Source organism: Suncus etruscus, chromosome 8 (genome assembly GCF_024139225.1).
Source record: "Suncus etruscus isolate mSunEtr1 chromosome 8, mSunEtr1.pri.cur, whole genome shotgun sequence".
NCBI lineage: Eukaryota > Metazoa > Chordata > Mammalia > Eulipotyphla > Soricidae > Suncus > Suncus etruscus.
This window is the reverse complement of record NC_064855.1, coordinates 14,619,245-14,897,052: the sequence shown is the minus strand read 5'-3', so window position 1 is coordinate 14,897,052 and position 277,808 is coordinate 14,619,245. Positions and strand designations below refer to the sequence as shown.

Below are 277,808 nucleotides of genomic sequence, written 5' to 3'. Positions count from 1 at the left end.
CGAGGAGCCCAGCTTGCGGCTGCGAACCTGGGCACTAACCTGGCCAATTTGTTGCTGAACAAAGGAGCCAAGAACATCCTGGATATTGCCCGGCAGCTTAACGCTGCTCGCTAGGTGGTGTGTGTGTGTGCTCGCGCGGGGCACAGGCACCCCTTCTCACTGCTTGCCTGGGGGTCCAGCCCCCTCCAAGAGGATGAGCTGCAGAGCCAGTGACTTGCTAATACCTGTCTTGGGGACCTTGGGGATTGGTTGATGGAAGGCCACGCCACAAGTGGGGTTTCATCTCTCTGTTCCTGCACAGCCTGGGAATGCAACCAGCTCAATAAACCAGCTACCGAGGTGCTACTGTTCAGGAGGGTTGTGGAAACGGGCCACTGATTTGATTGACTTCAGAGAAGGGACTCATGTCCAGAAGTAGGGGACAGGGACTAGAGTGGTGGTGCAAGCGGTAGGGCGTTTGCCTTGCACTTGCTAACCTAGGCCGGACCGTGGTTCGATCCCCTTGTGTCCCTGTATGGTCCCCAAGCCTGGAGCAATTTCTGAGCACACAGCCAGGTGTAACCCCCTGAGCATTACCGGTATGACCCCAAAAGACAGAGGTAGAGGAGTACCCATCTTGCTGGCAGCTGACCTTTGACCCCGGTGCCATCCTTAGCTTCATATATATGGCCCCCAAAGCAGACGTGACATGATGAGCGTTGCTACTGTAATCAGTGGGGACACAGCAGTTCCCAGGGACTGAACCCTCCCCCCTTGAGTCTTATTTGGAGGACACACTTCGTTTTCAGGGACCGTCCCTGGGAGGTTCAGGGGGACCCAGAGATGCCAGGGACTGAACCCAGGTAGGCTGCACCCAAGGCAAGCACCCTACTTGCTCTACGTGTCTTGTGACCTGAGCATCGCCACCACCCCACTTTTATTTGGGGGACCCACTTCGCAGTTTCCAGGGACCACCCCTAGCAGACTCGGGGGGAGGCAAGCACCCTCCCCGCTCCACTTGGGGGTGTGTGTCTGGGCCTGCCCCACACCTCAGAGCCAGCGAGCGACACGGCGACCAAATAATACACCTGATTTATAAAAAAAAAAATACTTTAATGATAAAACAAAGTCCGTGTCAGACTCCGATGAGCGTATCTGCTGCGAAGATGCCAGTCAGGAGGAGGCGCGATGGCGGAAGTGCCCCCCCCCGGGAGTCCAGGCCTCTTTCCCTCTCCCCTCAACGCTCCCATCCGGGGTATTCATGTCCCGGATGCGGTACGGCTTGGTCCCTCAACACCAGGCAGGCGGGCGGGCCTGAGGTAAAGGAGCGAGCGGGGCTTAGGCAAGCCGCCTCCCGAGGCGCGGCAAGCTGAGGTAAAAGCCGACTTCCGGCGGCCTCAGGGACGCCTGCGGAGCGGCGAGGTGAGGTCTGGCCGGTTCAGGCCGGCGCTCCAGCTCTTTTCGCGTGGGGGTCGGTGGCCCTGAAAAGGGCCTTTGTGTGTGCGTGAGGTGCACGGGGGAAGGCCGGGCGGCGGCCGTGCGCACGCCTCCCTCAGTACTCCTGAGAGGCCTGCGAGGACTTCTTGCCGCCCGCGGCCGCCTTGGGCCCCACGGTGGCGCTCGTCTTCTTGGGCAGCAGCACGGCCTGGATGTTGGGCAGGACGCCCCCCTGCGCGATGGTCACGCCGCCCAGCAGCTTGTTGAGCTCCTCGTCGTTGCGGATGGCCAGCTGCAGGTGGCGCGGGATGATGCGCGTCTTCTTGTTGTCGCGCGCCGCGTTGCCCGCCAGCTCCAGGATCTCGGCCGTCAGGTACTCGAGCACCGCCGCCAGGTAGACGGGCGCGCCGGCGCCCACGCGCTCGGCGTAATGGCCCTTCCGCAGCAGCCGGTGCACCCGGCCCACGGGGAACTGGAGCCCGGCGCGCGACGAGCGCGACTTGGCTTTGGCGCGGGCCTTGCCGCCGGTCTTGCCGCGACCCGACATGCTGCGCGGGGAAGAAAAGCACCGCAGGAAGGTCCCGTCGTCGTCGTCGTCGTCGTCGTCGTCGTAGCCGTCGCCGCCGCAGTCAAACTGTCGCCGCGCGCGACACGGAGCCGCCCTTATAAGCCTCCCGAGAGCCTCCCTGCGCTCTTCTGATTGGTCCTTTCGCCGCTGAGCGTCTCTGATTGGCTGCGTCGGAATCTTTTCCGCGCCCTTCTGATTGGTCCTTTCGCCGCTGAGCGTCTCTGATTGGTTGTTTTGGAATCTTCCGTCGCGCGCCGCGCGAGAGCCAACGCGCTCTCTGATTGGTGGAATTTGAAAACCTCTCGCCCGCGTAAATAGGCGAGAAGGCGAGAGGGCCCCGCAGTCGGCCAGTCACTCCCCGACTTGGTCGGACTCTAGGCGCTGCGCGCGGAATTTAAATGCCGCGGCACGGCGCATGATCGGAAGACAGTGGGCGGTTTCTGAAGGCTCCAACGTTGGACGGACTTGGTTCCAATCCCGCCATCCCATATGGTCAGCTAAGCCAGGAGCGATTTATGAGAGCAGAGCCAGGAGTATCCCCTGAGCGTCACCGAGTATGGCCCCCAAAGCAAAAAAATAAAGTAATTTGGGTTTAAAGCCAAAGTGCAACACAGGACAGACCCAGGTTCGATCCCCTGCATCCCATATGGTCCCCCAAGCCTGCCAGAAGAAACCCCTGAGCACAGCAGAGTGTGGCCCTAAAACCAAAATAATAATAAAAATAAAAGGGCTTAGTGTTTAAAAAGGGTCAGCACTGCAGTTACCTCTAATTCCCTTCCAGGTGCTCCCTCTCTCCCTCATCCTCCCATCCTGCAAAGGCAGAGTGAAAAAGTTAAAATAAATAAATTAGGGATTATGAGGGACGCACACCAGCTGTTCCCCAGCTGTGCTCACGGCTTATTTTTGGCTTTGTGCCCAGAATCACTCCTGCTGGACCCGGTGTTGTATGTGATGTTGGGGATTGAACCATAATCTTCCAGGTGCAAGGTAAGCATCTTTTGTTTGTTTTTGAGAGGTCCACACCCAAAAGTTTTCAGGGGTTACTCCTGGCTCTGTACTCAGAATTTATTCCTGGCAGTGTTCGGGGTCCATATGAGATGCCTGGAATGAATCCGGGGTTTGACGACGAGAAAGGCTAACACCCTCCCTGCTGTACTCTCTCCCCAAGTATAATAAACCCTTATCACTCTAGCTCCTAACTGCAGTCTAATCCCCTTTTGTGCCCTCTGAAAAAAAATGGGATTCTAATAATTTGTCAATATAATCTATCTGATCATTTCCCTGGAAGGGCTTGGGGGCACAGGGAGGCAAAGAGGATAGGAAGAGAGGCACCTTCTTGCAGGAAGTCCCCCCCCTAATTCTCCCAACATGCCCGAAAATATCTGTTAGGAAGCAGAGAACAAGAAAAAGATCACACTTTATTGTTTAACACTGGGAGCACCAGGCCCCTGTCTGCGGATAGTAATCAGAATACATCATTTATAATCTGACATCAAGTCACCTTCGGTCCTCTCTTTCCTATTCCCAACCAAGGTTTTTTTTTCATCCCCCAGGCCTGCCATGTTCTGAGTCAAGTGTTGTTGGATAACAGCTTGAATGTCACAGCCTGCACAAGCTGGAGAAGGCGAGTGACAAATGCAGAAGGCCACAGTTAGAGGCCAATGTTCAGCCGACCAGTCAGTCAGTCATTGTAGTGGAAGGAAAATGCTGAGAGCAAAATCTAATGAAGGATAAACATGGCCTGGCCAGGAGGTATTCTTGGTCCAGAAAGAGGCTGGCCTGAGTCAGGCACCCTGGAGAATGAAGTAATGGGCAGCAACAACGAGGTGCCTCACACATCATAGAACAGGCGGACAAGCTGATACCGGATGGAGAAGGTAAGCACACTGCCCAGGACCTGCAGGAAGAAATGATGCACTCATGTTAGAAGCCAAGAACAAGGAAGGACAGAAAGGAGCCAATTGTTACTTGTCCGCACCTGCACTAGCAGCAGAAACACCGTGAGGTTTCTCTCATTCGTGGGCCCCAAGACTTTCAGCAGCAAGTTGATGATGGTCAAGTTGTTGCACTCGGTATAGGCCCCGTCCTCATTCGCACCACGTCGCACAGTCACTAGCCGCAGGCTTTCTGCTATCTACAGGGATCAGATGCAGGTGGATTCCATCTCACACCTCTGCTTCAGGACTAGAGATAGGCCCAGTGCTGCCGACTCCCACTCGCACTCCTGCTGGCAGGTCTGACCTCCCAGCCCCCTGAGCTTAGGACAGCGACTGGGATCCTTACTTCCTCATAACCCTGTTACCTTTAGAATAAAGGTGCCCAAGGAAGAGAGGCTCTTGGTCTTGAACCTGGAATAACTCATTTCCAATTTGCCTGTGTCGATATTGAGTCTGCAGCGGGAGAGAGCTGTATGTGACTGAGCCATATTCAAAGAATGTTCCTCAAGCTGGTTCATGTATAGGAGTAGTGAGTAGTCAAACAACCTGAGAGCTATTTCTAGATCTGCCGCTCACTGGGCTGGGATGGGGTGTGATTCGATGGTAGAGTACATGCCTCTTACATATGAAATTCTGGGTGTGAACCCTCACACTATAAAAAAGGGACAGTTTGGGGAAAACTGCATATATAATTCAAGTCCACAAATCCAGAGAGATTATCTCAAATAAAGCACAGGCTTATGGTTCAATCCTCAGGACCATGTGATTTCTCCCAAGCACCACCCGGAGCAATTCCAAACACTGAGCACTGCCAGATAGCCAAAATAAAAACTTTAGGGCTGGAGCTATCGATAGCACAGGGGGTAGGATAATGACCTGGGTTCGATCCCCAGCATCCCACATGGTCCCCTGAGCCTGCCAGGAGTGATTTCTGAGCACAAAGCCAGGAATAACCCCTGTACACTGCCAGGTGTGGCCCCAAAACAAAAAATTGAACACATAACTTATGCACACAAGGCCCTGGATTTAGTCCCTGGATGCTACAAGGAGGGACTCTGTTGCATTTTGTTGTATACCCCAAAATCAACACAATCAACCACTAATCTAAAACCTCAAAAAATAATAACATGGGATCAGAGAAATAGGACAGGAGTTAAAGTGGTTGCTTTGTAAGTGGTTGGCCTGGGATTTGATACCATACAAGGTTAGCTAAACACCAGGAGTAAGCCCTGAGCATCACTGAGTGTGGCCCCAAATCAACTACACAAAGAGAAAACCAATGACAACAAAAACAGGAAAAAGGGGGGCCAGAGCGATAGCACAGCAGTAGGGTGTTTGTCCCTAGGAGTCAGCCTGGAGCAATTTCTGAGCGCAGAGCCAGGAGTGTGGCCCAAAAACAACAAAACAGGAAAAACAGGAAAAAAAGACTGGTTTCTTCACGCTGCTAAGAACACTGATTGATTCCTTAGTCCCTGAGCACTTTATCACACTGAACCGCATACAGAGCCCGGCCTTGTGTCCATTCCCTCAGCAGTTGGCTGGGGAGCTCAGAGGGAAGCCATGATGTCCTTTCCATGCCCCACTGTGGCTACCTGGGCATACGGTGGCGAGGGCAAGGGATGATGTGCAGGAGCTGAGGCAACGAGTAGAGGAAGTTGAACACCTGGGGCATGAAGAAGAGCAGCATGGTCTTGCTGAAGTGTCCAAGGATGCCCACTACAGCAAAGGTCATGCCAGCAAAGTAACAGAAAGTATCACCCACAAACACCTGTGATGGATACCTGTGGGAGGAAGGATTTGTGCTGTGGCCACAGCCCACACCAAGCCTTTCTCTGAGTCATGCCCTGGGTGCCAGACTAAGCCCAACCCTCTGCAGCTCTTCCAACTGTTATGAAGAATTCTCCCAGCAATCATTCCCAACTATTACTGGGTGAACAATTTCAGAATACTGGCAATTGTAATCCCAGAAAACTGTTGGCTTTGCTTCTCCATTAGGAGACAGGACCAGATTTCCCATCCCTGTTGTCCCCCACTCCCCCTTAGCACCCCTCCTTACCAGTTATGATAGAGCAGTCCCAAGGTGGTGAAAAAAAAGGGTATCATGAAGTAGAGGGAAAAGACATGATCATCTCGATAATCACCTTGGGAAACAGGGGAGAAGGCGGAATCAGAGTCGACGTTGACAGCCACTGTCTCTGTACCTTAGTTCGAATTTTGTCCCATTTTGTCCTAACTTGTACTGTCTCTCCCATTCTAGAACTCCTTAACAAGGCCTGGGAGCTGGCTGAGAAGGTGGGAGCACGCCAGAGCCCCACAGAGTCCCCAGAGCACTAAGGGAGCACTGAACTTAAGTTTAGTGCCCTGAACACTCTGGCTGTGACCTGAACACCAAACCAAAGATCTCATTGGGCCTGTGAAAACACCTGGGGAATCTCCATTTCACCTCTTTCAAGAAACCCTTTCTACACTGTTCAGAAAACCAGCTTTCTTTCCTAGCCCTGTGACCTTGACCTGACACATTTAACCTCTCAAGCCTCAGTTCCCTCTTGTGAGAGATGTGATTTTGGGGAGGGGATTGGGCCACACCTGCTGATGCTCAGGGGTTACTCCCAGTTATGCACTCGGAAATAGCTCCTGGCTTGGGGGACCATATGGGACGCTGGCAGATCAAACCGCGGTCCATCCTACGTTAGCACATGCAAGGCAAATGCACCATCGCTCCAGCCCCTGAGAGATATGATTTTAACACCTATCACAAAATAGTGACAAGGCTTATTCATGGCCTGTTATATAAAGACTAGTTAGCATTATTTTCGTTTCTGGGCCACACTCATCAGTGCTCAGGGGTCGTTCCTGATGGGGTTTGGAGGACCATATAGGGTGCCAGGGATTGAACCGGGGTCAGCCACATACAAGGAAAGTACCCTCTTCACTGTATTACTGCTCCAGCCCAAGAGACTAATCAGCTTTAATAAACACCTGGGTTGTTCAACACACTTGAGGTCAAAGTAGGCTGATGGTCTTCTTGGAATGAGGGAGACTCCAGGATGCCTCAGTAAGAGGGGGTTAGGAGGATTCGTTAGGGAACTAAGTATTGGGTGGATGAAAAGAGGAGAGGTTTAGTTTTCAGGCTACACTCAGTGGTACTCAGGGGACTATTATGGGATAAAATCCAGGCACCAGATACAGAGCCCAAGCTCAGCCCTTTGAATATCTTTTTTTTTTTTTTGGTTTTGGGTCCCACCCAGCAGTGCTCAAGGGTTACTCTTGGCTCTATGCTCAGAAATTGCTCCTGGCACGCTCGGGGGACCATATGGGATGCCGGGATTTGAACCACCGTCCTTCTGCATGTAAGGCAAATGCCCTACCTCCACGCTATCTCTCTGGCCCCACCTTTGAGTATCTTAAGGAGGCTGAGCTTTGCTCTAGACCAGGAACTGACAGTGGGATTATTTTGTGATTGCATTTCCTGTTCATTTTCACCTAAGAGCTCAGCAGTACAGCCTTGCTCATGTGAAGCAGTGGGTTCAGTCCTCTGTACCATTAAAAAAAAAGTGTGAAAAGATCTAAGGGGCTGGAGAAAGAGTACAGCACTTGTCTTGCAAAGCGATCAACCTGCATGTGATCCTTGGCATTGCCTAGAGTTCCCTAAGCACCATCAGGAATGATCCCCGAGTATAGCCATGTGTGACCTGCAAACAAAGGACCTGACGAGAGATTGCAGTGTTGGCAAAGAGAAACAGTAGTCATTCATGTTAGCCATAAGATAGAAAGTTTTCCTGGCTCTTTCCTGGAGGCCTACTGTAGGGGTGGAGGTGGGGGTGTGCTGCTTTGTCAATATTCAGAGGAGGTGATGTGTCACAATTTCTGTCTTGTTTCTTCCTGGATCACAGCGTGAGTCTCTCTCTCTCTCTCTCTCTCTCTCTCTCTCTCTCTCTCTCTCTCTCTCTTTTCTCTCTCTCCTTTCTCTTTCTCCTTTCTCTCTCTCCTTTCTCTCTCCCCCCCCTTTTTGGTCATACCCAGCAGTGCTCAGGTGTTACTCCTGGCTCAGAAATCACTCCTGGCAGGCTCGAGGGACGATAATGGGATCCCAGGAATTGAACCCAGGTCCATCCTGATCAGCCTCATGCAAGGCAAATACTGCTATACTCCGGCCCCAACTTCTCTCAAGCAATCCTGGAAAACTCAGGGTCAATAGTAGACTAAGACCCACCTATTATAGCCAATTAAGCTATAAAGGACAGGGATGGGCCAGAGAGATGGCTGAAAGGGCTGGAATATATGCATGTGAGAGTTCTAGGATAGGTTCCATTCTTTACAACCGCTACCAACCACCTGGGGAAAGCCTTCAGCAAAAAGCCAGGAATGACTAAACAAAAAATAAGTGGTCCAGAGAAATAGTACAGGAGGTAAGGCACTTGTCTTGTTTGCAGCAGCAACAGCCTGGTTTGAATCTAAGAACTGCCAGGTAAGGTCAAACCTTCAAATCTACCTACCACCCCAAGTCAGGACTGCTATTTTGTTTTCTACATCTAATAGCTTCTAGAAGTTGTGCAGTGTAAGTACTTCCCCTTACTGTCTATAATTATTCACATATTGCTTTTATCTTAAATGCCCCAAGAAACAGGTTTTAGGTAATTCCAATGACACAAACTTTTCTCTCCTACCCCGAAATCCCTCCTTACCTTCCAGCTCTACCAAGTTGAAGACAATGATGGAAGCAGAAATGACAAGAGACTGGCCAGCTTCTAGACCATTCACTCCTGCCAGGATGTTGATGGCATTGGTACAGAACACTGCCAGCAGCCCCATGTACACATAATACAGGATCCCTGTGGGGAGAAGAGAAGTGGTCAGGCAGAAAGCAAAGATGTCTAGTCATCTAAGGAAAGTTATGAGAGCAGAGGAAAGGATGAAGCATCTGCAGAAAGGAGGTGACAAGATTCAAGGATGAAGCAGGGGCACTTGGAGGAGAAGGTGGGAATAGCAAAAAGGAAGCCAGAATGAAGGGGGGTAGGGTAAGGTGTGCCAGGAGTTGGGGACTACTTACCCAAGTCCAGATGCAGGCCAAGAAGCCATCGTAAGGGCTTGGGGACCACTATAGTGGTGTTGCCGAAGTTGGTGAAATAGACCATGAGGAGCGGGAGGGAGGCAGCGGTGGGCAGCAGGAGTTTGTGGCGCCAGCGCAGGTTCAGCACATCATCGGCGAAGCCCAGGAAAATCATGCAGCAGATGGCAAGGAGGGCACCTATCAGGGCCACAAACTGGGGGAGGCTGGGGCAGTCACCACTGCAGCCTGCTGCAGCCCCCAGTACCTTCCAGCCCTTTCCTTCCTCAGATGCCTTCCAATCCCCGAGGTCCCCAGCATCCCAACCTTCCCTTAACCGTCCCTGCACCCACTTACTTCATGGTGGGGGAAATCTTTGCACTGCTCCTCCATAAAACAGTTCAGGAAAGGGAAAGGGATGAAGCAGAAGAGGATGATAAGGAAAACTGCACCGCTGATCACTCCCTGGGCCTCTGGGCTGTGGCCCAGCAGCAAAGGGAGCGGAGGGGGGGGGGAGAGAAGGGGGTGTGGTCACTCACGAAGGCAAACTTGACACTCTCCTAATGCAGGGGGGACCACTGTAGAAACCCTACCCAGGGCCCCAGAATCAACAACCCTCCAATTTCCATCGCCTGGCCCCCTTGCCAAAGGGGTCCTGGATCTCGGCTGATTTAATGCAACGGGATCCCCGTTCAGTCCTACACCCCAGTGTCTGAGCCCCCCCGACCCCCATCCTCAGCACCCCACGCCTGGCCCGGGACCAGTGTGCCACGCTGCTCACATCCGCTTCTGGTCATGTTTGTTGAGGTCCTTTCCAGACAGGCCCGCGCTCATAAAGTGGCCGTGGAAGGCGGGGATGAGGGTGAGCGTGGCCACAAAGCCCAGCAGCGAGACGATCAGATTCACCAACAGTGACAGCAGCAGGGGCAGGGGCATTTCCAGAAAGACCCCCATGGTGATCAGCGGCGCCTTTTTCTGCCTTCTTAGCAGCAAGCCAGCTGGGCAGACGCCCTGAAGCTCCAGCAAGGAGCCTACAGTGTGAGCCCAAAATCCGACCCTCCCTTCCCAGCAGGTGCTTCCCAACTCGCCTCCACCAAAGCAAGCTAGGCCCAGCCCAACAGTGTGCACTCCAGTCTGTTTCCGCCCGGTTCTTTCCGTGGCATCACTTGCCCTCTGAAGCCGGGACGGCCATGTTTGATGAGGGCAAAAGAGAGGCGCTACGTTAAAATCATTTAATCTCCTTGATTCGAGAAATTCCAGCATCCCCAAAGCATGGAAGCGACCATCACAGAATGATAACAGAGAGTGTATTGAGTCTAACTTCTTAGTTGTGTTGTATGGAGACCGGCGGAAAACACCTTGCCCGGTTCCAAGATGAACGCTTCCTGGGGTCACGTGACGGGAACGCGGAGGCCTCCGCGTTCCACGTCATTTATTTTTGATCGCTTTCGGCCGCCGTATTCACATTTAAAGGGTCAGTTTCAAGGGTTTGCTTCTTTCTCCAGGGCCCACCTGGAGCCCCGGAGATGGCTACGAGAGACGGAGGCAGCGTGCACATTTGTTGTTTTCTGTTTTGTTTGTTTTGGAGCCACACCCGGTGATGCTCTGGGGTTATTCCGGGCTCTGCACTCAGATATCGCCCCTGGCAGGCTTGGGGTCACCATATGGGACGCTGGGGATCGAACCCAGGTCCATCCTGGGTTGACCGTGTGCAAGCAAGGCAAACGCCCTACCGCTGCGCTATCGTAGAGCATGCATATTTAAAAAATCCGCCCACTCCATATTGTTCGCGTCCTTGATCCAAGTCCTTTTCCTTTATCCCACCCACCTGCTGCCCAGGCAGTAGCAATTAGTTGCCGGGCAACCGGCCCAGCGAGACCCCTTCAATCCTAAAGGGGTTGGAAGTTCTCTGGGTCTTAGATTTAACCCGGTCCTTGCTTCTTAGATCTGGATGAAGGGGAGGCTGCTAGGAAGGAAAGAGCTAAGGAAGGGGAGAAATAGCTCTCCACACGTGGTGCCTGTGCAAGGTGCATTATGCCTGGGACCTGTGCCTTCGCCTATGCATATTCATTCTCTTTCATTCTTAGCTGTTTTGTCTTTTGAGGGAGTGCCCATACCTGACTGCTCAGAGATAAATCTGGAAGGGTAGGAGATAAGCCGAATGAGTCTTTGCCATACTTAGCTTTAAGATGGTGGCAAGTGGGGGCCGGAGAGATAGCTTGGAGGTAAGGCGTTTGTCTTTCATACAGAAGGTCATCGGTTCAAATCCCAGCATCCCATAAGGTCCCCCATACCTGCCAGGAGCAATGTCTGAGCATGGAGCCAGGAGTAACCCCTGAGCACTACCGGTGTGACCCAAAAACCACACACACACACACACACACATACACACACACACACACAAGATGGTGGCAAGTGATTTCTAATCCCCAAAGAGGAAGGCCTGGCTCTTTGTCCACTATTTTGAAGAGAGCACACACCTGCTGCCAGGGTAGGATTGACTGTCAAAGAACTATGAAAACCAGAAATGAAATGCCCATTCTTCAAAGGTAATTCTAATTAACAACAAAAAAATGTATCAAATATACAACTCTTCAGTTAGTGAGTATGCATTTATTTAATTTTTTTTCACACACCCGGTGATGCTTAGAGGCTTACTCCTGGCTCTGCATTAAGGAATCACTCCTGGAAGTGCTCAGGGGTCTATATAGGATGCCAGGGATCAAACCCATGCCTGCCACATAGAAAGTAAGCGTCTTAACTACTGTGCTAAACCCCCAGCTCCTTTTCAGTATTTATTATCCTATTAATGTATTTCCTAGGTGTGTGTGTGTGTGCGCGCGCGCGCGCGTGCCTGCCTATTAGATTGAAAATGTTTTCCTTTAAAAGTATGCCCTGATGGGTCTTAGGACACGTAGATATCCATACCTGGGCATCATTATATGCTGAGTTTAAGACTGAGTCTGGGCCTAACAGAATACAACAGAATACACAGGGAGAACAGCTGGTTGTGGGTAGAAGAAGTAAGGGGATGTCTGAGTAAAGTAACTTCAGTAATGGAAGGGCTTTTCAGAGAGGGGAAGTGAAAGACTGGCTCAGGTGGTGAAGTGAATCCCATGGGGTCCCAGAGGAGGTCTCTTTCAGCTTGTTGATCAGGATCTGGTTGAGACTCCCTAGGGACCAGAGGGCCAGACTGTCTGTCTTCTTTCTGATTGCAAAGGCAAGTGCCTATCCACTCACTGTACTATCATTCTGGCCCCATTATAAGTTTTTTGTTTTTGTTTTTGTTTTTGGTTCACACCGGTGGTGCTCTGGGATTACTCCTAGCTCTGCACACAGAAATCATTCCTGGTAGTCTCGGGGAACCATATGGGATGCCAGGATTTGAACCATCTGTCCTGGATCGGCTGCATGCAAGGCAAATGCCCTATTGACCTTTTATAAGTTTTTTTTTTTTTTTTGGTATTTTTGGGTCACACCCGGCAGCGCTCAGGGGTTCCTCCTGGCTCTATGCTCAGAAATCAAATCGCTCCTGGCAGGCTCAGGGGACCATATTGGATTGCAGAATTCGAACCACTGTCCTTCTGCATGCAAGGCAAATGCCTTACTTCATGCTATCTCTCCGGCCCCCTTTTATAAGATTTCTTAAAATTACAAATGAGGGGTTGAAGCAGTAATACAGTAGAGTACTTGCCTTGCACACAGCAAGCCCAGATTCAATTTCCAATACCAATGTGGTTCCCATAATCTACTCTGCTGGGAGTAAATCCGAGTGCAGAGCCAGAAGTAAGCCCAGAACACAGACAGATGTGACCCTCTCAAGACCAAATAAGTAAATAATAAAATTAATTTACATATGAATTTGCAAATGCTCTAATTTGTGCTTGGGAAACTCTTTTGCAATCCTGTGGAGATGCAGCGTGACAGAAATACATTTGGTTTTTTCCAAGGAGTTTATGTCAGCATTTTCCTTTTTTTGGTGCTGCAAATCCAAGCCACTGCAAGACCAGTGCTCCACCACTGAGTGGCATCCTGGCTCTACATCATGTTTAAAGAGCTTGACTTTAAGTATGCTGGGTAGAAATGAGTAAAACAAGGTCCCTAGTTTTTGTTTTGCTTTGGAGGGTGTTTGGGCCACATCTGGAAGTGCTTAGGAAATTATTCCAGAGGTGCTCAGCAGACCATGCAGTGCCAGGATTAAACTCAGGGCTTCATCATGCACAGCATGTGCTCCAGTCCTTTGAGCCACTTCCCTAGCTGAAGATCTCCACTGTTTAGTAACCTCTTGAGGAGAGAGAAAAGCAAATGTGTAGGAGCTAAGTGATAGTACAGCAGGGAGGGTACCTGCCTTAAATGCAGCCACCTAAGTTCCATCTCTGACATCCCATATACCTGCCAGAAGTAAGCCTTGACATGGTTGGACACGCTGGCTCAAAATCCAATACGTAAAAGAGAAAAATAAAAAAGCAAACATGTAGGGTCCAGAGAGATAGCATGAAGGTGGGGCGTTTGCTTTAGATGCAGTAGGTCGGTGGTTCGAATCCCGGCATCCCATATGGTCCCCCTGAACCTGCCAGGAGTGATTTCTGAGGGTAGAGCCATGAGTAACTTCTGAGCACTGCCAGGTGTGACTCAAAAACAAACAAAAGCAAATATGTAAACAACCAGGTAGATGATGGAGTGGGATGAAGTCCGTATCAGAAGTACCAACTGGCAAAACGATTGGAAGGGCTATTTAGCAAAAACTCCAGCTGTACTGGATTGTGCTTAGTGCTCAGTGAAGGGAACTGAGGGAGTCAGCTGAGGAATTCTGACCGCTGAGATCCCTGGAGACCAGAAGTGTCTTGAAGAAATGGATTTTCAGAAAGAGGATCTTCACCGTGCACTATACCCCTGGATCACTTCCTGCCTAGCCTGCTCCCCTGGCTTCCTCCTGCATCTGTGATCTCTGCCTTGGTTTCCTGCCTTCTCCTCCACTCGAAATTGGAAACCCAGGTTCTAAGGCTCTCCATTGTCTTTCATCTCAGTGATAGTGCAAGGGCAGGGTCAGAGCAAGGTGACCTCACTCGATCCTCCATGGCTCCTCACAACCTACTCCAGGGATGCCCCAAGCTCTCGCCCACCTCTTCTGGCTCAGAAAAGTGCTGCTGACCTGCTAGATTCTATTCTGCCAGTTCTGCAAGCCTACACTTCAGACGGCATTGTTTACTGCCATGTATGTGTTTACTACTCAAGACAGCCCGCTGGATTTGGGAGAATGCTTTAACACCTTTCCTGTCTGCCTTGCCAAGCCAAGCAGGGCGCTGAGGCCCATTCCACATGCTTTTGAAGTAGGAAAGCATTGGCAAGCCCCATCCAGCCGGGATCAAATTCATTCCCTTCTATCAGGGAAGGAGGGAGAATTCCGAGCCAGAGCACCTTTGACATCCGTTTGGGGTGCTTATCAAGATGGCACAGGTTTTGCTGGCCGGATTTAATGGCTGAATCTATTGATAGTCCAGGGCGGCTGTTTCCAGTTCTCTAATTACCACCCCCACTCCGCTTGCTCCATAGGCAGCAGGAGGAGCTGTTACTATGGAAATAAATTATTTTTAAAAACAGAAGTAGCCCAGGCTTGGGAAACCTCTCCAGAACAAACCCACATCAGCAAGGAGGTTCACAAGGGGTGTTCCTGAATTTAGGGTCCTAGGGACAGGCATGCATAGTGGCGGCGTTAACATTCCACGTTCCAATCCAATGCTTCTGGGGTGCAGCTCTGCTTTTCTCGCCTGCGATTAGGGACGGAGGAGGCTTTATCTACCTACCCCTGCTGACTCAGGACCTAGTTTCCTCCAGGAAAGAAAAAATAAATAAATAAAGCAGATGTGGCTTTGGGGACGAGAGGATGATTGATGCTCTGCATCGGGTCACCTCCTGAAGTCCCAGTCGAGAAGCACGCACTCTGGACATCATCGAGGGAGAAACCAAGGAGGCGGATTCTCAGGGATCCGGCCCACTCTCCGCCCGCAGGTTATCCAGGGAGGGGCGTGCCCCGATTCACCGATTCTCTGCTAGCTGGGGCGGGGTGATCGGGAAGGGGCCACCTACGCCCAACTCGCCTCCCTCTCCCGCCACTACCCCGACGCCGGAGAGCACCGCCCGCCAAGCCACGCCCACCCGTCAAACCAGCCCCGCCCCGTCCACAAAGCCACACCCACTCAAAAATCCAGCTCCGCCCACCCATAAAGCCACGCCCCGTACCGCCCGTCAAGACACACCCACTCGCCAAGCACCGCCCCTTCATACAACCACGCCCACTCACAAAACCACGCCCTACGCACAAAGTCCCGAACATCACACAAGCCCCTCCCCATTAATTGCGTCACGCCACGCCCACCAATGCAACCCGGCCCCTCTTGTCAAGCCACGCCCCACTCGCCAAGCCACGCCCTTCGGGTGCGGCCCCCTTAAAGGGCGGGTGGGGGCGGGGCGCCGGCCGTGTTGTCAGTGTCAGTGTCAGTTTCTGCGCACGCAGCTCTCCCGGAGCGGAGCCCGCCGCGAGCCCCCGAGTCTCCTCCGCAGACCGGCCCGGGCACCGGAGGAGCTGGCCGGGGATCGAACCATCGGAGCACCGAGGAGGGACCCCGCGATCTTCGAGAGAGGATCCCCGGGCGTCGCGATCGCTCTCCCCGCCCTGGCCCTGCCTCTCTCCGGTCCTCGATCGGTCCCACCCCGGCCAAAGCCCGGACTGGGCTGACCCAGCCCCGGAGCAGCGGAGCGAGCGCTCCGGAGCCCGCGCGCGCGCGCGGCTCGGCTCAGCCCCGGGGGAGCCCGCCCCCGCCCCGGCCCCGCGCGCCCGGGCCATGCTGCTCCCCCGGGGCAGCAGCGGCTGAGCTCCTGGAGCCCGCCCGGAGCATGGATCGCGGCTGGGGACAGCAGGACGTGGGCTGGGCTGCCCTGCTGATCCTCTTCGTGGCCTCGCTGCTCACCGTGCTCGGCTGGCTGCTGCAATATGCCCGCGACGTGTGGCTGGCTCGGGGATCCGGGGCCCGGGGCGCCAGGCCCGCCTGGGCCGCGGAGTCTACGGGCTCCCTCCGGGAGCTGGGCGTGTGGCGCTCGCTGCTGCGGCTGCGGAGGTGTCGGGCCGGTGCCCCCCAGGAGGAATCGGGCGTCCGGGGCCTCCTGGCGTCGCTCTTCGCCTTCAAGTCCTTCCGGGAGAACTGGCAGCGGGCTTGGGTGCGAGCGCTGAACGAGCAGGCCTGCAGGGACGGGGTGAGTTGTTGGCCTGGAGCATCGATCTGGGTTGGGGGGGCTCCTTCTTCCTTGCCATTGGGGGTGGGTGGGAAGGCCCGATGGCGTGGGGAGGTCAGCTGGAGCACCCCTTGGCTTCTCTTTCCCTCCTGGATCCCCTCCTGGAGAACAGGGTGCAGGTGAAGTTGGGGGGTTGCAGATAGATAGATAGCTGTCGAGGTCCCCCCCAGGTTAGTGCCTTCTTTTTCTGCAGGGGATCTTGGTTCCCAACCCTGCCTAAATCGCTGTTCTCATAGCAACCCTAATCCCTGTGCCTGCTGGCACTTCCCCTTCTGGGTGCTGGTTGTACTGAGGGGGCGGAGAAGAAGGGAGACAGGTGCACCTGTAGCAGGAGTTTGCTTCCTTCTCCCTCCCTGCCTGCATCCCTGACCTGGCCAGCCCCAATCAGCCCCCTTTTCCTTTGGTGCCTGGAGTTAGGGGGAGGTAGCAAGTAGGGGTAAGCAGAGCCATCATCACTGGCCTACCCAGTCTCATCAGATCAGCACACTTCCTCTAGATGCACCCTGGGCATCGGACCTCCCAGGAAATGGGGGCAGGAAGCGTGGTCATGAGATGGAGGTGGTAGGAGGTGGTGGCCTCCTTCAGGGGCCTTCATTCTCCTGGCCTGTCCAGTAATTTGCCCTTGCCCTTAGAGCACAGCACCCCTTCCTCAAGGATTCGTCACTCCCCCCGCCACCCGTCTAAAGATTTGACCCCGTTCCACTCCCAGATGGCTGGACCAGAAATGGCCACACACTTCATTGCTCTCTGTGGCCCAGCTGGCAAACAGAAAACCAGATGGCATGTTCGGTCTACACCTTGACCCTCCACCCAGTTTGCCCTGTACCTTGTCCCTAAGTCAGGAGTGATGCTGCTGGAAGCTGACTCAGTTGGACCTTGGCCTTGCCTGCCTTGCTGGGCAGCGAGGCCCTTCCTCTGTCCATCTTCCTGGACTTCAGAGGAGGCAGTTCTCAAAGCAGGGAGAGTGGTTCCCCCCCCCCCCCCGGTTTGCCAGGCAAATGAACTGTCTGGAGAGCTGAGGTGGGGCTGCCAGCCCTGCTGTTATGCCCTCTGTTCTGCTTTCCACTCACTCTCTGGATGGGTGTTCAGGAGATGTTCCCACAATTCTGTGAGAAACAGAAAGCTCTGGCATGCCCTAAACTAAGCAGCTTTCTGCTCCATAATCCACACTACTGTCTGCCCTGAAAAATTAGTCTGGCTCCCAGACCCATAAGCCTCTGAGCTTGCTTTTCTTCCCGTTCCCCTGGGAAAGTTCTTCACAGCCACACCAAGCTAGCCTTTTGCTCTAGAATATGACCAAGTTCTGCCCCAGAACAACAAAGCACATCCTTGTGGCCAGAGTGGTAGTACAGTGGGTAGGGCTCTTGCAATGCACAAGACCAACCTGGGTTCGATCCCCAGCAGTCCATAGAAATCTCTCCAAGTCTGCCAGGAGTAATTCCTAAGTGTAAAGCTGTGGTCCTAAAAACCAAAAAGCCAAAATAAACCCTGAAACATCCTCTTTATCTGGATAAAGGCTGTTTCTCCAACTGTCTCTTGAACAGGTAGGCCCTGTAGCCTGTCTTTCTCCTAACATCACTATGCCTGTCTTGGCCCAGATCTTATAACAGGTGGCAACCATGATCTCACACTGCACCCATTTCTCAGATGGGCCAGTGAGGGATAAAGCAGAAAGCTGGGGAAGAAGAGGAAGGTTGCTGGTACTCCTACTGACTTAACCTGCTCTGGGAGGTGCTTGAGCTTGCCAGCTCTGAGGCTCCAACCTCTGCAGACCCCAGCAAGGCCAGGTTCAGGGGAAACACCTCCTGTTCCAAAGGCCTGAGCCAAGGAGGGGCCAGCAGCCAGCTTGCAGCTGAAGCCTCCGCAGTGCTAGGCCCAGCCAGCCACTAAGTGGGCCAACCCGGAGACCTGATCCTGTGCCCATATTATTCCTGCAGAGCTCCATCCAAATTGCCTTTGATGAGGTGCCCCAACTCGCACCCAGAACCAGCATTAGCCATGTGACCTGCATAGACCAAGCAGAGCACACCATGGTAAGGGTTCTGTCAAGCCTCAGGGACCTAAGGGAACAGGGTGGATGCCAAGGGTCCCCTTTAGTCAAGGATTCTTATTTTATTTTGGAGAGACGGTCACACTTAGCAAGTGCCCAGGGGCTCTTCTCAGCTCTGTGCTAGGGCTAGGACCTGTGAAGTCTGTGCTCAGCCCTTTGAGCACCTATATCCGCAGCCTCTTCCAAGGTTTCTAATCACTCTAAATCCTGGGGACCCCAGAATTGGCCTCAGAAGGTCTGAGGCTCTCACTCAGGTTTCCTACAAAAATGATGTGTGTGTGTGTGTGCGCACGCACGCGTGCACATGTGTGTGCATAGCTGCATTTTTCCGTAGAGAAGAGCTTCTGTGTTTGCTCTGATTCTTTCATGAGTTTATGACCCAAGAAGGGAGATGCCAAGAAGCCTGAGGTGGGCTGATGCAGTCTTGAGCAGGGCAGAGTGGGGGAAGCCCTTCCTTCATGCCCACCCCCAGGCCTCCCTGTCCCACTTCTTCCAGGTGCTGCATTGCCAGCTCTCCGCAGAGGAGGTACGGTTCCCAGTCTCTGTGACCCAGCAGTCCCCCGCTGCTGTCTCCATGGAGACCTACCACGTCACTCTGACACTGCCGCCAACACAGGTGGAGGGGGATGTGAGGAAGAGAGCTGGTGTGGGGAGGGGGGTTCATCTGCCTCAACCTTTTCCCCTTGGACTCCTTGTGAATGGATGTGGGTGGGGAGGGTCCTGAGGGGAGTCAAGAGTAGATGGTGGTGGGGTCAGGGGGTAATGGTGACTCTCCCACCCACTCCCTTTGACCCTTGTCCCCAGTTGGAAGTCAACCTAGAAGAAATCCCTGGTGAGGGGCTACTTGTGTCCTGGTCTTTTCCCCACCGCCCAGAGCTCAACCTCACGGTGCTCCCCACACTGCAGGCCAGGGAGGTAAGGGGGTAGGGCGGGGTAGCCTGAGTAGGCAGAGCAAGGAGTGGGGGTGAAGAGCTGGGGACCCCACATTTGTGATCTTCTTTCTGCAGAGGGGTGAGGAGCAGGTAGAACTGTCCACCATCGAGGAGCTAATCAAAGATGCCATCGTCAGCACCCAGCCCGCCATGCTGGTCAACCTCAGGGCATGCTCAGCTTCCGGAGGCCTGGTGAGGGGATCCTCAAAGCCTGGTGCCCTGGGAAAGGGACTGCAGCGCCCCCTCTTTTGACCTTCCTGCTTCCTAGGTACCCAGTGAGAAGCCACCTCTGGTGACCCAGGCCCACCTCACCAGCCCTAGACCTACCCGGTTGTTCCTACGGCAGCTTCGAGCCTCTCACCTGGGAGGGAAAATGGAAGGTGAGGGCCAGATCCTAGGGACACCTACCCCTCTACCTCCAGTTTTGCTGCTCCACTCTCTTTCTCTGACCCTGTACCCCATTCACCCACCCACACCCTATGAACTGTCTCTCCTTTCTGAATCCTCACAGGCACCGGGGAGCTGTGCTGTGTGGCTGAGCTCGATCACCCCATGCAACAGAAGTGGACCAAGTCTGCCAAGGCTGGTCCGGAGGTGGAGTGGACAGAGGACCTGGCCCTGTAAGAAGTGATGTCCCGGCCCCAGCTCCCCAAGGGGAAACTGAGGTTTTCCCACTGGGCAGCGTCGCCTGAATCAGCCCTTTTCAGTCAGCCCTGGTGGGGAGCCCCCAAGGTGTGCCCAGCCCAGGCCTAGGTTCTGGCACTACAGAAGTGACCCTGCTAGGCTGCACTCCCACCCGGATCACAGGCAGGCTGGAGGCAGGTGGGTTCTGGGAATGAGGACAGACTCAGGTTCATGGCACAGCTGTGGGGTGGCAGGTGGGGGAGATACATTCCCAGAGTGCAGTGAGGATATGAGCCGTATGGAAACCAGGACTCAGCAAGAACACGAGGCTCAGAGCCAAGGAGAGAGGGTGGTGTTGTATTGATGGATTGAGAAGGCAGGATTGGACAGGCCAGTGGCAGGCTTGAATGCCCAGCTCTGTCCTCTTCTTTTAGGAAGAGAGACTATTTGAGTCACTTGATTCTATATTATATATGAAGCCCATGACTCAAAACTACTGATATTAAGGGTCAGAAGTGGGGTTAGGACTGGAGCTCATACTTGGCATAAGGCCCTGGAATCCATCCCAGCATCTTGTACCTCTCTTTCCCCATAGAAATAGAGGGCAGAAAGTCTGGGTGATGGGGCCAAAGAGATAGTACAGCAGTAGGGCGTTTGCCTTGCATGTGGCCAACCCAGGAGGAATCCGGTTCGATTCCTGGTTTGCCCCATCCTGCCAGGGGCAAATTCTGAGTGCAGAGTCAGGAGTAACCCCTGAGCACTGCTGGGTGTGGCCCAACTACCAATCAATCAATCAATAAAGTTTATAATTAAAAAAAATGGGGCCGGAGAGATAGCATGGAGGTAAGGCGTTTGCCTTTCATGCAGGAGGTCATCGGTTCGAATCCCGGCATCCCATATGGTCCCCTGTGCCTGCCAGGGGAAATTTCTGAGCCTGGAGCCAGGAATAACCCCTGAGCACTGCCGGGTGTGACCCAAAAACCAAAAAAAAAAAAAAAAAAAGAAAGACTGTGTGGGAGCAATTGCACCACCTTCCTGTTTGCCTGCAGTTTTTTGATGCCTGGGATGGAATTGCAGACCTGGTTCATGCAAAGTGTGTGCCTGTGTCTGTTGATCAGCCTTCAGGCTAAGCTTTGAGGATCTCTTTTAAACTCATTTCTCTACCTGCCTCAGACCTCTTCCCCACTTGAAGGAAGATGCTGAAGCTGGAGCTATAGTACAGTGGGAAAGGCATTTGCTTTGCCAACCTGGGTTCAATCCCTGATGTTTCATAGCATTGCTAGGGCTGGGTCTTGAGTACAAAGCCAGAAAAAACCCTGCACACCACTGGATATGCCCCAAAAAAGGGGGATTTGGAGTGCTAGCACAGTGATAGTACAGTTGCCTCTCACATAGCCAACCTAGATTCAATCCCAAGCATCCCATATGGTCCCCCAAGCCTGCCAGGAGTAACTTCTGAGTGCAGAGCCAGGAGTAACCCCTGAGCACCCACCCCAGGTGTGCCCCCCCCCAAAAAAAGAGTGGGATATAGATATATAGTTGTTTAATCTTCCTCCCTGTCCCAACTCCTTCTTGGCCACAGGGATCTGGGCCCCCAGAGCCGGGAGCTGACCCTCAAAGTAATGAGGAGCAGCAGCTATGGAGAGGGTGAGTGTGGGCTAGGTGGGGACAACCCCGGGGTGGGGGGGTCTGGTTGGGCCTAAACAACTCACAATGCCACCTCTTTCCCCCAGCTGAGCTCTTGGGCCAGGCCACACTGCCTGTGGGATCCCCTTCCAGACCCCTGTCCCGAAGACAAGTGTGCCCACTCACCCCTGGACCTAGGGAAGGCCTGGGCCCTGCAGCCACTGTGGCCGTGGAGGTGAGGTGGCCCCTGTGAGTGGGTGGGGGTGAATTGGCAAGGAGCAATCCCAAGCCTGGCTTTCCACTCTTCTCTCTCTGCAGCTTCTCTATGAGGAGGGCTCACCCCGAAACCTGGGCACCCAGACTCCCTCCACACCACGCCCCAGTATCACCCCGACCAAGAAGATCGAGTTGGACCGGACCATCATGCCCGATGGCACCATTGTCACCACAGTCACCACTGTCCAGTCCCGGCCCCGAGCAGATGGCAAAATCGGTAGGGGCTCCTGGGGGCCCAGCTTGGGGTGGGGGGGCATGACTAGGCAGGGCAGGACAAGCCCTTATCTCACCTGCTTGCACCCCCTTCCTGTCCTTCCCTCTCCACATCCTACCCCAACTTCCTCATACCCATCAAAGCTCCCCTGTTGCCTCCCTTCCTCCACTTTGCCAGCTGCTCTGTCCTCTCAGCCCCTCTCACACCTGTGGCCCCCTCCTCCCCATCTCTCCACAGCCTCCCTCTCTTGCATCTTGCTCTCCTCCTTTCCCTGCACCCCAACTGTTTCATTGCCTTGCCTCTCACCCTCAAATTTCCATACTCCTTGGGATCCTCCAAGGCCTCCCCGCACAAGATACTTCTCTAGGGGTCCTCTGGGATTTCCCCCCTCTGTCCAGGGGCACCCAGGACACTTGCCTTCCTAATTCCCCATGACTCATCAGGCCTTAGCCACTAGTGGTCTCTGAGTCATGCAATGCCAAGGAGAGTCGGGGTGGGGGCTGCTTTAGAGCCCCACCTCTGCCTCACTGACCCCCACCCACCCACCAGACTCCCCCTCCCGCTCCCCGTCCAAGGTGGAGATGACGGAGAAGACCACCACCGTGCTAAGCAACAGCAGTAGCCCAGGAGGCACCGTGGCCAGCAGCAGCCGTGAGTGGGGCCTGGGTAAGGGGGAGGGAGGGTGGGCGGGCCAGCAAGGCTCCTCTACCCCATCTACCCCAAAGTCTAGGGCTGCTCTGGGGGAGGCCCTGGATCCTGCTTAGGACAAAAGAAGGAGCCTAGAGGAGTCAATGTCGCACCCTCCGACTGCCAGCAGGGGATAGTAACCTCTCCAACGGCCTGGACCCTGTGGCTGAGACTGCCATCCGGCAGCTGACAGAGCCCAGTGGGCGAGCAGCCAAGAAAACGCCCACTAAACGCAGTACACTCATCATCTCAGGCGTCTCCAAGGTAACCAACTGGGCTCCAGGCTTTGGGGGAGAGGAGGCTGCTGGGGGGCTGGGGAGAGCCCTTGGGGGGTCATTCCTGCCCACTCCCGCTTGTCACTCCTGCCAGGTGCCCATTGAGCAGGATGAGTTGGCACTGTCCCTGGGCTATGCAGCCTCACTGGACGCCTCCCTGCAGGAAGATGCAGGGAGCAGTGGAGGCCCCTCGTCGCCTCCCTCCGACCCGCCAGCCATGTCTCCGGGACCCCCTGATGCCCTGTCCAGCCCCACGAGCGTCCAGGAAGCAGATGAGACCACGCGCTCGGACATTTCTGAGAGGCCATCTGTGGACGATGTGGAGTCGGAGACAGGTTCAACTAGTGCCCTGGAGACCCGCAGCCTCAAGGATCACAAAGGTGGGGGAAGTCTTCATCAGGGGGAGACCCTGCTTCCTTCCTCTGAGAGTTCTGACAGTGAAGGACAGGGCGCCTCTGGCTGGGCCACCTTTTCTTTCTTTCCGAGGGCTCCCCTAAGCATCCAGGCTGGAGTAGGAGGGGAGGTTGAGGCCTTGTCCTGATTTGTTGTGAAAGCCAGAACATTCCCTTTACTGTTTTTATTTATTTAATTTAATTTAATTTTTTTGGTTTTTGGTTTTTGGGTCACACCCGGCTGCGCTCAGGGGTTACTCCTGGCTCTATGCTCAGAAATCACTCCTGGCAGGCTCAGGGGACCATATGGGATGCCAGGATTCAAACCACCATCCCTCTGCATGCAAGGCAAATTCCCTACCTCCATGCTATCTCTCCGGCCCCTCCTTTACTTTTTTTGTTTTGTTTCGCTTTTTGTTTTGGGACCACACCTGTTGATGCTCAGGGGTTACTCCTGGCTTTGTGCTTAGAAATTGCCCCTGGCTTGCGGGAGCATATGAAACACTGGGGGATTGAACCATGGTCCATCCTGAATCAGCAGTGTGCAAGGCAAATGCCCTACTACTGCGCCACAGCTCCGGCCCCTCCCTTAACTATTTTCTATCCTTCAGGTCTCAGCACACACCTCCCAATCTGCCCGGCTTCCTCCTTCCCCTCTTTCCTTATCCTAGTCCTTGCAGCAGTGGCTTGTGAGCACTGATGCCACAGCCAGTAGACAGTGAGGCTGTCCTCAGAACACGGGATATATCTGCCTCCCCTGCTCCTGCTTTCAACCCCAGAGCATTTGATGATGAGTCAGGCTGCTTCAGTCCATCCAGGGATAATGAGGTTCCCGCGCCCAGCCTGCTGTGGTCGCTCCCGCCCACCTTCTTAGGCTGCTCCTGAATTCACCCCTTTGAAGTATGCTTGCTTTCCTGCTCACCTCCTGGGCTTTGGGAAACAAGGTGGAGTCGGCCCACAGTCCCTTGAGGTGCTGTGGCAGGCTTTTGGGGACCCTCTGTGCTTAGGCCTTTGCTAGCCAAAGTAGAGAGTCCACGGGCTAGTCAGGCCCCATCAGTTCCTTGATGTCCCTCCTTGAAACAGTAGCCAAGGTCTCAGGAGTGTGACAGTTTTGGCCCTGGAATGTTGAAAGGATGGAGATTTTCTTTCTTCTTTCTTTCTTTCTTTCTTTCTTTCTTTCTTTCTTTCTTTCTTTCTTTCTTTCTTTCTTTCTTTCTTTCTTTCTTTCTTTCTTTCTTTCTTTCTTTCTTTCTTTCTTTCTTTCCTTCCTTCCTTCCTTCCTTCCTTCCTTCCTTCCTTCCTTCCTTCCTTCCTTCCTTCCTTCCTTCCTTCCTTCCTTCCTTCCTTCCTTCCTTCCTTCCTTCCTTCCTTCCTTCCTTCCTTCCTTCCTTCCTTTCTTTCTTTCTGTTTTTGGGCCACACCCATTTGACGCTCAGGGGTTACTCCTGGCTATGCGCTCAGAAGTCGCTCCTGGCTTGGGGGACCATATGGGACGCCGGGGGATCGAACCTCGGTCCGTCCTAGGCTAGCGCAGGCAAGGCAGGCACCTTACCTCTAACGCCACCGCCCGGCCCCTCTCTCTCTCTCTCTCTCTCTCTCTCTCTCTCTCTCTCTCTCTCTCTCTCTCTCTCTCTCTCTTTCTTTCTTTCTTTCTTTCTTTCTTCTTTCTTTTTAGTTTTTGGGTCACATCTGGCAGCACTCAGGGGTTACTCCTGGCTCTATGCTCAGAAATCGCTCCTGGCAGGCTTGGGGGAACATATGGGATGCCGGGATTCGAACCACTGTCCTTCTGCATGCAAGACAAACACCTTACTTCCATGCTATCTCTCTGGCCCCAGGGCTGGAAATTTTCTCCTCTCTCCTGAAATCTGGTCTCTATTCTACTTCTCCTTCCTCAATTTGCCCCTCTTCATTCCCCATAACCCCACATGGCATCTCTATCTCTGCCTCAACCTCCCATCTTGTCTTTTCTCCACAGTGAGCTTCCTGCGCAGCGGCACAAAGCTCATCTTCCGCCGAAGGCCTCGTCAGAAGGAAGCAGGCCTGAGCCAGTCCCACGACGACCTCTCCAATGCCACAGCCGCCCCCAGTGTCCGCAAGAAGGCCGGCAGCTTCTCCCGCCGCCTTATCAAGCGTTTTTCCTTCAAAACCAAACCCAAGGCCAATGGCAACCCTAGTCCCCAACTCTGAGGACCCTCCTCAGCTCCTGAGCCAGAAGAGGGCGAGATTCCCCTTCACTCAGTCCTTGTTCCCTTCCATTTCCCTTTCTGGACTCTTGCCCATCCTGGGGTCAGGAAAGCCCCATCCACCTCAGCCTTGGGGCCTGTTGGGAGGGATTTAGCAAAAGGCAGCACACAAGGCAGCCTGATGACCTAGAAGATGGAGTGGTGGCTGGTGCATGGAGGGTTCAGCCTGGGCCCAGGTGGGCATTTCCTCAGAACCACTGGCCTGCCCCCCTCCAGAACCCCCGGACTCTGAGCGCCTCAGCTGCTCCTCCCTCCCTTATTTATTCTCTTTTCTATTTATGTGTCTGGTCTGGGACTCTCTGAGACCAGAGAGTAGAGGGCATCTCTCCCAGGGGACCTTTCCTGTCCCACACCTCCCTCAGGTCCCCACTTCAGCCAGCACCAATGTCTGCCTCTGAGGGTAGACAGAGGAAGCCAGGCGGTGCCAGGATAGGGGGGCAGGTATCCCCACTTCCCTGCCTCCCCTTCTGCTCCTTGTCCCTCCCTCCCCCTTTCTTATCATTTTTTTGTACTTTGCCTTCTCCATGCTGTGTGTGCAGCAGGGAAAGGAAGGAGGGAGCAAGGAGCCGCTGGTGGGCAGTCTGCCCCCAAGACGGGTCCCAGAAGCCTTATTCAGAGTGGGCAGTGTTGGAGCCAAGAAGGGCTGCCTCACTGTCAGTTGGCGAATGATGACGTCCATTGCTGTGTGATGGCTTGGAATTAATTTATTATTAAAGTCAAATTGGAATTTATAACCTGGACAACTTGGCTCTCCTTGAAAAGATTAGGGTCCAGTTAAAAAGGTAGGTAGGTCACACACAATATGGGGTCTTCTGAGAGGTGCCTACAGGGAGGAAAGGTCACGTAGAGAGAATTAGGTAGAACCAGGGCTTGTGAGTGCCTCGTTGTGCCTCTTCCAAAGAAAAATCAACCAGATTAAAAGAAATGCTGAATGTAAGCATCTTTTCCCCCTTTTTTGAACAGGCAGATCCTTCCTGATATATTCAAGTGCAGGGTACAGCCTGCCTGGACTTGAATCCCAGTTCTACTAATGACCTACATGATCTTGAGCGAGTTCTCTCACCCCCAAGTGCTTTGGTTTTCTTTTCTTTTCTTTCCTTGTTTGCTTTTTGGGCCACGCCTGGCTTTGCTCAGGGGTTACTCCTGACTCTGCACTCAATAATCACTCCAGGCAGGGTCAAGAGACCATATGGAACACTGGGGATCAAACCCAGGTCGGCTGCATATAAGGCAAGCACCCTCCCCACTTTTATTACTTGAGCCATTTTTCTCATCTGTAAAAGAGTTGGGATAATCATAATTTTTCTAGGGGCCAGAGAGATAGCACAGCAGAGGGCATTTACTTTGCACATAGCTGATCCAGGACTGACAGTGGTTTGAATCCCAAGCATCCCATATGGTCCCCTGTGCCAGCTAGGAGTGACTTGTGAGCCCAGAGCCAGGAGTAACCCCTGAATACCATTGGGTGTAACCCATAAACAAACAAAAAACTCTTCTAAGTTACCCTGCTGAGTGTTGTGCTAACCTAATGTAGCCTGAGAAGAGGAAGTCCTCGAAGGATTTCATCAGAGGAAACAGTTGTAGGAAGTTACTGACTGGTTCTAGCAAATTCTCTGTCCCTGATTCCTGTTCTTTGGGACCTTGCAGAGGACTTGGGCCAGGTAAGCTGCTGCAGGAAGCCAGAGCACTGGACTGGGGCCAGGAAACTGGAGCATGCCATAAACACACCCTCTTGACCTTGAGCAGCCCACTTGTTTCTGGGTTTTAGTATCCTAATCTCTAAAGTGAAGGGGATTTATTCACACCCTAAACCATTTGTTCATGTATGGCCCAGTGTGGGTTCATAGAGGTAGAAAAGTTAAAAACCACTATCCACCACCTTGGTTATAGTGGCTAATTTGTGGGCCAGTATACAAGATAGGGGCCGGTTATCAAGGTTAAAAGGGTAGGAAAAAAAAAAAAAAAGGTAAAAATGGGGCTAGATAGTACAGTAGGTAGGGCGTTTGCCTTGTAGGTGGCTGACTTGACTTTGATCTCCAGCATCTCTCATGGTTCCGCCAAGGAGTAATTAGTAAGTGCAGAGTCAGGAGCACCTGAGCACTGCTGGGTGTGGGCCAAGACGGAGGGAGGAAGGAAGGAAGGAAGGAAGGAAGGAAGGAAGGAAGGAAGGAAGGAAGGAAGGAAGGAAGGAAGGAAGGAAGGGAGGGAGGGAGGGAGGGAGGGAGGGAGGGAGGGAGGGAGGGAGGGAGGGAGGGAGGGAGGGAGGAAGGGAGGGAGGAAGGAAGGTGCTAAATTTCCTCATGCTCCTATTCATACAATCACAGGTAATAGAAATTTAGAATCACACAATATGCATATTTAGTTAATTTGTACATAGTGACATGCTCGAGTCTTAGAAACTCAGATATATCAAGTTATTTCCCCTTCTCTAAGAAATGCAACTTTTAGGGGCCGGAGAGATAGCATGGAGATAAGGTGTTTGCCTTGCGTCCAGAAGGTCGGTGGTTCGAATCCTGGCATCCCAGATGGTCCCCTGTGCCTTCCTGTGACCCAAAAACCAAAAACCAAAAAAAAAAAAAAAAGAAAAGAAAAGAAAGAAAGAAAGAAAGAAATGCAACTTTTAGTGGTTCCCAGAGGAGTAGATTGTTTGCCCATACGATGACACCAACCAAACACAATTTCACAAGGGAGTTTCATGGATGGGAGCACAATTATTTCACTATTGGAACCTATAGACTGAGCAAGATATAAGTAGAAATTCTCCTTATATCACGACTGAACCATTCATAATGTAGTGGAAATGTTTATTTTGTAGGACTGTAGTACCAATTACATCACACAAAAAGGGATTTCAGACAGGAGCAAAAAAGAAATACAAAACATAATCAAATCATCTTTATCCACTTCATCTTTCAAGATGGCCACAGCTTTTGATTTGTACAAATTAACTTTTATGTTTTTGTGACTGCTTTTTTAAAGAGCAAATCTCAGGTAGTGTCTGCATTAACCAGTCCAAATTGTAGCTGGTTTTCAAGAGAAGCAGATTGAGATGGAAGTAAACTATGCAAGACAGCTAGACACAGCCTCAAGTTTTAGAAACACTGTGTGGATCCCAGATCTGTGTTGAAATTTTTGTTTTGTAAAAATCACTTGCCTGAACAGCTCTGTGAATGAACATTTTCTCCAAGAATTGCTAAGTAAAAGCTGAGAGCCATTTTCAGTGGTGTAACTCAATTAAAATGAGGCATTTTATGAATTATAACTGTGCCTTTGAATGAATAAAGTTGATAAAATGTATTTTCTGTTGACTTTGGAATTTTATTTTTAAATTTATATTTTAAAATAGGGCCAAAACTGGGGCTGGAGAGATAGCACAACGGTAGGGAGTTTGCTTTGCATGCAGGACGGACAGTGGCTTGATTCCTGGCATCTCATATAGTCCCTCGAGCCTGTCAGGGGCGATTTCTGAGCACAGAACTAGGAGTAATCCCTGAGTCCCTGAGTGCTGCCGAGTATGACCCAACGCCCCCCAAAAAGGGGACAAAACTAATTTCTGATGGTTAATAACAAACTTCAAGTACACATTTCTTTTCTTTTTCTTTTTTTTTTATTTTTTATTTTTTGGTTTTTGGACCACACCCATTTGATGCTCAGGGGTTACTCATGGCTATGCACTCAGAAGTCGCTCCTGGCTTGGGGGGACCATATGGGACGCTGGGGGATCAAACCTCGGTCTGTCCAACACTAGCGCTTGCAAGGCAGACACCTTACCTCTAGCACCACCTTCCCGGCCCCTCAAGTACACATTTCTGATTCTAGCATGAATTTGCTATTTGGGGATGTGGTTGCCTGATTTTGGACATCACCTCACTGTCATTGGGAGCTACTCCTGGCCCCATGTTCAATGGTCAGGTCACTCTTGGCATTATTTAGCAAGTGATATGTGATGACAGGGATCTAACCAAAGTTGGTCACATGCAAGGCAAGCACCTAAAACTTTGTAAATACTTCTCTAATTTGGGGGGGGGTCACCCAGCATCGCTCAGGAGTTACTCCTGGCTCTACACTCAGAAATCACTCCTGGCAGGCTCGGGGGACCATTGGGAATGCTGGGATTCAAACCACCACCATCCTTCTGCATGCAAGGCAAATGCCATACCTCCATGCTATCTCTCTGGTCCCAATACTTCTCTAATTTTATATTTAAGTTTTTCTTTGGGGGAGGCACAGCTGGTTGCTCTCAGGGCTTACTCTTGGCTCAAGGATCACTCCTGACAGGCTTGGGGAACCACTTAAGGTGCTGGGGATCAAACTCGGTCAGTCCCTGAATTTTCTCTTTCTAATGGTATCTTAAATATGTTTTATTTTTATTGACCATTGCTTTATTTTCTAATTATCTAAGTTTGTTTTTGAGATTAGAAGATAAAACATCAATCCTAATTAGCTTTACTAAGGTACACAATTTTTTATGGTTGGTTGGATTTTTGTTTCTGTGCCACACTCAGCATTGTTCAGGACTTATTCATAGTTCTGTGCTCAGGGGTCCTTGTGCTCAGGTGGTGATTGGGGGACCATCAAGGATGTCAGGGTTCAAACCCAGGTCGCTACTTGCAAGTCAAATGCTTGCCGGCTCTACTGTCACTCAAGCTCCATTATACAATTTATTTAACAAATATGTTGAATCTTTATTGAGTATCAGCCCCTTTGTCAAAGTGATGGTTATAAAGGTGAAAAAAGACTATTCCCTCTCGCCCCCTGGGGCGCGTAAATCAGCAAATACAGTTCAATACATTAACAGTAGTGGAGAAATACAACAAGGGGGTGCCAGAGACTCCTAAGCGAAAGAAGCTTCTTCAGCAAGAAGAAATTGAGCAGGAATTAGTCAAACATGTGGAAGTCACCTTACAAAGCTATCTACGGCACTTGTGTTGCGTGTGGCCAACCCCACTTAGATCCCCAGTACCTGGTATATATAATCCCCCAACAACTGCCAAGGGTGGTGCCACGGATCTAATCAGGGTTGATTACATCCTTTTAGCAGAACCAGGAGCAGCCCCTGAGCACCTCTAAATGTAGCTTCCAACCACCACCCAAAACAATACACATGGGAGATAATTCCAGAGAAAATAAAAGGCAGCTCGAGTGAGAGGTAGGGGAGGCACGAAGCAATTTTGGGCTAGAGAGCAGGAGTTGAGGTGGAGAAGTAAGACAGGCTCCAGACACTGGAGTGGTAGAAAGCGCCCAGATAGACTGGGGAGCTGAGAACAATGCCTTTCCGTTTCCAAGTGGTCGGGTTGTTTGGTTAGATCTGTTTTTGGAAAGATCACTTTGGAGAGCTCCGTGGGAAATGATTAGGAGGGAGCCAAAATGCACAGCAGTAAAATCCATTAGACTTAGAAATCCAGATAGGACATCATTAATAAACAAGACTGGGGTTTGACAGATGAAGAATGGGAGATAAACTTGAATGCTCTTCTAAGGACGTTGAACACGCACGACTAGGCAAAGGAACAGAAAGGGAAGGGAAAGAGAGAGAGAGAGAGTGGACAGCGGGTTTCTGATAGTCGGGTTTCTCCTCCCTGGGAGAGGCAGGCCCAGATGGACAAAATGGTCCTCCATGAGCCTGGAACACAGGATGCTGAAGAAGGTGAAGGATGTAGATAAGACCTTGGGGCCAGCACTGAGCACCCACCCAGTAGCTGTCTTCTCCTTCTCGCTGCCAACGCTCAGCCCAGCTCAGCCAATGAGCAGCTCCGAGAAAGGAGACCACCCACACACACGCACACCGCGCCCCACGCGCCCCGCGCATGCGCAATCGGTGACGTGCGAACCGAGCCTGCGCAGTGGGTAGATTTGAAGCCAGCGGGAGCTTCCCTCGGCTCCCGCAGCGCTTTTTTTTCCCTAGCCCCGCCCCTTCCGTGTTTTGGTCGCGCACGCGCTCCGTCATCCTCTGCGGCTATTGGCCGGTGGAAGAATCCCCGAGCGCTGATTGGCTGGCGCTCGCTGTCACTCAAGCTCCTTGCTCGGAGACCCTCGGAGTTGGGAGAAGAACGGAGGAGCCGCCGAAGCTGAGACGCGGTGGTGAGCCGGGGTTGCTCAGGACGTGGATACCTGGGGCTGTGCTGTGGATGGGGTGCGTGGATCTGGATGGGGATCGGGATCAGGATCGGCCAGGCTTTGTGTTAAGGCTCGGTTGTGCTGGTCTTTCCTGAAGCCTGTGCCCCTAATTCCACTCGAATCCTTTTTGGGGGGCTTCGCTGCTGCTGAGCAACGCTCGTTAAGGAGGGGGGGGCCGAGTCGAGATGGATCCTGCGCGTCCTTCCTGGGGGCTCCAGCAGGGCTTGATCTTGGGCTTTTTATTTTTATTTTATTTTTTTTGGGTCACACCCGGCGGCGCTCAGGGGCTCCAGACTCCTGGCCATATGCTCTGAAATCGCTCCTGGCAGGCTCAGGGGAAATCATATGGAATGCTGGGATTCGAACCACCGTCCTTCTGCATACAAGGCAAACGCCCTACCTCCATGCTATCTCTCCAGCCCCCAGATCCTTGAAGGCTTTTTTAAGCATCCCTAGGCCGCCTGCTGGTGGGCAGTGCTCGGCCTTTCTTTTCTCTCCCTCTCCTGGCCTGGCGCTTTGTTGTGATGATTGTGTTCACTCCCGAGCTTCTTTATCTCTCAGGCCCACTTAGAACCCTGGGGGAGGTTGAGGACCTGCATCCCTCCGGGTTAGCCTACATTCTGTTTTTCTATGCCTTATGTTGGAAAGCCCCTACTCTGATTTCTTTTTTGAAGTTCTGGCAATCTTAGGTTTGATCTTTTGGTTCTTCTGGTAGCATTCTCCCTGTCTTGATCTCACCTTTAGAGGCAAGAGTGTCTTAACACTTGTTGGATTCTAGTGGTGAGTTTCACTGAGTGTATTCATCTTCCTCTAGTCCTTACCAGTGTTACCAGTATAATTATAGTGCTACACGGGGAAACTGAGGCTTAAATTCCTTATCTAAGGGCCCGGAGAGATAGCACAGCGGTGTTTGCCTTGCAACAGCCGATCCAGGACCAAAGGTGGTTGGTTTGAATCCCGGTGTCCCATATGGTCCCCCGTGCCTGCCAGGAGCTATTTCTGAGCAGACAGCCATGAATAATCCCTGAGCAACGCCGGGTGTGGCCCAAAAAGCCAAAAAAAAAAAAAATTCCTTATCTAAGGTCAAATGGAAGGCGGGAGCTTTCTAACCAGATGTTTTTGAAACTCTCAGCCACTGCTGGGTGTCATCCCGCTTTCAGAGGTTCAGGGAACCATATGGAATGCTGGGGATCAAACCTGGTCAACTGTGTGCAAGACAAGTGCCCTACCTGCTGTACTATCCTTCCAGCCCATGGGCTCACATTTTCAGGCATCACACTTCAAGCTGGGGTGATCTGAGGGAGCCTTCTAGGAGGTTTCCTGGAGTGGGGTTGAGGTCCTGGTGGTTCCATCTTTCTTGGTACAGTAGCTGCTGTGCAGGTGTGCAGGGTAGGGGTGAGAGGAGAGTGAGTGAGCAAAGGTGTCTGGCTTATATCTGGGGACTGAAGAGTGCTGACTGCCTTGGGGCAGCTCGGATGCCCTGGAAGCCAGAGCTGGGAGCATGGTCTCTGGATTCGAATCCAGGCTCTGACACAGAATGAGAGGGTTTGGAGGGGCTCACTGCAGGGTACACCCACAGAAGGAATTCTTTCCTTGCCATGCCTCTGTGGGATGCTGAGGGCAGTTGGAGGTGACCTGGATCCCTGGGCACACACAGAGGAGTAGTTTTGGGCTGCAGTGTCTGACTTTGAAAAACTGCTCATGCGGGGCCGGAGAGGTGGCACTAGAGGTAAGGTGTCTGCCTTGCAAGCACTAGCGTAGGACAGACCGCGGTTTGATCCCCGTTGTCCCATATGACTCCCCCAAGCCAGGAGCGATTTCTGAGCGCAAAGCCAGGAGTAACCCCTGAGCGTCAAACGGGTATGGCCCCAAAACCGAAAAAAAAAAAAAAAGATTAAATTAAAATAATTTAGGGGCCGGAGAGATAGCATGGAGGGTAAGGCGTTTGCCTTTCATGCAGAAGGTCATCGGTTCAAATCCCGACGTCCCATATGGTCCCCCGTGCCTGCCAGAAGTGATTTCTGAGCATGAAGCCAGGAGTAACCCCTGAGCGCTGCCGGGTGTGTCCCAAAAAAAAAAAAAACCAAAAAAAAAAAAAAAAAAAAGAAAAACTGCTCATGCTTCCCACCCCAACGTCGAAAGTGCAGAAAGTGTCTCCATTGTCTCAGAGAGTTGGTCTGGCACAACCTCATTTACACAGAGGGTCACAGAAGACCCAAATTTAAGAGCACAAGAGATAGTACAGTGGGTATCCTGGTTCGCTCTCCAGCTTCCCATATGGTCCCCCTGAACACCACCAGGAGTAATTCCTGAGTGCAGAGCCTGGAGTAATTCCTGAGCAATGCCGATTGTGGCTTCAAGACAACAAAAGGGGTTCATGTATTTTGTATATTGTCTTTCTATTTCCCTCAGTGTTTTATAAAGGCCTTTTCCGAGTAGCCCCCCTCTCAGATCCCCTGCGCCAGGTGCAGCCAGAAGTCCCAAAGCCCTAGATTGCAGAGACCAGGAAGACGTGTATGGCCCAGGGGCCCTAGTTTATACTCTTCATGACACCCTGCCTATTTTCAGAAAAATAGCATTCAGCAGCGCCCCTGGAAACCCATTTTAAGTGAATAAACAGTCAGCACCAATATGCCCTAGTTGCACCTGTGGCTGTACAGTCCCTTGAAGCGTGGCAATGCCCCTCCATTTTGGGAAACTGTACTAGACAGATAAGTTTTGGGCTTCAATGACATTTCTGGAGCATAAGAGGAGGGATGGAGTAAATCATCCAAGTTGGAGTCCTTTAGAAGTTAGGAACTTGGATGACATAATAAGTGGAAGCCTCAGGGGAACACCAAAGGCCGCTGTGGAGTTTGGAGTCTACCTGACCTGTTCTGCCACACCAGTAGTTTGTGGCCTAGAGCAAGCCAATAAACTTGTCTGAGTCCAGGACTATCTCCCAATGATGTTTGAAATGGTGCTTGCTTGTAGTAATTAGATGACAACGTAAATCCAAGTACCTTGCCTAGACTTTGGCGGATAGAAAGTACAAAAGGAAGAAGCTGGGGCCGGAGAGGTGACGCTAGAACAAAAACAAAAACAAAAGCAAGCGCTAGCTTAGGACGGACTGTGGTTCCATCCCGGCTTCCCATGTGGTCCCCCCAAGCCAGGAGCGATTTCTGAGTGCATAAAAAAAAAAAAAAAAGGAAGAAGCTGGAGGGATAGCACAGCAGTAGGTATTTGCCTTGAATACAGCCAATTGAGGATGGACCCAGGTTTGATTCCTGGCATCTCATATGGTCCCCTGAGCCTGCCTGGAGCGATTTTTGAGCGCAGAGCCAGGAGTAACCTCTGAGCACCACCAGGTATGGCCTAAAAAGAAAAAAATACATGTATAAAAGGTTTTGCGGGGGAGGGGAAAAAAAAAGGTTTTGCAATTCTTATTTCAAAGACTGGGGAGTCTGAATTCCCAGCATGGATTTAGTTTCTCTGCCAAGGTCACATCGTTAGTGGCCATGGACCACGTGGCTAGTGACCCTGGGTTTGAGCTCCGGTCCTCCTGGGTCATTTCTTAGGCCCCTTATGAGCCTCTCTTAGGAATAATTCCTTCCCAGCCACTTCCTGAGAAGATGTCTGAGTTCTTAGCGTGGCACCTGGCTCCCATTCAGCTCTTGCTTTCTTAGTTTCCCTTCCATACCATCAAGTGGTGTCTTGTGAGTGGGGAACCTGCCGCTCAGCTTTTTCTCATGGGTCCCTGAAAAACACCTGGAGCAATAGCACAGCATGGAGGGTGTTTGCCTTGCACACAGTTGATCTGGGCTCTATCCCATATCCCATACACTGCCAGGAATGATTCCTGAGTTACAGAGCCAGGAGTAAGCCCTGAGCACTGCCGAGAGTTGCCCCAAAAACCAAAAGAAAAAAAAAAAAAAAAGAAAGAAAAACTGGCTATTTCTAGGTTTCTAGATAGACTGCTGTCTACCAGTGACCCTGGGTGTCTTTAACGGGATTCCTTGCAATGATGGATTTCTTGTTTTTCCCTTTATTTTGGGGGTGCGGTGGGGGTGCACTCACTGGTGTCCCCTGTGTTCTCTGTGGCTCTGATAGTGGCAGGTTTCTTCCGGCCTGCAGGGTAGAGGCCATGCCACCCCCGGGGAAGGTGCCACGGAAGGAGCTGGAGCTGCAGTGCGAGTGGGGGGACTGTTCCTTCGTGTGCTGGGCTGTGGAGGAGTTCATAGAGCACGTACAGCAGCACCTGCAGCAGCATCTTCGTAGCTCCTCCAGGGAGGACGAGGATGACGACGACCTGCTGGGTGAGGTGCCGGCTGCGGCAGCAGGGGAGGCAACAGCGGGGGCTGGTGGCGCTGATTCATGGTCCAAATTGTGCTGTATTGATAAAGCCATTGTAACCTCATTATCGACAACCAACCTCCATTGGGGACATCTGGGACCTGGGGGTGGAGATTGAATCAGGTCTGCCATGTGCAAGGCAAGGACCTTAAAATTAACCCTTGTATTATGGTCTTTGACATCCCCTTTTTTCTTTAAACGAGAATACTAGTTAGGAATATCCGTACGTTACATATATAGAAGTCGAAGAGGAAAATACTTGCCTTATTAAAAGATTTTTGAAATATTATTCTTCTTTGGTTGCAAAAGGAAGTCTGAGAGCTGGAGAGATTTTACAGTGGGTAGGGTGTTGACCTTGCACTCAGCTCACCCGGATGTGATCCCTGGCACCATATATGAGTCAAGCATAGAGGCAAGAGCACAGCCAGGTATCCCCCTCCCGAGAAAGTGGGAGCGAGCGAGGGAGGGAGAGGGTGAGAGAGTGGAGAGAGAGAAAAGAGAAAGAGAAGAGACAAAAAAAAGAAAAATTGGGCCTAATGGATACCACCAGCATCTAATAGCCCACATCCATTAAAAAAGTACAGCATGGGGCTGGAGAGATAGCATGGAGGTAAGGCGTTTGCCTTTCATGCAGAAGGTCATCGGTTCGAATCCCAGCGTCCCATATGGTCCCCTGTGCCTGCCAGGAGCAATTTCTGAGCCTGGAGCCAGGAATAACCCCTGAGCACTGCCGGGTGTGACCCAAAAAACCACAAAAAAAAAAAAAAAAAAAAAAAAAAGTACAGCAGGGGCCGGGCGGTGGCGCTAAAGGTAAGGTGCCTGCCTTGCCTGCGCTAACCTTGGACGGACCGCGGTTCGATCCCCCGGTGTCCCATATGGTCCCCCAAGCCAGGAGCAACTTCTGAGCACATAGCCAGGAGTAACCCCTGAGCGTTACTGGGTGTGGCCCAAAAACCAAAAAAAAAAAAAAAAAAAAAAAGTACAGCAGGTGGGGCCGGGCGGTGGCGCTAAAGGTAAGGTGCCTGCCTTGCCTGCGCTAGCCTTGAACGGACCGCGGTTCGATCCCCCGGTGTCCCATATGGTCCCCCAAGCCAGGAGCAACTTCTGAGCGCATAGCCAGGAGTAACCCCTGAGCGTTACCGGGTGTGGCCCAAAAACCAAAAAAAAAAAAAAAAAAAAAAGTACAGCAGGGGGAGCAAGAGTGATGGCACAGCGATAGGGCGTTTGTCTTGCATGTGGCCAACCAGGGATGGACCTGGGTTCCATTCCCAGCATCCCATATGGTCCCCTGAACCTTCCAGGATTGATTTCTGAGCATAGAGCTGGGAGTAACCCCTGAATGCTGCCAGGTAGGGTCCAAAAAACAAACAACCAAAAAATTCTTTTGTACAAAAAAAAAAAAAAAGTACAATGTTTGCTTTGCACACAGCTGATCCCAGTTTGATCTCCAGCATCCCATATGGTTCCTCAGTCTTGCCAGGAATGATTCCTGGGTACAGAACCAGGAGTAACTTCTGAGCATAGCCTGGTATGGCCCATAAGCTGTAGAAAGAACAGCAATAAGATATTACTGGAAAAAAAAAAAAAAGATATTACTGGAGCTAGAGCAGTTAGGGCACTTGTCTTGCATGCAGCCAACTTGGGTTTGAACCCTAGCACCTATATGGTCCTCCAGTCCCCACTAGGAGAGATCTTTGAGCATAGAACAAGGAGTAAGTCCTGTGCTCCACTGTTTATGCCCCTACCACACACAATAAATAAGTTGTTCTTAGAAAGTAGAGGTGGTGGGAATGTTGCACAGGTGAAGGGGGGTGTTCTGTTTCTGACTGAAACCCAACTACACTCATGATTGTAATCATGGTGCTTAAATAAATAAATAAAAAAGAAAGAAAGAGGGGCCGGGCGGTGGCGCTGGAGGTAAGGTGCCTGTCTTGCCTGCGCTAGCCTAGGACGGACCGCAGTTCGATCCCCCGGCGTCCCATATGGTCCCCCAAGAAGCCAGGAGCAACTTCTGAGCGCATAGCCAGGAGTAACCCCTGAGCGTCACAGGGTGTGGCCCAAAAACCAAAAAAAAAAAAAAAGAGAGAAAGAAAGAAAGTAGGGGCCGGAGAGATAGCATGGAGGTAAGGCGTTTGCCTTTTATGCAGAATGTCATTGGTTCGAATCCCAGCATCCCTTATGGTCCCCTGAGCCTGCCAGGAGCAATTTCTGAGTGTGGAGCCAGGAGTAACCCCTGAGTGCTGCTGGGTGTGACCCAAAACCCAAAACCCAAAAAAAAAAAAGAAAGAGAAAAAGAAAGTAGAGGTGGGACTAGCATAGATAATGTAGGAGTTAAGGCACTTATGTTAGGGCTGACCCTGGTTCAATCCCTGGCACCATATTTGGTCCCGTGAGCACCATTAGGAGTGATACCTGAGTACAGCCAGAAGTGGTACAAACTCCTTCTAAAGAAAAGAAAATATAGAAGCAGCTCTCCTTCCCTCACTCCACTTTCTGTTCTAAATCTAGTATCAGCTCTCACTTGCAAAAGTTAAATAGTGCGATCGGAGAGACAGGAAAGGAAGTATATAGTATTTGTCTTGCATGCAGCCAACTTTGATTTGAATCCCTAGCACCACAAATGGTCCTTCAAACACAGCTCCCTGGAGCACTGAAGCAGGTGTGTGCGCACACACACAGAAATTATAGTGTTATAATTTAAGTACACAATAATATTTTTATTGGGGGACCGGACCGATAACACAGCAGTTAGGTGTGCCTTGCACACTACCAACACAGGATGGACCCTGGTTTGGATCCTGGTGTCCCATATGGTTCCCTGATCCTGCCAGGAGCAATTTCTGAACACAGAGCCAATAGTAACCCCTGAGCGATGCCAGGTGTCACACACACACACACACACACACACACACACACACACACACACACACACACACGCACACACGAGATAGCACAGCGGTACGACATTTGCCTTACACAAGACTGACCCAGGATGGACCCAGGTTCAATCCCTGTTATATCATATGGTCCCCAGAGCCTGCCAGGGGTGATTTCTAAGTGCAGATCCAGGAGTAACTAAGCTGGGTGTGACCCAGAAACTGAAAGAAAAAATTTATATTTAGGTCTATTTGATTTCTTTTCTTTTCTTTTTTTTTTTTTTTTTTTGGTTTTTTTTTTTTTTTGGGGGGCCACACCCGGTGACGCTCAGAAGTCGCTCCTGGCTTGGGGGACCATATGGGACGCCGGGGGATCGAACCGCGGTCCGTCCTAGGCTAGCGCAGGTAAGGCAGGCACCTTACCTTTAGCGCCACCGCCCGGCCCAAACTCCTAGTTAGTCAAGTTTGGGCGTGAGCAGGAGACAATGTTAAACAGCTTAACAATAACACACAACCCTCGGACCAACTTTCTTTTTTTTTTTTTGTTTTTTTTTTGTTGTTGTTGTTGTTGTTGTTAAATAAAAAAGTGTTTCCAAACATGTAAACCCATAGAAAGCCTTAAAAACTTAGAGTGGGAGGGGCCAGAGGGAAGGCACAGCAGTAGGGTGTTTGCTTTGCATGCGACCAACCTAGGAACAGACCTGGGTTAGAGTCCTGGCACCCATATAGTCCCCCAAGCCTGTCAGGAGTAACCCCTTAGTGCTGCAGGTGTGGCCCCAAAAACCAAAAACAAACAACAACAAAAATATACATATATACAATGGGAAGGCAGGAAGACTGGGGAATAGTTTAGGGATTATAGTTTATATTCTGCATGTAGGATCCCCAGGTTCAGTCCCTAGCTCTGCCTGGAGTAATTAATTGTTAAGCCACATGTAAGGCCCTCAAACCCAGAGTAAATAAAAATATACATGAGGCCGGGCGGTGGCGCTGGAGGTAAGGTGCCTGCCTTACCTGCGCTAGCCTAGGAGACGGACCGCGGTTCGATCCCCCGGCGTCCCATATGGTCCCCCAAGCCAGGAGCGACTTCTGAGCGCATAGCCAGGAGTAACCCCTGAGCGTCACCGGGTGTGGCCCAAAAACCAAAAACCAAAAAAAAAAAAAAAAAAAAAAAAAATATACCTGAGACTGAGTGAGTGGTGCCATGGAGATGGGAAGCAGACTAGGAAATAGTTGATGGACCTTCCTGGAAATGATCTCTTAAGCCCAAGGTGGGCAAAGGACTTTGTTTTGACTCAGAGGAGGCGCCGGTGTTCGGGCTGGCCAGCAGCTTCTTCCTGAGACCAGCAGAAATCGTTCTGTGCTAACTCACCATTTCTGCTGGCTCTCAGCTCCTGGCACCGGGCCTTGCCCACACTTCTGCGTTGAGATTAGATAACCACCCTGCAGCTCTCCATGCAGTGACCCTTCCTGGCTTCTCCGTCCATGTCTGCTAACTCTCTCTCTCTCTCTTTTTTTTTTTTTTTGGTTTTTGGGCCACACCCGGCGGTGCTCAGGGGTTACTCCTGGCTGTCTGCTCAGAAATAGCTCCTGGCAGGCACGGGGGACCCCATATGGGACACTGGGATTCGAACCAACCACCTTTGATCCTGGATCGGCTGCTTGCAAGGCAAACGCCGCTGTGCTATCTCCGGGCCCCTGCTAACTCTCTTAATTCTGTGCAGCCACCTGCCCTCTATAGGCCTCATGAGTGCTGTCACTTTATGTTTCTACTTGTGGTTGTTTTGTTTGCTTGCTTTGTTTAGGGGCCACACCTGGCTCTGCACTCAGAAATCACCCCTGGCAGGTTCAGAGGACTGAACCCTGGTTGGCTGCCAGCAAAGCAAATGCCCTCCCCACTGTGCTATCGCTCTAACCCTACTTGTTTATTTTTTATTTGAGTTTTGGGTCTAGATCCTGCTGTGTTTAGGAGCTGCTCCCAACTCAGTTCTCAGGATCATACCTGGTAGTGCTGGGGGATTCTGCAATGTGGGCCTCAAACCTGTGTCTCCTTGCATGTAAAGCACACACTCAGCCTGTTGAACTCTCTCTCTGACTTGTCCATAGGATGAATTGGATTGGATTGTTTTTATTTGGAGACCACACCCTGCAGTGCTCAGGGGGTGACTCCTGGCTCTGTGTTCAGAGATCCCTCCCAGTAGGACCCTATGGATGCTGGAGTTCAGATTCTGGTGGGCTCTGTGCAAGCAAGTGCCTTCCCTGCTGTGCGATCTCCCCGTGTTTCGCCATATGATGCTTTGACACTGTTCTTCCTGATTGAAAGCCATGCAAGGTCAAGGCCTAGGAATCTCTATTGATCATTCTTCCCTGGTGCCTGGCTCACTCTGGGTGGTCAGTAAATGAGCTCTTGGCAGCTTGATCTGAGGCTGGCATCTTCCCTGGCTGGAGGGCATAGGAGGAACATCATTCTCTTCCTCCTGAACCTTCCTTTCTGCAGATGAAGAATTCTCCTGCTTGTGGCAGGAGTGTGGCTTTTGCTCCCTGGACAGTTCCTCTGACCTCGCCCGCCATGTCTACTTCCACTGCTACCACACCAAGCTGAAGCAGTGGGGCCAGCAGGCCCTGCAGAACCAGGCCGACCTCAGCCCCTGCATCCTGGATCTGCAGAGCCGCAATATCATCCCTGACACCCCCGACAGCTTCCTGTGTCTGTGGGAGCACTGTGAGGTAAGCAAGCAGCACCACCCCGCAGGCTAAAAGGAACCCAGGGATCTGAGTGTGAGGGAAGACCCCACACACACACACCCCATATTGTCTCAAGTCATCATTCTCATTTTGGGGGATCTCTATGATCAAACTTTCCCAGCCCTCTTTGTTCTCCAGCCCCCTTTGAAGACATGGGTGTGAGAGTCCTTTCACCTCTCAGCCCTCATTCCAATCTGCTATCACCCCAGAGCTCCTTTGACAACCCCGAGTGGTTCTACCGACATGTGGACGCGCACAGCCTATGTTGTGACTTCCAGGCTGCGGGCAAGGACAGCCAGGTGGTCACCTGTGGCTGGAAAGGTGGGTCCCGCTCTCAGATCCATCTGTTGCAGGAACTTGGGTCATATGGATGGGATGGGGTGGGGGGGAGCCTGATAAAGCCTTGCCCTGCTCCCCCAGACTGCACCTGCTCCTTCAAGGACCGCTGTAAACTCCGGGAGCACCTCCGCAGCCACACTCAGGAGAAGGTGGTGGCCTGCCCTACGTGCGGGGGCATGTTTGCCAACAACACCAAGTTCCTGGATCACATTCGCCGCCAAACAGCCCTGGACCGTATGTGGCTGGGGGGCCTGGAGGGGGTGGGGTGTTCCCATCCTACTGGGGTATCAGTGGGGACCTTCTCCCAGGGGAGGGGGGGGAGCTAATCTGCCTGGATGGCTCAGTCACCATGTCTTTACTGTCTTCCACTGCTTTAAGCATTTCTGACTCGGGGCCCCACTGTGGGCCCCGCTTGTTTTCAGGGACGCCCCACAGCAGCCTGTGAGGTAGGCGTCTTATCCCCCCCTTTTGCAGATGAGGAAACTGAGGCTCAGAGAGGTTAAGTCATTTACCTGAGATCACACAGCTAGTAAGTGGCAAAGCCGGGCTTCTAACTCAGGTTCTTAACTCCCAGCCCCACACTCCATCCATTTGTCCATCCGTCCGTAGTTCCATCAGCTCCCCTGTCTCTGTGGGCGGATCCCTTCTACCTGGGAGGGCCCCCCTCTCCTGGCCCCGCTCAGCTCCACCCTCTGCCTTCTCCCTTCAGTTTCTCCTTTTCTTCCCTCAACCCTGCACCCCCAGAGCAGCGTTTCCAGTGCTCTCACTGCTCTAAGAGGTTTGCCACTGAGCGCCTGCTGCGGGACCACATGCGCAACCATGGTGAGAAGCCCCGTTGCCCGCTCTCCCTGCCTGGAACCCTGGACCCTCGCCCCAGGCCCCAGGCCCAGCCTCCTCTCTCTGCTCCTCAGTGAATCACTACAAGTGTCCCCTGTGCGACATGACCTGCCCTCTGCCCTCCTCCCTGCGCAACCACATGCGCTTCCGCCACAGTGAGGACCGGCCCTTCAAATGTGACTATTGTGACTACAGGTGAGGGGCGCCCCGGGCCAGAAGCCGGCCAGAGACCTGGTGGGTGTGGGTCCCCTGGGCCTCCAACCCCAGCTGAGTTGTCCTGGCAGCTGCAAGAATCTGATCGACCTCCGGAAGCACCTGGACACGCACAGCAAGGAGCCGGCCTACAGGTGTGACGTGGACGACTGCAGCTTCACAGCACGCTCCTTGTCCTCCGTCAAGTCCCACTACCGCAAAGTGCATGAAGTGAGCGGGGTTTCAGGTGGGGAAGTGATGGGACTGGGATGGGTACAGGCACGGGATGTGCCTCACGAAAGGACTAGTGCTTCCCCTCTCCCTTCCCCTCCCCTCCCCTCTCCAGGGTGACTCAGAGCCCAGGTACAAGTGCCACATATGCGACAAATGCTTCACGAGGGGCAACAATCTCACTGTGCACCTGCGCAAGAAGCACCAGTTCAAGTGGCCCTCAGGGCACCCCCGTTTCCGGTAGGTCAGGAGTCGCACACTCTTCAACCCACCCTTCCCTGCCTTGATGTCCCTCATCTCTATGTTGGCTCTAATGGAGCTAGAGAAGGGGGCCAGAACTGTAGCATAGCCTGGGGAGGGCACCTGCCTTGCACATAGCTGCCCCAGGTTTAATCCCCGGCACCTCATAGGATTGCCTAAGTACTACCAGGAATGATTCCAGAGTTTAGAGCCAGGAGGGAGCCCTGAGCCCTGCCAGGTTTAGCCCCAAACCACTACCACCCTTTGACAAAACAAGCAAAATAGATAACCAGAAAATTGCAGCAGGGAAAAGATTTATGTTTCTGCTTACATGACTGAACCTCAAACCCCATAAATGTTCTTACAACCAGAAATGGAACCTATGGTTCCCCGGGCATTGCCTCACGGTCTTCTCGCTTTGTAAGAGACCCCTGCCCCTTTCAGCCCCCTCAGTACTGGACAATTTCTCTCTCCTTCTCTGTCTATCTCATTAGATTTTTCTCTATAGAATTGCCCATTTTGGGGGCCGGGTAGGTGGCGCTGGAGGTAAGGTGTCTGCCTTGCAAGCGCTAGCCAAGGAAGGACCGCGGTTCGATCCCCCGGCGTCCCATATGGTCCCCCCAAGCCAGGGGCGATTTCTGAGCACATAGCCAGGAGTAACCCCTGAGCGTCAAATGGGTGTGGCCCAAAAACCAAAAAAAAAAAAAAAAAAAAGAATTGCCCATTTTGAGTACCAGTCCTGCCCTTCTGTCACATTCTCCACGTTTTGGTTTTTTTGGGTCACACCCAGCAGCGCTCAGGGATTACTCCTGACTGTATGCTCAGACATCGCTCCTGGCAGGCTTGGGGGACATATGGGATGCTGGGATTCAAACCACTGTCTTTCTGCATGCAAGGCAAATGCTCTACCTCCCTGCTATCTCCAGCCCTCACTCTCCATGTTTTGGAAAATCCCCTTTGGTCTACAGTTTCCATCACTTCCATCCTGAGCTTGGGGCCAGATCGAAATCAGCAGGTAGGGCTTCTGCCTTGCTCAGCCAATCCAGATTCAATCCCCTGGCAACCTCTGATCAAGTCTCCTGAGCTTGCCAGGAGTGATTTCTGAGTGCAGAGACAGAAGTAACCCCTGAGTTTCCTCTCCCCACCAAAAAAAAAAAAAAAAACCTCTGAGCTGCTGCTCCTGGCCTGGATCTCAGCCCTTCTGGTCCCTTGCCATGCCCACTCCTCAGGTACAAGGAACATGAGGATGGCTACATGCGGCTGCAGCTGGTGCGCTACGAGAGCGTGGAGCTGACACAGCAGCTGCTGCGGCAGCCGCAGGAGGACTCGGGCCTGGGGACAGCTCTGAGCGAGAGCAGCCTGCAGGGCATCATTCTGGAAGCGGTGCCCACCGAGGCGGGCTGCCAGGAAGAGGTTGAGGAGGAAGAAGAGGAGAGCAGGGAGGGCCCGGCCCAGGCATCATCACAGGACACTCCCCACCGGGTCATCCACATGGTCAATCAGACCAATGCTCAGGGTGAGCGAGAGATTGTCTACTTTGTGCTGTCGGAGGCCCAGGGGAAGCCGCCGCCGCCAGGCTCTGTTGCCCCCTCAGGGGGCGTCATGGGTGGCTCCCAGGTCATCACTGAGGAGCCAGGCACCCCGCAGGTGTGAAGGGCAGAGAGCCGAAGCGCAATGCTGTTCCAGTCACAGCCAACTCCCCGGCATTCCCTTTCCTTGCCAGGACTCTGAAGAAGTTGGACTCTTTGGGGGGCTACCCTACTATGTGTTCTTAGGGAAGGGACTCGGACCAGGCATTGTCCTGCCCCTCCTTGGCCCAGTGGACAGGGATTAAATGCCCTGAGCTCACATCCATCCATTCCTGAGATGGGGGAGTTTGCAGCTGACACCTCCCCACCCCACCCCCCGGACCTTGGCACCCTAGATGGGCCCTGGGAGCTGCACAGCTGCCTCTCTAAAGGATTCCACCTGCTCCCCGAGAACTCAGTTGCCCAGTTAGTCCCAGGGACAGGGCATGTATGTGATGGTCATTTTTGGTAATAAATAAATTGCTTGGACTCTTGTTCATTTCTTGTGTTATTTTTGGTTTGGGGTCATACTGAGTGGTACTAAGAAGTTATTACTAACTTGACACTCAGGAATTATTCCCGGTGGTACTTGAGACCACATGGGATATTGAGATTTGAACCCAGGTTGACCCTGTGCAAGGCAAGCACATTATCTGCTGTACTATCTCTCTAGTTCCTTTTTTTTTTTTTTTTTTTTTTTTTTTTGGTTTTTGGTTTTTGGGTCACACCTGGTGATGCTCAGGGGTTACTCCCGGCTCTGTGCTCAGAAATCACCCCTGGTTGGGGATGGAGAGATAGCATGGAGGTAAGGCATTTGCCTTGCATGCAGAAGATCAGTGGTTTGAATCCTGGCATCCCGTATGGTCGGTCCCCTGAGCCTGCTGGGAACGATTTCTGAGCATAGAGCCAGTAGTAACACCTGAGCGTTGCCAGTGTGACCCAAAACCCCCAAAAAAAAAGAAATCGCTCCTGGCTTGGGGGATTATATAGGATACCAGGGGATCAAACTGCGGTCCATACTAGGTTAGCACGTGCAAGGCGAATGCCCTATCCCTTGAGCCACCACTCCAGCCCCTATTTATTTATTTATTTATTTATTTATTTATTTATTTATTTATTTATATTTTGGTTTTTGGGTCACACCCAGCGGTACTGGTACTCGGGTTAATCCTATCTCTGCCCTCAGAAATCGCTCCTGGCAGACTCCAGGGACTATATGGGACTCCAAGGATCCAACCAAGGTCCATCCTGGGTCAGCCACATTCAAGGCAAAAGCTCTACCACTGTGCTATCACTCTAGCCCCTCTAGCTCCTTTTTTATTTGTTTATTTTGGAGCCAGACCAGGTGGTGCTCAGGGTTACTCCTGGCTCTGTGCTCAGGAATTACTCCTGGTGGTGCTCAGGGGACCATATAGGATGTCAGAGGTCGGCCGGATGCAAGGCAAATGCCTTAATCAATATACTTCCAGCAGCTTCTTCCATACTTCCATCCATTTGTCGTCAGTTGACTAGGTGACAAAAAGCTGGGCAGGAGCTGAGGAATTGGACTTGTTCCTCTTTCAGAGACAGTTTTAATTTTTTTTTTATTTAATTAATGTGAAACAGGCGTGAAATGTGAAATGCCTTTTTCTTCTACCAGCATCTCGCATCTCCACTGACACCCTACCCAGGTTCTGCTGTTTGAACAGGCAGTGCCATAAGCAGGGAATCAGCACTGATTGACCCACTCTGAGCTATGGAGCATTTAAATTCCTCCCAACTGGAAAGGTAATTGGGCCACAGAGAGTACAGTGGCTAAGGGGCTTGTCTTACAGCTGAAGTTGTGATCCCCACCAGGAGTGATCCTTGGAACAGAGTCAGGAATAAGTCCTGAACACAAGTGTGCCCCAACACGACCTCCTCCCAGGAAAATTTTTTTTTTTTGGTTTTTGGGCCACACCCTGTGGTGCTCAGGGGTTACTCCTGGCTGTCTGCTCAGAAATAGCTCCTGGCAGGCACGGGGGACCATATGGGACACCGGGATTCGAACCAACCACCTTAGGTCCTGGATTGGCTGCTTGCAAGGCAAACACCGCTGTGCTATCTCTCTGGGCCCCCCTCCCAGGAAATTTATGAATCCATAAATTAAGGGAGGGTCAGGGCCGGAGAGATAGCACAGCGGCATTTGCCTTGCAAGCAGCAGACCCAGGACCTAAGGTGGTTGGTTCAAATCCTGGTGTCCCATATGGTCCCCCATGCCTGCCAGGAGCTCTTTCTGAGCAGATAGCCAGGAGTAACCCCTGAGTACCGCCAGATGTGGCCCCCACAAAAAAATAAATAAAGGGAGGGTCATAACACAGGAGATGATGGACAGGACTGCATGCAGCCCAACAGAAACTCTTCACTCCCAACCTTGTAGTCCACTGTCCATTGTAGAAAGAATATCTTTGTTTCCTAATGATCAATGGGTATGTGGAAGAAACTTGATGCAGGTGTCCCAGAAGCAGGTCATGTACCTCTTTGTTCTCTCTGACTTAATGATTTTTGTTGTGGTTTCATATGTGTGTGTTTCATGAATAATGTCAAACACACTTATTATTTCTGGGTGATAATTACCCTGGCACTGTTTATGAGACCATTTAAATCACTCCACAAGATCTGGCTCACTCGTTTTTTTTTGTTTGTTTTTTTGTTTTTGTGGTTTTTGGGTCACACCCGGCAGTGCTCAGGGGTTATTCCTGGCTCCAGGCTCAGAAATTGCTCCTGACAGGCACGGGGGACCATATGGGGCGCCGGGATTCGAACCGATGACCTCCTGCATGAAAGACAAATGCCTTACCTCCTTGCTATCTCTCCAGCCCCCACTCATTGTTTTTTGAGGTTTCTTATCCTCTTTTTATTTTTGTGTCCCATCCAGCAATGCTCAGGAGTTACTCCTGGCTCTGCACTCAGAAATCACTCTTGGCAGGGCTTGGGGAACTTTAAGGGGTGGCAGGGATCTAACCTTGTACATAAGGGGCTGAGTGCAAGGCAAATGCCCTCCTGATGCAGTATCACTCTGGCCCCTCACCAATAGTTTAGGTGCGGGAATGTCTTAAGTTCCTTCAAAGGTAACTCAAGAAAGGAAAAGGAAGCAGCAGGCAGCTCCTAGGGTTAATCCAGAAATGGAAAAGTCACTTATAGACGGGTCTCAGCCCTGGAGTGAGTGAACAAACCTGTGTTCCAGGAGACACACACCCTGACCTCCTCCCATCCCATGGCACACACACACACCACCACCACCCCCGTAGTGCACTTGTTTTCCCTCATGGAAAGTCCTTCATTCTCATACAATAGATTTGATTAAGAATTATTGCAGCTAAAGTCCAGAAACAGCATGGACCCTTTTGTTCTAGCAAACTTAGCGATTGTGTTTGTGATTTCAAAAAGATGTGCTTGTTTTATTAATAGTTACAACATGTGCTGACTGTATAGTTCTGGAATATGCTTGCTATGGGTCAAGCCTTAGGATGGGCCACTGACAGGAGAGGTTGTCATGCGTACACATAGACCAGTGTTAGCTCAGGGCCTAGACCAGCGGCTACATTTACTATATTTTGACAGGTTTTTAAGTAGGAGTTTTAATATTTCTTTTTTTGTTTTGTTTTGTTTTTTTGTTTTTGGGTCTCACCGGACAGTGCTCAGGAGTTACTCCTGGCTCCATGCTCAGAAATTGCTCCTGGCAAGCACGGGGGACCATACGGAACGCTGGGATTCAAACTGATGACCTTCTGCATGAAAGGCAATCGCCTTACCTCCATGCTATCTCTCTGGCCCCAGGAGTTTTAATATTTCTATAAATTTGTGGTTTGTTTTATTTTCCTTTTTTGTTCCTGTTTTGGGGCCACACCCAATGATGCTAAGGGGTTACTCCTGGCTCTGCATTCAGAAGTCACACCAGACAGGCTCTGGGATGCCTGGGATCAAACCTGGATCAGCCGAACGCAAGGCAAACACCCTATTCGTGTTGTGCTATTATTGATCAGGCTCCTGTTTGTTTGATTTTCTTTTTTTTGGGTTTTTTTTTTTTTTTTGGTTTTTGGGTCACACCCGGCATTGCTCAGGGGTTACTCCTGGCTGTCTGCTCAGAAATAGCTCCTGGCAGGCACAGGGAACCATATGGGACACCGGGATTCAAACCAACCACTTTTGGTCCTGGATCGGCTGCTTGCAAGGCAAATGCTGCTGTGCTATCTCTCCGGGCCCTGTTTGATGTTTTTTGTTTTTTTTTTTTTTGGTTTTTGTGCCACACCCTGTGACGCTCAGGGGTTACTCCTGGCTATGCGCTCAGAAGTCACTCCTGGCTTGGGGGACCATATGGGACGCCGGGGGATCGAACCGCGGTCCGTCTCCTAGGCTGGCGCAGGTAAGGCAGGCACCTTACCTCGAGCACCACCGCCCGGCCCCTGTTTGATGTTTTTTAAAGTCATACGCTGTAATGCTCAGGATTACATTCCTGGCTCTGCATTCAGGAATCACTCCTGACAGTGTTCGGGAGACTATATGCAATGCCAGTTTGGAGACATGCCAGACAAACATCCTACCCAATCAACTATCTCTTCCGCCTCAAAAATCTATCATGCTGGGGCCGGCGTGGTGGCACTAGTGGTAAGGTGTCTGCCTTGCCAGCGCTAGCCTAGGACGGACTGCAGTTCTATCCCCCGGTGTCCCATATGGTCTCCCAAGCCAGTAGCGACTTCTGAGCACATAGCCAGGAGTAACCCCTGAGTGTTACCGGGTGTGGCCCAAAAACCTAAAAAAAAAAAACTATCATGCTGCAGCTCTAATGCAAATTTCATTTTCGCAGTGGTGGGCACCAAACTCGGACCTGGTGTGCAAAACAGGCTTTTTGATTTGTTTTAGAATCTATGTAGACATGAGATGGTGCAGCTTGTTTTCCCTCTATCTTATTTTTTATTTATTTATTTATTTTTTTGGTTTTTGGGCCGCACCCGGTAACGCTCAGGGGTTACTCCTGGCTATGTGCTCAGAAGTTGCTCCTGGCTGGGGGACCATATGGGACACCGGGGGATCAAACCCCGGTCCTTCCAAGGCTAGTGCAGGCAAGGCAGGCACCTTACCTTTAGCGCCACCGCCGGGCCCCTATCTTATTTCTTTTAGCAAAAAACATCACTTGGTCTATCCACATCATAGCAAAGATCAGGATTTTTTGGGGGATGGGTTTTTTTAAGTTTTACAACCAAATGGTATCACATAACTTCTTTTCTTCCCTCATCTATCGTGGCTACGTGAGTTGTTTCCCTTGTCTTGGCTACTCTGAATAATGCTGCAATGAACAGACAGCCACAGACATGCTCCTTGACATACTGTGATGATTTCCTTCGGATAATTTCCCGCAGTGGAATTGCTGACTCATACAGTGGTTCTGTTTTTAATTTTTTGAGGCACCTTAATCATGTTGCCCAAACGGGCTGGACCAGTTTCCAGTCCATCCATCTCCCCTCAATGCCCATGGGTCTCCTTCCTTCACAGTCTCACCAGGGATTGTTCTTTTTGAGGTTCTTTTTAAATTTGTTATGCCATCCAAAACAGGTGTGAGATTTTATTTGCTCTTTCCTCATGATCAACGATGTTTAAACAGGCATGAGCCCATTGACTGTTCATATCTGCCTTTAGGGAAATGTCTGCTCAGGTTCTTGTCCTATTTTTTTCCCCATTTCACTACTTGTTTGCTCTTAAGTCCATCAGAACCGCTGTATTTACATCTCTCCTTCCTAGTTGAGTGCAGTCCCCCCAGCAGCCAGCAGAGGGACCTTCCACTACCAAATACACTGAAACTCCAGGGAAGGTAGATTATCGAAGTGGACCAGAAAGAGACTTGGGTTGGAAGCTGCGAAAACCCTGTGGATTCAGAGTCAGCATTTCAATTCCTTTCCATCTCCCAGAGCACCGTGCTCCCCTCTGGTTCCTAAAACTATTCACCAGGCCCTGGTGCAAGAGCACAGCAAGTAGGACATTTGCCTTGCAGACAGCCTCCCTGGATTCCAAAAATCGCTCCTGGCAGGCTCAGGTGCCAGGAATCAAACTCGGATCTGTCTTGGGTCGGCCTCATGCAAGGCAAACTCCCTACCTCTATGCGCTATGCTATCTCTCTGGCCCCTGGATTCCATCTTGGCATTCCATATGGTCCCCTGGGTACCACCCTGATCCCTAAGCACAGAGCTAGGAGTAAGCCCTGAGCACCACTGGGTATGGCCCCCCTCAAAAAGAAAACTCCTCACCAACTGCTTCTACAGACTCTTAGTGAGAGCGGCTTGGGTTGAGAGATTAGTTTCTGGTATTAAACTGAGGTGGGATTTGTCACCTTCTGCCTCACTCCTCTTAAGCTAATTATTATTAGGTCTTGCCTTTCTGGGTCTAGGGAACCTGCCTGGCTGGCCTGTCTTGGTGGCAGAGGTGTGTGTGTGTGTGTGTGTGTGTGTGTGTGTGTGTGTGTGTGTGTGTGTGTGTGTGTGTGTGTGTGTGTAAGTAGGTAGGTAGGAGGCAGCAATGGGGGAAGGGTCCTAGAGAAAGGAGATGTCAATTTTTTAGAGGCTCCCTCTGGTAATGAGGAAGAGTCCATGGAAAGAAATAGAAGCTTTAGGCTGAGAGGAATAGCTCAATGGCTTAGAGAACCTGCCTTCAAATGTGTGGTCATGAGTTCAAATCCCCAAGGTCCCACTTGTGCCAAAGGCTGCTCTGCCACCTGTGATCTCCAGAATGATAAGTTCCAGCCACACTGCAGGTAAGCATCACCGAAAAGGAAAAAAATAGACAGTGAGTCCCTACCCCAGCCCAGTGAGCACCTCAACCTAAAATGGGCAAACATCCTGGCCATGAACCACATGCAGACTCTGGTCATCATGTCTGGGGTCCACTGTGCAACTGAGGGTGAATGAGAACCTCAGGGAGGACCAAGTGTGGGAGCACCGTGACTGGACTTGCAAGCCCTGGTGAGCACAACATGTGGGTGTGTGCACCACCCTGGTCATGGCAACAACAACAACAACCACCAAGGAAAACGGGAGGAAGTTTCGGGAAAAGGTAATAGAGGATGTGTTCTGGGAATGACCAGATCTAGGAAGAAACAGGGTCTCTGGAGCCTAGTTTTCAGTGCTCACAGGCTGGTGGCATCTCTGCTCCAAGGTTTACCTGGAATGCCAATGGTAGACCCCCATCTACAACCTCACTCTAGGAGCAGTTCTCTGAGCTGCTGCTGTAACAAAGCTTCCAGAGGTTCCGACAGCTGGGTTTCGAGAAGCTGCTTCTCAAACCAAGAGTGGACCCCAGGGGATATGCAGTGGGTATCTCCCGAAGGGGGAGGGTTTGTTCTAGGCGGAGGGTTTGTTCTAGGCGCAGAAATGCCATAGTCTGGGGAACCCTCACTGGTGGGGTTCCTCCTTGACCAATGGACTGGGAAAGCTTGGGTCATATGACTGGTGGGTTTCCCCTTGAAGATGAACTTGGGGCCAGAAGGAAATGTCTGGGAAGCATTGGGGACTGCCCAAAGGGTGCCGTGCACTTGGAGACCTGTGTTTGCAAGCTCTGGAGTCCAAAAGCCAATTCATATGCATGCAAAGGAGGCCAGGGGCGGTGTCTGAGCCTTCAGTGCCCTGGCACACACATGTGTCATGCTCCAGCACCAGGCATGTTCCTGTCTGATAAGCCAGAATCTGCTGCTGCAGGCTGGTGCCCGTTGAGCCTAGGAGCTGCCTACAAGCTTCCCCCAGAGCAGCCAGCCGGATGGATCCCTTCTGGCTCAAGTTTCCACCCTTTGAGAAAGTGTGCCTGTGTGTGTTGGACTAGGAGTGAGGGGGTCCCCCAAGAACTGCTTTACAAAAGCCTTTGTACCTAGCTTGAGGATTCCCCCCCCCCCCCCCCGCTAGTGAAACTGGGCTCAAGAACCCAGATCCCCCGGGGTAGGGAAACAAGAACGCAGAAAGCTGACAGCCTCAAGAGTTCCTGGGTGGTGGAACCTGCACCCCAACTGTCTCCACCCAACCCACCCCCATGACACCCCCTTAATCTAGTCTGCAATTCAGGGATCGGAGCGGCGGGGTGGCTTTCCCCTCCTGAAGGAGCTGGAAGCCCATCCTTGGCCACCATCCCACGAGTCCTGCTGCGGGGGCTGCCCCCTCTCCTTTGCATTCTGCGGGGCTACCAGGGCCCTTTAAGAGCCCCAGCCCAGGGCTGACAGCCGTGGGCATCGCGCAGTCGCCCGGCGGGCGGGCTCGAGAGGACACGGCCGCCGGATTCGGGTTCGGGGGACTGGGGGGACCGCGTGTGCATAGCCAAGCGGAGTGGGGCGCACCCAAGGCGGCCCTCCCCAGCCTTGTCATCCATCTCCTCTGACCTGAGGCGGGGGTTCGCCCCGCCCCGGCCCCGCCCCGGCCCTGGCCGCCGGGTCCGGGAGCCGGGAGCGCCGAGGCTGCCGGAGCAGGTTAGGAGGCCCCGCGTCTCCATCCCGGCCGGGCCCCGCGCGCGTCTCCGTCCCGGCCGGGCCCCGCGATTGCATCCCGGCCGGCCGAACCCCGCGTCTCCAGCCCGTCCGGCCCGGACGCGCAGCATCCCGAGTCCATCCCTGCCCGGGTGCATCAAGGTGACTTGAGGCGCGCGCGGGGAGGACCGAGCCGGGCCGGGGCTCGGGTGCTTCGCGGGCGGGCGGGCGCCTGTTTTTGGGGAGCCCCCAGGGCGCACGGGTGCAGGGGCGCGCGCGGGCACAGCGGGGAGGCCTTGCGCCCGCTCCTGCCCACTCCCGCTGGTCCCCCCTGCCATCCCGCAGCTGCCCAGCTCTCTCCAGGCGGGCAGGCCTCCTTCTAGGCCCCCCACTTTCCAGCCCCCCAAGAGGCTGCGGGGATAAGGAGATTAGAGCCACCGTGGGGAGGAGGCAACCCAGAAAGAAGGGCTCAGGGACCGACCTGGGCCAGGCCTGGGACAGAAGGTCAGATGTAAGCAGGGGTGCTGCATTTGGAGATTTGGAGATGAGGGGAGGAGAGGGAGGATGGGGGTGCAGGGACGTGGGGTGGGAGGCTCTGCTGGGGCGACGGGGACTTGGGGTGCTCCCCGCTGGAAGGCGGAGAGGGAAGGGGACACGGGCAGCCCGAACTGAGCTGTGCCCACCCCGCCCCGCAGCCAGGGAGATGGCGGAGAAGACGCTGGAGACGGCGGGCTGTGGCCTAGGACCCGGGGCTGTGGCCATGTCCGTGGCACTGGAGGACGGGGCGGAGCCCACGCTGCTGACCACACACCTGAAGAAGGTGGAGAACCACATCACCGAAGCGCAGCGCTTCTCGCACCTGCCCAAGCGCTCCGCGGTGGACATCGAGTTCGTGGAACTGTCCTACTCCGTCCGGGAGGGGTCCTGCTGGCGCAAACGGGGTAGGGAACTTGGGGGCATCATGGGCTCCCCCCCTCCATAGCCTCTTCTGCAACCTGAGCCTGGGTTTTCCTCCTTCTGCCAGTCCTGGGACAACACCCAGATCTCCACCCCTCTTTTCGGTGGGTGCCAGTTCTGTGCTGCTCACACCTGTGAAGGCCCCTTGACCCTCCGCTGTGCAACTCCCCCTTCTTGAGTTTCTGCTGCTGAGAGGCTGGGAGAGAGGGGGAGGGGGCCCGGTGTTTAAGGGATCCCCCAAGAAAGCAAGCCTGGGTGCATGTTCTAGCCAGTCACCAAACCGCATTCTTGCCCAGGTTCTCAGAGGCAGGGAGGGGACAGCGCTGTAGATGACAGCCCAGGTTACTAATAAGGAAACTGAGGTTCAGAGCAGCTGAGTAACCGGGTCCCTGTCACACAGCTTGCAAGTGGCAGAGCTGGTCCCGGAAGTCTCTGGGTTCCTGGTGGCTTCCCTGTCTCTCCCCCCATCAGGGCAGGTGGGGGAAATGGGACTCTGGGATGCCCAGAAGTGGTGTCATAGGGTGTGGGGCAGGGGTGGAGCTTGTGGGGTGCCCCCCAAGCCTGAGCTGCTTGTAGTCCTGTCCGCTCCCTACCCCGAGCCTGGAGTCATTACCAACAAGGACCCCTGGCTTTCTGCTCAGTGCCCAAGTCCTAAGTAGAGCATGCAGAGAGAGAGCTATGACTGCCTTAGCCGCTCTAGTGACTGGATTTAGGAAGTAAAAATAAAAGGAAGTGAGCCTCGAGGGACCAGCTCTCCAGGTGATCCAGTTCACCAGCTTTAAGCCCCTCTGACCAGGCCTGTCCCCCTGTGTCCTGTCTTGTCCCATTCTGCCACGTTGATCTTGCTGAACTCTTTCGGCCCTTGTCTCTTTCTTTTCTTTTCTTTGGGGGAGGTTTTGGGTTTTGGGTCACACCCGGCAGCGCTCAGGGGTTACTCTTGGCTCTGCGCTCAGAAATCGCTCCTGGCAGACTCGGGAGACCATATGGGATGCTGGGATTCGAACCACTGCCCTTGTGCATGCAAGGCAAATGCCTTACCTCCATGCTATTTCTCTGGCTCCTCTTTTCTTTTTCTTTGGGGGAATACACTCGACTGTGTGTTTTGGAGAGACAGGTATACTTGGACAGGCAAGCACCCAGTCCATCAGGCTATAGCTTTGTCCCTGCCTTTGACTTCTTTCTTGGGCCCTTCTCTCCTTCAGCAGCCTGGAAAGGCAGAGAGGCACATGGGGTGTGGAGGGAGGGAAGGGCTGCCCTGCCCTTCATTATGGGTGACATTTCTTTAAACGGATTTGACTTTTTACAAAACACTTTCCTAGCAATTATTACTCATTATCTCAATTGATAGTCACAAGCACCCTATTGTGTCCTCAGGAAGAGGATGACTAGTTTTCATTTATGGACAAGCACCAGAGGCTCTAAGAAAGGAAGAGATTTAGCAAGGTTCACAGCAAGTGACCGAGCAGGACTGAAGCACCAGGACTGGGTCTGTCTTCTCTGCACACTGCGTGGGGCCCTTCTCCTGGGCAGTTGTCATCCAGCTCAAGGCTTCCTGACCACTTGTACATGGTGACCTGAGGCAGGCTGTTGTTGGTCCTCAAAGAACTAGCATTCCCAAAGAACTGGGGATGCTAGTATGGACAAAGCAGCAGAGGAGGGTCAGAAGAAGATCCAGGCTCCAGGACCTGGTGATAGCGCAGCAGACAGGGCATTTTTCTTGCTCGTGGCTGACCCAGGAACAACCTGACTTCAATTCCTGGCATCCCATTTGGTCCTCTGAGCCTGCCAGGTGCTGTTCCTGAGCACAGAGCCAGGAGTAACCCCTGAGCACCGAAGAGTGTGGCTCAAAAACAAAAACAAAAATCACTGGCGGGCTAGAGAGAATAGCATGGAGGTAAGGCGTTTGCCTTTCATGCAGAAGGACGGTGGTTCGAATCCCGGCATCCCATATGGTCTCCTGAGCCTGCCAGGGGTGATTTCTGAGTGTAGAGCCAGGAGTGGCTCCTGAGCTCTGCTGGGTGTGACCCAAAAAACAAAAAAACAAAAACAAAAACAAATTACTAGCTATTTTGGGAGGCTGTTGTGATAAGATCTATAAAACTGCTTAACTAAAGACAAATAAGTGTTAGATGGTCTTTCTGGTGCGTCCCTGTTGAATCTATCTCTGAATTGGAAGGTAGAGCAGAAAGGCACAGTGTGCCAGCATATTTCCCTTCTAGAGCAATCACTTCCAGAGGTCAAAATGATAGTATAGTGGACAGAGCACTTGCCTTGCATGCCACCAACCCAGGGTCAATCTCCAACTTCCCCTATTATTCCCTGAGCACCTCTAGGAGTGACTCCTGAATGCAGAGCCAGGAGTAACCCCTGAACATGATCAGGTTTGCTCCCCAAAAGAGAGATCATTTCTTTTTTTTTTTTTTTTTTTTTTTTTTTTTTTTGTTTTTGGGCCACACCCAGCGGTGCTCAGGGGTTACTCCTGGCTGTCTGCTCAGAAATAGCTCCTGGCAGGCACGGGGGACCATATGGGACACCGGGATTCGAACCAACCACCTTTGGTCCTGGATCGGCTGCTTGCAAGGCAAACGCCGCTGTGCTATCTCTCCGGGCCCGAGATCATTTCTTTTTAAAAAAAATATTTTAATTTGGGACCAGAGAGATAGCATGGAAGTAAGGCATTTGCCTTGCATGCAGAAGGATGGTGGTTCGAATCCTGGCATCCCATATGGTCCCCTGAGCTTGCCAGGAGCGATTTCTAAGCATAGAGCCAGGAGTAACCCCTAAGCGCTGCCGGGTGTGACCCAAAAAGCAAAAAATAATTTAATTTTTAATTTTTTTTGGGCCACACCCGTTTTATGCTCAGGGGTTACTCCTGGCTAAGCGCTCAGAAATCGCCCCTGGCTTGGGGGAACCATATGGGACGCCGGGGGATCGAACCACGGTCCTTCCTTGGCTAGCGCTTGCAAGGCAGACACCATATCTCTAGCGCCACCTCACCAGCCCCTTTAATTAATTAATTTATTTATTTATTTTATTATTATTATTATTTTTTTTGGTTTTTGGGCCACACCCGGTGACGCTCAGGGGTTAATCCTGGCTATGCGCTCAGAAGTCGCTCCTGGCTTGGGGGACCATATGGGATGCCGGGGGATCGAACCGCGGTCCGTCCTAGGCTAGCGCAGGCAAGGCAGGCACCTTACCTCTAGCACCACCGCCCAGCCCCTTAATTTATTTTTTTAAGCTTTACTTTTATTGATTGATTCATTCATTGATTGGTGTTGCCAGGGAATTGAACTGGGTCCCTCCCGGGTTGGCCGCATGCAGGGCAAATGCCATACCACTGAGCTATCTCTGGCCCGAGAGATCATTTCTTTTTTTTTTTTTTTTTGGGGTCACACCCGGCAGTGCTCAGGGGTTACTTCTGGCTCTATGCTCAGAAATTGCTCCTGGCTGGCTCAGGGGACCATATGGGATGCCGGGATTTGAACCACCGACCTGCATGCAAGGCAAACGCACTACCTCCATGCTATCTTTCCAGCCCCGAGAGATCATTTCTTTTTTTTTGGTTTTTGGGCCACACCCGGGGACACTCAGGGGTTACTCCTGGCTATGTGCTCAGAAGTCGCTCCTGGCTTGGGGGACCATATGGGACGCCGGGGATCGAACCGCGGTCCGTCCAAGGATAGCGCAGGCAAGGCAGGCACCTTACCTCTAGCACCACCACCCGGCCCCGAGAGATCATTTCTAATGTGGGTTCCACCCGAGGTGGCAGAGGTCCCCCTCTCAGTAAAGAGCTGGCTGGGTGACCTTGCGTGACTCATTGGATGATGCTGAGTGCCAGTTACCTCATCCATGTCACTCTAGCAGTCACAGAGATAATTTGTTCTAGACAGCAGTGTCCGGGAAGCAGGTCCATCCGACCTAGGTGGGGGAAGGATAAGATCTGGGTTCTGACCGCATGTGTTCAGGGGGACTTGCTTCTCACAACCACAGCCCCAGCAGGTCTGCACAATGGGCAGCCAAGGACCTGTTCCTCCACATTTTCCCCAACCCGCATCAGACCTCCATGGGCCTCTGTCCTCTGCCTTCCTCCCATCTCTTCACAGCCCAGTGTTACTTCCTAGGGCCTGAACCTCTTCCAGTCCTTTCCACCTAAAATGTTAATCATTTCAAAACTTAGCTCATACATAGGGCAGGAGCGATAGCACAGCAGGTAGGGCATTTGTCTTATATGCAGCTGACTAGGTTCAATCCCCAGCATCCCATATGGTCCCCCAAGCCTGCCAGGTGGAATTCCTGAGCGCAGAGCCAGGAGTAACTCAGTAGTAAATGGGTGTGGACCAACAAAAGCAAAACCAAACAAGACTTAGCTCACGTGTCTCCTCTTCCTTGAAGACATGTCTTTGCTTCCCCTCTCATCAACCACATTTGTGGTCTGCTTCATGGTGGTCCTTTCTGCTTTGAACATGATTCTCATCCCATTTTGCTTCAGAGCTGTAGTGGTTGTGTTGATTTTTTTTCTTTTCATTTGCTTGTTTGGATGGTTGGTTGATTAGATTTTGGACCACACCTGGTGGTGCTCAGGGCTTACTCTTGACTCTGCACTCAGGAATCACTCCTAGAGGGGCTCGCACTCCTAGAGGGGCTCGCACACTATATGGGATGCCAGGGATAAAACCTGAGTTGGCCGAGTACCAGACAAGCGCCCTCACCACTATGTTATCTCAAAGGCCCATCTTAATTTTTGCTTGAGAGGGAGGAGAGGGCCCACCCAAGTGATGCTCATGGGGCCCAGGGGCCATTTGCAGTGGTTCTCAGCAACATTCAGTGCTAAGGCTAACAAACCCTGCGGTGTGGGGGTATCACCTGAATAGTGGTGCTCCAGAGCCCCCAGGACTGTACCCAATGATGCTCAGAAAGCCAGGTGGTTGTCAAGGATTGAACTACTAGAGTGCGTCACATGCAAGCCTGCACTGTAAACCCCTGTATTATTTCGCTGATCCTTTGGTTATATGCGTATAATGTCAGGGATCTATCCCATGTCTCATGCATGCAGGTGTGTACCTTACTCTTTTTGGTTGGCTTGTTTTGGGGTTACACATGGCACTACTCAGGGCTTAATTCCAGCTCTGGCAGGGGCTCAGGGGACCATGATTGGCACTGGGAATAGAATTCAGGTTGGCACTATACCAGACAAATGCCCTACCCATTGGACTCTCACTCTGACCCCCTTTCCTTAAGCCGCATCCTGAGTCCTTAAGGGTTCCCCTATCTACCTGATAGTGACCTTCTTGAATATAGAAACTCTGTCTTCCTCACCAATTGATCTAGTGTTGGGTAGAGAGTCCAGCACTGTGGGAAGTTTCAGCACCATTGGTCAAATTAGCTTAACAACATCAGACGTCGCATTTCATAATTTACCATTTCTAAGCAGGATGCCACATGCTTGCCTATATTATCTCATTTGTAGCAATCCCATGAGTAATACCCAGTCATCCTTCTTTCACAGATATGGGACCTGTAGCCCAGGGAGGTTAAGCAACTTGCTCAGGGTCACACAACTGGTAAGGGAGAGCCAGAAGTTAAATTCAGATCTTCCTGATTCCAAACCAAGGCTTGGAATGCCTGGACTGGCCCCCAGTTAGTGAATAGAAAGCTGAGCCCTTCCTGGGCTAGGTGAGGGGCTGCAGAGAGAGCTCAGAGGAGGCTTGTTTCAAATGAGGCAACACACCCAAGAACAAACCCTTGCCAAGAATCTAGTACATACCATACCATCTGCTGAGACTCCCGGCATGAGTAAAGCACAGACCATGCCTTTCTGGAGCCGACTTCCTGACTAAGAGGCATGGGGAGTGGGCTGAAGGCCAGACACCACCCGGCACAAACACGTTGGCAGACAGAGGCGCAGAGAACCTAGAAGATGCAGATGGGTCCTCTGGGGAAGGCTTCCTGGAGGGGGCCCAGGGAGCACTGTGTGTCTGGAAGAGGAACAGGGTCTTCTGCATGCTGGGCGATGGGACATGTATCTCCACAACCTTCAGAAGGAACCTAGCTTAAATGGTGGGAGCAGGAGGATGGGGCTTCCTCCATCCTACCTCAGTTTTTCCAAGGAGGTCCCACCTAGTTCACAGACTCCCTGCTCTCACTCACCAGAGCCCCTAATAATGCAAAGCACTTCCCTGCGGCAGGTTATAAGACTCTGCTCAAATGCCTGTCGGGGAAGTTCTGCCGCCGGGAGCTGATTGGCATCATGGGCCCGTCAGGGGCTGGCAAGTCCACATTCATGAACATCTTGGCAGGATACAGGTGAGGAGCAAGTGGAGAATGGCATGGGCCGGGGTGAGTGGGCGTCAAGATTTGAGAAGAAGGATCATGGGGGAGCCCAGAGGGTCCTAAAGTGGTCTGGAGCACTGACCTGACCATGTTTTCACAGGGAATCTGGAATGAAGGGGCAGGTCCTGGTAAATGGGCGGCCGCGGGACCTGCGAACCTTCAGGAAGATGTCGTGCTACATCATGCAAGACGACATGTTGCTGCCGCATCTCACAGTGCTGGAAGCCATGATGGTGAGTTCCATGCTCCCATTCTCCTTGCGGGCCAGGGGGGCAAGGCAGTATCCCCCTGCTCTGGCTCATCTCTCCAAATCCCACATACACACACCCCCGGCCCCAGGTCTCTGCTAACCTGAAGCTGAGTGAGAAGCAAGAAGTGAAGAAGGAGCTGGTGAGTGGGGCACTCCTGTCAGAGTCACTGCATTGGGGGGGGGCCCTTCTTAAAGGGGGCTGGGGACTGTGGGGCTGTGGAGCTGACCTGACTCAGTGGGGCGCGTCCAGGTGACGGAGATCCTGACAGCGTTAGGCCTGATGTCCTGCTCAAACACGAGGACGGCCTTGCTCTCCAATGGCCAGAGGAAGCGTCTGGCCATCGCCCTGGAGCTGGTCAACAACCCTCCGGTCATGTTCTTCGACGAACCTACCAGGTAGTGATCCTGTCCTCCTCATGCCCGGCCTCCCCTGCCTCCATGCTGCTTCTGGAAGCCAGAACAGATAGTCACTTCCTCTGGGGCCCTGATAAGGGAATTTTTTAGAAGTTCATTCCACTTGGAGATCTTTACTCCCTTGCTTAAAAGATGTGCATAGGGGGCCGGGCGGTGGCGCTGGAGATAAGGTGCCTGCCTTGCCTGCGCTAGCCTAGGACGGACCGCGGTTCGATCCCCCGGCATCCCATATGGTCCCCCCAAGAAGCCAGGAGCAACTTCTGAGCGCATAGCCAGGAGTAACCCCTGAGCGTCACAGGGTGTGGCCCAAAAACCAAAAAAAAAAAAAAAAGATGTGCATAGATGCCAGAGAGATATAGTATAACAGTTTGGGCATTTGCCTTGCATGTGGTTGACTCAGGTTCATTCCCCAGAACTCCCTTAAGTTCTAGCAGGAGTGATCCCTGGGCATAGAGCTAGGAGCAAGGCCTAAATACAGCTAGATATGGCCCCCAAATCAAACCAAAGTAAAAGACATGCAGAACTGAAGCGATAGCTTAGCACAGGGGTGGTGAACAAGTTCGACACAAAGAGTCAAAATTTTAAACTGTGAGAGTCAGAGCCTTACCACGCAGTGACCTGCCAAAACAGACAAACACTCACACAAAAGCATATAATTTTAACAATAATTTATTAAACACATATTGCATTTTGCCAGTTTGAGTTAGGGTAAAAATCCTGTAGTGAGGCTGTGCTGTGTCCTCCACACTCAGGACTAACGGCAAGATGTGACCCAACATGTGACACACGGGTGCCCCCCCCCCCGCTCGCTGGCTTGTGCAGTTGTTTCCAAGGGATGAGAGACAGGATGACTACGCGCTTGGAGATCTCTCCTCAGAGGTCCCTCCTCAGACGCAGCAGAATAAAATCCAAACTTGGCAAAGAGCCACAGTATACAAAATAATGATAAGAGGCAAAGAGCCACATTCATTTTGGCCGGTAGCTGCATGGGGCTTGAGAGCCGCGTGTTCACCACCCCTGGCTTAGCAGGTAGGAAGTTTGTCTTACATGCTGCAAAACCAGGTTCCATCCCCAGCATCCCGTATGGCCCCCCAAGCCTGCCAGGAGTAATAGAGTAGTAACAGCAATGCAGAGCCAGAAGTAACCTCTGAGCACCACCAAGTGTGGTCCAAAACCAAAAATGAAATATCAATAGACATGCAATGATTTTTTTTTTTTTTTGGTTTTTGGGCCACACCCGGTGTTGCTCAGGGGTTACTCCTGGCTGTCTGCTCAGAAATAGCTCCTGGCAGGCACGGGGGACCATATGGGACACCGGGATTCGAACCAACCACCTTTGGTCCTGGATCGGCTGCTTGCAAGGCAAACACCGCTGTGCTATCTCTCCGGGTCCATGCAATGATTTCTATTTGCCCTAAGCATAAAGCCAGGGACTGACAAGTCCTGGTCAGAGCCCATTTCTCCAGCTTCCCAGCTGGCAGCTCATAGCTGTATAGTTTTATGCTTTAATAATGTGGAGTTACTGGTAACTTCCAGGTCAAGCTCTGTGCCTCAGAGCTTTCCACATGCTGCATCCTCTTGGAATGACCTTTATGGTTGAGCAAACACTGCTACTTTCATTGTGGGTTTCGTTTTCCACGCTCTGCCTAGGAGTTTCTCTCACAGCTTTCTCTTCCTTGTCTCGTCCCCCCACCCCCTTTCTCACTGCCCACCCGGACTTGCAAGTTTTTTCTTCTCTGTCTCACCCCCACCTCCATTCTTTACAGCACAGTGCACAGAACCTCAGGTGATCCCAACACTTTTTAGACTAGGCTTCATATCATGGTTCATCTTCAAAAGTCTTGTACTATATCCAGCAGGTGTTCAATGCATTCTTGTTAGACTGCAAAAAGGCCTGAGCACAATGTGTACACATTTATTTATTTATTTATTTATTTATTTATTTATTTATTTATTTATTTATTTATTTATTTATTTTTGGTATTTGGACCATACCTGGAAGTGCTCAGGAGTTACTTCTGGCTCTGCAATCAAAAGTTAGTCCTCAAAAAAAAAACAAAAAAAACAAAAACAAAAACAAAAAAAAAGGGCCCGGAAAGATAGTACAGCGGCGTTTGCCTTGCAAGCAGCCGATCCAGGACCAAAGGTGGTTGGTTCGAATCCCGGTGTCCCATATGGTCCCCCGTGCCTGCCAGGAACTATTTATGAGCAGACAGCCAGGAATAACTCCTGAGCACCACTGGGTATGGCCCAAAAATCAAGAAAAAAAAAAGTTAGTCCTGGCAGGCAGGCTTGGGGGACCGTATGGGATGCCAGGGATTGAACCTGGGTCGGCTGTGTGCAAGGAAAACTCTCTACCTGCTGTGCTATCGCTTTGGCCCCAGAATATTTTTGTTTGTTTTCTTGAGCCACACTTGCAGTGCTCAAGGGTTACTCGTGGCTCTGTGTTCCAAAAATTAGTCTTGGCAGGCTCGGGGGACTATATGGGATGCCAGGGACCAAACCCAGGTTGGCGATATGCAAGGCAAACGTCCTCCCTATTGTGCTATTGCTTTGGCCCCTGTGAAGAATATTGGGGTGTGCCCATTCCTATTTGCTTGTCTGCTGGCCTACCCCTCTGGAGTCCCTTCCTCACCTGTCCTGGGGATCTCTCTGGACAGTGGTCTGGATAGCTCCTCCTGCTTCCAAGTGGTGTCCCTTATGAAGTCTCTGGCACATGGTGGCCGCACAATCATTTGCACCATCCACCAGCCCAGCGCTAAGCTCTTCGAGATGTTTGACAAGGTGGGTACACGGAGCCAGAAGGAGGGGGCCTGGTGGGATGGGAAATGGGCCAACTTGGCCCCCAGTCACTTGGCCCCAGCCTGTGTCTCTGCCTCAGCTCTACATCCTAAGCCAGGGACAGTGCATCTTCAAGGGTGTGGTCACCGATCTGATCCCCTACCTGAAGGGACTGGGCCTACACTGCCCCACGTACCACAACCCCGCGGACTTCAGTGAGTGGGGCTGTGGGCAGGGGTGGGATGGGGCCTGCTCTGGATCCTGCTAGGCACTGTCTTGGCTGAGTGCTGCCCTCTGTCCCCAGTCATTGAGGTGGCTTCGGGCGAGTATGGAGACCTGAACCCCGTGCTGTTCCGGGCTGTGCAGAATGGGCTATGTACCATGGCAGAGAAGAAGGGCAGCCCTGAGAAGACCGCGGTGCCCGGCCCCAGCCCCAGCCCCCCGGGCCCACCGGTACGTCAAAGGGCAGAGGGCAGAGCCTAGGAGAGATCTCAGGACTTGGACAGACCTTCTACCATCTCTGGTGGTGCTGAGGGGCTGTTCCCATCATGATTAGCATTCAAGAGACTGTTCAATGCTGGGATTCAGCCCAGGTCTTCCCATCCTTTGAGTGATCTCTCTGGCCCTCTTGCTCCTCTGAACCCATGTGGCTCCTTCCTTGCCCTGAACAGCCGAGGCACACTGTCATTTATGTTCATTAGTAAGTTCTTTGGTGGCGGAAGCCCTGTGAGGTACCAAAACCCTTGGCTCTGATGTCATGGCTCATACAATCCACTGGTACCTGGACTCTAGCACTGCTGGCACTCCTTGGTGGGGACATATCAGGGCCATGAGCGCTTTTCTCTTGGTGACTGTTAGGCCACTTCTGTGACTCACAGATCAGTTCTTGCTCTCATCTTCACTGTTCCAGAATACTCTGGGAATACTGGTAGCATCAGGGTGTGACCCTCCAGGATTTTCCATGCACAGAGGAAGTTTTCTGACCCCTTGCCCCCAGTTCTCATCCCTTTTGGCTCATTCTTACCCTGTACCTCCTATCCAGAATTCTGGCCCTAAACTCAGAGCAGAAACCTTTTTGTAGCACAGCTCCCCAATCCTGGGCTGTGGAGGGGCCTGGAGACTTCCTATCCTGGGGTGTGCTGTGAGGAGATGCTAATCTAGGCTGCTTTCCTTTCCTAGGAAGTGGACACGATTGAGAGACACAGCTTTGCCACCAGCACCCTCACACAGTTCTGCATCCTCTTCAAGAGGACTTTTCTGTGCATCCTCAGGGACACGGTGAGCCTCAGCATGTGCAGAGGAGGTGACTGAGGAGTGGCGGGGTGTGTGCGTGCACGGTCTCGGTAGTGGGAAGAGCCAAAGTGATAGTACAATGGGTAGGGTCCTTGCCTTGCATGCAACTGACATGGGTTCGATTCCTGATATCCCAGAGGATTCCCCTGATCACAGCCAGGAGTGATTCCTCAGTGCAGAGCCAGGATTCACACCTGAGCATCACTGGGTGTGACCTAAACGAAACAAACAAACAAACAAACAAAAAGATTCCTGTAGGGGGCAGAGAGATAGCACAGCGGTAGGGCATTTCCCTTGCAAGCAGATGATCCAGGACAGAGGGTGGTTTGAATCCCGGCATCCCATTTGCTGCCAATCGCTTCTGTGAGCGATTTCTGAGCACAGAGCCAAAGTAACTCCTGAGCGCTGCCGTGTGTGACCCAAAAACCAAACCCCCCTCAAAAAAAAGATTCCTGTAGTTAAAATGGGAGTGTGCTCCTCAGTGCCCCTGTTATGCCTAGGAGCTCTGAGACTCCTCCCAAAGGTAGCCCCATCCACAAACACTCCTGTTGGAGTTAGCCCCCACCCACTCCTACCTCAGCTCCTGTGACCCCACCCACAGGGTGAGCATGCCCATCCCGGTTTGGCCCCACCCATGGTACAGCCTTCCCATTCCTGTCTCGCCTTACCCTCCACCCATCCGGCAGGTCCTGACCCACCTGCGGTTCATGTCCCACGTGCTGATCGGCGTGCTCATTGGGCTTCTCTACCTGCACATTGGCGATGACGCCAGCAAGGTCTTCAACAACACTGGCTGCCTCTTCTTCTCCATGCTCTTCCTCATGTTCGCCGCTCTGATGCCCACTGTGCTCACCTGTGAGGGGCCTGGCCTGCTGTGGGCAGGGGCGGGTGTGGGGGTGGTGTTGTGCAGTTGCCTGGCTAGGGTGGGGGGGGGTGAGGGTCGGCAGAGCCTGATGCCCTGTGCTCAGTCCCCCTAGAGATGGCGGTCTTCATGAGGGAACACCTCAACTACTGGTACAGCCTCAAAGCCTACTACTTGGCCAAGACCATGGCTGATGTGCCCTTTCAGGTAAGACTCTAACTCCAGCCCTGGTGCTCTCCACACACCCCTGGCCCTCAGCACCTGTCAACCTCACCTGCCTTCTCAGCAATCAACTGTTGAGGTCTTGCTATATACCAGCCTCTGCACTGGGATCGCCATCATGAGTAAAATGGGGTGGTGTCTTTGGGCATATTTTGGGGTGGGAGTAGAGTACCATAATTAGTGATGCTCAGGCTAGTCATGGCTCTGTGCTGAGGAGTGACCTCAGAGAGTGTTTCTGGGGACTATACATGGTGCAGGAATTGAGCCAGATGGCGTGCAAGGCAAGCACCTCAAACCCTGAGCTCTCTAACCTGAGGGACAGAGTGTGTTGACCATGTAGTATTGATATTCTAGTGGGACTAGTTGGCCAACTCCATAGATGACTCTGCTGACTATCTAGAAACCTCCAAGAATAATGTAGGCAACAAAGTTTGGCAGCTACTTATTAGCTATAATCTACCTCAAACCACCTCATCTCTCTTTGCTTTGGTATCCCCATCTACAGATGAAGTAACCAGTCAGGCTCAAGGGGTAGAGTACAAGCCTGTGTGAGGCACTGAGCCCAGTGTCTGGCACTGTATGGTCTCAGAACACCACCTGGAGTGGCCAAAAGAAAAAATAAGATGAATAAAATATAAGAGCTAGGGGCCGGGCGGTGGCGCTAAAGGTAAGGTGCCTGCCTTGCCTGCGCTAGCCTTGGACGGACTGCGGTTCGATCCCCCGGTGTCCCATATGGTCCCCCAAGCCAGGAGCAACTTCTGAGCACATAGCCAGGAGTAACCCCTGAGCATTACCGGGTGTGGCCCAAAAAATATATATATAAGAGCTAGAAAAATAACGGAAAGATATGGAGTATAGGCGTTGCATGCCGGAGACCTGGGTTTAATCCCTGGCCTCCCAAAGTAGCTCTTGATGATTGAGCTGGGAGCATTGAGTGAAGCTAAGTGTGCCTTCCCCCCAAAAAAGGGAAAGAATGAAACTGGAGGGGCCAAAGAGATAGCATTTGTCTTGCATGCAGAAGGATGGTAGTTCGAATCCCGGCATCCCATATGGACCCCCTGAGCCTGCCAGGAGCGATTTCTGAGCATTGAGCCAGGAGTAACCTCTGAGCACTGCCAGGTGGCCAGGTGTGACCCACCCTCCAAAAAATATTAGCTCATATCTATCACTTGTAAGATACAAGGGAGTCTGGAAATATAGTACAATGAGTAAGGTGCTTGCCTGGCACATGAATGACCTGACATCCCATATGTCCCCCACCCCAAGCACTACTAGAAGTGATCCCTGAGCACAGTGCCAGAAGGAAGCCCTGAGTACCACTGGGTATGGCCCCAAAACAAAGAAACAAAAAAGAAAGAAAGAAATGAGGGGGGCCGGCATGAAAGTGCAGTGGTAGGGCGTTTGCCTTGCGTGCGGCAGCTGCAGGACGGACCTGGTTCAATCCCCGGCATCTCATATGGTTCCCCAAGTCAGGAGCGATTTCTAAGCACATAGCCAGGAGTAATTCCTGAGCATCACCAGGTGTGGCCCCAAAAAGAAAATGAGGGAACAGAAAAATAGCTCAAAGGGCTGGAGTACTTACTTTGCATGTAGGAGCCCTAGGCTTGATCCTCAACATTGCATGGTCCCCTCATAAAAAATAATTCAGGGAGCTGGAGAGATAGCATGGAGGTAGAGTGTTTGCCTTGCGTGCAGAAGGACAGTGGTTTGAATCCTGGCATCACATAAAGTACTTGGAAGGCTGTGACCCATGCTTAGTCCCCAGGAAATGTCAACTGATTTGGGTTGTGACCACAGTACCAACCTGTGACAAGTATAGGGCGCTGGTAGGCCTACAGCACTTGGGGAGGTGTGGAAGGACCCTGTTTCCCCAAGATGGAACCTGTGTGGACAGAGGCTTAGAGAGAATATTTCTAGGCTGAGTCTCTTCTGGCCCCTTGGGTGGACTCCTTTATTGTTGGGTTACTAATCCTACCCTAATCAATAATTGTACTCCACCCTCGGGTGTGATCTGGTGGTAATACATTGGATTATCCCTTACTTGGTATTCTTCCACTCGAAGGTGGGACCTGATTCTTGTCAATAAAAGCAGGGGTCTGAGGAAGGCAGGGGCTCATTCTTCGGTCTTCCACTGAGGTGCACTCCGTCTTAGGAGCAGAAAGCTTTTGTGGTTTGAATTCCTTGCTTGAGCACTGGATTTCCTGAACCCATTCTTGTACCTCTTCACTGTGTGAATTATTTCCTGTGGATCTCTACAACTGGAACTGTTTCCCCTGACCTAATCAGACAGGGGAATGGGAACTGCCTTTCCTGTCTGAGACCCTCAGTGGGAATCAAACCTCAACCAATCTCTCAGAGAATGTGACCCTTCACTTTGTTCCATGATAGATGTGGTTCAGGAGCTGGCAGCTTGGGAGGAAAACAAAATGCTGTTCTAGGGCCTCATTGATAGGATGAGGAACAAGCTGGACTTCTGGAATGGACAGCAGTACGAAGTCCCCTGTGGGATGGGTGAGAATGAAATAATGCAGGAGTTTCAAGTAAAAGGAGAGGAAAAGGACATGAGTCCACCTGGGCCAATGCATGAAAGAGTGAGACAGTAGGTTAGGCACAAACACCCCCACCCCTGCCCCATTGTAGGGAAAGCAACTTGCAAGGTTTCTGCCAAGGGGCATGTGGGAGGTCTTAGATCCAAGCCCCTACTTGGTGCCCACTCACCAGTCCTGTGCCTGCCACCTAGGTCGTGTGTCCTGTGGTGTACTGCAGCATCGTGTACTGGATGACGGGCCAGCCTGCGGAGACCAGCCGCTTCCTGCTCTTCTCCGCCCTAGCCACCGCCACGGCCTTGGTGGCCCAGTCTCTGGGGCTGCTGATTGGAGCTGCCTCTAACTCCCTCCAGGTGGGACAGCCAGCAGGTGCCCCCCACAAGGGGTAGGGCATGGTCTGAGGAAATAAGGACTGAGTCGGAGCTGGAGTTGGAAAGGTCCCCTTCCCGTCCAACTGGTTCCCTTTCCCCCTCTCTCCAGGTGGCTACCTTTGTGGGCCCTGTGACCGCCATCCCTGTCCTGTTGTTCTCGGGCTTCTTTGTGAGCTTCAAGACCATCCCCACATACCTGCAATGGAGCTCCTACCTCTCCTATGTCAGGTGGGCAGGGTCCCCCAAGGCTGTGGAGGGTGGGATGGGGTGGGGTGGGGTGGGGACTGAGATGGCCCAATTCTATTTCTTGCTCCTCCTGTGGCTCCTGCCCATCCAGGTATGGCTTCGAGGGAGTGATCTTGACTATCTATGGCATGGGCCGCGGGAATCTGACATGCCCAGAGAAGCACTGTCCCTTCCGGAAGCCACAAAGCATCCTCCAAGAGCTGGACGTGGAAGACGCCAAACTCTACATGGACTTCCTGGTCTTGGGTATCTTCTTCCTGGCCCTGCGGCTGCTGGCGTACTTTGTGCTACGTTACCGGGTCAAGTCGGAGAAATAGAGTCTGCCACCTCCCCAATTGCTCCCCACAGGAGCCTCCCAGCCAAGGAGACACCCCACAGCTCCAGCCCTTTGGGATTGTTTTAACCTGGTCAACTCCGGGCCCTGGTGGCTGGGGCGGACACCTTCCCTCTCTGGTTCCTCCCTCCACAGGCTGCCAGCTGGACTGGGCGCCCACCCAGCCTCGGTACTGGCCCCGAGCTCCAGCCAGCCCGTCATGCCAGGTCTCTCTCTGCAGTTTGTAGCATCCTGCCTCCTCTGTCTTACACATGCATGCGAACCCCGCTGGGAGGATGCCCACCCCTCAACTTCCCATCCTTAGCACCTTCCTTTCTCATCCACCTGACTCTTCAGGCCCTGTCCCCCCAAACTGACCAAAGTGGCTCCCTGTGGGGCCCCCACCACACAAGTGTTTGTAAGGTTGGGGCTCCAGGGCTGGCCCTTGTAGGGGCCCCTGGCAGGCTCATCTGGAAGTTGGAATGGAGCAGAGCAGGGCTCTGGAAGCCACTTTCTGTTCCGCCTCCTCCGCACCCCCAGACCCTGGCTGGTTTGGACAGTCCACAGGCACAGAAGCTGGTTTTCTTTCTTTCGTTTGTTTGTTTTATCTGTTTGTTTTTGTTTGGGGGGCTACACCCGGCAGTGCTCAGGGTTTTCTCCTGGCTCTGCACTCAGGAATCACTCCTGGCAGGCTCAGGGGACCATATGGGATGCTGGGGATCAAACTTCAAGGATTGAACTCAAGCGGGTTGGCTGCATGGAAAGCAAGTGCTCTACCCACTGTGCTATTGCTACACCTCAGAAGCTGGGTTTTCTGTTGGGAACATCTCTCCCCAATCCTGGGGATTGGGGAGACCTGAGCAATGGGCTGCCCCTGTTCTCTAACACCCCCACCCCCCACTGCCCTATGGTGGGGGTGGATTCGGGTAGCTCTGCAATAACTTGACTTGCTCCCACCTCGGCTGGCTGTAACAGGGAGACTGCACTTTATTCAGGACCAGATGTGGAAGCAGACTACACCCCCTTCTCACTGTTCCTCCTCTCCCCATTCTGTGACACACTTATCCACCCTCACTGTCCACCCTCCTGAGTGACAGGCAACCTCAGCCCTGCCTGCCTCAGCTGCCCCCTCCAACTCCAATAGGTGATGGTGGCATGAGGGGGGACTGCAGGGAGGCCAGTGCCAACCTCTTCCTAGGGATCCCCCTGACTCGATAAAGGCTGGTGCTGCCCAGAATCTACAGGATCTGCAGGTGTCTACCCCCAACCTCCCTTCCCTCCCAAGCCAGGGGTGGCCCAGGCCCCCAGCTCCCCGGAGGTCAGGAACCGAACAAGCACACGCATGGGCAGATGCTGAGCTGGGCCACTGCCACCCCATGACCCCGTGTCTTCAGCTGGCACCCAACACCAAACACCCCGCCAGCTTTCTCAGACATATGCTGCTCACGAAGAACCTCTCACTCCCATCGGGTCTCTATACCCCCTTCCCATCATCCAAGGCGTGGGGGGGGGGCACCAGGGCACAGAGCAGCGTGCCAGGGGCATCGAGAGCCCATCTGTCTTGGTGGGTTCAGACCCCTTTCCACTTCCCCTTTTTCCTGACCACCACCCCTCTCCCTATGCCAGAGTCTTCACCTCACCCAGAGAGGCCAGTTGTATTTGTGGGATTTCGCCCATTATTAATAAAACCTATATTTATACAGTATGCAGTGTGCATGGGTGGGGGTGGGTTCACAGCTCTGGTGGGGGTGGGGGGCTTCACAGTACTGGGAAAGAGGGTGTGAGCTTTTCTGGCTTCCTGGCCAGTTATTGTCTGGTCTGATGTATATAGGTGTGTGTGTGTGTGTGTGTGTGTGTGTGTGTGTGTGTGTGTGTGTGTGTGTGTGTCTAATGGCTATGTTCTTAGAAAATTCCTTCTTGGTGTGTGTGTGTGTGTATGTGTGTGTGTGTGTATGTGTGTGTGTGTGTGTGTGTGCGTGTCTAATGGCTATGTTCTTAGAAAATTCCTTCTTGATGTGATCCTAGCCTTTTCTCTTCCCACAAGCTAGACTTCTGGGACCAAACTGTTAAGGTCTGAAGATGGTGGTGACCTTTGGCTGGGAACAGACCACTGTCCAGAAGACTGGGGGGCTCAGAGGCAGAAAAAAACAAAAGAACAATTCTCTCCCTCTCTTTTCTGGCCTGAAAAAAGGAATGGTGCCTACCCTGCCATCTGCCCACCCAGATCTTCCTTGTGATACAGCCTATTGAGCTGAGGTCCTAGTGACATCAGTCCAAGCTGTGGCTATTTGGGGCCTGTCTAGAGATGGTCTGACTTTGTCTTGTTTCTTCTGCAGGGTAGGATGAGCGGGTAGGGGAGGAGGTCTGAATCTTAGCTCCCGGAGTCTAGTTTACTTTAGGGGTTCTCCGCTGCTCCCTTCCCTGGATGAATGCTAGAAATTCCAAAGGCACCAACTAACTCACTACATATAACCTTTATTTATTTAAAAAGAGCTTTTGGGGTGGGGGGTTGTTTTGTTTTCTATTTTGTTGTTGCTTTGTTTTGAGGTCACAGCTATCAGTGCTCAGGATTTACACCTGACTCTGCACTCGGGGATCACTCCTAATGGGGCTTGGGGAACCATGTATGGTGCTTGGGATCAAACCTAGGTTGATTTGGGGCCAGAGCGGTGGCGCAAGCAGCAAGTGTCTGCCTTGCGCAAAATAGCCTAGGACGGACTGTGGTTTAATCCCCTGGTGTCCCATATGGTCCCCCAAGCCAGGAGCGATTTCTGAGTGCATAGCCATGAGTATCTTCTGGGCATCACCGGATGTGCCCCCCCCCCCAAGAAAAAATCCTAGGTTGACTAAGTAAGAGGCAGGGTCCTTACCCTTCAAACTATCAAGTCATTGCTTTTCAATTAGGAGGTTTATACCTGGTGGTGCTCTGATGCTATTTGTGGTTCAGTGCTTTAGGGTTGTTCATTCCTCTTGTGCTCTTATCCTCTTCAGGGGACCTTGGGGTGCTAGAAACTAAAACTAGGGTTTCCTGCATATAAAGAGAATCACTCCAGCCTATAGAGCTATCTCCAGGACCCTTCCTAGACTCTAAAAGCCTTCATCTTTGGGGATGGAGAAATGATACAATGAATAAGTCATTTACCTTGCATGCAACTAACCCAGACTTGATTCCTGGCATCCCACATGATACATCTAGTGATTCTGTCAGAAGTGATTTCTAAGTGCAGAGCCAGGAGTAACCCCTGAGTATCGCCTAATATGGCCATAAGGAGGAAAAAAGCTATTTATCTTTGGGCTAAAGCGTTAGGACAAGGATGAAGGCACTTGCTTTATAGCTGCCAACTCTGTTTGGAATACCTAGTGGGTTCCTGAACACAGAGCCAAAATAACCTCTGAGCACTGCCAGGTGTTATGGCCCCTAAATAGCAATAACAAGGACAAAAATTCTTCTTTTTTACTTTTTCTCTCTTCCTTCCCTTCCTTCTCTTTTTTAATTTAATTTAATTTAATTAATTTATTTATTTAGTCACACCCAGTGGCTCTCAGAGGTTACTCCTGGCTCTGTGCTTAGAAATCACTCCTGACAGGCTTGGGAGACCATATGGGATGCCGGGAATCGAACTGAAATCCTTCCGGGGTTGGCTGCTCTCTGGCTCCTATTTTATTTTATTATTTTTATTTATTTTTGGTTTGGGGGCTATACTTGGTGACATTCAGCGGTTACTCCTGGCTATGCACTCAGAAATCGCTCCTGGCTTGGGGGACCATATGGGACACTGGGGATTGAACCAGGTCCATCCTGTGTCAGCCGCGTGCAAGTTGCTCTGCCCCCCATTTTGTTTGTTTGTTTTTATTTTAGATTTTCATTGGGGAACTTATACCCAACAATGCTTGGGGGCTTTCCCCTGGTTCTGGGGTTGCCTCCCTATGGTGCCCAGGAGTTGGGGGTTGAACCTGCCCCTGTCATTCGAATTCAGGTGTTCAGCCCTTTGAGCTCTCTCCAACCCTCTTCTTTCTCAGTCCAAACGCAGTTCCTCCTGGCAGCATGAACCATTTAGGAATTCAGCACTTCCCTGGGGAGACGAAAGCGTCAGTTGGCCAGTCGGGAGCCAGCCAGGGCCTTCTAGGCACAGAACATTTATAGAGGTTCTCATGGAACTGCACAGAAAGGGCTTTTGCTTCTTCCAGCCACCCTCTGAGACCTCAGGATAGGGAGACTTGTGTTTTCCTTTCTGAGGCTACAACTGTGACCCTGGTGGTAACAAACATGGGGCTTTGACCCCTGAAAGCTCCCTGACATTTCTCTCCTGGACCTGGGCTCATGTTTAGGGATTTTTCCCTCTCTCCCTAAATCTGGCTGGAGGTCTCAGGTTCTTTTCAACATTGTGTTAGAGTAGACTTCTGACTCTCAAGAGATGACCAGGTTGTGGAGGCCTTAGCCCAAAGGCCTCAGGCCCCATTGAGAAGTCAAACAGTAGAGTGCATGCCTACAGTATGACTCAGCAGTCCTGGCCACAGAAGGGCATCAGATACTGTTTTTAATAACACTTCCAGCTGGTACACTCAGGGTGCTGGAGAAAGGCTGGCCCCAAGTTGTGTCCAGAAACAATAGCCCATCCTGGGCAAATGGAATGAATCTTGGAATTTCCCCCAGGCTGTTACGTTGCTCTTGAGATCCTATTTATAGGGTTTCTTTACTTCCACAACTCCCAACCATTCTACATAATGCTAATCTCTCCCTCTCTCTCCTTCTCCCCTCTTTGGATTACATCAGGAGGTGCTCAGGTTTTACTCCTGGTTCTGAGTTCAGGGATCACTGCTGATGTGGGTAAGGGGACCATTTGTGGTGCTGGGGGTGGAACCTGGGTTAGCTGCTTAACTGCCTCCTGAAAAGGAACTCTCAACGTACAAATACAAATGTACAGGCTTTATCTTTGCTTCCTGGAATGCAATGCCATACTATGTCATGCCCTGCCATGCCCTGACCCTCTCCTCTCCTTCCCCTTTTCTTCCTTTTTACTGTTCTTTCCTTCTTACTGTTCTTTCTTTCTTTCCTTCTTACTGTTCTCTTTCTTTCTTTCTTTTCTTTCTTTCTTTCTTTCTTCTTTCTTTTCTTTCTTTCTTTCTTTCTTTCTTTCTTTCTTTCTTTCTTTCTTTCTTCTTCTCTTTTCTTTCTTTCTTTCTTTCTTCTTTCTTTCTTTTTTCTTTCTGTTCTTTCTTACTGTTCTTTCTTTTTTTTTTTTTTTTTTTTTTTTTTTTTTTTTTTGGGCCACCCCGGTGACGCTCAGGGGTTACTCCTGGCTATGCGCTCAGACGTCGCTCCTGGCTTGGGGGACCATATGGGACGCCGGGGGATCGAACCGCGGTCCGTCTCCTAGGCTAGCGCAGGTAAGGCTTACCTTACCTCCAGCGCCACCGCCCGGCCCCCTTACTGTTCTTTCTTACTGTTCTTCCTTCCTTCCTTCCTTCCTTCCTTCCTTCCTTCCTTCCTTCCTTCCTTCCTTCCTTCCTTCCTTCCTTCCTTCCTTCCTTCCTTCCTTCCTTCCTTCCTTCCTTTCTTTCTTTCTTTCTTTCTTTCTTTCTTTCTTTCTTTCTTTCTTAGTGCAAGGCAAATGCCCTACCACTGTGCTATATCTCAGGCCCTCACTTGGTTTTTAAAATGCCATCTAAACACTGGCCACCTCTGGGGGCCAGAGCAATAGTATAGCAGATGGGGCATTTGCCTTGCATACAATCAACAGTGTTCCTTCCCTGGCACCCCATTTTGTTTCTTCAGTCCACCACATCATTCCTGAGCTCAGAGCTAGGAGCAACCCCTGAGCATCGTTGGGTGTGGCCCAAAGACAAAATATGAAAAAAATGCAGCCACCCTCTGCTGGAGCAGACAGAAACTTCCTCTCCCAGTCTTTCCTAAGACTTCAGGCAGTCTCAGAAGCATCATCCTTGGGGCCACCCTAGAGAGATTCCTCTATGAGCTGAGAACATGCTTTGCATGCTGAGGTCCCATCCCAGGTGCGACAGGTTCCCCTGACTACTGCCAAAATCCACCCCTGGTTCAGATCTGGAAGTAGCTCCCTGAACACTGCTAGATGCGGCCCCCAAATGAAACAAACAAAATAAACTTCTTTTTTTTCTTTCTGGTTTTTGGGTCACACCGGCAGCGTCTCAGGGGTTACTCCTGGCTCTACGCTCAGGGGACCATATGGGATGCAGGGATTTGAACCACCGTCCTTCTACATGCAAGGCAAACACCCTACCTCCATGCTATCTCTCCGGCCCCAACTTTTTTAAATTAATTAATTAATTAATTAATTTTGTTTTTTTTGGGCCACACCTGTTTGATGCTCAGGGGTTACTCCTGGCTAAGCGCTCAGAAATTGCCCCTGGCTTGGGGGACCATATGGGACGCCGGGGGGATCGGAACCGCGGTCCTTCCTTGGCTAGCGCTTGCAAGGCAGACACCTTACCCTCTAGCGCCACCATCACCGGCCCCTTTTTTAAATTTATTTTATTTTATTTTTTTGTTTTTTTTTTTGTTTGTTTGTTTGTTTTTTTGGGTTTTTGGGTCACACCCGCGGCGCTCAGGAGTTACTCCTGGCTGTTCTGCTCAGAAAAAGCTCCTGTCAGGCCACGTGGGGGACCATATGGGATACCAGGATTTGAACCACCAACCTTCTGCATGAAAGGCAAATGCCTTAGCACAGCGGCCTTTGCCTTGGATCGGCTGCTTGCAAGGCAAAGGCCGCTGTGCTAAGGCATTTGCCTTTCATGCAGAAGGTTGGTGGTTTGAATCCCGGCATCCCATATGGTCCCCTGAGCCTGCCAGGAGCGATTTCTGAGCATAGAACCAGGAGTAACCCCTGAGCGCTGCCGGGTGTGACACCCCCCCCCAGAAAAAACTTCTTGGAGTGCCACCATGTGCTCCAGGTGAGAGGCCATCCAGGTCACTAGTAGGAATTGGCTGCGCTACTTTCATTTTCCATTCTCAGGGATGAAAGACTACCTGTATGGGGCAGGTCAGAGTGCCCCAGGGACACTGTAGGCAGGCTTTTTGTTTTTATTTTGTTTGGGGGTCACACCGGGCAGTGCTCAGGAATTGCCTCTGGCGGCTAGAACAAGCACCTTGCCCACTGTGCTATCACTCAGGCCTATTATGGGCAGACTTTGTATGTGGGTGACTTGACTTTGATCCACAACACCTCATAGTCTTTGCGCAATGCTGGGAGTGGCCCTGAGCACTAATGGGTAGGGCTCCCACTGCCAAAAATCCCCATCACCTCCCACTTCCTCCCCTCCTCGATTCCCTCCTGCAACTTCTGTTCTGCTGGCCTGCACGGCTGCATTTGCCTGGGAGATTGTGTTTCAGTGTGTGGGTGTGAATAAGGAGCTTCTCCGTAGCCACTGGGTGTCGGACTCAGAAGCACAGGGGTGAGAGTGGTGGCTTTGAGTTTTTTTTTTTTAGGGGGGGTCACACCAGCAGTGCTCAGGGGTTACTCCTGGCTCTACGCTCAGAAATCGGTCCTGGGGCCCGGAGAGATAGCACAGTGGTGTTTGCCTTGCAAGCAGCCGATCCAGGACCAAAGGTGGTTTGAATCCCGGCGTCCCTTATGGTCCCCCGTGCCTGCCAGGAGCTATTTCTGAGCAGACAGCCAGGAGTAACCCCTGAGCACTGCCGGGTGTGACCCAAAAACAAAAACAAAAAAAAAAAAAAAAAAAAAAGAAATCATTTCTGGCAGGCTTGGGGAATCCCATATGGGATGCCGAGACTCGAATCACCTTCCTTCTGCATGCAAGGCAAATGCCCTACCTCCATGCCATCATCTCTCGGGCCCCAGGATAGAGCAGATGGCGATGGGGCCTATCCTTGAACCACCTCCTCCTCCTTCTTCTTTGACCCCAGGAAGAGTCTGGGCTGAGGAGAAAGAAGCAGGCTGGTTAGGGCAAAACTTTGGGGTCTAGGGTCTAAGTGAGGGGTCCACAGACTGAGTTCAGCAAAGAAGCAGCAGGAAGCCAGAGGCTCACCCTGGCAAATGAGTGGGCCTGGAGGACCGGCCTGGACAGTCTGCACCTGCTGGGCTTCCTCTCCCTAACTGGGTCAGCCAGTCAATCAATCAGTGCAAGTCCTTTAAACAGTTCTCAGAGGTAACTCCTGACTCTACACTTCGAAATCGCTCCTGGCATGCTCGGGGGGACCCTATGAGTTGCTGGGATTCGAACCACCGTCTTTCTGCTTGCAAGGCAAACGCCCTACCTCCATGCTATCCCTCCAGCCCTAGTGCAAGTCCAGTGCAGGCTCGGTTTTCTGAGCGGTATAAGCTGATGACAGGAAGGAGGCTCGCTGGGGGCGTGGTCGAAAATAGACAACACCCACTTGTGGGCGGAGCTACCGGAGCCACGCCCCTGGTCCTTCTAAAGCGTCCCCAGGTTGGTCCCGGGCCAGACAAGGCCGGGCCTGGCTCTGCGCAGGCGGCAGGAGGCGGGCAGGAAGCGCCGGCGACCAACTCCTAGGCTTGGCAGCCGTGGGGAAAAGGCCTTGCAGTACGTCGATCGGCGCTGAGCTGCCTTGGGCCGGTGGGGACGCGCTTGGCAAGTTTGTGGCATGGTGGGGAGCCTGCAGATCTGCGCCAGCCGGGCCCCAAGTGGTGCATTTTTCGGGTTGCTTCAAGCCTTGGGCCCCTAAAGCAAGATCTAAGCGGGTGGGAGGATGGGACCGGCCGCTGGGGACCTGGGGTGACCCTGAACACTGCCCTCCCCTCCCCTCATCCCTCTACAGAGTGTCCAGAGTGGCCCCTGAGGCTTTCTTTCTGAGCCAGGATCCTCCAAAATTCAGGCGACATTCACTGTCCTCTCTCCTTTCCCCACTGGTTGTCCCCATTGGCAGGTGCCCTGCCACCCCTGGAGGAGGCTTTCTGTGGTGCCCAGGTGCCAGAGAGGCCTAGTGTAAGGGAAATTAGGGGGAGACAGGCCTTGAATCTGACAGATTGGGCAGGGCTCAGCAGCCTGGCTGGGCAGGGAGGAGGACTGTGCCATCCAAGTTGGCACCAGAATTGGTGACTGCAGCACTCGGGGGAACTCTGGCTTCGGTGGCATGGGTGGGAAGTTGGAAGGAGGGGAGTGAGAAGAAGAAAGGGGTCCTCTGGAAGTCAGGGTGGTTACAGGGGAGGTTGGGAGTCAGGCAGGGGGTAGAAGTCTGGTCAAGGCCCTGCAGAGGTGTGAGTAGGATTGTTGGGGGTATTTATAGATGGGGTGTCACTTGTGTGCTGGGAGGACCTGGAGTGAAGTCTTTGCTAGGGGAGACACCCCGGCCCCTCCCCTCTCTGGCAGCTTGTGGCCTCAGCAGAGACTGGGAATATAAATTTGGTCATTCATTCATTCATTCATTCACTCTTTTTTGTTTTGGGGGGGCCACACCCGTGACGCTCAGGAGTTACTCCTGGCCCTGTGCTCAGAAATCACTTCTTTTTTTTTTTTTTTTTGGGCCACACCCGGTAATGCTCAGGGGTTACTCCTGGCTATGTGGTCAGAAGTTGCTTCTGGCTTGGGGGACCATATGGGACACCAGGGGATCGAACCGCGGTCCGTCCAAGGCTAGCGCAGGCAAGGCAGGCACCTTACCTTTAGCGCCACCGCCCAGCCCCCCAGAAATCACTTCTGGCTTGGGGAACCATAGGGGACTCCGGGGGATCGAACTGCGTTCTGTCCTAGGTTAACTGCTTGCAAGGCAAACACCCTATGCTCCAGCCCCTTTTTGGTTTGTTTGTTTGTGGTGTTTGGGCCACACCAGCATTACTCAGGGGTTACTCCTGGCAGGCTGAGGAAACGTGTGGGATGTGGGGGATCAAATCCAGTTTGGTCCTAGATCAGCTGTCTATGCCCTACCACTGGCTAAGGCTTGGGCCCTCATTCATTCATTTTTTATGCCTGCCTCAAAGCAGCATCCTGAAGAGACAATGATGAAACCGTTAAAATTCATCAAGGTAGGCTGGAGAGATAGCCTGGAGGTAGGGCTTTTGCCTCTCATGTAGAAGGACGGTGGTTCGAATCCCAGCATCCCAGATGGTCCCTCCCATATGGTCCCTCGAGCCTGCCAGGAGCGACTTCTGAGCTTAGAGCCAGGAGTAACCCCTGAGCACTGCCAGGTGTGATCCAAAAACCAAATAAAATAAAATGAAATTCAGCAACGGGGGCTGGAGCGATAGTAGGGTGTTTGCCTTGTGCAGGGCCAACTCAGGACAGAACCCAGTTTTATTCCTGGCATCCTATATGGTCCCCCCAGCCTGCCAAGAGTGATTACTGAGCGAAGAACCAGGAGTAACCTCTGAGTGCTACCACCAGGTGTGACCAAAACAAACAAATTCAGTGAGGTGGGGCTGAAGAGATAGCACAGTGGTAGGGCATTTGCCTTGCATGTGGTCGACCCGGGTTGGACCCGGTTCCATTCCTGGCATCCCATATGGTCCCCTGAGCAATTTTTGAGTGCAGAGCCAGGAGTAACCCCTGAGCATCACCAGGTGTGGTCCCCAAACCAATCAATTAATAAATAAATAAACTGCTTAAAAATTTTAGTGAGGAACAAAGACAGAGACAGAGAGGAAGTCTGGAGGGGATGACAAGGGAAACATGAAATTAGTGGCAGGAAATGAACACTGCTGAAGGAATGGGTGTTAGTACACAGTATGACTGAAATCCAACTGTCAAGAACTTTTTGTTTGTTTTTTTTTGGGGGGGGGCACACCCGGTGATGCTCAGGGATTACTCCTGGCTATGCGCTCAGAAATTGCTCCTGGCTTGGGGGGACACCAGGGAATCAAACTGTGGTCCGTCCTAGGCTAGCGTGCACAAGACAGACGCCTTTACCGTTTGTGCCACCGCTTCCGCCCCCTATCAACAACTTTTTTTTTGTTGTTGTTTTTTGGGTCACACCCGGCAGCGCTCAAGGGTTACTCCTGGCTCTACACTCAGAAATCGCTCCTGGAAGGCTCGGGGGACCATATGGGATGCCGGGATTCAAACCACCGTCCTGTATGCAAGGCAAATGCCCTGCCTCCATGGTATCTCTGGCCCCCTATCAACAACTTTTTAACTCTACCTCACAGTAATTTAATTTTTATTCTTTTTTTTTTTTTTTTTTTTGGCCATTGTAATGTACCTGAGACCCTGGATCTGGGTGTAGCTACCTGAGACCTACCCATTTCTGGGAGGGGTCTTGGGAACTGAATATTAGGTGTTACCTTACCTGCAAGACCCCGCCCATAGCTACACCCAGATCCAGGGTCTCAGGTACACTACAGGCCATAACCGTTTGACGCTCAGGGGTTACTCCTGGCTATGCGCTCAAAAATCGCCCCTGGCTTGGGGGGACCATATGGGACGCCGGGGGATCGAACCGTGGTCCCTCCTCTGCTGGTGCTTGCAAGGCAGACACCTTACCTCTAGTGCCACCTTCCCGGCCCCTATTCTTATTTTTTTATTTTATTTTATTTTATTTATTTATTTTTTTGTTTTGTTTTGTTTTTGGGCCACACCCGTTGACGCTCAGGGGTTACTCCTGGCTATGCGCTCAGAAGTTGCTCCTGACTTGGGGGACCATATGGGACACCGGGGGATCGAACCGCGGTCCGTCCAAGGCTAACGCAGGCAAGGCAGACACCTTACCTCTTGCGCCACTGCCCGGCCCCTATTTTTTAAATTTATTTAAAGAAAATGCATTACATAGTTGACATAACTGATAATAATACATTTGTTTTAGGAAGATCAAAAGCAACATGATTTAACAAAATAGAAAATTGAAAGAAAAACTAAAGAGATGGAAGAGAAAGGAAAGAAGAATATTTTTATTTATTTATTTATTTATTTATTTATTTATTTATTTATTTATTTATTTATTTATTTTTGGTTTTTGGGTCACACCTGCCAGCGCTCAGGGGTTACTGGCTCTATGCTCAGAAATCGCTCCTGGCAGGCTCAGGGGACCATATGGGATGCCAGGATTCGAACCACCGTCCTTCTGCATGCGAGGCAAACACCCTACCTCCATGCTATCTCTCCGGCCCAAGAGGATATTTTTTTTTTTTTTTTTTTTTTTTTTTTTTTTTTTTGGGTTTTTGGGCCACACCCGTTTGATGCTCAGGGGTTACTCCTGGCTATGTGCTCAGAAATCGCCCCTGGCTTGGGGGGACTATATGGGACACCGGGGGATCGAACCGCGGTCCTTCCTTGGCTAGCGCTTGCAAGGCAGACACCTTACCTCCAGCGCCACCTACCCGGCCCCCCAAGAGGATATTTTTGAAAATTATTGAATCACAATGAATTCATTAAAGCACCAGCAGAAAGTTTAGTAAGCTCTTCTTTTTTTTTTAAAGGATGAGTTAAAAAATATAGTAATAATGGTGTGAGAGTAGCAATTGTTATTGTTTGCATAGGCCCAGCAAAATATGGGGGAAATGGATTAAAAAAAAGAACCTTGGCCTAAATAAAAGGAGGCCTTATCCCTGAAGTTTTCTGGCATAAGACTGAGTCTGGGTTCCAGGCATACGAGGTTGTTCAACCCGAGTCATTCTCTGTGGTCATGGTGAAATTTTTTCACACATTAGCTATTGTTGGTTTCAGGTTTCTGTAGTTAAAGATTCTGGTTTCTGTGCATTTCCTTCACTGAAGTCAGGATGATGTGGACCGTCCTCTAGTTTCACCTCACAATAAGATGTGAAGCGTCCTGCTCTGCAAGCAGGTTGTTGCTGTTGCTGAGTTGTCTGGGTGTTAAGGGAATACTCCTTGGAGTAAGTCAATGCCAAGGTAGCGGTAGAGGTTTGCTTCCTGATTATGTTATAGACAACTGTGGTTGTTTTTGTAGATGGTCAGTGGTTCAGGGGTGTATGGGCAATGCCCATTCTTCGGAGGCCTGGGCCATGTCATTATGCCAAATGTTCAGGGTATAAGGCCTAATTGCAAGTAATTAAAATTTTTTTGTTTTGTTTTTGGGCCACACCCAGAGGTGCTCAGGGGTTACTCCTGGCTGTCTGCTCAGAAATAGCTCCTGGGAGGCATGGGGGACCATATAGGACACCGGGATTCAAACCAACTACCTTTAGTCCTGGATCGGCTGCTTGAAGGCAAACACCGCTGTGCTATCTCTCCAGGCCCTGTAATTTAAATTTTTGGGTTTTTTTTTTTTTTTTTTTTGTCTTTTTAAAGTCACACCCGCCAGCGCTCAGGGGTTACTCCTGGCTCTACGCTCAGAAATTACTCCCAGCAGGCTTGGGGAACCATATGGGATGCCAGGATTCAAACCATCATCCTTCTGCATGCAAGGCAAATGCTCTACCTCTATGTTATCTCTCCAGCCCCAGTAATTTAATTTTTAAAAAACCAACTCAGAACGATAGCACCAGTGGGTGTTTGCTTGCATGCAACTGACCCAAATTCGATCCCTGGCATCCCATATGGTTTCCCAAGCCTGCAGGTGTAATTTCTGAGCACAGAGCCAGGAGTAATCCTTGAGTGATGCCAGGTATGGCCTCAAAACAAATAACAACAATAACAACAACAAAATGACCTGGTAGAGAGGAGATTAAGAGTGTGGTTTTTCTCATTGTAGGAGGCTCAAAAAAGCCACAGGCCTCTTCTGAACTTGCTGGCAGCCAAGCAAAAGAGACCTAAAAACAGGAGCAGTTCACCAGAAGAGACAAGTATAACCCTTCAGGGTTGGGGTAGGTGGCAGGATTAAGATGGGAGGTCAGGGAGGGGGATCCGGTCAGGGTTTGCTTGTTATTTCGACACTTAAGGAAAGACTGGTGCTCTCCTAGGGAGGAATTTCCTGTAAGGCCTCACAGGGTATGTTTGTGGGGGTGTGTGGTATGTATATCTATGTGTGGTTGTATATGTGTGGCATGTGTGACATGATCTGGTATGTTTTGGGGGTGTGTGGCATGTGGTGTGCTTGATGTATGTGTGTGTATGTGAGAGAGAGAAAGAAGAGAGAAAGAGAGAGAGAGAGAGAAAGAAAGAAAGAGAGAGAAAGAAGAGAGAGAGAGAGAAGAGAAGAGAAAGAAAGAGAGAGAGAGAGAGAGAGAGAGAGAGAGAGAGAGAGAGAGAGAAGAGAGAGAAGGAGAAGCTCATTCACACTGTTGTTCCTGCAGGAAGTTGGATTGAAGGAGTGGTGGCTGGACCTCCTGCCTCTGACCTCTCTTGCCATGAGATGGGGCCACCACTTACCCAGGGCCTCTTGGGGTCTTGGGCTGGGACAGGTGTTCCATCCAGCAGGTGAGCAGGAAGTGGGGCTCCTTTTCTACCTCCCCCTTCCCTTTTGAGTCCAGTGGTACCTCTGAGAGAGGTGGAGCTGTGTGGGCCCAGCTCTTGAGATTTCTGTTGCTGGGTCCTGGGCAAATCCCATCATCACTCCGAGCTTGGGGACTAAAAAATTTAGTTAAGCGGCTGGAGAGAGAACATGGAGGTAGGGTGTTTGCCTTACATGCAGAAGGATGGTGGTTCAAATTCCAGCATCCCATATGTTCTGAGTGTGCCAGGAGCGATTTCTGAGCGCAGAGCCAGGAGTAACCCTTTAGCACTGCCAGGTGTGACCCAAAAACCAAAAAAAATTTTTTTTAGTGAGGAATAGAGACAGAGACAGAGAGGAAGTCTGGAAGGGATCAAAGATACAGGAATATGGGGCCAGAGCGATAGCAGAGCAGTAGGGTGTTTGCCTTGCACGTGGCTGACCCAGGATGGACCTTGGTTTGATCCCCATGTCCCATATGGTCCCCCAAAGCCAAGAGCGATTTCTGAGCACATAGCCAGGAGTAACCGCTGAGCATCATCAGGTAAGCCCCTCCACCAAATAAAGATAAAGCAGTCAGACTAGATAGTCTTTGAGGATCCTTGTTATTCCTTCTGTCCTTAAGACACTTGTATGACTTCTTTGCAGTCTACAGGAATTTGCCCACACTCTGCTCCATGCAAGGCTGTCTGCTCCCGTGGGAGGGGAGGTTGGTGGGAGTCACGCCATGAACTATGATACTGTGGACTTAACTGGGAAGAGAGATACAGGATCCCATGAATCAATAATGATGCATATGGGATGGGGGTTTTTAGGTTGGTGAGAAGATGGGGCCAGGACCCAGATGTTTTCTTCCCTTCTCTCTCTCTCTTCCTAGGTTCTCACTGTCCTTTCCTGAGCCACTGGCACAACCTCCTTAGAGGGGAAGGGTGTCCTCTTGAATCCCATAGGTGAGTTCCAAATGGTGTCTCCCCTGAGAATGCCTCCGGGCTCAGCAAGGTTACACAGGGATGAGTGAGAATTTGGAGAAAGCTTGATGGCTTGGGGGTGGAGAGGGTTCAGAACCATCGCTGAGGCTGGTGAGAAGGTCAACTGAGTCACCCTCTGTGGTTAGGGGGCTAGGGAGGACCCTGGAGAAGTGGAATATGGCTGGGACTTGACTTCATTCCTGGCAGCCATCAGTGGGAAGGGAAGTAGAGGGTGGAGCTGGGAAGGCTCAGAAACCCTCTCTGGGCCCTCCAGGATGGAGCCCGGCTCTCAAGTACCAGAGCTCAGTGTTCAGAGTGGCCTAGGCTCCCAGGCAGGGGCACCACCTGGAATAGTGCCTGGACATCACCCAGCCCCTGCTCTCTCCTTACTCCTAGGGCCTTTATCCGTCACTACAGAAGTTCAGCGGGCGCTTGTACCCCATCGGGGAGGCATGCACAGTTGTTCCGGGGTGTTGCTGCAACTGGTAAAGTTTCCACTGTGATCCCAGTAGGGGTGGGGAGTTGGGAGAGGCCACAGCAGGAGATGTCAGGGGCCCCCACTCTCTGAGCCCAGTGCCCCTTCCTACAATTCTCCAGCTAGCGCAGGTGCTTTTACCCAGTACTGTGAGGGACACAACATTCTTTTAATTTTCTTTTTAGTGGGGAGGATCCATCTGGCAGTGCTTAGGACTTTATCCTGACTCTGTACTTAGGAATCACTCCTACCAGCTATTCCTATTTTTGAAGCCCTTCAATATTCTCTTGCCCACAAATAGGGTCAACCCCCCAGTATCACTAGGATGGCCCTCAGGGTTCCCCACTACCATAGGTTCTGAGCAATGCCATGTTGTCAGGCACAAACATGGAATCATACAGCCCTGGGGTTGAGATTCACAGCACAACTGAGACGCCCAGCATCGCTTGGGATACCTCCTTATATTTACACATAAAAAAAGAACTAGAAAGGACCAGAATGATAGCACAATAGGGTATTTGCCTAGCATGCAACTGACCTAGGTTCAATCCCTGGCATCACATATGGTCTCCCTAGCCTGCTGGGAATAATTTTTGAGGGCAGAGCTAAGAGCAACCCCAAAACTAGAAAAAAAGGACTAGTAGGTTAAGATCACAGGGTTGGAAGTGGCCCAGTGTCTGTGAGGCCCTGGCTTCCATCCCCAACACTACAAAAGAAAAGATAAGATCAAGGTTACAGACAGATAATGCGACAAGCAGTGGCTCCAGACTTCCTGGACAGTCTGAGGATTATTTTTTTCTTTTTTAGGACACACCTAGTACTACTCAGGGCTGACTCCTTGGCTCTATGCTCAGGGATCTCCTCTGTGGGCTCAGGGTCCCAGAAAAGGTGCCAGGGATCAAACACATGTAAAACTAGCGCCCTCCCACTGTACTGTCACTCTGGCCCAGTCTTTTCTGGTGCTGTCTGCATCTACTCCCGTGTGTCACTTACTGTATCCTCCTTTTGTCCCCCTGCCTATGATTGGTCCTATGCTGTGGCCTCCTAACACCTTCCTCTGCCCCTTGCCCCTTCCCACACAGAAGCGATCCAGCAGCACCGTAAGAACCTGATTGAGTGGTTTAGCCGGCTGCCCCGGGAGGAACGCCAGTTCGGGCCTACGTTCGCTCTGGACACAGTCCATGTGGACCCAGTGATCCGCGAGAACGCCCCAGATGAGCTGCTTCGCCCACCTGTGGAACTGACCTTGGATCAGCAGCCCCCTTGTCCCAGCCTCCCCCCAGTGGCTCTGCCCCAACTATTCGACCCCGATGCTTGTGGACGTCGCGTGCAGACCGTGGTGCTGTACGGGACGGTGGGCACCGGCAAGAGCACGCTGGTGCGCAAGATGGTCCTGGACTGGTGTTATGGGCGCCTGCCTGCCTTTGAGCTGCTCATCCCCTTCTCCTGTGAGGACCTGTCATCTCTGGGGCGTGCCCCAGCCTCTCTGTGCCACCTGGTGGCCCAGCGCTACACGCCCCTCAAAGAGATCCTACCACTCCTCTCTTCGGCTGGCTCCCGCCTGCTTTTTGTGCTTCATGGCTTGGAGCGGCTTAATCTTGACTTTCGGCTGGCTGGCACCGGGCTTTGTAGCGACCCCAAGGAACCCATGGCACCCACGGCCATTATCGTCAACCTGTTGCGCAAATACATGTTGCCAGAGGTAAGGGTCCTCCATCCCCGACTCACCGCCAAAGCCTCCCTTGGTCCGTTGTCTGTTGTGTTTCGTATGATATCTTGCCCCTCTGCTGCTCCTCTGCGTGCCTGTGAGCCTGCTGCTGACTTCCTAAGCTTCTCTCTCTGGCTAACTGAGCACAAGGGCCCAGAGCAGACAGAGAACCATTCTCAGGTCATAACAATTGCTCTTTTTTTTTTTTTGGTTTTTGGGTCGCACCTGGAGGGTTACTCCTGGCTCATGTGCTCCTGGCAGGCATGGGGGACCATATGGGATGCCAGGATTCAAACCACCATCCATCCTGGGTCGGCTGTGTGCAAGGCAAATGCCCTACTGCTGTGCTATCTCTCTGGCCCCAAGAATTGCTCATTCTACCAAGCATAGTTGACATCTTTTTCCCTCTCAGCTCTCAGAGGCTTCCTGGGGGAGGGAGCCCATCAGGATAGCAAAGTCTTTGCTTTGTTTTGGGGCCACACTTGGATGTGCTCAGGGCTTACTTTGGGCTCTATGCTCAGGGATCACTCCTGGTGGAGGTCAGGGCCCTACATGGTGCTGGGAATCGAATTTGGGTCAATAGTGGCAAAGTAAGTGTCTTACTTACCCACTGTACTATCTCTGTGGTCCCAAGTATTTCTTCCTAAGGGGTTGGAAGTGCTTCCCAATAGGGCTGGGGGCCCAGAACCACTTCCAATGATACTTAGCCTGGTGGTTTGGACCTGATGGTTTTCCGTGCTATCTCAGTGGTGCCCTGGTGTTTAGGCTAGGAAAGCTGAGACTGCCAGCGCTCTCCCTGACAGGGCTCAGGGAACCTGTAATACAGGGGATTGTGTCCACCCTGGGTTCCGGCCCTTTGAAGTATCTCTCTGGCCCCCCAACTGTCTTTCTTTTGGTTGTACATAGATATTGGGAGGGGGCTGGGCCATTCCCTGGCAGTTCCTGGCTCTGAGCTCGAGTGACTCCAGGCAGTGCTCAGGGGACCATGTGTGGTGTGAGAGCCAGAACCATTACAGAACTCATCTCCTCTACTATATCTCCTATCCTTACATCTATTTCTTTTTTTCGTTTGTTTGTTTTGGGCCATACCCATTGGCACTCAGGGGTTACTCCTGATTTTGTGCTCAGAAATGGCTCCTGGCAGGCTTGGGAGGTCCATATGGGATGCTGGGGATCGAACCTGGTCCATCCTGGGTTGGCTGCATGCAAGGCAAATGTCCTACCACTGTGCTATGACTCTGGTCCCCTAATAGCTTCTTTTTTTGTTTTTATGTTTTATTTTGTTTTATGAGCCATACCTAGTGATGCTCAGGGGTTACTCCTGGCTATGTGCTCAGAAATAGCTCCTGGCTTGGGGGATCATATGGGACACCTGGGGATGGAACTGCCATCTGTCCCAGGCTAGCGCCAGAAAGGCAGACACCTTACCACTCCTCGACACCGCTCTGCCCCCACCCAATAGCTTCTTCTTTTTTTTTGGTTTTTGGTTTTTGGGTCACACCTGGATGCGCTCAGGGGTTCCTCTTGGCTCTACGCACAGAAATCGCTTCTGGCAGGCTTGGGGAGGACCATATGGGATGCCGGGATTCAAACCACTGTCCTTCTGCATGCAAGGCTTACCTCCATGCTATCTCTCCACCACCACCCCCCCAGTAGCTTCTTTTTTTTGTTTTTTTGTTTTTCTTTTTGGGCCACAAGTGGCGGAGCTCAGGGGTTACTTCTGTCTCTGTGCTCAGAAATCGCACCTGGCAGGCACGGGGACTATTTGGGATGCCGGGGGATTCAAATCACCGTCTTTCAGCATGCAAGGCAAATGCCCTATCTCCATGCTATCCCTCCAGCCCCCCTAATAGCTTTTTTTTTTTTTTTTTTTTTTGGTTTTTGGGCTACACCTGGCGGTGCTCAGGGGTTACTCCTGGCTATCTGCTCAGAAACCGCTCCTGGCAGGCACAGGGTACCATATGGGATGCCAGGATTCAAACCAACCATCTTGGGTCCTGGATCTGCTGCTTGCAAGGCAAACACCACTGTGCCCCTAATAGCTTCTTTTTTTTTGGGGGGGGGCCACACCCGTTTGATTCTCAGGGTTAGTCCTGACTAAGCGCTCGGAAATTACTCCTGGCTTGGGGGTTCATATGGGACGCCGAGGGATCGAACCGCGGTCCTTCCTTGGCTAGCGCTTGCAAGGCAGATAGATACCTTACCTCTAGCGCCACCTCATGGCCCCCCTAATAGCTTCTTAACCCTCCACCTTGTCCTCCCAGGCCAGCATCCTGGTGACCACCCGGCCCTCTGCCATCGCCTGCATCCCCAGCAAGTACGTAGGCCGCTACGGGGAGATCTGTGGCTTCTCTGACACCAACCTGCAGAAACTTTACTTCCAGCTGCGCCTCAACCAGCCCGACTGTGGCTATAGTGCAGGGGGCACGGGGGTCTCTCTGACACCGGCACATTGCGAAAATCTGGTGCAGATGCTGTCAAGGAACCTGGAGAGCCACCACCAGATCGCAGCCGCCTGCTTCTTGCCCTCCTACTGCTGGCTGGTGTGTGCCACCTTGCACTTCCTGCATGCACCCACGCCGGTAGGCCAGACGCTTACAGGCATCTATACCAGCTTCCTGCGCCTCAACTTTAGTGGGGAGATGCTAGACAGCACCGACTCCCCCAAGATGTCCCTGATGGCTTACGCGGCCCGGACCATGGGAAAGCTGGCCTACGAGGGAGTGTCCTCCCGGAAGACCTACTTCTCCGAGGAGGACGTGCGTGGCTGCCTGGAGGCGGGCATCCGGACAGAGGAGGAGTTCCAGCTGCTGCATGTCTTCCGTCGGGATGCCCTGAGGTTCTTCCTCACCCCCAGTGTGGAGCCGGGGCACAAGGGCACCTTTGTTTTCACTGTGCCCTCCATGCAGGAGTACCTGGCCGCCCTCTACATCGTCCTGGGCTTGCGAAAGACAACGCTGCAGCGTGTAGGCAAGGAGGTGGCTGAGTTGACGGGCCGCGTCGGGGAGGAAGTCAGCCTGGTTCTGGGTATTGTGGCCAAGCTGCTGCCCCTACGGATCCTGCCGCTGATCTTCAACCTGCTCAAGGTAACAGCTCCTGGGGTGTAGAGCCCAGGGATAACTTCTGAGATGCCCCAAGACAGAAAGAAGCAGCCACTTTCGTTGTCATTGCAAATTCTCCTCTTGGCTTTGGGCTGTCCAAGATGTCCTTGCATCTGGGATACAAGGAAGAGGGACAGGGAATCTTGAAGCTGGGGGCAAGGTTTGATGTTCTGCAGAGGAATGCAAGGGAACTTGGGATTGGATCATGCACCCTGATCCCCAAGGACAGCTTTCTTGGTCCTTACTGGGTGGCTGGGAGGAGGGAGTGGAGGAGGGTCAGGGGTCACTGCTGCATCCACCCATGTGCTAGTAATCATCCGCTGGTCAGATGCACTGTCCCCCAGAGCAGATGAGGCTCCTGGAGTGATGACTCATCCTAATGAAATACCAGAGACAGGTTATAAAGCAGATGCTGCTCTTCACTTATACCAGGAGGAGAGATAGCCTTGGTGATTGGCTATGCCAGGCTGAGCACAGGGCAGGTTTGCTCCAGAAGCTAGATTATGGGCCCATAGATGATACCGGCCGCAGACTGGATGTGTTCAATTGTCTTGGGGTTTATTTTGGGGGCCACACTTAGTGCTGCTTCAGATACTGCTCCTTCCTTGGGGAGGCACTTTCTACTAGGCTCAGGGGACCATGCAGTGGCAGTTATAGAACCCAGGATTTCCTGCAAGCAAAGTGAGACTAGGCCCACTGACCTATCTGGCCCTGAGTTCAGGACTCATTCCTGGTGGAGTGGGGGGGACCACATGGGATGCCAGGGATCAAATCTGCACTGGCTGTGTGCAAGGCAAGCGCCCTTCCAACTGTGCTATTGCTCTGGCCTCTAGGTTCACTTTTTTGGGGGTGGGGTCACACCCAGCGGTGCTCAGGGGTCATTCTTGGTGGTGCTCTGGGGACCATATGGGATGCTGGATATTGAACCCACATTGACCATGTGCAAAGCAAGTACCCTCCCCACTATCACTCTAGCCCCTAATTTTTTTTATTTATTTATTTATTTTTTTTGGTTTTTGGGCCACACCCGGTAACGCTCAGGGGTTACTCCTGGCTATGCGCTCAGAAGTCGCTCCTGGCTTGGGGGACCATATGGGACGCCGGGGGATCGAACCGCGGTCCGTCTCCTAGGCTAGCGCAGGTAAGGCAGGCACCTTACCTCCAGCGCCACCGCCCGGCCCCGCTAGCCCCTAATTTTTTGTTGTTGTTTTTGTTTGGTTTGGTTTTTGGACCACACCCGGTGGTGCTTAGGGGTTACTCCTGGCTCTACACTCAGAAATCACTCCTGGCAGATTTAGTGGAACATATGGTATGCTGGAGATCGAACCTGGGTCGGCCACGTGCAAGGCAAACACCCTACCTACTGTGCTATCGCTCTAGCCTCTTCCGGCCCCTTCAGCTCAGTGTTTAATAGGGAGTTGGGGAGGCCGCTGTGCCCTCATCAATGAAGTACTATTATGATTCCCAGGAGAGACAAGGAAATACACTCTTTGATCTGTGACTTGTCCTGGATCACTGAGTGTGTGAGGACAATGGCTATGATTTGAACTCAGGCTTTGTGCTCTGGACCCCTGTGCCCTTTGTGTCAGCCATTATCCATACACAATGGGCCTTTCCGCCCTGCTACCTGCCAGGCAATTTGGTTTCCTGAGAATGTATTTCAGTGGTGGCTCCTGAAGAAACTCAGCCCTGCATTGTGTTGGCAAAATTTCATTAAGTTTTTCCTTTTATTTTGGTTTTTGGGCCAAATAACGATGATAATGGTGACGTTCAGGGGTTACTCCTGCTATGTGCTCAGAAATCTCTCCTAGCTTGGGGAACCATATGGGATGCTGGGGATCGAACCCAGGTCTGTCCTGGGTCAGCTGTGTGCAAGGCAAACGCTCTACAGCTTGTGCTACTACACCATTTTTTCTTTCTTGATGGTGGTGTGCAGTACAGGTGTAGGTTGGAGTCCCCCAGTGGTACTCAGGAACTATTTCTGCCTCTGAGCTAAGGATAGACCCCCTGCAATGCCTGGGGGATCATATGTGATACTGAAGATTTTTCACCAGGGTCTGTAAGTCAAGTACCTTAACCCTGAACTCTCTTTCCAGTAGCCTTTTTATTTTTTTTTTTGGTTTTTGGGCCACACCTGGCGTTGCTCAGTAATAGCTCCTGGCAGGCACGGGGGACCATATGAGACACCGGGATTCGAACCAACCACCTTTGGTCCTGGATCGGCTGCTTGCCAGGCAAACCCGCTGTGCTATCTCTCCGGGCCCGCCTTTTTGTTTTTTAGTTTTTGTTTTTGGGGCCACACCCAGTGGTGCTCAGGAGTTACTCCTGGCTATCTGCTCAGAAATAACTCCTGGGGCCCGGAGAGATAACACAGAGGCGTTTGCCTTGCAAGCAGCCGATCCAGGACCGAAGGTGGTTGGTTCGAATCCCGGTGTCCCATATGGTCCCCCGTGCCTGCCAGGAGCTATTTCTGAGCAGACAGCCAGGAGTAACCCCTGAGCACCGCCGGGTGTGGCCCAAAAAAACAAAACAAAACAAAACAAAAGAAATAGCTCCTGGCAGGCACAGGGGACCATATGAGACGCCGGGATTTGAACCAACCACCTTCGGTCCTGGATCGGCTGCTTGCAAGGCAAACGCCGCTGTGCTATCTCTCCTGCCCGTTTGTTCGTTTTTAAGCCAGATCTAGCAATGTTCAGGGGTTATTCCTGGCTCTGCTCTGAGGAATCGCTGGCAGGCTTGGGGCCTTTCTGGGATACTGGGGATTCAGCCCAGGTTGGCTGTGTGCAAGACAAACACCTCACCCCTACCCTAGGTACTATCACTCCAGCCCCTCAGAGTTGATTCTTGGCTCTGCTCTCAAGAGCCACTCCTGGTGAACTCAGGGGATCATTGAAGTCGGCTCAGCAGCCACAAGGCAAGCACCTTCCCTACCTGCTGTGTTATCTATCTCTCTACCCCTGTGTTGGTTGAGGCCTTTGGATTGGTCCTCATATTGCCTTCCAATTAGATGTCTCTCAGTTGGTTCCTTTGGTTTTCCTGTTAAAAAGATGTTTCCTCATTGCCTCTTTATCTGGCTTTTCTCCCTCCCTTTGGGGGTTGGCTTTGTTTATCTCAATGAAGGCTACTCAGGGAGCCTGGACAGGCCGCTGACATCTTGGCTCATGGTTCCATGTGGTGGAGCAACTGGTTTGTGGGTAAACAGCTTTCAGTGTGAGTTTCTGGCCTGCTATTCCTTCCCAAATGAGTGTGGATTATTTCCTGCGTCGGAATTGCTTCTAGACCTTCGTCTCTTGTCCTACGAGGACAGTATTTCTGGGGACTGTGGAACGTACAACCCATCATTTCTTTTTTTTTTTTTTTTTTTTTTTTTTGGTTTTTGGGCCACACCCGTTTGACGCTCAGGGGTTACTCCTGGCTATGTGCTCAGAAATCGCCCCTGGGTTGGGGGGACCATATGGGACGCCGGGGGATCGAACCGCGGTCCGTTCCTTGGCTAGCGCTTGTAAGGCAGACACCTTACCTCTAGCGCCACCTTCCCGGCCCCACAACCCATCATTTCACACCCCTGTACCACAAATTATCTCTTATATGGAATAATGACAGAATTGGTATCACTGACTAATATCAAGATTAAATTACTTAATCTTGGTTTCCTGAGCTTGGTGAGTGTTAATAAGTTGTCTGCTAAACCTAAAAACTGGGCTGGAAAGAGGACTCAATGAATTTTTTGTTTGTTTGTTTTTGGGCTACACATGGTGGCACCAGGTGTTACTCCTGGCTCTGTGCTTAGAAATCACTCCTGGCAGGCTCAGGGGACCGTATGGGATGCCTGGATTAAACTCGGGTTGGCCACATGCAAAGCAAATGCCCTACCTGCTATGCTATCACTCTGGTCCCTGACTCAATGGATTTTGAGTTTTGCATAGAGCATATTTAGCATTCTAGAGGTCTGTTTTCTATCCCCAACACCACATGATCCCCCATGTACCATAAGGAGCAACCCCTAAGCATCAAATACCCCTGGGTGTGACCCCCAAACAAAGCAGTACAAACAGACAAAAACTCTTAAAACCAGGAGCCCAGTCACCCCTTCACTGTCCACAGTCCCTCAGACATGGCATTTCTTCCCTTGATTAGAGACAGAGATGGGGGAGTCTCCTAAGGGGATTCTGAAAGCCCCCCAGTTATTTGAGGATGTACTGGAATTATTAGCACTCCCTAAGCCCTAATAAAGGAGGCTGCTCTTTCTCTATTATCCCGGCAGTTGGTCTTTCCAAGTGTGAAGGTGAATTTTCTGGGGCAAGGGATATGGCTCAGTGGTAGAAAACTTGCCTTGTAAGTGAGGCTCCGGGTTTAATCCCAGCATCTCTCTCTCTCTCTCTCTCTCTCTTCTTCTCTCTCCTCTCCTCCTCTTTCTCCTCTCTTCCCTCTTCTTTCTTCAATCTCTCCTCTCTTCTCTCTGTCTCTCTCCTCTCCTCTTTTCTTTACTCTCCCCTCTCTCCTTTTCTCTTCTCTCCTCTTCTCTTTCCTCTTTTTCCTCTCCCCTTTCTCCTCTCTTCTTTTTCTCTCCTTTCTCCTCTTCTCCCCTCTCTCCACTTTCCTCTCTTTTTTTTTTTTTTTTTGGTTTTTGGGCCACACCCGGTAATGCTCAGGGGTTACTCCTGGCTATGCGCTCAGAAGTTGCTCCTGGCTTGGGGGACCATATGGGATGCCGGGGGATCGAACTGTGGTCCGTCCTAGGCTAGCGCAGGCAAGGCAGGCAAAATGTGTGGCTAGAGTGCAGTGGTGTTTACAATTAATTGATCACAGCCAGTTACAGATTTCTTTGTTCCTTCTCCACTTCCTTTTTTTTTTTTGGTTTTTGGGCCACACCCGGTGACGCTCAGGGGTTACTCCTGGCTATGCGCTCAGAAGTCGCTCCTGGCTTGGGGGACCATATGGGACGCTGGGGGATCGAACCGCGGTCCGTCCTAGGCTAGCGCAGGCAAGGCAGGCACCTTACCTCCAGCGCCACTGCCCGGCCCTACTTTCCTCTCTTAACTCTTTCTCCCCTCTCTCCTCTTTGCTCTCTTCTCTCTCTTCTCTTTCTCTCTCCTCTTTTCCTCTCCCCTTTCTCCTCTTTTCTCTCTCTTCTTACTTCACTCCTCTCTCCTCTCTTCTCTCTCTATCTGTCTCTGTCTTTTTCTCTGTCTTTCTGCCTTTCTCTGTCTCTCTCGCTGGAGTTGGAGCTGGACATCGGGGTTGGGACTGACATGGGTCTGGGTTTTGTCACGTGGAGAAGGGCCACCAAGGGTCCTGCCAGCGCAGGAAACAGAATGGAGCACTGAGGGTCTTGAGTTCCAGGTGCACCCCTCGCTTCCTTCTCCAGGTGGTCCCCACAGTGTTCGGGCGCGTGGTGGGGAAGAGCCGGGAGGCGGTGGCCCAGGCCATGGTGCTGGAGATGTTCCGAGAGGAGGATTACTACAACGACGATGTCCTGGACCAGATGGATGCCAGCATCCTGGGTGTGGAGGGCCCTCGGCGCCACCCCGACGAGCCCCCTGATGATGAGGTCTTCGAGCTCTTCCCCATGTTCATGGGGGGGCTTCTTTCGGCCCCCAACCGGGCGGTGCTGGCTCAGCTCGGTTGCCCCATCAAGCATCAGGAGGCTCTGGAGAATGCTCAGGCCATCAAGAAGCGACTGGGCAAGCTGGGCCGCCAGGTGCTGCCCCCATCAGAGCTCCTAGACCACCTCTTCTTCCATTATGAGTTCCAGAACCAGCGCTTCTCTGCCGAGGTGCTGGGCTCCCTGCGCCAGCTCAACCTGGCCGGCGTGCGCATGACACCCCTCAAGTGCACCGTGGTGTCCACTGTCCTGGGTAGTGGGAAGCACACTCTGGATGAGGTGAACTTGGCCTCCTGCCAGCTCGACCCCGCTGGGCTGCGCACTCTCACGCCTGTCCTCCTGCGCTCCCGAAAACTGGGGTGAGACAGGCCCGTCTTTATGCTCTAGAGGGGTGCAGAGGGTGGGCGAACTTGCTGGGGAGACTTGGGAATATGAAGTCTGGGGTGGTTGATTGGAAGATTAGAGCTGGCTCCATTTTGTTTTGTTTTGTTTTGTTTTTGGGAGGGGGCCACACCCAGTGGGGCCAGAGTGATAGCACAGCGGTAGAGTGTCTTGCATGCACCCGATCTGGGATGGACCCGGATTCTTTTTCCAGCATTTTATACGGCCCCCCAAGCCTGCCAGCAGTAATTTTGAGTGCAGAGCCAGGAGTAACCCCTGAGTGCTACTGGGTGTAACCCCAAAACAAAACAAAACACCCCAGCTGTTGGGGCTGGAGCTATATAGCGCAGCGGTAGGGCGTTCGCCTTGTACATGGCTGATCCAGGACAGACCTCGGTTCGATCCCTGATGTCCCATATGGTCTCCCAAGCCAGGATTGATTTCTGAGCACATAGCCAGGAGTAACCTCTGAGCATCACTGGGTGTGGCCCAAAAACAAAACAAAACAAAAAACCCAAGTGTGCTCAGAATTCAGTTATGCACAAGGCAAATGCTTGCTGTGCTAATCGCTCTGGCCCCCACCAGCTCCATGTTTACTTTTTTGATTTTTGGGGTAAGGGATTTAGGCTACCTGATGCTGCTCAGGGCTGACTTTTGGCTCTGTGCTCTGGGATTATCGCTCCCAGCAGTGCTCAGAGGAACCATATGCATGTGGTACTAGGGAAGAAACAGGTTGGGTGCAGGTGAGAGAGGCCAATGCTGACTTCTCTGTCTTATCTCTTTGGCCCCTCCATGTGACTCTGCTTCTTGTCTCCCTGCTGGCAACTCCTGCTCCAGCTTGCAACTCAACAGCCTGGGCCCCGAGGCTTGCAGGGACCTCCAGGACCTGTTGCTACATGACCAATGTCAGATCACCTCCCTGAGGTGAGTTCCCGGAAGCTCTATCCTCCTAACCTAACTGGTGCTGATCACTTTGGAGAAGAGCATGCAGGCAACTCATCACCTGGCCAAGGAAGGGAGGGGAAGAACACTGAGTGGATCCAGCTTCCTTCCACTTATGTTCTAGAACATTCCCTGTCAACTTGCCTCTCAGGGACAGTCCTAATACCAGGCCCTCCACAGAAGCTTCCAAAGGGTTGGCTGACCTATAGGGCACCCAGATTCCTAGGTCCCCCATTTCTCACAGGAATAAAGGGAGGAGAAGGAATAAAAGGGAGGGAAGGAGTGGGATGGGAAAGGGATCTGGGGAGGAGGTGAGAAAAGGAGGAAGGGGCAGGTCAGAACGATAGCACAGCACGTTTGTCTTGCATGCAGTCAACTCGGGTTCAATCCCTGGCATCCTGTATGTTCCTGTGAGATTTCCAGGAGTGATTTCTTTTTTCATTTGTTTGTTTTTGTGTCATACCCAGCAGAGCTCAGGAGTTACTCCTGGCTCTATGCTCAGAAATCGTCCCTGGCAGGCACAGGGGACCATATGGGATGCCGGGATTCGAACCACCGACCTTCTGATTGCAAGGCCTTACCTCCATGCTATATCCCCGGACCCCAGGAGTGATTTCTGAATGCAGAGCCAGGAGTAACCCCTGAGCACCACTGGGTGTGGCCCTGCTTAAAAAAAAAAAAAAAGAGGAGGGCTGGGTGGAGGAAGGAGATGAAAAAGGCTCAGCTTCTCCCTGCCAGGCTCCCATTTTCTCTGTCTGCTTCTCCTCCTGACTTGGCACCTCAGGAAGGGCACCCTTGGGCCTGTGTGACTTTGTGGTGCTGCTTGTGGCCATAGGCTGTCCAACAACCCACTGACAGCGGCCGGCGTGTCCATGCTGCTAGAGGGACTGGCAGGAAATAGCTCACTCACTCACCTCTCCCTGCTGCACACGGGCCTGGGCGACGAGGGCCTGGAACTGTTGGCTGCCCAGCTGCACCGGAACCATGGACTCCAGGAGCTAAACGTGGCCTACAATGGCGCCGGTGACAAGGCGGCTCTGGCCTTGGCCCAGGCTGCACGCAAACACCCAACCCTGGAGCTGCTTCAGTGAGTCTTGAACTTGGCGCCCTGAAATCCTGCAACAGGCTTTTCGTACCCTCGGGGATGTGCTCTAACTTGGTTCTACCCTCAGCTCTCGCACCCCACACCTGGCCTGTCATCGTGGTTTCTGATTGCTCCTTGTCTGCATGCTTCTGACCCTCCTCTGCTTTTGATGGGTTCTTTTTGCTGCTTGTAGCTTCATCATTAACATCCACCTGTCTCATCTTGGCCCTTGGGGATGCCTTGAAAGACCACTCCCCCATGAGCTCTCCTCCTGCCCTAAGAGGCCACACCACCCTCCTCTTTCTCTCCCACCAGTCTCTACTTCAACGAGCTGAGCTCCGAGGGTCGCCAGGTCCTTCGGGATCTGGCAGCCAACCCCGAAGGTGGGGCCCGAGTGGTGGTGTCGCTGACCGAGGGGACAGCCGTGTCCGAGTATTGGTCAATGATCCTCAGCGAAATCCAGCGGAACCTCAACAGCTGGGATCGGGGCCGGGTGCAGCGGCACCTGGAGCTGCTGCTGCAGGACCTGGAGGACAGCCGGGGTGCCACGCTGAACCCCTGGCGCAAAGCCCAGCTGTTGCGCGTGGAGGGCGAGTTCAAGGCTCTGCTGGAGCAGTTGGGAGGCTCTGGAAGCTGAGTCTCAGGCCACAGGCATAGGCACCCTATGCTTGATCCCCATGTCCAGCCCGGGATTTGCACTTTTGCTCAACTGGAGGGAGGCAAAGGAAGGGGCAATCGACAAGGGCGTCTTTGACCTCCTGGGGCATTTCTGACCAGTGCATCCTGGTCAACAGAACATCCTTTTCTTTCCCAAAGAGCAAAGTATGTGTCAATTTGATAATTCAGATTATCCTATAGCAAGTCAGTCCCAGCCTTGTCTCCCTCTGCAATCCTGATTTTATCACCAGAGGGCGCTCTTTTGCCGCCAGCCTTGCAGGAGTTGTGGCCTTTACTTTCTGGGGACACCCAGATACCTGCAGTCTCTTTTCTCTTTTATTGGTGCTCTCCCCACACCCCGCGCCCCTTCACCACTTGGTACTTAAGCTCTGTGCCTCTAAGGGGCACGTGCACAGATTCACTCCAACAAAACCTGGCATCTTAAATAAAAATCTTACAGGAGGTCAGAGTGAATGCTTGCCTTGGACATGGCTGACCCGGGTTCGATTCTCCTGTATCTCCTATGGTCCTCTGAGCCTCTACAGGAGTAATCCCTGAGTGCAGAAACAGGAATAGTCCCAGAGCTCTCCCAGGTGTGGCTTCAACCAAAAATAATAATCAAATAAAGAACAAAAACATCACCGCAGCGGGAGGGTATTTGTCTTCATGCAGCCGACCTGGGTTCCATTCTCAATATCCCATATCACCAGGAGTGATTTCTGAGTGTAGAGCCAGGAGAACCTCTGAGCACCTTCAGCTGTGGCCCCGAAAATAAATAAATAAAAATTTATTGGGTCACTATTTATTGGGTCTGATTTTTTGGAGGGTGTCTGATATTTTCTTTTCTTTGTGGGTTTTTTTTTTGTTTTTTTGTTTTTTTGTTTTTTTTGGTCACTCCCGGCAGTGCTCAGGGGTTATTCCTGGCTCCAGGCTCAGAAATTGCTCCTGGTAGGCACAGGGGACCATATGGGAAGCTGGGATTTGAACCGATGACCTCCTGCTTGAAAGGCAAACACCTTATTTCCATGCTATCTCTCCGGCCCCAGGGGTCTGATATTTTCAAAAAAGGTCACTAGGTCACTTTCTTGGCCATTTGATGGTGATGATAGGATCCTTAATAAGGAGCGGCTGTGCTTAGGGGCTCGGGGCTAGGAAAAACTCTAAAATGGTTAGGGACCACCAGAGCAAAACCCAGGGGTGCTGGGTGGGGGTGACTGAATTCAAGACTTTCCTTAAGAAGCTGGAGTGATGCCACAGCAGCAAGGCATTTGCAGACCCAGGACAGACCTGGGTTCGATCCCTGGTATCCCATATGGTCCCCCGAGCCTGCCAGAAGTGATTTCTGAGTGCAAGCCAGGAGTAACCCCTGAGTGCCGCTGGGTGTGACCCAAAACGAATACATAAATAAAAATTTAAAAACAAAATGGGGTACCGTAGAGATGGCATGGAGGTAAGGATTTGCCTTGCATGCAGAAGGATGGTGATTTGAATCCCAGCGTCCCATATGGTCCCTGAGCCTGCCAAGTGCAATTTCTGAGTGTAAAGCCAGGAGTAACCCCTGAGCACTGTCGGGTGTGACCCAAAACCCAAAAAAATTAAAAATAAAAAACAAAATAGGCCGGAGGGGCTGGAATGTTAGCACAGCGGTAGGATGTTTGCCTTGCATGCAGTCAATCCAGGAGCAGATGGTGGTTCGAATCCTAGCATCCCATATGGTCCCCTGAGCTTACCTGGGATGATTACTGAGTTCAGTACCAGGAGTGACTCCTGAGCACTGCTGGGTGCAACCCCAAAACAAAACAAAACAAAACAAAAAGGATACTTCCCTTGAGCTAGACCTGCGCTTGACCACCTGAGTCACATCTGGGCCCCTAATTTTTGTTATTCGTTTACCTACTGACCACGTTCTGCTGCAGGTGATTCATTGTTTCTAGGTTCAGAGGCAATGTGGACTGGGGGTGGGCCCCAGGAGCCAAAAATCAAGGAGGGGTTGGTTAGGCTGGGCCATGGAACTTCTGCCATTCTTTCATAAGTGTGTCACACAATGCCCAGTGAGCTGCCTTTCCCATGTGTCAGGGAGCTGGAGCAATAAAACAGCCTTTGGAGAAAGTGGGGGCCCAGAGCTAGAGAGATAGTGTATCAGAGGGTGCTGGCCTTGCATGCATCCAGTCTCAGTACGATCCCTCACACCCCATGTGGTTCCAAGAGTACTACCAGGAGTAACCTTGAGGATCACCAGGTATGAGCCCCTAACCCCCCAAAAATCAAGAAAAAAAAGGTGGGGATAAGAGACACAGCTATGTTCTCCAGAGGATAGTAACCTGTTAACCATTACCCGGCTATTTGGAAGAGCAGAGACTTGAGGAGGCGGGTGAAGGTGTGGGAAGGTCAGCTGGTTTCGTGGACCTTGGCCCGCCAGAGCCTTGGGTCGGTCGTGGGGCTGAGTATGGAGACTGTCACAGATCTGGGTCTGGGAGAAATCCGCAGTGGGGGCTGAAGGGCAGTGGGAAGTTGGTCAGGGCACCACGGGGCCAGGGTGGGGCTTGAAGTCCCCCCACACCCCCGCAGATGCAGCAGTGAGGGGAGAAGAGGTGCCTGGCTTGGAGCTCCCTTCTGGTCCCACTCTGGAGAATTGGCTTCTAGGTAGAAGTGGTGAGTAGATTTCCCTGGCTGGACCCAGAATAGGGTGAAGTGGGTGGAGGGAAGGTGGAGCTTTGGGGCAGTTATAAGGACCAGCATGGGGCTTCTCCCAAGTCCTTCCAGCCAGCAGCCATGGAAGAGGAGCTGAGCAAAAGCCAAGAGCTGCAGGACACAGCCGCATTAACCCTGTAAGTGCCTAGAAGGGTTGGCAGGGGGGTGTCTAGGGTTGGGGGAATGGGAATACTGAGGCCATCTTAGCACTTCCCTACCTGGGTCTCTTACCTCCTCACAGGAAGTTTGAGTTCGACCCCAAGCTGGGTATTGACAACCCTGCCCTCTCCCTGACTGAAGACTTGGACCCTTTGGGTAAATTCCTTTCCTTGGACAATCATGCCCTAGATTTGTGCACTGCCCCCTGGTGGCCATTCCTTTTGTCTCAGTGAGGTTGAGGTATAGGACCAAAAGGTAAGAGGGGAGACTGGAGAGATAGGGAGAGATAGCATGGAGGTAAGGCACTTGCCTTGCATGCAGAAGGACTGTGGTTCGAATCCCGGCATCCCATATGGTCCCCTGAGCCTGCCAGGAGCGATTTCTGAGCATAGAGCCAGGAGGAACCCCTGAGCGCTGCTGGGTATGACCCAGAAACAAAAACAAAAATAATGTTGAGAGGGGTCCTGTCTCTTCCCTCCATTAAGTGGGAAGTGCCTAATGGGAGGAGGCACCAGGTGACCAGTCCCCCCTTCCTGCATCCCTCGCAGATGACAGGCGCCTGCCCCAACCCCGCTTCTGCCTGCTGAGCAAAGACGAGCAGGGATCCTTCGGTTTCCACCTACAGCGACACCTTGGTCGGGCTCAGCCTGTGGTGAGCAAAGTGAACCCCGGCACCTCTGCCCAGCGCCAAGGTCTTCAGGAAGGAGACTTAATTCTGGGGGTGAACCACAAAATGATGGAACAAGAAGACTATGCAGTGGTGAGCCCCAAGGAGCCCCAGGGAGAGGAAAGCCCAATGGGAGGGTCACCCCCAGGTCTAGCCTCCCCTCCCAAGTCCAAACCACACCTCTCAGGATCTAGGGGTGTCTGGCATCCAGGTCGCATTCTGGGGGCTAGTCTGGGAAGGGCTGAGGGAGCCCAAGGGGGGGTCACCTCACCTCCTAAACCATCCATCTTCCTCCAGGTGGTTCGCCACATTCGGGCCAGTGGCCCACGGGTGCTCCTGATGGTGGTGGCCCAGCACATGTACGATGTGGCCCGGGAGCGTCAGGGGGACAAGGCGCCCCTCTATCCTGCACTTGACCCAGGGGTCCGGCCCCGGTTGTGCCATATCGTGAAAGATGAAGGTGGCTTTGGCTTCAGCATCACAGCGGGTAAGCTCCTAGGCCCCGGGTCCCAGGGTGGAAGGGTGGGAGCTCCAGCATTCCCAGAGTGTGGCAAGCAGGCAGCAGACTGGATTGGGGTGCTTTGGGGCTGACAGGAAATGGAGGCGCTTTCTGGTTGATTCTGAGTTCTGGAGGAGCAGCTGAACGGGCAGGGGTCCCCCCAGGGGCCCGACTGCTGGAACTGAACGGGGTGAGCGTGGAGAAGTTGACTCAGAGACAAATTAACAAGAAGGTAGGGACCAGGACAGCCTCTACTCTCAGGCTAGTCACCAAGCTCCCCCCTGCAGCCTCCTCCCCTGCTCCCACCCCTAACTCCACCCACACCCACACCCCATCTGCACTCCAGTATCTGATCTGATGCCATCTTAGGCCTCCTTCCACTGCAATGGCCTTGGGCTTCCTCCACCTGGATGGGGTTGGGGGGGAGCATGGCCAGGAGGAGGAGACACCCTTGCCTTCCCAACCTCATAGCTGATGCCCTCTTGAATCCGGACAGCTCCGGAGGAGTGAACAACAGGTGACCCTGCTGGTGGCAGGCCCCGAGGTGGAAAAACAGTGTCGCCAGCTGGGAGTGCCCTTGGCTGCCCCACTGGCAGAGGGCTGGACACTGCCCGTTTCGCCCCGATGCCTGCACCTGGAGAAGGGACCTCAGGGCTTCGGGTTCCTGCTCAAAGAGGAGAAGGGACATGATGGTGTCCTCAGTGAGTAGGGGCACCTGGGCAGGGCACAGACAGGGGTTGCTGGGTTCTGTTTAGCACTGGAAGTAAGACCACAGCTGGGAGGTTGCAGGCCCTGCCTGTGGCTGACCTGGGTTCAACCTCTGACATGCTATCTGCTTCCCAGATCTGGGGTAAGCCCTGATTACCACAGGGTGTGCTTCCCCCCCCCCAAACCAAAACCAAACTATGAAGTGCCCTAGTTCTTTCTCCTTGTCATGGGTATGTGTCATAGTACACCCCCCCCTCCCCGCCACACATAAGACCCTGGTCAGCCTACTGGGCTTGCTGAATAGAGAAGGAGTAATGAAGCTGTTTTGTGTTTCAGGGCAGTTTCTGAGGGACGTGGACCCAGGCCAGCCGGCCCAGAAGGCAGGGATGCAGGATGGAGATCGGCTGGTGGCAGTTGCCGGGGACAGCGTGGAAGGACTGAGCCATGAGGAGACAGTGTCCCGGATCCTGGCACAGGGATCCCACTTGTCCCTCACTGTGGTGGACCAGGAGACTGACCGTTTCTTCAGCATGGTGTGAACCAAGGCCAGGGACTGGAGCCCTGGAGCAGGGCTGGGGGCTGGAGAAACAGCAGCTTCATTCTTCTTCTGTCCCCATCCAGGTTCGCCTGTCCCCTCTCCTTTTCATGGAACCCATGCAGCCATCTGCCTCTCCGGGCGAAGAGTCACTGGTTGAGACAGAGGCCCTGACCAAGAGAAATGCCCAGATGCCGAGGACGACCCGCCAATGTATCTTGCATCCAGGGCCTGGCGGTGGCTATGGACTCTGGCTCTCCTGTGTCACCAGCGAGCCACGCCTCTTCATCTCCCAGGTGATGGAGGCCCCAAGACCCTCCCTCCTCAGTTCTCCCCATGTCCCCCCACCCCTGGTACACAGCCCAGTTCTCTGGGTGATAAATTGTTGTCTGTCTTTCCTCCCCTTTATGGCCAGGTGACCCCGGGAGGGGTAGCAGCACAAGCAGGCCTTCAGGAGGGGGACGTTGTTCTGGAAGTGAACGGGTGTGCTGTTACTGACAACAACGACATGGAGATTCTGGACCTGCTTCTTGAGGCCAAGCCTCCACTTGCCCTGAAGCTGGCAGCTGGGCCAGGCCAGGATTCAAAGATCTGTGTGGCCCCGGAGGCTGAGGTGAGGAAGCTCAAGCAGGGTGCCATGAGGGCCTGGGAGAGAGTACAGTGGGGAGCGCACTTAGCTTTACATGACCTGGGTAGTGTGATTCCAGCACCTCTCAGAACCTGAATAGCATCAAGAGCGTGATCTCCGAGCATAGAGCTAGGAGTCAGCCTGCTGGGTGTACCCCCTAAAACCAAACTTTAGCACAAAAAGAGGTGCTTTGTTGGGGTTGGAATGATAGCTCAGCAGGTAAGCCATGTGCCTTGCACGTGTACAACCCAGGTTCGATCCCCAGCATCCCAGAGGGATGCTGAACCTACCAGGAATGATCCCTGAGCAGAGAGCCGGGAGTACACACTGAGCACCACCAGGTGTGGCCCAGAGAACAAACGAAAAGGTGCTGTGAACAGCCAGAGAAGGTGGTAGCCAGGAGGTGGGGTAGTAAGACAGAAGCAGGTGAAGCAAGCTGGGGTGCATGTGAGGACATAGGGCCTAAGGACCCTGCTAGTTCCTGACAGCACCTTCCCTCTTTCTCTCTCCACTCAGGAATGGACCTTCTTCTCAGGGCTGGTGATGAAATAGCCCTGCCTCACTCAGCAGACCTCTTCAAATCTTGCCTGGCTCCCCTCTCCAGCCTGGAGTACTCTAAGGGTGGTGGTAGTGTTGCTTCAAGCCAGACTCTAGACTTGGGGGCCAGCGGGGTAGCACAGCGGGTAGGGCATTTGCCTTGCCCTTGTGCACTGCTGACCGAGGACGGACACAGGTTTGATCCTTGCATCCCATATGGTCCCCTGAGCCAGGAGTGATTTCTGAGTGCAAAATCAGAAGGAATCCCTGAGCGCCACTGGGTGTGGCCCAAAACAGAACAAAACAAAACAGAATCTAGACTTGGACCCTGCTCCTCTTCAAACACAGGATCCTGTCCCGGAACTCCTGCTTCTCAGGGGTGAACCTCCAGAACTAGGAGCATGAGAGATTTGCTATGGAACACTCCCCCCACCCCAATAAGCCAGAGGAAGGAGGAAGTCACATGGAGGCTTTGGGAGCTGTGCCACACAGAGAAAGTTCTGGCTTCGAGAAAAGAAGGTCGGTCACGTTGGGGGTTCCCAGCCTGGAGCTCCTCAACCCCTGGAATTTCCTGAGCTGCCAGCCCAGGAAACATCCTTTGTCATTCAAACAAGCTTCCTCCGTCCACAGGGGATTAGTGAATGAGTGACTTTTGGACAACACTGAGGAATGGGAGGATGGTTGCCAAGTGAACCAACCCTAAGATTAGAAGCTTGAGGGTTTTGTTCTCACCCCCAAACCTCCTAGGAAGGAAGAGGAGATAGAGGTTTCGACTAATGACCCAGTGATAGTGGTTCAGTCCAAGGAATGCTCCTAAAGTCCCGAAGGATGCTGAACTCCTGGCAGAGTTCCCCCCTCCCCGTTGCAAAATCCTTCCCCTGGGTAGCTCTTGTATCTGGAGGCTCATACATGGCAGCTTCGAAACACATGGATGAAAACAACAAAACAAAATAAACAGTTGATCTGTTTCGTTGGTGCCCTGATTTCTGATGCTGTTCCAGCAAATGACAGATTGGAGGTGAGGACATGGGCGTCTCTGGGTTATACCCAGCTAGGGGGACATGTTGGGTGAGGGGGACTAGGCCACCAGATTTTTTAAAAAAATTTTATTTTGGGTTTGTTTTGGTTTTGGGGGTCATACCCAATGATGCTTAGTGTTTACTCCTGACTCTCTATTCAGAGGTCACTCCTGACAGTGGCTCCGGGAACCACCTGGGGTGCAAAGGATTAGAACCCAGACTGGCTGACTGGAACCAGAGATAGTTTATCACCCTAACCCCTGCTTCAGATGCTAATCTCCAGTCCCAGGGTTGGAGAGATAAGACAGTGAGTAGGGTTCTTGCAATGCACAAAGGCCAACCTGGTTTCAATCTATGGCATTTCATATAGTCCCACAAGCACCAGAAGTGATCTCTGAGCACAGAGCCGGGAGTAAGTCCTGAGTACTACCAGGTGTGACCCAAAAGCAATAACAAAATAAAGCAACAATGAAAACAAACCAGTTATTTTGTGGAAGGCAAACACTACCTGATATCCTATCTCTCTTCCCCTGAGACTGGAGATTAGCACCTGGATCTGGGGTTAAGGTGAGGAGTGAGGGGATTCTTTTTGGCCACATCTGCAGGGCTGAGGTTCTGTGCACTTCAGGGATGGAGTACAGGAATCTCAGGAGCAAAGCGACTTTGGGCAATGTGGGGAAGCCTATGGGACTGAGTCCACAGAAGAGACAGAACATATCCTGGCAGGGTAAAGCATGCAACCCATGTAGGGGTAAAGCTGTGGAATGGAGAGGCAGAGGTGGAAGGAGAATGGGTGCCCCTTTGTGTGCTGTGTTGTCGCTCCTTCTTCAGATTTGGGGGATGGTCACTGGTGTCTAACGAACCTCACAAATCATGGGGCCTATGTTTGTGTGACAAGAAGGGGCTGTGAGGGGCCGGAGAGATAGCACAGCAGCATTTGCCTTGCAAGCAGCCGATCCAGGACCAAAGTTGGTTGGTTCGAATCCCGGTGTCCCATATGGTCCCCCGTGCCTGCCAGGAGCTATTTCTGAGCAGACAGCCAGGAGAACCCCTGAGCACTGCCAGGAGTGGGCCCAAAAAACCAAAAAAATAAAATAAATAAATAAAGAAAAGAAGGGGCTGTGGATATGAAGGGACTGAAGGGGACCCTGTGGAATGTCCTTATTTTTTTTTAGGTTTTTGGACCCCACACCTGGCTGCACCCTCAGAAATCACTCCCTGGCAGCTCAGGGAGACCATATGGGATGCCCAGAACTGAACCCAGGTTGGCTGCTGTAACTAAACTCACAGAGCCTAACAGAGCAAACATCTTATTATTCTCTCTAGATAGAGCCCACATCTTATTTTTCCTTTAATCAAAGTATACAACTTGTTTCCCCCCCTTAAACAGAGCATTTATACTGTTTCTTTCCATACCTGATTGAATCCTGTTTTTCTGCCTTTCCTGTTTTCCTCCTAATCTGATTAGCTGAGACACAGTATAGATATCCCTTGGGCCGGAGCGATAGCACAGCAATAGGGCATTTGCCTTGCGTGCAACCAACCCTGGATGGACTGGATGGACCTTGGTTCAATTCCCAGCATTCCATCTGGTCCCTGAGCCTGCCAGAAGTGACTTTTTTTTTTTTTTTTTTTTGGCTTTTTGGGTCACACCAGGTAACACTCAGAGGTTGCTCCTGTCTATGCGCTCAGAAATTGCTCGTGGAAGGTAAGGCGTTTGCCTTGTATGTAGAAGAACGGTGGTTCGAACATCCCATATGGTCCCTCAAGCCTGCCAGGAGCGATTTCTGAGTGTAGAGCCAGGAGTAATCCCTGAGCGCTGCTGGATATGACCCCCAAACCAAAAAATATATCGCTTTTGGCTTGGGGGACCATATGGGACGCCGGGGATTGAACAGCGGTTCATCCTAGGTTAGCGCGCACAAGGCAGATGCCCTACTGCTTGTGCCACCACTCCAGCGCAACTTCTGAGTGCAGAGCCAGGAGTAACTCCTGAGAGCAGCTGGGTGTGAACCCTTCCCCCCCCCCCACAATATCCCTTCCTCACCTAAAACAAAGAGTTGTTGGAGTCATTCCCACAGAAGTGGGCTCTGGATGGATTTTTGAATCTGTAAGCTCTCTACTTGCCCGGGATCTGGCTGCACCAGCTTTTTTTACAGGCTCATGCAAGTAAATGCCTTCCCACTCCTCCCTGTTCCCCCAATTTCTTGAAGGAGAGGGGTAGGACCTTGTTAGACTTTCATCCTAGGGGCCACGGGCCAGCCCAGAGCCCATCTGTGTCCAGGAGGTCGTATTCACCACTACACTCAGTCCGTCTACACTGGAATGTCTTCTATTGCTTGAGGAGACTTACACATGGGGGGCTTCCAACCTCAGAGATCCAGGGGGTTGAGTCCAAACTGGCGGAGGCTGTTCCTTGTGGCTGTGGAGAGCCTCACTGAGGCCTCTGGCCCACTCAGGCTGCCAACATCTTGGCCAGGAGCTGGTCCTGGTTGCCCTGCAGATACCAGTGGTTCAACCCCCAGGAAAGAAGGAGGATGTGAGGGGTGCCCCAGAATTCTTGGAAGTTATTTTTCTATTGTTTGCCTATTTGCCTTATTTTTGGGGGGGGGTTGGTTTTTGGGCCATACACGGTGATGCTTAGGGGTTACTCCTGGCTATGCACTCAGAAATTGCTCCTGACTTGGGGGACCATATGGGATGCTGGGTCCGTACTGAGTCAGCCACATGCAAGGCAAATACCCTACCACTGTGCTATCACTCCATCCTTGTTTGCTTTTAAGCTATGGCTTTTTTGGAGTGGAGCCATACTTAGTGATGCTCAGGACTTACTCCTGGCTCTGTGATCAGGGATTACTCCTGGAGGTGCTTAGGGGACCATATGAGATGCAGGGATCGAACCTGGGTTGGCTGCATGCAAGGCTAACTTTATATCCACTGTACTATATCAGGTCCATCTGGAAATTCTTTTATTTTGGTTTTTGGGCCACACTACACCTGATGGTGCTCAGGGTTTACTCCTGGCTCTGCGCTCAGGAATCGCACCTGGCAGGCTTGTGGGACCATACAGGATGCTGGAGATTAAACCTAGGTGGGTTTCTGATTGTACGTGTGCAAGGCAAGCACCATATCTCTGTGCTATCACTCTGGACTCTGGAAATTCTTATCTATTTTATTTAGGGCCACACCTGTCTGGCATTACTCAGGGCTTAATCCTCGCTCTGTGCTCAAGGATCACTCTGGTTGGTGCTCAAGGGTCCATCTTTGGTGCTGGGATCAAACCCAGATGGGTCATATACAAGGTAAACTACCCTACCCTGCTGTCCTAAGTTTCTGGAAGTCCTAAGTGGGGAGCATAACTGGGGCATCTTGCTAGATCCCTTGCTTTGTGTTTTTCCCCTGTACCAGCCCTGGCTGAGGGAAGGACCCCCTCATACTCAGTCTCCATGTGGGCCATGTAGGCCCACAGCTGCGTTAGCTCCCACTCCCTGTCCCCCAGGGCTACCTCTGCTGCTCTCCATGCTGCTTCTGTCTCCCTCTGGTATATCTCTGGGAGGCAGAAGGTGAAAAAGAGATAGGAGGATGCCTGGATCCTGAACCCTGAAATAGAGTCTTGGGGGGCCAGAGGGTGGTTTCAATGGCAGAGGGTGTGTCTGGCCCCCAAGAAGGACTGTGGTCCATCCATTTCCTGAAACTAAGCCTCTCTTGACATCCCCATGGCTAGGGGGTCACCCTACTGAACTAGCTTCAGAAGCCTCTCACTTGGCCTTCCAGTTCCCTGGTGTGGGTATCCAGCTTCTCCTGCACAGCCAGGCACTGGAGGCTCATCTCTGTGTGAGGATAGGAGGGCCCAGGGCCAGGTGAGGTGATGGAGATAGAAAAAGGGATATGGGGGCTGGGCCAAGGCACAATGACCAGTGCTTCTGGGTTCCTTTTTCGATTTGGGCTGCCACCTCCAATGTTGCTCAGGGGTTACTCCTGGCTCTGCACCCAGTGTCACTCCTGGCAGGCTCCGGGCGCTATGGGCATGCCGGAGGAAATTGAACCCAAGTCTGCCATGTGCATTGCAAATGTTCCCTCCCTGCTGTGCTATCACCTAAGTTCTTTTTCTTTTTCTGTGGGGGCCATACCCAGCAGGGTTCAGGGGTTACTCCTCGGCTCTGTGCTCAGAAATCACTCCTGTTCAGGTTCGGGCGTACTATATGGGATGACAGGGGATTAAACCCAGGTTTGTTTCGGGTGGGCCGCATGCAAGGCAAATGCCCTATCATCAATATCATCACTCAGGCCCCCAAGTTCTTTTTAGAGGTGACTGCCAAGCTGGGGTAAGATGCAGACCCCTCCTCCATACTGCTCCTAATAAAGTCGCTCACACTTCTCCACTTGCTCATCACAGGAGATATGAGATCAAGGATTTGCTAGGAGACACCTACAGCAGGCTCACTGACAAGCCTGCAGGGAAGGCTTAGAAAAGTTGCTTGTGGGCTGGGCGAATGGCACTAGAGGTAAGGTGCCTGCCTTGCCTGCGCTAGCCGTGGATGGACAGCGTTCGATCCCCTGGTTCCCCCATATGTGTCCCCCAAAGCAAGGAGCGACTTCTGAGCACATAACGAGGTAGTATCACCCTGAGCATCACCGGGTGTGGGCCCTAAAACCAAAAAAATAAAAAAGAAAACGTTGACCTGCAGGAAGCATGAATTACATATCTGCAGCAACTGCAGCTTAGGCTCTTCCTTCCTGCCTGGATTGCCAGGTGAGAGCCTCAGGCATCCGGCTTGGTTCCAGGTCCACAATTGACTTGGCTTTGGTTTCCTCAGGATCTGGCCTGGATGGTTATTGGTAGCAGGTTGGGGAGTGCTGCCTACCCTCTCCCTGTCTTCTGGGCCTTGCCTTCCCTCCGCACTGTCCACCCACCTGCATAGACAGTCTTCTCTTCATTGTGGGCCGCCTCCAGTACTGCCTCCAGCCTATGCAACTTTTGCTTCAGCTGCTCTTCAGAAGCCTGGGCCCGGTGGGTTTCATCCCTCTGCAAAGCTGGGAAGTATCATGGGCTGGGAGTGGTGGTGCAAACGATACGGCATTCTGCCTTGCATGCACTAACCTAGATGAACCACAGTTTGATCTCCGGCATCCCATTTGGTTCCTCAAGTCAGGTACGATTTCTGAGCACATAGCCAGAAGTAACTCCTGAGTGTCACTGGGTGTGGCCCAAAAACCAAAAAAAAAAAAAAAAAAGGCAAGGAAGGATCCAGACCGTCCATTAACCTTCAGAACCAGTGAGGGACTCCAGCTAATCAGTCCCCCTGGGTTTGAAGGACAACCCCATGTTGGAAGTGGTTCCCCTCTCTGCCCTTCTGAGATCCCCTTTCTGCACAGTACCAACCTGATGCTTCAGTGGACATAATCTTTCCCGCAAGGGTAAGATGGGGTGCTTGTGGTTGTTGGTTCAGCTGTCCTGCACAGCTTTACCTCTGGAACTTCAGGATACCTTGACCCTCTACACCCCCCCTGCCTCTCCTGCAGCACCCAGAGTTTTCACCTTCCTCACCCAGTTGGTCTCAGAACAGCTCCTCTTTTCCAGTATGGCCTGACTGAAAGTGGCCTAGGCCTCCACATCTGCCCTGGCAAGTTTGCACAGCCTCATAGCTTTAGTCTTTCACTCCCCTTGGCCTGAGCCCACTCCAGGCGCTGTGTCCACCTTGGAATGCCCAGGCCCTTGAAATAGAGTCCTTGACTGCGAGGGGTGTCCTCTTCCTTGCTGTACTCCTTAGTCGAGGTACGTGGTGGGTCCTTAAAGGGAGAGCTTAGAGGGGGCTGAAGTGGTGGGGCTGCCCACCCAGTTCCAGCTCTTGAAAAAATTGCAAGACAGGCAGGGGAAGATGCAGGGAGAAATTTTGAGGGGTATTGTGCCAGAACATGAGATGTGGGCAGCCCCAAGCTCCCCATGACTCACAACAGCTCGCTTCCTTTTTCCTCATCTTGTGCCCCCCATGTTACCCCTTTAGATTTGGTCTTAGGTTGGCATTTTCTTGTTGTCCCTGGGGGTGAAAAGAGGGGCATCATGCAGAGGTCTAGATCTGGGGACGCTCGGTCTGACCCCAGACTGAACCAGGAGTCTTCAGTCTATTCCTGGCACTTGCCTAAAACTGCCCCTGGTATCCTGGAGCCTTAGTCAAGGGTGGGGTTTTTGGGAATCTCCTTCTGCCAGGTAGGATGTCTGTACATAAATCTTTTCTTCCAACCCTTTTTTGGAGAAAGGCAATATCAGCCCCTGCTCTTTACCCCCATCCTACCTGCCTGTTTCCCACTGGCCAAACCCTCTCTTGCCTTGTCCAGTCTCCCAGTGGGTTGAGCCACTCCTGGTGACAGACAGAGAAAAGGCCAATCAGAAAAGTTTCTGAGGAGGAGAAGGTGCAGGGAGCCAATCCTGAGCGTATCTGCATGTGGGGGCAGGACTTTTGGGACTTTCCAGAGCTTGGTGTCCAGGCAACCTGGAAACAAGGTGTCCACATCAAGATGGAGGGGCAGGAGAAAGCACAAAGATGATATTGTATGATGTCCATCAGTTTTGGTCCCTGGCATCACAATTTCCCCTAAGCACAGAGCTGGGCCTGTAACCTCCCCCCAAAAACCCAAATAATAAAGCCACAGCAAGGTGGAAGGACTAAATCAGCTCACAAACCAGCAAGGAGTGAATTAGTTGCTGGGGCTGCAGTGTCTTCATAGCCTCTATTCTATGTGACCTTTGGGGAGAAGGGACTTTGGAGTTCATTTCTCTGACTCACACAATTGATTGATTCATCTGCCATGACACCTTGGTGCAATGCAGGGTGGGGTGGGGGCAATTCACCTCCCAGAAGTCCTTTGGGGCAATTTACACCAATCAGTTCTATCAGCAGATTTATGCAGGAAGGTTTTGCTGGGAGGGTCAAAGAGAGAGAAGGCAGTGGACAGGTGGAGCTTCCCAGTTCTGAGATGGGAGACTGAAGAGTGACCCTGGACCCTGGGTGCAGATGGAAAGGGTGGTGCTGGTTAGAGAACAGCCCTCAACCACTGGGAGTCAAAGCAGGCTCAGCTGTATGCAAGCAAGGTCCTGAACCCCTATAAAATCTGCCCAATCATTCAATCCTGGATTGTTGAGTCAAGGCTTGCAGACTTGTCTTCTCTCAAGGATTATGAAAAGTCCTTTCCCTTCTGCCATTTTGCTGCTTTGTGACATTCTCTTTCTCTCTCTTCTTTGTTTTTGTTTTTTTTTTGGGGGTCACACCTGGCAGCGATCGGGTTACTCCTGGCTTCATGCTCAGAAATCGTTCCTGGTAGGCTCAGGGGACCATATGGGATGCCGGGATTTGAGCCACAGACCTTCTGCATGAAAGGCAAACGCCTTACCTCCATGCTATCTCTCTGGCCCCTTATCTCTCTTCTTTCTGTCTCTCTGTCTCTGTCTCCCTCTGGCTCCGCCTAGTGGTCTCGTTTGATATTTCTCCTCCCTCTCCTAATGCGTTTTCCTTTGGGGGACACATCTCTTGCCTCTTGCTTTTCAAGAGTTACAAGAGGTGAGAAAAATGAGTTTGTGGGAGGGAGTCACACTCCCCCTCCAGCCCTGTGCTGTCCCAGAAACTTGCCAGTTATCTGTCAGCTGGATCATTGGGCACCACAATGGCTAGAACCAGAACAGCCAATACTGAAGGGATTTGTGGATCCTGAATGAGCAGCACTGAGGGCTCTTGGTTTTTGAGTCATAGCTGGAGGTGTTCAGTGGCTACAACTGGGACATTGTTGAGGGTCGCTCTTGACAGAACTCAGAAGATCACATGCATCTCTCACATGCATAGCCTATGTTCCAGCCCTGTGGCCCCTGCAGACTCTTCCTTATTTTATTTTTGTTTTGGGGCCATCCCCATTACTTCATGGCTCTGCTCGGGGAACATTCCTGAAGTGCAGGATACGATGTGGGGGGCCAGATATTAAATTGTTGTCTGCTGCATGCAAGGCAAGCACCTTCCTGCCTGAACTGTCTCTCCAGCCTGAAGACTTCCCTAATCTTTCCTCTTTTATTTTCTTCCAGGTTGTAGGAAGGTCACACCCACACCGCTCAGGGTTTACTTCTAGCTCTGCACTCAGGGATCACTCCTGAAGGGTCTCAGGGACCATATGGGGTATGTTAGTTGGGATCTAACCTGGGTCAGGTCAGCTACATGCAAGGCAAGTGGCCTCCCTGTTGTACTATCTCTCCAGCTCCTTCTTTTTCTGCATTGCAAACGTGGACGGGAGGAGATGGGAGGAACCGGAGTGCTATCTAGGAATAAAAATAATCCTGGGGCCAGAGTGGTGGCTCAGCAGTAGGACGTTTGCCTTGCATGTGCTAACCTAGACTGCAGTTCAATTTCTTGGCCTCCCATATGGTCCCCCAAGCAAGGCGTGATTTCTGAGCGCATAGCCAGGAGTAACCCCTGAGAGTCACCAGGTGTGGCCCAAAAACCAAAAAAAAAAAAAAAAAAAAAACCCACACAAAAACCTTTCTCTGGAAGCAGGTGGCTTCAGGCAACAGCAGATTCCTATTCCTGTGCCCTTCTTGAATTTTGCTGCACTTAAGAGAAAAGCAAACAGGTTTGTCCTTAGAAGACTCTTAGGGGTGAGGCCAGAGAGATAGCATGAAGATAAGGTGTTTGCCTTTCATGCAGAAGGTCATTGGTTCAAACCCCAAGCCTGCCAGGAGTGATTTCTGAGCATGGAGCACTCTGAGTGCTGCCGGGCATGACCCAAAAACCAAAAAATAAAAAAAGAAAAAAAAAATCGAAGACTCTTAGGGGACCAGAGAGATAGCGTGGAGGTAGGGTGTTTGCCTTGCATGCAAAGGACGGTGGTTCGAATCCCGGCATCCCATATGGTCCCCCGAGTCTGCCAGGAGCGAATTCTAAGCATAGAGCCAGGAGTAACCCCTGAGGGCTGTTGGGTGTGACCCAAAAACCAAAAATAAATAAATAAATAAAAATAAAAAGAAGGCTCTTAGAACTCCAGTTTCTGTGGTTGGAGTCAGGTATCTCACTACTGGAGAGCCTTTTTAACTTATCATTTTGAACATTCTTTTTCTTTTTCTTTTCATTTTGAACATTCTTGCTCATACTGAGGAGGCCTCTGGTGCCTGGGGTGTCTCCTCATTTAGTAGCTGGTTGGAGAGTATCCCCAGAGCAGATGTCGTGTTGTATGCTGCGGGAAAGGGGAGTCAGAGGAGGTGGTTACAGAGGAGAGGCCGTTCAGGTGCCTCAGATCAGAGTTCACAGATTCCCCCAACTGCCTTTCAGGTGCAGAATGAGGATGTGGTTTGGGGGCAGAGGTGATGTAGTACAGGAAAGTGGCCCATGACACATGTCAACCCTCAGCTTCAGCCTATGGTGATCAAAAAAAAAAAAAAAATCCAAGCCTCTGGATAGTAGCAAGGGAAAGTGGATACTCGTGAAGGGATTGCTGTTGAAATATTGTGTGCCTGACTCAATCAGAAATAATTTTGTAATTTTACTGTGACTATATATATTTTTTAAAAAGTCCAAACCTGGAGTCAGAGAGATAGCACAGTGGTAAGGTGTTTGTCTTGCATGAGGCCTACCCGGAACGAACCCGGGTTCGATTCCCAGCATCCTATATGGTCCCACAAGCCTGCCAGGAGTGACTTCGTAGGGCAGAGCCAGGAGTAACCCCTGAGTGCCACCAGGTGTGCCCCTCCATACACACAGAAAAGTCCAAACCTATCTCTAGTGCTTTTGAAAAACAAGGCAAATGAGAGCCATGAAACGAAGTAATTGAATCTTCTCTCACTGACCTCAGATTTTTTTTTTTTTTTTTTTTGGTTTTTGGTTTTTGGGTCTCACCCGGCAGTGCTCAGGGGTTACTCCTGGCTTCATGCTCAGAAATTGCTCCTGGCAAGCACGGGGGACCATATGGGACGCCGGGATTCGAACTGATGACCTTTTGCATGAAAGGCAAACGTCTTACCTCCATGCTATCTCTCCGGCCCCTGACCTCAGATTAGAAGTGACTGTAGGCTGGGGCTGGAGCGGTGGTGCAATCAGTAGAGCGTTTGCCTTGCATGCTCTGACCTAGAATGGACCACAGTTGGATCACTGACGTCCCATGTCCCATGTCTCATATGGTCCCCCAAGCCAGGAGCAACTCCTAGAGTGTCAATGGGTGTGGCCCCAAATCTCCCCCCCCCCAAAAAAAAAAAAAGAAGTGACTGTAGAAAGGCTCATATTTCCCCTTTTTGTTAGGTAGATGGGTAAGGGGACCCTGGTCATATGGGAGTAAATAAAAAAAATTTTGGGGCAATTCTTGGTGGAGCATGCTGGGTATAGGTTGAAATTTGGGCCTCTGGCATGCAGAACATATTCTCTCTCCAGCACCAGATAGATCACTTACCTTTTAGTTTTGCTTTTGGTTTCTGGTCATACCTGACAGGTGCTTAGAGGCTATTCTAGGCTTTGTGCTCAGAGGTCATTCCCGGAGGTACTTTGGGACCTTATGACCCTGGCCTCTTGCATGCAAAATATACACTCAGCCCTTTAAGCTAGGATTTTTTTTTTTTTGGTTTTTGGGTCACACCTGGCAGTGCTCAGGGGATACCTGGCTCCATGCTCAGAAATTGCTCCTGGCAGGCACGGGGACCATATGGGATGCCGGGATTCTAACTGATGACCTTCTACATGAAAGGCAAACGCCTTATCTCCATGCTATCTCTCCCGTCCAAATGCTGACTTTTTTTTTTTTTTATGGTTTTTGGGCCACACCCGGTGACACTCAGGGGTTACTCCTGGCTATGCGCTCAGAAGTCGCTCCTGGCTTGGGGGACCACATGGGATGCCGGGGGATCGAACCGTGGTCCATCCTAGGCTAGCGCTTGCAAGGCAGACACACCTTACCTCTAGCCCTGATTTTTGTTTTTTTTTGTTGTGTCACACCTGGCAGCATCCAGAGGTTACTCCTGGCTCTGCACTCAGAAATAACTCCCGGGCCCGGAGAGATAGCACAGCGGCATTTGCCTTGCAAGCAGCCGATCCAGGACCAAACGTGGTTGGTTCGAATCCCGGTGTCCCATATGGTCCCTTGTGCCTGCCAGGAGCTATTTCTGAGCAGACAGCCAGGAGTAACCCCTGAGCACCACCGGGTGTGGCCCAAAAACCAAAAAAAAAAGAAAAAAAAAAAAGAAATAACTCCTGCCAGGCACAGGGACCATACAGGACGTCGGGATTTGAACCACTGTCCTTCCTGGATTGACTGCGTGCAAGGCAAACACCCTACTGTTGTGCTATCTCTCTGGCCCTTAAGCTATTTGTATATTAAAAATATGTCAGGCCAGAGATATAGTACAGTGGATAGAGTATTTGCTTTGCAAGTAGTCAACTTGAGCACTACAAATGGTCCCTTGAGCATTGCTGGGTGTGCCCCCAAACCTTAAACAGATAAACAAAAGCTGATCTACAACTAGCAAGGTAGGATTTGGGTGCAGAAGTTTGAATAATTAAGAGCTTTGCTTAGGGGGCCAGGCGGTGGCGCTAAAGGTAAGGTGCTTGCCTTGCCTGCGCTAGCCTTGGACGGACCGAGGTTCGATCCCCCAGTGTCCCATATGGTCCCCCAAGCCAGGAGCAACTTGTGAGCACATAGCCAGGAGTAACCCCTGAGCATTACCGGGTGTGGCCCCCCCCAAAAAAAAACAAAAACCAAAAAAACAAGAGCTTTGCTTAGATTTTTTTTTTGTTTCGTCTATTTATTTATTTATTTTTGTTTTAGGATCACACCCGGCTTCGATCAGGCGTTACTCCTGGCTCTATGTTCAGAAATCCCTCCTGACTGGCTTGGGGACCATATGGAGGTGGGGATAGAACCCAGGTGGGTCCTAGGTTAGCCACACTCATTGTGCTATTGGTCTGGCCCCTTAGATTTCCTTTGAGAAAATTCTCTCTGGCAAAAAATTTTACGTGTAGGAAAAGGTAACGGGTGATTTAATTTATAATCACACTTTAATAAAGGCGACAGAAATGCAAAAGACTTTGAGTTTATTTAGAAACAATGTCCTGGGGGGGGGTCAGGCTGCACACACAGGTGTTTCTGATAACTGATCATGTTAATACAGTGAGTCAGGTGTTTTGTGCAAAAGATGGAACTGATTATTTAACTGACACACCAGCTCTCCGAACTGACACTCAGAAGGAGTGTGGTTAGGACAGAGCACTTCCTTCTTTGGGAGGGAAGTTCCTTTTTCCCTCTTTTATTTTTTTTTTCAAAGTTCTTCAGAGATTAGAATTAAAGAAGTGGAAGTGCCTGGGAAAGGCCTTCTTGATCCAAGGGAGAAGTGAGCAATCGAGCACTCCTGTTTATGTGGTTGTTCCTGCTGCTGGCGGTGAAATACGCCGAGCAGGAGGAATCTTAAGTACATATTCAATTCCCAGAAAAGGAACTAGTGTTTAGAAATGGGGGTGGATAAGTGAGGGGGGATTCCAGAAGATGAAAGGGCCTGAAAGGAGGGCTCAGGGTGCATCTTGTCTTGGGGAAGAAGAGAGGCTGTCAATTTGTCTATGTCAACACCCTGCAAAAATTCTGGTCTTGGCTTAACAAAGTCGTGAAAACCCCCAGAGGGTGGCGAAAATGACTTCCCTTTACTCAAAAACCATGTGAAAAAAGCTGAGTCCCTAAGTTCAACTTCCTCTGGTTTATTTTGGGGGTCACACCCGACAGCACTCAGGGGGGTTCCTCCTGGCTCTGTGCTCAGAATTTGCTCCTGACAGGTTTGGAGCAAGGACCAATATGGGATTGCCGGGATTCGAACCACCGACCTTCTTTTCTGCATGCAAGGCAAAAACCCATGCTACCACCATGCTATCTCTCTGGCCCTCAACTTCCTCTTTTGTCAAGAGTGGGGAAAGAGACTCAACGCTGACAGCGCTCAGAATTTGCTCCTGGCAGGCTTGGAGCAAGGCCCAATATGAGATTGCTGGGATTCGAACCACCGACCTTCTTTTCTGCATGCAAAGCACAAACCCTACCTCCATGCTATCTCTCTTGACCCTCAACTTTCTCTTACCAGGAGTGGGGAAAAGGGGGCCGGAGAGATAGCATATGGAAGTAGGGCATTTACCTTGCATGCAGAAGGACGGTGGTTTGAATCCCATATGGCTTCCCATAGGGTTCTCCTCCCTTGGGTCTGCCAGGAGCAATTTCTGAGCTTAGAGCCAGGAGTAACCCCTGAGCGCTGCTGGGTGTGACCCCAAAACGAAAAACCAAAACAAAAAATGGGGAAAGAGACTCTCGACGCTCCAGCTCCCTGCCCTAAATTAGGAAGCCCTCCTTCTACCAACATCCGCCATACCTGAGCAACAGACAGACACCTAGGCCTAGTAGTACCAAGAGTGCCAGTAACCTTTTGCCCACAAGCAACATGGCCGCCTCCGCTTCGGGCCTCGTTAGCGCGCAGACTCCGCGTGCGCACTTCCGCTCTCGCCCCTGCCTTCCTTCTTTCCTTCCTTTTCCTCGCGCGGCCGGTAGAGGGCGCGGGCGCAGAGGCGCCGGGCAGGGCAGGGCAGGGCGGGGCAGCTCGCCTCCGAGGCGGAAGTCGGGCGACTTCCGGGTGTGCGCGCGCACGCTCGCTCCTCCCGCTTTCCCCTCCCACTCGGGCGCGCGCTCGTCCCGTCTCCGGGAGCGCGCACTGGCTCCTGTCTCCCGGCCGGGGCGGCGGGGAGCGGCTCCGTCCCTGCGTCCCTCGTCGGCCATGGCGGGCAACGTGAAGAAGAGCTCGGGGTCGGGCGGCGGCGGCGCGGGCGGGTCGGGCGGGGCGGGGGGCGCGGCGGGCGGGCTGATCGGGCTGATGAAGGACGCCTTCCAGCCGCACCACCACCACCAGCACCACCTGGGCCCGCACCCGCCCGGCGCCGTGGACAAGAAGACGGTGGAGAAGTGCTGGAAGCTCATGGACAAGGTGCGGGCCGGGCCGGGCCGGGCCGGGTGGGCGTGGGCGTGGGCCGCGCTGGGCTCGGGCGGCGCCGGGGAAGGGCCTCGGGGAGCAGGGGAGGGGGCAGGAGGGAGAGACGAAGGGGTCCAAGGGGAGGAGGTGGGAAGGGGGAGGGGGAGAAGAGGGGAGCAGGGCTGAGGAGAGGGGAGGGGGAGTGAGGGAGGGGCGGGGGGAGGAGAGAGGAAGGAAGGGGTGAGGAGAGGGGAGGGGCCAGGAGGGAGGGAAGGGGTATGAGGGGAGGGGCAGAGGAAGGGAGCAGGGGGGAGGAGAGGGGATGGAGGGAGGGGGAGGAGAGGGGAAGGGGAAGGGTCGGGAGGGAGGGGGTAGTAGGGAAGGGAGCAGGGGAGGAGAGGTGGGAGTGAGGGAATGAGGGAGGGGCAGGGGGGAGGTGAGGGGAGAGAGGGGGACAAAAAGGAGGGAGGGGGAGGGTGGGGAGGAGGGGGCGGGCAGGAAGGGGAAGGAGCAGGGGGGGTAGGGGGTAGTAGGGGAGAGGGAGAGAAAGGGAGCAGGGGGAGGAGAGAGGATGGACGGAGTGAGGGAGGGGCAAGGGTGAGGAGAGGGGAAGGGGAAGGGTTGGGAGAGAGGGGGTAGTAGGGAAGGGAGCAGGGGGAGGAGAGGTGGGAGTGAGGGAATGAGGGAGGGGCAGGGGAAGAGAGGGGAAGGGGGAGGGAGGGGGTAGTAGGGAAGGGAGCAGGGGGAGGAGAGGTGGGAGTGGGGTAGTAGGGGAGAGGGAGAGAAAGGGAGCAGGGGGAGGAGAGGGGATGGACGGAGTGAGGGAGGGGCAAGGGTGAGGAAAGGGGAAGGGTTGGGAGAGAGGGGGTAGTAGGGAAGGGAGCAGGGGGAGGAGAGGTGGGAGTGAGGGAATGAGGGAGGGGCAGGGGGGAGGATAAGGGAGAGGGAGGGGGGACGAAGGGGAGGGATGGGGAGGAGGGGGCAGGAAGGGGAAGGGGGTAGTAGGGGAGAGGGAGAGAAAGGGAGCAGGGGGAGGAGAGGGAAGAGGGAGGGGAGGGGCAGGGGGAGGGAGGCCTGGTCTAGGTGCAGGGGTGGGGGGCTGAGTTTGCTGGGCCTTGGGTGGAAGAGGCGAAAGGCTGAGGCGGAAGTGGCACCCACTGGGCCGCCTCCTGGGGATGTGGGTCAGGCCTGGGGGGATTGGATGTGGGGTAGGGAGGCCCCCCAGGCTCCAGGAGGGCTGTACTTGTATTGGGGTGGGGTGTCAGGGCTGAGCCTCGCGAGGGCCATCCAGGGGCGCCCACCCCGACCATTCCACAGGCACAATATGCTTTGCATGCACTCTTGAGAGCTTTTTGGAAATGATTATTATTTACTATTAATAGCTTTATTTAAGCAGCATGATTACCAACATGTCTGTAGTTGGATTTCAGTGATTAAAAAGTACACTCCCCTTCACCAGTGCAACATTCCCACCACCAATGCCCCCCTCTACCCCCACCCCTATTATTATTTCTTTTTTCTTTCCCCTTGAGAGATGGAGCTGTACTCAGAAAGAAGAAATGGGGTGCTTTAAATGGCCCCCCTCCCCCAGCAGGAACTTCCCTCCACCAGCCAGTGCTCAACTCTTTTTCTTTTCTTTTTCCTTCTTCTTTTCCTTCCAAAACAGTAGATGGGACCCTTGGTCAATGGCCAGATAGGCACTGATTAAACCACACATGCCACTGCTTCGAACCCTTATCTTCGGAAAGATGGCTTGACGGTGCCTGCCAGGCACCAGATAGATGCCCACTTCTTCCAGAACTTCCTCCCTCCCTTCCTCTTTAGCCTGGTTCCACTTCTTCCCCCCCCCCCCCTTCGTCCTGCTCTGCAAACCTGCCCCCCTCTCCCCCTCTCCCTCCCCAATGAACAGGGATCAGCCTGCTTCTGTGATAACCATCTTTCTTATAAAAGCCATTTGGGCCACTTTTCAGTTGTTGGCATTTGGGAAGATTTTCCTTCCTTTCTCTTGTAATGTCCAGGCGGTGAACTAGACTAGTTATTCACTCTGGGTTGCTTAGATGTGTTTCAGTGCCCTGTGCTGTTTCAGAGAATGTAATACAATGTTGTCTTAAATTTTTTCACACCCCCAATGAATAAAAGAAAATTCATAATGAGGATGAAGAATGATTCGAAAGAGGCTGGAGAGATAGTATAGATGGAGGATAGGGTGCTTATCCCAAACCCCATCTCTCCCAAAAAATTCAGAGAATCAAATAATTTCTTGCGAAGGCATGTTGTAAATGACTGGGGTTATTTCCTGCAGAGTGAAATTGGTTTCTTTGCTTCCTCTTTGGCCTAGGTTCCTCTTCTTTAAAGATTTTCATGGACTGTTTTGTACCAGAACCTCGAAGCGCTGGAGTGTTAGTACAGAGGCAGGGTGCTTGCCTTGCACTAGGTTGACTCAGGTGTGATCCCTGAATACCATAAAGTCCCCAGAGCACACCAGCTGTAACTCTTGAACGCAGATCCAAGAGTAACCCCTGAACATTACTCGGTGTGGGGGCCCTACCCCCCAAAATAAACCACTCTGCACTGGGCAAATATTAGTTTGCTAGAGAACTGTTTAGGAAGTCTCATGTGTGAAATGTGACCTTGTGTCCTTCCTGAAGGGGTCAGAGCCCCCACCCATTTTAAGACACATTTTTTTCTTTTTCTTTTTTTGGCCACATCCGGCTATGCTCAGTGGTTACTCCTGGCACTGTACTGAGGAATTACTTAACAGCGATGCCCTGGGACCCTAGCCCAGCCCTAGGATTACCAGCTAGCTATCCTGTCCCTCTGGCCCAAAACTTTCCTCATGCTAATTGTTGATATTGTTATATATTTTTTTGTTTGTTTTTGGGTCACACCTGGCGGTGCTCAGGGGTTATTCCTGGCTGTCTGCTCAGAAATAGCTCCTGGCAGGCACAGGGGACCGTATGGGACACCAGGCTTCGAACCAACCACCTTTGGTCCTGGATCGGCTGCTTGCAAGGCAAACGCCGTTGTGCTATCTCTCTGGGCCCCATTGTTGGTATTGTATTTAATGATACAGATAGACATGCATTTGTATGATATTGGTATTATAGTGGTATTTTTCTTGTTAGAAACTGATGATACCAGGCTGGAGAGAGTACAGCGGTAGGGCATTTGACATGTGCACAGCCGATGGATCTAGGACAGACGGTGGTTAAAATCCCGGCATCCCATATGGTCCCCGTGCCTGCCTGCCAGGAGCGATTTCTGAGTGTAGAACCAGGAGTAGCCCCTGAGCACTACCAGGTGTGACACAAAAAACAAACAAACAAAAAAACTGATGATACCATCAAGCAGTCTTCAGGACTTACTCCTGGTCATGCACCTTGTGAGTTGCCTGGAATTGGACCTCTCAGCTCAGCAGTGTGCTAGGCAAGTGCCCTTCCCAGCTGTACTATCTCTTCAGCCTCGGCCACTCAAGAGTGAGAAACTAACTTAGGCACGTGAAGAAACTATTTTTTTTCTCAATGCCAGGAATCAAGATTGCCCCTGGGCCTCAGACACCCAAGGCAAGTGCTCTACTACTGGGCTACTCTTTGGCAGAAGGAAACTTGAAATGATGTGAAATTTTTATTATAATTGGAAGTTTCTGGGTATACATTTTTAGTATTTACAGCAAATGACTAAAAAGCTTTGAAAATTTGATTAGGTTAGCGATTTCATGACTTTTTTTTTTTTTTTTTTTTTTTTTGTATTTTTTGGACTACAAAAAATAGAAACTGGGCCCGGAGAGATAGCACAGCGGTGTTTGCCTTGCAAGCAGCCGATCCAGGACTCAAGGTGGTTGGTTCGAATCCCGGTGTCCCATAGGGTCCCCTGTGCCTGCCAAGAGCTATTTTTTTTTTTTTTTTTTTTTTTGGTTTTTGGGCCACACCCGTTTGACGCTCAGGGGTTACTCCTGGCTATGTGCTCAGAAATCGCTCCTGGTTTGAGGGACCATTTGGGGCGCTGGGGGATCGAGCCACCGTCTATCCTGGGTCAGCTGCATGCAAGGCAAATGTTATCACTCTGGCCCCTCTATCTGTTTTTTGTTTTTGGGTCGCCACACTTGGCAGAGTTCAGGGGTTACTTTTCGGGGTGTGTGTGTGTGTGTGTGATTTTGAGCCATACCCTGTGATGCTCAGAGGTTACTCCTGGCTATGCGCTCAGAAATTGCTCCTGGCTTGGGGATCAAGCCACGGTCTGTCCTAGGCTAGCATGTGTAAGGCAAACGCCCTACTGCTTGCGCCACCACCTCTACCCTTTGGGTTACTCTTGATGATACTTAGGGGACCATACAGGATACTCGAGATAGAACCTGGGTTTGCAGTATGCAAAACAAATGTCCTCCTCATTGTACTGTCTCTCCAGCTTCAGTCTGTCACTTTACTATTTCCCTGACCCAGCTACTTTATCTCTTTAGAGTACTCTTCACCTGCTAACCGGTTTCTGTCCTGCATTCTGGCCAGAGACCAAGATGCTAGAAATAGTGTTACTACTGTTTTTTTCTTTTTGGCTACACCTGGCAGTGCTAAGAGGTTACTTCTGGCTCTGTGTGCAGGGCTCAGGGATCACTACTGGCCGCTTAGGGGACCATATATATGGAGGCCTGGGATCGAACCAAGGCTGATTTCATGCAAGGCAAGCATTCTACCTGCTGCTCTAACTCCAGACATACTGGCTTACCACCTCTACAGCTGCAGGCTGGTCCTTGACTGATGGTTGAAGACCATTGCTTTAAAGTATGTGTATTTTGATTTCTCATCTTTTGAGAAAAATAAGAGTCGAATGTTTTTCAGGTTTTTTTTTTTTTTTTTTGGGGGGGGGTCACACCTGGTGGCACTCGGGCTTACTCCTGAGTTCTGCGCTGAGAAATTGCTCCTGGCAGGCTCAGGGGACCAAATGGGATGCCGGGAATCGAACCACCGTCTGTCCTGGGTTGGCCACATATAAGGCAAACATCCTACTGCTGTGCTATATCTCTTGCCCCTGCTTTTCAGGTTTTTATAGTTTTCAATGAAGTACTGTAGGTGGCTAACTTTCCTAATTCAGTAAGGAGAGGGTGTTTTACTTTTGTGTTGATTCGCTTGTCTTAGGAGATGATGTACTTCCTCCCTTCCTCTTTCCCTTCCCTTTCTCCCTCTTCCTCTTTCCTGTTGCTTCTTTTTCCTCCCTCTTCTTTTTATTCTCTCCCTCTCCCCTCTCTCTCCCCTTTCCCCTCACTCCCCTCCCCACCCATCTCCTCACCTCCCTCCCTTCCTCCCTTCCTTCCTTCTGTCCTCACACTCAGCTGTGCTCAAGGATCACTCTGGGTAGGGCTCAGGACCAAATATAGGATGCTAGGGATTGAACCTTGGTTGGCCATGTTCAAAGCAGGTACCCTACCCCTGCACTCTATCTGTGGCCCAGAATATGATTTTCATTACTCTTTATGCTTGTATCATATGCTATCAGGCAGAAATGAAAATGACTTTTTCTGATGTATTAGTCTGATTGTTTTAAATTGTTTTCTACATTTTAAAAATACGTAATGTTGGACCCGGAGAGATAGCACAACGGTGTTTGCCTTGCAAGCAGCCAATCCAGGACCAAAGGTGGTTGGTTCGAATCCCGGTGTCCCATATGGTCCCCCGTGCCTGCCAGGAGCTATTTCTGAGCAGACAGCCAGGAGTAACCCCTGAGCAACACCAGGTGTGTCCCAAAAACCAAAAAAAAAAAAAAAAGACAAAACAATGGGCCCGGAGAGATAGCACAGCGGCATTTGCCTTGCAAGCAGCCAATGCAGGACCAAAGGTGGTTGGTTCGAATCCCGGTGTCCCATATGGTCCCCCGTGCCTGCCAGGAGCTATTTCTGAGCAGACAGCCAGGAGTAACCCCTGAGCACCACTGGGTGTGGCCCAAAAACAAACAAAAAAAAAACAAAAAAACAAAAAATGTTTATTTTTTGGGGGGCCACACCCATTTGATGATCAGGGGTTACTCCTGGCTAAGAGTTCAGAAATTGCCCCTGGCTTGGGAGGACCATATGGGATGCCTGGGGATCGAATCCTCGGTCCTTCCTTGGCTAGCACTTGCAAGGCAGACACCTTACCTCTAGCACCACCTCTCTCTTTGTTGGTTGGTTTAGACCACACCCAACTGTGCTCACAAGGCTTTCTCCTGGCTCTTCACTCAAGGAGCTCTCCTGAAGGTGCTTGTGGGATCATATGGGATAAAACCTGGGTAAGCTGTGCTTGCAAGGCTAGAGTCTTATCACTTGTCGTGTCTCTCCAGCCCCTAACTGCATCTTCTTTTGTTCTTGAGTTTGGTCCAAGCTTGGTGTTGGTGCTCAGGGCTTATTCCTGGCTCTGCACAGAGGGATCTGTCCATATAAGATGCTGGGGATTGAACCTAAGTCAACTGCAAGGCAAGCGCAGACTGTACTGTTTCTGTACTATCACTTCTCTTACTCTTGATATTTTGAGCAGAGTTGTCACTATTTTTCACTTTATTATTGAAAATCTTATTTTCTTTTTTTTTTTTGGTTTTTGGGCCACACCCGGTAACGCTCAGGGGTTACTCCTGGCTATGTGCTCAGAAGTTGCTCCTGGCTTGGGGGACCATATGGGACACCGGGGGATCGAACCGAGGTCCGTCCAAGGCTAGCGCAGGCAAGGCAGGCACCTTACCTTTAGCGCCACCACCCGGCCGAAAATCTTATTTTCAATATAATAATGAATAATATAATGAAAATGAATTACAATTTGTTGTTAGGTTTTTGGATCACAGTCTGGTTATTAGGGGTTACTCCTGGTTCTGCCTTCATGAATTACTCCTGGCAGTGCTCAGGGCACTGTATGGGATGCCTGGTTCAAACCTAGGTTGGTTGGCCACATGTAAGGATACTGATTTACCTGCTGTGTTCTCTCTCCCTGGCCTCAATATTTCTGACCTTTTGAGCCATATCTGTTGGAACATAGGGATCATGCCTGGCTCTGTGCTCAAGGCTCCACCTCGATTATCCTCAGGGGAATATGTGGCACCGAGGATTGATCCTGGGTTCACCTCATGTAAAGCACCCCGTGCCTACTGGCTCTCTCCTTGCCTATTGATTGGTTTGCTTTAACACTGGCTTTAACATTGTTCTTCACCAGTATTGGTTTGAAAATGAAGAGGTTGGCAGAAGTCATGGGCTTGAGCCAACTGATGGGCCCAATTTACCAATCCATTGTGGAATTTTTGTTTGTTTTTGGGCCACACCCATTGATGCTCAGGGGTTACTCCTGGCTATGCGCTTAAAAATCACTCCTGGCTTTGGGGGACCATATGGGACGCAGGGGATCAAACCAAGGTCCGTCCTGTATCTGCCATGTGCAAGGCGAATGAATGCCCTACTGCTGTGCTATCGCTGGACCCTCCATTGTGGAATTTGAACTCATTGTTGGAAAAACACGCACTGAATGTTTTGTCATTAAACACATGGCATGCTGAACTTGTGTGTGTGTGTGTGTGTGTGTGTTTTGGTTTTTGGGCCACACCCAGTGACACTTGGGTTACTCCTGGCTATTTGCTCAGAAATTGCTCCTGGCTTGGGGGACCATGTGGGATGCTGGGGATCAGCTGTGTGCAAAGCAACACCCTACTGCTGCACTATCGCTCTAGCCCCCAAATGTCAAAATTTCATCTACTAGTCTATTAGGATGCAGGCGGGGGAGAGGACTATGTAGTTCTAGGGACAGAATCTTATACCTGAGTAGGGTGTGAAATTCTGTTATTAAGTATGACTATAGAGTGAGGAGAAATTCTTAGTCTTAGCTATTTATTTTTTTGTTTTGTTTTGGGTTACACCCGGCAGCACTCGGGTCACTCCTGGCTCTACGCTCAGAAATTGCCCCTGGCAGGCACAGGGGACCATATGGGATTCTGGGATTCGAACCACCATCCTTCTGCATGAAAGGCAAACGCCTTACCTCCATGCTATCTCTTCGGCCCCGTTAGCTATTTTTTTAAAAACTTTATTGATTGATTGATTGTTTTTTGTTTATTGTTGTTTTTTTGTTTTGTTTTTGGGTCACACCTTGTGGCACTCGGGTTCCTCCTGGCTCTGCGCTCAGAAATCGCCCCTGGCAGGCTCGGGGGACCATATAGGATGCTGGAATCAAATCGGCTCCCTTCTGGGACAGCTGCATGCAAGGCAAACACCCTACTGCTATGCTGTGTCTCCTGCTCCAGTCTTAGCTAGTAAATGTTAAAAAGTAAACATCTTGGGCCGGGCGGTGGCGCTAAAGGTAAGGTGCCTGCCTTGCCTGCGCTGGCCTTGGACGGACCGCGGTTCCATCCCCCGGTGTCCCATATGGTCCCCCAAGCCAGGAGCAACTTCTGAGCACATAGCCAGGAGTAACCCCTGAGCGTCACCGGGTGTGGCCCAAGATGTTTACTTTTTTTTTTTTTTTTTTTTTTTTTTTTGGTTTTTTGGGCCACACCCGGTGACGCTCAGGGGTTACTCCTGGCTATGCGCTCAGAAGTTGCTCCTGGCTTGGGGGACCATATGGGACGCCGGGGGATGGAACCGCGGTCCGTCCAAGGCCAGCGCAGGCAAGGCAGGCACCTTACCTCTTGCGCCACCGCCCGGCCCAAAAAGTAAACATCTTTGTCTTAGGTCAATACATCTGTCCTTGGCGATGCTGTTTGTCGTATACCTTCACGAGCCACTACTATTCCCCAGTAGCCAGCCATTCCTCTGAAGCGGGAGTCATCTCAGTGTACAAGAAAACCACACCTTGTCTTGTGTGTTTTTGATTCACAAAATATGTTCCACCAAGAGTGCTAACACTGCTGCTGTTCAGAGGTGGGAAGAATCAGGATCCTACCCACCAACTGAAGCACCAATGGATGGAATCCCTCAAAGCTATTGACCCAGGTTTGATCTCTGCATCCCATATGGTCCCTGAGCTTGCTAGGAGTAACTCCCGAGGGCCACCAGATGTGGCCCTAAAACAAAAAACAAATCAAAACCAAAAAAATAACCTGCACAAAAGGTTTGGAATGAGAAACATTATTAAAAGGGGGAAGCGGGAGGGCCCGGAGAGATAGCACAGCGGCATTTGCCTTGCAAGCAGCCGATGCAGGACCAAAGGTTGTTGGTTCGAATCCCGGTGTCCCATATGGTCCCCCGTGCCTGCCAGGAGCTATTTCTGAGCAGACAGCCAGGAGTCACCCCTGAGCACCGCCGGGTGTGGCCCAAAAACCAAAAACCAAAAAAAAAAAAAAAAAAAGTAGGGGGGAAGCGCCAGTTGTATGGTGGTGGATGAATAGGAACTAGACTCTTAGGCATACCATTTATCATAAAATCAAAATATAAAGCTGTACAGCTGGGAAAAAGACTTGGAAATAAGTGCCTTATGAGTAATGAAACAGATTTTGAAAGCTTTTACTAACACAAGCTAATACTTTAATTATTAATTAATAAAATTTTGCTGTACTCAGCCTTGCTCAGGGTTTATACCTGACTCCACTCAGGAATTATTTCTGGTGGTTTGGGGGACCATACGGGATGTCTGGGATTGATTCTGGTTTGGCTGTGGGCAAGGCAAGCACCCTACCTGCTGTGCTCTCTCTCTGGCCCCTGTACTTTTCTTTTTTGGTTTTTGGGCCACACCCGGCGGTGCTCAGGGGTTACTCCTGGCTGGCTGCTCAGAAATTGCTCCTGGCAGGCAGGGGGGACCATATGGGACACCAGGATTCCAACCAACCACCTTTGGTCCTGGATCGGCTGCTTGCAAGGCAAACGCCGCTGTGCTATCTCTCCGGGCCCTGGCCCCTGTACTTCTATTTTTATTTAAGGCCTCCCAAGTGGTGCTCAGGAGGTGTGGCTATCTCCTGGCACCCCTCAGCCAGCTGGGCCAGTGGTTCAGTGAGTGGATTTGAGGGTGTAGTGTTTTTATTTTATTTTTTGGGAGGGGGTCAGACCTGGCAGCGTTCAGGGGTTACTCCTGGCTCTATGCTTAGAAATCGCTCCTGGCAGGGTCAGGGGGACCATATGGGATGCCGGGATTCGAACCTCCGTCCTTCTGCATGTAAGCCTTACCTCTATGCTATCTCTGTGGCCCGGGAATTACTGTTTCTGTGAGAATCAGGAAAAACATAATCCCCAGGAGACAAGAAAGGGACTTGAGAATGGGAGAGACTTATTTAATTGAAGTGATTTATTTGTAATATCATTCATTTGTGGAATATAAGAAAAATCTACAAAGACAATAGTGAAGAAGGTCAGGAGGACCAGTGAGTTAGTGCAGTTAGTATAGAGAAGGGACCACTATGACAAGGAAAGTTGGAACTGATCACTCTGGGCAAAAATGGGGTGCTAAAAAGGGGTTAAAGTGATATGCATACTATATAAGCCTTCATTAATAGTAGTGTAAACTATTGTGGCCAAAATACCCCCCACAGGAATAAAAAGGAGATGGAGGGCGGGAGGGAAAGAGGAGGGGAGGAGAGAAAAGGGGGAAGGATGGGAAGGAAACTGGGGACATTGGTGGCGGGAACCATGTACTGGTACATTGTATGACTGAAGCTCAATCATGAAAAATAAAAAAAAATGAAATTATTTATTTGGGGTGGGGGCCTATACCCAGCTGCTCAAGGATCTACTCTGAGCCTCCTGCATGCAAAGCACATATTCAATAGACTGAACTATATCTCTTTCCCTTTGGCAAGAAACTTTAGGGGCCAACCCAGTGCAGGAGCTTAGGGACTGGAGAGGTGGCATGGAGCAGTAAGGTGTCTGCCTGGCTGGCGCTAGCCTAGGACGGACCACAGTTTGATTCCCCCAGCATCCCATATGGTCCCCCAAACCCGGAGTGATTTCTGAGCGCATAGCCAAGAGTAACCCCTGAGTGTCACCGGGTGTGGCCCAAAAAACAAAAACAAAACCCAATGCAGGAGTTTAATCTGCAGGGTGTTTTGGTTCTTCCCTTGCCATACTGCCTAGTACTGGGACTTGCACTTGGAACCTCAATTAGACCACTGAGCCCCTCTAGCCCTAGTCCACAGTTCATCTCATTTAGCATTGGACATCCCAAAGTGATCCTAAAACAGTTCATTGTGTGTGCTGGAATTGAACCTCGGTGAAGTCCATGTAAAGCCCCAGAGCTGTTGATGAGTTCTGGTTCCAACTCTGATGCTAAAACCATTTAATCTCAAGTGTGTGATAAACGTTCCTTTTGAAGTTGACATTAATAGTCTGGGTAGTTCTCCCCTTAAAATTAAATCCATGTATAAAAACGCATGCTTAAGCTGGTAAGCACGTGCTGGTTATTTAGTTTCATACGTTGTATTGGCTATATTTTGTGCAACTGATGTGATAAATGAAAGTAAAGAAATTAGTAATTGTAAGTGGCACGATGTCTGTAATAAGGACTATTGGGTAGTAGTTGAGAAGTGTTACACAGTAATTACAGTTGAAGTTCTTGAATGGAGTTTTGATAAATCAATACTAGAGCATTGTAATTAGAAGGAAAAGGCCTTTTCTCTGGGGCCATTATTTCGTGATGATATGTTTCTTTGCTTAAAAGTATAGGTTTCTGATTTCTCTTTGAAGAATAATTGGGTTTTAATTTCAGAGACTCACTACCTATTTACTATACTGATGAAACTGTTCAGACTTCAAGTTTTTGAGCGGATATTTCTAAAACTTGAATTTTTGAGTTTTTGAAATTAACTCATATTGTTTATGGAGCCAGAAATTGAGACTTGGAGCTGGAGTCATAGTTCATCAGGGAAGGCATCAGGGAAGGCCTTGCACTCAAAGAGGAGGAACTTAATCCCTGAGTATTGCCTCGAGGCATAGTTTGTTTTTTTTTTTTTGGGTCACACCTGGCAGCGCTCAGGGGTTACTCCTGACTCTATGCTCGCGCTCCTGGCAAGCTCAGGGGACCTTGGGACCATATGGAATGTTGGATTCGAGCCACCGTCCTTCTGCATGCAGGGCAAACACCTTACCTCCATGCTATCTCTCCAGCCCTGAATTGTTCTTATTTTAACCCGTGTTTCGACTTCAGAGTTCGAAATGAAAAGTGCTTCGTAGAATAAAGTTGGGGTCTACAGAGATTTCTGAGCACATAGCCAAGAGTAACCCCTATGTGTCACAAAAAGAAAAAAAAAAGATGAAATACTTATTCATCTTCTGTGCTGATAGTTTTTTTTTTTTTTGGTTTTTGGGCCACACCCGGTGCTCAGGGGTTACTCCTGGCTGTCTGCTCAGAAATAGCTCCTGGCAGGCACGGGGTACCATATGGGACACCGGGATTCGAACCAACCACCTTTGGTCCTGGATCGGCTGCTTGCAAGGCAAACGCCGCTGTTCTATCTCTCCGGGCCCCTGTGCTGATAGTTTTATGCCTGCTAGGAGCGACTTCTGAGCGCAGAGCCAGGAGTGACCCTTGAGTGCTGCCCAAAACCAAAAAAAATGTTACTTTTATTTTTATGTACTTTTGGGAGAGAAATCTTTTTATTCAAGGGGTAAAAGAGGAGAGAGAACCTAGAAAACAAGTAACTCCAAGTTAGTATGTAAGCAACTCCAGAGAAGAATGCCAATTTTTTGTTTGTTTTTGAGTCACACCCAGCAGCACTCAGGGTTTACTCCTAGCTCTACACTCAGAAATTGCTCCTGGCAGGCTCAGGGGACCATATGGGATGCTGGGATTCGAACCACTGTCCTTCTGCATGCAAGGCAAATGCCTTACCTCCATGCTATCTCTCTGGCCCCAGAATGCCAACATTTTTTTTGGGGGGGTAGGGGGGTCACACCCGGCAGTGTTCAGGAGTTATTCCTGGCTCTATGCTCAAAAATCTCCCCGGCAGGCACGGGAGACCATATGGGATGCCGGGATTTGAACTACCGTCCTTCTGCATGAAAAGCAAACGCCTTACCTCCATGCTATCTTGCCAGCCCCAGAATGCCAACATTTAACACTTTAAAATAATAATTTTCTTCCTCCTATATACTTGTAGCAGTTCAGTATTTTTTTTTTTCTGTTGACCATGTGTAAGGCAAACACTCCATCTGCTGAACTCTTGCTGGCAATGGGCTCCGTTTCTGGGAATCAACAAAGGGTGTGCATTTCTTGTCTTCAGATTTTCTGTCTGTCCCTGTTGTACAGAAATGGTCAAACTGGTCCTGACTGGCTCACTCGTACCACCCTTTATTGAAAACTGCAGACCTTTCATAAAACATTTTATTTTGAGATAGGTATTGCAGATTTTTGTGACTAACAGCAGAAGCTCAGAGATGAAGAAATTTACTGAAGAGGGGCCAGATTGATAGTACTGGGGTTAAGATGTTTGCCTTGCATGTCATGTGACTGATCCCAATTAGAATCCCCAGCACCAAGGATCACTCCTGAGCTCAGAGCCAGGAATACCCACTGAGTACTACTGATTGACCCCTCCAAAAAAATCAAAGAAATTCAGTGAGAGTAAATGACTAAACATTTTTATATAACTGATAAAGGTTTTTGCTTTTCAAAATATTACAGCATTTTGGGCCCGGAGAGATAGCACAGCGGCGTTTGCCTTGCAAGCAGCCGATCCAGGACCAAAGGTGGTTGGTTTGAATCCCGGTGTCCCATATGATCCCCCGTGCCTGCCAGGAGCTATTTCTGAGCAGACAGCCAGGAGTAACCCCTGAGCACCGCCGGGTGTGACCCCCCCCCAAAAAAAAAAACAAAAAACAAAAAAACAAAATATTACAGCATTTCATTCTTTTTACTTTAAAATGAAAACTTAAAAGCACATATTATTTAGGGGCCAGAGAGATAGCACAGCGATAGGGCATTTGCCTTGCAGTTGGCCAACCCAGGACTGATGGTGGTTTGATTCCCAGCATCCCTCCCATATAGTCCCCTGTGCGTGCCAGGGTGATTTCTGAGTGCCACCAGGTATGATCCAAAATAAAAAAAAAAAAAGCACATATATTAAACTTTCTCAGAATATCTCCTCATTAATTTCCACCTCTTCCACCTCTATTTTTCCATGTCTCTCATAACACTTGAGTCTTGATGAATTTTCTACTCCCCGAACAAATCCAAGCTTGTTCCTACTCTCGCGATTTTTTTTTTTTTTTGGGCCACACCCGGTAACGCTCAGGGGTTACTCCTGGCTATGCTCTCAGAAGTTGCTCCTGGCTTGGGGGACCATATGGGACACCGGGGGATCGAACCGCCGTCCGTCCAAGGCTAGCGCAGGCAAGGCAGGCGCACCTTACCTTTAGCGCCACCGCCCGGCCCCAAAACATAAGACAGCACCCATAGGCTTACCCGTATTATTATTATTCTTTTTTTTTTTTTTTTGCTTTGGTTTTTGGGCCACACCCGGCGGTGCTCAGGGCTTACTCCTGGCTGTCTGCTCAGAAATAGCTCCTGGCAGGCATGGGGGGACCATATGGGACACCGGGATTCGAACCAACCACCTTTGGTCCTGGATCGGCTGCTTGCAAGGCAAACGCCGCTGTGCTATCTCTCCGGGCCCTTAAAAAATAGCGTTAGTCAAATGTCTCTTTTTTTTTTTTTTGGGTCATGCCGGGCAGCACTCAGGGCTTACTCCTGGCTTCATGCTCAGAAATCGCTTCTGGCAGGCTTGGGGGACCATATGGACTCTCGCGATTTTTGATTAGTGATCCCTCTGGGCTACTCTTCTACTTGTTCTACAAGTTTCCTGGAGTTTTAACCCCTAACCATAATTCATCTCAGAATAGCTTTTCCTATTCCTTATTCTTCAAATATTCTAGCATTTTTTTCTTATCTTTTCTTTTCTTTTTTTTGGTTTTTGGTTTTTGGGTCACACCCGACAGTGCTCAGGGGTTACTCCTGGCTGTACTGCTCCCACTCCCTTTCTTTTCTTTTTAGAGGAAGTCTTCCTTCCTTCCTTCCTTCCTCCCTCCCTCCCTCCCTCCCTCACTCCCCTCCCTCCCTCCCTCCCTCCCTCCCTCCCTCCCTCCCTCCCCTCCCTCCCCTCCCTCCCTCCCTCCCTTCCTTCCTTCCTTCGTCACACCCAGCAGCACTTAGGGTTACTCCTGGCCCTACGCTCAGAAATCGCTCCTGACAGGCTCGAGGGACCATATGGGATGCTGGGATTCAAACTACTGACCTTCTGTATGCAAGACAAACACCTTACCTCCATGCTATCTCTCCGGCCCATAGTGTTCCTTCTTTCAAGAGTGTTTGGTGCTCTTAACAGTAGCTAGATTGCATCTACTCTTGTCTGGCTAGAAATTCTACGTTTCATTTACTTTTTTTTTTTTTTTTTTGGTTTTTTGGGCCACACCCGTTTTACGCTCAGGGGTTACTCCTGGCTATGTGCTCAGAAATCGCCCCTGGCTTGGGGGGACCATATGGGACGCCAGGGGATCGAACCGAGGTCCGTTCCTTGGCTAGCGCTTGTAAGGCAGACACCTTACCTCTAGCGCCACCTTCCCGGCCCCTCATTTACTTTTTTCTTTTGGTTTTTGGGTCACACCTGGCAGCGCTCAGGGGTTACTCCTGGCTCTACGCTCAGATATTGCTCCTGGCAGGCACAGGGGACCATATGGGATGCCGGGATTCGAACCACCGACCTTCTGAATGTAAGGCAAATGCCTACCTCCATGCTTCTCTCCAGCCCTGCGGGGTCCTAAAGCCCCCCGGAGGGGCCCGGCCAGCGGGGAAACGGCTGGGAGGCTCTTGGACGTCCACACCTTTATTTGGCTGGGTTAAAAGAACAACCACACCTGTAAAAAATCTGAGAGAGGTTAGTAAATGAAGACCTCAGGCGAAATATCCGATCAGAGGTAAAAATTTATTGGTCCAGCATCTCTTATATAGAGGAGGAGAAATGGGCAGGAAAAAAGACATGTCAATCATACTTTTTGGCGCGAAGGTTATAGAACAAAGGCAGTAAAATATTCAGAAGGGAGGGAGACCTTATGTCTCCAAAGTGGGATCTGCAGCCCGCTTATCTGGGCTAACATCAGTCTGTGAAGGGGCAGGTTTTTTGAAGCGTAGCTATTAACTCCGGAAAGAAGCTAAAGGGAGTGGTCTAGATCTGGAACTGGTATTGGGGTGTTTTACTTTTCTCTTTGGCTTCAAAGAAAAATCTCCTTCAGCTGTGAAATACCTTTCCTGTTAGCTCAAAAGCTTACAGCAAAGTCTGCAGGTAGGCAGCCTTAGGTAAAAGGCTGCATAAAAGACAGAAGACAGAAAAATTGATCCTCTGACAGGACACTGTCTCCAACACAGCCCCTCATTTACTTTTTCTTCTTCAGGATTCTATCTCCATATGAAACCTACTCAGCATTCTCTGACAGTAAACACCTTCGACCATTGGTTCTTGTATTCTTTGCTGATCGTGATCTTAGTCTCTCTCTATTTCTCTGTCTCTGTCTCTCTCTGTCTCTTAGTGCTGGGGATATACATGTGGGGAAAAAAAAAGGGAAAAAAAAAAGGATATACATGTGGGTACCATCTATCTGAGGTATGAGGTGTACCCCTTTGACCTCCTGACCTCACTGGCAATGTCTTTGAGCCATCCTTAGGGCTTAGATTATTTCTTAACTATCTTGCACTTAGAATATAGTATCTGTGGAAGTAGAAGCGTGCTTTCTTGGCTCTGTTCTTGTTTGGTCTAAAATCCTTAACAGGATGCATAGCTTCCTAAAACACTTAAAATATTTATACATAAATTTCTTTTTTGTTGATTAATCTTTATTTGCTAGGCTTATATGGGTCTGTTATTTTGTTTTTGTTTTGTTTTATTGGGTCCACACCCAGCAATGCTCAGGTTAGCCCTGACTCTGTACTCAATCCTCCTGGTGCTCAGGGGACCACATGGGATGGCGTGGATTAAACTTGGATTGACTATACAAAGCAAACACCCTACCCGCTATACTATTGCTCTGGCCCCAATGTAGGCTGATTTTTATTTTATTTTATTTTATTTTGGTTTCTGGGCCACACCCAGTGACACTCAGGGGTTACTCTTGGCTATGTGCTCAGAAATTGCTCCTGGCTCAGAGGACCATCTGGAACGCTGGGAATAGAACCAGTTTGTATTGGGTCAGCCATATGCAAGGCAAATACCTTACGGTTGTGCCATAGCTCCAGCCTCTAGGCTGAATTTTTTTTTTTTGTTTGGTTTGGTTTTGGGTCAAACCCGATGACACTCAGGGGTTATTCCTGCCTGTGGGCTCAGAAATCGCCCCTGACTTGGGGGGACCATATGGAATACCAGGAGATCAAACCAGGTCCATCCCAGGTTAGTGATTGCAAATGCCCTACCTCTTACGCCATGTCTCTGGCCCCTAGGCTGTTTTTTTTTTTTTTTTTTTTGGGGGGGCCACACCCAGCGGTGCTTAGGGGTTATTCCTGGCTGTCTGCTCAGAAATAGCTCCTGGTAGGCAAGGGGGACCATATGGGACACCGGGATTCGAACCAACCACCTTTGGTCCTGGATCGGCTGCTTGCAAGGCAAACACTGCTTTGCTATCTTTCCGGGTCCCCTAGGCTGATTTTTTTTAAGTTCAGGAAATGGAGCAAATTTCCTGAATGGAGAGAATTTCATGAATTCTGTTCAATATATATATATAGAGAACAAAGTAGTTAATTTTTTTTGTTGTTTGTTAATTTTTATTGTCATACTCATTTATGTTATTGATAATTAGTTACTAAGTAGGAATTTTGCAGTTGTTCTAGATCAATGGTCCTCAAACTATGGCCCGCGGGCCACATATTGTATTTGTATCTGTTTTGTTTCTTCATTGCAAAATAAGATATATGCAGTGTGAATAAGAATTCGTTCATAAGTTTTGTTTTTACTATAGTCAGACCCTCCAATGGTCTGAGGGACAGTAAACTGGCCCCCTGTTTAAAAAGTTTGAGGACCCATGTATGAACCTTATGATTCTACTTTCTTTTGAGGTATGTGTTTCTCTTAGGGAAATACTTTGATGTCTAGAAACAAAATGCCCAAAGATCTCATCGCAGCATAATTTGCAATGGAGCATCACCTTCTGTTTGTGTGAAGGTTATGGGCTTGACTCTTGGCACCATGGAAGTAAATAAAGTAGGACTAGAAAGATAGCTCGACAGGCAAGAGTTGTCTGCTTTGCATGAAGGAGGGCCTGACTTTGAACCCCAGCACTGGATGTTTTCCCTGAGCTCTTGGTAATAGAAGCCCCTGAGCACCAGGTCAGGAGGAGTAGCCTCTGAATACCCCAAATAAAGTTGATGATCAGCAACAGGGCTCAGTGGTAGACCTTAGGTTTGGCTTGGGTGAAGTCCTAGGTTCAGTTCTCAGCACTGTAATAATAGCAGCAAAATTCTAGAAATTAGAGAAGACAGAATAGAAGTAAAAGTTAAGAGGAAAAAAAGGCAATAAAAACATAACAAAAGGTGGGCCGGAGAGATGGGCATTTGCCTGCGTGCCATCAACCAGGGTTCAGTCCCCAACATGGAACATAGAGCATTAGGAAGGGTACATATGTGGGTAAATGACTATTGGCTGTATGCACTAATAGGAGGGCTTTGGAAGCGGCTCCAGAGACTCACCTTTGATCTGTGGCACCTTGTGCTCACCTCTGGGTTGTAGTCTTGAGCACCACTATCCTAAGCATAACTCCTGGACTGGGTTTCGGGTTGACTGGGGATGGCTCTCAGGTCCCCAGCAACGTTGGGTATGGTCAGTATCAAAAACAGAAGTAGCATGAATAATGAAATGGGGACATTATACGATATGTAGAATGAAATTGAGTAATAGTAATAACACATAAAATAAATGAAACCTAATTAGTGTTTCAAGTTCTTGGCATTCTTTGTGAAGTGATGAAAGTTGCTAGTTTATGCAAGATTTTATGAGTCAGACCTGCATGTTCTAATTACTGGAGTAATCACTGAAGGAGTAGGAAAAGAAAAAAGAATGTATGTATTCAACAAACTAATGTGAGAGAAAACTGGGAAGAAAAAATAAAACTAAGAGCAGGGAAAGGGAGATAATGAACACACATGGAAATATACATAGGGCTCTCTACACTTCAGGAAATCACTACTGGCTGACTAGAGGACCATACGGGATGCCAGAGATTGACCCTGTTGTCTGTGCTACCTGCTATACTATCTCTCCTGCCTTGAAACAAATAATTTTTTTTTTTTTGGTTTTTGGGTCACACCTGGCAGCGCTCAGGTGTTACTCCTGGCTCTGCTCAGAAATCACTCCTGGCAGGCTCGGGGACCATATGGGATGCCAGAATACGAACCACCATCCTTCTGCATGCAAGTCAAATGCCTTACTCCAGGCTGTCTCTCCGGCTCCACAAATAATTTTTTAATTTACTACAGCAGCTGTATTTAATTATATAAACTATATGAAATTGTCAACATTTGGCCTTTAACAGTGGTTGGTAAGCCTCGGATCTTTCCACTTTTTAATGCGGCTTTTCTGTGTGCCGGGCGGCCACTCCAGGAGTCAGGACACTGCTCCTAGCCTTTGTCAGTGCACGCCCTGTGTGCAGCCCCAGCAGCCAGCTCCACATAGCTCTGATCAGAACCAAGGCCAATGTCCACATTAGTGTTTGTGACTTTGTCAGGCATTGTCAGGATGTAATTTTCTCTACATTGTAGGGGCAAATTTTATGGAATTTAACGTTATTGATAAATAATATTCTAAAATTTTTGTTTTATTAGTTGTGTTATTTGTATCCTCCCAACCTATGTGGATACTTGCATGCAGAATTCTCAATAAAAACTTTTTGAAACTAAAAACAGTGTACCATCCTATGTATTTTCGGTTTTAAAAATATAGCTCTCGGGGCCGGGCGGTGGCGCTAGAGGTAAGGTGCCTGCCTTGCCTGCGCTAGCCTTGGACAGACCACGGTTCGATCCCCCGGTGTCCCATATGGTCCCCCATGCCAGGAGCAACTTCTGTGCACATAGCCAGGAGTAACCCCTGAGCGTCACTGGGTGTGGCCCAGAAACAAACAAAAAAGAATATATAGCTCTCAAAATAAATTTCAATCGTGGTTTAGGCGAGATTTGGCTCAGTTGAAAAAAAAAGTTGCCCACCACTGGCCTATAATAATAGCAGTTTTTTTTTTTTTTTTTTTTGGGTCACACCCGGCAGTGCTCAGGGGTTACTCCTGGCTGTTTGCTCAGAAATAGCTCCTGGCAGGCACGGGGGACCATATGGGACACCAGGATTCGAACCAACCACCTTTGGTTCTGGATCGGCTGCTTGCAAGGCAAACACCGCTGTGCTATCTCTCTGTAATAATAGCAGTTTTATTATTCATTGAGTGTAAGTAGATCACCTTAGTTAAAACCAAAGATTGTCAGAATGGGTTAAAAGAAAATCAGTTGAGTTCTGCATATAAAGAGTTATATTAGGGGCTGGAGAGATAGCATGGAGATAGGGCATTTGGCAGAAGGATGGTGGTTTGAATCCCAGCATCCCATTTGGTTTTCTGAGCCTGCCAGGAGCGATTTCTGAGCGTAGAGTCAGGAAGAACCCCTGAGCGCTGCCAGGTGTGACCCAAAAACAAAGAAACAAAAAGTTATATTAAGGGATTGAAGCAATAGCGCAACGAGTAGGCCATTTGTCTTGCATGTGGCCAAGCCAGGACCAACCAACCCAGATTCAACCCCTGGCATCTCATATAGTTCCCTGAGTGCCACTGGGTGTGGTCCCAGACCTACCCACCACAAGAAAAAAAGTTAAATGTGTGAAAAACAATGTTTGAAGTAGAATGGAAAAAAGACTATTTTTCAATTTATTAAAAAGATTTTTTGGTTTTGTTTTTGAACCACATCTTACAGTGCTCAGGGATCACTCCTGGCAGTGGGCAGGGGATCATATAGGATGCCAGGGATTAAATCCTGGTCACTTTGTGCAAGGTAAAAGTCCTACCCACTATGCTTTTTCTCAGGCCCCAAAGACATACTATTTTACTTTATTTAAATTTTTATTTTATTTTTTATAAAGTCACTGTGAATTCATAGTTATTTATGATTGGTTTCAGGCATATGATGTTTCAACACCAATCCTTTCACCAGTGTCCACTTCCCTCCACCATTCCCCCCCCCCCCCCAACTCCCATTTGCCTCCCAACCAAAAGGACATATTAGGGACATATTAGCAGTAGTATAGTGGGTAGGGCATTTAACCCAGGTTCAGTCCCTGGCATCCCAGATAGTCCCCCGAGCCTGCCAGGAGTAACCCCCAAGCGCCGTGGGTGTGGCGCCCCCAAAGAAAGGATGTATTATTTTATTTTATTTATTTATTTTTTTTTTGGTTTTTTTTTTGGGCCACACCCAGTAACGCTCAGGGGTTACTCCTGGCTATGTGCTCAGAAGTTGCTCCTGGCTTGGGGGACCATATGGGACACCGGGGGATCGAACCGCGGTCCGTCCAAGGCTAGCGCAGGCAAGGCAGGCACCTTACCTTTAGCGCCACCGCCCGGCCCATGGATGTATTATTTTAATCCAGGGGCTGGAGTGGTGGCGCAAGCGGTAGGGCATTTGCCTCGCATGCGGCTAACCTAGGACGGACCCACTAAAAATATAAAATATGGGGCCAGAATGGTAGCATAGCAGGTAGGGCATTTACCTTGCATGCAGTGCACCTAGTTTGGATCCCTGGCATCCTATAAGATCCCTCAAGTGCCACCAGGAATGATCGCTGAATGTAGAGCCAGGAGTAATCCCTGAGTACTGCCAGTGTGGCCCCAAAACAAAAACAAACAAATGTAAAACAAAGGCCTGTGTCCAAAGGAATTATTGGCCATGTCTTTTTATTGTTTTGTTTTTGGGCCACACCTGGCTGTGCTCAGGGATTACTCTTGGCTCTGTGCTCTGGAATCACTCCTGTTCATGGGATATAGGTACCCAGGGATCGAATCTGAGTTGTCTTTCTGCAAGGCAAGGTCCTGCCCACTGTACTATCTCTCCATTTCTCATAGTTTGATGTGTATTTCTTATTTATGCAAAAGAGCACATATTTTAACTTTTTTTTTGTTTGCTTGTTAGTTTGTTTTTGGGTCACATCCGCGATGCTCAGGGGTTGGGTTACTCCTGGCTCTGCTCAGAAATCGCTCCTGGCAGGCTTGGGGAACCATATGGGATGCCGGGATTTGAACCACCATCCATCTGCATGCAAGGGAAATACCACTGTGCAATCTCTCCGGCCCCATTTTAACTTTTTTTTTTTTTTTTTAACTAAGAAGATCCTCCAAGTAATAGTCGTTCTTTTCTATTTGTTGCAGGTGGTACGATTGTGTCAGAACCCAAAGCTGGCGTTAAAGAATAGCCCACCTTATATCTTAGACCTACTGCCAGATACCTACCAGCATCTCCGTACTATCTTGTCAAGATATGAGGGGAAGATGGAGACTCTCGGAGAAAATGAATATTTTAGGGTGTTCATGGAGAACTTGATGAAGAAAACTAAGCAGACCATCAGCCTTTTCAAGGAGGGGAAAGAAAGAATGTATGAAGAGAATTCTCAGCCTAGGTAATGGAGAATACTCAACACAAATATTTATTCAGGTCTGTCACTGCCTGGATGGGTAACAAGTAGAAATAGTTGTGATGGTTTTATTTTTAGAATAACACATTTGATACTCGATTTACAGACGTGTTTTAATATGAAAGGTTGCTTTGAAGGATTTGGACCAGCCCTAATTTTGATACATTTTTTGACATCTGAATGAAAAATCATTGACTTGTTATTGAAGACAAAATTGGAGGTCATAGGATCTTGGGCCTTTTTGAGATCCTGAGATCTTGAACGTTTGTGAACAGGTGGACTTTGAAAGAATAGTTTGGGGTTAAGCTAAGGTAGAAAATAAAAGTTAGATATTACCACGATGTAGTGTATTAGGTAAATTTTAAGACTGGGATAATACAAAAAAATTTAAGCTAGTATTTTAGTTTCCTTTATTTATTTTACTACACCAAGCGATGCTCATGGGTTTCTCCTGGCTCTGCATTTAGGAATCATTCCTGGTGGTGCTCAGGAGTGATATGGGATGGGATACCCTGGATTGAATGTGGGTCTGCAGCAATGCAAGGCAAGCACTCTATGTGCTGTCATCATCCGGCCCAGAATTTAACTTTTTTAAATAGCTTAATTACTGTTACCACACTAAAGCCTTTACTATCTGGACACTATTTAATAAACCTCAGTTTCTTTACCTATAAATGAAATTATCCTTGTGTGGCTGTTTGGGGTTATGAAAGAGTGACTAAGTGTTAGTTCCTAGAACAGTGAGTGATTGGCTTAGTCTGTTCCGGAAGGGAAAGTTGGGAGGGCTGCGATTATTCCAGCATTCGGCCAGTGGCCCTACACCAGTGGTGGCTTCCAGAACATACCCGTTTCCCCAGAACCATGTGCTGAGGGCGGTATTTTGTTCATTTCATTTTTTTTTTCTTTTGGTGGTTATTTTTTTTGGCGGGGGGGGGGGGTTTAGGACAGCCATACCCAGTGATGCTTAGGTGTTATTACTGGCTCTACACTCAGGAATCACTCCTAGCGGGGCGGGCTTGAGGTACCATATGGGATGCCCAGGAATCAAATCTGGGTCAGCCACATGCAAGACAAGCCCTACCTGCTGGACTATCTTTCTGGCCTCAGTATCTTAAATGTTTTCTAGAAGTGTATGTAAGTGTACTGATCAGTAAATAATACACTTGTTTCCTGACTTTTTTCGATTTCTTTTTTTTTGGGGGGGGGGGTGTCAGACCCAGCAAGCTCAAGGCTTACTCCTGACTTTGTATTCAGAAATCACTCCTGGATGAGCTTTGGGCACTTGATGGGCACTAGTTACGACTCTGGTCTCGACATTTATTTGATAGAAATCAGGTAAATTCTCTTTAAAGTGAAAATATGGGGTAGGGAAAAAATAAAGTGAGAATATTCTATACCTTAGGCTTTTTTTTTTTTTTTTTTTTTGGTTTTTGGGCCACACCCGGCAGTGCTCAGGGATTACTCCTGACTGCTCAGAAATAGCTCCTGGCAGGTACGGGGGACCATATGGGACACCGGGATTCGAACCAACCGCCTTTGGTCCCGGATCGGCTTCTTGCAAGTCAAACGCCGCTGTGCTATCTCTCCGGGCCCACCTTAGTTTTTCTTATATTTTAAGTGAATTAAACAGAAACAGCAACTTCCTTGCCTTTGATCTTTGACCCTGTTTTTTGCACCTGCTTTTCCTTCAGCACTGTATGAGGTGCTTCATCAATATGAGGTGATACAATGCAGTTCATTTCGAAATTAGCTTTGATTGTTTTCCTTCCTGGTTAGATTGAACTTGCCTTTGGGTTTGTTTTATGTTTGTTCTTCTGCCATACCCAGAGATGCTCAGGGCTTTCTTCTGACTCTGTTCAGGGATCACTCCTGGAGAGCTCAGGGGATACATGAGGGAATGGAGAGTGAACCTGGGTCAGTCACATGCAATGCATGTGCCCCAGCCACTGTAGTGTCTCCCTGGCTTCTAAACTTTTCTTTTGTTTTAAGGATGTTTGAATCTCGGGACTGGAGTGGAGTGATTATACAGCAGTAGGGCATTTGCCTTGCATGCTGCTGACCTGGGACAGACCCTGGTTTGATCCCCAGCATATGGTTCCTCAAGCTTACCAGAAGTGATTTCTGAGTGCAGAGCCAGGAGTAACAACCCCTGAGTGCAGACAGGTGTGGCCTCCCCAAAAATGTTTGAATTTTTAAGTAGTGATTCAGGGGCCACACGAGGCACTTTTAGCAAGACTCATCCCGGGTCTGCTGTGGGCCATGGGGCTGCCCTAGCAGTGCTTTCGTGTCCTTTGTCCATTCAGTAGTAGGCATTGACCTCTGGACCTCTGTGTACCAGACACATGCGCCAGCCCTTTGGGCTAACTTCCAGCCCATAGAAGAATTACAAGATTCAACTTCCCTTTTGTAAAGATAACTGCCTTTTAAAGGGGTAGGTAAGGAAGTAAAATGATCTAGATTTGATTGTTTTATTATCATTATTTTTTTTTAACTTAACTAGGTCACACCTGGCACTGCTCAGGGGTTACTCCTGGCTTTGCACTCAGAAATCACTTTTGGCAGGCTTGGGACAATATGGGATGCCAAGGATTGAACCCAGGTTGGCCACATGCAAGGCAAAACGCTCTACTCTCTGATCACTCTGGCCACAGATTTGATTGTTTTGTTTCCAGCTAGGTACAATTTAGAAGTAACTACAAAGCCCTTGTGCTAATTAAAGGAAACATCAGGGCTGAATATTTTCTCTGAGGGACATTATTAGCAGAGTTGGGTCAGTGAATTTCACAAGCACATCCTCCCCTTCTTTCTTGTAATTTAGAGACTTTTTTTTTCTTTTTAAAGCAATCTGGCTATTGGCATTCCAACCATCTTCTGTGCAAACTGATATTTCACAAGCCAGATACTACTTTACTCTCGTTTTTTTTCCCTTGTGAATTCTGAAATTCAGTTGCAGTAAGTGTGCCAGATTGAACTGCTAGATAAGGTTACAGATCTTTGTGTTAAGCGCTTCACCTGAATGGGGATGCTTCTCGTGCTGTAGAAAAATGGAAGCTGGCACTTCTGTATCTTTCCAGTCCAGGGAAGGCCTGTGAGGGCTCAGAGCAGAGCTGTGGGAATGGCCATTGTCTGTGCTGTCCCTTAAAGTTAGTCTCGCAGGAGCTGCTCACAGACTGGTTTCTGTTTGGAACAAGTGGCTAGAGAACAGAGCATGTCAAACCCAGGGTGAGATAATGCTTCATGCCCATCTGGTGGCTCTTACCAAAACTAGCGAAAATAGCAAGTGCTGATGATCCCAGGCAGACCCTGCCACCATGTGCACCTCTGCAACTGGTGGAAAATTCTGTGACCGGAAACTGCTGTGCTTGGGTAGCTCCTCCCAAGTGCATATAGAATGACTATACAGTCCAGTAGTCCAAGAGAACTAATAGAGACCCCAACAGATACTTGCTTGTTCGTGTTGTTAGGAGCTTTGTTTCATGCCCAAAAGGTAGAAGAGCCCCAGCATCTAACAACATCAATAAAACGTGGTTTACAAATAGAATGGAGGGGGCTGGAGCAATAGTACAGTGAGTGGGGAAAACGCTTGCCTTGCACTCAGTTGACTTGAGTTTGATCCCTGACATCTCAGATGGTCCCCTGAACCTCCCAGTTTGAGTGCAGAACCTATGATAACCCCTGAGAATGGCAGGGTATGCTTTGCCATCCGGTAATCCAAAATGGAGTAGTAGAATAGTATACAGTTCTAAAAAGGAATGAAATTCTATACTTGCTACAGTGTGGATCAGCTGAAAAGCAAGCTTAGTGGAGAAAGCCAGACAGAAACAGATACTGTGGTCTACTCACACCTGGCTCCAGAAAAGGGAACTTCTTAGATACAATGTTGAATAGAGATAGCTGGGCTGGGCAGAGGGAAGTAGGGAGTTGTGTTTGATTTCATGTGGAAATGTTTAGTGATGACAGTATGGAACATTGTGAATGTTCTTTCTTTTTATAGAGACCACACCCAGTGGTGCTGCCCCAGCACAGGATGGTGATGCTCTGTCTGGCTGTTTTTTGGGGGGGGGGGGAGGACACAGGAGAGCCAGACCCAGTGGTGCTAGGAGTTGGTGTGTCTCATTTAGCACCTGCACTTGATGATATGCATGTGCTCTTAACACTTGAGCTGTCTCCCTGATTAACATCACAATGTAGTTTTCTGGGTTTTGTTTTGTTTTCAGTGGTAGTGGTGGTGGCGGCGGCAGCATTGGCGGGTCAAGCAGGGAAGGCAGTTTGTGTGGGCCACACCTGATAGTGCTCAGGGTTTACTCCTAGCTCTGCTTTGGACTTGTTCCTCTGATGCAGAGGGATCCCAGTAGCAGTGTTGAGGATCAAACCTGGGTCAGCTACATTTCAGTCAAGCACTTGTGTTTTTTCTTGGGCTCATAGTTTGTTCTTTTTTTTTTGCTTTTTGGGCCACACCTGGTGACGCTCAGGGGTTACTCCTGGCTGTGTGCTCAGAAATCGCTCCTAGCTTGAGAGACCATATGGGATGCCGGGGGATCGAACCATGGTCCATCCTAGGTTAGTGCGTGCAAGGCAGATACCCTACCACTTGTGCCACCACTCTGGCCCCATAGTTTGTTCTTGATGCTGCTGAATCTACTGTTGCTTGATGCTTAAATAAATTTTATTTTTCCTTTCATTTTGTTTTGGGACCAGACCTAGCTATACTTAGAGGTAACTCCTGTTTCTGCACTTAGGGATTATTCTTGGTGGTGCTTGGAGGATATGGGATGCTGGGTAAGCAGTGTGCAGCACCTCCCAATTTTGTTTTAATTAAAAAAGTGATGACAACATTCAGTTTTTAGCTTAGACATTGCACAAGTTTTTTTCTGAGAACCCCCATCATTACAACAGAAGTGCTGTTGGCATACTTCTTGTTTTGTTCCGTTGAATATCCTCTTTAGACGCGAGCTGCTAGCTTTTCACTCTTTTCTGCAAAAAAGACAGCAGTGGCTACAGGTTCACCTTGGTGCTGCTTAGCTCTCATCATAGCAGATGTGTGTCTCCCTCAATCCCGTCACTTCCTGCATAAGCGCAGGTGGGGCCTTCATGGTACTGTGGAACCAGTTTCAGTGCTGTGGGCCTTGGAAAGGGGCTTATAGACTTTGAGAACGCCTGTCTTGACATAAGCATTTTTAAAATGCTGTTGCCATATCACAAATAATTGAAAAGTCAGAGAAAGAGAAAAGAGTGACTCAGATTGCTGCCATTTTGGTGCATTTTTTTCTGGCCCCTTGAAGAGCAGACTTTCAACATGGTCCACTGTTCTAATCTGCTTTATCATGCAGAGCATGACAGGCTGGTCTTCCCCTTTATGTGGTTGAAACAATACACAGTGCAAAGGAACAGTGTATCAGATGAATATACGTGTGTGTGTGTGTGTGTCTGTGTGTGTGTGTGTCTGTGTGTGTCTGTTTGTCTATATTTTGGGGATATGTGCTCCAGTGAAGTTCAGGGAGCCAGGAGAACCTACCAAAGTGAGGGTCAAGGAGATAGTATAGTGGTTAAAGCAAGGCATTTGCTCTACACGTGACTTGGAGTTCTATCCCAATGTCCTATGTGGTCCTCTGAGCAATGCCAGGTGTAATGCCTGAGTGCAGAGCCGGGAGCAATACTTAAAACCAAAATAAACTACCAGGTTATCTTGGTCTTGCTGTGCCTTGTATATGCAAAGCACAGGTCACCCCTTGGATTATCTCTCCATTCCCCAACTATATATATATATATATATATATATATATATATATATATTTTTTTTTTTTTTTTTTTTGGTTTTTGGCTTTTGGGCCACACCCAGTGACGCTCATGGGTTATTCCTGGCTATGTGCTCAGAAATTGCTCCTGGCTTGGGGGGGGGACCATATGGGATACCAGGGGATTGAACCTCCGTCCATCCTAGGCTAGCGCCAGCAAGGCAGATGCCTTACCACTCTGCGCCACCGCTCCAGCCCCCCAACTATATTTTAATAGAGCCCCTATCCTTTTTGGGGGGATGGAGGGCCTATATCTGACAGTTCTCATGGGTTACTCCTGGCTCTGCACTCAGAAATTGCTTCTGGCAGGCTCATCAGACCATAGGGGATGCCAGGATAGAATCTGGGTCTGTCCCAGTCAGCTGCATGCAAGGTAAATATACCTTACCACTGTGCTATCACTCTGGCCCCAACCCCTATCCTCTTAAAGGGTATTTTGTTGACACTTATATTTCTGTTGGATGTTACTGCATGGGTCAAGTGCTCTGCTCAATTTTTTGGTTTCCTTTTGGATACTTTCTTTTTTTTTTTTTTTTTTTTGGTTTTTGGGCCACACCCGGCGGTGCTCAGGGGTTACTCCTGGCTGTCTGCTCAGAAATAGCTCCTGGCAGGCACGGGGGACCATATGGGACACCAGGATTCGAACCAACCACCCTTGGTCCTGAATCGGTTGCTTGCAAGGCAAATGCCGCTGTGCTATCTCTCCAGGCCCCCTTTTGGATACTTTCTATTGCTCTGTTTTCAAGTTACTCTTTCTTTGTGCCCTATTTATTTATTTATTTTGCTTTTTGGGTCACACCTGGTAGCACTCAGGGGTTACTCCTAGCTCTACACTCAGAAATTACTCCTGGCAGGCTCGGGGGGACCATATGGGATGCCAGGATTCAAACCACTGTCCTTCTGCATGCCAGGTAGGGATTATCATATGTGGCTGGGGACCACATGTGGCGTTGGGCTTAGCTGCATGCAGGCAAGCACCTTACCTTCTGGACTATTCCTCCACACACCGTCTCCTCCATTATGCTGTATTTACTCTGTTGCAGTTCACTTTTGTTTTAGTTTTAAACTTCAGGTGTTATTGGATCTTGGTCTTGTTATGTCTCATATATTTGACATGTACAAATACTTACATTTTTGTACATATGGAATAAAGTTAGAAAAGTGATTTTTGATATTCTCCTCTCTGTCATCTGTGCCCACCATTGATTTAGATTTGTTTTGGGGCTACGCCTGGTAGTAGTCTAGGGCTACTGCTGGCAAGTTCCTGAGGGATTACTCCTAGTAGTGTGCAGGGGATCTAGTTCAGACTTCGTGCATATGAAGCTGCGCTGCAGTCCATTGAGCCATCTCTGGCTCCTGCTGACCTTTTGTTTGTTTATTTATTTATTTGGTTTTTGGGGCCACACCTGTTATTGCACACCTGTTATTGTTACTCCTGGCTCTGTGCTCAGAAATCACTCCTAGCAGGCTTGGGGGACCATGTGGGATGTCTTGGGTCCATCTCAGGTTGGCTGCTTGCAAGGCAAACAACCTACCCACTGTGCTATCACTCCCGTCCCTTATTTTATTTGTTAATTAATTAATGTTTTGGGTTTTGGCTCATATCCAGCTGTACTCAGGGCTTACTTTTTGGCTCTTTGCTCAAGGATTCATCCTGGGGACCTTGGGGGACCCAACAGGATACCAGGGATTGAACCTGGGTCAGCCTTGTGCAATACTATTGCTCCAGTCACCCTATTTTCAGATTGTTACTGAGACATATTTCCTTGCTTCATTGCATGTTAGTGATTGATGGCTAGGTGCCAGACATTTTTAATTTTACCTCATTAGATGTTGGATACTTCTGTAATTTTTCTTATTGATTGTTGTTGTGGCTGTACCTAGTAGTGCTCAGGGATTACTCCTGGCTCTGCACTCAGGGATCACTCCTGGTGAGGTTTGGGGGACCATATGGGGATTGCACCCTAGCAGACCACATGCAAGTTAAGTACCTTACTCCTTGCACTATCTTGATCTAGCTCCTCATTTCTGTGATTAACAATTTTGTTTGTTTGTTTTTGGGCCATATTTGGTGATGCTCAGGGTTTAGTTAGTACTGGCTCTACAGTTAGGAATCTCTCCTGATGGTGCTCAGAAACCATATGTGATGCTGGAGATCAAACCCAGGTCAGCCATATTCAAGGTAGACACTCTACCAACTCACCCACACTGTACTATGGCTCTCGGCCCTTTGAAACTGTTAGGCAAGATCAGAAGAGTCAATCTAGGTCCAGTCCCCTTCCTTTTCTTTCCTTGCTGGCTGAGTTCCAGATCCCCACTTCTGCCCCGCATGGGGCATGAGATCTGGGAATGCTCCTTGTCCACGGATAATTTTTGTGCTGATCCGTGCTCAATCAAAGATTGAGATGGCCTTTCTGGCCCTGCATCTCTCCTTGCTTGATACGGCTTGGTAGCTGAGCTGTTCTGGCTGCCCCAGATGCCAAATTCTGTCTCCTCAACAGAGACCTTGGCTTATTATGCCTGACTCCCCTTTCTAAGTTCTGGAGAAGCTCCAGGCATTTAAGTTCAGCCTGTCATAGGGTTCACTTCATTTGATTCTCCTGCTCCAAGATTGCGGTTCTCTTATGTCAGATGTCTGGAAATCATTATTTAACACATTTTGTCCAGTTTCTTTTTTTGTGTGTGGGGGGTAGGAGAGTAAATAGACACTGCAATTCCTGCAGATCTTGACTGAATGCAGGAGTCTCTCATCAAAAAGTCAATTAAAAATGTCCAAACTCGGGGCCGGGCGGTGGCGCTGGAGGTAAGGTGCCTGCCTTGCCTGCGCTAGCCTAGGACGGACCGCGGTTCGATCCCCCGGCGTCCCATATGGTCCCCCAAGAAGCCAGGAGCAACTTCTGAGCACATAGCCAGGAGTAACCCCTGAGCGTCACAGGGTGTGGCCCAAAAACCAAAAAAAAAAAAAAAAAAAAAAATGTCCAAACTCGTGCTCGCTTTGGCAGCACATATACTAAAATTGGAACGATACAGAGAAGATTAGCATGGCCCCTGTGCAAGGATGATACGCAAATTCGTGAAGCGTTCCATATTTAAAAAAATGTCCAAACTCAGATGCAATTAATATTTATCATCTACTTATTGGATGCCTGAAGAATTCAACACTTAATCTGGAATCTGGACTTCTTCACCAACTCCTTGCTTTGCCACGCAGCTTGAGTATTTTCTATTTGCCATGGGCTTATTATTCTGTTATTGTTATGTGTGTTTATTTGCAGAACTGGGGGTGGAACACAGGGCATGGCATGTGCTCTCCCACTGTGCTTATTCCTGACTGTATATTCACTGTGGAGCAAAAAGAGCTTGGCCCTTGCCTTGCCTCTGTGTGAAGAGAGTATTTTTCAATTAGAGTAAATTATACCGGCGTCGCCAGAGCTTTTTTACGCATGTCTCCCACAGGTTTATCACCAATTACTGTGGTTATCTTTGTTGGACCGTCAGGAAATGCTGACAGTCTGTTCCAGTCCATTTTCCAGAAGTTTGGAAACTGTTTGGAGACTGCCCTTGGAATAATAGTACATGGCCATGAAATATATACATGGGGCCAGAGCGATGGCGCAAGCAGTGAGGCATCTGCCTTGCCTGTGCTAGCCTAGGACGGGTTCGATCCCCGGCGTCCCATGTGGTCCCCCAAGCCAGGAGCCATTTCTGAGCGTATAGCCAAGAGTAACCCCTGAGCGTCACCTTGTGTGGCCCCCCCAAAATAAAAATAAAAAGAAGAAAAATATTTTTACATGAAATAGTGAGCTACACGAACTTTAAGAAGTTAAAACTTGCTTAATAGGCATGCTCAGCGAACACACAAATCTCTAACCAGAGTGTTTTAAGAATTGTGTCACAGAAGAACGTCATGATTACTGCTGAGACATGTGTGTGGTTATTGTGATTATTGTTTTTTTGTTTTTTTTTTCACTTGGTTTACTCCTGGCTCTGTGCTGAGGAGTCACTCCTGGTTGTGTTCAAGAGACCATATGGCATGCTGGGTATCAAGCCCTGTTGGCTGCATGCAAAGCAAAGCAAAGACCGGTTCCCTGTTCCCTGTGCTATCCCTCCCCCGAAACACTCTTTTGCCTTCCTTCGGAGAGTAAGTGGACCTTTTTTTTGTAAAGTTGGAACATCACAATAGAAATAGGCAGTGAGTGGCAAATCAAATGTGCAAAGCTTTTTCTAATCATGCCTTTAAGAGGGCAAAAACCCAGCCTTGCTCCAAAGCTGTAATACTTGTGAAGTCCACAACTGCATCTCAATGAGGACATATTCAAGAGCAAGCTTGAGAGCTAGCTCCAGAGTGTCTTTTACTGCCAAGCCGTCATATACAAAGCAGCAAAGCTTGCTAGAGAGAGAGAGCTGGCAATATCCGAGTGCAGTGGTCCTCAAACTATGGCTTGCGGACCACATATTATATTTGTTCCTGTTTTGTTTTTTCACTTCAAAATAGGCTCTATGCAATGTGCATAGGAATTTGTTCATAATTTTTGTTTCTTTCTATAGTCCAACCCCTCCAGTGGTCTGAGGGACAGTGAACTGGCCCCTGTTTTAAAAAGTTTGAGGACCACTGATTTAGAGCATGTGAACTTGAATCTTGCAGCATCATCTTTCCTTTTGCTACCAGTGTATTGAACTTGAAATACATATTTTCTTAATTATGTTAAAACTTATTAGAGAGTTGGACTAAAGACATTATGTAGCATTTTTCTTTTCTCTCTGTATAAACCCTTCTCACTTCTTTTTCATGCAAAATGCTCTTCTACTTCAGTGTCAGACGTGTGCAGAGTTAATAAGTTTGTGTGTGTGTGTGTGTGTGTGTGTGTGTGTGTGTGTGTGTGTGTGTGTGTGTGTGAGTGAGTGTGTGTGATTTAGGCCTGGCATTTTGCACTCAGGGACACTCTTGGCAGTGACTGGGAGACCAGATATTGTGCTGGGGATCGAAGCAGCTGCATGCAAGGTGTGCGCCTTTCCTGTTGCATTCTCTGTTTTTGGTCCTCATTTCTATACTTCTCATACTGTCCTTATTTACACTTCAGATATTAGGCAGAATATTTTTTCTTTCTGTAGAGCCAGATATTAATGATCCCTTTTATTTTCGCAACTAAAGAGCTCTTTTTTTTTTTTTTTTTTAGGAGCTCAATTTAAGAAAGCCACTTGAGGGGCCGGAGTGATAGCATGGAGATAAGGCATTTGCCTTTCATGCAGAAGGATGGTGGTTCGAATCCTGGCATCCCATATGGTCCCCTGTGCCTGCCAGGGACGATTTCTGAGCATAGAGCCAGGAGTAGCCCCTGACCCAAAAACCAAAAAAAAAAAAAAAAAAAAAAAAAGAAAGCCACTTAGGAAAGGGGATGAATTGTTTTGGGGGACCATACCCAGGAGGGTCCTTGGACTTGTGGCATGGAGCTTGCTTCTGGTAATGCCTGGGGACCATGAAGTGCTGGGTGTGGAGCCCAGCTCTGTGCGTAGGACACATTGAGTGCGAGCACTGCTACAGAATTATAGGAATGGGACACAGATTAGAACCTTGTTTATTAGTAGGTCATTAAGTGACCCTGGGCAGTGCTTGGGAATGGTATGTGGTGGTGGAGAAGGAATCCTTGCCTCTGCAAGGAATGCCTTGGCTTAGCCTGCCGTGCTCTCTTCAGCTCTGACTCTGGATTTACTGACTGCCACTCTTTTGGCAGTATTGAAGGCTACTATACATATTACTGCTCTCTTTCCTGGTATGGCTCTAATATACAAACAAACTCCACTAAGGTTCTCCTGTTGGGGGAGATGTGAGGGGCCTGAATGAGAGTTTGAACCTCTAAAATGAAATACAATACTAATAATGATTTTTATCATGTCCTTATAAAAGAGGCTGAGGGGCTGGGGATAGAGCTCAGCAATCTCCCTGTGAGGGAGCCACATTGGGGCTCTAGCACTGAGCCATTGGTCCCTCCTTGGACTCCTTGAGCAGTGTTTGGGAGGATCCATTGGTCCCTCCTTGGACTCCTTGAGCAGTGTTTGGGAGGATTCTCTCTCCCCCCAAAAAAGAAAGAAAAAGACACTGAAACAAAATGGGTCTCAAAGAGACAACATTAATTTTTGCCTTGTTGGGAACTACAAATACAAAATGAGAAGTTTTCTTATAAAGATAAATATAGCTAATTGGGACATTGCCCAGTCCTTCCAAATGCCTTTCACATGGGTTTCTTCTGCTTTTTATTTGAGAAAACTGTTACTTATCTGTGGCTGACTCAGGATTGATTTCCAGTACCCCATACCATCCTCTGAGCTCCAACAGGATTGATCCCTGAGTAAGCCCTGACCACTTTTGGGTGTGGCCCCAAAACAAAAAAGAAAGCCCTTCAGGTGTGGGGGGAAAAAAAAGCCCTTCATTTTTTTCTGTTTGATAAAGGTGTTCTGTGGGGTGGGACAGAAATAAGGAGGCTCGGGGCCGGAGAGACAGCATGGAGGTAAAGCGTTTGCCTTTCATGCAGGAGGTCATCGGTTCGAATCCCGGTGTCCCATATGGTCCCCCGTGCCTGCCAGGAGCAATTTCTGAGCCTGGAGCCAGGAATAACCCCTGAGCACTGCCGGGTGTGACCCAAAAACCAAAAAAAAAAAGAAAGAAGGAGGCTCCACTCCCACTAGTGTCAGTGGTCTTATACCGATTCTTGACAAATGTTTGCTGGTCTTACGTTTTGTTCACCAACTGCTTGCTACCCACTGCCCTAGTCTGGGACATTGCTGCTGCCTATGTCAGGGGGTGGCCTCTCCTCCTCTGTACTCACCCTACCTAGGTCTCTACTGTGTGGGTGAGGAGCAGGGACTTCTGGGACTGACTTAGCTTCACTGCTTTGTCATTTAGTTAGTTAGTTAGTTAGTTAGTTAGTTAGTTTTGAAGCCATGCCCTGTTGTGCTCAGGAGTCATTCCTGGCTCTGCTCTTAGTGATCACTCCTGGAAGGGCCTTATAGAGTCCTGGGGATCAGCACCATGCAAGGCAAGCTCTTACTCACAGTCCTCTCTGACCCTAGGTTCTGGTTTTGTCATTTATAAAAGGAGGTGATAGTGGAATCTAATAAGAGTTCATTAAATAGTGGAATATATGGGGCTGGAGAAAGAGAGTACAGCATGAGGCTGATCTGGGTTTGATCCCCAGCACCATATGGTTGCTTGAACACAACAGGGTTTTAGGGCTATCTTCCCTAAAAATGAAGCATATTGATGCATTCTTAGCCTTTAAAAATAGAAATGGTTTGTGTGCATATGTTCGCGTATGTGTGTGTGTCATGAGATAGGATGTGGAGAGTGTGGGTATGTATGTGGTTGGGGGTACCACCCAGGACCGCAGACATGGGAAGCATGCACTCCACTGTTGAATCCCACCCAGGGCCTGAATGGATTGTGCCTTTGCCCCTTTTCCTGGCTGTACAAGATCTAGCTGTCAGGGTCATTCATTGATGTTCTCTGAAGTCATCAAATCTCTATGATTAATTCTGCTGCCTTTCTCACGTCTGCCTGGTTTCTTCCTGGCTCCAAGGACCTTCCTGCTTTCTAGCTGGTCTAATCTTGCTCATTTCCCCTTGAATTCCTTTCGTCTGCTATTGTAATAGGGCCTGAAGACAGAGGAGAGGGGTCACTCCCTCTTCCGGACCCTTTATGATGTCCCACAGTATTTGTAATATATGTCACTCTGGTAGCTGAAGCTCTAAAACTTGAAACCTGTCTGGGATTTTAGTTTTTTCTTTCTTTTTTTGTTTTTGTTTTTTTTGGGTCACACCTGGCTCAGGTGTTACTCCTGGCTCTACGCTCAGAAATCGCTCCTGGCAGGCTCAGGAGACCATCTGGGATACCAGGATTCGAACCACTGTCCTAATCTACATGCTTTCTACCGTGATTCTGCGTTCTGGCCTATCTGTTTGCTAGTGCCTGAACTCTTCAGGTGGGCGTTTGCTTTGGTCATTTCCAGTTCTAGTATTTCTTTCCTGTTAGTAGCCAGAATGATAATACATTTTCCTTCCATGCAGCCAACCTGAGTTCAATCCCTGACACCCTGTATAATACCCCAAGCCTCACTGGGAGTGATTCCTGAGCATTGAGACAGGAGCAAATTCTAATCGTAGCTTCTTATGGCCGCTCTCCCCTCCCCTTTCCCCCCCACCAGTTTTGCTCTTTTTGTTTGTTTGTTTGCTTGTTTTGGTTTTGGGGCCATGCCTGGCAGTGGCTTACCTGGCTCTGCTTAAGAATCACTTCTCGGGCCCGGAGAGATAGCACAGCTTGCAAGCAGCCGATCCAGGACCAAAGGTGGTTGGTTCGAATCCCAGTGTCTCATATGGTCCCCCGTGCCTGCCAGGAGCTATTTCTGAGCAGACAGCCAGGAATAACCCCTGAGCAACGCCAGGTGTGGCCCAAAAACCAAAAAAAAAAAAAAAAAAAAAATCACTTCTCGCAGTACTTGGGGGACAATATGGGATGTTGGAGATTGAGCCCAGGTCAGTGTGTGCAAGGCAGGGCCCTTTGTTGCACTAGCCCTCTAAACTTTCGCTGGTTCTTTGAAGCCTAGATGCTGCCTCTGTTCTCTATGTTCCTGCTGTGTGGTGTTGCCTACCTATGCTCTTGTTTTTCCTGTCCTCCAGGTGTGCCTGAATCTGCTTTCCTAATGAGACAGGGCTAGGGAGATTTTCTTTCCTATATTACCTGCCATCACTTTCTGTAGTTCTCAATAATCAGCATAGCTGATAAATTGCTGCCTTTTTACTAGTTAAATGACTGAACTACGAACAGATTTATGTAAGATATAGAATCTTGAAATTGCGGGTTTTGTTTGGGGCCCATAAGTGTCAGTGCCAAGGGCTGTTCTCAGCTCAATGGTGGGGTCACTCACTGGTGCTGGTGATTGGGGAATTGTGCAGTGCTGCTCCTCAAAACTGGTTTTCCTTCTTCAGCTCTGTCAGCCATCTCTCAGATCCCTGGAGAATTATTTTCCATGGAAATATATATGGAATAATGGCAATGGTAGAGATTTCTCTGGCTTAGATCCCTCTAGTCCTAGATTCATATAGATACAGAAATTACAAGGCTGATAGCTCAATATTAGAGCCTATGTTTAGCATGAGTAAAGCCCTGAATTTGATGCCTGACACTGCACAGACCCTAGCCTTACCAGGTATGACGCCTATTAAAAAATAATAAAATGTGTAAAAGGAAAATTATCTTTCTCTCCAAATTTCAACAAAAGCAAAGTTTAATAACTACTCAGTAGTTGTTCAGAGAACTTGTATATTATATATATATGTATGTATATATATATATACACACACACACATATATATTGTGGTGGTGGTGGTGGTTATTTTTGTTTTGTTGTTTTGTGGCCACACTTGGCAGTGCTCAAGCTTACTTCCTGATGGGGCTCTGAATACCCTATAGGTGTTAACGATCAAACCCAGGTTGGTCATGTGCAAGGTAGTGCCCTACTTGCTATACCATTACTCTAGCCCCAAGTAACTATATATTTAAATGGAAATGGATATATGATGTATCATACTGAACTAAATTATTTATGATAGTAAGAGACGGTCTACATATTTGATTAGATTAAAGCTGTCTCTAGCTCGGTATGATTTATTTTGTCTGTGTTACTTTTTGGGCCATATCAGGTGATTCTCAGGACTTACTTCTGGCTCTCTACTTGGGAATCACTCCTGGTGGCTTGGGGACCACATGAAATGCTGGGGATCCAATCTGAGGTGGACATATGCAAGGCAAGCTCTCTCCTGCTGTATTGTCACTCTGGCCCCTCTAGATTTTTTTTGTATTGTATTGTTTTGTTTTGTTTTTAGACCACACCCAGCGGCACTTGAGTTACTCCTGGCTCTGTACTCAGAAATTGTTCCTGGCAGGCTTGGGTACCATATGGGATGCCAGGGATCGAACCTGGGTCTATCTGGGTTATCTGCATGTAGGGCAGGTGCCCTACTGTTGTGCTCTCACTCCAGCCCTGCTCTACATTTAAAAAGAATTTTTTTCTATCTTGAGATGGGTCTACTAAAATGTATTTAGTGGGTTTGACATTTTGGTGGTGAGGGATATGAGAAGTTTTGGAGATTTTTCCACTGTGTTACTGATGTGTATATATTCTTAAAGAACTTTTAGAGAAGAAGTAATCAGTTCTCAGTGGTAATATTTTTATTTTTGTTTTGTTTCTTTGTTTTTGAACCAAGTCAAGTATCCTAGCTCCTGTACTCTCTCCCTAGTCCTGGCTAATACACTTTTATCTGTAGATAATTTATGTAACTTCCATGGTTGTCTTTCTAAACTCGCGTGAGTAAATTGGGATGTGGTTTTGAAATATGGACAGGTTTGATTCTTGAATTGCCAACGAAATAATGATTATGTACTGTAAGTTAATGTAGTTTTTAGTGAACTTGTAGTTAATGTTTACTTTGTTCTAAAACTGGTCTCTTTTTCCATCTACACACAAACCTGAATTTTTTATTATGCTTCAATTGCGTATATTTTGGTGAGAAACATTCTCACATTTAAAAATAGTAAATCTTGGGCAGGGGCTGTGGCTAAAGTGTGTGAGGCCCTAGATTCAGCCTCCAGCACCTTACTGCCCATGCTTCCTCCGACTCTCGGCTGGGGTTGCTGTTGGTGACCACTGCCAAACACCACTCAGCTTCTTCATTGTCATGTGAGGAGACAGTCTTCACCTCTGTGGTATTCTTGTGAAAACTTCTCCCCACACAGCCAGGAAACGGGGCAGGCACCAGCAGGACATACTACAAAATCCCTGACCTATATGTCTCTGAAACAGTAGATATACAGGAATTACAACGCACATGCCCTACATGTGGCTGGCCCTGGCTCGATAACCCGCATCACATGATGCCTCTAAACATCATTGGGTATGACGAAGACCTCTGAGTACTGCTGGGTGCAGTCCTGGAAGCTCCCAGTATAGCCAAAGTTGTCCCATAATCTCCATTACTGCCCTACCCGAACACTACCAGAACCTCCCTTTTTTAAACCTCTAGCCTGTCTGGCCAAGGAGAGCTGCCAGGGCCTCCTGAGCTCTTCCTGTGCGGCCCCTTTTCCCAAATTAGGAGGAGTTGTCATCCACTGGGGAGAATAAAATGGTATGTTCCAGCTCAAATAATCTGATTCATAATAAGCTCTTTATGATGGATGGGCTGGAGTAGCCTTGCACACAGCTTGCCTGGGTGTGATCCCTGGTACCCAATATAATTCTCTGAACCCTGCAGAGTGATTTCTGAGCACAGCTCTAGGAGTAAGTCCTGAGTACTGCTGGCTATGGCTCTCCCCACAATGCTCGGGGATCTGAGCATAGTATTGTATAGTAGATAAGGCACTTACGTAAGCCTTGCAGGCAGCTAATCCAGGTTGGATCCCTCAGTGCAGAGCTATGAGTATGGTTCCTTTAGCCCACCAGAAGTGATCCCTAACTGCAAAGGCAGGAGTAACACCTGAGCACTGAAAAATAAAATTCTGTCGTTTGGTGAGAAGCCTGAATTGCTGCTGTGACACTGCTGAACACCTGGTTCCAGCCTAGAACTCTGGAAAGTATCGAGTAGTTTATGTTTTGAAAGGTGAATTGGCTTATAAGATGAGCATTTTGAACTTTTTATAATTTTTTTTTTTTTTTTTTTTTGTGGTTTTTGGGTCACACCCGGCAGTGCTCAGGGGTTATTCCTGGCTCCAGGCTCAGAAATTGCTCCTGGCAGGCACGGGGGACCATATGGGACACCGGGATTCGAACCGATGACCTCCTGCATGAAAGACAAACGCTTTACCTCCATGCTATCTCTCCGGCCCCAATTTTTGGTTTTGGAGAAATAAGATTGAGTTGATTTTTTTTTTTTTACTTATAAAAAAAAAGGGGGGGGTCAGGGCTGGAGCAGTGGTGCAGCAGTACGGTGTTTGTCTTGCAAGCGGCTGATCCAGGGCAGACTGCGGTTTGATCCCCTGGTATCCCATATGGTCCCCCAAGCCAGGGACGATTTCTGAGTGCATTACCAGGAGTAGCTCCTGAGCGTCACCTCGTGTGGCTCTAAAACCGAAAGTAAATAAAATAATAAGAAAGGGGTCAGGGGGCCAGAAAGTTAGTACAGTGAGGAAGGCACTTGCCTTACATGTGGCCAACCTAGGTTCAATCCTAGATAACCTTATATGGTCCCCCAAGTCCACCAAAAGTGATCCCTAATCACAGAGCCAAGAGGAAGCCCTGTGAACTGCTGGATGTGGCCCAAAAACTAAAAAGCAAACAAACTGGGGGTGGGGGGAAGGAAAATAGTTCAAGTGCATTTAAAAAAAAAAAATTAATGGGGCTGGAGAGATAGCACAGCAGTAGGGTGTCTTCTTTGCATGCTGCTGACCCAGGTCAGACCTGGATTCAATTCCTGGTGTTCCACATGGTTCCCCCAAGCGCGCCAGGATCGATTTCTGAATGCAGAGCCAGAAGTAATCCCTGAGCACTGCCAAATGTGGCCCACAAACAAACAAACAAAAATTAATGAAGGGCTTAAAGAGATAGTGTAGGGGAATAAGAATAAGTACTTATCTGGCACACATGGCTGACTGATGGTCCCCTGAGTACCACCAGGTGTGACCCAGAAACCAAAAAGAGAAAAAGACAATAGAAGAATGTAGGAACTTGTTGGGAGTGTTGTATAGTCACCACCTTCTCATATATTTGGTTAACTAAATTAACTAGGAGTCTAGGAGAGCTCCTAATGTGCTGGTGATTAATGCTCTGTGATAGTCAACTATCAGCACAGGATTTGTTGAAAATTTGTAATTCTCAGAAGCTGGACTATAGGTATAGTATAGAATACTTAAGATCTGTTCAGTGTTTAACAAAAAGGTCATTGATGTTGAAGGGGTAGAACTCCTTTTGTAAGTGGTTTTCTTTTCTTTTCCTAATGTCATTTAAGCCGATAAGAGTTAAACACTACTTCATTTACTTCCTCTGAAGCTTTGCTGAAAGAAGTTCCGTTGAGTCTATTTTTAAGTCGATTGCTGTGAGCAGAGGATGCTGCTATTGAGCTCGAAATGTCATCTCAGTGTGTTCTCAGCAGTCTTTGGATGATGCAACTGTTTACTTATATGGTTTTTGGAGTTTACTGACAAGGAAACGGCACAGTTATCACAGAAATGGTGCAGATACTTCAAAGCAGTGATCACCCTTTTCTGGCTGAACAACAGGTGCACATTTGGGAAATTTTTTACATGCTAAAACGGTGAATAGTTTACTGTCCCTCAGATCATTGGAGGGCTGGACTATAGTTTAAAAGAAATTATGAACAATAGTGGCTCACGGGCCATAGTTTGAGGACCGCTGCCTGACCCTGAGAGGAGGATTCAAGAGACAGAGGGGGGCGGAGAGGTAGCATGGAGGTAGGGCGTTTGCCTTGCATGCCGAAGGACGGTGGTTTGAATCCCGGCAGCCCATATAGTTCCCCATTCCTGCCAGGAGTGATTTCTGAGCGTAGAGCCAGGAGGAACCCCTGAGTGCTGCCAGGTGTGACCCAAAAACAAACAAGCAAAAAAACCCAAAACAAAAAATCAAGAGACAGAGAGAAGGAAGGGAGTTGGAGAGTGCGTGCACACTTCGGGGCCAGAGACAAGTTGGCAACTGAGCAGATCAGGCAGCGGCTGCATAAACACCCAGTGGGCAAGATGAATGTCCTCGGCGGGCCGTAGTTTGAGTACCCCTGATCTGAACCTTAATCTGTGCTCAGGTATTATTCCTGGCTGGTGCAGGGAAACCATATTCAGTGCCAGCATTCAAACCAGGGTCACAGTTGCTGCTCTTGTAGGAAAGGCAGTGCTGCTGCATACCTGCCCTGCGCACGAGACATGAGCCTGCTCACCAGTGCTGGTGCCCATGCATGGGCAGTACATGCAGCTCACAGGCTGTTGTCTCCACTGCCACAACAGAAAGTAGTCCCTCTCTGTTATAACAGTATACGCACTTCTTCCAAGAGCATTTCCCCAACAACAAAGGGAAGGAAATAAGAAAAAAAAAAAAGATGGTACAAATGATCTCTTTCTTTGAAGACTTAAGTTGTATAGAGAAACTTGTACTACTTGCTACAACTGTAATTTGAGAAAGGGAGTTGTTTAGGGCCTTTACACACACACACACACACACACACACACACACACACACACACACACACACATCTTTGGAGGATTTTGTTTTTGTTTTTGGGCCATAGGGCAGTGCTCAGGGCTTACATTTCTGTTAAATCTCATTACATTTCTGAGCTCAGGCATTGCTCATGATGGGCTCTAGGGATCATATAGGTACTGGCAATAAACCTAGGCCGTCATGTACAAGGCAAGTGACCTACCCACTGTACTAAATTTTCAGCCCTGAAAATTACTAAGACATGCTCTAGGAAGTGAAGTAAGTGCAGACAGGATTTATAAAAGCCCCCCGGCGTCCGATATGGTCCCTCAAGCCAGGAGCGATGTTTTAGCGCATAGCCAGAAGTAACCCCTGAGCATCACCGGGTATGCCCCCCCCCAAAAAAAAGCCCCACTCATCTCATTCTAAATGTGCATGCTTAGATGGTTAAATCTGTCACACATACCATAAACACTCACCCAGAGACCTAAGGCCTTAAATGTTACTCAGCAGAATTTTAACTTCAGTGAGTTTCAGAATGCTCTGATCCAGGGGCTTAGAGAGACAATTTCCTTTTAGGACATGCGGTGCTTACGCCGTGCATCTGAAGTGGTTTGCAAGAATACAGACTGGATGGCTTGTTGGCAGGGATGCAGCCTTAAGTAGGAAAGTGTCTTAAATTGATTTTCAGAACTATTTCAGTCAGCACTTTGAATTGCTTTCTGAGGTCCCTGGTGCCATTACATCCTCATGGTCAATAGCTTGCCCTTTTTCGTGGCTTCCTTCATAAATTCAAAAAGCTTTCTGTGCATCATGTGCTTATGGATACTTGATCCCAGAGTTTGCCTTGTGCTGGAAACTAGAAAGTGAATTGTCAGTGGAAAACTATTGAAAGGGTCAGAGATGCTGATATGCCCAGGTCATCAGAAGACTCTTACTGTCTGGCTTCAAAATAACTTCTCCAGGTACTTTTGAAGCCCACCCTGTGCAGAACAGCAGTGTTCTGTGACATTCACCTATCATTCTCAGTTGGACTTCCCTTCAAAGTATTTTTCTCCCACCCTCAAAAACTCCTGGTCATGTAAGTGCCATTAATCTAGGAGTCTGGGTCACTGCAGACCAAATACATAAGACTGTGGACACCCTGATATATTTTGGAGATAAACGGAAGGTTAGAAATAGTGCAGATATGGATGGCGCAGCGGTAGGCTGACCTAGGATGGACTACGATTTTATCCCCTGGTATCCCATATGGTACTGTACCAAGCCAGGAGTGATTTCTGAGCGCAGAGCCAGGAATAACCCCTGAACATACTGGGTGTGGCCCAAAAATCAAATAAATAAATAATTAAAAAATAAAAAAAGATTTTGCAGATCTGGCCATAGTAATAGCGGGTAGGGCATTTGCTTTGCATGCAGCTGGCCCGGATTTGATTCCTGGCATCCCAACTCATCTCTATCCCAACTCATCTCTCAAGCCTACTCAGAGTGATTTTGTTTTGGGGAGGGGCCACATCCGGCAGCACTCAAAGGTTACTCCTTGCTTTGTGCTCAGAAATCACTCCTAGCAGGCTTGGGGACCCATATGGGATGCTGGGGATTGAATCTGGGTCCCTTCTGGGTCGTCTGCATGCAAGGCAAACACCCTATGGTTGTGCTATCACTCTGGTTCATTAGGAGTGATTTCTGAGTGCACAGCCAGGAATATAATCTAAGCAACTGTGGGTATGGCCCAAACCGCCCCCCCCCCCTCAATCGTGCCAGATCCCAAAATGTCTGTAAAACGTCTCAGCTCTGTTTGCATAAATAATCAGCTGGAGATCAGGGTCAGTCCAGCCTTCCGAGGAGGAAGTGACATGTCTGTGGATCTTTTAGATGAGGGAAGGACATAGATAGGACAGGTTCAGAGATAGACAAATGAATGAGTGCTGTGTGTAAGCAAAGATGTAATACTGGGCCAGAGAGATAGTACAGCTGGTAGGATGCTTGCCTAGATGCCTATGGCTGACCTAGATTTTAGCCCCAACATCACCAGGAGTGATTCTGAATACAGCCATGAGGAAGTCCTGAGTACTACCAGGATTTAAAACTTAAAAAGAAAAGGGGCAGGAGCAGTGACGTAGGTGGTAGAGTGTTTGCCTTGCACGTGCTAACCTAGGATGGACCGCAGTGGCGTCCCATATGGTCCCCAAGTCAGGAGCGATTTCTGAGCGCATAGCCAGGATTAATCCCTGAGCAGCACCGGGTGTGGCCCAAAAACCAAAATAAAAGGAAAAGAAAATAAAAACAATCACCAAAATGGCAAAGAAAACACATTGATATATCAGTAAGATATGGAGAGTAATCAAAAGGGAAGAATCCAGGATGAGTCTTAAGATTTTGAACATGAAAGAAGTAGAACGATGATGCCGTTAATCCAGAAGTAGGGAACATCTGAGAAGGAAATGGGTTCAGTGCTGAACATGTGTCTCAGAAATGCTGAGTTGAGAAATGTGTGGGCAGTTGGAAAGCCTGAAATGGTAGAAATCTTTTGCAATTTGAGGGGAGGACATACATAGTGGGCCCCGGGGGCTACTCAGGATTCAGCACTCATTGCTTACTCCAGGCACCATGTGGTGCCAGGGGTCAAACTTAGGGCTCCAGCATGGGGAGCATGAGCTCCAGCACTTGAGCCATCTTCCTAGCTTGGCCAAGTAGATTTTGAAGCCTTGAGATTAACAAGGAATGGGGCCGGTGAGATAGCATGGAGGTAAGTGAGGCGTTTGTTTGCCTTGCATGCGGAAGGACGATGGTTCAAATCCCAGCACCCCATATGATCCCCTGAGCCTGCCAGGAGCAATTTCTGAGCGTAGAGCCAGGAGTAACCCCTGAACACTGACCCAAAAATCAAAACAAACAAAAATTACCAAGGAAGAGTTAGGAAGATATTTAGAGGAAAACAAAAGTAAATAAAAACAGATCCTTAAAAGTAGCTCTTTTGGGGCCGGAGAGAGAGAGCATGGAGGTAAGGCGTTTGCCTTTCATACAGAAGGTTCGAATCCCAGCATCCCATATGGTCCCCTGAGCCTGCCAGGAGCGATTTCTGAGCGTGGAGCCAAGAGTAACCCCTGAGCACTGCCGGGTATGACACCCCCCCCCCCGAAAAATAAAAAAGCTCTTTTAAGATAATGGGGGGAGGCTGAATGATGGTGTGGCATTTTTGCCTTGAGGGCGCTAGCCTAGGACAGACCACGGTTTGATATGGTCCTATATGGTCCCCTAAGCCAGGACCGATTTCTGAGCGCATAGCCAGGAGTAACCCCTGAGCGTTACTGGATGTGGCCCAAAAAACAAACACAGACAAACAAGTTAGTGGGGGAAGTGGCTAAAAAAGGAGCAAAGTAATTCGAAGAACCAAGAGAGGACAATGTGGGAGCAGTCAGAAAACAGAGAACTTAAGGTTCAAACCTGGTTCTTATATAGAACGTGTTTGGAAGTGTTTAGTAACTCTGGAGACTGGTCTTTTCAGAATTCTGTCACAGTCCTACATAGTTCTACTATACTATTGAGCAGAGTTCTTCAGATCTAATAGATATCAACAATTTAGACTCACCATGGATTTAGGGACTCATCTCTTTCTGGGAGTGACATTTGGCAGAATATTCTGTGGGGGGCTCTGGAGCATGCTGATGCTTGTCAGAAATGGAGGGGAAGGGGGGGGGCGGCGAGGTGGCGCTAGAGGTAAGGTGTCTGCCTTGCAAGCACTGGCTAAGGAAGGACCACAGTTCGATCCCCCAGCGTCCCATATGGTCCCCCCAAGCCAGGGGCAATTTCTGAGCGCTTAGCCAGGAGTAACCTCTGAGCATAAAATGGGTGTGGCCAAAAAAAAAAACAAAACAATGGAGGGGAGATAACTACTAATGACAACTTCGTAGTACCACTGTGATAGATTTTGTTTCCTCTACTAACCAGTAATGATTGAAGTCTTTCAAAAAGTGAAAGGAGGGACCGGAGAGAGAGCATGGAGGTAAGGCATTTCCCTCGCATGAAGAAGGTTGGTGATTCAAATCCCGGTATCCTATATGGTTCCCTGAGCCTGCCAGGAGCAATTTCTGAGCATAGAGCCAGGAGTAACCCTGAGTGCTGCTGAGTGTGAACCAAAAACAAAACAAAACAAAACAAAAGTGAAAGGAGGAATAAAGAATGTAGGGATTGACTTAGTGCTTATATTTTGTTTTATTTTACTCATGCTGTTTTTAAGGCATGTTAATATTTTGCAGAGGAGGGGCCGGAGAGATAGCACAGCGGTGTTTGCCTTGCAAGCAGCCGATCCAGGACCCAATGTGGTTGGTTCAAATCCGAACCCCGGTGTCCCACATGGTCCCCCGTGCCTGCCAGGAGCTATTTCTGAGCAGATAGCCAGGAGTAACCCCTGAGCGCTGCCGGGTGTGGCCCAAAAACCAAAAAAAAAAAAAAAAATTTTTTTTTTTTTTGCAGAGGACTGACATCAGGAACTTCTGTGCACAAGGATCATCATTACTTGCAGGGTTGCAGGGGGACCATAGGCAGTAGTGGCCCTTGAATAGGGGTCAAACTGGACTTGACCTCGTACAAGGCAAACTCCTTTATCTCTCTAACCTGAAGAATGTTAAGTCCTTACTTTCATTTATGCTTTTAGAAAACAAATAGGAAACGAGAACAAGGTTCTGTCTCTATTAAAGAACGTTTTGGGGAATCTTTGTGGAAGGCCATATTCAGTGGTGCTCAGGGGCTATTACCAAGTACTTTACTAGAGGTTGTTTTTTCTGTTTTTTTTTTTTTTTTTTTTTTTGTTATACTCAGATCTATGTGGTACAGGGGAATGAACCCAGTCCTTCTGTGTGCAAAGATTATGCTGTAGCCCTTTTTTTTTTGGGGGGGGGGGTGGTCACACCTGGCAGCGCTGAGGTGTTACTCTTGGCTCTACGCTCGGAAATCGCTCCTGGCAGGCTCAGGGGATCATATGAAATGCTGGGATTTGAACCACCATGCTATCTCTCTGGCCCCAATATGCTGTAGCCCTTTAAGCTATCTTCCAGACTCTAAATTTGATCATGACTCCATTTGAAATGTTAGAGTCTACTTTTAAATAGGTGAATACTAATTAATAAGGAAGCTGAAAATAAGTAAGTGTAATTAGGTGATTTAGAGTAACACTGTATACAGCCTAGTCCAGGGGTCTCAAACTCAATTTACCTGGGGGCTGCAGGAGGCAAAGTCAGGGTGATCCTTGAGTGCAAAGTCAGAAGTAAGCCTTGAACATTGGGGGGTGTGACCCAAACAACAAAAACAAAACAAAACAAAATAAAAGATTCCTCTAGGGCAGGGCCACAAAATGTTGTATGGAGGGCCGCGGGTTTGAGACCTCTGGCCTAGTCTGTGTGATGATGCTATTAAAGATAAGAGAGGGATGGGCTGTTGCTCAATAGTAGATCAGATGCCTCGTATGTTCAAGCCCTGGGTTTCATTCCCAGCACCACTCACAAAAGAAATATGATAATCTGGGCCCAGAGATATGATAATCTGGGCCCAGAGAGATAGCACAGCGGCGTTTGCCTTGCAAGCAGCCAATCCAGGACCTAAGGTGGTTGGTTCGAATCCCGTGTCCCATATGGTCCCCCGAGCCTGCCAGGAGCTATTTCTGAGCAGACAGCCAGGAGTAACCCCTGAGCACCGCCGGGTGTGGCCCAAAAACCAAAAAAAAAGAAAGAAAGAAATATGATAATTTGAGTAAAGTACATACCTAGAGCCAGAGTGATGATACAGAAGTTAAGGTGTTGGCATTCTATCATACTGACCTTAATTCGAATACCAGCACTATATATGTATGATCCCTTGAGCACTGCTGTCGCTCCCCAAGCACTAGAGCCCCGAAAAGAAATACACACCTAAAAGTAGAAGTAGCATCTGTGTTTGTATTGGCACCATGTGGCATCTTACTATGATGCTACTGGCATTAACATTTGCGGTGTAAGCATGCATTTAGGCATATTTTACATGGTTTGGATGTCAGCATTTCGTTTTTGGAAAAGAAGAGTTATTTTGACAAAGAATGTATTTATTATTTAAGGCATGCATATTTAAACAGTCCTTTCTTTTTTTTTTCCCTTTTTTATTTTGTTTTGGTTTTTTGGGCCACACCCGTTTGATGCTCAGGGGTTACTCCTGGCTAAGTGCTCAGAAATTGCCCCTGGCTTGGGGGGACCAAATGGGACGCCAGGGGATCGAACCGCGGTCACGATCTTCCCTTGGCTAGCTTTTGCAAGGCAGATACCTTACCTCTAGTGCCGCCTCGCCGGCCCCTAAACAGTCCTTTCATTGAAAATTTCTGTGATTTGATTTATATGACAAAATTTTGTTTGTTCATGGGTTACCAGGTGATGCATGAGCTTGTAGGTGCTCAGGAGGTTCATGTCATGCTGGGGATTAAGTCCAGGCTTCCTATGTGCAAATAATAATACTTAGGCACTCAGTCTGTTGAACTAGCTCTGACTTCTCTATGATAATTTGTAGAATACAGGGTAATTTATGAGAAGCAAGAGAGACTCTAACATTTCCTTTTGTGAGTGATTGTAGCATTTTACAAGTTGTCTTCTACCAAATTGTTGAATCCCCTGATCTGTCATCTTAAAAAATATAAATTTATGTTAATTTATTGCTGGATACTTGGATTAATCAAGATTAAGAGCTGGGCCCGGAGAGATAGCACAGTGGAGTTTGCCTTGCAAGCAGCCGATCCAGGACCAAAGGTGGTTGGTTCGAATCCCGGTGTCCCATATGGTTCCCCGTGCCTGCCAGGAGCTACTTCTGAGCAGACAGCCAGGAGTAACCCCTGAGCATCGCTGGGTGTGGCCCAAAAACCAAAAAAAAAAAAAAAAAAAGATTAAGAGCTATATTACTGGGGCCTGAGAGATAGCATTGAGGTAAGGCATTTGCCTTTCTTTCAGAAGGACAGTGGTTCAAATCCTGGCATCCCATATGGTCCCCCATGCCTGCCAGGGGCGATTTCTGAGCCTAGAGTCAGGAGTAACTCCTGAGTGCTGCTGGGTGTGACCCCCCCCCCCAAAAAAAAAGAGCTATATTACTGGGGCTGGAGCAATAACATAGCAGGTAGAACATTTGCCTTGCACGTGGCTAACCTTCGTTTGAACTCTGGCATCCCATATGGTCCTAAGCCTGCCAAGAGTGATTTCTGAGGGCAGAGCCAGGAGTGGCCAACTGAGTGCTGCCAGGTATGATCCAAAAACAAACAATTGAAAAGAGCTATAATTCTTTTTTTTTTTAATTTTTTAATTTTATTTTGGGCCATTGGGCCGCACCTGGTGATGCTTAGGGGTTATTCCTGGCTCTGCACTCAGAAATCCACCCTGGGTCAACTGCGTGCAAGGCAAATGTCCTACCACTGTGCCATCGCTCTGGCCCCAAGAAGAGCTATATTTTTGACAGAGCTTATTCTTGCTTTGTTTTGTTTTGGGGCCTCATCTTGAAGGTGTCCAGGGATTCCCATAGTTCAGTACTTTGGCAGTATTGAGGAACCGTGTGGTTCCAGGGATAGAGCGTAGGCTCCAGCATGCAAAGCCTACGCACTTCTGCCCTTTGAACCATCTCCCTAACCCAAAACTTTCTCTTGTTTTATTTCTAGAACAGAAATTAATAGAAGGAATAATGTGCGTAGTGATCCCTCTCCTCTTTATGACTTGGGGGTTTCATACGTGATGATAATTAGAGGCTGCTCCACTCAGCACTCAAGGACAAAAATGGCTGCAATGCTCTGGGTACCCATGCAGTGCTGGGAAGTGCCCCCCAAGACTCCCATACGCATAACATGTTATCAGCCTTTGAGTCATCTCCCTAGTCCTAATCTTTCTGCTGTTCATTGTGTTTAATCTTTGACATAATGATGTTAGAACAAAAGCAGTTTCTGAACAAAGGGAACAATATCACAGATCCTTAATATTGTTGACTGTACTTTCTTTCCTCTCATTATCCCAGAGTTTAAATATTTTTGAACAGTTGACCAAAAAAGAGGTCGGAGTGATAGTACAATGGGTAAAGAGCTTGCTTTGCAAGTGGCTAACCTGGGTTCCATCCCTGGCAACCCTGTGGTTCCCTAGCCCTGCCAAAGTGATCCCTGAGAATCCAAGCTTGGAGTAAGCCCTAAGTAACAGTTGGGGTGCCCCCCAAAACCACACACAAAAATAGTAATTGGCCAGAAAGCACATTTGAAAAGGGTCTTTATAAGTATACTTTTAGGGGAAGGGATTGTTGAGCCATCCAGCGATAGATTTACTCCTACCTTTGTGCTTAGGGATTGATTACGCATGGCTGTGGTTGGGGAGAAACCATATGTGGTGCTGGTGATCAAACCTAGGTGATCATGTACAAGGCAACTGCCTTACCCTCACACAAACTCTTCACCTCTTATATATGTACTTAAATGCCCTATTAATCCCACACCTGGTATGGTGAATTTTGTGTCTTTAGAGTAAAGATTATAAATTCAGAGGGCTTAGGGACCATAATTTTACTCACATGATATGGTATGAATCTGTTCTATAATGTTTATTTGTTCTGGGGGAAAGCTAATTCATTTCCTTGAGCCCTGGTTAATAATAAAAACATTGACACCAAAATATAAAGTAAAGAATATGTGTATTTATGGGGCCGGAGAGATAGCACAGCGGTAGTGTGATTGCCTTACATGCAGAAGGACGGTGGTTCGAATCCCGGAATCCCATATGGTTCCCTGAACCTGCTGGGGGCAATTTCTGAACTTAGAGCCAGGAGTAGCCCCTGAGCACTGCCGGGTGTGACCCAAAAAAATAAAAGAGAGAGATTATGTGTATCTATATAATTATTGCATTTTCGATCTTTTATAGGAGAAACTTAACCAAGCTGTCCCTGATCTTCAGCCACATGCTGGCAGAATTGAAAGGAATCTTTCCCAGTGGTCTCTTCCAAGGAGACACATTTCGAATTACTAAAGCAGATGCTGCAGAATTCTGGCGGAAAGCGTTTGGGGAAAAGTAAGTCCCAAAACAATGAATTTAAACTGAAGAATTAAAGCATTTGCCGTGAGTATGAAATATTTAGAACATAATAAATTGTCTTTGTGTACTTTCTGGTTTTAGTAAGTATTAACACTTGGTGGGGGTGGGGGGCTTGTCATTCCTGGCAGCATTCAGCCAATCAGTCTGGTTGTTCTGTGTTGTTTTGAACGCCACACCTGGTAGTGCTCAGGACTTGCTCCTGGCTCTGTGCCTGGTGGGATTCAGTGGTCCATGTGCATTGCTGGGGATTGAACCTAGGTTGAGAGTGCATGCAAGGCAAGTGCCTTTGCTGTTGTACTCTCTCTCCAGCCTCAAGATTATGATACAAAGAATAAAAGCTTATTGATTCAGTTTAAACCTGTACTTGCTCATTGATGGAATATTCTCTTTCCTTGTATGTTCCTCTTTTGAGAGGGGCACACCCAGCTATGCTCAGGGATTACTTTGTATCTCTGAGCTGAGGGATCATTCCTGTCAGCTGGAGGGACTGGACTCTATGAGGTGCTAGAGATTGGACCTGGGCCAGGAATGTGCAAGGCAAGATCCCTACCTACTAGACTATCTCTCCAGCCCTTTGCCCTACTTCTTTATAGTGAGTTTAGGATCTAGACTAGAGAGAAAATATAGTGCCTTAGTCACTTGCCTTGCATGCAGCCAACCCAGGTTCAATTTCTGGTATTGTATAGGTCCTTCGAGGGACTAAGATCTAAGCAACACTGGGTGTGCTTCTAAAACAGAAAACATAAAACATAAAGTGAGTTAAAACACAAGTGTTGGGGCCGGGCGGTGGCGCTGGAGGTAAGGTGCCTGCCTTACCTGTGTGGCCCAAAAACCAAAAAAAAAAAAAAAAAAAAAAAAACACAAGTGTTTAGTTAGTAAAGATCTACCGTATTTGCCGGCATATAAGACAACCCTTCAGCCCATGAAAAACTTCCTAAAGGTCGGGAGTCATATTATATGCTGGTATACGGCATGCTGAAACTTGTTCCAGCTTCAGGGACGAGTGATCCGCACCCCTCTTATTTTAAGAAGTAACTTACTTTTTAGACTTTTAGGAAGTTTTTCATGGGTTGAAGAGTCATCTTATACGCCGGCAAATACGGTAGTTATGAATTACACTTTAAAAGACTAATCTCGGGCCCGGAGAGATAGCACAGCGGCCTTTGCCTTGCAAGCAGCTGATCCAGGACCAAAGGTGATTGGTTCGAATCCCGGTGTCCCATATGGTCCCCCGTGCTTGCCAGGAGCTATTTCTGAGCAGACAGCCAGGAGTAACCCCTGAGCATCGCCGGCTGTGGCCCAAAAACCAAAAAATATAAAAAAATAAATAAATAAATAAATAAAAGACTAATCTCGCTCCCTTCCCTCCTTTCCCCTTCCCCCTTCCCTCTCTCCTTTCCTCCCAAGGAAAAAAATATAAAAGAATAGTCTTGGGGCTGGAGCGATAGTATAGAATACTATGTGGCTCACACGATTTTGACCCCTGGCATCCCTTATGGCCCCTGAGCACTGCCAGAAGTAACCCCTGAGTACCACTGGGTATGGCCCCAAAATAAACAAAGCAAATCAAGAATAATCTCATTTTTCTTTTCATGCTTCTCTAATAGGAGAAATGTCTGAAGAAAGATGAGGGGATTCACTGTAACATTCTGCCCAACACTAGCGGAGAAAAAACTTGTTATTTATTTCTTTTCTGTCCATTTAAAATAGAGCTTGGTGTCTTTAAAAGACTCTTGAAATTACTGAGTGCCTTTATGTGACATTCTTTTTCTTCTTTGCTGATAGCATTGCTCAGTCACCTGTCACCTCACTCTGTGCCTTCTCTCCCTGCTATGCAGGACAATAGTGCCCTGGAAGAGCTTTCGACAAGCACTTCATGAGGTCCATCCCATCAGTTCCGGGCTAGAGGCCATGGCCTTGAAGTCCACTATCGATCTGACCTGCAATGATTATATATCCGTTTTTGAATTTGACATCTTCACACGACTGTTTCAGGTAAGATGCTAAATTAAAAAGCCGTCGGGTAAATTAGTTATTTTCTGAAAGAAAATATTTTGAAACGTAACATTTAGGATCTTGCCTATTTGTGAGGGTTTAAAAGATAGTGCAGGGATAAAGCATTTACCTTGTATGAGGCTGACCTTAGTGCAATCTTTGAAACCATATGACCCTAAGCCATGTCAGGAATAGTCCATGAGCACTGCTGGGTATTGTCCAAATGATACCACCCCTACCCCCCAAAAAATATTTTTTTTCCAGGCCAGGAATGTGATTTAACGGCAGAGCACTCGCCTTGCATGTTTTTGTTTTTTTTTGGGGGGGGGGCACACCCGGCAGTGCTCAGGGGTTACTCCTGGCTCCATGCTCAGAAATTGTTCCTGCAGGCACGGGGGACCATATGGGACGCCAGGATTCGAATCGATGACCTTCTGCATGAAACGCCTTACTTCCTCTCCGGCCCTGCCTTGCATGTTTGAAGATCTCTATATAGGATTAGACCCTAAGTCTGTTTGTTTGTTTTTGATTAGAAAGTATAAGCAAGGGGCCAGAGAGATAGCATGGAGGTAAGGCATTTGCCTTCCATGCAGAAGGTCATTGGTTCAAATCCTGGCACCCCAATGGGCCCCTGTGCCTGCCAGGAGTGATTTCTGAGCATGGAGCCAGGAGTAACCTCAGAGCACTGCCGGGTGTGACCCAACCTCCCAAAAAATGTGTAAGCAAAAAACAACAATCTTATATATATATATTTTTTATTTTTGTGTTTGGGCCACACCTGGTAGTAATCAGGGGTTACTCTTGGCTCTGCACTCAGGAGTCACTCCTGGTGGATGCAGGGGAACTGTATGGGATGCTGGGGAAAGTAGTGGATGGTTTCAAGGCAAGTGCCTTACCTGCTGTACCCCAACAATATTATATTTTACATATACACCTATATACTATATATAACTAAGTATAATATACGTATAAATGACTAGGAGCCAGGGAGAGCCCATCAAATGCACAACTGAGGCACAAGTTGTGCATGCAGGGTCCTTGAATTGAGTCCTCCGAGACAGTGCAGATGTGGCCCTGATGTCCCCCAGCACTGTAGGGCCTGTGTAGTACTGTATGGTCGGACCCAACCAGTAGTCCTGGGGGTCCACACAGCTGAGCTAAGCACCCCTGGAGGCTCTGGGCCTCCTGAATACTGCTTGGGAGCATCTCCTCCTTAACAAATAAGAAAAGAATACAGTAAGTCCTTCGTTTCTTTAAGTATTATCGTATCATTTTAATGGTTGTAGGATATCCAGCAACAGATATGTTTAGTTAGTTCTTTGTTATTGGACGTTTAAGTATTTATTTCCCCAACTCTTCTCCTATTCTACTGAAATCCTTGACTGTTTTTACTGAGATGTTTTGATGCTTCACAAAGACCTCGTTCCATTTCTTACAGAGAATGTCTATGCCTCTGTACTACATGCCCTTCACTGGACCTACTAAGAGGCACACTTCAGCCCTGCCTATTTCTGTTTGCTTTGTTGTTGTTGAACCTCACTGCTGTTGGTTAGAGTTGCTTCAAAATGTCTTGACTTTCATTTCAACTAGACTGATTGGCTGAATGCTGCTGGAAATGACCCCCCAGCTCCCTGAACATTACTCTGGGAGGCCCTACATAACCCCAAAGCATTAATACTTAATAAAACCAGGAAGCTGTGCTCAGAAATGTCTCACTAAACATCTATTCTAATTTTTTTGTACTTAAATCACCATTAAGATACAGAGTTTAAAAGTTGCTGATAGTTGAGTTTTAGTCATAAAATGTTCCAATGCTTCCCTTCACTTCGCACCAACAATTTTCCCAGTTTCCCTCTTGTCCCCCACTCCTACCCTCACCAGCCTGTCTCTGTGGCAGGTTCTGTTTCTTTCCCTCTCTCCATATTATAATCTTTTTTTTTTTTTCTTTAATTTTTTTTTTTTTTTTTTTTTTTTTTTTGAGTTTTGGGCTACACCCATCAGCGCTCAGTGCTTACTCCTGGCAGTCTTGGGAGAACATTTGGTCTGCCCGGAGATCAAATTCATGTCAGTAGTGTGCAAGGCAAGCACCCTACCTGCTGGACTATTGTTCTTGTTTCTATTCTATTCTTCTTAAGCTTTCAGAGTTCTAATTTCTCAAATATGTTTTTGTCTTATCTTGGTATTTCGAGATATAATCAGAGCTCTGTGACAATAAATTGAGAATTGAGCTGGGTTTTCCTTCTCTGCTTTGAGGCTGGCTACAGATGTCTTAAAACTAACATCTGATTGATCTCTTGTCTCCTTAGCCTTGGTCCTCTTTGCTGAGGAACTGGAATAGCCTTGCTGTAACTCACCCTGGCTACATGGCTTTCCTGACATATGACGAAGTGAAAGCTCGTCTCCAGAAATTTATTCACAAGCCTGGCAGGTCAGTACCAGCTGCAAAGAGATTTATTTACCTGATTTTTAGGCTCTTCGGAATCCTTGCTACAACAGAGGTAACTTGATCCTTTTTATTAGTTTCCTGCCAGCTAGGAGATTGCAATTGGATTGATGTCTTTTATTTATTTTTTGTTTTTGGGCCACACCTGGTGACACTCAGGCATTACTCCTGGCTATGCGCTCAGAAATTGCTACTGGCTTGGGAGACCATATGGGACCCTGGGGCATCCAACCGCAGTCAATCCTAAGCTAGCATGTGCAAGGTGCTTACTTTACCACTTGGTGCCACCGCTCTGGCCCCATGATGTATGTCTTTTATTTAATGATTTTTTTGGGACCACACCCGGTGGCATTCAGGTTACTCCTGCCTCTGCACCCAGAAATCACTCCTGGCAGATTTGGGGGACCGTATGGGGTGCGGGGGATCGAACCCGGCTCAGCCGTGTGCAAGGCAAACAGCTTACCCAATGTGCTATCTTTTCGGCCCCGTAATTTATTGATTTCATATTTTGGTGGCGGTTGGATGCCCCAGGGTCCCATATGGTCTCCCAAGCCAGTAGCGATTTCTGAGTGCATAGCCAGGAGTAACGCCTGAGCGTCACCAGGTGTGGCCCAGTGGTGTTCAGGGGACAGTTCTGGTGGTTTACAAAGGATGGAACCTGGGATTCTGTATGCAAAGTATGTGTACTAGTTTATAAGTTCATCTACCCACCTCTTGAGAAATAGTTACTGGGCTTCTATGTCCTTTTCTTTTTCTCTAGTCCCTGAAGAATCTGTTATTGATGGTTCTTGTGATTTTGGCCTGTCTGGCCATCCACCCTCATAAGGACTTGTCTGTTAATGATTCCTTTTATCTCTGCTCTCAGTTACATTTTCCGGCTGAGCTGTACTCGTCTGGGTCAGTGGGCTATTGGGTATGTCACAGCTGACGGAAACATTCTCCAGACGATTCCTCACAATAAACCCCTCTTCCAAGCACTGATTGACGGCTTCAGGGAAGGCTTGTGAGTATCTCTGATCTGCCATCAGCTACGATAGCAGCTTGTAAAACTTTGTCATTAATGGCTCTGTTTGCTTTAGTCACTACACAAGTGGGAAACTCAACTTGATCTTCTTTTCCAAATGTTGACTTGCAGATTGATGGTAAATAGAAAAGTTGTGCTAGTGAGCAGCCCTTTAACTGGCCAGCATTAGAGTGCTTAGATACAGCCTTCAGGCTAACTTCCTGGTGGCTCAGCAGCATTTATTTCATAGGCTCTGATTTAATCATCTATGTTAATATTTATGATGATTTTTATTCTACAATTGTAGTTCCTTTGAGAATTCAAATGATCAGTTGAGACGTACTAAAAATACTACAGTTGATTAGGAATTAATAAACTACTCCTGGGGTCCCCTGGTGTATCTCTGAGGAAGAATGAGGACTTGCATGAAGCCTCAGTTTGGCCCTTGCACCAACCCCCAGTGACTGCAATTAAGTGCACAGGCAGCTCAATGAGTGACTCCCAGTCCCTGCAGAAACAAAGGAAAATGGGGAATTTTTCCTTCCTTCCTTCCTTCCTTCCTTCCTTCCTTCCTTCCTTCCTTCCTTCCTTCCTTCCTTCCTTCCTTCCTTCCTTCCTTCCTTCCTTCCTTCCTTCCTTCCTCCCTTCCTCCCTTCCTCCTTCCTTTCTCCTTCATTCCTCCCTCCCTCCCTTCCTTCCTTTCTTCCTTTTCTCTTTCTTCTTTCTCTCTCCCTCCCTCCCTCCTTCCTTCTTTCCTTCTTTTCTTTTTGTTATATTATTTGGTGGTTTGGATTTTGGACCACACCTTGCTATATGTAGTGAGGGACTCCCAGTGGTGTTTTGGGGTCTATGTGGATTTCAGAGGTGTCTCACATGTGAATCATACATCCCAGCCTCTTATTTTAGTTTTTGGGCCACACCTGGCAGTGCTCAGGGGTTACTCCTGGCTCTGTGCTCAGAAATCACTCCTGGCAGACCATATGGGATGCCAAGGATTGAGCCTGGGGTTGGCCACATGCAAGGCAAACATCCTACCCACTGTGCTCTTGATAAGGCCCCATATGTGGCACTGATCTCCCGGACTCGGAGCTCCAGTGCATATGTGGCACAGGGACAATCCTCCACCTCATGCCTGCAGAGCAGGTGCTTTTGTGCCTCTGAGTCATTCTCTGGGCCCAGCGATGTCCTTTCAAAGTAAGGGATTCTGGGCCCGGAGATATAGCATGGAGGTAAGGCGTTTGCCTTTCATGCAGGAGGTCATCGGTTCGAATCCCGGCGTCCCATATGGTCCCCTGGGCCTGCCAGGAGCAATTTCTGAGCCTGGAGCCAGGAATAACCCCTGAGCACTGCCGGGTGTGACCCCAAAACCACAAAAAAGTGTACCTAAAATCAAAGTAAGGGATTCCTAGCCATGATTTGCCTATGTTAGCAAGCTAGGACCAGTCAGCTTCACAAAAACCCCAAGATTGATTTCTTTTCGTACAGCTACTTATTTCCTGATGGCCGAAATCAGAATCCAGATCTCACAGGCTTATGTGAACCAACTCCCCAAGACCACATCAAAGTGACCCAGGTGAGTTGCATGCACTTGATCATCCTCCCACTAGAATTAAACTTGTGATGATAACTTCATGGATTCGTAAGATTCATAGATTCATAGTATAGAATCTTATTAAGTCAATGGTATGCTTAAGTTCTAGACATTGACTAGACTAGTGAATTTATGTGTGTACCTTAAAATAGAGCCTACACTTGTGCTTTTTTGCAGTTAATTATAGGGGAGCATTGGCTTGATTTTGATAAATTATACCAGCAGAATTTATGTACAGTTTTACTTAAGGGTATAGTCATTTATTCCCAAAATATCTACAGTAGACTGAACAATCTTCTGTTTTGTTTAATTAAAGGAACAATATGAATTGTACTGTGAGATGGGCTCCACATTCCAGCTGTGTAAAATCTGTGCCGAGAATGACAAGGATGTGAAGATCGAGCCGTGTGGACACCTCATGTGCACATCCTGTCTGACGTCCTGGCAGGTATGGCATCACATCGAGCAATTTTCCCAGCTGAGTAAGCCTCTGAGTAAAGACTTGGGGTGTATTTGCATACTTGACCAGGTGTCATGGGTGGCCTGGTTGGGGGAGGGCAGGTTTTGCACTGTGAATTACCTTCTCTAGGAAATGTCTGTCCTCAGGGAAGGTCAATGGAAGTCCTTTCAGCTGTCTGTTACCTTCTCCTGTTTCCCGTACAGGAGTCTGAAGGCCAGGGCTGTCCTTTCTGCCGCTGTGAAATTAAAGGTACTGAACCCATTGTGGTCGATCCATTTGATCCTAGAGGAAGTGGCAGCCTGTTGAGACAGGGAGCAGAAGGAGCTCCGTCACCTAATTATGATGATGACGACGATGAACGGACTGATGATTCTCTCTTCATGATGAAGGAGTTAGCTGGTGCCAAGGTGAGGCTGCAGTTGAAGACAGTGACATAACCTGCTGGTTGCTGTGTCCTAAAGCTTGGGGCCACTTAATGCCAGCTGAGCTTCCAGGAGGATCTGTGGGCCCATGCCTGTTGTGACAGAGGGGTCCAATGGGATATGGGATCCCACTGCTATGGGAGAAAGATTGAGCACTTAATTTTTTTTTTTTTTTTTGAACTGCGAAGGTTGAACCCCATCTCATGCCCACAAATGTTCTGCTCTGATCCCACTTTTCATTTTGTCGGATTTGTTTTGGGGCCACGTCTGTTAATGCTTAGGGGTTACCCTTGGCTCTGTGCTCAGGAATTATTCCTGGTCATGCTTGGGGAACCATGTGGGACACAAGGTCAGAGCCCTACCATCTTTCTGTCCCCTAGAATACTTTTCTTTTTTGTTTTTTTGGGTCACACCTGGTAGCGCTCAGGGGTTACTCCTGGCTCTACACTCAGAAATTGCCCCTGGAAGGCTCGGGGGACCATATGGGATGCCGGGATTCGAACCACTGTCCTTCTACATGCAAGGCAAATGCCCTACCTCCATGCTATCTCTCTATCCCCTAGAATACTTTTCTTAACCTAGGTTCAACTCCCCCATAACTCCTGAATTTAAGGGGGTTTTTCGTTAATCTGTTATGAATTTCTTTTTCTTCATTAATTTAACTATATAGTATTGCTGCATTATTCCTTTAACAGTTTTTTCATTTGATCTTTACTCCTCCTGAAAGTTTGACCATAAATGAAACCAACTGTCCACTTTAGGAATAAGAAATGAGAGTTGGGGGCCGGGCGGTGGCGCTGGAGGTAAGGTGCCTGCCTTGCCTGCGCTAGCCTAGGACGGACCACGGTTCGATCCCCCGGCGTCCCATATGGTCCCCCAAGAAGCCAGGAGCAACTTCTGAGCGCATAGCCAGGAGTAACCCTGAGTGTCACAGGGTGTGGCCCAAAAACCAAAAAAAAAAAAAAAAGAAATGAGAGTTGGACGGTGGGAGGAATCAGAAGAGGCACAGGCAAAGGGAGAACAAGAATAGACAGAGAGGGGCCAGAGATATAGCATGGAGGTAAGACGTTTGCCTTTCATGCAGGAGGTCATCGGTTCGAATCCCAGTGTCCCATATGGTCCCCTGTTCCTGCCAGGAGCAATTTCTGAGCCTGGAGCCAGGAATAACCCCTGAGCACTGCCGGGTGTGACCCAAAAACCACACAAAAAAAAGAATAGACAGAGAGGATCATCTAAGTTGGGAAATGACGAGTGAAAGCAGAGAGAAGTTATGGGATGGACCAGAGAGATACCACAGCAGTAGGGTGTTTGCCTTGCACGCAGCCGATCCAACACAGATGGTGGTTTGAATCCCAGCATTCCATATGGTCCTCTGTGCCTGCCAGGAGCGATTTCTGAACGCAGAGCCAGGAGTAATTTCTGAGTGTTGTGGTTATAACCCAAAACCCCCTTAAATAAAAAAGGAGTTATGGGAAAATACCATTGGGGTAAATTCAGTAGACTTGGAAAGGCCAGGCAGAAGAATGAGTTTTGAGTTTTCCTTTTTCCCAACTTAGGTAGGGGTTCTCATTAGCAGTTCTCAGAATGCCCAGGGTCCCCTCCCAGCAAATCTTAGCTAACCAGCCAGCAGGTCAATGTGAGGGCCTGAGGATACAGTTCTGTGAGGGGTGCCAGTATTTGGGAGACTCCAGAGCTGTATCCAGTGATGCTCAGATCATGATGCCAGGAATGAGACCAGGGCCAGATGCAAGACTTGCCCTAACCCCTTTCCTACCTTCCTGACCCCGGAACCCATTTTATTAAATATAAATAAAAGCAAAGAGCTAATGGTTGGAATTTCTTTTCCCCTCCCCCACCACCCAGCACTGAGTGGGGACTGGGTGGAGAAAACTCATGTCACTGTGCGTAAGCACTCACAGTACAGCTTTGCTGTCTTCCCTCTATAGTGCTTGGGGTGGGAACACAAGTACAAGGTAGCCTTCTGTATAGAACCTCTTTCTGTGCTAACAGCTATCTGCAACAAGCTAATGAGTTGTTCCTCATCCCAGTCCAAGGCAGTGGAAAAGATTGCACAAATATTTACACCTTCTCTTATTGGGAATACAGTTGACAGTATCAGTCCCTTTAATTATTAAATTGAAGCCACTGATTTCTTCAAAAGAACCTACAATTCATTTTACTGGTACTGTTAATCATTTTCTTTTTGCAATTTCCCCCCATGGAGAATTTATCCCCTTATTTTTTTTTACCTCCCCCACTTCTTGATTTTTTTGAGAGATTATTGTCTCTTTTTCATAAGAAATTATATTTTTATTTATTTATTTATTTATTTTGTTTTTTTTTGGGCCACACCCAGCACTGCTCAGGGGTTACTCCTGGCTGTCTGCTCAGAAATAGCTCCTGGCAGGCACGGGGGACCATATGGGACACCGGGATTCGAACCAACCACCTTAGGTCCTGGATCGGCTGCTTGCAAGGCAAACACCGCTGTGCTATCTCTCCGGGCCCTGTATTTTATTTTTTTACTTTAGTCATTGATTGATTGATTGTTGGGCCACACCCAGTGGTGCTCAGGGATTACTCCTGGTTCTGCACTCAGAAATCACCCCTGGCAGGCTGGGGGACCATAGGGATGCCGGGAATTGAACTGGGTCCTTCCCTGTTGGCCACATGCAAGGCACTATCACTTCGGCCTCAGAAATTGTATTTAAATCATGAAGCTATTTTTTTTCTTTTCCTCTGAAGATGAGGGGGTGGAAAATTCAGTGATTTTGGTAGATTTTGGGCAACTTTTCTGGGATAGCGGTTTTGTAGCTTTTTTAACAGGGCCTCTGTTAAGTTATTTTGCCACCTGCACGTCATTTCTGTGGTTTAGAGCGCCCTCTTTTGGTGGGAGGGAGAAAAGCTATGTGCGCTAGCCTAGTCTGTGAGGATTGGTCATTCAGGTCAGCGTTGCTCTAGTCCTATGTCTATAGCTTTTGAAGGTAGAAGACCATTCCCTAAATAAGGGTGACCTTTTGGAAATTTTCTTTGTGATAGGTGGAGCGGCCTCCTTCACCATTCTCAATGGCTCCACAAGCTTCCCTTCCCCCGGTGCCACCTCGCCTTGACCTTTTGCAGCAGCGAATATCTATTCCTTCAAGTGCTTCTGGTCTTGGTTCTGCTCCTAAGGTAAAACATTAACTTTCTCTAGGTTTCTGGAGCTTGTTTGTGGATCGCAGGTTTTGATTGCTTTGCTTCTGTCTTGCTCTCTAGGCTGCTTCTGGCTCCCTTCATAAGGATAAGCCTTTACCAATCCCACCCACACTTCGAGACCTTCCACCACCACCACCACCAGACCGGCCGTATTCTAGCGGAGCAGAAACCCGGCCACAGAGACGCCCTTTGCCTAGTACACCAGGCGACTGCCCCTCCAGGGACAAACTACCACCTGTCCCTTCTAGCCGCCTTGGGGAGGCATGGCTGCCTCGGCCAATCCCCAAAGTACCAGTAGCTGCCCCAAACCCTAGCGACCCCTGGACAGGAAGAGAATTAACAAATCGACATTCACTTCCATTTTCATTGCCCTCCCAAATGGAACCTAAAGCGGATGGGCACAGACTTGGAAGCACTTTCAGTCTGGATACTTCCCTGGTGAGTCCTGACTTTGGCATGATCTTTTCAACAAATATTTATGAGTAACACAGGTTTACGTTGTTTTATATAACATCCAAAGATAATATAGCCTACTTCCTACCCTCAAGAAACATATAGATAAGATAGATAGCTTACTTTGTAACTAAGCACACATAGATGCCAGGACTAGTAGAAAAACAAGCACTATTAGAGAAATGAGGTCTGTTCTAGATAGTCATGAGGGTTTGTGGATAAAAAGGTATCTGATTAAGAAGTAGTCTGGAATGGCTAAATTTTTAATTATATCAGCGCTGTAGTGACGAATAAGTAATGCTTAATATTAATGGTTTATTATAAAGCAAGAAATAGGTCAGAGCAACAGCACAGCTGGTAGGGCATTTGCCTTGCATGTGGTCAACCACTGGATGTGGCCTAAAAAATAAGACATAAAAACCAATAAAGGGGGCTGGAGAGATAGCATGGAGGTAAGGCGTTTGCCTTTCATGCAAGAGGTCATCGGTTCGAATCCCAGCGTCCCATATGGTCCCCCGTGCCTGCCAGGAGCAATTTCTGAGCCTGGAGCCAGGAATAACCCCTGAGCACTGCCGGGTGTGACCCAAAAACCACAAAAAAAAAAAACAAAAAAAAAAAACAAAGAAGATATAGTTTAGGGGCAGGAGAGCATGGAGGTAGGTCGTTTGCCTTGCATGCAGAAGGACGGTGGTTCAAAGGCCAGCATCCCATATGGTCCCTGAGCCTGCCAGGAGTAACCCCTGAGTGCTGCTGGGTATGACCCAAAAAAAAAAAAAAAAAAGATATAGTTTAAATTTGAGCAGAGCAAATAATTTGTGTATAGGGTAGGGTAAGGCCTGGAAATGAGTATTAGCAGAGGACCTCAATTACTCCATCCAATAAGAGTTTGGATTTATTTGGTAGGAAGGAGGGTAGTGACCAGACCAGAGAGATAGTACATGGAGTAAGGTACTTGCCTTGCATATTGCAAGCTCAGTCTCCAACACACACACACACACACACACACACACACACACACACACACACACACACACACGAGATACAAGGTAGTAAGTAGATTAGATAAGAACACCTAACACTTTACTTTTCTTTCCAGAATGTGAATAGCAGCCCATTAGTGGGCTCTGAGTATGAACACCCCAAAATCAAGCCCTCTGCATCTGCCAATGCCATTTATTCTCTGGCAGCCAGGTAAATTTACTCATTCTATTTCATGCATTGAGGTTGGCATAGCTTACTTATAGAAAATGTTGGGTTTTTATTTTCTCCTAGCAGTCTTGAATATTCCTTACTGACTTGATATCAGTAATGTGTCTTGGTGTAGGTATTTTTGCATTTAGGAATTGAGGTGTAGCATCAGCTTTCTAGATTTTTCTAATTCATCCCTTAGGTTCTCATTTGCTGTTTCTCTAACAGGCATATTGGTCCCTTGTCTTCGTTTTCACTGTCATTTTTTGGTTTTGTTTTGTTTGCTTGCTTGGTTTTGGTTTTGGGGCCACATCTGGTGATGCTCAGGGATTACTCCTGGCAGGCTCTGGGGACCATATGGGATGCCAGGGATTGAATCTGGGTAGGCCACGTGCAAGGCAAATGCCCTACCGCTGTGCTATCTCTCCAGTCCTTTCTCTTCACTGTATACTCATGCATGGTCTTTCTGTTCCCTCTTCTAAAGGACTCAGAGTTCCTAAAGGGCTCCTTCCTTTGCCCTGAATCTTGTTTCTATTTTGTTCCATTTGAATCTTTACCAGATTTTGTTTTGTTTTGTTTATTTTGGTTTTTTTATTTGGGGTCATTCCTGGAGCTGCTCAGGGCTTACTTCTGACTGTACTCAGGAATAACTCCTGGTCATGTTTCAGGGACCATTTCCTCTACCAGGGATTTAAACTGGGCCAGCTATTACAAGTAAATGCCTGAACCCTTCTGCATCTGCTGCCCATTGTTTGAGGTTATGGGCTACACCTGGAAGTTCTCAGCTACTTCCAGCTTTGCATTTGGCAGTTACTTCTGGTATTGCTCTGTTATTGTATAGATTTTTTGTTTATTTTTTTGTTTTTTTGGGTCACACCCAGCAGCACTCAGGGGTTACTCCTGGCTCTGTGCTCAGAAATCGCTCCTGCCAGGCATGGGGGGGGGGGGCATATGAGATGCTGGGATTTGGACCACCATCCGTCCTGGATTTGGCTGCCTGCAAGGCAAATGCCCTACTGTGCTATCTCTCCGGCCCCAAGTTTTATTGACTATTCCCCTCCCACCCCCGCCTTATAATTGTGGTAAAGGCAAGTATGGGAGGTGGTACTCAGGCCTGAGGATCACATTGTAGATTGCCCATCCATTACAGTGCTCCTCAAGGTGTGGGACTTGACTCTGTCTAGCACATGATTATACTGTGGTGTTCATACATGTGCTCCCAGGGTCTGGACTTCCTGGCCATGAGGCTTGCCCTTCTAGTCATTGTCATTCTGTAATCCCAACAATTCTTTTGGTTCCAACTACTGGGTTTTTTTTCGGAAGTGTTGGTTTTTATTCTTGAGGGGGGGGTCATTAGTTATTTTGCTTTGTTGGATTTTGGGTCGCACCTGGTGGTACACGGTGTTACTCCTTATGGGGCTTAGAAAACCATATGGTGTACTGGGACCAGCCCCAGCTTGGCTGCATGCAGTCTAAGTGTCCACTGTACTTTCTCTCCACACCCCAGATAGGGTTCTTTTTATCTTTGTTTCATTATCTTTGTTTCATTGGCGGGTGGTGAAACCACTTGTGTTACACAGCATTGGTGTGAGTTGTGTTTGGACAAAACAGCAGGCTCTTAATACCTGAAGCTGGAGTCAGAAGATCTGGCTCAACAGCAAGGTATTTCATACCTCCTTAACTTGCTATTCAGTCCTAGATGGGAGAAAGCTACCCTGTTGCAGAGGAGAGCTTGGGGAGAGAAATATGGTCCTCCCTAAGGAGCCCAGTGTGGTGCATCTGCAACACAGTAGCTGCCCCTTTGGCCAGTGGAAATGGAAAAATTGCATTAATGTGTCTGGACATTACCTCTCTGGGCTCAGAGAAGCAATGGTGCCCCCAGTGGAACCTCTCTGGCTTTGCTGTATCCCATTGTGTTATGTTGAAGTCATTCTCTGGTTTTCTTTCCTTTTCTCTCTCTTTTTTTTTTTTTTTTTGGTTTTGGTTTTGGTTTTTGGTTTTTGGGCCACACCCGGCGGTGCTCAGGGGTTACTCCTGGCTGTGTGCTCAGAAATAGCTCCTGGGGGCCGGGAAGGTGGCGCTAGAGATAAGGTGTCTGCCTTGTAAGCGCTACCAAGGAACGGACCGCGGTTCGATCCCCCGGCGTCCCATATGGTCCCCCCAAGCCAGGGGCGATTTCTGAGCACATAGCCAGGAGTAACCCCTGAGCGTCAAACGGGTGTGGCCCAAAAACCAAAAAAAAAAAAAAAGAAATAGCTCCTGGTAGGCACGGGGGACCATATGGGACGCTGGGATTTGAACCAATCACCTTAGCTCCTGGATCAGCTGCTTGCAAGGCAAACGCCGCCGTGCTATCTCTCTGGGCCCACCCTCTTCTTTTTTAATTTTCTAGTTTTCTTTAATTTTTAAAGTTTTTGTATGGGGGGGTTGAGAGTGACAGCACAATAAGTAGGGCACTTGCATTTATGGTAGTCCAAGAGACACTATAGAAGTTAAGGAACTGGGGCTGGAGAGATAGCATGGAGGTAGTGTGTTTGCCTTGCATGTAGAAGGATGGTGGTTCGAATCCCAGCATCCCATATGATTCCCCAAGCCTGCTAGGGGCGATTTTTGAGTGTAGAGCCAGGAGTAACCCCTGAGCACTGCCGGGTGTGACCCAAAAACCGAAAAAAAAAAAAAAAAAAGAGGGCCCGGAGACATAGCACAGCGGTGTTTGCCTTGCAAGCAGCCGATCCAGGACCAAAGGTGTTTGGTTCGAATCCCGGTGTCCCATATGGTCCCCCGTGCCTGCCAGGAGCTATTTCTGAGCAGACAGCCAGGAGTAACCCCTGAGCACTGCCGGGTGTGGCCCAAAAACCAAAAAAAAAAAAAAAAAAAAAAAAGAAGTAGTAGTAGTTAAGGAACTTACCTTGAATGTGGCCAGTCCTAGTTCTATCCCCAGCACCACTTGTGGTCCCCTGATCATGGCTGGTATGTGGGCCTAGGTCAGTTCCTGGCTCATGTTCCTCAGCAAGTAAAGGAGTGTCTCCCCCAAACACTGAGCTGGAAGTAGCCTCTAAACATCAAGCAGCTGTGACCCCTAAATATAAAAATCTTTTTTCTTGAGGCCAGAGTGATACTACAATGGGTAGGGTACTTTATTTGCACACAGAAGACCTAGGTTCAGTTCCTGGCATATATATGGTCCCCTCAGGATTACTGGGAATAATTCCTGAATGCAGTCAGGAGTTGTCTCTGAGCATTTCTAGGGGTGACTTCCTGTTTTAAAAATTTTTTAAATCTCTTACAGACCTCTTCCTGTACCAAAGTTGCTGCCTGGGGAGCAGTGTGCAAGTGAGGAGGACACAGCGTACATGACTCCTTCCTCGAGGCCTGTGGGCCTTCCAAAGCCAGAGCTGAAGCGGTCTCTGGAGGCAGCCCAGAGCTCCCGGTAGGGTCTATCTCTGCTTTGCCAGAATTCAGGAATTCAGCAGCCCCTACTCATCTGCTGGCCCACTGAAATTACAGCCTACAGATGTTTTGGACCCAGAGCATGTAACCCTCAATAGTTCTATTTAGGTGTCTCAGCATCACAATAATCTTAAAAATTCCTACTGGAGCTGGAGAGATAGTACAGTGGGGCAGGGCATTGGCCTTGTATGTAGCCAATCTTTTTTTAATTTTTTTTTTTGTGGTTTTTGGGTCACACCCAGCAGTGCTCAGGGGTTATTCCTAGCTCCAGACTCAGAAAATTGCTCCTGGCAGGCACGGAGGACCATATGGGACTCTGGGATTCGAACCGATGACCTCCTGCATGAAAGGCAAACGCCTTACCTCCATGCTATCTCTCTGGCCCCGTATGTAGCCAATCTTGATTGAATCCCCAACACCACAAGGAGTGATCCTTGAGTGCAGAGTCAGGAGCATCACTGGGTGTGGGCCGGAAACCAGACAACAGAAACAAAAAACAACCAGTGCTTCCTAAGAGTTAGTCTTAGGACATTTATGACGCTGGAACATGTGTTATCTTGATAGAACTGTGGTGTGGCTATGAAAAGATGAATGCTAATTGGTTTGCAGATACCAGTGTGATTTCTGAAGCTGATATTGTTTTTTTTTTTTTCCTCCTGTTTCAGTTCGGGAGATTGTGATGAGCAGGTGGAAAGCTGCACGTATGAAGCCATGTATAATATTCAGTCTCAGGCGGTGCCCGCTGCCCCTGAGAGCAGCGCCTTGGGTAAGGAACCATTTTACTGCTATCAGAACCTGTGTATGCTTAGAAACAAGTCTGGAGGGTTTGATAGTATAGCTTCATCTGAGAAGAAAATTATTTATTTATTTATTTATTTATTTATTTATTTATTTATTTTGGTTTTTTTTTGGGCCACACCCTGTGACGCTCAGGGGTTACTCCTGGCTATGCGCTCAGAAGTTGCTCCTGGCTTCTTGGGGGACCATATGGGACGCCGGGGGGGATCGAACCGAGGTCCGTCCTAGGCTAGCGCAGGCAAGGCAGGCACCTTACCTCCAGCGCCACCGCCCGGCCCCAGAAGAAAATTATTTAAAAGAAGTTTTTTTCCCAAGAAATATTTTTTTTTTTTTTTTTTTTTTTTTTTTGGTTTTTGGGCCACACCCGGTAACGCTCAGGGGTTACTCCTGGCTATGCGCTCAGAAGTCGCTCCTGGCTTGGGGGACCATATGGGACGCCGGGGGATCGAACCGCGGTCCGTCTCCTTAGGCTAGCGCAGGTAAGGCAGGCACCTTACCTCCAGCGCCACCGCCCGGCCCCCAAGAAATATTTTTGACCCATTGATAGTAAAGCTTTTTTTTTGGGGGGGTGGGGGGAGCACACCTGTTGATACTCAGGGGCCACTCCTGGCTGTGCACTCAGAAATTGCTACTGGCTTTGGGGACCATATGGGATGCCAGGGGATCAAACCGTGGTCTGTCCTAGGCTAGCATGTGCAAGCAGACACTTTAGCGCTTATGCTACTGCTCCAGCCCCTAAAGCTCTTTTTTTAATTTCCTCTTTACACAGCTAGTTTTCTTTAATCCTTTCTACCCTTCCAGAGCCTATAGAAATTGTTATTATATGGTCTCAACCGACACTGCTGGCTGCTGCTATCATTTCCATTGCTTTCTTATTGGGGGGGGGGGGTCTGGGGAGCCACACCCGTTTGACCCTCAGGGGTTACTCCTGGCTATGTGCTCAGAAATCGCTCCTGGCTTGGGGGACCACATGGATGTCGAGGAATCGAACCACGGTTCGTCCTAGGCTAGTGCTTGCAAGGCGAACAAGTTCGACACAAAGAACCAAAATTTTATTTATTTATTTATTTATTTATTTATTTATTTATTTAGGGTTATTTTGGGGGGGGGGGTCACACCCGGCGTTACTCAGGGGTTACTCCTGGCTGTCTGCTCAGAAATAGCTCCTGGCAGGCACGGGGGACCATATGGGACACCGGGATCGAACCAACCACCTTTGGTCCTGCATCGGCTGCTTGCGAGGCAAACACCGCTGTGCTATCTCTCCGGGCCCAAAGAACCAAAATTTTAAACTGTGAGAGTCAGAGAGCCACACCACGCAGTGACCTGTCAAAACAGAGAAACACTCACACAAAAGCATCTAATTTTAACAATAATATATTAAACACATATTGCATTTTGCCATTTTGAGTGAGGGTCAAAATCCTGCAGTGATGGTGAAAGTGTGCTGCGTCCTCCACACTAAGAACTAATGGCCAGATGTGATCCAACATGAACCAGCAGGATCCCCCTGCTCATTGGCCCATGCAGTTGTTTCCAAGAGATGAGAGACGGGATGACGCAGCCTGGGGCGGGCCTGGGGGCGGGACTACGCGCTCAGAGATCTCTCCTCAGAGTTCCCTCCTTAGAAGCAGCAGAACAAAATCCAAACATGGCAAAGAGCCACGGTATACAAAATAATGATAAGAGACAAAGAGCCGCATTCATTTTGGCTGGGAGCCGCATGCGGCTCGAGAGCCTCGCTGCGTGTTCGCCACCCCTGCTCTAGTGCCATCACTCCAGCCCCATTTCCATTGCTTTTTAGCATTGGTGAAATTTTTGTGTGTGTGGGTAGGGAGTACCCCATTCCCATACTAACTAACTCTCTTACCGGAGTGAAAGTTCAAGAAGGCAGCACATGTAGAGCTGTTTGTTGGCCGATTTTCCAGGTGAAGTGCAATAGAAGTGTTGTACAAAGGTCAGGAGTGGCCAGTGTGGTGAGTGTAGGCCATGCCCTGACTTCTGCCCCGGCACCCCTGGCCTCAAACTTGCCCAGCACTGACTGGTGTGGCTCTCGTTGCCACCCCTGAATGTTGTCCATGAGGCATGGACACCCAGCAAGGCTTGACTACCCCACAAGAGTTTATTTCATTTTACTACATTTTTACTTGTTGTGTTTACTTTCCATTCATACATAAAATACAACCAGGGTATTCCTTCAGTAATATTTTATTACATTAGTAAAAATGGTAGTAGTATATTAATATGCCACGGAATTAGACATATAAATAATATATATATTTTTTGGAGGGGGTTTGGGTCACATCCGGTGATGCTTAGGGATTACTCCTGGCTATACTCTCAGAAATCGCTCCTGGCTTGGGGACCATATGGGACGCCTGGAATAGTACCTAGGTCTGTCCTGAATCAGCCATGTACCAGGCAAACACTCTACCACTGTGCTAGTGTGCTGGCCCCAATATATTTTTAATGTTGAATACATGCTACGAAGTGGCACTGGAATCGTGGGCAGCTATGGCAGTGTACCTTGGCAAGGGCCAGTTAATTATATTCACCAGAGCTGTTCGGTGAGGAGCTATGTGTTGCTTTCTTGTCTGCCCATGGCATACACAGGGCTCAGTCCCGCCATTGTCGGGTTCAGTGTGTGTGTGAGCATGGTGGGCTGGAGGTTGGACTGTATCAGAGTCCTGGCAAATCTTCTTTGCAGGAGATGGGCCACTGGCTTCAGCGCAGGCCGGTATAGGCCCTGAGGAATCCGAAAATGAGGATGATGGCTACGATGTGCCCAAGCCACCTGTGCCCGCAGTGCTGGCACGCCGCACTCTCTCAGACATTTCCAACGCCAGCTCCTCCTTCAGCTGGCTGTCTCTGGACGGCGATTCTGCACGTGAGTTTCTACGTTTGTATACACCCCCAATTCTCTGGGGTTTTTTTTGTTTGTTTGTTTTGGTCACACCTGCTGTGCTCAGGGGTTACTCCTGGCTCTGCACGTAGAAATCGCTCCTGGCAAGGTCAGGGACCATATGAGATGCCGGGAATCGAATCTGGGTTCGTCGGGGTTTGTTGTATGCATGCAAGGCAAATGCCCTATCACTGTACTATTGCTTCGGGCCCCCCCCCCCACCCATTCTCTGGCCAGGACTTTTTTTGTGTGTGTTTCGTGCCTGGCAGTACTCAAGGGGTTACACCTCACTCTGGTTCAGAAATCACTCCTGGCAGGCTCAGGGGACCATATGGGATGCCAGGGATAGAACCCAGATCAAACCTGTGTTGACCCCATGCAAGCCACATGCCCTACCCACTGTGCTCTCTCTCCAGCCTCCTCCTGCCAGAATTTAAGGGGATACAGGAGACTGCTTGGTGGAGGAAGGCAGGAGGGGTGCAGTAAAGAGATTATGGAAGTGAGAAGAAAAGTGGGCCTAAGTCTCAAGGGAGGAAGTTGAACTGCATCCAGGCGCTGTTGGATTTTTCCCAACTTAGAAATCGGGGTTCATTAAGTTGTGGCACTGTGGGCCGTTTCCCATGTCTCCTCCCACCTCCCCCCGACTCAGGCCATGTCCCAGTGGCACAGCAAACGCTCATACACCAGTTGAGCTGGCAGCCAGCCTGCTGTGGGCGCCTGCTGCACCTGTGGCTTCTGGAAGGGCAGCCGCTGAGGCGCTGTCCCTCGGAAGCTAAAGTCAGCCTGGGGACAGCTGGTGAAAGAGATACCCGGCCCCCAGCTGCCCCGGCAGGCATAGTCCCCACCCACCCAGCCTCAAGTAACATTCTCATGGCAACAAAGCCTCGTCTGTCTGCTCACTGGTTAGAGGAGAAGTCGTCTACCATCTTTTCTGGCCGCTTTACATGACAGAAGGTCATCCAGGGGCTGAGGTGATATAGTACAGCGGGAGGGTATTTGCCTTGCATGCGGCCAACCTGGGTTCAATCCCCAGCATCCTATAAGGTTTCCCGGGCACCATTATGAGTGTAGTCCTGAGCGTAGAGCCAAGTGTAACCGTTGAGCACCACTGGATGTGCTGGCCCCTCCAAAAAAAAAAAAAAAGCAAAAAACAACAGAAGAAAGTCCTCTCCCAGCAGTGATGTGCATGAAGAGCTGCTGAGTGCACCAGGATAAGTCACAGTTGGTGCCCTCAGCCGCTGTGGTCATTTCAGCCGGTCACTGAAGACCAGGTGTCAGCACACATAGAAGGTTACCTCAGCTGGGAGTAGGAGGCATGGCATACTGGTTCCCAGAGACCTGCCCCTGTAAAGTCCACCTGGTGACTTGGAGTCTGGGTTTCCCATCAACTTCTCTCCTATGTTGGCCATCTTTTCTTTCCTATTTCCTTTAGACTTCACCGAGGGTTCCCAAGTTCCAGAGCGGCCCCCTAAACCATTCCCACGGAGAATCAACTCTGAACGGAAAGCAGGGAGCTGTCAGCAAGGTGCTACTGCCGCCGCCGCTGCCGCCACCACCACCTCACTGCAGCTTTCCAGGGAGATTGAGAGCCTCATGAGTCAGGGTTATTCCTACCAGGACATTCAGAAAGCCTTGGTCATTGCCCACAACAACATTGAGATGGCCAAAAACATCCTGCGGGAGTTCGTTTCCATTTCCTCTCCTGCGCATGTGGCCACCTAGCACCATGCCTCGGTGTAGCTTTAGCGGACCCTGTGCTGAACGCTCTCTCTTTCTCTCAGTCGCACCTCACGGGGCAGAGGCTCCTCTGGAGATGGCGTAGTGAGGTCACGGCCCGTCTGCGGGGTACTGTGGTTCCAGGGTGTCAAGGCAGTGGGATGAAATGGAGCAGCTAGTGTGTTTGCTGAACTTCACTTGTGTGGGAAGCACCCCCCACTCAGTGTGGGTTTGTATTAAATACTAGCTTGCCTGGGGAACCGTCTGGAAGCAGTGGGAGAGGTTTTGTGCTCTAGCTCCTAATTGAATACTTAAGAATTTCCTGGGATAAAGAAGTGCCGTGTGCTTGTATGTGTGTCTGATTGTGCATGTCCTGTGGTTCTGAAATTGTCCCACTGTCTGTGTTGGTCCTGGGCAGGGAATTGGCACAAGAGGTCTCAGGAGGAATCTTTCAATGACTTCGTCTCCTGTGGCATCACACCCACCCTGGCACGTCCCTCTTAGCCCACTACTCCCCTCTGCCTGGCTTCTTGTGTGTGTGTGTGTGTGTTTTTTTTTTTTTTTCAGAAGCCCTTCCCGCCCCCTCGCCCCTGTATCTTCCCCCTCCTCCTCCTTACAACTCTCTAACCGGGGTCTTGCCAGGACCAGCCTTACTGAAGCTGAGTGCCTTCTCGGCTGTTCTTTCTTGTGTGGAGTGTAGGTTTTGATAGAGATGTGGGGAAAGTACTGTTGCTCTGTTGCCCTGTTTGACACTAGCAGCTAACACTGGTTACTCCAAAGCACTGTTTTGTAGGGTATTGAATCTGCTCAGAGAAGAAATTTTGATTCTACTAAGGACATGCCTGATTTGCAATAGAAGCTTCAGTACATTCCAGCTGTCCACATGTCCACAGAGCTGCAGGAGGCAGCTGCCATGGACCCAAGCCACAGCTAAGAAAAGTCAGGGCCTATTTGGGTTTCTAGCGCAGCTCTCTGGCTTGTCTGCTTGAAGCTTTTTGAAGAAGTGTCATTCATTTATATATAATATATATATATATATAAATTTTTTTTTGCTTCCACAAAAATCGCATAAATAGACAGGAAGGTGTCAAGGTTGGCTCTTTCTTCCCAGTGAAGGAATTTTTCTGTTTGTTTATATGTTTCCCTTTAAATCAGAGCCAGCTAGTTGCAGAAATGATTCTTTGTCCTTGAGGCAGTGGGTTGCCCCATTTTACTGATATTGCCCCTTTACTACATGGCTGTCGCCACCTCACAGCCTCATACTATATCCCTCAGAGGCAAGTGTCCTGGATCTCAGTGGGTTTTGAAAATTCGGAGCTGGGCTGAGGAGGGCCAGTGCTTGGGCACTGGCCCTACAGAAAGGGCTCAGCATCCAGAGTGGGCCACCAGGCCACCTTGGGCTCAGCTCATCCTATCCTGTTTTACTGACTTCCCTGTGGCCAACCTGCTGTGAGCAACTTCTTATCTAAGAGCCTCAGCTGTGAATGCTCTTTCGAGCCAGACCGATCTCTTCTAGCCTGGCAGTGCTGGGTTGAACTGTTCTCTATGATCAAACTCCTGTATATTCCAGATCGGTCATCCTGTGCTTCCATCCCCTTGCTCCTTCTGATCTGGTGGTTCAGGACCTGTTTTCTGTCCTTGTCCTGTGGGTTCTTGATCTACGTTGGGGAGCCCCTGAACTGTGGTGGTGCCCAGGGAGCTGGAAACCATAAACTAGCACCCTCTCCTAGAAGTCAAAGCTATTCTGATATTGCAGGCATTAAGTTTGGTTTTATTTCAGTGTGGAGGCTCAAAAGAACTGGGGGAAAGCCATACTGGTCCCACACTGGTCTTTCTTGGCTTCACTCAGGAGGCTTGAGGCCACTTCTGTAGCCTCCCTGTGCCACTATGACCAGGCCCACAGGGGCCCAGTTCCTCTTCGGCCTCAGACTTTGGGGGCAGTTCCATGTGCGTTCATTCACTTGACTGTGTAGGTGATGGCATTCAGGCCTCTGGGTATGCTGAGCTCACCAGAAACCCCAGCAGTTGCCATGACTTTGTGTTTTGACGAGATTTCAAAATTTTTTTGTTTTGTTTTGTTTTTGAGTGACATCCAGCAGTGCTCTGCACTCTGCACTCAGAGTTCACTTCTAGCAGGCTCAGGGGACCTTATGGGTTGCCAGGGATGAAACTTGGATTGGCCACATGCCAGGCAAGTGCCCTACCCACTGTCCTGTCTTTCTCGCCCCTCCAATTTTTTTGTTTCATTGTTTTTGTTTTGTTTTCCTTATCCCTGGCGGTGCTCAAGAATTACTCCTGGCTCTGCACTCAGGAGTCACTCCTGAAGGTACTCGGGACCATAAGGGATGCCGGAGATCGAACGTAGGTTGGCCATCAGCAAGGAAAGTACCCTGCCCATCCTACTATAGCTCTGGGCCCCTTCCTCCCTCCCTCCCTTCCTCCCTTCCTTTCTTTATCTCCCTCCCTCCCTTTTTTCCTTTCTTCCTTCCTTCCTTCCTTCCTTCCTTCCTTCCTTCCTTCCTTCCTTCCTTCCTTCCTTCCTTCCTTCCTTCCTTCCTTCTTCCCTCCCTCCCTCCCTCCCTCCCTCCCTCCCTCCCTCCCTCCCTCCCTCCCTCCCTTCCTTCCTTCTTTGTATTTTGGGTCACACCCGATGCACTCAGGGGTTACTCCTTGTTCTGCGTTCAGAAATCACTCCTGGAGGGATGCATGGAGGAGGTGGACAGGGACAGGACCATATGGATGCCAGGATTCGAACCACCATCCGTCCTGGATCGGCTGCATGCAAGGCCAATGCCCTACCGCTGTACTATCTCTCCGGTGCATATTTTATTTCTTAAATTTTCCTCTGAAGCACTAATAATCTTTCTTCCTTCACTTTAATGGTGATTTTTAATTATTTAACTTAGCTCTGAATTTTACTCAGATCACTCTTTGCTCAGCTCTCAATAGGTTATCTTATTTGAGGAGAGTCATCTCTTTCACTTCTCGTTACACAGATGAGGTAGAGTCCCTTGGCTGTCTGCTTCACTTCCTGAGAGGCTTACCAGTTCACCATCCTGCCTCGCCAACTTCCTTTCAGTGAAATCTAAGTCCCAGAGTGGAGACGCTGCCCTTCCAACATCCCTGTTAATAGTATCTGAGAAGGAAAAATACCTCAGGGGTATCCATCACTGCTCCTTGTACCCTCTTCTTACCTGTCTCACTGGCCTTTTTATTCTTTATAAATAGTCACCATTCAAGAACCAGGATTGGCCTCGCACTGTTAGAATTATTCTTTGAAGCATTAAAAGTATTTGAGAGCTGGATAATAGCACAATGGATAGGGTGCTTGCCTTGCACAGGGAAGACACAGGTTCAATCCCTGTCACCACATATAAACCCTAAATTCTGCCAGCTGTGAATCCTAAGCACTGTCTGGTGTGACTCAAGTGACTCAAACCTATTGCCCCCACCACCACCACCAATGATAAAGTATTTGGGGAAAGGAGATGGTTGTTTCTATAAAGGATTTATTTTCCTATAGAGAAGCAGAATGTATGATCTAGACAGAAAATTCAACATGAGATTTCATACATTTGCTTGCAAAGTAAGGACAAGCTCTCAGTTCCCTTTAAGATGCCAGAAACAAGCTTTGTGTGGGGCACAGAGTGGGGTCACTGTGGGTTTCTCCCTTGAAGCATGACCCTCAGAGGGATTCACCCTCCTGCCCATGGAGCAGTGGGTGTGTCAGGGGGCACGACTGTGTTGGTGGGGGCCTTGTGTTGATGCTCATTATGTGCCAGGGTGCATGGCCTGCCATCATGTGGTGGCTCATGGATCTGTGGCTGTCCTGAGCTTGCAGATGTTGGTGTTTGGCTCTCAGGTAGCTTTTCCTGGGAGATAGTATGTTTATTGTTCACAGCGCTGGTAGGTATAAAGGCTTTTCCTTAGCGAGTTGTTCTAGTTAAAACCATTTGAGGCCGGAGAGATAGCAAGGAGGTAGGGCGTTTGCCTTACATGCAGAAGGACGGTGGTTCTGATCCCGGCATCCCATGTGGTCCTCCGAGCCTGCCAGGAGCGATTTCTGAGTGTAGAGCCAGGAATAACTCCTGAGTGCTGCCGGATGTGATCCCCCCCCTCCCAAATTGTAAGTCCCCAGACCTTTTTTTTTGTGTGTGTGTGGGGGAGTTATTTGGGTCACACCCCATGGCACTCGGGGGTTACTCCTGGCTCTTCACTCAGAAATCGCTCCTGGCAGGCACGGGGGACCATATGGGATGCCAGGAATCAAACTGAGATCCATCCTGGGTTGGCCACATGCAAGGCAAATACTCTGCCGCTGTGCTATCCCTCCGGCCTCAGCCTCTTGAACCTTGATGTATTCTATAGCCTTATTGTCTGGGGCATTTATTTCCTGTCTCTGCAATACCCCACCACTTTTGTTTTCCAGGGAACCTGTTTGGTGAACTGAGGGGTGGCTGGCCAAAAATCTGCTGTGTTGGATTACTGGATTCTACTCTACTCAGTACTCATACTCCACCCTAGGGTGTGATCTGGTGATTGGATTACTGGGCCCTTCCCTACTTAGTATTCCTTTTTCACTTTAGGGTGTGGTCTGGTTCTTGCTAGTAAAAGCCCAGGTTTCAGGAAAGCAGTGCATTCATTCTTCAGTCTTCCTCCACTAAACTGCTTCCTGTCTTAGGAGAATAAGGCTCATGTGTTGGGATTCCTGGCTTGAGTGTTGGAAGTCCTGAACCCGTTTTCCCCCCTTTCACTGTGTGGATTATTTCCTGCGTCGATGTTTGCTTCCAGACCCAGATTCTTTGAGGAGTTTTAAATGACTTAGTTGGAATGGTTGAAATAAGCTGGCCCCAGAGTAACGTTCCCATTCCCAGGAATATTGACCAGAGCCACTGTTTTATTGAGAATTCTGAACTTCTGAAAGGTTTTTTCCACTAAATTACATAATTGTTATATGTCACAAAGTTCCTAGCACAATAGTGCAGAAGATGGCATTATTAAAGATTCCCTTAAAGACATGTTTTTCACCATGAATTTTCCCGGCATATTTTTATTTGAAAAGTTGCACAAAAGTATTATAAATGAGCACAAAGGTATTAAAAAACAATGGTGTCATGCTCCGTAGGGGAGCATGCAAAGGAGTGTTTCTTCCACTGTCAAGATCCAAAAACTCTTCTCCAGCAAACAACAGAGTAAAGACTATTGCGAGTTGATAGAATGCATGGCCCAGAACGTTCTTAATCATGGTAAGAGAAATGAGAGGCTTATTGTGGCTGTATGGTTTCTGGAGTAAGAGAGACTCGGTGGGCGGCCTGATGGCCAGCACCAAGGAAGCCAGTGTGTCCATTATGAGGTTCACCCAGAGCTTCTGCAGAGCTTTTAGTGGGAAATCCTGTTTTTTTATTTTTTGCTTGTTTGGTTTGGTTTGGGTTTGGGACCATGAATCCAGGTCCGTCCTGGGTCAGCTGCTTGCAAGGCAATTTCCTACTGCTGTGCTATCGCTCACCTGAGCGGGAAATCTTGAATAAAACAGATACCTGTAAATCACCACCTCCGTGTTGACTGTAAGCTGTAGCTGCAGGAACTTACAGGTATTGTAAAGTTGTCATCTGTGAAGATAATATCAGAGTCTTCTTTGAATGTCAGTTCTCACATCCAGAGCTTCTGCATAGCTTTAGGCAGGAAATCTTTTTTTTTTCTTTTTTTTTTTTGTTTTTGTTTTTGTTTGTTTGGTTTGGTTTGGTTTTGGTTTTGGACCATGAGTCTGAGTCCAACCTGGATCAGCTGCTTGCAAGGCAAATTTCCTACTGCTTGGCCCCTAGGTGGGAAATCTTGAGTAAGACAGATATACCTATGAATCATCACCCCCATGTTGACTGTGAACTGTAACTGCAGGAACTTGCAGATATTATCATATGTTTCTTTCACACAATGATTGTAAAGGATCATCTGTGAAGATAATATTAGAGGCTTCTTTGACCATGTCAGTTCCCGCAATGCCCATCGCAAAGCTAACATCGGCTTTCTTGAGTACCATCTCCAGTGATAGCAACAACTGGTGCTGTTCTGAGACTGTGCTGTTGATTATTCCTTTCACCAGCATGTGTTTGTCTGTCGGAGAGGATCTTGCAAGGACTCGGAGCTTGGGCCAAATCTTGTCTATTCATTCTTGCTCAATCTCTCCTTTCTCATTTAGATTTCTTCTGTTGAAATCTTTCCCTTCCTGGCAAAGGAAATCTTCCCCAGGATGTAAAATGCCACATTTGATAGCAATCTGCGTGCCATCCTTACACAGGGGCCATGCTGATCTTCTCTGTATCGTTCCAATTTTTGGTATATGTGCTGCCAAAGCAAGCACTGCCTTGTAATTTTTGAAGATTCCACCTCCATTTGCCCCAAACTTCTGCCCTTCTTATCACATCCTAGCGCCTGTCAGATCATTAGGTATTTCAGCTCCCAGAGTCACTGGTTCCATACCAATGTAACCCACTTTCAGAGCACTGTACCGGATCTGAGGAGGGCCTGTGGCCAGATCAGTGTTGGTGCTTCTAGTCTAGGCTCCTGAGTAAAGGGAACTGGGACAGAGGTGCCACATGCCTTCATGTCCCAGGGTCGGATAGACAGCACAGGCTGTTCATGTTGGAGGCCTGATGTCCTTTCCTGGCACCACACGCTCCCCTGAGTACTGCTTGGTGTGGCCCCCCAGACAGACAGGACCCAAAGGGGTATGAGTGCCAGTGTGTCTTGATTCCCCAAAGTAGCACAAGTAGGGAAGTTGGGGTGGGAGGTGGGGAGGCTTATGAGCCATCCATGGAAACTGGCCTAGGGCTGGCTCCTGACTGCTAGCGGGCCACCAACTTCCCCACACCACAAGTGCGTCCACCTGTACTCTGTGTCCTGCATTCTCACTTCTGTCCATAGTGGAAGCTCCTTCCCCATGGCCTCGTCACTTCTGCCTCTCCTCATCTGAGCAGAGAACATAGTTTTAACTCTGCAGATATTGCACCACTTTTGCTCAGGCCTGGGGTATGGGGTGCTGTGGGCCCTCACCTGGCACTCCTGCTGGGCTCATGTGCCCAAGTGGCATTTTTCCCCTTCTGACCTACCTCCAACCCTGGGGTGGGTGAGGGTCAACTCTGGTCATCTGGGCACGCCTCTCCACCAGCAGAGACACCCTTTCTCATCCTTGGCTGTTTCCCTTCACTCCTTGGGAGGGAGCCCTATGCCCAGGCCTATGACTTGACTGCTTGGCCGCTGGGATCAGGGCCTGGATCTGCTGTGAGACATGGGGCAGGGCAGGACAGCTGTGAGGAGCCTCCCCCATTTACTGCTGGCCCTGAAAACTTGGGATTTTTAACCTTATATATCTTTTTCCTTCATTCAAAACAAAACAATTTTTAGCATACTGGAGAAAAAAACAAAGCCAAATATTTTGTGCCTTTCTAAGGCAGTACTGTATCCCAGGCTGCATTTTAGGACTTAATATGGAAATACCAGAGCCACTGCTCCTCCACCTTGCGTATCAGGAGCCCCTGATGTCCAGGGGCCCCACTAGATGTGGAGGGACTGGAGAGTGGCCTGCACCGGGGGCCCCCACGCCTCCTGCACACTTGCTGTGACCCAGGGCCATGGGGGTGGGGCAGAAGGCTCCAATTCCAAGTCCTATTCTAGGAGCAAATCATAATGCAGTGTCACTTTGCAGATGTAGAGAAAGTTTAAGATCAGGTGGCAGGCCTTGAAGCTGGTGGAGGTGATACTGGGGGAGAGCTCCTTTAAGATGCTGTAGGTCCGCCTCGCCAGGTCGCTGCTGATCTCTGGGTTCTTGTCCCAGAGCAGGCGGCTCACAGCCTCCAGGACGACATCCATTTCTTCTCTGAGCAGTAAATGCCCCTCCCCAACTTCACAAGGTACCCTAATAAAATTATAGAGGCACTCCTCAGACACTCTCTGGGGGGTTATACAGGAAGTCCAAAGTACCACTGATCTATTTGTTGATGTAGCCTCCTTTTGAAATCAGAACTCACATGGTGAGCACCCCCAGTTCCTAATTGAGATGCTTGCATCAGAGCAGGTTGCCCAGGTTCTGGTGTTGATGGTCAGGGAGGAGGGAGGCTTGTCTTCGGCAGAGGTGGAATGTTTCAGGGTTCCCAGTACCTCTCTCCTGGTCAGCCAGTCCTGCTGTGTTTCAACCATATTGTGAAGGATGGACCGGGGTGGGGTGGGAGAAGAGGCTACCTTTGTCTTTGATGAGACCCACACTCCACTGGACCTCAGGTGGAATTCCTGTCTCTCTCTCTCTCTGCAGACCTGCCCGTTACTTGACTTCAGCATTAAATAGCTTGTGCCCTCAGAGGGGCTCGAGCCCTAACTCAGTGCTCAGCGTGAGAACTATGGTGCATTCCAGGGGGAGGGGGGAGGAAAAGTGGTTCCTTGTGTAAAGAAGTTTTATTGAAATCTTTTCTGTTTTCAGTCCTTCCCCCCCCCCCCCTGCCCGTGAGTAGAGTTGGAAGCTAGAAACCATTTTCTTCCAAGGTGTCCGTATTCAGGGTCTGGATTTTTGGCCTGGGTGGGGCTGGAGAGGACGACACACTGCTTTCTCCAGAGCCAACAGTCCCGATTTGTATATCAGTGTTAAAATTAAAGCAAGAGCTTAGATGAGATTTTTGTGAACTATTTTAAAATAAAAGTGTCATTAATATAAAAAGATTTATATTAGCAGTATTTAATCATCCTCACCCTGTAAAGAAGAAAAACAGAAGGTAAATATTCTTACAGAGAATAGCAGAGCTTTAAGATCCATTGTCATTTGAAGCCCATTTTGTTTTTGCCAATGTATGAATGTTTTAGAGGTCTGTTATACTAATGTTATTTATTAATTTTTTTCATTCCCATATACAGTTAACTAAAGAGCTTTTTCAACCATCCATCTGTTAAAAATATTTTTAAATAAAGTTCTTTTGTTGTAACCAACTGGAATTCTTGCCACTTCTTGCTGAGGTTTATGCATTTGGTGGCTGCCCGGCCCCCATTGACTCCTGCCCACCCTAGTGCCTCTCTGCACCAAGAAAGTGAGGGTCCTAAAGCTTTGTCCTGACTCCACAGGGCCTCAGTTCCTTTCCGTGGGCTCGCCCTAGATGCCATGGGCCCCTAGATGCCATGGGCCCCTAGAGAGGTCTCTGGCAATGTGTTTATGTGGGATGGGACCCTGGTTCCCTAGCACCACCAACAAAGTGAAAAGGGCTGGAGGTTACTCAGGAGACTTGACCATTTTGTTTGCACAAGACCCAGGATCAAACCATGCACTCACCCTGACATCCATCCAGTACTGTCAGATGCAACCCAGAGAGGGAAAAACAGCATTGAGCTGGAGTGTGTTACAGTGGCATTACGCATGGATAACGCAGATTCAAGCCCCATCATCCCATACAGTACTCTGGACCTGCCCAGGAGTGATTTCTGAGTTCAGAGTCAGGAGTCACTCATGAGCCACTCCCAGCCAAAAACCAAAAGAAAAAAAGAGCGTGTAAGATTTCTTGGGACAATAAGCTTTATTTTTCATATATATAAAAATGGGAACAATTTACACACCCGAACACATATATACAAACAGGTACATACAGATGACATACTCCCCAAAGCGCAGCCGCTTTTCATCCCTCAGTACCATTCTGCACTGGGGTCTTTCTCAGGCCAGGCGGGGCCAGCTGGTAGCTATTCAGCGCTGGTGTGGCCACAGCCTTATCCCAGGAAGGACAGCCTGGGCCTCTGTCCCCTCCCCTCTCCCACTACCTGTCAGTTTTAGACATGATCCTATGAGAGGGCAAAGAACCCTGAGTGTCCTCTGAGGAAGCAGTGAGCTCCGGCAGCTTCTGTCTTTATCCCTTCCCCCACGCAAAAGGAGTGTCTCCAGAGGCAAGAGCAGGGCAGCTGTTTGTAGAGCCACGGGGTTTTGTGGCCCAGGCCAGGTGAGTTGAAACTAGTGCCGTTAACATCCCTGCCGTGCCGTGTCTAGCTTCACGAAGGAACCTGAGAAGTGCTGGGCAGGAGCTGGGCCCCTGCTCCAGTATTGGGCTTGTTGGCCATCCTGAGTGCAGGGAGCGGAGTAGAAATGTTTCACGCAGCAAAGGGAAGGACGCATTGATTCCTGGGTCCTCGGTCCGGCTAGTGCCTCAGATCGATGTATTTCTCTCCCTGGAAAGGGCAAAAGGAGCAGTTGGGGAGAACTGAGCCCAGCCCTGGGCTGGGAGTTGCTGATGGCACAAAAGCAGATGATCTAGGAGCAGCAGCCTGGGGGGCAGGGGGGCGAGGGGGAAAGGAGTGGAGAGTAGGGGCCCCCTTTCCGCCCAGGCCCTGGTAGTGGGAGTGTGCTAGCCAGGCCTTTGTGCTTGGCCTTGAAAGCCCCCCTCTCTCCATGGTTCCTCTGTCACCACCTCACCCTGTCTTCCGGTAGCTGTAGTTGAGTCAGGGCTGGGCCATGCTCTATTAAGTGTTCAGGCCTGGTGGCCCCCTGGGGCAGAGCAAGACCCTGGTCCCCCCACCCAAACCACCTCCTACCTGCTGTCCTGGTGCCCTCTGGTCTTGGCCGCCGCCCTGCAGGAGGCCCATCTCTTCGGGGAGCTTATCTGACTTAACTTCAACTACAAATTCACTCTTACGAGGAGGCGGGGGCAGCGTGCTGGGAGGAGGAGGAGGGAGCAAGAGATTGGCAACTGGCCGAGGGGCCACTAGGAAGGACTCTGGGCCAACTGAAGGGCCCTGTAGTACTAGGGCCACTGGGAGCAGGAATCAGGCCAGGGCAGGGGACATTGTGGTCCATGGCAGCGGGCTCGGGGTTGAGTGGGGTGTACCCTGCTTACATCTCCTGTTTGCCCGAGCGCCCACAAGGCAGCCTGCCCTTCTTGTAGCAGTAGTAAAGCGTGGCACCCAGCACGGCCAGCAGTAGCACACACACCGTCACGGCCACGATCACCACACCCTTGCTCTCTGCCGGTGGCCGCAGCTTCTTCTCTGTCCCAAAGACACACAAGTCACGCATGTCCCCTGCCCCTGCTGGGGGTTCCTGTGGGGCCTTGGGCCAGACTCACCTGTGGAGGTGCTGTTTTCTTTGGGATGGGGACCCACAGTGGCAGAGCTGAGACCAGGGGTTGTGTCGGTGGCTGGTGTGAAGTTCAGGGAGTGGGTTAGAAATAGCCCCAGCAGGGCCCAGCCCCAGGTACACCTGGCCCCCAGCACGGGACCTCACCCAACTCCAGGAAGATGATTGTGGAGTTACGGCCCAGGGCGTTGGCAGCCACACACTCTACATTTGTGTCCAGCAGCTCTGGAGTCACGAGCACACTTAGGATGCTCACCACACTCTGGGGACCCTGGTCGGCTTCACTGACCTACAGGGATGAGTTCCGGCTCAGTGGGGAGAGCAGGGGCCAGGTGTCCAACCGGGAAGAGGAAGAGGGGTAGGCAAGCACGCACCGCGCCCTCCACGGTCCAGGAGATGTTGGGCCGGGGGTATCCCCACGCCTCACAGGACAGGTCCAACGTTGTGTTCGCTTTTACCTGCATCCTCTGCTCCTTCCGCACCATCCACGGGGAGCCTGAAGAATGGGGGTACGTGAGCTGCACCCCAGGGCCTACTTTCCCCACATCTCAGCACCTCAGAGCCTGAAATCCCGCCACTCGGCGCCTCACCCGAGATGGTGACATTCACCGTGCTGCTGCCATTGAGGCCCGGGACACTGGGCGCCGAGACCAAGCAGCTGTAGCCACCCGCTGCCTCTCGTTTCAGGTCCTGAAGCTGGAGCACAGGCTCCTCGGCTAGCACCCGGCCTGTCTGGGGGAGACGAGAATGCAGGTCAACCCCTTCCCACCCAGGAGCCACACCAAGGTCCCCGACCCACCTCAATACCTTCTCTTTTTTTGGGGGGGTCACACCCATTGGTGCTCAGGGGTTACTTCTGGCTCTGCGCTCAGAAATCGCTCCTGGCAGACTCGGAACCATATGGGATGTGGGGATTCGAACCACCATCCTTCTGCATGCAAGGCAAATGCTCTACCGCTGTGCTATCTCTCCGGCCCCCACGATACCTTCTCTTGAAGCCACCGAAACTCCAGGGCCAGATTGCTCTGAGCCTCACACTTGAGGCTGAGGCTACCGCCCTCCTGGCTCACAGGAACTGGGGGGCTCACGTGGACATCAGACACGTCTGGGGACAGGGCATGGGGTCAGTCGGGGGTACAGGAGGGACACAACCCCACCCCGAACCACCACAGCCCTGTGCCTCACAGTTGACCAGAAGCTCCTGGGGGTCGCTCTGCAGTGAAATGGTGGTCTCTAGGTCGAGGCCCTGGCACTGATAGATTCCACTGTGGTCCCTCCGCACGGGCTCCAACACCAGGACCCCATTCTCCTCCGTCTGCTGCTCCTCCATCTCTGCTGTGCTGAGGTTCTACAGGGGGACCCAAGGTGAGCCCGAGCCTCTGCATGCACCTGTCCAGGCTAGTCTCCCCTCCTGACCCCTCCCTGTACCTTCCAGTTGATGGTGAAGGGTGGTTGGGGGTTGCCATCTGCCAGACACCGGATCTGCACACGGTCCCCTTCCTTCAGCTGCCCCTCGGGCTCTACTTCCAGCCATACTTTCTCTGCGGGATCTGCAGGGTTCAGTGGGAGTGACTCTCCGCCAGGGGAGGGGGCCAGGAGGGCAGGGCTGCATGGCCACCAGGCACCCCAGTGCTGGGTAGTTACTCACAGAAGACAGGCACTGTGACTTCCTGGGACTCCTTCATGCGATTCCCACTGGGCATGCGGTAGCTGAGCTCGCAGTAGAATCGAGCGTCACGGTCTGCCTTCCCCAGGCGGGCCTTCAGGATGCTCCGCAGCGTGTACAGCCCACTGGACTCCACCACCTGGAAGGACTGGACCTGCACATCTGCAGGGAGGAGGCAGTGGCTCAGCCCAGCTCAGCTCCACCAACATGGGCCAGACCCCTGCAACCCATTGGTTCCATGTTTCAGAGCCGGGGATGGAAGCCAGGAACATGGCCAGTCAAAGCCAGCATGCCTAGATCCTTAAGAGCACAGGAAGTTTGGGACTGGTTGTTTGTTTGGTTGGTTGGTTGTTTGGTGATTAGTTTTTTACTCGGGCCTCACCCCCATGTGGCTCACCCCTCTGCCCGTGCTCCCTTCCCAGGAGTGAACTCCAGGAAGGAATTTTTAGTGTTGGGGCAAGACAGATCTCTACATGGACACTAGTTTCTTAGCCCCAGCACGACTGTTTGGAAAAGAGCCAGGAAGCACCCCTGGCCCTCTTCCCCATATCACCACCCAAACTGTCCGTAGATGTCACCTGTGTATGGAGGAGGAGGAAAATAGCAGGTCTGCAGGAGACCCAGTGGTTCAGTGCAGACCAGAGATAGGGCACAGCAGAGAGCATACGGGGCCCATCCAGGCACCCTGAGCCCCAGAGCACTCTCAGTGCACCCATTTGAGAGAAGCACAAGACAAGAGGCCAGGGGCTGGAGAAATAGCACAGCAGTAGGGTGTTCTCCTTGCACACAGCTGACTTGGGACAGATTCAGGTTCAATTCCCAGAATCCCGTATGGTCCCTCAAACCTGCCAGGAACAATTTCTGAGCGAAGAGCCAGGAGTAACCCCTGAGCGCTGCTGGGTGTGACCCCTCCCCAACAACAACAACAACAAAACCAAAACCAAACAAAAAGACAAGAGGCCAAGGAAACACTCAGGAAAACAGAGCAGGCTCTGCATGCTGGCTGGAGGCCCTTAGTACCACATGGTCCTTCAGGCACCCTATACGGTCCCTTGAGCATCATCAGGAGTGAGCCCTGTGCAAAGTCAGGAGTAATCCCTGAGCACCAGTAGTGTGGACCAAATAATAACCAAAAATTGTTTTTTACAGAATAATTTTGATTTAGGTCATACCTAGCAGAGTTTAGGGAATCATATGGTGCTTAGGGATTAAACCAAGGTTGACCACATGTAAGATACCCTCACCCCTGTGCTACGTTGCCCCAAAATTATAGACCTATATATTCCTTGCTAAATTTACCTGTATGAATAAGTACTGGTTTCCCACAGTCCAAAAGCAGAGCATTCCATTTAGCATAGATTGGTGTGTTCTATATTTTTGGATCTGAGATCACTCAAATGTTTTCCATATAAAGTTAAGGATGATAAGGCCACTACTGCACTTGAGGGCACTTGCCTTGCAGCCTACTCGGGTTCTATCCCCAGTATTCCATATGGTCCCGAGCCCCTCAGGAGTAATTACTGAGTGCAGAACCAGGAGTAAGACCTGAGCATTGCCATGCATGCCCTCCCCCCCCCCCCAAAAAAAAGAACACTATTCACATAGTGGTAGTTTCCTGTAATAGAAACAAACTTGGAATCACACACACTCACTGGACTTTAGGGGTGGGGTCTGAGGCAGGAAGCCTGCTGTCTAGACTTTTTTTTCCGGGGGTTGGGGGTTGCTAGGACCACATCCAGCTGTGCTTAGGGCTTCCTCCTGGTTCTGTTTAGGGATCACTCCTGGGGATGCCCAGGGACCTAAGCAGTGCTGGGGATTCAGACCAGGACTCTCCACATGCAAAGCAAACTTTCCCCTTATATTATCTCTCCAGGTCTCCTCTGAGTCTTTCTGTACTGTTGAAAATGTTCCAGCAGTCCTGGTGGGCTTTTTGTAAAAAGCCAAATAGAGGTCTGAGATTAGAGATTAAGGCACTTGCCTTGCACACAGCAGGAACCCCATATGGTTCCTCAAGCTCTGCCAGGAGTGACCCCTGAGCATGGGGCCAGGCCCTGAGCCCAACCGGGTGTGCCCCCATTAAAAAAAAAAAGAAAGTCAAACAGGAGCCAGAGAGAGGCTTAAAGGGCTACAGCACATTTGCATGTGGGTTCTTGGCTCCACCCTAGCACCGCATGGTCCGTCTCCCCCAAACACCACTGGATGTGGCCCCCAAACCCCTTTTCCCAAAAGAAGTCCAAGAAAACCCTCCAGAGACAGATGCTGGACTCACGGTTCTTCTCCTCCTTCAGGGGGTGACGGTTCTTGTACCAGACGACTTGAGGAATGGGGTACCCGTTTCTGCCCTCACAAGTGGCCACCTAAGGAGGGAGGCTAAGGCTGAGTCCCCTGCCCAGCAGGACTGTCCCAGTTCTGCCTGACCCTCACATCCTTCCCAGCCCCTTTACTGACCTCCTCAGGCTCCTCACTGTTGACAGAAATGCCCAAGTCATTGACTTTGATGCTGGGTTCCTCGGGGGCTTCTGTGGAGAGAAACAAGGTGATGGCACCCCTGCCACGCCCCACTCCGCTGCCCGTCCCCCTCTGCCCACCCTTAAGGGCACTCACTGTATACTCGCAGCTGGATCCGGTGCGCCTGGGAGCGGGGACGTCTGCCCTGACACAGGAACACACGCTCGTCATGGGGTGTGACGTGGCTCAGGGCCAGGGTGGCCCCCTGGTCCTGCAGACTGAGCCGGTGCTGGTACTCGCCGGGCTCGCTCTTGCCCTGGCCCTGGTGTACCCGGAAGATGGGCGTCTGCTTCTCCTTGTAGACCTGAGGGGAAGCGGAGGAGGTGAGGGGCACAGGCGAGGGTTGGGGGACCAGCCTCCCACGGCAGCCCAGTCACTCACGGAGAACCAGTCGGCATGGCTGATATTTCGAGGAGCATGCGAGGGGCCGCATAGCAGCAGGGCCGTGCCACCAACTTCCACCTCCAGCTGCTCTGGCTCCGGCAGTGCCTCCTCTCCGGGCACACCTGGGGGCGAGAGAGGGGCCCTCCACTATGGTCAGTTGACTCTGCCACCAGATCCCTTATCCCTGCAGCTGCTGTCTCGGCATTAGGAACTTATTCACTGGGTCTGCTACTGTTCCAGGCCATTGGACCTCCAGGTCGGCTTGGCAGGCAGGCACGTGCCCCAGAGGAAGCCCCTTTCCTCCCCGCGCCCTCCAGGGCCTCTCCAGTGAGCTCAGCGCATGAGAATGCGGGGCATGTGCCAAGCTGGGGCATACAGACCCCTTTGTGTCCTCATGCAGGGAAGGCTTCACTACTCTACCTTCTGCCCCCCAAACCTCCCCCACACACACCCCCTAAGAACCAGTGGGCCAACCTGAGCCAACAGCTCCATTCCCCTTCTCTGAGCAGGCTCACACCCCTCTACCCCCAAAACCCTTGCTCCTGGGGCCTTGTGAGCACCCAAAGCAAGCAAGGGTCAGGGCAAGGGCCAGTCTGTGAGCAGCAGTGATGTCAGCCGTGCCAGTGGCTGCCCGGCCTGCGGAGTGATGTCACCCTTCTGACTGGCCTCCGGGGTGCCACTGGGGCTAGCCCCAGACCCCAGACAACGGGAGGGGAAGGGTCTTCAGCCCTGATCCCACTGTGCACTCCTGCCTTGGTTTCTCCAAAAACGCAGGGAGAGCGGGTTTTGAGGGAGAAGCTGGGCCAGCAGCTGCCTGTGCCCTGCAGCCCTTTCCCCCTGAAATAAAGTCAGCTGGACAGGCGGCCGCCGGGGGGACCCCAGGGACGCGGCGGGCCGGGCAGGGGGCCAGGAGCTGGCATTGCCTCGCCCTCCCCTTCCGCAGCGGACAGCGGCTGCGACGGGGCAGCGGGCCAAGGACTACAAGTGCCATACAAGGGCAGCGTCGGGCGCTGGAAGCAAGGCCGGAGCTGGAGACGCGGGCGGGACCCCCTTGCCAAGAGGTGGCCAGGTCCAGATGGGGACGCCTCGATTCCTCGTCCCGGACACCTGTGATCGCCTCCCCTGGGCGGCTGGAGTGGGGAAAAGGGGTGCGCCCTAGCCATGCCCACGCCCAGGGGTGCTAGAGCAAGCTTGTGCACCTCCAGGCTGGCTCCGAGCCGGTGGAGGGAGAGCTTCGGGGTTCTGGGGTTCCCCATCTGGGAGAGAAGAAACTGCCTTTCCCAGCAACAGGCTGGGGTGCGCGCCCCAATCCCTGCCGGTCCCCAAGACGCGCGCGCGGGTGCGCCCCTCTCTTCTCCTCTTCTCTCTAGGCGCCTGCTCGCCTCCGGAATCCCAGGGTCCTGGGGTTGCAAAGGGGCTGCAGAGAGGGGTGCAGGGGTCCGACCCTGCAGAGAGGGGTGCAGGGGCCCGGCCCTGATTCGGGATGGAGCCACTCACCCGCGGCGTAGCGGCAGCAGCACAGGGCGAGAAGCAGGGCGCAGGCGAGCCGGGGGTGCCTCATGTTCCCGGTGCGAGCTCCAGAGCCGAGTGAAGGAGCCTCGCGCGTCCCGGGCTGACGTCAGGGGGGCGGGGGAGGGGGCCCCCATCCCCGCCCCGCAGCCCAGGGGGCGGTCCGGGCGCCGGCGAGCCCCGGGTGCAGCGCCCCGCAGGACCCGCGCCCCCCATGCCGGCCGGGCGCGGGGCGTGACAGGTGTCCAGGACTGACATCCAGAATCGGGTTCGAAAGGGGTTGCATGCACCCCCCGAACCCAACCTCCAGGGGACACTCAGCTTTGGGGGTCCCAGAGAGGGGCGCACCCCGCTCCGCCTGCCTGCCCACCCACCCTCCTCCCGTGCGCTCCAGCTCCACTGCGGCGGCCCTGCCGTCTGGCCTGGCTCCAGCATCCATCGCAGGCCTGGCAGGAATCAGGCCTGCCGCGCCCCGGGAGGTACCTGCTCGGAATAGAGGGGTCCGAGCCTGCCAGAGGTCCCCCCCACAACTGCTGCTGCCCATCCGCAGTCTCCCCCAAAGTGGGAAGGGGCGCGCCTCTATCCCAACCTCCCAGCCTCGCTGCCACTACTATGGGGTGTGTTGGGGGCCTTTCTGGTTGTTCGCTTAGATTTTCTTCTCAAGGGGGTGCTGAGTAAATTTTTGTTCTTGAAAAGCATCCCCGCTGGCAGCAGGTCCCAAAAAGTTCGGGCCCTTGGGAATGAATGAAGGCCTGGAGAAATCGCACCCAACCTCTTAACTCTGGAGCCCCAGGCTGGGACTCAGTTTCTTCTGCCCAAAGGAAGACAAGAATGGGGAGAGGTCTAGGGTGGGGAGGGGTCTTTCTTGGACGCCATTCACCCCACACAGTTTCTCCTGTGAGTCCTCCTCAGACTCCCCCAACACCACTGATTGGGACTCAGAAGTTGGGAACTAGAGCAAGAAGCATCAAAATGTGGGGCACCCCCCCACCCGCACAAACTCCCCCGTCTGGCTGTCTGGTGTTCCAGTTTGAATGAATGAGGCTCTGGAATGGTTCCCCCAAGCCTGCCGGGAGCGATTTCTGAGCGCAAAGCCAGGAGTAACCCCTGAATGCCACAGAGTGTGACCCCAAAACCAGAAAAATAAAAATAAAATGAATGAGGCTCTGGGCGGGGGCAGTGGATGTCTTGCCTAGAGGCAGGGCTGAAGGTGGAGGCTGGAGGCTGCCCTTGTCTAGGGGCGGGGTAGGCAGAACTGTGGGTGCCTGGGCATCCATCGCAGGTGACCTCCTGCATCTGAGACGCCTGACATGACGCAGACACAAACACAGACCAGAGCTGCCACCTTGCTGGCCAGACCAGCTGCCCCCCTCCTCCCTCCTTCGGCATCAGTGCCAGAGATTGCGCCACGATGGCCAAGAGGGGGAGAGAAGGGAGAGGACGGACAAGAGCCTGGCACCCCCACCCCAAAGCAATCAATGTAAGGCTGCTCTGTTGGCCAGGTCAGCCCAGAGCAGGCCCAGCCCTGCCTCGTCTCCCAGCCCCATGCGTCCTTGCACTTAACACCATTAACTAATCATCCTGCTTTCCTGCCGGCAGAGAAACCACCAAGGACAGGCAGTGCCCAGCATTTCTGCCCGCCCCAGGCTGTGAAGTGGGGGGATGGCCTCTGCAGTGCAGGGGAGAGAGGGTGAGCACAGGGGGACCTGGACCACACCTGCTCCTGCTCTCTAGGCTGCTGAACTGGGTGGGACTCTGGAGGGAGGGTGGGGTGTGGACCCTCCAGATTGGGGGCTCACTTTGGCATTTTTTGGAGCACTCTGCAGGAGAGAACAGAGAGCCAGACAGGGCAGTAGGAGTGGCAGTGGTGGGCCTGCCAACAGGGCTTCAGCAGGAGAGGAAGAGGATGCTGGTAGGCCTGGCTGCAGCCCTGCTCAGATGGGGGCCATGTGGGCAGGGCACTCAGTCTCTGTGGTCCCTCAGACAAAGGAGCGGCTGGGGTGGGGCCCTCCTGGGTCACCCCATACAGATTTGAACACCAGCTGAGACACAGAAAGATAGAGAAAGTTCTCTTTGTACTGTCTCAGCAAAGGCAGGTAGGGCCCTCATGGTAAAAAGTGGTACATCCAGGAACTGGAGCTTACAGTGGGTAGGTAGGGCATTTGTTTTGCATTAGGTGAATCCAGGCTCAAACCCAGACATCCCATTTGGTCCCCATGGAATGACCCCTGAATGCAAAACGAAGAGTAACTCCTGAATACTGCTGGGTATGGCCCAAAAAGCCAAAAAAATAAAATAAAAAGTGAGACATCCAGTACTAAAACGCCCATATTGGGAACATCCCTGGGGATGGCTCAAAGGGCTCATAGCACAGGCTCTGCATGAAGGACGCCTTAGTTCAGTCCTTGGTACCACATGCTTTTCCGAGCATTAAGACAAAAGACCCGGGCCCAGAGAGATAGCACAAGCGTTTGCCTTGCAAGCAGCTGATCCAGGACCAAAGGTGGTTGGTTCGAATCCCGGTGTCCCATATGGTCCCCCGTGCCTGCCAGGAGCTATTTCTGAGCAGACAGCCAGGAGGAACCCCTGAGCATCACCGGGTGTGCCCCCCCCCAAAAAAAAGACAAAAGACCCACAAGGGCTGACTGGGGGGCCGGCTAGTGAGTCACAGCCCCCCAACCACCCCTCTGGCCTTGACCTGGAAGCTGTGGGAAGACGTAGGCTGGAGGAAGGAAGCTGAGAAAGGTTCATTTACAGCTGCAAGGAGGAGCTGGACAGGTGAGGAAGCCGGGAAAGCCCCAAGATCTGGCCCCGAAGGAAGGAGACACAAGCCCTTGGAGGAGCCCTAGTGTTTCCAGGATGGAGCGAGAGAGGAAGCAGTGTGTGGGGACAGTGTGGAAAACAGGGGAGCTGGAGGTGGGGGGCTGCTGTCACTCAGGAAACAGGATAAGGAGGGGGGAAGGAGAGATTGAATGGGGGGAAACGGCCCCTATCTCGCCAGACACTGCCTCACCAGACCCCACACCTGACCTAGGGCAGGAAGAGGGGGTGCGGTGGTCGGGATGGGATGGCTGGGGTCCCCCCCCCACGGAAGGCCTCGCAGGGGAGACTGGGGAGGAGGAGGAGGGACTATTTTTAAACTTGGAAAAACCGCCTTTGTGTGAGTGGGTCCCCACCCGAGCAGCAAAGGGGCCCATTGTGCAGGAGCGGTTGGTGCAGTTGGGGCCAGACAATGGGGTGACTTATGCGGGAGCCCCGCGGGGGAGAGGGACTTTCGTCACTGCTTGCTCCGAGAACCCCGGGGTCGAGCGCGCCTGTGCCCGGACCTTGCCAGGCGCCCACAGAGCCCCCCTAGGGCGGTGTCGGGGTCCGGCTCCAAGACTCCTGGGGAGGGGGCTGGTGGGATTCCCACGAACCGCCTTTCCCAGGGGCGGCGGGGCTGTTCCCAGGCCCCCAGCATTCCAGGCCTCCCCTGGGAGCCTTAGCCTCTGCTCCCGGCGCGGGGAAAGAGGATGTGGGTGTGCCCGGGACTAGGGACCCCAAGCTGGGCGGGAAGGGGGTGGGTGGGAAGGGCGCGCTGGGGGGCATGACCGTCCCCTCCAAATCCTTGTTCAGCTGAGCCCTCTGGTTAGGGACTGTCCACCCCCCTACTCCTGTCTCTCCAGGACCCTCTCTCCCTGTGGACCGGACCCAGGGCCCCCAGGAGCACCCACATCTTCAGGGGCCCAGGGCCCAGCGCCCAGGCAGGCGGAGCACTAACCCAAACATTACCATAAATGCTCAGACCTTTTGCTGCGGGGCGGACCCAGGGCTCTCCGGAAGCCCCAACCCCATCTCTGAGCCTTTCCTGGCCAGCCTCCGTTTCTGAGCCCAGCCCCACACTGGAAGGGGGGATTGGGGGGAGCTGATCTGGGGGGTGCAGGGTAGTGGATGGCTGCAGGGAGAGGGTAAAATCTCCCCTGGTCAGTCTTTGGGCTTGAGGACAGGACTGAGGTCTCCTGTTCTCCCCTCCTGCTATAGACACCCCCCCCTCGCCCATGTGTTCTGTCCCCCCCTCCCCAAATCCTGGCTGGCACCAGTCTGGCTTCTCAGGGCCTCAGCCTGCCCACTTCCTACCCCCACAGTCGGGAGAACAGAGCATGTGGGGGGCGGGAGCAGGATGCTAGAATCTCAGACCTCTCCCCCTCAAGGAAGTTCACATCCGTTCCCCAAAATACCACCACCCCTGGGAGAAAGATCCTCAGGCTGTTTGGATTGGACTAGGCCTGGGCCCCAGGGAAGGCTGGGAGAGGTGCTTGCTTTCGGGGCTTCTGCCCCCCACCCTGAGAAGCCAACATGCCAGTTTGTCACTTTGGTTTTCTCCCCCAAGAACTGCCAGCACCCCACAGTGGAGGGCTGGGAGCTGATCTAGAAGGAGCCCAGGTGGGAGGTGAATTGGACTGTTCCTGACTATAGCTGTACCCCAGGGGAGCTTTGGGAGAACTGGCCACTGCCTTAGTGGGTCTGGACCAGGGGCCTGCCTGAAACAGAGACATACACAGATTCGCTGGGACACTTCTGGACTGTGTTTGTGTTGCGCTGAACTTGGCCTCTGGGATCATCTATTTCCACAGCGTCTGCCACTCCCTATGGCAGAACCTGAGCAAAGGGAAAGGACAGAGGCCCCCCTGAAAAGGCCTACAGCCGCCCTGCTGGGACTCCAGCCCAGTTGCAGGGTGAATGTGAACAGTGCCAGGGTTCTACTGCTCTCACTTTGACATCGCCCAAGGAACGCACTTGTGAATCAGCAGCATTTCCCAATCCAGCTCCTGTCATCTATCCGATTTAGTCAGAAGAGCCGGGGACGAAGTGGCAGATGGACTAGCCCCAAATCCTAGGCAGTAGACAGTTTGTGGGGTCTTTCTGGAAGTGTGGAGAAGGATGCCAAGATGGCGTTATTGTAGGGGTGCAAAGCATGAGCAGAGAGAGAAGAGAGAGGTCTCCCATCAGATACAACCATTGAATTTTTCTCAGAAAGGAGGGTTTTTCTTTTGTTTTTGGGCCACACCCATTTGACAGTCAGGGGTTACTCCTGGCTATGCGCTCAGAAATCGCCCCTGGCTTGGAAGGACCATATGGGACGCTGAGGGATGGAACTGTGGTCTGTTCTAGGCTAGCGCTAACAAGGCAGGCGCCTTACCTCCTATCACCACCTCTCCAGCCCCTCTCAGAAAGGAATTTTGAGCAAGTAATGCTCACATAGAGGTGGCCTGATGGGAGGCCTGAGGGGTTCTGGCTGGTTGGAGGGGTTTGTTCAGGAAGCCCAAGCCCTTCATATCCATCCTTTTCTATTTTGGTTTTGGGGCCACACCCTGTGGCACTCATTTAGGATTACTCCTAGCTCTGTGCTCAGAAGTCACTCCTGACAGGCTCAGAGGACCATATGGGATGTCGGGAATCGAACCTGGGTCTGCCCTGGGTCAGTCGCATACAAGGCAAACACCCTACTGCTGTGCTATCTCTCTGGCCCCCATCTCCATTCTTCCCCCCCCCAGAGACCTCTGGGAGAGTCATTTATTAGACATCCAGGCTTGGGCAAACAGTTGGTATTTAATAGTGTCGCTGTGCTCTCTCTCTCAGCAGTGCAGAGAAGGCATCCTGGGAGGATATAGGCCCTGGAAGAATACTTGGGTCTGAAGACATGGTGGGGTAGGCAGGACCTGGTGTTCTCAGGAAATTGACAGCTGTAGAATTTACTCTTTTGGGGAGGGGAGGTTGGTAGGGCTCAGGGGACCAAATCACTGTTGAATCCAGGTCTTAACCTTCTTCTCACTCTCCCAGTCTGGTTGGAGGTTTTTTCCAGTGTGTCTCTGCTTTGCAAACACCCTCTGGAGCCTGGTGTTCAAAACTGTTGCCCCTCCTCCACTGTGGTCCTCTCTGGCCTGAGGACAGGAAGGACCAGACTTGATTCATCTTGATGCTGACTGCACTGCAGGGGAAGCAGAGGTGACTCAGGATGAGAAGATTCCAGATGAAGAGAAGACAATGCACTGCTTCTCGTCTGTCCTCCCCCGCAAAGCACAGTTCCTTGGGGTCAAGTTCTGAGGCAGGGGCTGGAGACCGGAAGGTCATAAACTTGGGCTTCCCACAAGTGAGGACGTGTCAGATAAGTGAGGGGGTTCTAAGAGCATCTGCCAAGTCCCAGGGTGCAGATAAACACATCAGCACTTCTATGCACCGGGAAGTCATTGAAGGCTTTCTGAAAGAGGAAGCATTTATCCTCTCAAAAGTGGAGGTGTAGGGTATTCTTTTTATGACTGAAACTCAACTACAAACATGTTTGTAATCATGGTGCTTAAATATATTATTTAAACAACAACAACAACAACAAAAAGTAGAGGCTGGGGCCGGGTAGGTGGCGCTGGAGGTAAGGTGTCTGCCTTGCAAGCGCTAGCCAAGGAAGGACCGCGGTTCGATCCCCCGGCGTCCCATATGGTCCCCCCAAGCCAGGGGCGATTTCTGAGCACATAGCCAGGAGTAACCCCTGAGCGTCAAACGGGTGTGGCCCAAAAACCAAAAAAAAAAAAAAAAAACAAAAACAAAAAGTAGAGGTGTAGCAAATGCTATTGAAGATTTCAGAGCCCTCATTGGGGTCAGTGTCCTGCTGAGGTGGGGAAGGACCAGACAGCCAGGCAGCAGGAGGGCAGGGGCACCGGGCTACAGGTAGGGATCTCAGATGGGGTGACTATTACACGTTCCCAAATCTGCAAGTTCCCCTTTTTTTTTTTTTTTGATTTTGGGTCACATACGGAGCGCTCAGGGGTAACTCCTGGCTCTACGCTTAGAAATCGCTCCTGGCAGGCTCCGGGGACCAATGGGACGCGGGACCACCAACCTTCTGCATGCAAGGCAAACGTCTTACCTTCATGCTATCTCTCCGGCCCCGAATCTGCAAGTTCTGAACATGTCCTGCAACAGATGACTGGAGAAATAGACTGGCAACGACACACGTAAAATGACACTGCATCCAGAAGAAGGCAGAGAGTTGGCAAGTCATGAAAATACATGGAAGAAAGCTAAATTTTATTTCATTAGAAATAAGAGTTTCTGGGGCCGGAGAGATAGCATGGAGGTAAGGCGTTTGCCTCTCATGCAGGAGGTCATCGGTTCGAATCCCGGCGTCCCATATATGGTCCTCCCGTGCCTGCCAGGAGCAATTTCTGAACCTGGAGCCAGGAATAACCCCTGAGCACTGCCGGGTGTGACCCAAAACCCAAAAAAAAAAAAAAAAAAAAAAAAAAAAAAAAAGAAATAAGAGTTTCTGGGGCCAGAGACATAGCACAGCGTAGGGCGTTTGCCTTGCACACAGCTGATCCAGGACAGGTGATCCAAATCTTGGCATCCCATATGGTCCCTTGAGACTGCCAGGAATGATTTCTGAGCAGAAAGTGCCAGGAGTAACACCTGAGAGTCTCTGTGTCCCCCCCCCCCAAAGAAAGAAAAACAAACAGGTTTTCCCAAGTACAACCCTATCACTCAGGCCCCAATATGGAGGGTTTGAGCTGAGATCAGGCACAAGGCAAGGACCTTATCTCCATCTTATCTCTTCGACACCAGAATTAGGAGTGTTTAGACCTCATTTCTATCACAAGAAATATGGCTATAGGGTAACCTCTGCCTGCCCAAGGATAAGTCATCAGCAGGCTCTCCTAGGCATTTAAATTTATGTCTCCTTCAAGGTGACTTAGGATGAGAAAGAATCCGGTCTCGGGAAGCTTTGGTCCCTGAACTAATGAAAAGACTGGCTTCAAGGAACTGGAAACTCAGTCTTTTTTCTGCCGGTGGCAGGTGCATTGGTCAACTGCGCCCCCTGCAGACTGAGTTTGATTTTGGTCCCCTAGAGTGAAGCAGCAGGGCGGGGGGGTGGGGGTGGGGGGAGGGGGGTGTGTAATCCTGGAGCTGTCCAGGATGAGGAAGTAGTTCAGCAGGGGATGGTGCAGATTTAGGAGGAACGGGGTCACTGATGGATCCAAGCGGAAATGGAAGCCTGGAAGAAGGCTCAGAGGGCTCGAGCGCAAGCTTTGCATGCTGGAGTTATCCCCCAGGGTGACCTCCCCAAGGACCTGGATGTTCTCCAACCTCCCAAGAAAAGTCCCAATTGTTTTCCTTTTTTTTTTGTGGGGGGGGACACTCTGAGATTTTGGGAGGCTACTACTACTACTTTTTCCTTTTGGTTTTTGGGCCACATCTGGAGGACCACTGGAGGCAATCAGGGGTTACTCCTGGCTCTGCACTCAGAAATCCCTCCTGGCAGGCTGTGGGGGGTGGTGAGTGGGAATGGGGAATGGGCTGCAGAAATCAAACCTGGGCCCATGGGGCTGGAGTGATAGCACAGCAGTAGGATGTTTGCCTTGTCCATAGTCAACCTGGAAAGGGCCCCGGTTCAATTCCCTGCACCCCATATGATCCCTGGAGCCTGTCAGGGTCACCAGGTGTGACCCAAAAAACAAAACAAAAAAGAAAAAGAACTGGGATGCGTGCAAGGCAAACGCCTTGCCTGGGAGGTTACTACTGCTGGCTCTGCACTCAGTAATCACTCCTGGCCGTGCTCATGGGATCCTAGGATCCTATGGAATGATGGGGAATCCAGTTTGACCACGTGCAAGGCAAACACTCTACTCGCAGCACTATATATATATATATATATATATATATATATATATATATATATATATATATATATATATATATATATGGGTCTGGAGAGATAATAGTGTGTAGGCTGTTCACCTTGTACGCAGCCAACCTAGGTTCAATCTCCAGCACCCCATACGATTCCCCAAACATGACCCTGAATGCAGTCAGAAGTAAGCCCTTGTTGTAGATTGGGTATCTATTCTGTTGTCATTGACTTTGGGTTTGGTGTTTGAGTCTGATCATTTTTTGTTTTCACTTAATGTTCATACAACAGTTTGGTCCTTGTACCCTCCATTTTTTCCTCCCTCAATTCATAAGGCAGAACAAGATGATTCTTGTTACGTGGTTCTGTGGGGGAAAAAAAAAACCAACCAAAACCAAAACCAAAACCAAAACAAACAAAAAACCCATCTGGGAGGATTCCTTCTAGAGTTTATAAATATCAATTTAAAAGCGGGGCTGGAGAGATAGCATGGAGGTAAGGCGTTTGCCTTTCATGCAGGAGGTCATCGGTTCGAATCCCAGCGTCCCATATGGTCCCCTGTGCCTGCCAGGAGCAATTTCTGAGCCTGGAGCCAGGAATAACCCCTGAGCACTGCCGGGTGTGACCCAAAAACCAAAACCAAAACCAAAACAAAAACAAAAACAATTTAAAAGAAAAAAGGGGGGGATGGAGAGATAGTATGGAGGTAAGGCGTTTGCCTTGCAAGCAGAAGGACGGTGGTTCAAATCCTGGCATCCCATATGGTCCCCTGAGCCTGCCAGGAGCAATTTCTGAGCGTAGAGCCAGGAATAACCCTGAGCACCCCCGGGTGTGACCCCCAAAAAAACAAACAACAACAACAAAACAAACAAGAAGAAGAAAGGAGAAAAAGGAAAAAAAAAAACCCAAAAAAAAAAAAAACAAAAAAATGAGTATCTACAAAAAAAAAAAAAAGAGCATTTCAGGTGTGTCCCATGACAAAACGAATACAAATGATAAACTGACTTAATATAATAATAATAATAAAAAGTTCTCACTAGGGGCTGGAGCAATGGCACAGCGGTAGAACGTTTGCCTTGCACACAGCGGATGATGCCGGGATTCGAACCACCGTCAGTCCTGGTCGGCTGCTTGCTTGCAAGGCCAATGCGCTACCGCAGTGCTATCTATCGCTCCGGCTCCTAAAGTTCTGCTCCTTTAAGGGGCGGTGCCGTGTAGTTAGGCTCCGCCCCGAAGGTCACATGACCAAACAACGTCACCGCTCTTCCGGGCTCTCCATCTGCTTCTCCCCTGGCCCTGGCTTTGGAAAGTAAATAAGCCGGGGCGCTCTTCAAACGGACCAATAGGCAGCTGGCACTTCCGGCGCTGCCGCTTTCTGATTGGCTAGAATCGCCCTTCTTCCCGCCTCCTTCGTCCCGCCTCGCCACACTCAAGATGGCGGCGTCCAGTGGGCTGGAAGCTGCGTCTGGGCTTTGCTGGGACTGATTCGCTTCCCCGCTCCGTTTTGGGGCGCAGAGTGTCGCGAGCTGGGGGGACGGGGGCCGGGCGGGGACGGGGCACCCGCGTAGCTGGGCCACGAGCCCGCGCCCAGCCTGCGCCGCCCCCCACCCGGCCCCGGCCCGGCCCAACTAACTCCCAGCTGTCTGTCTGTTCCTGGTCTCCCCTTGATCACACACATCAACCTCTGTCCTGCTATGGAGACCACCACCAGGCCTTGACCACTGAAGCTCCTCTTCCATCTTCGATTCACCTCGACTTTGGACATGCTTGGCCTTTTTTCCTTCGAAAGAGCCCGCCGTTAAGTTGCTTCCTCCTTCCTCAGATTCTTGATTCTTCTCCCCAACTCAGAGATGACTCTTTTCTCTTCGACATTTCTCCTGAAGACACTCCCCACCAATTTGGAATCCTTTCTCAGTATTGACGAGTGACCTTGACATCTGATCCTCCTCGACTTGGAGCCAGGTCTTCCTTCGCCCTACTCTCCATATAACTCCACTAACCATGGAGGCCTTGTACCTGGTGGTGAATGGGGTGGGCCTGGTACTGGACGTGCTGACTTTGGTTCTGGACCTCAACTTTCTGCTGGTGTCTTCCCTGCTGACTTCTCTGGCCTGGCTGCTGACGTTTATCTACAACCTGCCTCATTCGGTACTGACTGGCCTCCTGCAATTGGGCCGCGGAGTCCTGTTTTCGTTGCTGGCCTTGGTCGAGGCCTTCGTTTGCTTCACCTGTGGGGGCTTGCAGGCTCTGTGTACTTTACTTTACAGCTTTTATTCTGGCCTGGAGAGTCTAAAGCTTCTGGGGCACTTGGCCTCTCACGGGGCGCTGCGGAGCCGGGAGCTTCTCCACCGAGGGATCTTCAACGTGGTCTCCAGTGGACATACCTTGCTGCGCCAGGCAGGCGATGTCTGCACCATTGCTATGAGCCTGGTGGCCTACGTCATCAACAGCCTGGTCAACATCTGTCTCATTGGCACCCAGAACCTCTTTGCCCTGGTGCTGGCTCTATGGGATGCAGTGATGGGGCCAGTGTGGAGGATGACAGATGTGGTGGCTGCCTTCCTGGCCCACATGTCCAGCAACGCTGTTGCCATGGCTATCCTCCTCTGGAGCCCCTGCCAGCTGGCCCTGGAGATGCTGGCCTCAGCCTCTCGCCTCCTGGCCAGCTTCGTGCTTGTCAATCTCACCGGCCTCCTGCTGCTGGCCTGCGTGCTGGTGGTGCTTCATCCCGACTTCATCCTGAGGCTCACCACTCGGATACTTGGGCAGCTCCAAGCCCGGCCATCCTACCACAGGCTTCGAGAGGACGTGGTGCGGCTGTCTCGCTTGGTCCTGAGTGTGGAGGCCTGGCACCGTGTTTGGAGCCGCAGCCTGCAGCTGGCTAGCTGGCAAAACCGGGGAGGAGCCCCAGGAGCCCCCCAGGGTAGCCCGAGGAGGATTCCCCAGGCCAGGACCTGGCGACCTGACTCTCCTCCTGAAGCAGGGCCCTCTGCTGAGCCAGCAGAGGAGGAAGGGAGGCAGACCCGCTGTGGTCGTAGGAGGCTCAATGAGGAGGAACCTGATGTGGGGCAGGACCCGTGGAAGTTGCTTAAGGAGCAGGAGGAGAGAAAGAAGTGTGTCATCTGCCAGGACCAGAGCAAGACCGTGCTGCTGCTGCCCTGCCGGCACCTGTGTCTATGCCAGGACTGCACCGAGATCCTCATGCAGCACCCGGTCTTCCAACGCAACTGCCCGCTGTGCCGCCGGAGCATCTTGCAGACCCTCAACGTCTACCTCTGAAGCAGCCATCGCTGCCCTAGCCCACTGCGTCCTCAGCAGACAGGGATAGGTCTGCAGCAGCGTGGGGACGTGGTCAGCTACCAGCCACGCCTCCCATACCGCCCCAGGAGATGGAATGGTCCCTTGACCCGAATTTGCTGTCCTGCCCAAAGAGTCCTGGTGCTGCTGAGGGCGGTGAGTGCGGCACTACACCAAACCCTGAGAACTCGGCGGTGGCCTCTGTCTAGGCCACCCAGATACCAGCTTCATTGTTCCCCATCAGGGCTTCTCTTTTTGCTTCAGAGGGGTAGGGGATCGGCAGGATCCCTCCTGCTGGATCCCCACTTTCTTTCCAGCTTCTTCAGCCCAGCACATAACTGTATCTGAGTGTTTGGACAACTCCTGGGCTTGAGCAACATCTTGAATCTTTGTATTCAGCCAGAGCCTGGGTTTTAGAGACTCCTCTCTCAGGTACCCCAATGCCACCACCTCCTCTCGTCCACATTCCTAGGCCAGGTGCCCTCCTAGCCTGAGCCCACTGCTGGGGCCACCCTGGTGGAGGGGCATGGACACTAGGCTTTGGGACCAAGAATCCTCTAGCACCTTGGTTCCACTGGGGGCCTCAGAAGGGGTGCCCATATTTCTTACAGCCCTTATGCTCCCTGCCACAGAGAAAAGCCACATTCCCCTCTTCTTGACTTTGATATTGGGTTACAGATGGTTCACATCACTCTGCTCTACAATGGGTACACAGCTCCCAGGGGCCTGTCACCCTAATGCTGTGATTAAAGTTCTGTTGACAGTTCTGATGGCCTTGGGCGCTTCTTTGCATGTGGGAACAGCTGGGGTCACCACTGCAGCCTGGGGAGCTTCTGTGTCTCTGGGATAGCCCAGGCGGGTGTGATTGGATGCAGCCTTGATGGAAAATGTCCCCACCCCAGGCATTTTGGTTTCTGGGCCCAAATGCAGGAAGTGTCTGGAGCCAGTCCCCTCCCCAATCATGTCAGGAGGGCGGTGAGGTTCCTGTGACCCTGCATCCAGCTCTCTGAACCCCTCACATCAGCATGGGCCTGCTGGGGCACATGAGGCACTGACTGGAGGGCCAGCAGAATTCAAGTCCAGTACCTCCAGCCTGTCTGAAGTACACTTCAATGGCCTATCCCCATTGGTCAGGTTTGCTTTCATATGACCATCAGGGGCTATGGCCCCTGGCTCCTGTGGGCTCTGGGCGCTCATTGCCTGGTGCTGCCTTGGGGAAGGGGAGGAGAGAGACCAGGGGGCCACTGGGGTGGGCAAGATATAGAGGAGGGACTCCCTCTTGCTCTGATTGGAAAAGGCCTGGCCTGGTTGGCGGGGGGCTGCATGGGGCTGGTTCTGCTCATAGGAGGGGAGCCTGGGCGCCTTGTGGCTAACCTCAGACTTGGTGGCGCTGCCCACCCAGACTGGCTCAGTGGGGGCCAGTGCAGGAGGAGCCCGGCATAAGGCAAGCTCGGCTCCTTCCAGTCTCTGTTTAATGAGAGGATAAACATTTGAGAGAGAAGGTCAGCTTCCTTTCTGCGAAGACCCCCTTCCCCCGCACCCTTATTTGGAATTCCTCCTCCTGACTTTGATACCTTCCTCTCACACACTCCATGGGAGCCTGTGCCCTACTTCTCTTGTCCGGAGCAGCAGCCTGAAGCCGGGTCGCCCCCTTGTGGCTGTCTCCTGGATGACTTTTCTGGCTGGGGGAACAGAAATCGCTTTCTAGTCATCTGGGGGATCAGGCAGGTAGCCAGGACAGGGTGGTCATGAATGAAATCCCTGGCTCCTTTTTCCTTTTCTTTAGGCTTTTCCTTTCCTGGACATGTGTTGCTGCTGTTGCAAAGACCAGGGCATGATCTCGGGTGATTGCTAATGATCACTGGTTATAGGAGATTGGACTCATGGCCTCATGTTTGCAAAGAAGGTTTTAGTTTGGGGGCACATCCTGGCAGCACTCAAGAGCAACTTGAGGCACTGTGCTCAGTGGGGCTCCCTAGTGATGCTCCTATGGTGCCAAGCTCAAACCCAAATCCTGGATACAAAAATCAGATTCGGGGCCCGGAGAGATAGCACAGTGGCGTTTGCCTTGCAAGCAGCCGATCCAGGACCAAAGGTGGTTGGTTCAAATCCCGGTGTCCCATATGGTCCCCCGTGCCTGCCAGGAGCCATTTCTGAGCAGACAGCCAGGAGTAACCCCTGAGCACCGCCGGGTGTGACCAAAAAAAAAAAAAAAAAAAAAAATCAGATGCGGAGGCAGCTTTGTGGTGATCAGAGAGGGGGTGTGTTTGTGGAGAAGGGGCTCCACCCAGTCCCTCTGATGACCTGCTTTCTGCAGAAGAGGGCCAGAGCCCCATAGTTAGGAGGGTTGATCTGTCCACAGTCAGGTACCCTGGAGGGCCTTCTTGCTCCCCCTCCACCTGCTGGGATTTTTTTTTTTTTTGGTTTTGGGGTCACACCCAGCAGTGCTCATGGTTTACTCCTGCAGGCTTGGGGGACCATATGGGATGTCGGGATTCGAACCACCGTCTTTCTGCATGCAAGATAAATGCCCTACCTCCATGCTATCTCTTCGGCCCCTCCACCTGCATTTTGTTTTGCTTTGTTTTGTTTTGTTTTGTTTTGGGGTCACACCCAGCAGCGCTCTGGTTTGGTTACTCCTGGCTCTATGCTCAGAAATTGCTCCAGGCAGGCTCAGGGGACCATATGGGATGCCAGGATCTGAACCACCCGACCTTCTGCACGCAAGGCAAACGCCTTACCTCCATGCTATCTCTCTGGCTCCCCACCTGCATTTCTTTTTTTTTTCTTTTTTTTTTTTGGTTTTTCGGGCCACACCCGTTTGATGCTCAGGGGTGGTCCTTTCCTTGGCTAGCTCTTGCAAGGCAGACACCTTACCTCTAGCACCATCTCGTCGGCTTCTCACCTGTATTTTTTTTTAATATTTATTTATTTTTTCTTTCTTTCTTTCTTTTTTTTTTTTTTATTTCACCAGCATTTCTTGACCCTTTCCTCTGTCCATCTCCACTCCCTGCCCCTACCCCTAAAACTGGAGTGTCTTCCGCTAACGGAAAAAAAAAAAGCTGAAACCAGTGAAAGAAACTTATATTTATTGAATGATCATGGAAAAAGAGTCCCAGAACATGGGGGACAGATGGAGGAGCAGCCAGAAAAGCATTAAGAGAGCACTCCACCTTGACAGTCAGGGCTGGAGGGGCAAAGTCCCCGGTGCCTGCCCGGGTGCCCAGCAGCCTTGACTTCAGGCAGCCTTGTCCCTGGTCCCTCTTCACTCCCCTGAGGTCATCCACAACATGTGGGGGAGCAGGCCTCTTCAGGTGGTTTCTTTGTGTGTGTGTGTGTGTGTGTCACACTCGGGCACTTGGGATACTCCTGACTCTGTGCGCTCAGAAATTGCTTCTGGCAGGGGAACCATATGGGATGCTGGGAATCCGACTCCTCCCCAGGTGGTTTCTGCTGCTCCCCTCTGAGCCAGATTACTTAGGGCCGTGATGGCAAACCTATGGCACGCGTGCCAGCAGTGGCACGCAAAGGCCTTGCAGCTGGCACTCAGGAAGGTCCGCAATTAAGATATGCGGCGTGTGCCACATAGTTTTTAGATACTAAAATCCTGTTATTAAGGTTTAATTGACGTGCTGGCACTTTTGAGGGAATTCTTTGGTTTTGTGCGGCAGTTTGGACACTCGGGCTCAAAAAGGTCAGCCATCACTGACTTAGGGGCATCAGGCGAACACAGGTGAGCTGTGCCAGTCAGAATAGACCAGGAACCCCAAGAATGTGCTGTCTGTCTTGATGCTGGCATAGATGCCAACGTAGTCACCCACACCCACCTGCACCCACACCTGGTCCTCGGGCTCCAGCCTCACCATGGTACCCCCGGAGAGTGAGGCGGGCTTGGGCCATCCCCCGAAGAACTGGAAGAAAGAGGCAATGGACTGGCCGTTTTTCACCAGGTCGAACTGCAGGCTGGCGCGGTAGACAGTGGCGTGGACAGCGAAGTAGTAGACTCCGGGGACCTGGCAGGTGAACTTGCCCGTGGCAGGGTCGTAGTGGCCCTGCTCGTTGATCAGCACGCGGTCGAAGGGCAGGGGCGCTTCCGACTCGGGGGGCTCCCGGCTCTCAGAGCGCTTGGCACTGAAGGCGGAGCGTGGGGGCACTGCACAGTCTCCTGCAGGTCCGGCCACCCCCATGGGCCCTGCCTCGCCCCGAGGCCCGGGCTCCCCACGGGGCCCAGGGAGTCCTGCAGGATGGGGGGAGTAAGGGGAACTGTCAGGGTGTGCTCTGTGTGTGACCAGTCCCTCCTGGCCCCTCAACCTCTCTAGCCACCTCTTCCTGGGGCTGGGGCAGGCAGGCCCCTAGGCTCCAGGGCAGGACCCCAGAATGGGGTGAAGGAGTTGGGGCTCAGGGCTGAGTCATGCATGGCCCTGGGAAGAGCTCCCTAAGGGCGAAGGTCTCCAGGTCCCTGGGAGTCTGAACCACCACCAAGTGGCCACCAAGTGGCTCTTGCTCTTACCCGGCTTCCCGACCTCGCCCTTCTCGCCGGGAGTCCCAGGCATGCCGTCTCGACCATCACGGCCAGGCAGGCCCTGGCTGCCGTGGTGTCCGGGCGTGCCTGGAAGGCCGGAGTACCCGGGACACAGGCTGGGGATCTTGTTGTTTTCCAGCGGGGCTGAGCCTGTTGCCAGGCCCAGGAGGAGCAAGGTCAGGAGCGGCCGCATGATGCTGGGGTCCTCAGGGGTTCTCTGCTCTTCTAGGGGCCAGGCAGGATTGGAATTGGACCCAACCCACCCCGGCTTCCCGCGCTCAAGGGCCAGCCTCTCTGTACCCCATGCTGTGCCCCCTGGGACTGGGAGGCCACGAGACCACCTCAGGGAAGAAAAGCTCAGCAGAGCTCCCCTCCCCCCATCCCGGTTCCCTCCCTTTTCCCCTTTCCATCCCTTCCCCCTCTCACTCCGACACACTCACCCCCCTCTTTTTGGGGTGCCAGGGGACCCCCGGGTGGGTCCCGCTCCTGTCCTGTGCTTCTCCTGCCCGGCGCCCCCAGCCCTGCCTTTCCCTGTGCTGCTCACTCCCGGCCGGCCAGGCTGCTCCTCCCAGACTCCTAAAGGAAACCAGCTGTGCCGGGGCCAAGAGCTCAGGGCCGGGAAATAGCAGGGAAATAACTCGTGGTGTCGGCCGGCCTGGAGCCAAAGTTTGGAGGAGAGAAGGGGGGAGACTGGAGCTGCTCAGAGAGGCAGCACAGAGCAGTTGCAGAGCAGAGCAGAGAAGGGTAGCAAGGGTTCTAAGAGCTAGTGCCCTGGGCTGGACGGACCCCAGGGTGCCCAGTGCTCAGGACAATTTAGAGTTGGGTAGCCTAGGTGCAGACAGTGCTGGAAAAGCAAAAGGAAGGGGCACTAACGGGGCTATCAGCACAGAAGCTGCTGCGTCCAGGGCGGTAAAGGGAAGGGAAGGTCAGACCAGTGGAGGATGGAGCTGATGCTGTAGCACCCCCTTTTGGACCCCTGCCTGTCCTCTCTGTGGGTGGAGGAGGATGGGCAGGAAGGAGCAGGGCTGTCCCCAGGCTCAGGGCTTGGCTCAGGTACCAGAAAGTTGAGGGGAGGGGCCCCAGAGAGATAGCACAGTGGTAGGGTGTTTGCTTTGCATGTGGCCCACCTGGGAGGGACCCCGTTCTATTCTATTCCTGGCATCCCATACAGTTGCCCAACAAGCCTGCAAGGGGCGATTTCTGAGCACCACCGATGCTGGGTGTGGCCCAACAACCAATCAATCAAGAAAGTTAAAAAAAAATAAAAAAGAAAGTTTCTTTTTCTTTTTCTTTTTTTTTTGGGTCATACCCGGCAGTGCTCAGGGGATACTCCTGGCTCTCTGCTCAGAAATCGCTCCTGGAAGGCTCAGGACCATATGGGATGCCGGGATCCGAACCACCAACCTTCTGCATGAAAGGCAAATGCATTACCTCCATGCTATCTCTCTGGCCCCAAAGATAAAAAAGAAAGTTGAGGGGCCAGGAGGTGCCCAGGAATGCCAGGCCAGACTGGCACAGGCATTGGGCCTCCAAGCAGACAGAGCAGCAGGGGTGCAGTGGCATGTCAGCACCAGGGCTACCTGGTGGGGTGCAGTGGGGTGTCAGCATCCCGCAGAACAGCCTTCAAAAATGCAGGGAGGGGCCGGAGCGATAGCGCAGCGGTAGGGAGTTTGCCTTGCACACAACTGACCTAGGATGGACCAAGATCCCCCGGCGTCCCATCTGGTCCCCCAAGCCAGGAGCGATTTCTGAGCACATAGCCAGGACTAACCCCTGACCGTCACTAGATGTGGCCCAAAACACACACACACACACACACACACACACACACACACACACACACACAAACATCACAAAAAAACCCAAACACACACACACCCCACACACAAAAAAAATAATAACCAACCAAAAATGCGGGGAACAGGGCAGGCTGGTCAGGCTCTGTGGGAGGGGAAGGGGGTTCTCAGGTATTCCTGGGCTGCAGGCGGCCTCCCAACTCAGGGCTGAGGATGGGAATCAGGGCTGGTGCAGTTAATCTTCCCACAGCTCCCACGGCCACCGTAGACCCTGGCACCCTCCTCTGGGCAGGACAATACGGGTCTGCAGGGGTCTGAAGTCAACAGGGTCCATAGTAGAGCCAGGGCCTTGCTGGCACCTGATTCCTGCCCTGCATCTGCCCTGACTCAAGCACCTACTCTGGCTGGTGCTGAGTGCCTGGAAGCAGTATGGTGTGTCCAAGAGACATTCAGATTCTGTGCTTGGACCGCAGGTGGCTGGATCTAGGCGCAGTGGTCCTCAAACTATGGCCCATGGGCCACATAATGTATCTGTTTTGTTTCTTCATTGCAAAATAAGATACATGCAGTGTGCATAAGAATTCATTCATGGGCCCGGAGAGATAGCACAGTGGTGTTTGCCTTGCAAGCAGCCGATCCAGGACCAAAGGTGATTGGTTCGAATCCCAGTGTCCCATAGGGTCCCCCGTGCCTGCCAGGAGCTATTTCTGAGCAGACAGCAAGGAGTAACCCCTGAGCACTGCCGGGTGTGGCCCAAAAACCAAAACAAACAAAAAAAAAACCCACAAAAAAAAACCACAAAAAAAACAAAAGTGGAGAGATAGCACAGCGGTGTTTGCCTTGCAAGCAGCAAGGACCAGCAAGGACCAAAGGTGGTTGGTTCGAATCCCGGTGTCCCATATGGTCCCCTTGCCTGCCAGGAGCTATTTCTGAGCAGACAGCCAGGAGTAACCCCTGAGCACCGCCGGGTGTGGCCCAAAAACAAAAAACAAAAAACAAAAAAAAAGAATTCGTTCTTTTTTTTTTTTTTTTTTTGGTTTTTGGTCCACACCCTGTGACGCTCAGGGGTTACTCCTGGCTATGCGCTCAGAAGTTGCTCCTGGCTTCTTGGGGGACCATATGGGACGCCGGGGGATCGAACCGCGGTCCGTCCTAGGCTAGCGCAGGCAAGGCAGGAACCTTACCTCCAGCGCCACCACCCGGCCCCCCAAAAAAAGAATTCGTTCTTAAGTTTTGTTTTTCCTATAGTCAGACCCTCCAATGGTCTGAGGGACAGTGAACTGGCCTCCTGTTTAAAAAGTTTGAGGACCCCTGATGCCTGATGCTTGGGCCACGCTCCAGGGGACAGGAGGCTAGAGACCCTGATTCTTGGGCCTCAGTGGTGGTGGTGGTGTCTCCATGAGAGAGACATATTTAGTGGAGCATTAAGCATCTAGAATTTGAGTCTTTTTTTTTTTTTTTTTTGGTGTTTGGGCCACACCCGCACGTGCTCAGGGGTTACTCCTGGCTCTGTACTCATCACTGCTGGTGGTGCTTGGGATGCTGGGGATCAAACTGTGTTCTCTCTCCAGAATCCCCCCTTTGTTTTTCTCACTCCAGGTGCTGAATGAGCTTCCGAAGGGAGCTCTGAAGGCTTGCTCTGAAGGCATGAGGGAGTCTTGTTTTTGTTTGTTTGTTTTTGTTTTTGAGCCAGACTGGTGGCGCTCAGGTTACTCCTGACTTTGTGTTCAGAAATCGCTCCTGGCAGGCACGGGAGACCATATGGGATGCTGGGATTCAAATCACTGTTGGTTCTGGGTTGGCTGCTTGCAAGGCAAACACCCTACCGCTGTGCTATCTCTCTGGCCCCATGAGGGAGTCTTGGAAAGTGGGGGTCGGCAGTTGCAAGGCCTAAGGTTCTGAACTAAACCAGTCACTTCCACGCCCCCTTCAGCCCATCAAGGGGACTGAAGTCTTAGCATAGCCTGGTGCTTTGGGAGGCCCCAATTAAATTTCTGGGACACCAGACATGAAGAAAGATCTAGGTTAGTCTAGTAGAATCTGGGGCGATGGGTTCTGGGTGTGTGCAGGCAACCCCCAAAAATTTTGTGCAGAAGTATAGCAGGGATGACTCTTGCCTTGAAGTTGGTTCACCTTTGGTATCTCAAAACCCTGCCAGTGCAGTCAGGAGTAAGCCCTGAGCATCCCCAAGTGTGGGAGGAACAAAAAAGGTGAGGAAGAAAAAAAAAGGATCCCCAATGAACACTGACTGTTGGGGCTGGAGCTAGAGTAAAGTGGATATAGGGTGTTTGCCTTGCACATAACCAAACAGGGTTCATATGGTCCCCTGAACACCGCCAGGAATGAATCACTGAGCACTGCCAGGTGTGGCCCCAAGACAGACAAAAAGACAGCAATAAAAAAGAGAAGGAAGCCAGCAGAACTAGCAAACATGCATGTGCTCGAAATCAGGAGGTGTGGCCGCCAGCAGCACAGGTGTGAGCCCTGGAGTTAACCTCAGGAATCATTGACCTTGGGGCCGGGAAGGTGGCGCTAGAGGTAAGGTGTCTGCCTTACAAGCGCTAGCCGAGGAACGACCACGGTTCGATCCCCCGGCGTCCCATATGGTCCCCCCAAGCCAGGGGCGATTTCTGAGCACATAGCCAGGAGTAACCCCTGAGCGTCAAACGGGTGTGGCCCAAAAACCAAAAACCAAAAAAAAAAAAAAAAAAAAAAAAGGAATCATTGACCTTGACTCTTTTGGAGCCCTGAAAGCACGTGAGAGTCCCATCTAAAGGTGAGCAACCCTCAGAGAGCCTCAGTGAGCACCAATGCCAGATGTGGGGGGCTGGTCGTGGTGGCAGCATCAATCTGGCTTCTTCTGTTTGTGGCCATTCCTGGAGGCACACAGGCCCTTATCTTGGGCTTTTCACATTTTTCTGTGCAAAAAGGTAAAGCCTGCCTGGAGCAGTGGAAAGGAAAGAACTGAAAGAATGGGAATGCAGGCTCCTCAATCTCTGAACAGCCCCACTGGGCTGAGCGCCCTTTACGAGCAGGAGCTGAGGCCCCCGAATTGGACAGAGAGTGGGGATGTGGACCCTGCAGCCCAGACACTTCCTGTGCACATCCCTTGATGCATCTGTCTTCCTTGGAGCCTGGGCATGAAGCGCATAGATCCAGGCTGGTCAGGGAGGCCTCTGGGAGCTCAGATCACTGGCACCTTTCTTCCCACTGTCACTGTGGGAAACAGCTGCAGGCCCCTAACCCTTTCTTCACATGGTCTCTAAATTCTTTTTGTTGTTGTTGTTGTTGTTTTTTGGGGCACTCAGGGGTTACTCCTGGCTCTGCACTCAGAAATTGCTCTTGGCAGGCTCAGGGGACCATATGGGATGCTGGGGATTGAACTGGGGTCTGTCCAGGGTTGGCCATGTGCTATCACTCAAGCCTCAATAAATTCTGAGAGCTCCCTGAAAATTTTTTAGGGGGTCAGGGAGTTGAGTATCACCCATTATGCTCTGAGGCTACTCCTGGCTCTGTGCTTGCTGGGATAGCTCCTGGCGGTGCTCTGAGGTGTACACAAAAATGCCAGGGATCAAGCCAGGGTCAGGCAAGTGACCACTGGAGTGTCTCTCTGGGTCTTGGCCTTTTGTCTGAGCACCAGATCCCATGATGCTCCAGGGGTCACTCCTGGCAGGGTTCAAATGCTGAGGATGGATTTTAAGTTACGCAAGTGCCTTAATTCCTTAGACTACCTCTTTTTTTTGGGCTTTTTATGTTTGTGTTTCGGGCCACACCTGGCGGTGGTCATGGGTTACTCCTGGCTCTGCCCTCAGAAGTTGCTCCTGGCAGGCTCAGGGGACCATATGGGATGCAGGGAATCAAACCACCGTCCGTCCTGAGTTGGCTGCATGCAAGGCAAACACCCTACCACTGTGCTATTTCTTTGGCCCCTAGAATGCCTCTTTTTTGTTTGTTGTTGTTTTAGATTTTTGGGCCACACCTGGATGTGCTCAGGAGTCACTTCTGCTTCTGTGCTCAGGAATCACCATTTGCCCAGTCCAGCCTTAGTTGTCGCTGGAACTTGATGTCACTGTCTCCTATCTCTTTGGCATGGTGCTAGCTCCCATGGTGAGATAGAAAAGTCAGGGGCAGAGACAGATTTGAGCAACTGGGGGTCACTCTCAGGTGAGGTCTGATGGTTTCCACAAAGTCTGTCTGCCTGCAACCTGCAGTGGGATTATATAGCTGCATCTGGTGGGAAAGAGTATAGGGGCTGGAAAAGGTATGGACTGATGTGTCCTTTGGTAAGTTATAGATTCTCCATCGACTCTGCACACAGGTCACCAGGGTCTTGCCCTAGTCTGTCCTTCTAACTTATGGTATCAGCCTATATCCTGCTATTTTCTTGTAGGTAATGCACATGATGTATGATCTGGGCAAACATCCTGTTTTTCTTTTTTTTTTTTTTTTTTTTTTTTTGGTTTTTGGGCCACACCCGGTAACGCTCAGGGGTTACTCCTGGCTATGTGCTCAGAAGTTGCTCCTGGCTTGGGGGACCATATGGGATGCCGGGGGATCGAACCGCGGTCCGTCCTAGGCCAGCGCAGGCAAGGCAGGCACCTTACCTCCAGCGCCACCGCCCGGCCCCCATCCTGTTTTTCTTTTCCAGCTCCAACCATTATCTTCTGATGTCTTTAATCTTTTTCTTATTTTTTTGGGGGGGTCACACCCGACAGCGCTCAGGGGTTATGCTCAGAAATTGCTCCTGACAGGCTTGGGGAACCATATGGGATGCCGGGATTTGAACCACCATCCTACATGCAAGGCAAATGCCCCATCTCCATGCTATTTCTCCAGCCCCTGATGTCTTCAGTCTTGACTGGCCCTTCTCTTGCCTGATTTTTTTTTTGTTTGTTTTGTTTTGGGGCTATACCCATCAGTGTTCAACTTAGGGGTTACTCCTGGCTCTGCACTCAGAGACTACTCCTGGCTGTTTCAGGGGCCATATGGAAAGCAGGGAATCTAACCCAGATCAGTGGCATGTAAGGCAAATGCTCTATCTGCTGTGCAATCGCTCTGGCTCTTCCTACCTGCTTTTATTTATTTGTTTGCTTGTTTTGGGGGCACACCTGTGGTGCTCAGGGGTTACTCCTGGCTCTGCACTCAGAAATTGCTGCTGGCAGGCACAGGGGACCATATGGGATGCCGGGATTTGAACCATGTTTGTCCTGGACTGACTGTGTACAAGGCAAATGCCCTATCGCTGTGCTATCTCACTGGCCCATCCTACCTGATTTTAACCCCGGCAAACCTTATACTATATCTGCTTTTTTCTCTGCTCTGCCCCAGCTCAGGTACTCAGCAGGCCTGCCTCATCCCTGCCCCTGTGGGTTGCACTCTTCCTTCCCCCTCTGCCTGCACCCTCACCCCGGTTTTCTGGATCATCCCAGGAGCATGGAAGCCGGAAACTCCAAGCCTTAGCAGCCTGCTCCCAGAGGGAGGCCGAACTGCCAAAGATCAGGAGCGGAAAAGCACTAATTCCCGAGGCTCTGGATGCAGATCCGGGGGCTGGATCTCCCGGGACTGTGTTTGCTCTGGGTAAGGTCATCCTTTCTTGGCATTCCTGAGCCTCTCCAGAATGCTTTGGAAAAAATGAGGCGAAGGGGAAGGGCCTGCCCTGAGATGGGCCAGGAAGAGGCTGTGGTGCCCTCCTGGGAATGGAGCAGAGACTGGGAAGCGGGCAAGTGTGGAGGCTCTTCGGGGTGCCCTGGGGGGTGCCCTGCGTGGGTCGCAGAGGCTCAGCCAAGCTTTCCTCCTTTCCTCCTTGTGTCTTGTGCACAGATAACCTCCGTGATGCTGGGGTTGCAGAGTGCTCGCAGTCTGGAGCACACAGGCTTGTTACATGTGTTTGCCGGGGTCCCAACTTTAGCTGCACACATCCACTCCGTGGTCACACATCCCCCAGCATTGTTGGGGGCCACACATCTGTGTTCCCCAGAATTTGTGTTCCTGGGGTGGCTCTGTGGGCTGCATTTCCTCGAAGTGACCGCTAGGGGCAGCTCTCCCCGCCGTTTTCGAGATGCTTCCAGCCATCTCCTGGGCTCTAGTGCAGTGACAGAGAGCTGGGTGCAGACTCTAGATCTCTGCTGGAATGGATATGCAGCTTTGCACTCGCAAGGTGTTTTAGTCAAGTTCCTTGTTTGAGGCCCCGCAGGCGCTGATTCTGAAGAGCGATGAAGGATGAGGCCCCTCAGAGGAGTCAGCTTAGACCAGGGAGGGCCCAAGTCAGGGCTAGATTGGTGGTTTCAACTTTTTCACACCTATGGTGGACCTGAGCTCCATGAACTGGTTTTGCTTGTGTTCAACATAGGTGTAGCCTCTATTCTATTGCTCTTAGCAGGAGACTTAGCTCCTTAGCACAGGGCCTGGTCCCTAAGCAGCTTGCAAACTAGCCACATGTCCACAATCCTGCCTGTAACAGGGAAGCATTACACATAGGATGACACTCATTTACTTTGTATATGGTGGCCCTGGGTTCTCTCTTCCTTCTTCTGCATATGATCTCATGCACCCCACCAGGAGTAAGCCCAGGGCACTGCCAACAGTGTCCCCACCCTTGAAAAGGCAAATTGCAAAAATAAGCCAAGGGATGCTGCTGAGATGGGCAGAGAGCTGAGTGGAGACTCAGATCTGAAAGGTGAATCTCGCAGCCCCAATGGGCTGGAATCAGCTCTGGTGCTTACGTCCTCACAGTTCCCCCCCCCCCACCCCCCAGAAAGTGCACAGAACCCCACAGGGTCCTAATGCTGATGCTTCAAGTGTTTTCAAAGTAAGAATTTGCTTGGAGAATGTGAAAGTTATCTCTCCTTTTTGTTTGTTTTTGTTTTGTTTTGGGGTTACACCCAGCAGCATTCAGGATTATTCAGGGTTATACCTGGCAGGCTTGAAGGACCATGTGGAATGAATGGGATTGAACCTGGTTCCTCTGCATGCAAGGCAAACACACTTCTTGCTGTGCTATCACTCTGGCCCCTGGTTATGTTTGCTTTGCTTTCCAGATAAAGGAGCCTAGTAGCTCTGCAGATTGGGGCCTGGCAGCCCCCTGGCCCCCCCCCTTTTTTTTTTGTTTGTTTTTGGGTCACACCCAGCAGCGCTCAGGGGTTACTCCTGGCTCTACTACTCAGAAATCTCGCTCCTGGCAGGCTGGGGCCGGGATTCAAACCACCGATAAGGCAAATGCCTTATCTCCATGCTCTCTCTGGCCCCCCTGGCTGTCCTTGAACTTGCAGAAAGAATGTGACTAAGAATGTGGACTGAGCACCCCATGTGCATAGGCCTGGGAAGGGGAGGTTATTTCTCCCTAGGGACTCCCCTCCAGCAGGTGAAGGTGCCACCCCCCCATGAGGCAGGCCTGCTGGAATAGAAGCCCAAAGTGGGAAGAAAAGCCAGTTGCTAGGAGGCCACACTGATAGCTACAGAAAGTGGGGGCAGAGTGTTGGGGTGTTCTGTGTGGCACCAGATCTGTTTCCATGGGGATCAAACATGCCCTGATTTGGGCTGCAGGGGGAGCTGGGGCTGGCCCTCCCTACCTGTCCTTTGATTTTTTGGGGAAAGAGGGGTATGACCCAAATAAGGGACATGATCCAAATGCAAAGAACAATCAAAGGAGGGGTACAGCAAATGGTCTCTGCTTGACTCCCCAACTTTAATTCACATTTCCATGTTGAAGATTAAGGGGTTAAGGCACTTGACTTGTATACAATCAACCCGGATTCACTCCCCTGAGCACCCCAGGAATAATCCCTGAGCATAGAGCCATGAATAAGCCCTGATTCCCACCCCCCCTCAAGCCCCAACTTCAAACCACAATTGGGTCTCAGCTATGAATCTGACCAGGTCCCTCCTAAGTGGAAGCCCCGGGGCTGAGTCATGGGGGGTTACTTGGTGGTGCTGGAGAGCAAGCGAAGGCCCTCACATTGTCTTCCAGCCCTCGAAGACCTCTGCCTGCTGGAATCCTTGTTTTCCACCCACAGACCTAGACCTGGGATGGGGGGTGTACTTAGGGAGACCTCCTGGGCCTGATGTGTAAAGCATCACTCCTGTCCTTTTGACAATAGGCTTTTGGTGGGGGGCTGGTTTCAGTCTTCTTGGGGTACATAAGGTCCTGCCTGTTTCTCAAGCCCAGGTTCTGTCCCTCCCACTGGGGAAGGGGGGGTACTTGGAGAACAGCTTTGTCCTCTCCTGCTTCTCCTGGCTGTCCCCTTCACTGCTGCATAGGCCCATGTGTCCACCGGGAGGTGTTTTGGGCCTTGAACCTGTGGCATTCTGAGCTGGGAGGTTCTTGGGGCCAACAATTTCAGGGGAGGGTATGGGAGCACTGTGAGGAAAGGAAACAGAAATGCAAAAGGATCTCAGAGGTGGGAGGTTGAAGCTAAAAAGTGAGTCACTTTCTCCACAACAACTTGCACATCTGGTCGAAACCATGGCAGGAAATAGAGGATCATACCCAGGCTTGGAGCACTGCCACTTTTTTGTTTTGGCTTTGGGCCACACCTGGCAACTCTCAGGGGTTACTTCTGGCTCTGCGTTCAGAAGTCACTCCTGCCATAAAGAACATGCAGGGATCAAACCAGGTCGGTTGCATGCAAGGCAAATGCCTTACCTGCTGTGCTATTGCTCCAGCCTCACCTGCTGCTTTTTAAAAAATTATTTTAGGGGCCCGGAGAGATAGCACAGCGGCGTTTGCCTTACAAGCAGCCGATCCAGGACCTAAGGTGGTGGTTCGAATCCCGGTGTCCCATATGGTCCTCCGTGCCTGCCAGGAGCTATTTCTGAGCAGACAGCCAGGAGTAACCCCTGAGCACTGCCGGGTGTGGCCCAAAAACCAAAAAAAAAATATATATATATATATATATATATATTATTTTAAATTTAATTTTAAATTATTATTTTTTTTTTTGGTTTTTGGGTCACACCCGGCAGTGCTCAGGGGTTATTCCTGGCTGGCAGGCACGGGGGACCATATGGGACGCCGGGATTCGAACCGATGACCTCCTGCATGAAAGGCAAACGCTTTACCTCCATGCTATCTCTCCGGCCCCAATTTTAAATTACTTAAAAAAAAATTATTCTTGGGGCCGGTGAGGTGGCGTTAGAGGTAAGGTGTCTGCCTTGCAAGCGCTAGCCAAGGAAGGACCACGGTTCAATTCCCCAGCGTCCCATTTGGTCCCCCCAAGCCAGGGGCGATTTCTGAGCGCTTAACCAGGAGTAACCCCTGAGCATCAAATGGGTGTGGCCAAAAAACTCAAAAATCTTTTTTTAATTAATTAAAATTTCTTAATTATTAATTTTTGTATTTATGATTTTATTTGTGGTACAATTAATTTTTAAAAAATTATTCTTTGGGGGCTGGAGCGATAGCAGTGTTAGGGTGTTTGCCTTGCACGAGGCTGACTCAGGACGGACCTCAGTTCGATCCCCAGCATCCCATATGGTCTGCCATGCCAGGAGCGACTTCTGAGCAAGCTCAGAGCCAGGAGTAACACCTGAGCATCACTGGGTGTGGCCCCAAAACCAAAACAACAAAAAAGTTGTTTTTTTTTTTTGAGGTGGGGGCTCACACCTGGTCATGCTCAGGGCTTGCTCCTGGCTCAGATCATTTCTGGCAGAGCTGGGGTGTGTGTGATCAGGGCCCTTAGACTAGCCTGAGGATCAAACAAGGCCCCCTCCGGGTTTCCTATGAAGCAAACACCCTCCCTGCTATGCTCTCCCTCAGGCCCCACCCAGCAAATCTTCCTCCCCAAATCAGCACCCACACTGCCAGGCTAATTTCTCAAGGCTGGGATTTATTCTGTACAAGATTCTGCTGTACATCGGACATTCTTCGACTCTTGCTTACACGGTAAACAAGTGTGCACTAGCCCTTTGGCTCAGGTTCCCAGGTGGCCCTGGAGAAGGGTGACAGGGCCAGTCCAGCTTTCTCCAATGCCTCCTCCAGGGGGATCATGGCCGAGCCTCAGGCTGTGTGTGTGTGTGTGTGTGTGTGTGTGTGTGTGTATGCGCGCAGGCGTGTGCCAGGCCAGCTTCATGAGGTTGCAGAGAGGTGTGTGTGTGTGTGTGTGTGTGTGTGTGTGTATGCGCGCAGGCGTGTGCCAGGCCAGCTTCATGAGGTTGCAGAGAGGTGTGTGTGTGTGTGTGTGTGTGTGTGTATGTGTATGTGTGTGTGCCAGGCCAGCTTCACGAGGTGCAGAGAGGTGAGGGGTTTCTCTGCAGACAGAGCAATTGTCACACCATGTCAGGGCCAAACTGAATCCCTGGGAGAAAAACCACTCAACTGAGGCAAGACAGTCAAACACGCGGCTGCGGGGATGGGGGGTCCCGAGCCAGCGCCAGGAGACGCCGGGGGTGGCGTAGGCATCCCTGAGAAACTCGCTCCAAAGGGCGGATTATCTAAGAGGCTCTGAGAAGGTGGGGCCAGGGGGAAGGGGTGAAAAGCTCATTATAGGAAATAAATTAAGGGGGAGAGATACTGGGGTGAGGGGCCTTGTGCTATCTTAAACAGCGGGGAGCGGACCAGGGGTGCATGGGAGGATGTGAACAGGGAGATCCAGATATACTAGCAGGAGATCACCTTTGACCTCTTATCTCACCATGGCTGCTGGGGTTGCCCGAAGAGGGCACCCACCAGGGCACGGGGAAGAGGGATGGAGGCTGAGGGATGCGTCAGTCAGGGAGGGGCAGATTACCCCCTGGTCCCCAAATGCTATAAGGCACAATTCTTGGAGGCAACTAGATTCCATCCAAAACATTAAAAAAAAATTCCAACCCCCCCAAAATAAACAAACTGGGTTAGATCCCAGGTCTACTGGAGCTGTGCTGGGGGGGGGGTGGCAGACACCCCTTGCATTGTGTGGGGGGCTGTTGTGGAAGAACGGAAACTCTCCCAATGACCCTGCATAAGGAGTGGGGTAGGGGGCACCTCCAGTCCGAAAGCCTTAAGTTATGGTGGTTAAAAAAAAAAAAAGTGAGTTTCGAAACCAAAACCAGTTTTGTCCCTAGCTATCTTCTCGCCTGTACCCCTAGAGACAGCAGTGTCAAGGGGACACCTGGCCTGTGGGTGTTTCTCTGGCTTCTGCACCCGGTTCTTGAGAGGGGGCGACGGTGGGTGGTCCAGGTGGAGCCGGGGCCATGAGTCTCCTAATGGGCACAATGGAGTGCTGAGTCGCTGGCGGCTTCTGGAAACCCACTTGAAGCCAGCAGGAGGCCGAGGGGCTGTGGTCTGCCCAGCTTAGCTCTGGCTCCAGACCCTCACTAGGCTGCAGCTTCTCCTTCCTTTCCTTTCCTTTCTCTCATCTGTCAGGTTGTCTTGTTTTGTTCTCTTGTCCTTTTTTTTTTTTTTTTTTTTTTAAAAAAAAAGCCCAATAGACTGAAGGTCAGGGGGCCGCCACTGGGGACGCAGAACCTCTGCCTCTCACTGCTACATGCGGGAGGGCGGGCTGGCCAGTTCGTAGAAGAGCAAGTAGGCGTCGCTGGTGCGCACTTGGCTGGAGGACATGGGGGTGACACTGGAGGGAGAGAGAGCAGCACCGGTGAGAGCCCGAGCCTGGACAACCGGGAAGGCAGATGCCACTTTTTCCTCCACACCCACTTCTCCGTGCATGCATCAGGCTCTGAGTGGAGCCAACCTGGCCTTATGGCTCTGCCCTCCACCCTGGTCCCTAGGAAGCCCCCGAGAAGCCATGGACAGGCAGGGCTCACCTGGAGTCATTGAACTGGTGCCACTCGCCTGACGCTGGACTCCGGCAGTAGGCGGTATAGTGGCCGCCCATGGTGGTTCCCGAGTGGTTAGACACAGCGTACAGGTTGTAAACAGCGTGGTCTGAGGAGCCAAGGACAGCCATCAGGATCCCACAGATGGCTGGGAGACCCTGTCACCCTCCTCCCCACCCCCTTGGTCCTTAGGTCCTTCCTGCCAACCCCTTGCTTCCCTTCCTGCTAAGCTACAACTCACTGGTGTTTTCTGCAGCAAATTCCCTCAGGTCCAGGTCCCTTAGTGGGAAATTCACAAATGTTGTGAGCTTGCTGGTTCGTATCCTGGACTCGAAGAAACGCTTCAGATCTGGGATGGGCATGGAGTCAAGGGCAGCGACAGTGGGAGAGAGGTGATAGCCTGGAAAGGAGGGCACTCGCCTTGCACGAGGCTGACCTCAAGGCTGACCTCGTTCAATCCCCAGCATGGCATATGGTCCCCCTGAGCACCGCCAGGAGTGGTTCCTGAGTGCAGAGCCAGGAGTAAGCCCCAGAGCACCATCAAGTGTGTCTCAAGACACAGATAAACAATAAAAAGGGCTCCCGGCTTTTTTCCCAAGGGATGGGGGAAGCTGAATCTGCTCATGCAGGCAGGGCCCAGCCTCATCTGCTATGAAAGGATACGGAGCACCAAGATCTTTGGGAACCTCTGGATGGAGAACTTCTTGATACAGCGTTTCCGGGCTCGGCAGCGACAGCACATCTGAGAGAGACAGAGTTGAGGGGACTGGGCAGGGGCAGCCTGGCACCCCCAGCCCCACGGGGCAGCGGTGCCAATGGGGGGCATTCTGGAAAACATTCTTGCTGGCGGGTGAGGGGACTCACTGGCTTTTCATCACCGTCGAGCACGTCCTCTTTGGTGAAAAGTCTCATGCAGTCTGTCAGCGTCACCTCAGGATAGCCCCGCTGTCAGAGACAGGGCGAAGGTTGGGGGTCAGGACCACAGCAGGCCGAGTGGGGCTTGGGTGGGGAGGCGGCCTGTGTCTAGCAGGCATGTGCCTCCCAGCACGGTGGGTGTACCCCTCTAGGAAACATGGGGTTACCTTAGCGATAGGCAGTGAGAGATCCCAGAAAGGATCAAAGACGGTCGAGCAGTAGCCACAGTCTGTACATGTCAGGGAGCTCTTGAGCTGCCCCACAAAGAGATCTAGAGGTGGGTGAAGAGGGGAGAAAGTCCCCAGACAGCTGATTCCCCTTCTGCAGACAGTACCGTGCCCCAGTTTAACTATCTGAGCTAGGTGTAAAGCTCTTTGACTTGTAAAAATTCACCTGGATAGTTTCTTTTGTCTCTCATCCTACTTTCCCCTGCCCCGGTGAGGTGAATGACATTAATCCAATGGGTTAATGACAGTCCACCTGACTGGCTTGGTTTATTATTTGGGGAGAATGTTGGGGCCACACGCAGCAGCATTCAGGCTTTACTCCTGGCTCTGCACTCAAAAAAATCACTCTGGCAGACTTGGGGGACTATATTGGATACTGGGGATTGAACCCAAGTCCGTCCTAAGTTGAATGAGTGCAAGGCAAACACCCTGCCTCTGTGCTATCGCTCCAGCCCCTGGCTTAACTTACTAATTCTTGGCTTATTGCTTCTTCAGACTTGTTTACCTGGGACTGAAAATATAGCATTTGGAGTGACTTCACATCGTGGATTGATTTAAAACCCCCAGTCAAGCTGTCTAAGAGGATTAGCCTACCCCCAATCTGGCTGTCTGAAGGGAGCAGGCCTTACCCCCGATCCGACTATCTTCCCTCTCCAGGTATCTCCTCCACATCTGTCGCCCTTTCTCGTCATCCCTAGGAAGCAGAGGGTCAGAGGTAGGGTGGACAAGTATGAGGCTCCTTCAGTCTGTTTTTCACCTTCAAAACACCCCCCCAAGAGAGTTGAGCACATGGAGCCCCAGGTTCCATCCCTGACACCACAGGGTTCCCTCGAAGTACTGAGCCAGGAGCAAGCATCACAGGGGTGACCCCCAAACCCAACCCAATCCACCTCTCCGATGGGACAGCAATAGAACGAAGGGCCCCAGACTTGGCTCTTACGGGAGATGATCCAAGTTCTCCAGGGAAGCCTTGGGCCGGGCGGTGACCCGGTTCACCTCATTGTGGAGTCCATCGAGGAGGAAGCGGAGGAATTCCTGCGCGTCCTGCTGACTGAGAAGGGGGTGAGGTGGGCGCCCCCCCAACAGGCCCTCAGCCCTCTTCCCTATCCTGTCCACCCAGTGCTGCCCTGCTCGGCCCTTACTTATAGCCCATGAAGCGAGGAGCGTATCTTTGGATCTGGGTCTTGAACTCCGAGGGGTTCACCACGTCGTTCGTGGACGACGTCCATATGGCCTGGATCAATTTCGCAAACTCTGTGGGTTGGGATGCATTTGTCCTCTGAGATATTTTCTCAGGGGGGTGTGTACACAAACAGAGCAGTATCCTAACCAAAAGGAGCCCAAGGAAGGAGGCCAGAAGTGGGGCCTTTGTTGGGAAGCCCAACAAAGAGATGGAACTGCTGGAACCACTGGGTCCCGAGCACTTTGGGATGTGACCCCCACCCCATCAAAAAAAGGAAAAATAGGAGGGAGCTGAAGTGACAGCATAGTATGGAGGGTGTTAGCCGTACATGCAACCAACCAGGGTTCAATTCCTGGCACCCCACATGGTAACCCTGAGCCTGCCAGGAGTCAGCCCTTATGGCTGGCTGTGGGTGTGGCCACAAAACCCAAACTAAAAAGGAGCCAATAGGAGAATGGCAGGGAGTGGGCAGCAGGCGGATGGGAGGGCACACCCGCGCCAGGGCCGCACCTTCCATCAGGGCAGTATGCCCGGTGCTGCTGTGGCTGAGGTCCCGAGTGTAGATCCGCTGCAGGCAGTAATCTCGGAGTTCCCTGGTGTTGCTCAGGCACTGCAGGATGGAGTTCATGAAACACTGCAAGAGAAGGAGCAGGCTGTCATTGGGGACTGGAGCAGGAACCTCTATCTCTAGGGAAAGTGGCCCAGAGTCTTGCCACTGGCTAGGGTGACACCATGGGCCTTTCCTGGAGGTGGACACAGGGCAAAGTAGACAGAGCAAGGGAGCAGAAGGGACATTTCTGAGGTTTCAGGAGAAAAGACTGAGAAGGGCCCCAGCAGCAGACAGGAAGGGGGTGCCTTGAGCTTGGAAGGACTCAGGAAGATGCTGGGTAGCAGGAAAGGGCTGAGCAGAACTCACCGTGTTCCCAAGGTTGCGAAGACCTGCCAGACCCTGGGTGCTCTTAGAATTCTGCAAGTAAAGGACATGGGCCATATAAGCTGAGTTCTTGGGCCACTTGCTGCCCACCCTGGAGCCCGATGCTTCAGGCTGCGTAGACCATCCTCTCATTGCCCACCTCTAGGCACAACAGAGCCTAGAAGTTCTGGTTATTTATTTGGGGGGGGGGGGTTGGGTCACACCTGGCAGCGCTCAGTGGTTACTGGTTACTCTTGGTTCTGCATTCAGAAATCACTCCTGGGGCCCGGAGAGATAGCACAGCGGCGTTTGCCTTGCAAGCAGCCGATCCAGGATCAAAGGTGGTTGGTTCGAATCCCGGTGTCCCATATGGTCCCCCGTGCCTGCCAGGAGCTATTTCTGAGCAGACAGCCAGCAGTAACCCCTGAGCACTGCCGGGTGTGACCCAAAAACCAAGAAATCACTCCTGGTAGGCAAAGGGGACCAGATGGGATGCCGGGATTCGAATCGCTGTCCGTCCTGGATCGGCTACTTGCAAGGCAAATGCCCTGCTGCTGTGCTATCTCTCTGGCCCGAGTTCTGGTTATTTTGTCATAGCCAGAAATATCCTTGGGGGGAGGGCTGAAACCATAGCACATCGGGGAGGGCATTTGCCTTGCACACAGCTAACTTGGGGGTTCAATGCCTGGCATCCCATATGGTCCCCCAAGCCCACCAGAAGAAATTCCTGAGCAGAGCTAGTAGTGTGGCCCAAAAACAAACAAAAAATATGGGGCCTTATATCTATACCTGTGTATGCCCCCCCCGCATCTTCATGAGTCCCATCTTTATTCTCTATCGTGCCAACCCTGGGAACCCCAAATGGAAACTAAAGACTAGGAGTCCACATGGGGGGACTCATCTGCCTTCTGGTCTCCCCCCAATACCAGATGCAGGCTGTCCAAGATGTGAGGATCCTTTGAGGGGGTTGGGGAAGGTGGCGAGTGACCGGAAAGAGTCACCGGGAAGATGGAACATTCCTTTGAACCCAGAGCTGAGGCTGAGAGGCCTGGAGGAGCCTCCCCACGGGGTTCAGGAACTTGATCTGTACCCCACCTGGCTGCAGTCCCTCACCAGAGGCACCAGAAAACAGCTGAAGGGGAGGGTCTGTCGGGGCTCCCGTCCCTGAGGTGACACAGGTGCTGAGGAGGTGCCCGAGTAGTTGCACTCTTTGCCTGGGTCTCTGGGCTACCCCCGACCCTGCTATCAGGAATGGGCCAGACCTTTTGTCTGAATGGTTAAAGCCTAGGAGCTGGAGACGGACATGAGCAGGCTCTGCTGGGCATGCGTGGGGCCAGCTCCACCCCATCTGAGCAGGAGCCTGAAATAACTCAGCTAAAATTACTCTCGCCTGTGCAGCCCCAGCAAGGCGTGGAGCCTCGGGGGTGTCGCTCAGGAGCGGGGCGCTTGGGCCTTCCCTGCTGGGGGCTGCCTGGGCCTCCCCACTGGTGAGGAGGGTGGGGACGTGACCCCACTGAGTGTACTGGCAGAACTGCTGCTGACACGCCAAATGAACTCACCTTTCTGACATCCCTAAGCCCTGTCCATCTGGGATGGTTCTCCAGAAGACCTCCCAGAGCTATAGGCCAGAGCTGTCACCCCTGGAGCCCCACAAAAGCACTGGGGTGTCCCTGCAACTATGGGGGTGTGCCTCTAGGGAGCCAGGGGACATCCTGCCCATAGGACAGCGGCCTGGCCCACTGTGGGGGCAGCAATGCTCCAATTTCTTCCCTCAGTGTCTGGGACTCTGGCCACAACTAGCGATAGCAGTGGGGCTGCTGTCCCCCCCCACAAGTGGGCCCTGGGCTGAGGCAGGGGTCACTCAGCTCAGATGGGGGGAGAAGGGCCTTCCTGCCAAGATGCCTCCCATGCCAGCGCTTCCCCCTCTATGGAGGGGCCTGGCAGGGTGGAAGATGCGGGGGAACCAAAGGCACTGGTAGGACCCCCAGTTAGGTCTGGCTTTTTACTTTTGGGGTGACTGTCTCCTACTGCATGTAAAATTTTTCCCCAGTGTTGGGGAATCGAACCCAGGGCGTCTTCATGCAAAGTCTGCCAAGCCACAACCCTGAGTCCTGCTGTCAAATTCTAAGTGCTGTACAGAGGCCAGGAGTTGGGCTGGTGTGTGCAAGAATGGGTAGCGGGGCGAGTGTACCCCAGGCTAGCGAGTCCCCAGCCAGGAGCAGGAAGAACAAGCAGACCAAGGAAAGTCAGTACTTTGCTCTCGGACCAAGTGTCCCAGGAGTGACCTTTCCGCAGGGAGACAACTCTATAGTCAGGGAGAGGGTGCAACAGAGAAGTTGGGGGGGGGCCTCTCCAGAGCCCTACAGAGCCAGCATCTCTGAGGGGGACACGGGGGGGGGGGGGGGTTTGCTTCTGAAGCCTATTTGGACAAGAATTGAAGGCCAGTGAGCTCAGCAGCCTGACAAGGACGGAGCAGCACCCACATACAACTTCACTGTCCAGCTGGAACTTGGGGGGGGGGGGGGACTCCCAGGAGAATGCTCTGTCTTTACTGCAGAGGGAACATGGGGTCCCCTACCTCGTGGGGCCAGAAAGACCAGGCTGGTGGAGGCTTGCATCTGTGCACTGAATCCCAATAAAGCGTCCACCTCACCTGTGCCTGGGTGCCCAGGCCCTCAGTCCAGGCTGCAGACAAGGGACCTGGCAGGTCCTTGGCACGGTTGGTGCACGCTCCGACAACACGGGCGGCTGGGCAGTTACATAAGGCTTGTCAAGAGCTGGCCCCTTCTCTCCTCCCAGAGGGGGGCAGGCAGTGCCCCAGCCTGAGGCTGGAGGGGGTGGAAATGGGCTGCTTCATTGGGAGAGTTCAGTGCCCACCCACCCCACACACCCAGGGTGGGTGTTGCAGGAGGGGCGAGGGGCTCCCTCTTTCACTTGGCTGTGATGCCTCTGCCTTCCCAGAGGGGGGGGGTCAAAGGACCCTAAGAACCCCCGATGCGGGAGGGAGCACGTCCTGGTGGTGGTGGGGAGCATGCAGTAGTTCCCCCATGCCCAAACCAATCGCCCCTTGGCCCACTGCCCTTCCTGCCGGCCCTAGGCCTGGCCTCCTTAGGAGGCGGAGCTCGGCGCCGCTGGTCAAGGTGACGTTCCTGCACCTGCCTGTCCGGATAGGTACCCGGAATCCAGGCACCCCTACCGCACCCCGATCCACCAGAGGACCGAGGGGTCCTAAGGGGCGGGTGGGGGGCCTGGATCACAAATGGGGGAGACCCATGGGAGGATCACCTGCACCGGGGACATCTCTTTTTGGCCGGAAGGCCCTGGCCAAAGGGGGGTTCGGGCTGGGTGCGCGTTCTGGGGGTCCCGGAAAGGGGGTCCCCCGCGTACCTTGGCTTTGTTGAGCAAAAGCCCCACGAAGGTGGAGAGCAGCAGGGACGGGGAGAGCGGCGATCGCGGCCGCAGCTGCTCCTTGGCGGCGAGGGCGGGGAACGGGGCGGCCGGGGGCTCCTCGGGCAGGGTCACCGTGTAGGAGGTGCGCATGCTGGGGGGCGCCCCGGGCGGGCGGGCGGCGGAGGGCTCGGCCCCCCGCCTAGGAGCGCTGGCGCTGGCCCGGGGAGCGCGGGCAAGACCGCGCGGTGCCGCAGACCCACGGTGGACGCCGAGGCCCGGAGGCGGTGGGGCCGACCTGGGACACGGTGTGTCCGCGGTGCCCGGCGCTAACCGCTCCGGAGCGCTGGCCCGATCCCGCGTGCGCAGGCGGCCTCCCGCTCAACCTCTCCGATGCGCGCCGCCAGCCGCCAAACGTCCCGGCCCCGCGATCGCGCTCCGGAGGAATGACAGCTCCCAGACGTCAGTGCCGGGGGCGTGGCCACTGCACGGTCCCGCCCATACCCCCACCACAAGGGCAGATGCCACGCCCCTCCCGGCTCAGTAAGGGCAAAGCCCCGCCCACTGCGCCCCGTTCGGCTCCGGAAAGCCGAGGCCCCGCCCAAGGGCAATACCACGCCCCCATCCGACTCAGAGAGGCCATAACCACGCCCCCGACCCGCCCAGAGCACAAGCCACGCCCAACGAGCTATCAGGAAGGTCAAAGACACGCCCCCGTCCGGCCCACCGGCGAGAAGCTGAGACCGCAGCTATAGCCCCAACCAGCGGGCCTGGCCCCTGTCCCGCAGGTCACCGGTTCGAGTCCGCGGTCCGCGGTCCGCGCTGCCGGGAGGGTTGGGTTGGGCAGCCTCGCGGAGCCCCGGATACCGGTCTCGGGAGAAATTTATATGTGAGTGGCTCGGAGCGATCGCACTGCAACAGGGCGTTTTGGCTTTGCACAGGACAGGACCTTCCTGGGTTGAACCCTGCCATCCCCTATAGTCTCCTGGGCCCACCAAGAATGATTTATTTTTATTTTTATTTTTTTTTTTGGTTTTTGGGCCACACCCGGTAACGCTCAGGGGTTACTCCTGGCTATGCGCTCAGAAGTCGCTCCTGGCTTGGGGGACCATATGGGATGCCGGGGGATCGAACCGCGGTCCGTCTCCTAGGCTAGCGCAGGTAAGGCAGGCACCTTACCTCCAGCGCCACCGCCCGGCCCCCTATTTTTATTTTTTGGAGGATCACACCTGGCGGCACTCAGGGGTTACTCTAGGCAGGTTGAGGGGACCATATGGGGTGCTGGGATTCGAACCGTCTGTCCTGGGTTGGCTGCGTGCAAGGCAAATGCCCTACCGCTGTGCTATCTCTCCAGCCCATGCTAGGAGTTATTTCTTTTGCACTCAGGGATTACTTTTGGCTCTATGCTCAGAAATCGCTCCTGGCAGGCTCAGGGGACCATATGAGATACCAGGATTCGAACCACTGACCTGCATGCAAGGCTAACGCTTTACCTCCGTGTTATCTCTCCAGCCTCAACCAGGAGTGATTTCTTTTTTTTTTCTTTTTTTTCTTTTTGGTTTTTGGGTCACACCCAGCAGTGCTCAGGGGTTATTCCTGGCTCCAGGCTCAGAAATTGCTCCTGGCAGGCACTGGTGACCATATGGGATGCCGGGATTCGAACCGATGACCTCCTGCATGAAAGGCAAACACCTTACCTCCATGCTATCTCTCCAGCCCCATCAGGAGTGATTTCTAAGCACAAAGCCAGGAGTAACCCTTGAACGCTGCCAGGTGTGCACACCCCACAAAGAAATGGTCTCTGAACTCCTAGAGGACCCATCCCTAGGACTGGTACCACATTTTCTCTCTTTGATGGAGGTGCTAAAGGCTGCAGGATGTGTGAGCTCTGGGCTCTGGGCAAGGAGAACATCTGGGCCCACAGTTTGGGACAGCCAGCCTTCACGGATAGGAAAGCTCAGCGGCTCAGCAGTCCCAAATGAGCTTGCGCAGAGACCCCCTTTATCACTTGTAGTTTGGTCCTATGAAAGAATCTTTTCTGACCTCTCCTCTTCCGTTGAGTTCCCTAGCTTCACCTCACAAATTCTCAAAAATGATTTTTTTAAAAGCGGGGGGGGGGGGGCTGCAGAGACAGTACAGCGGATAATATAATGCAGCTTGTCTTGCACCAGAGTTAAATCCCTGGCTTCCCAACTCAATGCAGGAGTAACCCCTGAGTGCAGAGTCAGGTGTAAACCCGGAGCATTGCTGGGTATGTCCCCAAGGCAAAAACAAAAACAATAAAAAAGCTTCTGTTTTAGGGTAGGACTTTGCAGGATGGCAGAGACACAGGTGCTGCTGGAGGTGGTGGGGCTGGTGGGAGGTGGCCCTGCCCCCTTCCCCTGCTGGCTCTTGCATCAGCGATGTGCCACCCCCCCTCACCGATCAAGGACCCACTCAGAATCCGCCCAGGGAAGGGATCTTGTTTGGAGCGTGCAGCTATTTTTAGCCAGTATTTTTTAGTGGTTAAAAATACTCGGAGCAGCAGCCTGTGCTGTTACTCATCTGTGGCCTCCTTCTGTTCCTTTTGGCGAGCTCAGCCCCCCCCCCCCAAAACACGCACGCCATACACATGACCACAGCCACGGAACCCTCCCCCCCCAACACACATAGCATCTCCTGCTATGTGGCTGGGAAGACAAGATCCAGGTGGCCTGGGGAGCAGTGGAGGTGGGTGGAAGGGTCCAGAGCGCCAAGGCAGGTAGGTGTCCTGCTTGGGGACAGAAACCAGGGTGCTCACAAAAACGACAGGGAAGGGCCGTCTTCATCATCCCTGTCCTCACTGGGTGACAAAACCTGGAACTGGGACAAAGTGCCACATAGCCCATCTCTCTGACCACACCCTCGCCGCCAGCACTGTCCTTGGCTGGGCTCCACCAGAGCACCTGACCATGCCTGCATTCCAGAAGCCTCCAATGGCCCTGTCTGTCCATCAGCTTTTCATCATCCCACTGAGCTCTCTCTCCTCTGAGCCGGGTGTGCCGGATCTCTGTTGCCACCCTTCTCTTCCTTTTGTGTCTTCTCCTTCAAGCAAAACTGCCTGAATGGAGAATTCACTATGTTACCAGGTGCCAACTCAACGTCAGCTCTTAGCTCGGACACAGAGGAGGTGAGGGGTGTGAGGACATCCAACCCTGGGATGGTCCCTAGTGTCCTAGTGAACACTAGGGCCTGAGTAGGCTCTGAACCCGCCTTAGCAGAAGCCAGGCCTTCCACCACCCTGCGGCCAGTCTCAGTCTCCTTCCTGCTCTGTCAGTGACCCGCTTGTGAAAGTTTTGCACAAAGCCTCCTCTTAGGAAACCCGTCCAGCTCCTAGCACTCAGGGCTGCATCCCTCAGTTCCGCTGCACCCTGTCCATAGATGTGGTATTGGCCTTTGTTTGCTAAGTGTCAGTGGCTGGAAGTGGCCCACATGCAGGTGTGCAGTGTGTGGGACTTGGCAATCACCCGGAAGGCTTCTCAGGACTGTGGGTTCTCGTTTCTCAAGAGGACCACACCACGGGCCCGGAGAGATAGCACAGCGGCCTTTGCCTTGCAAGCAGCCGATCCAGGACCAAAGGTGGTTGGTTCGAATCCCGGTGTCCCATATGGTCCCCCGTGCCTGCCAGGAGCTATTTCTGAGCAGACAGCCAGGAGTAACCCCTGAGCAACGATGGGTGTGGCCCAAAAACCAAAAAAAAAAAAAAAAGAGGACCATACCATCCTCTGAGGAGCCTGCCAGGAGTCATGGAGGATAGGCTTGGGGTTCTGAATTTGGAGAAGCCTGGACTTTTCTCCCAGGAACCAGCCCTTTTTCTCTCAAACTGCTTGAAATAGAGGGTGGAATGAGGGAGGATGAGGCCCTGTCCTGGTTGCCTGAGCCTGGCCTGCCTCTCTCTGGGAGAAATCATGTTGGTTTTGTTTTTCTTTTTTTTGGGGGGGGGCCACACTCAGTGGCACTCAGTGGTTACTCCTGTTTCTGTGCTCAGAAATCACTCCTGGCAGGCTCAGGGAACCATATGGGATGCCAGGGCTCAAACCTGGGTTGGCAATGTGCAAGGCAAACCTGCTATTCTATTATTGCTCCAGCCCCAGAAATGACACTCTTTACCTCCATCCTCACTGCCTTGCATAAAGTCTGAGTGACTGAATTCCTGACTCTGGGTGGTTCAGAACCGCTTCCTCGACCTTAGCAGGACTCTAGGTCCAGGGTGTGATGCCCTGTTCAGACCTAGTGGACCTGCTCATTCCTCTCAAGGCTACGTTTGGGATAGAGGAAAAACCTCGGGCAGAAGTACATCTGTGGGCCCCAAGGCTGTCCATTACTTTCTGTGTAGAGGGAAAACTGGCTCCCAGAATCCCTGAGACCTTCTGGTCAGAACCAGCTAGATTCCAAAGGTTCTCCCCACCACCACACACTTCCCTCCACCTTATACCTGTGCATTGAGGTGAGGATTTATAGGCAATCACATGGGCTGGGCCAGGCCTAACATACTAGGCCCCAAGGTTAACTCAGGAGAACATCCTGGAAGGAACTGAGAGAGCAAGGGGGCTGGGAGGCAGGAAGAAGGGGCAGGACAGTAGTAAGAGGGGCTGGTGCGATAGCGCAAGGGGTAGGGTGGTTTGCCTTGCACGTGGCTGATCCAGAATGGACCTCGGTTCGATCCCCGGTGTCCCATATGGTTCCCCAAGCCAGGAACACATAGCCAGGAGTTAACCCTGAGCATCACCGGTTGTGACCCAAAACCAAAACAAAACAAAAAAAAGGACAGCAGTGGGGGCTGGAGAGATAGCCTGAAGTTAAGGCTTTTGCCTTGCATGCAAAAGGATGGTGGTTCGAATCCCAGCATCTCATATGGTCCCCTGAGCCTGCCAGGAGCGATTTCTGAACACATAGCCAGGAGTAACCCCTGTGGCCCAAAACCAAAACGAAACAAAACAGAAAAAGGACAGCAGTAAGAAACTGAGCTAGGGGAAGTCACAGCCAGGCCAAAGAACAGGGCTGAGTCCTATGCCAGCCTTCAAGGGATGGGGATGAGTGTCTAGCTGACTTGAACTCCAAACTCCAAGCCCACAGCACTTTCCTCCTGCCTCCTGGGCGTCTCACACTAAGGTGGCCAGGGGACAACTCCTCCCCTGGCCAATGGTCCCTAGTGCCTGTCCCAGGTGGGACAGCACCTGGTTGGAGCATGACAGGTCAGGCCCCGGGGTCCCTGGCCAAGCAGGACAGTGGGCCAGTACTCAGCGAGGACACGGAAAGGTCACATTTGTCATGCAGCAGTCTGGTCAGTCCTTGCCAGCCTCGGCTTGTTTTCTTTGGAGTAATCCCCCCCCCCCAACCGTGGCAGGGCAGAGTCAAGTTCAAAGTCCCACCCCCGAAGAAAGTCACGTGCTGAGACTTATATAATCTCCTCTTCTGGGAACAGCTGGGACCCGGGGCCTTTTGAGATGAGTCAGCAGCTCCGGGGCAAACAGTCCAGGTATGGCAGGTTCCCTTGTGTAGGGCAGCCCGGGGCACACCCCTTGCTCCCCCTCCTGTCCTTCCCAGCTGAGTGGCAGCTATCCAGCCCCTGTGCCTGCTCCCTAAGGGCTCTGGGCCAAGCCTGGCTCTTGTTGGGGGAAGAGAGAAGAGGGTGGTCAGGGCAGGAGCAGGCAGGGCAGGAACAGGGCTGAGGCTGGTGGAGTCCCAGGGCCAGGAGGGAGCAGCTGGAGGGGTGGAGTGGGCAGGATTAGTGGGATTGTAGGGTTAAAGAACAGCGCGTCCTGCCACCGACCCAGGGAACAGGGAGAAGGGCGGGCTGGAGGTTGTTTGGGCTTCTGGCTCCCTTCAGGGCCAACCCACCTGGGCTGGCTGAGTCCACAGTGGAAGGAGTGACAACTCCCTCTTTGCTGCCAGTTCTGAGCCTTTCTGTCCCTCCCCTCTGGTCTGCTGGCATTTTAGACAGGTGAAGCCTGGCGAGGGAGGGGGGCGGGGGCAGGCGGCATTATCTCAGGCTCTGGCATTTTGGTGGTGCTTACGCAAGTGGGAGGGGGTTTGTACTTGTGACCCCCACCTTGCAGGTCTCTCTTATGGGTGCAGCTGGGGTTTGTGCGGGTCCAGTTTCCCATTAGGGCAACTACTCTTGCTAAACCTGGAGGTCCCTGTTTGCCCCCTGCCCCAGAAACGCCAGCCCTGGGGCTGGAGAGATAAGATAGCACAGTGATAGGGCGTTTGCCTTGCACACAGCCAACCCAGGACAGATGGCAGTTCGAATCCTGGCATATGGTTCCCCCGAGCTGCCAGGAGCGATTCCTGAGAGCAGTAACCTGAGTGCCACCAGGTATGACCCCCCCGAAAACAAACAAACAATAATAACAAAAAACAAAACAAAAAACAGGAACAGCAGCCCTGGTTCTGTTGGTGACCCCAAATCACCAGGAGCCCTCAGGGATCCATTATGCTGGACCCTGCCTCACCTTTTTTTTGTTTTTGTTTTTGGGCCACACCCGGCGGTGCTCAGGGATTACTCCTGGCTGTCTGCTCAGAAATAGCTCCTGGCAGGCACGGAGGACCATATGGGACACTGGGATTTGAACCAACCACCTTTGGTCCTGGATCGGCTGCTTGCAAAGCAAACGCCGCTGTGCTATCTCTCCGGGCCCATCCTGCCTCACCTTTGCTCCTTCGACAGGGGTCCCCCCACCCAGACCCATTCTCATCCATGCCTGACTCCTTTGATCATCTTTGTCTCCTGAAATTGAAACCAAGTCGAATGATCCTTTGGGGTTCTTTCCTGCCCTGTGCCTGAACCCGTCTCCAGGATGCTTTGACGTTGACAGAGCTCAGATGGCTCAGCGTGCAGGTGCGCATGTCTGCATGCAGGCTGCCCAGGTTCTATCCCTGGTACCACACATTCCCCCACAAACACCATGACCCCTGAACATCAAGTTAGCAGCAGCCCCTGAGAACTGCTCAGGACTACCCTATATTAATTTCAGATATCGCTTAAGAGACCAACGGCATGCTCTTTTTTGTATATATGCATGGGAGACCTGTTCTGGCCACACAAAGTCCCCTAAACACTGTCCAGGAATAACTCCAGCATTGTGATCTCCCCAAAAGAGACTGATGATTCTTTATAGGGGCTCCAGCAGCCCATCTCAATTTTAGCCACACACACACACACACACACACACACACACACACACACACACACACACACACACACACACACACACACACGAGTAATTGTCCCTCCAACAGCCATTTCAAAACTTACTCCCCAAGGTAACAGGGATGATACGTGGGGCTCATTTTTCCCTAGGACTTAGTGACGGAGAACCCCCTTCTTCTCCCACTCCTCACACTGTTCCATTCGGGCTCCTTTATTTGGAGGATGGGCATACCCAGCCACATACAGGGCTTACTCCTGGGTCTCTGCTTAGTGGTCACTCCTGATGGTGCTTGCGGGACCCTATGTGGTGCCAGGGATTCAAGCCTCATCAGCTGCATGCAAGGCAAGCATTGTTGCCACTGCATTTATCTCCCTTTACAGAGGTTATAGGTTAGGGACCAGAACTGCCTCTGAGCCCTTTTGCTAGTTAGAGCCCCTCCCTGGTCATGAGTTCTGAAGCAAACACTAATGTGACTAGAGGGAACAGGGACTAGAGGGCATCAGGGCTTTGACCTGTGAGGAGTTAACAGTAGATACAAAGGAGGGATGTGGGGTGGATGCTTTCCCATGTGCCCCTTATGCATCTGCTCACCACATGCCCAGGTGGATGGCTGAATGGATGGCTGAAGGATGGTGGAGGTGGGAGAGAGGATAGATGGATGGATGGTGAATGGAGAGATAGATGGATGGATAGATAGATGGTTGAGCGGGTGGGTATGTGATGAGTGGATGGAATGAGGTGGCAGTGGACGTCTGGGAGAGGTGCTTGTGGGGTACCGGGGAGAAGCAGGGAGGGACTCTGACCTCTCACTGTACTCTACCGAGCAGCTTGGACCTCAGAGCACTGGAGTCCCCCTGTGGATCTTGGGAAAGGGTCAGGTTCAACAGCACAGTTTAAACCCTGGAGAATCTGGTTCCTAGGCACTGGGTGGCACCAAGTCATTAGGCCGTGCAGAGGTGAAACTTCTCTTTTAAGCTAAGGAGTGGCAGTGATTTCCTCCACTCAGCACCACTTTTGGCTGCCCCAAGGGGAACCACAGTCAGTCCAGGGGGGACCAAGTGAGCCTTGGTCTGTCCTTCGAGAGCACACAGGCCCCAGGCCAGCTCCACCATCACCTGTTCCTCTTCTATACCATCCCTTTGATGTGCATGTAGCCTGCCATGCCAGACTCCTGTTCCAGCTTTTGTATCATGCTTGGCATCACCCAGTGCCCAACAAGGCCATGACTATGCAATACCATTATTAAACCACCTCCAAAGGGCCCCCTAGTTATGATGTGCTTCAAGGCCTGTGGTCTGTGGCCCTTTCAGGGCTCCCTTGTCTGCACAAGCTCCTTCCAGCATTGCCTACTGTGGTGCAACTCTTATTTCCAAATGACACCTGTCCTAGGAGCAGAAAAAGGTGTGCTGGGTACAGTGTACTGAGGGAGACATGGTATTTGGCTCACAGCACCTAAGTCCATATTTTTTCCTGTCCATCTATCCATTCAAACACCCATCCATCCATCCATCCATCCATCCATCCATCCATCCATCTATCCATCTATTCATCCATCCTCTCTCCCACCTCCACCTCCATCCATCCATCCAACCATTCATCTACCTATCTATCCAGTTGTTCAGCCATCCACTCATCTACCCATCCACCATGAATCCATTTGTCCATCAATTTACTTGTCTATTCATCTATCCTTTCATCTGCCATACAACCATTCGTTCACCTATCCTATCTCCCACCTCCACCTCCTTTCACCCATCCACTCAGCGATCCATCTACCTGCCTGTCCATCTATTCATTTACACATCCATCGACTAACCTATTTGTCTTTCCATCCACTCATCCACATATCCACCAACTCAACAATCAAACCATCTGTCCTTCCACCCATCCATCTATCCATCCATCCTCTCTCACCTCCACCTTTTTATATCTATCTACTCAACCATCTACCTGCCTATCCATCCACTTACACATCCATCCACTCACCACCCACCTGCTTATTTGTAATTTCATCCATTCAACCCACATATCCACCCATCCATTCATACTCACCCATCTATCCACCCACCGCCCATTCATCCATTCATCTGTCATACATCTATTGATCCATCCATCCTTTCATTCATTCATCTACCTAGTCATCATCCAACCTCCCATCCATGTGGATATCAGCCATTCATTTATCCATCCATCCATCCATCCATCCATCCATCCATCCATCCATCCATCCATCCACCCATCCATCTTCCCATCCATTCAACAATTCATACAATCAGTAGGTTAGCTGAGCTGTGTACTATTATAGGCATGTAGGGAGGGATCTGAAATATAATCTTTACCGTCCGCTGAACATTTGCCATTGAATGGCTACACTATAGAAACATGGTCATTGCTATAAGAACAGTCAAAATATAGACAATGCCCCAACAAAGGTACGTCCAAGGATTCAGGGCAGCCCTGCTCAGTCTCCCGCAGAACACCCTCCCTCCAGCCTAGGTTGGGCTTGAATGCAAAGGGAATGCACTGTCTAAAGCCCCAGATAAAAATCTTGAAAACATTTTCTCTAAAATCTGATGCCCCAATACCCTAGTCCTGAGTGAACCAGAGGGAACCATGATGTCTTCTTCCCTGCTGGCTTGTGCCCAAGTGGTAAGATTGGTCTCCAGGCTGGGAGTAAAGCTTGAGCAGAGAGAGGAGAGGAACAGCCAGAAGGGGGAGGCCACTCTTACCACAGGGAGCACCGGAAGGTGGGGGGTCTCAGGAGCCAATCCGGGATGGGGCAGGGTCTGCAGGGCACACTGGCATGGTGGGTGGAAAAGGAGAGGGTAAGATCTGTAGTGCATGGGGGGGTGGCTGAGCATTTCCGGGAACACTGGTGGGCCACTGGAGAGGGCACAGGTCCTGAAGTGGGGTTCCTAGGGAGAGGGGACAACCCTTAGCCAAGCCCTGAGTCCAGCGGGCAGCAGCTCCGCTCACCTGCCTTCCCAGGCTTCTTTGCCAACGAACTTCAGGAGAGAAAACGTCAGCTTGTGACCCCCGACAAGGGGCCAGTCCTTCCTCCCACAATATCTCCTGCGCATCAGCAGCTGCCCCCAACCTCCGAGCCTGGGAGGGGACAGCAAAACTCACCATGGTGTCTCGCCCTGGGGAGCTGGCGCGGCTGGGCCCTGGGGTCTGGCCCTTGCCCTTTTCCCACAAAGAGTATCGGCTGCTGGGTCGGTACGTGGGGCTGAGAACTTCGGGGACACGGGTGGAAGAGGTCTGAGTGGGCAGCTGAGCAGTACTGCCCTTGCGGCCATAATTCTCCAAGTAGTCGGCTAGATAATCAGAGCATCTGGCAGCCTGGTAGAAGCTCTGCAGGGCACACAGCTCCTTGCGAGTGCGGGCTATGAAGGGGCTGCGGCCCAGGTGATTGGGTTCCATCCGGCCACTGTCTGAGGTCCGCAGGCTGGAGAAGTCCCGGGCCAAGTCACACTGACTGTTTGCCTTCTTCTGAGTCAGGCCTTGATCACGAGCACTCATGGGCAAGTAGCTGGGGGCGCTGCTGGCCACGCTAAAAGGGAATCCACTGCCCCCACTGAGGCCGCTTCCCGAAGGCCGCTCAGTGCTCCGAGTCTGGCTCTCTGCCCGCCTACCACCCCCAATGATGTCTGATCTCAGCAGGGGGCGGCCCCGGTCATAGTCCAAGATGGAGGTAGGACCGTAGGTCCGGGGTCGGGTGAGGAAACTGGTGGTGGGCCCTGACTTGAGCCCAAGCTTCTCCCTTTCCAAGAAGGAGGCGGCCAGGTTGGTCCCATAGGACGAGGGAGTGTAGGTGCCATAGCCTGACTTGGAGTAAGGTGCGTCTGTGTAGCGGGTGGACTCTGTGTAGCGTTTCAGGGTGGAGGACAGCTGGGACATCCTTCAGGGCGACACTCAGCAGGGACTGGGAGCCTCATGGGCTGAAAGACAAAGAAAGCGGCTGTCAGGTCCCTCTCCATTCCCGGCCAGACTTCTAGCCCGAGACACACACACACACACACACACACACACACACACACACACACACACACACAAAGAAAGCGGCTGTCAGGTCCCTCTCCATTCCCGGCCAGACTTCTAGCCCAACACACACACACACCCCTCCATGCACATCCTCTCCTGCATCCTGTGAGCCCCAGTGGGGACCTGAGCTGCATGTCTACACACACACACACACACACACACACACACACCTCCATGCACATCCTCTCCTGCATCCTGTGAGCCCCAGTGGGGACCTGAGCTGCATGTCTCATCAGCCAACCCAGTGGCCTTCTCCCTACCCCACCCCACCTTGCCTCGACAACCCCCTTGAACCACACAAGGAACCCCAATCCCACTCGTTTCCTCTTCTAGGCTCTTCCCTCCAGCTATTGCGAGTTTCCCTTCTTTCCGATGGGGTATCATCTCTAAGCTGGTAGTATCCCAGGTGCATTTGGTCACATCTCTATTGGGGGATGCAGTTGAGGGGAAGAGAGAAGGAAGGTGGTGATGCAAACATGGCCTGGAGGCAGGTAGGATAGGACTTGTCTTTTCTCTTGGACAAGTTCTGGGTTCTTCCCCCCCTCCCCCAAGGGCCACCAGCTGCAGAGGGAACACTTGTGTGGCAGAATGCCCCCTTCTTTTCTAATCTCGCCTTCCAGTCTAGTGGCCGCCTCAGCTTTTCCTACCAACCTCCCTCCCAAATAACTCAGGATGCCAATGCCTTGGGCAAAGGGCGCCCCCTAGAGGCTCGAGTCCTACACCGCAAGGTGCGCTCTCTAGGCTGTGGTTTGGAATGGGGTTGATGGGAATTGAGGTGCTCAGGGGTGGCTCCCTGCTCGATGCTGAAGGGTTATGAAGTGAGTGTTGGGACTTGGCCACGGGTCCACCCAAGAGGACTTCTCAGTGGGAAACACCAGTTTGACACCCCTTTAGCCTAAGCAGCATAATTTAGAGGCTCTTCCCTTTACCCTGAGCCACCCCACCCCATTTGTTCTGAGATTTACTACAAAGGCCACGATGCTTGGGGGAAATGAGCAAAGAGAAATCAAAGTCTCTAAGCTGGGGGGGGGGCAGATTTCCTTAAGGGCAGGTCTGGGGGTGCAGAGCCATCCAAGACACTCATGTGGGTACTTGCTAGGACTAGCCTGGCTGTTGACCAGCTGGCGGTTCTGCACAGTCATTTACCCTCTCCAAGCCCCCAATTTGCTCACCTGCCAGATGAGTATAATCATTCTGATTACAGTGGGGAGCAGATGAGATAACCCGGGGAGCCTAGACACGCTTATCTCGGACACAGCAACGTCTGCAGTTCCCCATGGTATGTGTGGATGATTTGGCCTTGGCAGCGGTGGGGGCCTGCTGGGAGCAGTGCTGTGGGTTTGGCAGAAAGCTCCAGAAAGTCCCTACTAGGCCTGGGATGGGTGGGGCAGTGGGGCTCTCCAAACCAGTCTCAGTATCCACTCTTTTGTTTTGTTTTGTTTTGGGCCACACGCAGCAGCGCTCAGGGGTTACTCCTAACTATCTGCTCAGAAATCACTCCTGGGGCCGGAGAGATGATAGCACAGCATAGGGCATTTGCCTTAGATGCAGAAGGACAGTGGTTCTAATCCTGGCATCGCATCCCATATGGTTCACCCGAGCCTGCCAGGAGCAATTTCTGAACTTAGAGCCAGGAGTAACCCTTGAGCGCTGCTGAGTGTGACCCAAAAAAACAAAACAAACCAAACCAAACAAAAAAAAAGAAATCGCTCCTGGCAGGCACGGGAGACCATGGAACAACGGGATTCGAACCACCTTTGGTCCTGGGTTGGCTGCTTGCAAGGCAAACACTCTACCGCTATGCTATCTCTCCAGACCTCAGTACCACTTTTTATTTTCTTTTTTTATTATTATTATTACTATTTCTATTATTATTATTTTGCTTTTTGGACCACACCCTGTGACACTCAGGGATTACTCCTGGTTATGCACTTAGAAATCGCTTCTGGCTTGGGGGACCAGATGGGACGTCGGGGTCCGTCCTGGGTCAGCAGCATGTGAGGCAAACGCACTGCCACTGTGCCACCTCTCTGGCCCCAGTATCCACTTTTTAGATCCTTCTAGAACTTCCAGCAATTTCCAGGGCACATGTGCAAGGGAAAGGCCTGGTCCTTATCTACCATCAAGCCCTACCGCCAGGGCCATTCTACCCTTCATACAAGTCCCCTTGCCTACCACGTTCCCTCTTAGCACAACACTGACCCCTCTTAGGGCTCATCCAGAACTTGGTGGGGGAGGGGTTCCTCCCCCTCAGGTAGGTCTCAATTTTTGGGAGTGTGAAGGCAGAGGAGCGGAAGACAAGAGGCATGGGACTGACAGCCCTGCTCCATTTCACTCTGGAGAAGCCATCAATAATTCAAAGTCAAAGAGACTCCTGGTCTCGGGAGCTGGGCTGTGGGATATGGGGCAGCCAATCAGATATGGCCCCCTCCAGGACCTGAGGCCTCTGTCCAGGGCCCAAGTTCCTGCCCCCCCTTCCCCCCGCTGAAGCTTCCTGGGAATTGGTATTCCACAGACTGTGCCCAAGCTCCTTGGCTTGGCTGCGGGCACAGAAGAACCGGGACCAAGCAAAGCCAGATTGACAGGCAGACCTAAAATGGGTTGGGGGGGGGCTGATATGGGGGGCAGACCTCTAACCCACAGGAGTCCAGAGGCCTGTGGGCTCTGAACCCCCCGCTTTCTGCCAGAGCTGGCGGGCCCAGCAACTACAAGAACGTGCCCACTTCACGCAGCAGCCCCTACCCTCAAGCTGCTTAGCTTGGTTGCCAAGTCTGGGGAGAGGAGTACAGGGTGCTGAGGCCCCAAAGACTCATACCCCTCCTCAGTCCCCACTTGCACTCAAGAAAAGTCCCAGGCAGCATCTGCCAGGTGAGCAGACTGGTGGATTGGCATTACCTGGCACAGCGGTCCCTAGAGGTGGCCGGACAGATCAGGGGCCAGAGCATGGGGCCCTTGCAGCGCAGGAAGGGGCTCATGTGGCCACGAGTCTTCCCGTTGCCACAGGAACGACCTGGCCTGAATGGCCCTTTCACGAGCAGTAGGAGGCAAGCTGATTGGCCGCGTCCACTCCCTGCCCAGCGTGGGGCACGGGCCCTGCTCTGCTCACTGTTTACCCGGAGCTGGCAAGTACAGGCATGTGGTTTCAAACTGGGCCTCCCCAGGTGCCTGCCACCATGGACAAAGGGGCAGTCCAGCCTCCCAGCTCCTCCTCTGTGGCTTCACCATGGAGCTGCCCAAAGCTGCCCTGCCCTGTGTAGCTCGCTTGGCCCTATGGGCGATTTCGCAGTCCCATGTCCAGACTGCTCAGTTTCTGGGAAGGACTCGTGAGCCAAGGGGATCACTGGATCCCTTGTACCAGTAGGGATCCAGGCATAGCTGGAGTCTCCTGAGTCCTGAAGCCTGGTACAGACTTCATTCTCCTGGGCAGTGTGGCTAGCATCAGTAGAAGGTCCCAGTATTTACCTTCAGTGGAAAGTCACATTAAAATGTTGAACGGGGGAGAGAGGGGGACGAGAGATTGCATGGAGGTAAAAGCGTTTGCCTTGAATGCAGGAGGACGGTGGTTCGAATCCCGGCATACCATATGGTCCCCCAAGCCAGGAGTGATTTCTGAGCGCATAGCCAGGAGTAACCCCTGAGCATCACCGGGTGTGACCCCAAAAACAAAACAAAACAAAAAACCCAAAACAATAAAAAAAAATGTTGAACAGGGGCCGGAGCGATAATACAGCAATAAGGCATTTGCCTTGAACGCGGCCAAAACAGAATGGACCTCGGTTCGAATCCTGATATCCCATATAGTCCCATGAGCCTGCCAGGGGTGACTTCTGAGCGCAGAACCAGGAGTAATCCCTGAGCGCCGCTGGGTGTGACTCCCCCCCAAAAAATGTTGAACAAGGCACCAGAGCAATAGCACAGCAAGAAGGGCATTTGTTTTGCATGTCTTCAGTTTGATCTCTGGTATCCTGTATGGTTCTGTGAGCCCACCAGCAGTGATTTCAAAACACAGAGCCTGGAATAACCCCTGAGCATAGTCAGGTATGGCCCCAAACAACAACAGCAACAACAACAGCAATAGAAACAAAGTCATCCTGATACTTTCAAAGGAAGCGCCTGGCATTTCTCTCTCTGAAGTTACTGAGCTTGGCAAGGACCCAGGACTTGGAGGGACACGGTGGATTAACTCACTTCATCCTTCAGTTGCCTCAGCTAGGGAATTTTTCCACCCTTACCACCTGTGGCCCTGCTGCCCATCTATGGTTGGGGGCAGGTTGGCTCATCCCCACTCATCTCTGCAGCACCCCATCTCCAGAGTAGGTCAGGAGGCTTGGAGTAAGTGGGAAGGATGCACCCGGGGGCAGAGCCCTTGTAGGACTACGATGCTGCCCAAAACAGTTGAAGTCACACCTCCACTTTGTTTAGGAGTCACACTTGGCAATACTCAGGGTTTACTCCTGATGGGGACTTGGGGACCACATGGGTGTCAGGAACTGAACTGGGGTAGGCCACGTGCAAGGCAAGAGCTTTTCTCCCTCTAGTATCTCTGTAGCCCTGTTTTTCTTTTTTTCTTTTTTGGTTTTTGGGTCACACCCGGCCGCACTTAGGAGTTACTCCTAGCTCTACAATGAGAAATTGCTCCTGGCAGGCTCGGGAGACCATATGGGATGCCGGGATTTGAACCACTGTCCTTCTGCTTGCAAGGCAAATGCCTTACCTCCATGCTATCTCTCCAGCCCGGAACCACCATCCTTCTGCATGCGAGGCAAACACCCTACCTCCATGCTATATCTCTGGCCACCCCCCCCCACCCCCATTTTTATTTTTGTTTTTTGGCTTTTGGGTCACACCCGGCAGTGCTCAGGGGTTACTTCTAGCTCTACACTCAGAAATCGCTCCTGGCAGGCTCAGGGGACCATATGGGATGCTGGGAATCGAACCACTGTCCTTCTGCATGCAAGGCAAATGCCTTACCTCCATGCTATCTCTCCAGCCGGGAACCATCATCCTTCTGCATGCAAGGCAAACACCCTACCTTCATGCTATATCTCTGGCCATTTTTATTTTTGTTTTTTGGCTTTTGGGTCACACCCAGCAGTGCTCAGGGGACCATATGGGATGCTGGGATTTGAACCACCGTCCTTCTGCATGCAAGGCAAATGCCCTACCTCCATGCTATCTCTCTGGCTGGCTTGTTTTTGCTTTTATTTATTTACTTACCCCCACTCTTGTTAATGTTCAGGGCGTTGTGCTTGGGGGTCGCTCTCTGTAACCCCATCAGGGACAGAACCCAGGCCTTTCACATGCCAGACTTGTGCTCAGCCTGCTGGGCTATGTGCCCCCCCACCCCCTCTTGACACTTCCCTGGCCACTCTCTGAGGTGGTGCAGAGTGGGGTGGTGGGCACCCCAGAAAATGCACCTGGGGTACAGATTCCCGCCGGATCATGCTTGGGAGTTTCCACTGCAGATGCCTGAAAGCTGAGCGAGCTGCAACCTGAGCTGAGTCCGGCACTGAGGCCTCTATTTCACCTGCTGCGCCAGACCCTAACCCGGCTGGCTCCCTGCACCTGCCTTGAGCTCAGGCTCCATTCCCATTGCTTTTGCTTCTTTTAGGCCAGACAGCAGTGCTTGGAGTTTACTACTAGCTCTGTGCTCAGGGATTACTACTAGGAAGTTTGGGAAACCAAATGGGGTGCTGGGAATAGAATCAGGGTTGACTGAACCCAAGTTAGCTGTGCACAAGGCAAACATGCTTATCATTGGACCCTCCTCTGGCACCCGGGATTTTTTTTTGGGCCACACTCGGTGATGCTCAGGGGATACTCCTGGCTATGCACTAAGAAATGGCTCCTGGCTTGGGGGACCATATAGGATGCCGAGGATTGCTCGCTAGCGCAGGCAAGGCAGACGTCTTAACCCTTGCGCCACCGCACTGGCCCCACACCTGGGACTTGGTTTTTTTTTTTTTTTTTTTTTTGGTTTTTGGGTCACACCCAGCGGTGTTCAGGGGTTACTCCTGGCTGTCTGCTCAGAAATAGCCTCTGGCAGGCACGGGGAACCATATGGGACACCGGGATTTGAACCAACCATCTTTGGTCCTGGATCGGCTGCTTGCGAGGCAAACGCCGCTGTGCTATCTCTCCGGGCCCCACACCTGGGATTTGTTTTGTTTTGTTTTTAGGCTACATCTGGAGCATTCAGGATTGGGGGTGTGGGGAACACTGCTAGGGGTGCTCCCTCAATAAAGCTCTAGAGATTGTGGACAAGGTCCCCAGCAGCTTGGCTGATTCCCTCAGGTCCCAGGAGAAGTGAGTCAGGGGATAAAACGCACCTTCGTTCTCACACCTTCTCCAGGACAATCAAACCCCTTGCATCAGCCACCGTCATTTCCTGTAGCTCACGTGTAGGGTTCCCAAACCTGCCCAGCCAGAGAAGGGACTTGCTCCCCAGGAATCCCAGGCACTCCCGCCCCCGGGGGCTGAGGATGGGTGATGAAGGGCTCACAGCCTGGCATGGAGCCTTGCTTTTTGGGGTTGGGCAGCCTCTCCATTCTGTGACCTTGTGTTCCCTAGATTTCCTTGGGATGCCCCCACAGGGTTCAGTTCCCACCCTCCTCCCCAGCTGCCTCCCCAGGTGTCTGGGGCAGGTGAGAGGGGAGTCCCCACTCCTCCTCAGCCAGGTGCTTGGGAGCCTCCTCAGAGTGACCTCAGGGCTTCCCAAAGCGGCTGGCTAAGCGCATCGGAATGAGGCACTACTTTGGGGTGACCTTGGAGGGGACCTGGCAGCCCAGCACAGGGTCTGTCTGGTAGCAAGAGGAGGATTGGGAGATGGATACTTGGGGGGCTGCGCTTGCAGCGTCCAGCACAACTGGGCCCCACTCTCTCCTCTGGCCTGCAGCCTCACTCTAGCTCAGAGCTGGCACACAGCAACCCACTTGCTTGGATATCTTGCAGGCCTGGGCAAGGGTCACCCCAGGGAGGACAGGCCCATTAGTGTTTCCAGCTGTCCGCAGGGCCTTGGGGAGAGAGGGGGAAGGGGCAAGAGAAGGGCAGAGAGACAGACAAGAAACAGCGGAGAGGTGGGGTTGGGGTCCCAGGGCAGGGTCTCCTTAGGGCCCCTTATAGTAGGAAGTCCAAAGGGGTGGGTATCTCAGTACTGGCCAGAGGCTCCGGGGTGGGGGGATCCTCCTCCCTTTTCTCTGGTTTCTGGCCTGGACCCCTGACTCCTAGATCTTGTTCTCAGCACCCATTCGACCCTTTCTGAGGGTTATTACAGGCTTCTCCAAAATAGACAGGGAATCCCCCAAAAGTTCTAAGTCCTCTGACCCTGACTCTCTGAACTCACATACTGAGGGGGACAGAGACTGACCTGTGTCCAGGATCTCAGGGCTCCTCCTTCGGAGCACAGTGGCGAGACCAGGGGCCAGCCTGAACTTGGGGCCCGGTAATCCGGGGCTCAGGTTCTGCGGTGATATATATAGTATCTTATCTGACCTCACAGACATGGCGGGGAGCTCAACTCTCTTGCATTCCCGGGGACACTTAAAGGGGCAGTGGAGCTCCTCCAGGCCCCACTGGGCCTGTGCCAAGGTGGGGTTGGGTTGAAAAGGGGGCAGGAATCTGGAGAAGGGGACAGCCCGAAATTAAGCAAAGGAGAAGCATTAGTCTTGGATCCCTTTCTCCTCTGAGCAGGTCCCCAGGCGGGCAGCAGCAGGAAGCACCCAGCCCCAACTTCCAGTGGGCTAGACTGCTTCACTTTGCCTGAACCCCTCTGGGGCTGGGAGACTCAAAAGTTTACAGAGATAGCATGGAGGTAAGGCGTTTGCCTTTCATGCAGGAGGTCATCGGTTCGAATCCCGATGTCCCATAAGGTCCCCCCCCATGTCCCATATGGTCCCCGCCCCCCCCCCCGTACCTGCCAGGAGCAATTTCTGAGCCTGGAGCCAGAAATAACCCCTGAGCACTGCTGGGTGTGACCCAAAAACCACACACACACACACACACACAAAAGTTTACAGAGGGCCGGAAAGATAGCATGGAGGTAGGGCATTTGCCTTGCATACTAAAGGACCGTGGTTCAAATCCCGGCATTCCATATGGTCCATCCCCCCCACCCCCAGCCTGCCAGGAGCAATTTCTGAGTGTAGAGTCAGGAGTAACCCCCAAAAACTGCCGGGTATGACCCCAAAACAAAGCAAACAAACAAAGCTTGCGGAGCCAGAGTATTATATCCCTTAACCCTGGAGTTAGAGCTGAGCTCTCTCCTAGCTGCGGGCACAAAGGCTGTAATGAAGTGTCCTTTGTCTGGAGTTCAGTAAAAGGTAATTATTCCAGGCACTACTTGTTATTCTAATTAGTGGTGGCATTAGGCGCAGCACCTCCCAGGCCATCTTCTTCCCGAGCAAAGGCTACCCCTGGGTACCTGGTCCCAACACGAGGGAGCGGACTGGACCTAAAGTTTTTCTGAGCTGGCTCCCATCTCATCCCAGCAAGAACTTAGGAATCTGATCACTTCCCAGAGAGAGTCTCAGCATGCTCCCATCAACGGATCCACTTAACACAGAATAATAAAGCAAAATCTAGCCCAGACGGCTTGGCCCCAGCGACCCAGAGAAAGTTGTATAGTTCTGGGTGGGTCCAACTCTACCTGGAGGATGGCACTGGATCCCACGGCCACGGAGCTGGGCTGGGCAGGGTCACGGAGAAGGAACCGGATTCCTAGCCTCTCTTGGGCTGTGACTGTCTGCTGGCTCTCCAGTTGTGTCTCGAAAAGCCTCTCCCTGGGACTGGAAGGTCCCACCCTGTCTCAGCTGGGGTGACTGACTCAGTTCAGCTCAGGGATGCTTCAGGACGCCCTGGTCTCTGAGCCCTCATTCCAATCCTCATTCCGATTCCACCTGGGAGGCACCTTCAGCATCTGCAGGGAGGGGGTTGTTCCAAACCCAGCCCAGCCCTTATCTTTTTCCTTTGCTTTGGGGGGTGGGGGAGTGAAAGAACACCACTCCGGATCTCCATCTAGCCCTATTCTGAAAGCACAGAGGTGTCAGGCCCGAAAGGGTAGCTAGAAGGGGTCGCCTAAGGGGTTCCCTCTAGCTGTCAAGTCAAAGTTAGTTGTCTTGAAGCTTTTGGTACTGCCTCTAGGTTTGGGATTGGTGAGAATTTTCCAAGCTGCCTCTTTCTGATTTGGGATTGGTGGGGAAAAAAAAAATCATCCTCTGCCCTTCCCCCTCCACCCCTCCTGGTCCAGGGCAAACTGGCACCCCCCCCCCATTCCTGGGGGGCTTTGAGCCACAGGGTAGGTGGGCGTCCTGATCCGCACGCACAGATGGGGAGGGGGTTTGTGTCAGCATCCAGGCGTCACACACGACACAGAGCACCACGAACCGAACCTACCCAGGCCGCCTTTCCCCCCCTGATGAGCGCCCAGATGGCTCCTCCTGGCACCCCGGCCTGGAGGCCCCCCACTCCTGGCACAGCTGACACATCTGGCACAGCTGGCACAGCTGGCACCACAGCTGGAGCTCCTCCAAGCAGCTGGCCCTCGTCCTACATTGCCAGTGCCCCTTCTGCCCGGGCTACCGGGGGTACCCCACTTTCCGATCGCCCTCCCGCACCCCCTTCTCCAGCCTCCCTCCGACAGGTGGCACCTACCTGCCTCTTCTCCGAAGGGGGACGAAGGGAGCCGGGCACAGGCATGGAGCCGCGGGTGAGTCCCGGCGGGTGCTGGCGCGGCGCGGCGCAGCGAGCAGCGGCTGACGCAGAGGGCTCCCCGGCTTCGGCTCCTGCCCGCCTCTCCCCCACCTCCAGCCGGGGGCCCCCGAAAGGACCTCCCCGGGAAATTGGCGCCACCCAGCGGGCAGCCGCCTCATCGCGCCGGGCGGGGCCGGCCAAGCCACGCCCCCCGCGCCGCGCCGCGCATCACTGTCACTCAGCGCCTCCCGCGCCTCCTATTGGCTGCTTCCCATTGTGGCGTCATCCAGGCCCCGCCCACTCCTCGGTCTCCACGGCGACGGGTGTCAACAGAGGACCACATGGCGAGGAAGCACGCGGGATGCAGGGGGCGGAGCTCCCGGAGAGCCTGAAGGGTTTGACAGCTGTCTTAAGGGGCCTTAAGGGTGTTAGGCTGCAGGTAGGAGGATTTGGGGAAGGGGGTCCCCGGGAGAGTGGCCTGTTTGAATTTCTGGGGTACATAGTAAATATGCGTTCTTTTTTTAAATTAATTTATTTAAAGAAAATGCATTACCTAGTTGACATAACTGATAACACAATTTTAGGCAGACCAAAATCTTTTTTAGGGAGATCAAAATTTTTCTTCTGGCACAAAATGCATTTATTTTTATTATTATTTGCTACAAAATGATTTATTACCTGTCACACAAGTAAACATGCGTTCTTTAGTGAAGTTGACTTTTCCAGATCTCTTTCCCACCAGGCTAAGCCAGGAAAGTCCTGTTGGGTTTCATTTCTTTTTTCCCCTCCACTCCACAGTGTCTCCAGTTTCTATCATATCCACCATCCTACCTGCCTGGCTTTTTTTTTTTTTTTTTTTTTTTTTTTTGGTTTTTGGGCCACACCCAGCGATGTTCAGGGGTTACTCCTGGCTGTCTGCTCAGAAAGAGCTCCTGGCAGGCACGGGAGACCAATTGGGACACCGGGATTCGAACCAACCACCTTTGGTCCTGGATCGGCTGCTTGCAAGGCAAACGCCACTGTGCTATCTCTCCGGGCCCTCCCCACATTTTTTTTAATCATCAATATTTTTATTTCACAAAGAAGTAATTATTAGAATCATTTTTACTTTCTGATTGGCTAGACATGATTATACGGCAGTTTTGGGGCACAGTTTTTCAGTACTGTTACCGAGAGGATTTCAGGCTTAACATGTCACCAACTTTCAGCACCCTTTGACTTCCAGCGACTGGTGATGGTAGCTGGATGGGTAAAGGGAGGCACAGAGCTTGTTGTTGTTGTTGTTGTTTGCCACTGCAGTCTTGTGCATGAAAATATCTTTTCTAGGTTTCAGCTGCCTCTGGAAAAGACCCACGTCCACAGTCATTTGCTTTTCCTTGCAGGTTAAAGACAACCAGCTCGGGTGACTGCAGCCCAGGCACATGAATAGTTTCCCTTCCTTCAGCTGTCTTTAGCTCTTTCTGCATTTCCAGATTTTTAAATTTTTTTTTTGATTTTGGGTTTTGGGCCACACCTGGTGATGCTCAGGGGTTCCTCCTGGCTATGTGCTCAGAAATCGCTCCTGGCTTGGGGGACCATATGAGACGGCAGGGATTGAACCCAGGTCTGTCCTCCCAGATAAATTTTTAAGTTAATTACCATGAATTATAAAGTAATTATTTTTGTTTATTATTATTATTATTAATACTATTATCACTATTATTAGGTTTTTGGTCTACACCCAGGGGCACCCAGGGCTTATTTCTGGTTTGGCACTCAGGCATCACTCCTGCTGGCTCAGGGCCCATTTAGGATGCCAGAGGATCGAACCCCAGGTGGCTGCGTGAAAAGCAAATGCCCTGCCTGCTTGTGCTATTGCTCCAATCCCATAATGTAATTCTTGATTGGGTTTCAGGCATGCAATGTTCCAACACCCATCCCTTCTTCACTAGTGTCTGCATCCCTCCAGTGTCTCTAGTTTCTTTCTTCCCCAGTGTCTCTAGTTTATATTATGCCCATCATCCTATCTTCCTGGCTTTCACAAATCAATTTTATTTTTGGGGGGGCCACACCCGGCAGTGCTCAGGGGTTACTCCTGGTTCTGTGCTCAGAAATCGCTCTTGGCAGGCACAGGGAACCATATGGAATGCCAGAATTTTTTTTTTTTTTTTGGGATGCCAGAATTTGAACCACTATTGGTTTTGGGTCGGCCCGCTTGCAAGGAAAGGCCCTACTACTGTGCTATCTCTTCGGCCCCTTGTAAATCGATTTTTGGCACAATTTTTTAGTACTTATTACGAATAGTATTTCAGGCGTAACACGTCACCACCTTCCAGCACCCTCACATCCCCCTGCTTGAACATTTCCGGCCACTTTTATTGTCATGATCCTTTTTCTGTCTTATTCTCCCACCTGCCTCCCCACCTCAAGCTTCCTGCTGAGGACTGTTCTCAAGTTCTTCATTTCTGTTGCCTTTGGGCATGATGGTTCCCCTACTGTTTCTTTATATCCTGCTATGAGAGAGCTCATCCCTCTGACTAACTCCACTCAGCATGATCCTCTCCAAATTCATCCATGTAGCAGCCAATTGCATGATTTTATCTTTTCTTGAAATAGTAACCTTTCTGCCTCTGAGCTTACCTGGATCCATTCCCCCTCCCCCCCCCCAACATCTAGTGATGCTCAGGGGCCGCTTCTTGCTCAGGTAAGGAAACTTGGGCGAGATGCAGGGGTGCTATCTCAGGATTTTTTTTTTGGTTTTTGGGTCACACCCGGCAGCGCTCAGGAGTTACTCTTGGCTCTATGCTCAGAAATTGCTCCTGGTAGGCTGGGGGGACCAGCTGGGATGCAGGGATTCGAACCACTATCCTTCTGCATGCAGAGCAAATGCCCTACCTCCATGCTATCTCTCGGCCCCATCTCCTAATCATGATTCTGTACTCAGAGGTCACTCCTTGCTTGAGGGACTGTAAGGGGTGTAAGATAAGACAGCTAACAATCCTAAACAAAGGAGTTTCCCCAATTCCCTCCCTGCCCTTTCTTTATTCATCCAGTGGGCTTTACATATCAAAGAAAGAGGTTTAGGGAGGGAGGAAATTGGGGGAACACCTTTGTTTAGGATTGTTAGCTAGTCTCTTTTTATAATGGGGTGCCAGAAATTGAACCCCAGTCAATAGTGTGCAAGGCAAAAGTCCTACCCTCTGTCATCAGGATCCATTCTATTTTTAGGGGGGGGGTTGGGTCACACCTGGCGGTGCTCAGGGGTTCAGTGAACCAGGGTTACTCCTGGTTCAGTGCTCAGGAATCACTCCTGGCAGGCTCGGGGGACCAGATGGGATGCCAGGATTCAAACCACAGTCTGTGCTGGATCAGCTGCTTGCAAGGCAAACACCCATCATTGTGCTAGCTCTCTGGCCCCAAGGATCCATTCTATTTTGGGGGGGGTTACACCCCTGAATGCTTGGGTCACTACTGACTGCATTCATGAATCACTCCTGGTGGTGCCCAGGTGACCCAATGGAATGCTAGGGATTGAGCCTGGGTTGGCTGCATGCAAGGAAAATACCCTACCTGCTGTGCTATCTCTCCAACCCATTAGAATCCATTTTTTTTTGCTTGTTTGTTTTTTTGACCACACCTGGTGACACTCAGGCTCAGTGGTTACTCCTGGCTATGCACTCAGAAATCGCTCCTGGCTTGGGGGACTATATGGGATGCCGGGGGTGGGGGGTGGGGTGGGGTGGGGTGGGGTGGTGGTATTGAACTGTGTACCGTCCTAGGCTAACACGGGCAAGGCCTGACGCCTTACCCCTTGCTCCACCGCTCCGGCCCAGGATCCATTTTTACCTCTCTGTCCTAGAGGTAATGAAAGAGGAATCCTCTCGTCCAAGACTGCTCTCCTCTGCGTCTCAACCTTGGTCCTTTCCTCAGCCCGCCTTCTGTCACATTTCTCTGCTATCGAATAAGTGGGGCATGAGACATTGCACTGGATAAAACAGGCAAAACTCCCCAATCCTGGTCTGCAGGGAGCTTAGATTTTCATCTAAGCAGGACAGCAGTCACACAGTGAAGGATCTACACATCAGCGATCTGGGGGGCACTAGGACTGTGCAGATAAGCAGGGCGGGGGGGGGGGGAGCTTATGGAGTTTGTCCTCAGAGACTGTTTCCCAGAGAATGGGATATTGGAATGATCTTCAGGAGATGCAAGAGAAAGCCTTCTAGGTAGCTAGGAGAGAACCTTTTAGAAGAATTAGGGCTATACCTCAAAGAACCCTGTGCTTGATTCCTGGTATTGCAGGTCCCCAATACTGCTGGGTGTGGCAACCCCCGATAAAATAAAAGAATATTTGGGTTTAAGGGAGATTCAGTGGAAAAGGTCTGGAGATGGGGGCCTTCTGGTCAATTGGGAGGAAGACAACCAAGGTCAGTGTGTCTGGAGTGGAGAAGAGAGTCACTGAGGCCAAGCGTCATCAGGGAAGTGGGGTTGATGGGCCCGAAGGCCATCTCTGTAGCATTAGCTTGGACTCTGAGCGGAGACTTAGGGGAGTTTGAGCAGAGAAGGGTCTGATTTGTTTCTTTTTTGGGGGGGCCACATATTAGTGCTCTGGAGTGACACCCTTAGTGCTTAGGGCCCCTTATACATCCCTGAGGGAGGCAATGGGCTTTTTTTTTTGTTTGTTTTTGTTTTTGTTTTTGGGCCACACCCGGCGGTGCTCAGGGGGTTACTCCTGGCTGTCTGCTCAGAAATAGCTCCTGGCAGGCACGGGGGACCATATGGGACACCGGGATTCGAACCAACCACCTTTGGTCCTGGATCGGCTGCTTGCAAGGCAAACGCTGCTGTGCTATCTCTCCGGCCTGGCAATGGGCATTTTTATCAATGCAAGGTGAGCAATTTAATTCCTGCACTTCTTTCTCAGGCCCAGATCGGAGGTTTTGGTTTTTGGTTTTTTGGGCCACACTGGTGATGCTCACGGGTTACTCCTGACGATGCTCCTGGCTTGGGGAACTATATGTGATGCCAGGGGATCGAATTGTCATCTGTCCTAGGCTAGCATGCACAAGACAGATGTCTTACTGCTTTTGCCACCACTCCAGCCCCAGATTGGAGTTATTATTTATTATTTTTAAATTTTTTTGGTTTTTGGGCCACACCCGGTGACACTCAGGGGTTACTCCTGGCTATGTGCTCAGGAATCATTCCTGGTTTGGGGGACCATATGGGACGCTGGGGATCGAACCTAGGTCCGTTCTGGGTCAGCTACATGTTTTTGTTTTTGTTTTTCAGGCCACACCTGTTTGATGCTCAGGGGTTATTCCTGGCTAAGTGCTCAGAAATTGTCCCTGGCTTGGGGGGACCATATGGGACGCTGGGGGATCGAACCACGGTTGCGGTCTTTCCTTGGCTAGCGCTTGCAAGGCAGACACCTTACCTAGCGCCACCGCAGCCCTACCACTGTGCTATTGCACTGGCCCCAGATCAGTTATTTATTTATGTTGGTTTTTGGGTCACACCAGGCAGCACTCAGGGGTTACTCCTGGCTCTACACTCAGAAATTGCTTCTGGCAGGCTCGAGGGACCATATGGGATACCGGGATTCGAACCACCATCCTTCTGCAAGCTAGGCAAACAGCCTACCTCTATGCTATCTCTCCGGCCCCAGATCAGAGTTATTTTAAGGGAAGGTTAGTGAGGAGAAGAGGCCTCAGGAAGTGTGGTAGGACTTTGTGGAGCTGTGGCAGTGGCTGCATTTAAGGGGCTGCGTGAGGTACTGTGAGGTCTGTATCTGCGTGTGTTTTGCACCTAGAACTTAATAGTTTCCTACTGGCTTAAGAGGGTGTAGGAGAAAGAGGGTGGGATTTTCAGTCTGAACATGATCTGAGAAGGTGGAGCTACGGAAGGAGCAGGTGAGTTATGCTTGAGTTTTTTTTTTTTTTTTTGGCCTCATCTAGTGCTCATGGACCATTCCTAGCAGTGCTCATGGGACCATATAGGATGCCAAGGACCAAACTCAGGTTGGGCATATGCCAAGCAAACATCCTACTTACTGTGCTACCACTTCAGCCTTGATTCAGAGTTTTATTCTGCTGCTGCATCAACCAGCCAGTTGCTGGTTATATTTCTTTTATTGTTTTGGTTTTTGGGCCACATCTGGTGATGCTTAGGGAGTTTCCTGGCTTTGTGCTCAGAATTTACTCATGGAGGGCTCAGGGGACCATATGGGATGTCCAGGATCAAACCCAGATTGACTACATGCCAGACAAGATCTTACGAGCTGTGCTATTGCTCCAGCCCTAACAAGTTGCTGGCTTTGCAGTCGAAGGACATTTTTTTTTTCAGGCCACACCCGTTTGATGCTCAGGGGTTACTCCTGGCTAAGCGCTCAGAAATCGCCCCTGGCTTGGGGGGACCATATGGGACGCTGGGGGATCGAACCGCGGTCCTTCCTTGGCTAGCGCTTGCAAGGCAGACACCTTACCTCTAGCGCCACCTCGCTGGCCCCAGATTGTTAAAGATATGAAGGACTTGGGGCTGGAGAGATAGCATGGAGGTAAGGCATTTACCTTTCATGCAGAAGGTCAGTGGTTCGAATCCTGGCATCCCATATGGTCCCCTGAGCCTGCCAGAAGAGAATTCGGAGTATAGAGCCAGGAGTAACCCCTGAGCGCTGCTGGGTGTGACCCAAAAAACAAAACAAAACAAAAAAGATATGGAGGACTAAGTGACCCGTGTAATCCTCTTTACTTTTTGCTTTCGGGGACCCCACTTAGCAGTATTCAAGATCTATTCCTGCCTTTGTGCTCAGGGGTCATCCTTAGCAGTGCGCAGGGACCATTTGCTGGTGCTAGGGATCGAACTTGGGTCATGACCAAAGTGACCTCATGCAAGGCCATTGTACTTCCTCTCTCTTAAGAGTTCATGCTGGGGGGCCGGCGAGGTGGCGCTAGAGGTAAGGTGTCTGCCTTGCAAGTGCTAGGCAAGGAAGGACCCCAGTTCAATTCCCCCCCCCCCCGTGTCCCATATGGTCCCCCCAAGCCAGGGATGATTTCTGAGCGCTTAGCCAGGAGTAACCCCTGAGCATCAAATGGGTATGGCCCAAAAAACCAAAAAAAACAAAACAAAACAAAAAAAAGTTCATGCTGACCATCAGCTCACAAGGACCTTCAGGCTGCAGGTAACTGTCACGTGTCTCACTTCCCACCTCTCAGCCTTAGCAGAATCCACGGTTCAGGGCTGCCCACCACCTTTGTGGGCATTGAGTTTGGGCTTGATTTCCCCTTTTGCTCTCCTTGTGTTAATGTGATGTTGGGCTGTGGCATGCTGAAGAGCCCACACTTGTTGGGGTGCAAGATATCTCTAGTGCTGGGGATCGAACCTGTGTCTTCATCCCTGCAAGGCAGGTACCCTGCCGTGGGACCACCTCCCAGAGGTCTGTCAGGCAAATGAGTTGGGGCTTCTCCATTGAGATCCCTCATCTTCTCCCTCACCTTCATGACTGTACAACTTCCTGTTGTCACAGGCACCCACAGGCCCCATTCTTGGTATAATAGCAGATTTTTATATGGTCCATTTTTTCTGTCAGGAGAGACAAAGTAAACTATTATTTGGTCTTTTTTGTTTTGTTTTGTTTTTGTTTTTGGGTCACACCTGGCAGTGCTCAGGGGTTACTCCTGGCTCTACGCTCAGAAATCGCTCCTGGCAGGCTGGGTGGGGGGAACATATAGGATGCTGGGATTTGAACCACCATCCTTCTGCATGCAAGACAAACGCCCTACCTCCAGGCTATCCCTCATTTGGTCTATTTTTTGTCCCTCATTTGGTCTATTTTTTTCTACTATTTTTATTTTATTTTTGGTTTTTGGGCCACACCTGTGACACTCAGGGGTTACTCCTGGCTATGCACTCAGAAATCACTCCTGACTTCGGGGACCATCTGGGACGCGCTAGGATTCGAACCACAATCCGTCCTGGATCAGCTGCGTGCAAGTCAAACTCTCTTATGCTGTGCTGTCTCTCTGGCCCCTCCTCTACTATTTTTATTGACTTATTTTTTCAGTATTACACACTTCAGTATGGCACATTATAATATACCACACCTTGGCTATTGTGTTATTCTGAAAAATACTGCTGTGAACAAGAGGTATGAATCTCTCTAAGTATTTTCTTTTTTCCTTTTTTGGTTTCTGGGTCACACCTGGCTGTGCTCAAGGGTTACTCTTGTCTCTGCACTCAGGGATCATTCCTGGCAGTGTTCAGAGGATAGTGTTCAGAGGTGGTAGGAATTGAACCCAGGACTGCTGCATGCAAGGAAAGTATCCTACCCCTGATCCTTTCTCTATGACAATTAAATCAATATTTTTATACCCTGCAGGTAAGTATCTGGAAGCAGAATTGCTAGACCATATGCTATTCCCGTTATATTTTCATTTTGTTTTTTGGGTCACTTACCTGGCAATGCTCAGGGGTTATGTCTGGTTCTGTGCTCAGGAATTACTCCTGGCAGTGCTCAGAGGCCTTACGGAATGCCGAGGATTGAACCTGAGTCAACTATTTGCAAAGCAAATGCCCTCCCTGCTGTACTATCGCTCCAGTCCTCATTTTTAATTCTGAAATCTAGGCATGTCCAAGCATGAGCTGCTTGCAGTGTCCAGACCTCCTCCTCCTCCTTTTTTCCTTCTTCTTTTTGGTTTTTGGGTCACACCCGACTCCTGGCTCTATGCTCAGAAATTGCTCCTGGCAGGCTCGGGGGACCATATGGGATGCTGGGATTCCAACCACCGTCCTTCTGCATGCAAGGCAAATGCCTTACCTCCATGCCATCTCTCCCACCCCTCTGTGGTGCTTCTTAACTCTGAACTCAAGGGCCAGGAGGGGAAGGAGTGTGGGGGACACTCCGCCCACAGCCAGCTAGCAAGGGGACTGCTACTATCTGCTCTTCTGGGCTTCTTAGATTGAGAGAGGGGGAAACCCTGTCTCTGTCTCAGGAGGTCTCAGGTTCTGGCTGGAAGATGTCCTTTTCGTTTTTTGTTTTTTGTTTTTCCTCCGGGGGCGCCTACCTCACACTCAGCTGCACTTATTCCCTCTGAGGCACCGCTCTGGCCCCTGGATGGCTCAGCTGTAGAGAGTCAAGAAGGGGCCCAGGAACTTCCTGTGTGGGTGGAAGTGGTTTGTGCCCCTGGCGTGTGGCTGCCAGTCCTAG

General features: G+C 51.0%; 13 protein-coding genes, 2 non-coding genes and 1 pseudogene across 21 annotated transcripts in view; 9 read left to right on the top strand and 7 right to left on the bottom strand.

The window, feature by feature from the left end:
* HMBS (hydroxymethylbilane synthase) overlaps positions 1–120 on the top strand; it is a 10,498-nt gene extending 10,378 nt beyond the window's left edge. Inside the window, exon 14 of the mRNA XM_049778726.1 lies at positions 1–120. This exon is cut by the window's left edge and continues 60 nt beyond it. Coding sequence (XP_049634683.1) covers positions 1–114 — 114 coding nt within the window. The 3' untranslated portion in view covers positions 115–120.
* A 1,094-nt stretch (positions 121–1,214) lies between these two features.
* Positions 1,215–2,018, bottom strand: LOC126016169 (histone H2AX). Its single transcript, XM_049778723.1, has one exon. The coding sequence runs from the start codon at positions 1,961–1,963 to the stop codon at positions 1,532–1,534; it is 432 nt and encodes a 143-aa protein (XP_049634680.1). The 5' UTR covers positions 1,964–2,018; the 3' UTR covers positions 1,215–1,531.
* A 1,371-nt stretch (positions 2,019–3,389) lies between these two features.
* DPAGT1 (dolichyl-phosphate N-acetylglucosaminephosphotransferase 1) lies at positions 3,390–10,097 on the bottom strand. Its single transcript, XM_049779030.1, has 9 exons — positions 9,750–10,097; positions 9,326–9,446; positions 8,972–9,185; positions 8,607–8,753; positions 5,978–6,062; positions 5,514–5,702; positions 4,287–4,374; positions 3,963–4,118; positions 3,390–3,881 (listed from the first exon to the last, which is right to left on the bottom strand). Exons 1-9 carry the CDS (start codon positions 9,920–9,922, stop codon positions 3,816–3,818), a joined length of 1,239 nt encoding a protein of 412 aa, XP_049634987.1. The 5' UTR covers positions 9,923–10,097; the 3' UTR covers positions 3,390–3,815.
* A 5,725-nt stretch (positions 10,098–15,822) lies between these two features.
* On the top strand, positions 15,823–26,314 carry C2CD2L (C2CD2 like). 3 transcript variants are annotated; one of them, XM_049778959.1, is made up of 14 exons: positions 15,823–16,219; positions 18,196–18,291; positions 18,805–18,924; positions 19,113–19,223; positions 19,316–19,432; positions 19,509–19,620; positions 19,752–19,860; positions 21,447–21,511; positions 21,598–21,725; positions 21,809–21,983; positions 22,530–22,631; positions 22,795–22,931; positions 23,106–23,322; positions 25,313–26,314. In XM_049778959.1, exons 1-14 carry the CDS (start codon positions 15,863–15,865, stop codon positions 25,522–25,524), a joined length of 2,058 nt encoding a protein of 685 aa, XP_049634916.1. In that variant the 5' UTR covers positions 15,823–15,862; the 3' UTR covers positions 25,525–26,314. The 3 variants fall into 3 exon arrangements, with proteins under 3 accessions (XP_049634916.1, XP_049634915.1, XP_049634914.1); XM_049778958.1 differs by having other exon boundaries at positions 15,824–16,219; positions 22,798–22,931; positions 23,037–23,322; XM_049778957.1 differs by having other exon boundaries at positions 15,824–16,219; positions 23,037–23,322.
* Positions 26,315–31,638: 5,324 nt separating this feature from the next.
* Positions 31,639–45,157, top strand: HINFP (histone H4 transcription factor). 2 transcript variants are annotated; one of them, XM_049777926.1, is made up of 10 exons: positions 31,639–31,661; positions 35,811–35,992; positions 41,403–41,632; positions 41,860–41,971; positions 42,071–42,223; positions 42,734–42,811; positions 42,901–43,021; positions 43,111–43,249; positions 43,365–43,489; positions 44,719–45,157. In XM_049777926.1, exons 2-10 carry the CDS (start codon positions 35,821–35,823, stop codon positions 45,140–45,142), a joined length of 1,554 nt encoding a protein of 517 aa, XP_049633883.1. In that variant the 5' UTR covers positions 31,639–31,661; positions 35,811–35,820; the 3' UTR covers positions 45,143–45,157. The 2 variants fall into 2 exon arrangements, with proteins under 2 accessions (XP_049633883.1, XP_049633882.1); XM_049777925.1 differs by lacking the exon at positions 31,639–31,661 and having other exon boundaries at positions 35,453–35,992.
* An 8,224-nt stretch (positions 45,158–53,381) lies between these two features.
* Positions 53,382–71,805, top strand: ABCG4 (ATP binding cassette subfamily G member 4). Its single transcript, XM_049777915.1, has 15 exons — positions 53,382–53,674; positions 54,208–54,453; positions 60,658–60,775; positions 60,903–61,035; positions 61,142–61,192; positions 61,303–61,448; positions 64,127–64,250; positions 64,348–64,462; positions 64,552–64,700; positions 65,427–65,525; positions 66,227–66,395; positions 66,509–66,609; positions 69,365–69,523; positions 69,651–69,769; positions 69,879–71,805. Exons 2-15 carry the CDS (start codon positions 54,216–54,218, stop codon positions 70,102–70,104), a joined length of 1,947 nt encoding a protein of 648 aa, XP_049633872.1. The 5' UTR covers positions 53,382–53,674; positions 54,208–54,215; the 3' UTR covers positions 70,105–71,805.
* Positions 71,806–77,016: 5,211 nt separating this feature from the next.
* NLRX1 (NLR family member X1) lies at positions 77,017–99,287 on the top strand. Its single transcript, XM_049778389.1, has 8 exons — positions 77,017–77,027; positions 85,737–85,825; positions 86,898–87,517; positions 89,788–90,609; positions 95,996–96,591; positions 97,451–97,537; positions 98,391–98,642; positions 98,955–99,287. The coding sequence occupies exons 1-8, from the start codon at positions 77,017–77,019 to the stop codon at positions 99,274–99,276; spliced, it is 2,799 nt and encodes a 932-aa protein (XP_049634346.1). The 3' UTR covers positions 99,277–99,287.
* A 2,781-nt stretch (positions 99,288–102,068) lies between these two features.
* NHERF4 (NHERF family PDZ scaffold protein 4) lies at positions 102,069–106,395 on the top strand. Its single transcript, XM_049778386.1, has 10 exons — positions 102,069–102,124; positions 102,229–102,302; positions 102,695–102,906; positions 103,111–103,300; positions 103,408–103,544; positions 103,809–104,013; positions 104,357–104,553; positions 104,642–104,851; positions 104,971–105,168; positions 105,700–106,395. The coding sequence occupies exons 1-10, from the start codon at positions 102,069–102,071 to the stop codon at positions 105,733–105,735; spliced, it is 1,515 nt and encodes a 504-aa protein (XP_049634343.1). The 3' UTR covers positions 105,736–106,395.
* Positions 106,396–120,498: 14,103 nt separating this feature from the next.
* CBL (Cbl proto-oncogene) lies at positions 120,499–194,104 on the top strand. The gene is made up of 16 exons (XM_049778003.1): positions 120,499–120,705; positions 142,985–143,232; positions 172,129–172,275; positions 174,138–174,294; positions 176,601–176,722; positions 177,603–177,740; positions 179,226–179,313; positions 179,648–179,779; positions 179,995–180,198; positions 183,253–183,384; positions 183,469–183,846; positions 184,958–185,052; positions 188,339–188,479; positions 189,165–189,265; positions 192,005–192,184; positions 193,632–194,104. The coding sequence occupies exons 1-16, from the start codon at positions 120,499–120,501 to the stop codon at positions 193,919–193,921; spliced, it is 2,760 nt and encodes a 919-aa protein (XP_049633960.1). The 3' UTR covers positions 193,922–194,104.
* Positions 152,029–152,135, top strand: LOC126016936 (U6 spliceosomal RNA). The gene has a single exon (XR_007498618.1). It is a non-coding gene; the product is annotated as a U6 spliceosomal RNA (small nuclear RNA).
* A 4,552-nt stretch (positions 194,105–198,656) lies between the features above and the next one.
* Positions 198,657–201,781, bottom strand: LOC126015806 (plasma membrane calcium-transporting ATPase 1-like; annotated as a pseudogene).
* On the bottom strand, positions 200,164–200,273 carry LOC126017121 (U6 spliceosomal RNA). The gene has a single exon (XR_007498791.1). It is a non-coding gene; the product is annotated as a U6 spliceosomal RNA (small nuclear RNA).
* A 1,663-nt stretch (positions 201,782–203,444) lies between the features above and the next one.
* MCAM (melanoma cell adhesion molecule) lies at positions 203,445–211,164 on the bottom strand. 2 transcript variants are annotated; one of them, XM_049777919.1, is made up of 16 exons: positions 211,066–211,164; positions 209,566–209,690; positions 209,281–209,488; positions 209,125–209,195; positions 208,946–209,033; positions 206,659–206,838; positions 206,439–206,560; positions 206,196–206,358; positions 205,997–206,115; positions 205,601–205,742; positions 205,385–205,506; positions 205,158–205,299; positions 205,000–205,071; positions 204,772–204,922; positions 204,470–204,590; positions 203,445–204,106 (listed from the first exon to the last, which is right to left on the bottom strand). In XM_049777919.1, exons 1-16 carry the CDS (start codon positions 211,127–211,129, stop codon positions 204,077–204,079), a joined length of 1,920 nt encoding a protein of 639 aa, XP_049633876.1. In that variant the 5' UTR covers positions 211,130–211,164; the 3' UTR covers positions 203,445–204,076. The 2 variants fall into 2 exon arrangements, with proteins under 2 accessions (XP_049633876.1, XP_049633877.1); XM_049777920.1 differs by lacking the exon at positions 204,470–204,590.
* Positions 211,165–221,164: 10,000 nt separating this feature from the next.
* RNF26 (ring finger protein 26) lies at positions 221,165–223,799 on the top strand. Its single transcript, XM_049777937.1, has one exon. The coding sequence runs from the start codon at positions 221,738–221,740 to the stop codon at positions 223,013–223,015; it is 1,278 nt and encodes a 425-aa protein (XP_049633894.1). The 5' UTR covers positions 221,165–221,737; the 3' UTR covers positions 223,016–223,799.
* Positions 223,800–226,634: 2,835 nt separating this feature from the next.
* On the bottom strand, positions 226,635–227,748 carry C1QTNF5 (C1q and TNF related 5). The gene is made up of 2 exons (XM_049778004.1): positions 227,544–227,748; positions 226,635–227,270 (listed from the first exon to the last, which is right to left on the bottom strand). Exons 1-2 carry the CDS (start codon positions 227,746–227,748, stop codon positions 226,753–226,755), a joined length of 723 nt encoding a protein of 240 aa, XP_049633961.1. The 3' UTR covers positions 226,635–226,752.
* A 13,017-nt stretch (positions 227,749–240,765) lies between these two features.
* On the bottom strand, positions 240,766–268,716 carry USP2 (ubiquitin specific peptidase 2). 3 transcript variants are annotated; one of them, XM_049777923.1, is made up of 14 exons: positions 268,589–268,716; positions 258,026–258,837; positions 257,626–257,811; positions 244,341–244,391; positions 243,935–244,058; positions 243,384–243,495; positions 243,182–243,292; positions 242,871–242,935; positions 242,182–242,285; positions 241,964–242,044; positions 241,763–241,841; positions 241,341–241,448; positions 241,088–241,208; positions 240,766–240,894 (listed from the first exon to the last, which is right to left on the bottom strand). In XM_049777923.1, exons 2-14 carry the CDS (start codon positions 258,794–258,796, stop codon positions 240,807–240,809), a joined length of 2,001 nt encoding a protein of 666 aa, XP_049633880.1. In that variant the 5' UTR covers positions 258,797–258,837; positions 268,589–268,716; the 3' UTR covers positions 240,766–240,806. The 3 variants fall into 3 exon arrangements, with proteins under 3 accessions (XP_049633880.1, XP_049633878.1, XP_049633879.1); XM_049777921.1 differs by lacking the exon at positions 257,626–257,811; XM_049777922.1 differs by lacking the exons at positions 257,626–257,811; positions 258,026–258,837; positions 268,589–268,716 and adding an exon at positions 247,725–248,140.
* Positions 268,717–277,808: the final 9,092 nt, after the last annotated feature.

Coding starts and splice junctions, on each gene's coding strand:
- C2CD2L (XM_049778957.1), top strand. CDS start 15,863: ATGGATCGCGGCTGGGGACAGCAGGACGTGGGCTGGGCTGCCCTGCTG. Junction 19,621..19,751: donor CCTGGGAGGGAAAATGGAAG/GTGAGGGCCAGA, acceptor GAATCCTCACAG/GCACCGGGGAGCTGTGCTGT. Junction 22,632..22,794: donor CACCGTGGCCAGCAGCAGCC/GTGAGTGGGGCC, acceptor TCCGACTGCCAG/CAGGGGATAGTAACCTCTCC.
- MCAM (XM_049777919.1), bottom strand. CDS start 211,129: ATGAGGCACCCCCGGCTCGCCTGCGCCCTGCTTCTCGCCCTGTGCTGC. Junction 209,196..209,280: donor GATCCAGCTGCGAGTATACA/GTGAGTGCCCTT, acceptor TTCTCTCCACAG/AAGCCCCCGAGGAACCCAGC. Junction 204,923..204,999: donor AGAAAACAGCACCTCCACAG/GTGAGTCTGGCC, acceptor TCTTTGGGACAG/AGAAGAAGCTGCGGCCACCG.
- HINFP (XM_049777925.1), top strand. CDS start 35,698: ATGATGGATTTCTTGTTTTTCCCTTTATTTTGGGGGTGCGGTGGGGGT. Junction 41,972..42,070: donor GGTCACCTGTGGCTGGAAAG/GTGGGTCCCGCT, acceptor CTGCTCCCCCAG/ACTGCACCTGCTCCTTCAAG. Junction 42,224..42,733: donor CCGCCAAACAGCCCTGGACC/GTATGTGGCTGG, acceptor CTGCACCCCCAG/AGCAGCGTTTCCAGTGCTCT.
- LOC126016169 (XM_049778723.1), bottom strand. CDS start 1,963: ATGTCGGGTCGCGGCAAGACCGGCGGCAAGGCCCGCGCCAAAGCCAAG.
- NLRX1 (XM_049778389.1), top strand. Junction 96,592..97,450: donor CTGCGCTCCCGAAAACTGGG/GTGAGACAGGCC, acceptor CTCCTGCTCCAG/CTTGCAACTCAACAGCCTGG. Junction 98,643..98,954: donor CCAACCCTGGAGCTGCTTCA/GTGAGTCTTGAA, acceptor CTCTCCCACCAG/TCTCTACTTCAACGAGCTGA.
- DPAGT1 (XM_049779030.1), bottom strand. CDS start 9,922: ATGGGGGTCTTTCTGGAAATGCCCCTGCCCCTGCTGCTGTCACTGTTG. Junction 9,186..9,325: donor AAGATTTCCCCCACCATGAA/GTAAGTGGGTGC, acceptor AGCCTCCCCCAG/TTTGTGGCCCTGATAGGTGC. Junction 4,375..5,513: donor CCTCGCCACCGTATGCCCAG/GTAGCCACAGTG, acceptor CTCCCGCTGCAG/ACTCAATATCGACACAGGCA.
- C1QTNF5 (XM_049778004.1), bottom strand. CDS start 227,748: ATGCGGCCGCTCCTGACCTTGCTCCTCCTGGGCCTGGCAACAGGCTCA. Junction 227,271..227,543: donor GGGCGAGGTCGGGAAGCCGG/GTAAGAGCAAGA, acceptor CCCATCCTGCAG/GACTCCCTGGGCCCCGTGGG.
- NHERF4 (XM_049778386.1), top strand. CDS start 102,069: ATGGAAGAGGAGCTGAGCAAAAGCCAAGAGCTGCAGGACACAGCCGCA. Junction 103,545..103,808: donor AGAGACAAATTAACAAGAAG/GTAGGGACCAGG, acceptor GAATCCGGACAG/CTCCGGAGGAGTGAACAACA. Junction 105,169..105,699: donor GTGTGGCCCCGGAGGCTGAG/GTGAGGAAGCTC, acceptor CTCTCCACTCAG/GAATGGACCTTCTTCTCAGG.
- ABCG4 (XM_049777915.1), top strand. CDS start 54,216: ATGGCGGAGAAGACGCTGGAGACGGCGGGCTGTGGCCTAGGACCCGGG. Junction 60,776..60,902: donor AACATCTTGGCAGGATACAG/GTGAGGAGCAAG, acceptor ATGTTTTCACAG/GGAATCTGGAATGAAGGGGC. Junction 66,610..69,364: donor TGGCTGATGTGCCCTTTCAG/GTAAGACTCTAA, acceptor CCTGCCACCTAG/GTCGTGTGTCCTGTGGTGTA.
- RNF26 (XM_049777937.1), top strand. CDS start 221,738: ATGGAGGCCTTGTACCTGGTGGTGAATGGGGTGGGCCTGGTACTGGAC.
- USP2 (XM_049777923.1), bottom strand. CDS start 258,796: ATGTCCCAGCTGTCCTCCACCCTGAAACGCTACACAGAGTCCACCCGC. Junction 244,059..244,340: donor TTCGCAACCTTGGGAACACG/GTGAGTTCTGCT, acceptor CTTCTCTTGCAG/TGTTTCATGAACTCCATCCT. Junction 243,496..243,934: donor GCATACTGCCCTGATGGAAG/GTGCGGCCCTGG, acceptor CCCAACCCACAG/AGTTTGCGAAATTGATCCAG.
- CBL (XM_049778003.1), top strand. CDS start 120,499: ATGGCGGGCAACGTGAAGAAGAGCTCGGGGTCGGGCGGCGGCGGCGCG. Junction 174,295..176,600: donor TCTTCACACGACTGTTTCAG/GTAAGATGCTAA, acceptor TTGTCTCCTTAG/CCTTGGTCCTCTTTGCTGAG. Junction 183,385..183,468: donor GTCTTGGTTCTGCTCCTAAG/GTAAAACATTAA, acceptor CTTGCTCTCTAG/GCTGCTTCTGGCTCCCTTCA.